A 288,358-nucleotide genomic window follows, 5' to 3' on the forward strand; every position below is an offset into this window, starting at 1 on the left:
CTGAACATGCAGGAAGGAAGATCTTCTTGAGCAACTTTCCTGTGTTTCTTAGTAACACAATTTTGAAGGATTTTAATCAACATTGAAATCTTTAAGGGAAGATTTATTTTTTAATATGCTAAATTCAGTCTGTACTCTGTGTGAACTATTTTAGAATTGATACTTATTGGATTTAAATTTGACTATGTCATAATTTGGACTATTCTTGCATATTAGATTGGACTTAACAGCTAACTAACATTTTTGAGGACTGTCCATTGTTACTTTTCTATAATAATTATTACTAGATCCACTAATAGCTACTGGTTTGTTTTTCTGTTACCTTTAATATTTTAAGTATCAAGCAAATTTTACCCTTAGACTTAACAACAGACTGCAATTCGTCACGTGTTTCGACTGTTCTGGTAAAATATAGAGTACATGCGTTTAAATGGGCATTATTATAAGAGTCCTGAAAGGAATTTTTATTCTGAATAGTTAACTCCTCACTTTCTTACTGAAACAAATTGTACTTATGCTTTTGCTTACGTGCTGTTTAACATGCTGTCAACATTACTTCTTTCAATTAAGCTCATATTTACACACTTCATGCATGTCATTATAATGTCATGTTGAAATATTTCAAGTTTGAAGGTTCAAGCTGCTCTGGTATCCTATTCAAAATGGCTGTTTGATGAGCTTCAAGCTAGTAAAATAACATAATGATGTCGATTGTTTCATGTCTGTTACCTGACAGCAAAGGAAATAATGGGGTCCATAGATGTTTACAAGGCACAAGTATCTCATAAATCAAAATGAATGACTACGTCAAAAGGGATGACACTAAGAAAAAAGAACATTTTATGTATTTAATAGTAAATTGCAGTTTCGTAACAAACATATCTTATTCGGAAAGAAAATAATGAAAAGAATTAGAGAAGTAAAGTATTCGGAATACAAATTTCAGAATATATATTAAGGTAGTTCTGCATGTTCCGATAGATTTTTTCTTCAATCTTGAATTTGATTAAACACTGAATTTTGAAACTGCAGAATATACTAGTAAGTAAGTTTAGCAAGTAAAAATGATAGAGCCGTGTGCTTAATTTTTTGTTAGACCGATTTGAATATATTTAGTACTCCGGTCAACTTTTTACCATGTACTTTTATGGAACAATGTCCTATTTCATGACATAATATAGACACAATATAGGTTTTAATAAATATCTTCAAAGTTGTAGATTTACAGATTTTCAATCATATGTTCAGATAAAAAGGTATAGTTCCATGTGCTTATTTTTTAACAATTAATCAAGATATCTATTGGATATTCCTTATATTTCTGCTTATTTTTTTAATGCGAATATGCACATTTTTTTCCACATTAACCTAATTAAGATTGAAGCGCTAACTGTTCAACATTTAATATGCGAGATTTAAAAGATTCCCGGTAACATTTATTCTACCCGTGCAATATTCCGGAAACTTTATGTTTCGTCGTTTCCAGTTTATCAAACGTGAAAGTGAAATCACACCGCATTTCTCATAAAATTTCTTTGCGATTTTGTATCATGAACGCAATTTCAAAACGTGAAATCAATTTACTGGAACAACTGCTTGATAAAACTGTTAATTGTCTGAGGGTGTGTCTCAGTATTGCTGTGGTCTTTCACTTGAAATGAAGCCAGCACTATTATTATCGATTTTTTAATGGAGACACTCTAATTTTCTAGAACTTCAAGACTTTCAGCGTAGACTGATTAAGTTTTCCAAGCATCGCTTCTAGGCTAGAATTGATGAATTTATATGAGTTGAATATCAAACGAAATAATTCGAATCACACCCAAATTTAATGCAGAACGTCTTCACAGTCACTCGATGACACTTCAGTCTGTCCGAATGTTAGCAGGTCATGATACCCTTTGAATCTTTAATACTTTTCCGCAAATATGCGTAATCAATTCTTGATGTGTCAGCCATTTCAAGAAACAATTAATTCAAAAAGTCACGTGCGTAATATTAAATGTATTGAGTCAATATTGTAGTGGTAAGTTTGTTTTTGTAAAAGCAGGTACAGAATTCTCAAATGTAAATTCGAAGTACGGAGTATTAACTGTATTCATTTAATATTGTTGGAAGCACATGGTTGGTGGTTGGAGGACAGAATAATTTATTGAAGTGAATAATCATAATGATTGTAGAGGTACCGACAGTAACTTAGTGCGAGCTTTCTCGCAATATAAGGACTGCTATCAAGCGTGTCCTATCAACAGCGTATTTCTTATAAAAACGTTTCATCTTATGTCTGGTTTCAATATTAGGTTTCTGTTTTAATTAATGTTAAAGTTGCTGACCGTGACGTTTTGAAACACTAATTACTGATCCCTGAAGCTGCCTGTGGCATCATTAACAAACAATAAACCGAGAAGAGATTAAGATGAAATGAAAATGTTCATGTGTAACAAAAATCAGTCTAAAGGCTGTGATGTATTGTGAAATGTATTTCAGATGCGTCTGTATTTCCCAGTTACGAATAAACATCCAGTTGTCTTTACGAATAGGATCCGTAATATATGTATGTTTAAATCATTGTACAGAAGAGGACATTGAAAATGCATTAAGAAAAGAGGAATAATGTCACAATAATTCTTTTAACAGAATTAATAAACGTTGTAATATTTTCACAGAACATTGGGTAATAGATTGGAATACGGATTCCATTAAATGAAGACCTGGAAAATGTATTCTAATTACTGCGTTTGATGTTCCTGGTAAACGGGATGAAATGTGTTTTCGCAAAAAAAAAGAAACAGTGTTCAGTTAGATGTTCATCTAACATTTGCATACATTTAGTTTAAAAAGGTTTGCTAAAGAAATACAATATACGTGTTTTTCATATAAGACAGACGTCCGATTTTCTGTTGGATAAACATAAGCATCGACAGCACAATCATTCTATTATCAAATTATTAAACGAATATGTTAAATATTTTCTAGTAAATTTCAGTATTTGACGTTGGTGATATCACCAAAATATCTTACAAATAGAACAGTAAAGTTACCCAAATAAAAGTATGTTTTGTTCGGACTATAAAATAAAACTTGAAACTGATACCTTATATAAATCCCATTTTTGCTGTATCTAAATTATCTGAATTGTTTGCAATGTAGGTCTTAGAAGGAGGATGATTAATGCACAAATAATTTGCCTGTCTAATTTCTAATTGTGCTACATATACACAAAGGTTTTACTGGTGCTCGGAATATATTTTGACAGCAACCATATTTCATTATTTACTTATTGTTAATATTATACTGTATACTAAAAGCTTAATGTAATATCCAAAGTAAGTCAAATATGTTACTGTTGAGATTTTGTTGGATCTTTTGACATTTGTATAAAAAATCAAAATATTAACGATCTTTTATCGTATTATGATTTTTGGGGGTATTGCTAAGTGATACCAACCAAAGGTGCTGCACCATTTCAGGCAAATATTTCTAGCACCTGTGTAGGAATAATACCGACCTTACACAACAATACGAAATATACCAAGAAATGTGCACTGTCAAGAAATCAACCCAAACTCGTATTCAGGGGCAATATAACAACATTAAAGCTGGTGTAAAAGGCGACAAATGACACATCACTAGATTGAATTTCCGTAGTGCATCAAAATACACTTGAAACTGTATTGATTTCATTTTAATGTTCACATTAAAATTGCAATAAGCTGGAAAGTCGCAAGTTTTGAAAATATTTCCAAGAAAACTTTATAGAAGTGAAAAAAGGATAAGTGTTTGTATTTTGCTATCTTTATAAAAGTTTTCATGGCTTCATGGTTTCATGCTTTCGTGGAAATAGGTAAAACACTGCAAAATACAGAGTGTAGAAATTACTCTAGAGCAATATCTTGACGCCGTCGCCAAATAGAGAATAAAGCATTTAGTGTGAAACATCTGCGTTAAATTGCATGGGAATATAATCATTACCTGAATGCATGCTTAGAATTAGCAGTTTTACTTTAACCATGGGTAACATGAAAATGTAACTGCATACGTCTTTATCCCTTAAAAGAATATGTTGTATAGTGGACCCTAAATTACCAGACCTTTTATGTTATGTTTATACTTTGTACATAAGTAAGCACAATGTGTTGACAAGGGATGACTTATTTGCCCTTTTTTTCTGGACACAATAAATGAAAAGCTATAATTCTAATAGTTTCAGCAACATTTAAGGATGTCTACATGGTAGAGGCTGACAGATACTATTGATTCTAAAATGTAATTGATTACATCATCCAACTTACTATTTTTTTTCGCCGGTTTCTACCGGCGACTATATTTGATACGCTTTAGAATTCTGCAGCTAGTAGGAGAAGTTATTAAAATGTGAAAATGAAAAAGAAAATGATATTGTAGATAAAAGAAAAATATGGCAGTTAATGAAAGGCTTACATAAAGGAATTAGGAGCTGAAAATTGCATAAGATTTTTATTATTTCATAAGATAGCTTTTTTAGGAAAATAGGAAAAATGTATAAAGAATTATCCTATCCTATTCAGCCGTAAATAAAGCGAGCACTGATTGGCTGAGTCTTTACCTGTGTCTCCGTCACGCTGTGTATATTTAGAATATACTCGTACTACTGCACACGAAAAGAAAGATCTACTTGAGCGCATGTAAGACAATGCAAGTAACACAGTTTTAGGACAAATTTTGTGACTGTCTCTTGTCTGTAACACAGTTTATAATTGAATGTCATTAAATTTTATTATTTTTTACTTTATTGTCAAACTATGGGCCTTTCATTAGAAGATAATAGTATAATTTGTCGAAATGTTATGGTTACGAGAAATATTTTGCATTTATTGTTTGAAAATATGCAAAATATATTTCGTCACAGATTTCCTTTCTTATTCGAGAGGATGCTGGTGCGTGGGTTTCAGAACGAGGCATAGCGTGTGTTTTGTAAACAAAGGAAAAAGATTAATTTTTGGTAACTTTCATCAAGAATGCGACGATTTTCATTCTTTCAACGGCATGCAATGCACCGCAATAGCAGTTTATTAGCCCTTTTTCAATCCAATCTTCGAAATATTAGCCATTTTTTCCGGCGATTTGATGCTCTGCATAAAAATTTTACTAGTTTACTTTATAGTTCTATTGTTTATTTGGTCACCTGTAGCAGAAATAACTGCTCGTGATTATTGTTTGTTGTTACATATTATATATTTTTCAGAACTGATCGCTTATATAATAACAAAAATAAATAGAAAATAAAATATAATGTTATATTGTCATTGTAGTTGTCTATATACATATACTTATTTACCAATTATAACATTTAAATAATTTACGCGCATTTTCAATTGATATATCTTGCATATTTGACGCTTTTAAATATTTCACGAAGAAGAAAGGATATTGAACTTAAAGCCAGGCAGAATGTTGAGTTTTGCTCCTTTGTCAAAATTATCCTAGACAATTTTGTTTGATATATATGAGGAATATCGTATTGGCAAGTTTATATTAAGAATCAATTCAGCAAAACATGACTTATGTTGGGAAGACTTCATTTAATTGCCAGAAATGTTAAACCAACAATGCTTCAAAGGAATGAAAATCAAGACAGAATTAATTCCGTTTAATTTTCGCAGAAATGATAAATGATTTTACTGACATTGCATGCGCATAGTGCATCGCCTTAGTTAACGTTGTTAACGTCAATTTTCATGACGGGAAATAGGTTTCAACAACATGCAAGTGTGACTATAAAACCGGAATCAATTTCCGTTCAAGTGCACATTTTATCTCGCCGTGCCTTTGATGTTGTAGCAAATTTTAACATTTCTAATCTCTTAATAAAATTGAAGCGAATAATTAATTTGTTTCATGCCCATAGTATTTGTTTTAAAATATGTGCAGAGTTTGTCTAGAAGCATTTTGTTGCGCATTTTAAAATTTCGAAACATTTGATAAGAATGGTGCGAATAATTTTCTTTTTGTTTCCTGACCACATTTTTTTTTGTTTAAAAATGTACGTTTAATGTGTCTGGAAATACGTAAAACCAATCTGTTAATAAATATGTGTTCATTTACAAGACTAGATTATTATTGTACGGAAATATCATAATTGAGCCGTGCCATGAGAAAACCAACATAGTGGTTTTGCGACCTGCATGAATCCAGACCAGCCTGCGCATCCGCGCAGTCTGGTCAGGATCCATGCTGTTCGCTTTCAAAGCCTATTGGTTTTAGAGATACTGTTAGCGAACAGCATGGATCCTGACCAGACTGCGCGGATGCGCAGGCTGGTCTGGATCCATGCTGGTCGCAAAGCCATTATGTTGGTTTTCTCATGGCGCGGCCCATATATGATAATGCTTATTAATTTTGTTTTTCTCGGTATTAGACAACGTTTGAAACATTCATAGTTTTTTACATTTTAATTCGATCTTATAAAAACATAGTATTGGTTTCCTCTTATTTGTCAGACATATCATAAACAATAATTATAATTTGTGAGAAAAAAAAATGTCATAGGACGATATCAGGTTCATTTAGGAGTATGTCATCAAAACCCAGAAATATTTGATAAACGAACAACATCTTTACCAACAATCTACCTGGCCATTACATGTTCTGCCGTACTGTCCCGTACTTCAGCACTGGAATATTATTGCAAATGCATTAAAATGAAAATATGTAACAGTTTCTTTTTTGAAAACATGTGAGTTTTTAAAGAAAAGTGTTGCCCCTTTACATGCAGTCCTTTTCCGGGGATATAATGTATATATCAGCAAATTAACAGTCGTTTTATCGAGTAATATACATGTTTTATATGCTAGTCAATTTCATGGGAAACAACCCTTTCTTTCTCTGTTTTTGATGTTGTTTGATTTTTTTCTCAAAATGTAAGGCTTATCGTGAAATGGTCTCATAGAACATAGATTTTTTTAAAAGGAGTTATTAAATGTGTCTTGTCGATATCATATTGTGTTAACTAATTGTTTTGTTTCATATATTGTTTCATGGGTGTTAGGAATGTATATGTAAAAAATGACCGTCTTTATATTCCATGATATACCTTACAACGTCCTAGTATTTTAACATACATTGATGATCACTAACATAAGTATCTGACATAGAGTGAAACATGAAGCAATATTTAAACATCTTACTTATAGGTAACCTGAATAACATGATGTTATTTGCTTGTACGTTTTACGCATTATAAATGTTTTGGTGTCCTATTGATTTGTAAGGTAATTGGCACTAAATTAATAAACATCGGCAATTTTCCGTGCGATTATGTATTTTCCGTCTCCGAATTTAGCATCCATCGATCGTAGCAGAAGCTTTTTTCTCAATTACATTGAAACTGGAGAATGCCGAAATCACATACGGAGAGTACAAAACGAACGAAAACTGTCAATTGTGATTACATATCTACTACCTTAAGACCACACAGAGTTTGGAAATGCTAGAACACACAAGTAAATGATACCGAATGGCATATCTTCTACCTCAAGACTGCACTTGAAAGCAAAGAAAGTTGGAAGTACATCCCGCTGGGCACTAGTTCGATAATAATAAAGACTCTAAAGAAAATAGATGTTCACCTCTGTTAGCAAGAGGAAATTGAAAATACATCTACAAAGGAATGCAATATTTCTGATGTCATATTAACAGAATCCATAAATGATGCAAAGATTTTGCAGAAGACTGGTTAATGGATTGGAAAATAGATACCACCAAATGAAGACCTGAAAATGCATTATAATAAGTTCGTTTTATTTTCTTTATAAACGAGAGAAAGTGTCTAATAAGAAATAAAAAAAAATATCTAATATCAATTTTCAGTCTCTAAAGTTTGATTAAAGCACAGCATCTTTTGTCCACATGTAGATCGTTACTTTTGGCTGATGTTTAATTGTCAATTTATTTGATGGATTTCGTATCCATTTTTTCCTGGGTGTAAGTAATATTTTGCTGATTTTGTCCACCTTTAAAATGATCAGTTATAAGACACAGAGTCATTTATAATACACAGAAGGCAAATTATAAGGTAAGAAATAATGTTTTATTGTAAGGAATCATGTGTAACTGAATCAAGCAAAGGGCGTAGGAATTTACAAATTTATGAGTAAAAATCTATGTGGATTATGGTTGGATTGAGACACATCATTTTAACAAATATAAGTTATACTCAAAATTTGTTGATTGCAGGATAAATAGAATATTAGGTTACTGTCTTTGTTAGCTTAGGTTTATGAGTCTCGTCTCTAAAACGATTATTCCCCGAGGCTTTCCTTGGGTGGATAAACATTATTCCCCGAGGCTTTCCTCGGGTGGATAAACGTTTATCCAACTTTGCGGATAGACTTAAATTAACAAATTAGCAGTACCCTAATATTCTCTATATCTAGATGGTTACCAAAATGAAAGTGTCTCCAGAGTTACAGTTTCAACTTGAATGTTTTATTATTTGTCTGTGTTGTAACATTTGTGTCACAATAATTTTGTAAGTAAGAAATAATTTTAAAGGTAAAGGAGTGGGCTCTGGTAAGGAGTAAGCAACTGATGCAAAATTGAAATTAAACATACTTCTCTATTTTTATACGTAACTTGGAATAAAATAGAATAAAACGGAATGAAATCCGGTAAAATGTTAATATAAGTCCGAAAAGAATATTGATGTTGTTCTAAAACACACACGCAAAAGTTTACATTGTAACCAAATAATGAGCAAAAGGCGAACAATATTGAGCGTCAAAATGAATTCCATTTCGTTTATTCAGAAAAGATTAATTGTTTCAATTTTGCAGTGCACTCACACAGTTTAATCTTTGGTCTTTCAAGTCAATTAATGACAAGGAGAACTGATTTAAAAATGTGCAAGCGTGCTTTTGAATCTGAATTTAATTTCCGTTTTAGTGCACATCTCGTGCCATCATGTCGTTTATATTCTCAGGTAATTAAATTCATCTGTTGAAAGTCAGTCTTGGGGAATATGTTGATATAGCATATACTAGAAGTTATGCAAGAAACTTTCGATTTGAAATATGCACAAGCACTATATGCTCATCTGACAACAGGAAAGCAAGTTTTCAATATGAAAATAATCTAGTCAATGTGTTTGTATCGTATCAAATTTAATACTACATCTTACTGAGGGCCTTACTCTTTGTGATAAAAAGGTTTTTAAGCTATTGCCTTCGGCGATATATGAGACCATTTGTGTAGGAAATAGAAAATATGGCAGCCACTATACATATATTTAGTTTAGATACAACTTTTGTCAGCAAACTTTGTGTTTAGGTGTCTGACATGAAAGACAAACGCTTAGAAATTATTAGGGGTCACTGAGGTCAACGTAACTGTTACTAAAAATAGGAAACTGTTCCATCTGATTAAATGGCATGATAACAGTCGGATGGCAGTCAAATGATGCATAACAGAACATGACCGGTTTAAGCTGTTGGGGAGATTCAAAGTTTGGAAACCAGATTTTCGGGTAATTTCCACATTTCTAGTTCATTTGTCATGCTGGTTTAAAGGGGCTTTCATATTATGTCCATATCGGTTTATGCATACATATGAGATGTTCATGAGCTTCTGCGACACAACTAGTAGACTAGTACTGTTTCTTCCTAGGAAAGACGGCTTTGTGTGAATCAGTGCTATAAAGGCGGCACGTAAAAACAGCTATCTATTTGGAGAAAAGTAAGACTAAGTTAGCCGGACAGTTCTGGATGTAATAAATTTCTCCCTCGTTGGTCTTGGGGCTTTCTCAACTCTATTCATCTTGTCAGAAAACTCTTTGCCTCTTACGTTCTCTTCGGTTGCCCTTTTAAAGAACTGTTTACGTATTGCTACATAGACCTGGTATAATGTAAGATCAGTAATAAAATTTGTAATAATATGATATCTAACAGTTTTGTTGATACTTTAATCTGACAAAACGGCAGAATGTTTCATGCCCATGCTAAAACGAGTGACAACACTAAACATTTGTTTTTATTATGTATATGTATATAAAGTTGTTTGTCAGTACTGTTAAATAAAAAGAAATGTTGATTCTGATAGGTATTTGCATATGCATAAACTGGCCAAAACTTTCAGAAGTGGTCTGTACCTTACTTACGAGTGCATTAATAATAATATACGTCTAGGAAACTATACATTAATGGTCGCCTGTTAAAGATTGACTTTCCTGTTTCCAGGTTGGGTCAAACCGTCCGTTGGATTATATTATTGAGGAAGCTTAGGTGTATGTTTCTACAAAGTGCCTGCCTTATGCTTGAATTAATATCAAGAGATACAATTGGGACCTATCTCCAATATAAACGATTATGAGTTGTGAAATGACACAGACTTTGTAATATAAAATCGAAATTACTAAGAAGCAAGCATGGGAATTACTTAATTATACGTATTAACAACATTATTATGATTCGAATTCAGCTAAACAAAAAAGAACATGGAAGAATATCCAACAGAGAAAGCCACTTTCCAAAGACGCAGCCTCCCCAAAGGCACACACGAACAACACTCGCACACCACACACACACACACACACACACACACACAAAATAAACACACAAGGACAAAACAAACACATACAGGAACACAGTGGGACACCGCCTTGGAACGGTCAGTGGCAAAACCACCACAGTTGTTCCAGCGAAAACTTTTGACTTAGTGTTCCGAAATTGTGCGACAGTGTCACAGATAGGGTTTCACCGTATATTTAATTAAATTTTAAAGACACGCTTGTAAATATTTGAAATCCATTTTCCAATCCATTTAATAGATGTTAACAACTGACTTGATACCCCGTGAGCGTGCAATGCCATATTGAAACCGTTTATCAATACTGAGAAAGCGAAAGGAAATTGGTGCTGCTATGTTTCTCAGCGCTGATAGACTTTTTTGGATAAAACACAGACTCTGCAATTTAAAAAAAAAACTTGAAACTTAAATTTGGCTTTCTTGAAAGATAACTTTTTATCCAAAGTGTGCCTCTAAAGTTCAGGGATGATTAACGATGAAAAAATTAGGAAAAGTTCTGAAATAATGAAGGAAGTGTAGTTACCATGTGGTTTCTTCATACGCAAATTGCATCCCAAAAGTTGAAAACGTCAATTAAAGTCATTGAAAACAGGATTTAAGAATGATTGTGCAACGGCTATATGTTTTAATTTAATATCCCTAGAAGAACACATTCTGTTTCGCAGAGCATTTTATATTGATGCAATGTTATTTAGAAAATAGACATAAAAACATTCAGAATTGTTTTCTGCGTCTTTGTGTTTCTTTTTCGCGCTGTTTTTATGGTTATGTTGTGCTCGATTTTGTCATTTTTTATTTTTTTGTTCTTAAAAACATTACTATGTATACATAAAGTATCGTTTAAACATATGCAAAATGACCTGCTTTTGAACTCTTACCGTCTTTTTACCAACAAAGCACGCAAAACCAAAATATATTCCCAAAACAGCTCTTGTATCAATATATTTTAGTTGATCACAAACTGATGTGAATCTGCGTGTTTGTACATGTACATACCTAGCCGTCAGAACGGTCCCAGATTGAATAATTCAAGGTGACGAAAGCGAAACAGAGTTTGCAAAAACTTGCAAGGGGTTAGTGTAAAGTGTGAACCTGTCTCATTTTAATCAGAATCAGTTCGAATCGTCGCTGAATGTTTAAAATGAATAAAGTAATCTACCAGCATGAAGTAACTACAACTTTGTCTAGAATAATTTCTATTTAAATAACGGGATCAACAGATTTTCTATTCAAAATGAACGGAGTGACGCTTTTATTTTGATATTCATTTGTTCAACAAAGGCCTTCTTTGCAAATTCATTGCATTCAGGAATATCAATATTGCAAGTGGGAAAATGTATTTCATTTTAGAATAACTGTTCATGATATATAACATCAAGAATTAGCAAATGCTCCGTATTACATTTCTCGATGTAAAAGCATTGGAAGCTTAAATTGCACGAGTCATCAAAAGTTGGAACAAATAAGAAACTAATGGAATCGGGTGTACAAAATTGAAAAACAGGAAACAGAAAATCCCTCAACAAACTGTAAGCATTCCGGCTGTCATCCTTTTCAGAAAGCATTGATAGATCATATGAGAGAAAGGTACCGTAAAAACCCTGTAACTGAATATCAAACTACACTACAAGAACAGACTTGATGCTAGAGATAAGCATCAAATAAGGCGTACTTTTTCCTTTTTCATAAAATAACTGTTGAATATTAACAAACAATAAATGCAAATTAGAAAAGAAAGTGTAGTACAAAATTGGAGATCTACTAAGTACATTTTTAAGATTTTGACCAATCAGGTAGGAAATCTTTTACTTACGAGTATGTTAATAAATACAAAATAAATGATAACCGGCGTACACATTACAGACATGTTGCCTCCATTGAAAATATGAAAAGCATTAACAAAGTGATTTTTCTCGTGAAGCATTCTTCCCTATGGTGTGCATAGAATAACTATGAGGCAAATAAATGAGCCGCGCCATGAGAAAACCAACATAATGGGTTTGCGACCAGCATGGATCCAGACCAGCCTGCGCATCCGCGCAGTCTGGTCAGGCTCCATGCTGTTCGCTAAAGGTTTCTCTAACTGCAATAGACTTTGACAGCGAACAGCATGGATCCTGACCAGACTGCGCGGATGCGCAGGCTGGTCTGGATCCATGCTGGTCGCAAACCCATTATGTTGGTTTTCTCATGGCACGGCTCAAATGTTCGAAGCATAGTTATGTGTATTTATAAGTGCGCTGGATAATGTCAGTTAATTAAATGCCATCATGATTTATTTACTGTTGTCGCCATCAAAATAAAGGGAAACATTGGTCACACTTCTCTAAATTTCTTTCCGTTGCTACTGAATTTATTGACAACAGCAGGTGTTAATCTAAGCAAATTTAATTTGTTCCATTTCCGAAAACACGTAAATCAGATTTATTGTAAACGTTGTCACATATTTGATCAGGACGAAATACGTTTCGATATAGTGTTATTTTTAGCATAGTTTCTTTGCGGCGTTCCTTGGGATTCTTCATTAAGTGATGTATAGAATATAGAATGTATTATATTGTATAAACTAGCAACACATATTAGTTGATGTATAAATACACGCCTCTTTCATAACAGTGTAAGTTTTTCGTTCGAATTACACCAGGAAGGGATACTAATCTGAAATAAAATGCGGTTTTAAATACGAGAGAGTAAACCGGAATAGCCAAACTCAGATCATTTTGCGTGTTCATATCGACAAGACAATGCAGGGTAATCTCCTTCTTTGTTTATATAAAAGAAAATCTTAAAGGTGTTAGAATATTACATAAAACTCGATATTTACCAACTGTTTAATAAGTGTTTTTCATGAAATATAACAGTCGGTGAGACTCCTTTTTAACATTTATTATATACATGTAGTTTCTACAATTCTAAGAGTAATAGTATATGAAACACAACGGCTATTGATTAAATTCCTTTTTGTCAATCTCTATTTTTGAAAGTAATTGATGTGTAATACGTGATATAAAGGGTAGAGAATAACACACTTATCATAGTAAAGTCAATTTTTTAGAAGTTGAAAATACATCTAGACTTGCTATTTTACTGTGAAATAACGTTTATTTAAGTTGAATGTTGAGTGCTTTGAGTAACAGTATTTTCTTCACATCACACACATGTTTGATGTCTGCCGGGTTATTGACGAAAAGGAGGCATGCTAGCTATCAACTGGTTAAATTGCTTCCCTATAGCTAGATGGTATTGACATTGATGCCCGTATTTACATTCTGCTTCTCGTTTATATGGGCTTTTTAATGAGCGATACCACGTTTATAGTAGTTTAGTACCGTATATGTTTAGATTTTCAATTAGTCAAATCAGAATTATGGTTCAGTAGCTCGTTATGTTTTTTCCTGAACTTATAATCTATCGTGTGTTTTTTTCTTCTTTATAATAAGCAGTTCTTGTCGTTATAGTTTAATTGCATATAATTCCATAATGTGAACACAAGATCTTTTTTGTAGTAATTTTATCTTGTAAGTTTAAATATTTATTACTGTTACAAGAGTACGGCAAACTTTAGAAAATCTGATTTTGTTGACAAACAATTACACCGATATAAGATAAAGACTAAGGCAACCCAAGTGAGTAATCTAACTGTTTTTAATCATGCAACTGCTGTCACAAAGGTCCGATATCACTGGTTTGATAAATGATCCGCGCCATGAGAAAACCAACATAGTGGCTTTGCGACCAGCATGGATCCAGACCAGCCTGCGCATCCGCGCAGTCTGGTCAGGATTCATGCTGTTGGCTTTCAAAGCCTATTGGAATTAGAGAAACTGTTAGCGAACAGCATGGATCCTGACCAGACTGCGCGGACGCGCAGGCTGGTCTGGATCCATGCTGGTCGCAAACCCATTATGTTGGTTTTCTCATGGCACGGCTCATATTTTATTATTATGTAAATTACTCAGTTGACATCGGTCTGTTTTTTTGTGCATTCTTGTAAACAGTAGGGATTTAACTGTACAACAGGACACTTGTATCATTCTGTGTAAGTATAAGGTTACATGAATGTACTCATTGTTTACGTGTTGGCATCCAAGTATAAACAACTAAACACTTAAACTTAAAAACGATCAACGAAATGCGTTATTTTTTTTAACTAACAGTTATTTCAATTTTCAGTACTTTTACACTTCTTGTTCACTTGGAGAAAAATCCTTCAATACAATCTGAGCCGCGCCATGAGAAAACCAGCATAGTGCGTTTGCGACCAGCATGGATCCAGACCAGACTGCGCGGATGCGTCAGGATCCATGCTGTTCGCTAACAGTTTCTCTAATTGTAATAGGCTTTGAAAGCGAACAGCATGGATCCTGACCAGACTGCGCGGATGCGCAGGCTGGTCTGGATCCTTGCTGGTCGCAAACGCACTATGTTGGTTTTCTCATGGCGCGGCTCATTTATATATCTGAACACCACATTTCTATGATGTCCTATTGAAAGTAATAGTAGAAGAAAAAAAGCATGAAGAAAATGGCCAAAGAGTAGCCTTGAGCTTTTGATATACTTGAAAATTGTCAGGTATTTCAAAATATTTCTATACGAAGTTGAAACTGAATGTATTTCAAAGGGAATCTAAATTAGAATTTCAAAGCAACTGAACATCAGAAGACTTCATCAAATACCTATTTGCAACAACATAAATGACTAATCAATTCGACATAAATGTTATTCTAATTTTAGATTTTATTCTAATTTTAGATTTGATGTTTAAAGTTGATCTTACCCCGAACTATTGTAAAAGCAAAAAGTGTGCTGTGCCAAAAATTCGACAACTTAAAATTTTGAGTTTGTTCGCAAGGTTAAAATTTAATATTCGCGACATCAAAAAAAATAAATAATTATAATAAAAAATATGGTATCTTACTTGAATTAAAATTATATTAGTGGAAAATATTTACGCGAGGATTAATATTCGCGAGATGTAGGGTCTCGCGAATAGAGTGAAAATTAAACCCTCGAGAAAATTCCTGCTATTACACTTTACAGTTATCTCTCATTTCAAGGTAATTAGCATTATAGGTACGAACGGTCAGAGTAGAATGGTTCATGATTTGTTTCCAGTTTGCGATAATTCAGCTGTATTTAAAGACATCTTTACCAAATCATGTACCAACATATTTGCTATACTGGTCACTAATACTTAATGACTGTATTAGATTTTTGTCAATTTTCGCAATTTTTATTTATAATTATTGCCATAAATAGCTCTTTCATCCAGAGAATCTGCAGCCATGCCATATATCACAGATAGTTGATATTTTATGGCGCAAACCAGTTCCAATATTAAACAAAGCGAACTTTCAGTCTGTTGTATATATAATATTTTTGATACCAATCAGCGATAAAAGATTTAATTAACAATTGTCACGACTAAGATATCCGCGACCGCCCTGGTCCACGTTTTGATGTGTAAATGAAAAACAGTTTCCCTGTAATAAATCAATTTCTTCCTTATTATCCTGTTGATTAACTTGTTAAAATCATGTTTTAAGAGCGTCTTTACGTCATCAGTTTATAAGCTAGTTCGACTGTTTAAAAAACAAAGCAGTCACAGTATCACTTACGAAATAAATGTTCATTTAAAGACTCAATTAACGCTCTTCAGGGTATAAAGTAATGGTTTGCAATCTAGAAATAAATCCATTTAAACCCTGAAATGATGGAACATTTTGGTACGGGTGAAAAGCATTACTGTGTTAACAGTCATATGATCATATGCGGTAATATTGGTAAAAAGAATCTATGAATGTATATATGCTTTTCAGGGGCCGTATTCATAAAGTATCTTAAGTATAAGTATAAGTATAAGAAATTGATCATTTACTTAAGAACTACTTAGGTAAGAAATTTAGTTTACTTAAGTATATTTGATATTCATAAAACAACTTAATAAGTGATTCTTGGCTTTTATTGTGGACGAAAACATTAAAAAACAAAAACATTTATTTCAGACAGATACAACATGCACAATTATGTTTAAAGTGTTTTTAGCTGAAAAACAACATTTTAATCGTACTCACGACGCCATTATATTTTCTGACTTAAGTCATTTCTTACGTATCTTAAGTTTAAGCTGTTTTATGAATAGGACTAAAGTTTTTTACTTAGACTTAAGCTGAAATCTCCACAAACTTAAGTAAAATCTTCAACTTAAGTCAAAACTTTTACTTATATAATAAGATGCTTTATGAACACGACCCCAGAACATTAACTAATGGTGTGTCAATTTAACATTCACAGATGAAAACAGGTACTCGCACATAATTACTTATATCCTTTCGAGTGAATAGAATAAGAACAATTTTGTTTCGGCAGAAAGTATGTAATAAGAAGCGGACGACGAAGCAAATACATTTTTAATTACGGAGCGTTGTAATCTTTACAAAATGTGATAAGCTGCTTGGAATATTTGTTCATCAGTTATGTGGTTTACATGTTTGTTTGTTTGTTTTTCGGGTTTAACGCCGTTCTTCAACAGTATTTCAGTTATGTACATGTAACGGCGGACAGTTAACTTAAACAGTGTTCCTGGATTCTGTTTAAGTACAAACCTGTTCTCCGAAAGTAACTGCCAACTTCCCCACATTAAACTGAGGTGGAGGACGAATGATTTCAGACACAATGTATTTTATCAAAATTTAATCATCAGGGAGAATATACGCCTCGCCTAGGGCTCGAACTCACGGGCCCGAGATCCGTAGATCTGCATTCTCCCTACTGAGCTAAGATCTGCATTCTCCCTATCTCCCTATTCGGTCGGGCTACATATCCTAGCATTTGTTAACACTGTGCTAATAAGGGAATCACCGGGCGGATAGATATTTTTATCAAACTAGTACTTAACGTTTGGATATGGTGTAGACTAAGCGTGATATACAACTTAAACCCATCAGTATTTATTTGCCAAATGCATATCCTAGATGGTGTGGTATTAGATGTTTTGAACATACACAGAGACATGTACGTAGAGTTTCTCTTCTTCAGAATATAATGCGCTCTAAAACTGCAGCTAGAAATCAGAACATCAACCGTGATCGAACCGAGCTAATGGCATCGAAAAAACAAAAGATATTTGATATTGTAACTAGAGCTGCAGCGACCCTGGAAGTGAGGAATGTCAGTTCTATCCCACAAATATTAGGACCTGACAGATACCAGTTCAAATTAATATTTTTCGTTACAAACGGAATAAAAAATAACTACATTTGTTTTACTGATATCTGGCTTCCTGTCAGATGTTTGAGCAGACGACAAAGCAAAATACGGCCAACGTCTAAAAAATAACTGCCGATCAATAGTTTATTTAATTGAAAAGGAACAATCATCCACGAGCAATTAGTTTCAATTATTTCCAATAATTCAAGGCTTCAAGATAACAAAAGTGTTTCCGATTCGTTTTCTTCGAATTGATAACTAGGTCCAATTAACATCACACGCGTAAAGTGAATCAATTTGTAGTTAGCATCAATTGATCAATTGAATTTAAATCCAAGATATTTTGCCTCTGCGGCTATGAAACTGATCAGCATTTCAGGTGTCCTGTGGTTTATACGCTTATCGAATGCTCTTGAAATTGTATTCGCTTCATATTACTGTGTATCATAGCAGACTGGAATAAAAATACAATATTTATGCACTATTCAATTATTCATGCGGACATATCTTATATATATTAGTGACACTGATATACTACTGTAATCTGATATGCTCTATATCCTTTCAGCATTGACGCTTTCAAATATTGGATATAGCTTGTAATAATGTAGCTAAAATATACACCTCTTTTCTTCAGAAGCAATTTGCAGCAACAAGGAACGGAAGCACATCCATAAATCTATTAGCATATATGACCTTAATCATAAAAGTATCTTTTATAAATCTTCCATTTAAATTGCAGATAGCGGTTTCATTTCCAGTACGTAGATATTGATTTGTCGCTGGAATTCTATACTGACGGGGTTTTACATTTTCTTCCAACGTGAATATGATACTCTACTTAATTTAGCATAATGTTTTGTTAAACTTGCACTAAACGCATGCATGTTTCCTTAAGGATATTGCTTTTAGCGTTGCCATACCTGTAACAATGAATGTAGTAAATATGCAAACGGCATTTTCTAATTGACTTGTATCTATTCCCGCCTGAATAAACATTCACTTAGCTCGGTATTAAATATGGAGATTTAATATCATGTTTAAGAGGATAATGGCGTTTTCGGATCAAAACAATGGGAGATCGGAGCTTTGGTTCATGCAAAGATAAATTATTGCATATGATTATTATTTCTTTTTGCAATATTACACCAACTTCCTAGCTGTTTCAGACAAGATGCCACAAGATTGAAAAAAATATCAAATGTTTTATTGTTGTTACAAGGATTAATTACATCTAATGTCATGATTTAGAGTTATTCCATGCATGTTCGTAGTAGTTTTATTTTTACGTTTCTATCGGAGAACAAAGCGGCATGCAAATTCAAAACGCTCGCGAAAATTGAGCTCTTCAATATCAAAAGCATAGCCGATAACATAATGGTTTATAATACGATATAAATATTGCAAATAAGTTTAAAATACCAATCTGCAGATTGGCAAAATTAAGGCAATATATCGTCCATCAGATGGAACGCCAAATATGACACTAGTAAATGTCTGTTCCTTTTTATTGTTAAGCTACTTGCCCACGGTTTGGGCATGTGAAATGAAAATCATTCATGATACAGTCAAACTGACCAAGGTCATTGTGATAATAAAATGAAAGAAATCCTGTTGATAAAAAAAGACTTATGATATAAAACACAACAGCTTTCAAAATACTGATAATAAAAAAAGTATTTAACAAAACATTAATAAAAAGAAATCGTGTACACTTTATGTTTAAGAAATTATATAATAACTTACTTGTTGCAGTGACACGATTTTCATTATGTTTGTTTGATTACTAGTTATAAAAGATATCGTACAGTTTAGACTAGAATTTTATTAATTATGTATTCAATAGAATATGGAAAAGGATATTTCCCGAACAATCAGATATATTTTAGACTTTTTCGTCAATTATTAATATGCTGACGTTTTAAATATCAAGTGTATATACTGGAAACGAATCAAAAGATCTGAAAATATTTGTTATCCAATGGCATATTGAATTCCATGTATTAATAGTGATAGCACTACTGTTATTCTCTATTGATAGAATTTACATAGCAGCTTGTTTCTAGACACTGCTGTAAATACAAGAAATATTGGACTTTAATATACAGAACACTGTGTGTTTCTCTCATTTCAGGTGATGGGTGCTGCCTTATTGAAAAGCATTGACTATCTATCTAAACATAACGCGAACAATTAGCTTGTCTTCGAAATGGATGTAAGCGCTATAGAAAGAAATTATGATTGCAACAATGATGAAAAAGGCGTAGACAAATCTGCTGCGGCAAGTGCACAGCAAACTGACAGTGATGAAGATACGTGCGTCGAAGTTCTTCTTCCAGATTCAGCAGATGCAATTCCGATCTCACTGGAAGATCTTCCCGTTTCAACGAATATTCCACAAATTTCAAAAATGCAGAAACAAATGTCATTACCAGAGACATCACAGGAAGTACAAATGTCACTGATGTCATATACCTCTGACGTCAATCATTCAAGATTTTTTCTATCGCCTAACGCTAGCAGTAACACATTAACTGGAAGTATGTATACGGCGTCGGAGGGAATGCACTCGTCACGATCGGGTATGACGTCATATTCAGGCAATACGGATTTTTATATGACGCCAACCGTTGCGTCCTTTGCGAGTTTTCCACAATCAGATTTATCTAGTTTAGACCATTTAGTATATTATTCCTGTCATTCAAACATGCGGTTAATGCTAGAAAACGAAAACAACGAACAAATTGAGTCTGAATGTAAAGATAATGAAATGAATGAAACAAAGCTACGAGACCTTCAGTCGGTTAATAAGGAAGCGTCAACGGGAAGTTTAAAATCTAAAATTCTTAAAGGAATACACAAAAGACACAGCTCAAAAAAGAAGCCTTCTCATGAACATAAACAAATTCAAAATTCAGCCCCACCGTCTGTTCAACTGGTTGTGAAGACAGATTTAGGACAAAATCAGGTCACTTCAAAAGTGATACATGGAATATTAAAATCAAGTGTTTCTAGTGATTCTGACTCGGCCAAACAACATGAATCCGATGATAAACTTGGAGGAAAGAGGACCTTTTTAATTGAAAAGGTAAGTAATTTTGATTTTTAAAATTTGTCTTATGTAATACTAGTATGTCCTAATTTCGACGTTTCAAACCAAAAAAAAAAAGACACAGTGTGTATAAAAGGTAACTTGTCTGTTAAACGAAAATTCAACCAAGCCGTTACGTTTGTTACAAACACTAATGAAAATATTTTAAACAAGTAATATTGTAATTTCACTAGAAACATGGCAAAGGTATCTGCACGTAAGTAATAGAAAGCACCTTCATTTATGTCGTTTGTCGATAGCAAAGTATGACGATTGTGAACAAATAACTACATGCTTGATCAAAATGAAAATTATTCATTTCTGTTACATCAAAAGTCATCTTCCCATGTGTAAGCATTTCAAACGCTGAAAGATTAATGATTGCTTTATGATCGGTGAAGAGGAACTGCTCAGTTAAAGACACAATAAAGATAGCACAAACATCAATACCTGTGATTAATTAAAACAACGTTTCCCTTTCTTCAAGCAAGCGAGCAATGAACTCCTTTGGGAAAAATTTGTTTACATTGTATATAATTGATCACCTTCTCTTGTTCAATGGGGCGAAGCAAGAGTAATATTCATTGCCAAAAATATTATATTCAATTGCATTCACATATTATTGACTTTTGAATTGCGCCTTCGTTTGAACGAAATATAAAGGTTTACAGCTAGGCGGAAGCCGTTCTTTTGATCATAGAAACAAGTCCTCTGCTTCACAATTTCAAAACTTCAGTATTTTTTTTTTTCACATTTATTTTCAGTTTGTCTATTTACCAACATGTGAGACAAACATACCTATAGATATTGCAAATGTCACAGTACATTTGTCTTTGTAAATACTCAAACGCGTTAGGGAGGTACATGTTTGTAAGTTATTTCTAAAACATGTTCTACTGTAGAGAAGAGCTTAACACCATAGAATAACAATCTGTTGAATAAACCTTTTTATCACCTCACGACTGTCAAAGCAAATTGCATTTTGCTGTCGCGAACTAGTTAAAAATAGTAACAAAGCGACAGAAATTTATTTAATAGTTTAAACATGACTGTAATATTCATTCTGTTGAAAACAAAACATTTGGTACTTACCGTGATGTACAAATATCATTATGAAACGATAGTATTGATATTTATGGGCTATATCGATAGCTTCTAATTGCTATTTAATTGCAGTATTTGCTAAGAATAACATCATACGCCGGCAGGCCGGGCATTGTCTGCTTTATATGTTACATATTTGCAATTAATTAATCAAAACAGTTTCATGTTACTGATAAGAAAAATATAATTCTATATAATAATATTAAATGGCATAAATCAACTCATTTTAGCTATGACTGAGGTGTGGTCGATGAAAAATATATATAAAAATATGTTGAATAATTTAGTATGTTCAGTTAATTACTATTGCATTTTCTCTGTTTACAATAACATTCTCAAGTTCTTTTCTGTATCTGAACGTAAGTTATCAAGCAATGTTAATATGAGCCATGCCATGACAAAACCAACATAGTGGCTTTGCGACCAGCATGGATCCAGACCAGCCTGCCATCCGCGCAGTCTGGTCAGGATCCATGCTGTTCGCTTTCAAAGTCTATTGCAATTAGAGAAACCGTTAGCGAACAGCATGGATCCTGACCAGACTGCGCAGATGTGCAGGCTGGTCTGGATCCATGCTGGTCGCTAAGCCACTGTGTTGGTTTTCCCATGGCACGGCTCATATTTTTTTCGTATGAAACTAGGTTCACAAACAATGCAGCATACAAATAAAGAAAGTGATCTTATAACAAAAAACGAGTCCATGGTATCTTCAAATAAAGAATGTGTTTGTTGAGATACGACAAAGGCTTTCGAAATCAGAAACGGGCTCACGATGACGGAAGAAAGTATTATTAAGTATAGATGGAATTTTATATTCCAGCTGAATCTAGACGTCAATTTAAGCCTTGCATGAGATTTTCTTGCCTTTATTCCATGAATTTTGTCGTAAATGTATTGTCTCCAAAAGTAAATGAGAAATGTAAGAAGGTTAGTAAAAGCATACACAACATTTGTTAATAAACTGGTCCGACTGCAGTGCCATTAAAGGTCTAGACAGATACCTAACGGCACGCAACAGTGAAATAGATACATAAACACTAAAACAGCACTAGCGAAAGACAAGTAATCCGAGTTTATAGCTGAATAATATTTATGTTGTCTGTTAGTTATCCCTTCTTTTGTGAATGCAAGTCAGTTCCGTAAAACTAATCTTAAAACATAGAAATATAAGACAAAACATTTGAGCATACTGTTTATCACTTTTGCTAATGATTAATGTGTGCATACAAAGAAAACACATTAAATTTTAATTTAACAGTTCTCAGCTATGGATTAAGATGCAGGTGACACAAATTATTCAAAGTGATACAGTTGTTTTCATATTTCTAATTATATATTTGCCAACCAGTACTAGAACTATCTTCTTTTATTTGCCATTTACAGATTAGAGCAGAAGGCATATTTATCGTTTTTTTATTATTTACCAAAATGATGATACGTTATATGTCCTGCACGTTGCATTTTAGGAAATATACAGAGAATAATGCATTTTACGACAACATTTATGCTAAGATGTTAATTAAGCTTCAGAAGTTGTTACATGTAATAATTTATTTTACGATTGTTTTTTGTTTTTTTTTTGTTTTTTTTTGTGTGTTTTTTTCGTATCGTAAACAGAATACTTACTACACATGAGCACCATTATTGCTTTAAACTCGTACTAATCGCGGTCGATTAACGACCAAGAAAACAAATTAAACTGACACATAATAATGCCTTTAGTAGAATAAATACTTTAGCATTTTATAAAAAAAATGGATGTTCTATTCAATCATTAGATATTGGTTAACACCACATAAACAGAACAATAATATATAAATTTTGTGAAATGCAGATGACGTTAAACTTTTGTGAAATGAAATATACATACGGTCTTATACATTTCATTCTTAAAATTCATGGAATTGAAGAACAAAGTGTCAGCCAACGTGTCAGATAGTTTTAAAATGTTGTCCATTTTGAACGAACGCAGTTTTCATGTCTGAGGGAATTGCCCGACATGAAAATCAATATATTTGAGTTTATATTTTCTTGAATTGGCGAAAACAATTTTCATTCATATCTCTCTGATTATCTGCTATTTATTAGCTTTGGTGGTTACGTCATCAATAAAAAGAATTTCTTCAATAACATATCAACGCAGATTACAAATATTTATATCAATGTTTTAAAAACATTGGAGAATATCATTTTAATCCTGTATGAAAAAATAATAACTAAATTGACCTGTATTTCGCAAAGCTATAACGTACGTGACGTTGACGTATATCAAACTTTACGTTTTATTATGTTAAACGTGCCGAAAATGATATAGCAATGGTTGTGAACGACAATAGCATGAAATTACATTTAAATTTTGTAAATACGCGCTGCGAATTTTGACATAAATTGAAACATGAGCTTCACGTGCATATATGATATCGATTACTGTCATATATCAAAATATCTAATCAGGTTTTATGTATAATAATAAGGCAAAATACGAGTCATGAAAATACAGCCATGAAATATTTAATAGAATTTAAAGTCCATGTGTATTAATAACAAACAAAAGATGTCTGCATATGTTTTCAAATACAATAACTGTGGCTATAGTGCCGTTTTAGCCCAAGCACCCAAGAAATTAAATGATTTCATAGTACTGCCAAACGGTTATGCCCAGAATTTGGATGTATAATACTTATATTATGTGACATATTTAAAACACAACATCGAAGAACAATACCGTGAAATATTAATGCATAGAAATTTATCTTTTTACCCTCCGGTTCATATCTTCACGAAAGCCTTTCTGGGAAATTTTACATGTACAAAATTGCATCGGAGTAATAACGTTTTGGAATTTGAGGAACTTTCAAAAACGGAATTTCTTCTGACAGAACAGTCGCTGTTGCATGAAATAATTCCACTAGGGGATACACAAATTAGCTATATGTCTCTTTAAGTAAAAATGTATTAGCATTTGCGTGTGCTTCTAAGCGACAGAGTATCTCTATGGAATTATCAAAATATTTACTATAGGAAAGTAAAGTAGAGACATATTTGTGTTTTATTTGGCAGAATAGTTAGCTGGGTTTTGTCAGACTGTCATGCGAAACACAAAAACCATGGCCCTTACTCAAAGGTCAAATCACATGCGGAGATATATTTGATAATTGTTGGTACATTTATCAACTTTCGTGCACGTTTAGTCAAACTTACATTTATTTCAAAGATACGACAGAATTAAGAAGTAATATTATTTTTTATCATCTTTTCTTTCTTTATAACAAAATTGGTTTGTTTGAACATTTAATTTGTGTATTTTACGACTGTTTTGATTGGTTGCAGGTATAGAACAGATAAAATGTCTGTTTTAATATATTTTTCTAATTGTATGAAATATTTCAAATTTATACGTTCAGCAATATGAAAGACATCCACACAGATATCAAGGAGGTAAGAATTTTCGTTAAATGTATTTTCTACTCATTACAAATACGTCCCGTTTCTCAAAACAATCTGCGGTAGCAGACGTTTGCGGTATTACTATCATCGCAGGTGTTACTTGATGCGCTGTTTTAGCACTGATTTAATTGTGTCAAATCAGTCACATTATATTGTTCATAAGTTTTTTTTGCATTATTGAGAGATTCGACGTTAATATAGACTTACGGAGATTTAAAAGGAGAAAAATGTAACTTCACGATACAAAATGGAAGAATTCAGCAGAAACTTCAGGTCATAAAACAGAGCCGGGCAAACGAGCAATCAGATGTGTATGCAATAATGAAATAAAACTCCGAGTGTTGCTTTACCCTTAGTCAAATCCGTCGTCGAACCCAAATGAAAACATAAATTGACCTGGTATATAAGCTGAATTATGTCAGTTGTATCCGGAAGTAAGTTCTTCCTCACTCGTACCTCCGTCATTGCAAATTTTCGTTAAACCGCCTGATTATAATTATGATGCAGGGTATAAGATTGTTTCCTTCTTCATGCAGATACATGAATGACAATGTAAATCAATTATATAAATATAAGATTTCAACAATTACCTATCCTCTGGTAAGATGTTAACCCTTATCATGCTAAACACGATTGCTTCGTCCTTTACGACCAGTGCAGATCATGATCAGCCTGCACATCCATACAGTCTGATCACGATCTGCACTGTTTGCAGTTCAGTCAGTATTTTTGGTAAGCACCCCTTTTAACAGTTAATAGTAATGGGGAGGACTGTTTATAATGAGGACTGTTTATAATGTTCGCATAACTTTAAGTCCAACCCATTTGCTGTCCTTTTCATTTCAATATATGATTATTTATTATGTATGTTATGTATATATGTAGAAATGAAAATTGTATGCAATAAAATATGATTAAACTAAACTAACAGTTAATGGTACTGTCCAAATTGAAAGATGGGCAAGTTCATTATAGGAATTTAGCAGGGTAAGGGATAAGAAGCAATCAAAATACGGAAATATATTGTTATGTTGTTTCTGGGTTAATGAGTATTTATTAGTTTCCTTTTGACAAGTTGTCACTTAGCGATGTTATATATATATATATATATGTACCGCAAGCTCGTTGAAAAGAATTATTTCGCATTGTCAAGAGTACATTTTATCTGACAAACTGTCAACATTTGTAGCTGTGTAATTCCAGTGGGCATAATAGTGGGGATTTATCGGCAAAGAAAGAAAAATAAACCATCCATGATTCAATTTCTTAGCACGGCTTTGCTCAAACACTGTTATAATCTTAATAGTTACCTTTCTTTCGGGTTCTGACAGTCATGCGAAGTGACTGGTAATGTGACAAGACTTTTCTGCAGATAACCATTAATAATTTATCAGGTGCAAAATAAATTTTATTGCAGAATTTCTACTCATTCTCTGTCATTATGCCAGAATAAATGGCCAGCCTACAGAATGATATTTCAGATATTTAAGGTTTTTTAAACAACTGACAAATAGATACAGAATAGCGTATAAGAACGCACCAAAAAACATATGAGCCGTGCCATGACAAAACCAACATAGTGGCTTTGCGACCAGCATGGATCCAGACCAGCCTGCGCATCCGCGCAGTCTGGTCAGGATCCATGCTGTTCGCTAACAGTTTCTCCAATTCCAATAGGCTTTAAAAGCGAACAGCATGGAGCCTGACCAGACTGCGCGGATGCGCAGGCTGGTCTGGATCCATGCTGGTCGCAAAGCCACTATGTTGGTTTTCCCATGGCACGGCTCATATTGTCAAATGGGCGTGTATGTACCAATCTTTTCGACTTTCTTCCTATAACATAAGAAAGAAATAAAGGAAGAAGTACAAATCAGATGTAATTATGAGCCGCGCCACGAGAAAACCAACATAGTACCGTTGCGACAAGCATGGATTCAGACAGTCAGGATCCATACTATTCGCTAACATTTTCTCTAATTGCGATAGGGTTTGAGAGCGCACAGCATTGATCCGCGCATTCTGGTCTAAATCCATGCTGGTCGCAAACGCACTATGTTGGTTTTCCCATGGCGTTGCTCATATGAATTCTTAAAGCATTTTAAAGTAAATAGGTTTAAGGTAGTTCTGCACGTAAGGCAAACTGGAAATCATTTTGTGACGTCATTTATACAAGTTACATAGAATCTAACCCGACGTACAGAAAAGACAACTTATGATTGAAATAATTCGTAACAATGCGGTCAAACCTTATTGAAAGTATGGATCACTTTATCCATAATATTATGTGAATTTCACGAAAGAAAACATTCGGTCCAATACATATTATTTGCAAAAGTCTTGTTAAAATCTACATTATTAAAGGATTCTTAATTCATCAAACCATATATTTCATTTTATGAATTCAGAGTTCAAATATTTAAAAATCAGCCTAGCTAATAACAAACACACGATCCTATCATTTTAAAATAGTCGGAATTTCCGTATTATATTCTAAATTGTAAAAATTTCGTTTTTTTTAACAAATTCTATACAGTAGAAAAGAATTGAATTGACCTGATTGTGTTTGTTCTTTTATATAGCATCAAATAACACAACATAAAATTGCTGATAGTTCATTGGAAACAGTAGCCATCCCTGGAGAAAATGGAGCTGCCACAATGTAATGGTTACACGGACGAATTTTGAGTTACAACACAACATCAAATGAACTTGCCACTTCTTTAATACCATAGAGACATGCTATATAAACAGAAACTGATATTAGTAGTAAATAGTTCAATGTGACAGCATGTCTTAACTGAATATGAGTTTTACTTGCATAACGTTTATACAAACAGTGTTACATGAGAGCATAGTGTAAAATCATTTCATTTCGTGGGCATGGAATTTCGTGGTTTTGGTTTAATCGGCAAATTCGTGGGGATATGAATTCGTGGATTTCAACTTTTGAACATAAAATGAATCGGACTTTTACTTGTTCGTTGGGATTAAACTTCGAGGATTGATAAACATCGAAATCCACGAAAATAAGTCCTCTACGAGTATTAATGATTTCACAGTATGCCATACATTATAACCAGTTATGGCTCTCTAGTTAAGGACATCTATCTAGGAAAAAGACATTGAGAAGCAAGAACGCCTGATTAACATTTGTATGTTATCTGTCACATAAGATATTTCTATGACAATACGCATAAAAAAACTGATAGAACAAATTAAAGCATTTTTTTTTCATGCAACCTTACACATACTTAGAAATAGCTTTTATAAGCATTTACCGCAGTCAAACAAAATGATACTGACTGTTTAATCGTTTAGGGAGATAATGAATTTTTGTGATATATTTTCATTCGAGCACCAATTTTTTATTATCATTATACGAAATATAATCTAAAATTATTTTGAAGGATGCTCAGCCGTAAAAGAAATATTTCAAGTTAGATAACACGTTTTATACATTTAGATATACTGTTGATCAAACCAGATTTCCTGGTCTACATATTACATATTTAGACATAAATAGGCACTCGAGGTATCTAGATATTGAAAGAAAACCAGACCACACACTGCCTGAGTCGTTAAGATTAATTACAGACCACTCATTTCAAGAATTGTTCAAATGTTTTGAAGTTGTTATTAGGGATAATTCTTCAAAATAATTAATTTTAAATTTGACAGAAAACGTCTCTCTTGCAGTGCTATGTTCTGATGCAAATAATTTATGTTTCTAATAAAATATGTCTCTAGTTAACAAAATGGTAAATGCTACGAAAATCTAAATATAAATTACAGTTTTTTGTTTCGGGTAATTGTTTTGGTCAAAATATGTAGTTAGTTTCCTGACAGATTACCGACATCCTTTACTAGATATGCGCTTAAATTTGTGCTAGAGGCCAGTGATATAATGGCTAAGATTTTTCAAAATGTTTGCTTGAAATCCACATCAACATTCATTAACTGGAGATGCTACAGATTTCAAACGAAGTTGATGTCTGATAATTGCTTGCGATTTATGTTGCACATCCTCATTATTCTAACAACCGCTAATGTTTGAGAGGAAGAAGATTTCCGATCATATCATTAAAACAAATACAGACTGTAACCGTCTGTTAAAAAGTAAAGTGTCTTGCTTAACGTGGGTAATCGTCTAAAGTCCCCACTTGGAGCGGATGGAACAACTTATTTCCAGCCGAGCCCACGGCAGGCGTCATATTTAGTTCTCTAGCATCCGTTCTAGGCCGATACTTCTGGAACCAGTACCAATGTAAGTAAATCACCTAGCACTGAACAACACTAGTCGTGAATCGAACCTGAACCGCTGGCGTTGTAGTCAAAACTGCTAACCACTGCGCTACTGACTCCTCTGTTAAATTACTTATGAATAACTCATAATTCCAGATAAACACGAGCTGTCATATATGAGAACAAAATAACTGGTATTTCATTTGTATCCGGAACAATAAACATCGGTTAAAGAGTTAAATAGCTATAATGTAGTAGACCTTGCAGAAATCCCAATAATAAAAAGTAGATGTCCTTGACATTTTATCAGATCATCTCTAATTTGTGTCCTCAGTTTGATTGACTTTAATATGCTTATCTGTCGCTATCTGATGATCAATAAAAATGAACCTGTTGATATAATATCAACGGAAATTGATTATACATCAATACTAAAGTTGTAGTTTAGAATCAGAAAAGAACATGTCATGTGTAACTATGTGCGTGGACAATGTATCTATACATGAGCGGTATACTGTGAAATCATTAATATTCGTGGGGGACTAATTTTCGTGGATTTCGTGGTTGAGACAATCCACGAAATTTAATCCCAACGTACAAGTAAAATTCTCATTCATTGTATGTCTAAAAGTTGAAATCCACGAATTTATATCCCCACGAAATTGCCATTTGGAACAAAACCACGAAATTTCATGTCCACGAAATTAAATGATTTTACAGTAAATAACAAATTGTATTAGTACAGGATTCATTTATCGACAACAGTTTAAAAAGTTGATGCATTTTTCTTGAAAATAGGGAAGAACTTTGCAGTCATGAGTTGTTGTTGTGTTTGTTTTCTCTACACGTCTGGTATAAGGTACCTAATTAAGGATCCTCGATGAAGTAAGGTGTATAAGACAAAATGCAGTTTCAGGAATATTTTCTCGTTATGTTACAGTGGCTTAAAAGATGTTCTGAAAGTTATAGATATTAGCTCAAAAGTGCTTTTATTATTAAAACATTTTTTTTATTTTCTCATTTATGGCAAATGATGGTTAAATGTTGGCGTGGTCACACCGCTCATTTAATGAAAATAATGTTCTATGGCATTGAGAGGTATTACATTCCTCAAAACGTATCTTTACTGTCGGTATTAACACATGCAATTGGTTTTCTTTCTTTCGTATTGTGTTAGGACCATGAAGTCACGCATAACGTGACATTTCATAATAGGTACGTCCGAATTCTAGACATTCCACACAATTGATATACTTCGTTGAATTGGCTTTCCGGGGTGACGCATACTTCCGATTGAAATGTAGGAAACCGCCTTTAAGAGTAAATACTCTATCAAGGACAGTAGATGTTGACAAAAACATATCTGTCTAAAAAGTTATTGTTCAACTATTCTTATGAATCTAGTATAAAAATATATTAAATATTTAGTCAGGATTACATAAATAAGTTTTTTTTTCGTCTAACCTTATATTTTCTTACCTTACTTATCAGAAGGAAATTTTAGCATGTAGGTGGTTTGCTATTTATATAAGTTTGTATGCCAATTCTGAATAATAAATAAATATAAATAACATAATTGTTTCATACTGTGTCATAAACATACACCACATCTAAAATAATGTAAAGTAAAGCAGCCTTACCGAAAAAAGGAACTCGCAGTTGAATTGTACCAGTGTCAACCAAGTCGACAGAAGAGTTCAGCTCATGCGAAATTCAATGAAGAAAAAATGTAAGCTTTCGTTATCTCGCAAATTGAATCAAACGGTACTTAGTTTATCCCTTAATTGACAACATCAATCTTGCTTGATATCAATCTGATTATTTGATTCTTGTTATCCATTTTCATGATCAGTGAAAAAGATTGAAACTCAATATCTTTAATTCCAAGGGTTAGAAACATTTGTTCCGAGAAAATCGAAATTCGATTTAAAATGATGCTTTCGTGCATGTGTTTTCGCGATAGACCTGACAAATGCTTCGAGATAGCCGGAATTTCGAGATAAGGAAGTTCGCTTTACAGAGTTTCAGCTGTATTTCATTACAAGGGAGATTTCAAAAATGGTAACATCGATTTTCTTTCAACCGGTATTTTTAATTATTTGTGTAGATGAATGTATAACTTAACGCTTTCAATTACACTACGGGTGATACTTTTACACTTAGTCTACGGGTGAGACTTTTACACTAACGGTAATTACATTTTACATCGTGGAGAACATCGTTCGTTATAGAAAATGTTCATGAGAGTTCCCCTTGCGCGAAGCTGATAATAGGCACCAAAATACCTGCCCTCAGCTTGGTTAAGTCAGAAAGACTTGTTTGGCTTGCAAGTAAATTACACTTTCCTTAACCTAGTTAATTGCCATTTTGCCAAACATTCGTTTTCATCTTTTTCATCGAATTAAAAACTTAATCAGACGTGTTCTTAAACAAACAAATACGGTAATAAAGTGAGAAGTGGCAGCTGAGTAAATGAGTATTTATTCGTTTCCTAATAGAAGTTTCTCATTTAGCGGAGTAATCTACGCACAATATATCCTGTCATCAAGAACTATTTCGTACTGTCAATAGTGGTTATATAGATAATTTTCAGCAGTGTAATAAAGAAGTAAAATGGTAAGACATCGTCTAATCAACATAGAAAATAAAATTGATTGTATTCCTGATATAGCATGTTTCTAATGAAACATCATCGATATTACTTAAAACATTAAGTGTGATTTATCAGAATCCATAAAGTCATAAATGAGCCGCATCATGAGAAAACCAACATAGTGGGTATGCGACCAGCATGGATCCAGACCAGCCTGCGCATCCGCGCAGTCTGGTCAGGCTCCATGCTGTTCGCTTTTAAAGCCTATTGGAATTGGAGAAACTGTTAGCGAACAGCATGGATCCTGACCAAACTGCGCGGATGCGCAGGCTGGTCTGGATCCATGCTGGTCGCATACCCACTATGTTGGTTTTCCCATGGCATGGCTCAAATGGTCTTAAATGATCTTAAAGAAGAGACAAGCAGTTGGATCATACAATTAACGATTAAAAAATCTATGATTGTATACTTTATGGCTCCAAATACGTTTTGTTAAACTTAAGTGTTTGCTTATTAATAAGCAGAATAAAAACAAACAACAATTAATTGTAACGTAATACTTACATTTGGAGATGAACAATGAGGCTTTAAAAATTCACACCACACTAGGATGAACTAATGGCTAAAAGATATGTACTGGATGAATACCTTATAACTACATCGATAAGTTATATTAATTAGTAGTAAAACAGTCCTATATATGATTTCTTATCCCTTTACATCATTTGAGTATCGTCTTTTGGCACTATACATCTTCCAATGTAACACATAATAACTTGTCTTAATTTCTTTCCAAATAAGGATTATTCCTAGCGTGGCGCATCCATAAGGGAATATGAAACTAAGCCTCTGTGCATTTAATTATAAGTATATTAAACTTTGCGTGTTCATCAAATTTCTTGTGTCTTAAGAAAAGATGTGTTCAATTTCAGTGGGGAAAAAACAAAACAGTTTTCATCAAATACAAAAATAGTGAGTCTAAAACTGAACGGAAAAAAACTCGATTTTTTTATGTAAACTCATTTAACATTTAAACATTGTCATTAACATCAAATTTTACGGCTCTGTTAATAGCTTTCATATTTAACATAAAGACAATATAATTTCGATTTTTGGTCGAAAATATTCCTGCGGATACATTTTGGTACACTTTATCTTTTTTTGCATTGGTATTAAATGACTTCTGTTTTGGTGCCTACCAGGGGGAACATTAAATCAGACAAAATGAAAATTGCCATTTTGTCTTTTTGTTCGTCTTCCCATTGGCAGCGGCGTTATCTATTTATACAAATCGTGTCAACAGAAACAATTACTATTGTATCGGGAAAGATTTATTTGGCAAACTGTTTAATATTGATATTTGATATGGAACATAAGGATAGAAAATGGTCTTATTGGCGCAGAAAGTGAAATACTGTGAAACCATCTTTATTCGCGTAGGATGAATTTTCGCGTATTTCGTGCTAGGAGCGATGCGCGAATTTAAGACTGCGCTATTATTATTTTTTTTGATGATATTTTCCCTTTCTAAAATTAAAAATGCGCGAATTTAAGCCCGCGCGAAACAGTCCTTCTTCACGTTTGCGCGAAATTTCATGCCAGCGAATTTAAATGTTTTCACAATGATTATTTTCCTAATTTAGTTTGATTATAATGAAGCATCTTAGTTTAAGCATAAACATAAAATCTGCTATTAATGATGTAATCACGAAATGTCAGAGAAAAATTGGCTTGATACTAATGAATTGCTTACATTAACAAATCAAGATTTATTTTACCAACAACCTTTAGTTGTGTGGGTTGTTTTAATTTCCTATAGATTTTATTATTTCCTTTATGTTTAGATTAATTTGAAGAGAGTTATTATATTTAAAGGTTGGACACACAACAAACGAGAATGACCTATTTGCCTTTGTTTTATATTGTGCAAACCATTGCTTTATATCATTAAGTTTATATTGAGAGTAATATGCTGCAATTTTTATACTATTTCAGCATTACACTTTATAACACAGGACGACCAGTTTTTTATGCCCCCGAAGGGAGGCATATAGTTTTTGAACCGTCTGTCGGTCTGTCAGTCTGTCCGCAATTTTCGTGTCCGGTCCATATCTTTGTCATCGATGGATGGATTTTCAAATAACTTGGCATGAATGTGTACCACAGTAAGACGACGTATCGCGCGCAAGACCCAGGTCCGTAGCTCAAAGGTCAAGGTCACACTTAGACATTAAAGGATAGTGCATTGATGGGCGTGTCCGGTCCATATCTTTGTCATCGATGGATGGATTTTCAAATAACTTGGCATGAATGTGTACCACAGTAAGACGACGTGTCGCGCGCAAGACCCAGGTCCGTAGCTCAAAGGTCAAGGTCACACTTAGACGTTAAAGGATAGTGCATTGATGGGCGTGTCCGGACCATATCTTTGTCATCGATGGATGGATTTTCAAATAACTTGGCATGAATGTGTACCACAGTAAGACGACGTGTCGCGCGCAAGACCCAGGTCCGTAGTTCAAAGGTCAAGGTCACACTTAGACGTTAAAGGATAGTACATTGATGGGCGTGTCCGGTCCATATCTTTGTCATCGATGGATGGATTTTCAAATAACTTGGCATGAATGTGTACCACAGTAAGACGACGTGTCGCACGCAGGACCCAGGTCCGTAGCTCAAAGGTCAAGGTCACACTTAGACATTAAAGGTCATATTTCATGATAGTGCATTGATGGGCGTGTCCGGTCCATATCATTGTCATTCATGCATGGATTTTAAAATAACTACGCATGAATGTGTGACACAGTAAGACGACGTGTCGTGCGCAAGACCCAGCTCCGTAGGTCAAAGGTCCTAAACTCTAACATCGGCCATAACTATTCATTCAAAGTGCCATCGGGGGCATGTGTCATCCTATGGAGACAGCTCTTGTTTGTTTGTTTTTTTTTTTTAATATTTTATACTTGTAAGTGACAAATGATAGCTATTGATCAAATATTTGTACTTTGTGTCTTATGGAAAAATAGCTTATCCGTTTGATGTTGATACAATGTCCCTGTTAATATCAGATGTAAACATTTAGTGCTTTTATCCAGTGTAAAAGAAACAGTTATAAGGCAATGGCTATTGTTGCTTCGTACGAGTAAAGATGAGCTGCTTAAAATTATTCGGGGTTATGTATGTAATCTTTGGTAGATTGTCTAAGTGGCATGTAAGATTTCGTTTGAAAATAACAATTCCTGTTTTAAAGAGTCATTTTTATGTAACGTGTTTTACCGAATATAGAAATTCAGCACAGTATCTGAGTCCATTGAAAATTAAATCGGTATAACAGAACTCAGAATTTGCGTAGAACAAAATAGTTTGCTTATTTCACATATTTTCTATTTGATCATTCAGCCAAAAATATTTTCCTGTACATTTTGACATTGAATTCGACACAAAGAAATAAAAATGGTCTAGTTTGATTAGTTGATTATTGTTAGAGATAGGTTTTGAGCAAAACCATTTTCTTCTTTTAGTACCAGCAACCTTGACCTTGACGCCAGTGACTAAAACACATAACATACAACTCTTTCAAAGACAGTTTTATATGTAATAAGCTGCAAAGCCTGACAATAAAAGGAACAGGACAATGTAGTGTGCCGACTGCTTTATATTATATGAAATACGTAAGGATGTAGTAGAAGAAAGTATAGATCAATTTTCGACAAAATGAACTGGCTTGAATTAGACTTGACAACCCGGATGCAAGTTTTGTTATTCGAAGGAAATAATCCAGTGTCTTGGAGAAGTTACCAGAAACAGAATCAATACTTTAAAACATTTATCATTTTTATCACTATCTATTGTCATTTGAATCGCTATGTAATTGCTTAATTAAGCACTCTCATTTGTTTTGTCAATGGAGAAGAATTATTTCAAATAAAGATAATAAAAAAAATCATTATTATTATACAGTAACAGTTACATAAAATATATTTGGTGCCATTTAACCCTTAGCCTGCTGGCGGCAGGTTATTCTGCCTTTGCGACCAGTGCAGACCAAGACTGTTCGCTATTCAGTCAGTAAGTTTTCAGTGAACACCCCTTTGAATAATAAATGGTACTGCCCATATTGAATTATGGACAAGAAACATAGCAGGGTAAGGGTTAAAAGCAGTCTTGTCAAGTTTATTGATACGTTTGTATTTAGGTGAATTTAATTAAGACCACTTTGTCATGTTCCTGTACATTTCCACGCGGGATATTTTCCGCCGACATATAAGAGTATTCTAATGAATTCGTTGATCAAGAAGTTAGTTTAAGTATGCTAAACCATGTATATGATATATAGGAGAATAAAGTTCTTGAAGAAACAGCGCAGTGTAATAAAACGGAAGCGATATGAATTTTAAAAACTATTATTTATGTAGGCTCTAACATGTTCGACAAATTATTTGTTATTGTTCATAAATTAAATGCAACTATCAATAATAATCGATTTGAATAGCCGTGTTCAGCATATTCATGTATGAAAAAGAGAATATATTACTACAATAAATAAAGTAAATGAAAGACAAATGAAAGACAAATGAAAGGTATGAACATTTACCGCATTACTATTTGTTTTGGTTTAGGTATTTATAGATTTCGTTTTTGTTTTTATAAGCGCATATTTAATGCGACATTTTAGACTAACTTGGAGATATATTTTCAGAAATTGTTGTTTAAAATATTTTAATTTTTGAATATAGTATCGGCGACCTCTTATTGGGGCATGAGACTCGCAGGTGCATCTACGATATAACAAGTGTTCAGTCCGATATGTAGTTGCCTAAATGTGTATTTATTCGGTCCCTAATTGCCAGTTTGTTATAGGGTGATGTGATCTATACAAAGGACATACGCTGGAGAGAAACATTTCTTACGGAATAAAATACATATTATTGAGTGTCCTGACTGTAATGATATTTGGAACGAGTCCCAGTATGATATAATGGGGCAGAACGGTGAACATGAAATAAAATAATCGGCAGAGAAAGTAAAATGAACTATATTTTTTCTGTAAGTGTGATTTACTCGTACATATACAATGTCTGCCCTCATTTAAATAATTGGTAATCGGATTTTAAGAGAACAGTATAATAATCATTATGGTGATTTCCAGCATATCATATTGATAACTAAAGCACACTCATATATATCTTACTGTGACTTTTTCAACTCTTGTTTTAAAATCAACAAAAGTGTAACTAATAAACAAATTTGAAAATGCTGTTTTCAGTGTAATTATTCATTCAAGATAAACTTACTTTTTTAACAAAACTGTTAATAATGGTGTCCTGATAAGCTGTAGTAATGTGGTACAATAAACGTTTTTAGTTCATAGCTTAAATTGTAGACTTTAAGAGCTTATAAATACAGGCGTCGTTTTCTCTTGAAAACAAAAAGTGTAAAAGGAGAAGTAATGTTTATATTTTCAAGGAAAATTTGAATTGGGAGAACAGCTAGCCTGCTACCGGGCAGACAGATGCTCATACACCTAAGTTTAGACGTTCAAATTGACACCAATACTTCTCCAATTCCAAATACATTCTTTACATAAGACATTAAATAAACAAGCAATTTGTCATTGTAATTCACAAGCAGAATATTTGTTGGAATTTGACAGCCCGTCGCATAATAGCATTCGCAGCAAGATATATACTTTTGTAGTTTCAGTAGAATATAGCTGAACTTGTCTGTGTATTTAATAGAGATTGGATGCCTCCCATATATTAGGTTGACAAATTAGTCTGCAAGACGTTCTTAAAAGAAGCTTAAAACCTCTGCCATCTGAACACAGAGATGAAACATATCAGTAAAACAAAGAAACAAAACGGTGTCGAAAATTCAACGACTCACAATTTGCGATATTTATTAAATGTAGTGAAGTTTCTGTTTAAAGCAAATATTTATCGAATTAGGCGATGGTTTGACGGTGTTGAAGTTACATTTTATCTATAGCAAAAATATCTGTAAACAGTACTTGATTAAGCTGTTATGGACACGTGAATAAAAGTAACAAGTTTTAGTCCATTTTTGCTTTAATCGTTTTTTATTAAATCTTCCCACTGAATGTTTGGTCCGTGTATTTGAAAAAATTCTAATGTAAACATTATACGGCATATCTATGGGACGTTACGTAAATGTTAAATATTCCAAACGTTACAACATCAGCTGGCAATATTTCTATTTCAGAAATATCTAGCCTTGATCTCAGATACATGACGATTGTATGTTACAGAACTGTACCCATGAAAAGTATGCGTTATCATGCAACCTGAAACGTTTGCCAATGTAGTTCAATAATACTTTAACGTTTTGCAACATTTGACCTATTTAAACAATAATCAAAACTCGGATTATGAAATGTAGATGGCATGTGCACAGGAAGTCAACACAATATTTTATACAAAAATGTAAACTTTATAATTATTGTACCCACGTTTATTAAACATTTTAGCCTAAATTTTGACAGAGTTTTAATAACTGAATTTTCGTGTACGTCATTTTTATGCATCCATACTACTAAAAATGTCGATATATTCCGTAATAGTAGAACTTAGCATTAAAGATTCGTACACACTGTAGTAATATTTCTAAAATTGAGCATTTGTAAGTCATTGTCTAAACTGTGGACGCAAACCTGTGATGAATATGGTTCCTGTTTTCTCTAGTACAAGAACATTTTGATAAAGGGAACCAGAACTATCTAATATTGTCCTACTATATTGCTAGCCAATGCAAACTCTTCTTGATGGTGACGATAAAGATTTTTCACATGGTGTGACTTCTTAGATTTAGGGGAAATTTTGTCTTTGCAAAATATCAGAAACATGCGAAATGTGTAATATGTTTATGGAAAGCTTCATTAATTTGCATGTCATTAAGAATGCGGCGTCTTTGATGACATGCTTTGTATGTATTACACTTCTTAATTGGAGATGGAGGTGTCGTTGATCCGCATACATATTTTAACGACAAACTGACGTAAAATGAATGGTTCCTTTACAACTGATGTAAAATAACTATTAATAAAATAATCATTATTTATATATATTTTTTATTAATCATGACAGGAAATCGCCATTTTTTATTGCCATAATTATCTACCAGCATGAAATTAAAGGTATAAATTGGAAACATTTACAATACACTTTATTTATATATTTCATTTAAAGTAAACAACATAAAAAGAACAAGCCACTGACTTAATCCATAGGGGACCTGTTACAGATATGGAAACTGATATTGGCAGATAATGGACAAATTACAAGCTTTTCTTACTAAATATGAGTTTTATGCACAAACAATTTGTATAGAATGCAATAAAGCGGTATCGTTCCAGCAACACAATCAAATAGATGTCATAAAAGGAACATAAACATGGTAGCAAGTAATGGCTCCATAAAGCTATCTGGGGAAATTGATAAATAAGAGCGCTTGATTAGACATTTGTTCATTTTATATTATAACAATCATTTAATAGGTTATTACTAAAAGGTTATTACTGTGAAGTTCATCCTTTGTCCCTAGATATTTGTATGACAATATTTACATCAAAGGATAGAGAAAAATGGGCTTTAATTTTATATGTAGCATGAGAAATATTTGATAATACTCCTTTGTAAAAATTAAAATTATTGGTCTTATTTTGACAGTTTTGACACTGTAGCTTTCTTATATTTAGTAGGTAAGTTTGATGGAATCCAACGTCACTATTGAAGTGAAATGATTGACACAGAATTCTAATTGAGTTATGGAGTTAGCAATAAGATAATGTTAGTATTTGGCCTTCAAGAATGGCATGTCATCTCAATATCGGGAAAATTCGCGCCAAGTGATAATAAATTTCCTTGATAGATGGCAGTATTATAGACCGTACATGACGAAAAGCCTGTTAATATCATGTTGTCCTTTAACATTAAAGTGTAACAATGACATGTAAGCTAAAGGTTTTACGAGAAAAGTTTGTGCCAATTGATATCAAAAGTATTATACTCTATTCGGTCGTCTAGTTACAGATCAGACTGAATAATAACGATCCTGTAGGAGTGCCTGTGTAAGACAGGTTTCTCCCAAACCATAGGGACAGCAAATTACCTTCCTTACTCAGGCAGTCATGCAAGATAATTTATCTTGCCTACCGTTTGTATTATTGCAATTATAAATTAAAAATCGGTCAAGATAAGCAGTCTCTTAAAGGGACATAGGATATAGGCAAGCACATTTACAAATGAAAATATGATATATCATTGTCCAAGAGCTAGTCTGCCAAAACACGGCATTGTACGGTTAACCTTATCGTTGATTAAGCATAAATCCCAACATAGCTATTTACATTGTTCTGCAATCAACACTATCAACCTATCAACCTATACGACTCATATTTAAAAATTTCCATAATTTGACATATGACGTTACGTAAAGTAGAAACGTTTCAACGCTTGATTCGCTAGAATTGTTTAGATACTTCACGGTGTTATACGTCGAGATACGCGCAATTTCGCGAACTTTGCCAATGTGGTACGAACAGTAGCCTTTAGTTGACAATTTTGTTATGATAGCAATCAATAACTTCAATGTTATGCAGCACTGGATAAACTGTTTAACATGAAAGACGGAGAAACAAAACTGTAAAGGTAATATAAAAATCACAGTTTGGGAATGAGAATCGTTGCTGTATTAAAGTATGTATGGAAGTCAAGACAATTCACACCAGACTGCCACCTAATAAATCGAACTCTATTTCTTAAATACATTTTAATACACCGAAACATCAAGGTATTAATTTTGACATCTAGACAAAGACATAAAATACCAAACTCTGTGAGGTACTGAAATTTCTTTTAAGTTTGAATCTGTTCCGCTGAAAATGTCTATACCTGTCGTAATTATAACTATCTTCAATATTTTTCCATTACGGCTTCTTTTTGTTATTGGCCTACTATGCAAATGCTTGACTCTGGGGCTGTCTTTTTAGTGCTTCCAAGAAATCTACCCTTACCTATAATTTTTTAATGAAAATCTCTATCAATTATAATATTATTTGATACACTGTAAGATTAAAAATGAAACTACACAAAATCTTCTGAGTTTATTAGAAAATTTAAATGAAATTGAGAGAAACAGTTTCTTTTGAGAATATAAATTGAATCGATACCTAATAGAATATTTCAGAACATCTCCGTGGAAACACAATATTTACTGTGTTCTGCCTTGGTATTTTTATCTTTTGAAGACATATTATTCTTTTGAATGCCATTCACACAATATTATGACATATAAAAGTACCATTTATCACAACTGACATTTGCGCTATTACCGTGGTAAGGTAAATAGACGTAAAATATCTTGATTCTCCACAAATGATGTTGCATAAAGAGCGAGCTTTAAATACGAATGTATGTTTAGAACATACATTTGTAAATAGAAGGAAATGGATTTTCATTTGCCACAAAGTTCTAGCATAACGAAAAGGTAATGACAACATTCACGTTAAATAAACACGTGTAATATGCAAACGACTTCTATTCACTAATCTGATTTACACCATACTATATGAAAGGACGGTGCATATAGACAAGGAAATCGGTATTGGAAGTTTACGGACCAATTCTAACACGTTCTTACAAAATATGAGTTCTATGAAATCAGTTTGCATGAAAAGCAATAAAACTATATCACTCCAGCAAGGCAATCAAGTATATGCCCTAAAAGAACATAAAGAAGGCAACCATAATTGTTCAATAATTATGAAAAGCTCTCTTGGGAAATGTAATTGATAAATAATAGTGTTTGATTAAACATTTATACATTTCCCATAAATTCATTTCTTGCAGAGGTTATTACTTCCAGGTTCATTCAGTATTCAGGTCCCAGTTTCTCGAAAAAACTTTAGTAATTACTTAGTTAAGTCTGTTATTTTAAAAGCATGCTATTGCTTAAGTTATTGTTAGCTTATATTGATTTTTTTTCAATGTCAATGTATTTATAAGTAAATAAAACTATGGTCAGTAATATGTGTCTGTAGTACTTATTTCAGGCACGCAAGTATCATATTTCTATTTAAGCACTATATAACGAACTTAGGATTTGCTTAAGTATATTTCTTATTTCTATACTTCGTTTTCCGTAAAATTCAGAATTGATGTATTTCGATTTATGAAATAGTCATATACCGGTCTGATATTGATCAAAAAGGCAACATTGAAGACGCATAAAGGGCAAAAACAAGCATTTGAAATAACAGACTTAGCTAAGCAATTATTAAAGTTTTTTCGTGAAATTAGGGCCAGGTATCTAAATGACAATATGTCTATATAAAAACGGAGGTTTTATTGTGAGAAATAATGTCATAACCCTTTGTAACATTTCTGTTTGCAATGCAACTTTTCTTATATCAATTGGATAATTTTGAAATTTACTTCTAAACGTAGCAATATGTAGAAGCATGACTTACAGATTAATAAACTTAGAACTTCAATCTTTGAACTAGCAAATCAGTCCCACTTTTTTGTCTTCGATCTTAGCTGAGATGGAAACAAAAACAGAATATATACAACTTGTAGGCAGTTTAATATAATGTTTCATAAATGTATAATCATAGGGAATGTTTTGAAAATCTATATTAGAAGTTGTAGAAATAATTATGCTTTTATTAGACAATATCTATCATTAATAACAGTTTGAGTGACTTATTACAGATCGAGTTTTTGTTTAAAAAATATAATTATTCTGTTTCCTATAAATGAATGTTAATAAACATGTAATATTTAGATAGGTAATTGCGTATTTTAATTTGATTATGTTACATTAACCTTAAATAGTTGAAATATTTTGACAAATCTTTCACTCAAATTATTACATATGGATTCAAATATGTTTTTAACAATGTTCAAGCGATGGCGTGCTTAAATGATCTGCAATTGATCGAGCCGAAAATTGCGATAATTCATTCATACATATGGAAAAACACACTTCACCAAGCCAAAAACAACATAAAATTTCTTATAACGTCTTAAAACCTTTATCTAGGCACATCGGTACAGCGGCAGATCTTCAGTTGCCTTGACTCAGAGGCCGCAGGCATGAATTATTCCATGGTCTTTATAAGTCACTGGGCGGCAGTAGCCGTTAGAATAAGGTAGCATTCTTCAAGCGTAGTCCAAGACAATTGTAAGAACTTGTTTGTTTGTTTGTTTGTTTGTTTGTTTGTTTTGGGTTTAACGCCGTTTTTCAACAGTATTTCAGTCATGTAACATCGGGCAGTTAACATAACCAGTGTTCCTGGATTCTGTACCAGTACAAACCTGTTCGCAAGTAACTGCCAAATTCCCCACATGAATCAGAGGTGGGGGACTAATGATTGCAGGCACAATGTCGTTTATCTAATAGTCACGGAGAGCATACGTCCCGCCCGAGGATCGAACTCACGACCTCGCGATCCATAGAAGGCTCTTACCTACTGAGCTAAGCGGGCGGGTTATCATATAATCAGTTATAAATCAGTTGTCGATAATCTATCTGTTATAGTATTGATACAAGCACAGTTCGGCTAAAACAACATGAAATAAAATTATCAGATATGAATTCATTCCAAAAAATATAGAGCAGTTAAATTCCGTGCAAAATGTGTTTAGATATCAGCCATTTAGGATCATAACACCTCAAAGACAGTTTAATCATTTACTTACTAAATTTGAGATATATTGTCATAACGATTTCATTCAAGCAAAGGCAATCTACTATTTGCAATAAAAAACAAAATCTTTGCACGCAGTTATGGTTCCATAGCTAAGGAAATATAAACCGACTGGGTAATTATGTCCTTATTTCATGATCCTCCAGTCTATTCTGTAAATGCAGACTTCACTCCAAGACATCGGCAATGTATATTAAACAGATAGACGAAAGCGTTTATTTTTTTAACATTGTAAAACATTTTAAGTACATGATGAAGTACAATTCAAAATGTTCAAAAAGATATCGTGTTTTTCAGTAGGCATTATCTAACAAAGGAAGGATATTTTTTATTTGTCTTGGAATATCAAATATAAATACTTGGTGTTTCATAAAAAGGATGGCGTAAATATGAAATGATCTAAGAATTTACCAGCAAGATCGGTTACCTGAACTGATCTTTCAATCGTTAAGGTGGACTGGTACTTTGTATTATTTTTTTTTTTTTGGCAATCGCGTATGATTTTGGTATCATATTAAATTAGAAGTTTCCCCCGTCATAAATGTGTAAGTGTTTTCTTGGTTATAAGTGAAACTGTTTAATTGTGACATTACAATGCACGTCTGTTTTAGCGCCACGTTAAAAAGCGATAACAATCGGTTTATTTTCTTTCATTTGTTTGTTTTTCAATTTACAGCCATGAAACTTAAATCTTAATGTGTATTATATAATGATGTACGGCTACAGTATTTTTTGGATTTCTTTTCAAAACGATGGAAAAAAATGAAGGAAAACGACATTCCAAAATTTTAGTTTTATTGAAAAAATCGCACACTCGTTTAATTAAAGGAAAACGGCTCGAATTTTTTTTTGTTAAATTTTATATATTCAAGATTAAAAAAATGTTTTATAAAATTTCAATAGACAAGAAAGCTTTTATAATATGTCATAGGCAAATAAAGCCCATGGGAAATTCTAAGATAGAAAATCAATTATAGAACTATCAATGTTTACTTTAAGACAATATTCATTCTAATTGGCACTGACATTGTTTGTTGAAGTGTTATCTTTCCGCGAGGAGTATTTACCTTAAATATGTGATATTTAATTTCATAAAATATCGGTAACAATCTGTTTAATTAGAGAAGTATAACATTAGACCTGCTGATTATTTCTCCTTTTTATTTGATATCTGTTTTAAATAAGTGTCAAACGATTATTGACCTTGCGGCTAATGTAACTATTGTATCATTCAAAAGTAACTTTAGTACCAGCTACTTTGGAATTTATTTGAAAATTAGAGATCACTTACCTTAGTATCCTTATTTATTTGATCAAATTTTGAAACATCATATGTAATAACCTTATACTTTGAAATCAATTATTTTGTACGTTTAAAATTTCATAACTTCTTCGTGGGAAATGGATTGTGAGTATCAACTTCATAAGATTAGCTGAATGGGCATTTTATTTGTTCTGTTCGTTTGGATGAATTTTGTTGGTTGACACAAACACGAAATCAACTAAAAGTAGTGATACATTATATGTATTGGGAATTCAAGTCCTTTGACAGTCACGATAAAACAATCAACCGGAGACTTTCCTCAACATTATAGTTTAACAGACGACGACCTACGAAATAAACAAATAGGCAAATCAACGGAGATAATATTGATATATGTGTTTCCAAATTGACGTTTTCTCATTTAGAGCCCTTTTCAATACACACTTCATTTTTCATTTTTGCTTCTTGATATATGGTGTGTATTGCGAAGTGTCAATATTGATATAACAGAAAAGTTGCAGATGGCTGTAAACAGAACAAAATTGACTTCGATTGATATAGATTTACATACAAATACGGAAAGGAAGAACTATCTTACTTTCTAATTGATGATTGGTAATTTCAGTTTTGGAAAAACGCCATTGGACTTCAGCAATGTCATTCTGATTTCGGCACGCTGTAATATTAATGTTAACTGCATTACTGTGTGATAACGCAAATAGACTAATTCGTTGCAGGTACTGTATCCATTTAAAGATATCCAATGTGCATCTTTTCATGAAATTCTTAATTTGTAAGATTGTTTCTGCATATAAATTTTACGTGTGAGCGTGTAAAGACTACCATATTCTGAATACCGATACCTCAAACGTTGATAAAAATAAGGAAAGAAACCTTACACTTATATGTACAAAGGTAAAATTGCAACAACCCTATTGTAAAAATATATATTTGCAGTTAACCATTATCATTATACATTTAGTTCATTAATTTCATTTCATTTTTTTTCGGGGGTGGGGGGGATTACGGCGCACCAACACAGTATAGGTTATATGGCGCCAAACAGGACTACAAATATTGATTCCACATCTCATTCTCATCGAAATAAAAACATGAGGTATGGAATCAAAATTTACATACCTGCTGGAACTACAGAGTTACTGCAAAACCAAGTGTTAAGACCCTATTAGTCGCCCGTTACGATCATGCAAGGGTAAGGCAGTGGTTCCAATGCCTTTCATACACAGATCGTCCCTGAACAACATGGCGCATTTTTTTTAATGATAAATAATTTGTATACTGTAAAGGTATAAAATGAAGGGGTATTTTGAATATGTTCTACTTATTTGTCTTACACAGAAGGAATATAAATTGGTTTGTTACATTTTGATTGATATCAAAATGTGTAATGAATGTATCTTTAAATCAGAAATGATCGGATAGTGAAGAGAGTGATCAAATAACGTGCAAATGCTTAATGCATGTAATAATTAATTGATAAACTTAACAGGTGCGATGTTTTGCTGCTGCAAGTTATGGTCCAGGAGAAAAAAAAAACTTTCGAAAAATACCAGACAATCAACACATTACAATGTATGTTACAATGTATGTTAGGTTGTAAAGTACTATTTTAACCTGGAATAAATCTTAAGAAGTCTTCTCACTTTCAGGAACATTATCTTTTTCGATGATTTTATATTATAATAGATATGGTGCTAGCGTTCTGCACATGCCACACACTCATTATCATCAGAACACATGGCAAAAATATGCCCGCATGCATTTACTGTATAATATGTGTAATTTACTGACTAAAGGTTAGGGTTAAGATTACCATAGTTAAAAAGTGTATACATTAAAGATAATGAACATTCAAATCTTTTGAAACCGGTATATGCCGGCGTCTGTAATATATCACAGGCATAACAGATTTGTTTTTAGTCACGGTTTATCTATTTTCATTTTAATTTCATTGTACTGACAACTGCCTAAGCAGAAATTACAAAATGGGCTGCTAGTCCTTATTTCTTTATCACACGCCTAATAAGAGTTTTCAAATTGATAGAACGTGTACACAGTAAAAGCAAATGATGTAATTATATTCATACCTAAGTTTTTTTAAAGATAATTAAAACATATAATTAAAAACAAAAGTGTTATTATTCATAATAGGAGAATAGTTGCATATTTGCTCTTTCTTACTGTCACTCCGTCCTCTGACCGTTGTGGTATTTTGCCTATACTAGTATCCCATTGGTTATTTTTGAGAGGAACATTTTAAGGCTTAACGTGATAAATCACTCCATATGTTTAGGGTCAAAATATCTGGATGTTATCTTGTGTAACAACGTCTCAGGAAATGAAATATTTATCAGATATTCATCAGCTAGCGTAACAACTAAATAGAGCAATTTAAGGAATGTCTCTACGGAAATGATTGTAATAAACGAAAATAAATGAGAACGATATAATTATCTTAGTGTGTGTAGATGCTATGAAACAGAACTGGAATCAATTTTTCTTCACCAATACATGTTTCAATATAATACGTTCAATTTTCTTCTATAATTGCTGACATTATAAGAAACTTTTATAGAAACATTCAATACTTTAATATAGTAAAGATTGAAATGCCTAGGATATACCTGCACTAGATTAAAATTTAATTTTCAGGTACAATTTGAGATCTGATTAATAATTATGGAATTTTTTTGTCACACTTTATCTTTCGGCTTTCTTTGATCAAATTTACTTTCGCTACTTTTGACTTTATAGGGTAAGCCGGTGTTTATACTTAATAGAGAACATACCGTTCTATTGCTGCAAAAAGTATCTCCGAGTTAAAAAGATACTGGAATGTGTATATCATTAATTCTCATTCTAATATGCCTGCCTATGTTAAAACACTCTTAAGCTAGAATGACGTCCCGTTAACGTGCGATGACGTCAAAGATTTTGTTGCGACAAAGAAAGAGCGCCTCTATGTTTTATCTACTGTTTTAGATTAAGGGCATATTAGAATCGAAATAATTTATAGCAAAACCGTGTTTTAACACTATTTATACACTCAAGCGGTAATACGTCGTACAAATAATTTCACTCGGGCAGCGCCCTCGTGATATTATTACGCCCGACGTATAACCGACAATCGTGCATAAATAGTGATAAAACACTCTTTTGCTATAAATTATTTCTTAATTGAACAGACTTATTCAAACTAGGTCTGCTATCATTTTGCTTGATAGAGTTCTTTCAAGGGATATTTTTAGAGATTTGTACAGATTACATTACATATGTACTAGTTAATAGGGTTAATACAATATCTTCAAGCGTGAATGACATTATTCTGATTTTACCATTTTTACCTTAAATTGCACATCCGATTTCTCCTGAATTTTTTTATGCTTAGCATTATGACATGTAACTTACAAAGATATTTAAACGCGTAAATATCATGATAATACAGTTGTTACTGAAACCATAAATTGATATCAAGTTTTGTTACATCTTACGTTGTCATTGCAATGGAAAATATGGCGATTTCCTTTTTAAATTGTTTTAAGGATGTTGTCATCTCTGTTTTTTTCTATACTTCAAATTTGTTTTTCTTAAATTAGATCTAAAAGCATATTGCCTACTTGATATACCAAATTGAAGTTATATTTATAAATAAATTATACTGACCTACCGATCTGACTTAAAACCTACATGTCGAAGTTTCAAACAATAAGACACTAACTAAATCTAAATTTAATACAATCTTGATATCAGTAGTATGATATAATAGAAATCGTATCAAAGTCTTGGATTGTTGTTATTAATTTAGCAATTTACTCTAGTAAAAAGAAATTGTAATTTGTTCATTACTACAGGTATAAAATGAAACAAAACCCAGCATCAAGAGATCATTTGTGCAACACTAACACTGCCTGACTTGGTACGAATTCTGTATCACTTATTTGACAACGTCTTATTAATAAGGCCAGTGCCATAATACTGGAGACATAATTTTACATGGTCTAGATAACATGCTCCATGAAATGTCGCATAGAAACTAAGCAGGAAAACTAAGAATTGACGATGAAATATGTGGTCTTTAAAATCGATGGAATATAATTGGATTTTATGAATTTCCCCTAGAGATATGTATTTTTAAAAATAAGAGAAAAGTGTTTCTACTTGCAGTATGAGATTCACTATTTGAGCCGCACCATGAGAAAACCAACATAGTGCGTTTGCGTTTGCATCCGCGCAGTCTGGTCAGGATCCGTGCTGATTGCTAATGGTTTCTCTAATTGCAATAGGCTTTGAAAGTGAACATCATGGATCCTAACCAGACTGCGCGGATGCAAACGCATGTTGGTTTTCTAATTGCGCGGCTCATGTTATTATTATTATAAGAGACATGTGCATGATCATCCGTAATGTCATCATTCATACAAGTAGTATTATCGCGCAATTAAGTACAAATCACACAACAGTTTTTTTTTTTGTCAGAATTAAATTATATTGCAGTACAACAAAAGAGCTGACAACTCTTTGTCTTGTCCTTTTTGGTAACAGAATTGCTCGACTTAATAATAGGATTGAGGACATATCTAATTTAGGTTTTCAAAAAGGTTGCTTAAAAAGAAAACTTAATTTAAACACTTACTGACTGCTCACATTTTGTGTCAGTTTAACGTTCAATATAGCAACGCTATTTTCGTTTCAGTACTTGATTAATACCAAGTTCCCCTGAAATTGAATACATGCATAAGTAGGCTTTTTGTAGAACGTGTTCGAGAAGGATAAGCATTCGAATATTATTTCTGTTCAGTTATTCCCAAAATGACATTTGTTTTGGAATAAGGCTGATTTACCTACTTTCAACTGTGCAGTTTTTTTATTTTTTATTTTTTTTTTTCGAACCTATCCAATTTGACCTTTAGATCCTTTTTTCTTGTTTAATCCGTTATTATTATGACTGTGTTATTGATCTTATCTTTTTTTTTCTTGATAGTTGCGATAATTCCTCAGTTGTGTAAAGAGAGGTAAATCTTACACACTTAGATATTAAGACTGGAAATGATTAGTTCCCGCTAAAGAATATCAAGGAGCAAAGATGAAAAACTCCTACGGCTCTGTCCAAATAGTGTGAGCCTGATTAACCCAAAATACAAATGCTTGATTCAGGTTCGATTTGTAATAATATAACAACTTCTTTAACAGATATCGAAACATTCTATCAATAAATGAATGAACAGTTACGGCTTTTTACACAAAAATATATAAACTCTAACTTTAAAACAGTATTATATTCTGCATGAAATACATATTACCGGACAATGTTAAATATATTATAACCGCACATACTAACCTGGCTCCAATTTCACAAAAAAAGACTTAAGTAATTGCTTAGTTAAGTCTGTTATTTCAAATGCTTGTTTTTGCCCTCTATCTGTCTTCAATGTTGACTTTTTCATCTATATCAGACCCGTACATGACTATTTCATAGATCAAAGCACAATAAGTCTGAATTTTACAGAAAATGAAGAATAAAAATAAGAAATGAACTTAAGTAAATACTTAAGTTCGTTATATCGTGCTTAGATAGAAATATAATATTTGCGTGACTAAAATAAGTACTGCAGACAAATACTACTAACCATAGTTTAATTTAGCTATAAATACATTGGTATAATAAAATCAACATTAAATAACAATAGCTTAAGCAATAGCATGATTTTAAAATAACAGACTTAACTAAGTAATTACTTAAGATTTTTTCGTGAAATCGGGGCCTGTTCCTTATATTGAATTCATGTAATGTTTATCGGTAAGTTGTTGAAATAAATTCTATACTGCAGCTACAATTCATATGCACTTTTTCTTCGCGAGGTATGTTTCTTTCATTTAAAGTTTTTAAAGAACTGTTTTGTAGAATATACAGGTCTCATAATTGCGGAAAATGTCATCATAATATAGAATAATATACAAAAAAGCAACACATTTCAGGATATAAATCTTTGATACCGTTTTCAATTTTTCAACAATCAACTTGTAAATTATGTAAAACTTAAATCTGATTCCGATTTGCTCTTATTACTGGTTCCAAAACCATTCATACCGCTTTGAATAGTTTAATCTACATTGTTTTATACTTTAACATTAACGTAATTTTAAGCCTGATGTTACATCATATAAGCTTTCAAGACACTCATGGTGTCATAAGTAATAGTTATAGTATGTGTGAGAGTGTGTTACCAGGATATATCAGAGCTAGGGGTACATCGAGGGTATTTTTCTCTGCACATATCGTCGAGGCCGGTAGGCCGAGACAGATATGTGAAGAGAAAAATAACGAGTTGTACCCCTAGCTCTGAAATAGCCTGGTAACACACGAGCACTACATATTATAACTGTTTTATCGCATAGTTTATCATTAAAATTTATATATTATTTTCATTTAAATTTGTTTATTATTATTTTTACTATTTTGATTCCCTTTCTGCGCCTCGCTGACTGAAACACTAAATCTTTTGTTTTAGAAAATGTGTTCCCCAGATAAAAGTACCCAACAAATTTCTGCATTGGTTTTAAATCTTTGCATTTCATTGGCCAGACATATTGTAAAACTTGTTGTTTTGTTTGTAAAAAAATCAAAGAAAAAGAAACATTTGAGAAATCTCAGAATTTCATATATTTCATGTATTTCTGAATTTGGCAATAACTATCAAGTTTTTGAAATATTCTAGTTTATTTATTCTTTTACTTTATAAATGTAGGTGTTTGTGACAATTCTTACTCTGTGAACTGTAAATTGGAGCTAAAATCATCTTTTCTTTGAAAGGAACAAATTATACTCCCTTGATAGGACCTCAATAGAGAAAAAGTGTTCCGATATATATCGGAACAGTTTTACTGTGCTGATATATATCGGAACACTTTTTTTCTTATGAAACTCCATAGAGATTTCCGTGTTGATATATATCGCAACAGTTTTGTAAGATATCAGCACAGTTTTGTAGTAATAATGTGTGTTACTATGTATAACATGCTGCAAAGATCAAAGGAAAATTGCCGCACTATGCGATAATATTTGTATAACAACTGCAGTTTTCAACTAGACTGGTTTTAGCATATACGAGGTAGGTAACTAATGTGTTCATATCAATTAATTATATATGTTATATTTTATCTTCAGGTGTATACCATTTAAATTTAGTTGAAAATTATTTCTCAGACACTCGCCTGCTTTTAAATGCACTTCCTTTCTTATGTCTTCATTTGATAATATTTGAAACGAGAATTCACCATTTCAAAAGTTGCTTATTACTTTCATAGTTGTATAGAGTCGTCTTATTTAGATTATGCACAAAAGCGTTCAGTTAGAATTTATTTCTCGTGTGACTCGTATTTCAAGACAATATTGATTTGTGATACCGAACTACAAATAAGGCATCTTTTCTACTCATTTATTTTACAACGAATGATTGTCACAAAAGTGACATTAGAGATTTTAAGTCTGAAAGGCGATCCGTGTCAGTGTTAAACCGAGTCTGCAATTTTCACTGTTTGACTTGTTTTCGGTGCTTCCGGGGGATCTACTTTTCAGATTTTATTTACTTCACAACAGCGGGTGTTAAGTGCTGTGTGGCGACCGTAAAAAGTAGCCCCGACTTCATTTCAGTGTTGTTATATTTTCTGGTCCTTCGGGATCATTGATTTCAACTCATTTAGATTTGAAGATTGAATACTACTTAAGCCGGTACTAGGGGGCGTAGGCAGTGTTGCATTTTCCATTACTGCTCATGAACAGACTCAATCAAACCGAGTCTGCAATTTTCACTGTTTGACTTGTATTCGATGCTTCCGAGGGAACTACTTTTGAGATTTTATTAAAGGAATATAGCCTTGCATTTCGTGTAGCATCAGTGAATTATAGATTTCAAAATTTGTTGTCTTTGATTTATAACTTACCTTGGTTGTTATATATTTCATTGCGTTTAAACAATAAATAATTGGGCTGTGCCATGAGAAAACCAACATAGTGGGTTTGCGACCAGCATGGATCCAGACCAGACTGCACATCCGCGCAGTCTGGTCAGGATCCATGCTGTTCGTTTTCAAAGCGTATTGTAATTAGAGAAACTGTTAGCGAACAGCATGAATCCTGACCAGACTGCGCGGATGCGCAGGCTGGTCTGGATCCATACTGGTCGTAAAGCGACTATGTTGGTTTTCCCATGGCACGGCTCATATGTATATAGAATAGCTTTATTAAAACTTTTTATACTTAGTTCCTTTCGATGTGACGACAAAATTTTCTCAAGGAAGACATATCTTGTATTTCAATAAAATAAACGTGTATGAAATTGTATCTATAATTGTCAGTTCAGTTTTGTATTATGTTTTATATAATGAACCTTGTATTAAAAAAGGGTTAAATTAAATCACGTTTATCCAAAATCCAAGAATGTTTTATTAGTTTTATTCAGCCGTGTTATAATCTTACAACTTTCATGTCAAATTTTCGTTTTAACTAATATATTTGATTTTAAATAAATGTTCTAAGAACAGATGGTATATTATGCTGATGCAGGAACGTCGCTGGTTGGATTTGAAGCTATCAAGATTATTGAAAACTAACTAAAGGTAAACATGCAGTATGAAACCTGAGTCAACACGTAATGAAAAATGGTCCAAACGACTGCTCAGTGTACAAGTAAAAGAACAGGTTCATCGTTGTATTTCTAGAATATAAAGTTATCTATCCACCTATTTAAAGTTAGTTGTATCCACTTATTTACCTCTAACTTCATCTGTCATCATCATCTAGACAATAAATGGTAGCAAAGAACTAACGAGCGCACATGTTGAATGACGGTTAATTAAATGTTTTACTAAATTAGATGTTTCCAATTCAATACACCGTGTAAAAGGTAAAGGTAAAGGTCTTGTTTATTATAGTGCCACTTCTATTGAAAGGGCCAGCCAATTTGGCTTATGAGACCCCTTTATTGTGCGTACCAATTACCTCCCAACTCCTACCACTATGCCAGGCACCAGGCGGATAGAAGTCGGTGTATTTACATGACGTTATTAATAATAACAATAGTTTCCTAATTTATCACTAGCATCTTTTTCCAGAACAAAAGTTTCAACTCCCTGAAAGGTTTTAAATTAGTATTCTTATTCAAGTTATTGTTTGCTTGTTTTGCTGGTAAGCTTAGACATACATCTCTTTTGTCGTGAAGAGTTCTTTTATACATTTTCAGTGCCCGTAGTTGCTTGAGGCGCATGGTTGCGAATTACCAAGTATAAGTTTAATATTATTATAATTTGTATGTAATTTAAATTTTATCCGTCCAACCAAATCCTTAAATATGTAATACATATATTTATATGTGTGCGTTTAATGTCAAAAGCCGTTATAAATCATGTATATGCTATTTGTATTTTCATGCCATGTCAATTTGCTTGTAACTATGTTTATCACGAAGAACTTTTATTTCAATTGAATAAAACATTTTCTCTGTTCTGTTCTTTCTAAAACAAAAGCTTCCATTTGTTTCAACTCTTATATATTTTACTTTAAGAATTAACCGATGAAACTGCAGTTTCTCGTGACCTTTTTTTTCCATTTTATAGGATGACATTTTGCACATCTTCTTTTTCCAATATAGAGAAAATTATACAGCTCAAAGCAATTTCATCCTCTAAGTAAGAAATACGCTCCGTAGAAACTGTCAAGAAAGTAACTGAACGGTATACAAATAACACGGTACCGTAAGCTAATTGGACGATCGAGCGTTTACATCAAACAAATTAGTATCAGAAAACGACACACCAAAAGGTTCTGTTAGTTGCGACGTTTACATTAATTCTAGGGAGAGAGCTACACATCACTGTAGTTACTGTAACTTGTGACGAAAGACGATAAAAATGTAAAAATGGACTTTCAAGGCGTTTAAGTTGTTTGGTTTATTTAATAAATAAATGTAGCTCCAGAAAAAAACGTTAGTTGATGAAATTCCCAACAGAAATGTTAGTTAGCGTGTACTGCAAAGAGGTTGCTTTCTTCAGTGCTGCTTTTCTTATTGGACTTTTGTCCTTGATTTTTTTTATATACAAACTGTCGCGGTTTTCACTAGTTATGTAAGAAACTAAACATATAGTGTAACCATTCTGAAGTATTGAATAATTATTTTAGTTAACTTAAAACTTAAATTCAGGAATACCGAATGAAAATGAAGCTTAATTTCATCTATATCATCAAGTAGACTTCTATGTGTTATCAAACTGCATATTATCAATAGGATTGCATTAATTCATTTTATGTAAAAAATTATTAGATTACGCCTTAACCATTTGTTTGTTCTTATTAGAATTAACATCACACTATATTGCATTATATGTCATTTGGCGACTTTCAAGCTCTGAACAGGGTCAGAAAGAGCCCTTGTGCACATCACAGTTTTACTTCAGGCATGAACAAACCTCCTTCCGCAAGCCAGCTGAAAGAGGTCGACACCCTAAGCGAAAGACAAGTGGTTCTAAGTCAGGGATCTAACCACTTGGCTTCGACGGCCCCAAACAATAACAAGCCATATCAAAAATTGAATTATACAACTGTTATTAGGATAAAGTATAGAAGAAACGCGGGCTTTTAAAACCGTTAACACATAGTTAATACCAATATGCGATGATAATCAATCTGACTAAAGTACTTGATCTTCTAACGAAGATCTGAGAACGACCCATTCATATTCTTCTTCTGTATATTTTGGATTTCCAATATTGCTATTTTTATTTTCGCAAATCTATTTTTTTTAACCAATCAGACGACTTGTTCGAATGTCAGAGAGTAAGACAAATGTGCAGTCAATCCAGGGCTCGAACCTTGGACTCCTGGCTTACAGAGCAAGTGGCCTACCGACTGAGCTAACCGGCTATTTGACACATAACAGCATAAGAATTGTAAATATAAAAAATCAAGGCTATCTATAGATTTGCAAAATGTTGTAAGTTAATCTCTGATTGGCTAGCGAGGAGTCGTCAGAACGAGGCCATCAGTAGCTCGTTCTCAGATCCTAAGCGTAGCGTAATAGGAGATGTACTTTAGTCAGATTGCGATGATAATTTGCTTCTTATGTCATAGATCAATTTATCTCCATTTAAAACTGTTAATTCTCCTACAAAAAAGGGATTATCCGTTCCTGGCTTTATTAATCAAAAGAAGCAGCATTCGCTCTGTCAAATACTTCTAATCAAATATTTCATTGCACACAAATTACGAACTTCAAAAAGTAAGGAACTTGCACACTAGGGATGCTAACAAGTAGCCAGGCAGACTGCCTTAAGCAATGTTTTCGGTGTTTTATAACTTGAAGAAGAAAAAGTAATTCTCTCAAATTCAAGTAATTTTGAACGAAGTGAAAGGCATTACACTTAAGGTTTAGGAGTATATCACCAAAACACAGAAATATTTTATAAACGAATAACATCGTTACCAATATTTTACTTAACCATTACATGTTCTGCCGTACTGTCCCGTACTGAAAATATCCTGAAAAAGTGGTCCCCTTTGAAAATGAATGCCATTTGTAAAGAAATAAAAATAAACAATTGCTGAAAACTGTGTTCCACTTAATTATGTAAAAATTCAACACTCGCATGCGATTGCAAATGAATCAAAACTAACATGTATAACAGTTCTTTGAAAATGGTGAGTTTTTGAAGGCGTTTGACTGCACGGAAGTGGGTCCCATTTAGGAAGTCTTTTTTTCGGAATTCAATGTTTATTTTAGTATACTGACACTTGTTTTGTTGTTTTTGTAATGATAGCGTGTATATTACTTATATTACTCTACAAAACAAGTGTCAGCATACTGATATAAGCATTGAATTCCGAAAAAAGAACTGTTTAAACATCCCCACTTCCAGACAGTCAAGCGCTTTTTAAAACTCACCATTTTCAAGGAACTGTTACACATGTTTGTTTTGATGCATTTGTAATAGCGTGCGAGTGTTGAAATTTCACATAACTAGGTGGAACGCAGTTTTCAGCGATTGTTTATTTTGATTTCTTTACAAATGGCATTCATTTTCAAAGGGGGACAACTTTTTCAGAATATTTTCAGTACGGGACAGTACGGCAGAACATGTAATGGTCAGGTAAAATATTGGTAACGATGTTGTTCGTTTATAAAATATTTCTGTGTTTTGGTGATATACTCCTAAACCTTAAACCTCGTAAAGAATTTGATTGCATGGATGTTATGAATCATTCAAGCTTTTGAATAACAGAAGAAACTGCGATAGTCTTCCCTTCCTATGAGATAGGAATAGATGATTCTATCATCGTGACCGTTTAATATCCAGTCGGTTTGAGAAGGCGATATTAAGAAGTGATTGGCAATGCAATGTCATAATGTCTTGATAAATTCTTCATCAATCTCAATTTCCATTTACACTGTCTGTTCTGGTATTTGACCCTGTGATATATTGATTAGCAACCGACATTTGTTAAAGCATGGATAATTGTTCTTGACCATAAAACGATTGAATGTGCTGTCGAATTTTGTGCATAAGTCATAAAACAGACTTGAAAAATCGGCAAACCTTAAATCTATACTTTTTTGTAATGGAATATTGAAAAAAAGTTTTTAATATATTGATATATATTTTCCGAGTTGATCATCTGAATAACCTGGTAATACAACAAGACAGTAAGAAGCAGTTTAAACAAAAGTTTTGAGACGGCAACATCCAGTTTAGACCTGATCAATTATGAGAACATTTTACCATAAAATGGAAAAACGCTATAAAAATGTAAATACGATATTACTGCTTTCATAGAGAAGGCAAATCGTACGAACATTCAATGTTGATTTCAACTTTTGATTTATTTTATAAAAGAGTTAAAAGTTGTTTTATGTTCTTTTCAGATAAAAAATCTAGCTAATTGAATGATTATTTTGAACGAACTACAATAAGGAATATACCAGACGAAAATAGAATATATCTGTTTAAGGAGGAGAGAGGCCGCGGTCAAAAAAGTAACAACGGTGGAATGGTAATATACTGTAATTTGGCAATCAAATAAGATTGATAAAAAAAATAAGGCACCGTAAAATATCGTTGTAGTTTCTAGTAGTCATATTGATTCGATGTAAAACAATCGTGACGAAAGACATTCAATAAACTACATGCATTAACCTGAAATTCCAGGTGTCGAAACAGCTTAATAAATATTTACCCACTTAACGATAATATTATTAATAAACAATATAGTTATCCAAACTTGTATTGTTTGAAATCCCGACAGAAAGTTTGCTATCAGAAACATCTAACTTTAATTGGAAAACATTTCGAAATAAATTTTGAAATCATTATGTACATATATTTTTGCAATACGTCTATAGATATACAAGATTGATTAGAATAAGTGGCCTCAGAGGCCGGGGGGTTAAGAACGCCGGCTTCAAATCACATGTCCCACACCGATGTAGGTTCGAGCCTTACTTGGGGTGTAGAATGTTTCGTGTGAGGAAGCCATCCTGCTGGCTTACTGAATGTTGGGGGCTCTACCCATGTGCCTGCCTGTAATGCCTGTCGGAGGGGCACCTTGGTTCTTCCTTCGCCATGAAAAACTGGAAAGTTGGCATATGACCAATAACTGTGTGAAACCGATTAAAACAATTACTCTTCAAAGTTCTATTCTAGGGAGCATCAAAGTTGTGTCTTGTAAACTATGGATCAATGTTATGACCATAAAAAAAGAGTTTTCTCCTTTCAAAAGAGTTTTCTGTTTTCGGTTTACCGAGTTTCCTAATCCAAACCTAATTCTATATTAATCAGAAGCAATAATGTTCGCTCTGTCAAATACTTCTTGTCCAATTTATGGTCGCTAACAAGCTTTATCGGATCTTTAGAACGCAAACATATACTCTAGGGAAACCAGTAAGTAGTCAATATGCTTAAAATTACTGAAGTAGGTTTGGTGGATTTCGTGGTTTCCATAGCTTTTAAAGAAAACAATATTCTATAAATTTGATATCACATTTTAAAGAATTGAATTGACACTGATATTTGATATCTTAGGATATTTGTCGCTATTCTGATACACTAAATTACTGTTTTGCATAATTGCATATGCGAAATGAATACATATATCACGTCATCGCCTTGGCTGCGGAAGCATCAGTCTAAGAATGCGAAATTAAGAATTGATTGGCAATTCAGTGACATAAATTTAATTCTTCATCATAAATGTCTTGAATTAATTCTTCATCAGTCTCGTCTTCCATTTTCGCTCTGTCATCTTTGGTATAATTCAGTAGGATGCATTGACTAGAATAACCACCACTTGTCAGATAATCATGAATATTTATTCCACACGAATATAAAATAATCATAAACCTTAACCTTCCTAAATTTCTAAGATGGACCGGTCAGTTTAATATTCGAAGGGGTGTTCACTGAAAATTTACTGACTGAATAGCGTGATCCTGTTCAGCACAAGTCACAAAGGCAAAATCACTTGCCACCAGCAGGCTTAAGGGTAAGAAGATAATTACAACATTTTATGCGCCAATTGTATAATTCAAACATATATTCTTCTTTTATTACATACTCGTTTCTGTTCCGCGTTAAGTTACACTGGTACTGGAAACGTCAATATTTTTCCATACTGTAACACTGACGCCTGAATTCCATACCGGGTGCGTGACGTAATTCAGTGTGTGTTGCTGCGCTATTTTTCCTATTTAGTTCTATTGTCAATCCTATTTAGGCTATCGAACATATTTATGATATTTACATAATATTTATATATGTAGATGCGTATATAATAAAAAGGTTATTAGTCTTTGCATCGGAAAATATGCACTCGTTCTTCAGCGGAAAAATATTGCAAAGCTAATCTTCTTCAGGTATCATTTTCAAGCACATTCAAGAACTTTGTTAGTTCTAATTCTTGTTTTGCTGAGTTAGCTCTATGATCTAACCGTTTTCAGTTGCACTGATTTCTAAATACATTTCAAAATGGCAAACAATTTAAAAAGGTTGCGATAAGTTCCTAAAATTCAATTCTAACAAATTGTTTTTTCTTTTTTTTTCTTTTTTTTTCAAATGTAAAAGTTCGTATTTTAGTTTAATTAGGTTGTTTGCATGCCATTTTCTTTGCAGTATATTGAATATGGAAAAGAGATCGACATTTATGACTAAGTAACAATTAAAGACGGACTACATTTTATTCTAATACACAACTGTACAGGTTTCTTTGTTGTTAGAATATAGTTTTTTTTTACACATATATCTAACTCCCAGTCTTTCTTTAATGAAGCTACATGTTGGAACCCACACAATTTTATAGACTAAGTGAGCAGAATTAAACGTGCCGGAGATTGCTTTTTGACTACGTAATACTTTAAATATGCTCATTTATTCGGACATTACACCATGATAGTTTTTGATAAAAAAAAACCCAAAACAATTACTTAATATTCCAACAGATTCTTCTGACTTTACCTATATAATATTATATTAATATATTACGTTGCATTGACTGACATTTATTCATAAATACAAAGTTAACTCACATATTGAATTACAAGTTTTTATAATGGTCGGCGTTTCAATATTATGATAACGACACTATTTTATTCACTTAATATTTAATAACAAAGTTAGTCAAAAAGAGTAATTCCAAAATGATAAATAGGTATAGTCACTTTGTTAAAACATAATTAGTGATCAAATAAAACATATCAGTGATCAAATAAATGGGATCATGTTATATTGATTAACGTAATTTCACATGTAGTCAATAAATCAAGATAAATCAAGCAAGTAACATCGTGTTAAGAAGCTATTTATGCAACTTATCTGATAACTTGTAGACTGGAACATTTAATCTCAAACCAATCTATTACGAAGGCATTTTACCAAACTACTTAGAAACGCCATAGAATTATAACAGATAAATGTTTTATCAAAGATATTATTAATCATGCACAGGCATGTTGAATGTATAGATTTTTTTCTTTTTAATTTATGAGTCGAATGTATCAGAAAATGCAAGCTACGTTTTAGTGAAACAATCAGTTACTGCTCCTAGGTAATGTAATCTTAAAATATTGATCAGTTGAATATTGAAGTGTTGGCTTGATAGTATATGCTTTGACTGTCAGTGAATAATATGTTTGGATATCAGTATTTTTACAATTACTTACTTAATTGCAGGTTCTCGTGACATATTTGGAAAATATATATGGCTAAAAGCAATTTTGTCTTTTCTCAGTGAGAAATATGCTACGCAAAAAGATATCAGGGAAATATGAGAATAATGGAAATAACACAGTACCCTATGCCAACTGGATTATCAAACTATTCAAACTATTCATGCGACTATGTTAGCCTTAGATTTCTAAAGAAAGCACTTTGTTGTTGTAGCTATGCTAACATACGAACATTTATTTATAAAACGTAAGATTGCATAATTAATGGAACTGCATTACATCAATTAAATTAATTTACAGTAAAAATCACACTGATTAAGTTCAAATTGCAAACGAAATTAAATAAAGTGAGTTATAATGTGGTTACAACATGTTGTTTTGGTGAAATACAGAATAATCGTGAATTTCCAGAAATAAAAACTGCATTGCATTGAGAATAACATGACTAATAATTTAGATTTATCAAATTTGATTTTTCCTTTGTATTATCTAAAATATAATAAGTTTTAATTTCTTTGGATTGCCAAAGTCGCATTTGACCTAAACGGTCATGTTCTTTTTTCTTTTTTTGTTGTTGTTGTTGTTTTAAGTTAAGACATAAATATGTTTAGTGTCTTTCATTTGCGTTGCAAACATAAAAAAAACTAAATGTCTAAAAGTTATCTGTCTACCACAATTTAGTAATGTCTTTTTGTCTAAAGTTAAGTACAAACATGCAAATGAGAAAGATAAAACATACCGTTTTGGAGACGCGCATTTAAGCAAATAATTTCTGCTATAAATGCTTGATATTTTCACGGATTAAGCATTCTGAATTAAGAATTGTTTAATGTCTAATATTAATCGAAGTCACTTAAATCATAAAACTTCTGAAGCACGATTTCAGTTCCTTCTCTTAGTTGTTTTCAAGAACAGTTTTCATGTTAAAGGGTTATTTCTGATATATCCAACCGCAGTAATTGCATAGTTTCAAACAGGAGATGTCGTTCTGTTATTATTCTTAGTATTAACATCTTACTGAAGAATTATTAGATTGCTTCCGACTAAAACTTCATATAACTACTACATACGACAGATAAACATCCTTAATACTTACGTGCAATGGATTTTGATTTCAAAATGTCACATGTCAATGCATGTCCAGTTAGAGTGATGTCCCTTGTCAAACGGTCTTTCTTATTTTCTCTCCACTGAATTTTCTTAACCAAAATATATTTAGTCTGCATCAGTAAAAGGAAACAGTGTTGGCTCTGTCAACTACTTGTAATCTTCATGTATTATATACATGTAATTGCTAACGCGTTTTTTTCTGAATCATAATAAGATAGAAAAATCTGCGCTAATCATCTTTTGATATTACTACATCATACCATCTACGCTGCCGCAAAATTAGCAAAATATTAGCAGTCAGTCTGCGAACTTAAGTAGAAAAGAAAATTATACATCAATATCTGAAATATCTGCGCTCTGACAAGGGTACGTGATATTTATAAGTAGACAGCATTGATAAACAATTGCCATTTATCAAAAGCTTGAACATGCATTTATAGTAGACCACTAAAAACATTTTTATTAAGACATTGCTTGACATGGTTCATTATTATTTTGAAATACGCCAGTTAAAACATATAATGCATATAGTGCACAAAATTCTCTTTTTACTCATGTACCAGTTCAATTTTCTACCATCAACAACATTATATGAAAACACTGAATTTAAAATATTCCAAACAATAAAAAGGCACAGTTTGTAAGAAAATGATATGTACGATCTGTCTTCGAACACAGTCCCAATTTTGCTTTAAATTTACCATTCTTGGGGTCAATTACTTTAAGTTTGTGGTTAAATTAACATGGGATATCAAATTAAACTTAAATAAAGTCATTTTGAAGTAAAGTACCTTCTACAACTGGGGATTTATTCACAATTTCAACAAATTTAAAAAGCAAAGTTAGTTTATACATTGTGTTTTTACACAATTACTTTTAAACCTTCAATTCAAAGTTGATTCTACTTTCAAACATGTTTGTGAATACAAAACGTCTTTAGGATTTGAATTATCTGAAATTGAACCTACTTTTAGAGATGTAATTGCTCATTCTAATACAAAATGTTTGTTTGTATGTCATTTATGATACAGATTGACATTTATGATGGTCCACATTTATGGTGTATTATAGATCAGCATTTTATGTAGTCTGTATGAGATCGACGTTTATGATGCAATAAAATCATTTAAAACAGACATCATGTCTTTCTTTATTACATATATAATATGTTGAATACCACAGATCTAACATGCTGTTTTACTCCACACCTATAGAGCCAAACTACAGCAGACAGACTATCAACTATCTACCTATCTATCTTCCGTTACTGTATAACCCTTCACAGGGATGTAGACACTTTCTTGCGCGTGCACGAAGCCACAAAGATTGTTAGTAGAAAAAAAATGGGCCAAAATAAAAGGGAATGGAAAACTTGTTAGTGATTTAAAAGATAAAAAACAGGGATAAAGAGCAACTCAAGAAGGTTATGGTGAAGTGTGTTCAATGTTGCAAACAACGGCATTGAAATGTTCAGTGGTTGATAGAAGGAAGATTGTTCCATAGGACTATAGTCTAAAAGTAGAGATCATGAATACAATAATCAAGGAGTATGGGCTGTATCAATTATCAAAATGTGTAATGATATTAGGGCATGATTGCCTACCAAACCAAATACAACTGTACAACTACCATGTACATGATCATAATACGCTAATATAGCTTCAGCTCCTCGTGACCTATCATTATTATCTTTCCAGCATAGAGCTAAATCATAAAACTAACAGCAATTGTATCTTCCAAGCAAGGGTGTGCTCACTAGAAAGTGTCAAGGAAATAAGAGAATGGTATATAAAAGATACGCTGTTGTACGCTAATTGGACGATCAAACATTTATGTCAAACAAACATGGTATCAGAAAGCCATGTTAGAGTCCTGTAAGTTCCTTGTATTCAATTTGCTCAACAGAAAGGTCATATTAATGTAGTGTTTACTTGTGATGGAGAAGACTGAAGTATGAAATATTTTAACTGAAGTAAAAGTTATAATATTCCAGAAAAACAGATATACATATAACAACAATCAATTGTTTCACAAGTATCATATAATATTCCTTGAACAAAACTAAGTTATTGTCAAACGATGCAATTTAATGTAAGCAATGGAAACAAATGTCGTCTCGTCTAAAACATAGCTGACTTTATTGTAACTAGATGTGTGTTATGTTTTCTATTTAATTGCAAAATTATGTTTTAAAATTTGTAATATTTCGTTCAAATGTTCATATATCTTTTCACATTACATTCATTTACATATAAAATTCAGTAGAAGTGCTACTAATAGAAAGCATAGCTTTGAATACATCATGAAATATTCATACTTCAACTTTTAATCAAATTACAAATTCAATAACATTGAATTACTTGATGAAACACAGACAAAAGTGTTAACTAATTGCAAATCAAATTTGATAAACTTGGGTATAACATAATTATCAGACTGAAATATGACCGAAAATACAAAATAAACACGCATTGTACAACAACAACAAGGGTATATTACATTACGATGCTAATAAAATGAGTCAAATATGGAATTAAATTTTAAGATTCGTATTACAGTCAGATTTTCTGCTTTTGAATAAATCATATTAAGCTAAAAGTAAATGCTCACTTCAACAGTCAGATTATAAAATTATCATATCATATGGACAAATTTATGAACGTCTATGTGGACCACATTGCTGCTTTCTTTGAATCTGCCAGATATGCGACCACAAATTGTGATGAAGAATATTTTTCTAGGGAAAATACTCAGTTGCATATCATATTTAAAGCGTATAGAATTGTAGAAAAGGAAAAAATTCTAAGAAAAGAACCGTATGCCATTATTTCAAAGTATATGGCTAAATTTTCGACATCCATCTGCTTAATTGAATACGAGGCTAATGCATCAGGATAAGTGAAGTGAAGCAAAATAATATTTTGTTAAGAAACGCTTTAGATTAATTGTCTGATATTTGTGATGGCAACATTTAATCAAAACCTTATCAATTACGAGCAACTGTAAGTAAACTAATACGGGCATATTTCATGATATATATGAATGTGTTTATCTCAGTAAATGAGTAAAGTAAACTCATACGGGCATATTTCATGATATATGTGAATGTGTTTATCTCAGTAAATGAGTAAAGTAAATTCATACGGGCATATTTCATGATATATGTGAATGTGTTTATCTCAGTAAATGAGTAACGTAAACTCATACGGGCATATTTCATGATATATGTGAATGTGTTTATCTCAGTAAATGAGTTGCACTTGAGAGAGACTAAGCCGCTTAAAAGTCCTGCTTTCAAAACGATTTAAAGTTTATGAAAGATTTTTTTATTGAACGTCGCACCGACACATGATATGTCATTTGGCGACATTCCAGCTTTAATGATGGATGAAGAACCCAGGTGCCCCTCCGTGAATTATTTCATCACGAGCGGGTACCTGGGTAGAACCACCGACCTTCCGTAAACCAGCTGGATGGCTTCCTCACATGAAGAATTCAACTATAAAAAGAAAAAACCAGAGAACAAAGCTTTAGCTGATTAGAAGAGATTTTTAAACAACTGTTCATAAAAAAAATCACTTTTGATAGTTTTCAGAAATAATTTTCCATAGTAAATTTTGTTATGTATAAAATCTTCAAATGTAAACTCTTTGAAATCTCGAATTCCAAGATAACAAAACAGTTATAGTATTTACAATAGTTTTTGTGCCATTTGATATTTTTCAGGATTTCGACGTGTTGCCGCTACATATCTTACAGTTAAGTTTTTATACGTACAGATAGTAATATATAATAGCTAGTTTAATGCTAGAATGACACTCGCAGTAGACAAACTGGATTATGATGTCATTTGTTATTTTCTATATATTGCATTAAATTAAATTGTACCTGTTGGATTTTTGAAGCAACACATCTATAATATTTTTCCGTAACAGCTTCATTTTGTTGTGGGCCTAAATTTCGGATGCGTGGCTCTGAGTCTGTGTTTGTGGTGCTCTGTGCTTCCTAGAAATCTACCCTTACCTATTACCGTATACAGTTTTCGAAAGGCCGTATTTTAACAAGACCACAGTAAACTAGTATTGCTCCGGTATTTTATTCTCAAAAGTGGTATTGACAATCTGAGAAAAATTAATCATTTTCCTTCAATAAAGAATCATGTTAAGAAATCCAGAAATGCCTAGACTATCTAAAATACTAATATTTTTGAAAATTATAAAATGCTTAACCTCTAACATATAATAACTCCTTTGTTAAATCTGCTGACGCGAGAACGATCTACAGAAAGGATTTTAAAGTTAATGAGAAAATGTCTTGATTTAATTCGTCATCAATCGGTACTTCCATTTCGCCCTGTCAGTTTTGTTATCTCTCATTTCACTGAAGTCCTGCATGTTTTGATCATTCTTCTCTACAAATAACCATTTGATTTAACGCGGAAATGGCAAAACTGTTGAGCATACTGAGAACATTTGGCTAAAAGAATTGCGCGTGTGTGATTTTAGAAGCTATAGGAAAATGATGACATATGATTAAGCCATAATACTTGACAATCCGACAAAGCACTTACGAAGGATATGTTTTTATTGGACGCTTGATTTGTTTTCAATTTCTAAATGAAACAATCCCATATCAGAGATCGTTTGATCTTGTCAGACACTATTTTAAAGCAAAACCGCAAATAATATTTCAAATTGAATATATCAAACGACATAAAATTGTTTCCATTTCTTGGATAAATTACTCATTGAAGACGGCGTTATTTACGCCTGCAAAATAAATCCTGCAACATTTCCCAGTAGTTTTATAGAAGCCATAAAATCTGCTTCACAGTATCATGTTTTTCCTATTGAGACATATATAAATGTGGACCGGGTCGACTAGATTTGTTATATTTAGCATGTACATGTATTTGTATGTATTTACATAGACTGCAGAGAAGAATTTCATCACCCATATCAATTTTACTTGATGTTTGCTTCCACTATTTCACACATGTGGTGCTAGGTACATGGTCAAGTTAATTATTATGCTTTTGCCTGAAGTGTGAACCCATAATAATCATTTTGGTAGTTCGACGCAGTGATATTGCAACACTGCTACTGAGAACAAAGCTTTAGCTGATTAGAAGAGATTTTTAAACAACTGTTCATAAAATAATAATTTTTAATAGTTTTCACTCAATAATATTCCATAGTCAATTTTGTTATGTATAAAATCTTCTAATGTAAACTCTTTGAAATCTCGAAATCCAAGATAACAAAACAGTTATAGTGTTTACAATATTTTTTGTGTCATTTGATTTCTTTTCAGGATTTCGACGTGTTGCCGCTACATATATTACAGTTAAGTTTTAATACGTACTGATAGTAATATATAATAGCTAGTTTAATGCTGGAATGACACTCGCAGTAGACAAACTGGATTGTTATAGGTACTGTTTAGTTTCTCAACATGACCATTTCGGCCTGGTTGGTTCCAATACTCCAGCCATAGCCTTGGGTATTGTTTTATCACCCCATTGGATATGGTGCCTGCTTTTTTTATTTTGTCTTTTGACAGTTCCTGTGATACGCAGCTACATAACCTCAGATCCTCTTCCTAAATTCCAGTTGGTTTAGTTCTGTCCATTGTTTTCTCGTTTGGGGCAAACCCTTTACTTTATATGGGGACCAAACGCCGCTCTTCATGGAATTACACGCCTCAACACGTGTATCATTGAAGGTTCCATGTTTACCGCCGTTTGATTACATCTGCGGATGTCTCTAAATTGCTTTTTGTACTTTTAGCATGTGTAAATGTTGAGTTCTGCTCAACCCGGGGCTATAGGGCGTGGACGGTAGCATGCATTTCCATTACCGTCCATGAACAGGCTCAATCAAACCGAGCCTGCAACATTTTCTTTTTTGTCGTGTTGAGCGACCTGTGAAGTTTCCACTTTTCTCTATTTTCTGATGTCATTTGTTATTTTCTATATATTGCATTAAATTAAATTGTACCTGTTGGATTTTTGAAGCAACACATCTTTAATAATTTTCCATTACAACTTCATTCTGTTGTGGGCCTAGATTGCGGATGCGTGGCTCTGAATCTGTGTTTGTGGTGCTCTGTGCTTCCCAGAAATCAATCCTTACCTATTACCTTTTACAGTTTTCGAAAGGCCGTATTTTAACAAGACCACAGTGAACTAGTATTGCTCCTGTATTTTATTGCCAAAAGTGTTATTGACAAAATGAGAAAATCTAATCATTTTTCTTCAATACAGAATCATGTTAAGAAATCCAGAAATGCCTAGACTATCTAAAATACTAATCTTTTTGAAAAGTATAAAGTGCTTAACTTCTAACATATAATAATTCCTTTGTTAAATCTGCTGACGCGAGAACGATCTCAAGAAAGGATTTGAAAGTTAATGAGAAAATGTCTTGATATAAAACGTCATCAATCGGTACTTCCATTTCGCCCTGTCAGTTTTGTTATCTCTCATTTAACTGATGTCCTGCATCTTTTACAAATAATCATTTGATTTAACGCGGAAATGACAAAACTGTAGAATATACTGAGAACACAAGGATTGCTCGGGTGTAATTTTAGAATCTATAGGAAAATGATGACATATGATTAAGCCATAATACTTGACAATCCGACAAAGCACTTACGAAGGATATGTTTTTATTGGACGCTTGATTTGTTTTCAATTTCTAAATGAAACAATCACATATCGGAGACCGTTTGATCTTGCTTCGCTTAATACAGTCAGACACTATTTTAAAGCAAAACCGCAAATAATATTTCAAATTGAATATATCAAACGACATAAAATTGCTTCCATTTCTTGGATAAATTACTCATTAAAAATGGCGTTATTTACGCTTGCAAAATAAATCTTGCAACCATTTCCCGGGAGCTTTTATAGATGCCATAAAATCTGCTTCAAAGTATTATGTTTTTCCTATTGAGACAGAAAACATATTGCATGTTTAAAGTGTGGACGGGGTCAACTAGATTTGTTTTATTTAACATGTACATGTATTTGTATGTATTTACATAGCCTGCAGAGAAGAATTTCAACACCCATATCAATTTTACTCGATCTTTGCTTCCTTTATTTCACACATGTGGTGCTAGGTACATGGCAAGTAAATTATTATGCTTTTGCCTGAACTGTAATCATTTTGGAAGTTCGACGCAATTCTCTTGCAACATTGCTACGGATTATAACTAAGCATCTGATATTTACATTATCAGCAAAATTAGATGGAAACACTGAACTTCAAATATTCCAAACAATAAAATGGCATAATTTGTAAGAAAAGGATACGTACGATCTCCCTTCGAGTACAGTCACAATTTTGCCTTTAATTTAACTTTCTTGTGGTTACTTACTTTAAATTTGTGGTTAAATCAACATGGTATCTCGAATTAAACTTAAATAATATCATTTTTAAGTAATGCATTATTATTATTATTATTATTATACCAGATATATATAGCGTTCTTTTAATAATAAACACGTTCAAATGAGCTTTGCATATAGCAAACGTAACCACATAGCGCGCAAAATTCATTCTCTACTAGTACAGGCACAGAGCGATCTGACCAGAGGGTCAGAGTGAGATAAAGCCCCCAGAACAGATAGAGAGAAATTCTTTTTAGATACAGACCTGTCCGACTAACTTAGCCTAGCTCTTTGCGAATAGACAGTCTGGTTCTTTAACGTGTCCGGTGTATAGCACCGATACACGTCATCTATATCGTATCTTCTAAAACTGGGGATTTTTCAGTCTCAACAAATTTAAAAAGCACAGTTAGTTTATTCTTTGTGTTTTTATCAAATTACATTTAAACCTTCAATTTAAAGGTGATTCCACTGCCAGACATACTTTTGAATACAAAACGTCTTTAGGATTTTAATTATCTGAAATTGAGCCTACTTTCAGAGATGAAATTGCTCATTCTAATACAAAATGTTTATTTGTATGTCATTTATTATACAGATTGACATTTATGATGATGTACATTTATGAAGTATTGTAGATCAGCATTTTATGTGGTCCGTATGAGATCGACGTTTATGATGCAATAAAATTATTTAATAGAGACATCATGTCATTTTATTCCTCTTTCTTTATTACATATATATTATGTTGAATACCACAGATCTAACTTGCTATTTTACTCTGCTCCTATAGAGCCACACTACAGCAGATAGTAACTATCTATCTATCTTCCGTTACCGTATAACCTTTTACAGGGATGTAGACACTTTCGTGAGCGTGCAGGAAGCCACAAAGATTGTTAGTAGACAATAAAAGAAAGTCGGACCATAATAAAAGGGAATGGAAAATTTGTTAGCGATTTAAAAAAAAAGTACAGGGATGAAGAGCAACTCTAAGACGGTTATGGTGAACTGTGTTTAATGTTGCAAACAACGGCATTGAACCGCTCAATGGTTGATAGGAGGAAGATTGTTCCATAGGATTATAGTCTAGAAATAGTAGCTATTAGGGCATGATTGCCTACCAAACCAAATACAACAGTACAGCTCCCATGTACGTGATAATAATAAGCTAATATGGCTTCAACTCCTGATGACTAAAAGCAAGTGTATCTTCCAAGCAAGTGTTTTCTCACTAGAAACTGTCAAGGAAATAGAGAATGGTATATAAATAATACGTTGTTTTACGCTAATTAGACCATAAAACCTTTATGTCAAACAAAAGAGTATCAGAGAGCGATATAACACTTCTGTAAGTTAAACACATTCGATTATTTTATCAGAAAGATCAAAGTTAGTACTGATGCTAACTTGTGTCGGAGAAGATTGAAGTATGAAACATTTTAACTTAAAATTACAATACTCGATAATGAGATATATATATATATGAAAACAATCAAATTGTTTCATAAATATCGTATAAATATTATTTGAACAAACCTAAATGTTGTTCCTTAAGCAATCTAATGTAAGAAACGGAACAAATGTTGTCTAGTCTGAAACATAGCTAACTTTTTGTAACTAAATGTGTTTTGTCTTCTATTTAATTGCAAATATGTTTTAAAGTTTGTAATATTTCGTTAAAATTTTCATATGTCTTTTAATAATACATTCATTTACATATAAAATTCAGTAGAAGTGTTATTAATCGAAAGCATAGCTTCGACTACATCATGAAATATTCATACTTCAACTTTTAATTAAATTATAAATTCAATAACATTGAATTACTTGATGAAACACGGACAAAAGTGTTAACTAATTGCAAATCAAATTTGATAAACTTGGGTATAACATAATTATAAGACTGAAATATGACCGAAAATACAAAACAAACACGCTACTAGAACAACAACAAGGGTATATTGCATTACGATGCTTATATAATGAATCAAATTTGAAATTTGTTAAAATTTAAGGTTCGTATTACAGTCAGTGTTTCTGCTTTTGAATCAATTATATTAAGCTAAAAGTAAATGCTTACCTCAACAGTCAGATTATAAAATTATCATATCATATGGACACATTTGTGAACGTCTATTTGAATCACATTGTTGCTTTCATTGGGTCTGCCAGATACACGAACACAAATTGTGATGAAAAATATTTTTCTAGGGAAAATACACAGTTGTAAATGATAATTAAAGAGTATAGAATTGTAGAAAAGGAAACAATTTCTAAGAAAAGAGCCGTATGCCGGTATTTAAAACTTATTTCAAATTATAGGGCTAAATTTTCAACATCCATCAACTTCATTGAATACGAAGTCAATGCATCGGGATAAGTGAAGAGAAGCAAAATAATATTTTGTTAAGAACCTCTTTGAATCAATTATCTGATATATGTGACAGCAACATTTAATCAAAATTAGCAATTGTAAACTCATACGATGTTTCTCATTACAAAGCTGGTGCAGCCGTTCTGCGCATGCCCTAAATAATTATCAATAGGAGCGCACGTCCGCACACATTTAATGTATACTATGCATAATATACTGACTAAAGGTTAAGGTTAGTATCACCATGGCTACAGAATATGCACATTTAAAATATAGTTCGTTCAAATTTAGTTAATCCGGTATATACCGGAATCTGTAATATATCACGGGCGTACCAGCTCTGTTTTTAGTCACAGCCAAACTCATATAGGCATATTTCATGATATATGTGAATGTTTTTATCTCAGTAAATGAATTGCACATGAGAGAGACTAAGCCGCTTAAAAGTCTTGCTTTCAAAACGATTGAAAATTTATAAAAAGTATGAAACAGAGAACAAAGCGTTAGCTGATTAGAAGAGATTTTAAAACAAATGTTCATAAAATAATCATGTTTAATAGTTTTCACAAATGATATTCCATGGTTAATTTTGTTATGTATAAAATCTTCTAAATGTAAACTCATTGAAATCTCTTAATTCAAGATAACAAACCAGTTACAATGTTTACAATAGTTATTGTATCGTTTTTTGTTGTTGTTATTGTTGTTTTCTTGTGTTTTTTTTTTTTTTTTTTTTTTCAGGATTTCGACGTGTTGCGGTTACATATGTTATAGTTCAGTTTTAATACGTACTGATAGTAATATATAATAGCTAGTTTAATGCTGGAATGACACTCGCAGTAGACAATCTGGGTTATGATGTTATTTGTTATTTCCTATATTTTGCATTAAATTAAAATTTACTCGTTGGATTTTTTGAAGCAACACGTCTATAATATTTTTCCGTTACAGCTTTTTTTTTGTTGTGGGCCTACTTTGCGGGTGCGTGGTTCTGAGGCCGTACTTGTGGTGCTATGTGCTTCCTAGACATCTACCCTTGCCTATTATGTTTTACAGTTTTCGAAAGACCGTATCTGTGACAAGACCACAGTGAACTAGTATTGATCGTGTATTTTTTGTCAAAAGTGTTACTGACAAAATGAGAAAAACTAATCATTTTTCTTCAATACAGAATCATGTAAAGAAACCCAGAAATGTCTAGACTATCTAAAATACTAATCGTATTCACGTATGAAAAGTATAAAATGCTTAACTTCAAACATATAATAACTCCTTTGTTAGTGTTAGTTCTGCTGACGCGAGAACTATCTCAAGAAAGGATTTGAAAGTTAATGAGAAAATGTCTTGATTTAATTCGTCATCAATCGGTATTTCCATTTTGCCCTGTCAGTTTTGTTATCTCTCATTTCACTGAAGTCCTGCATGTTTTGATTATTCTTCTCTACAAATAATCAGCTGATTTAACGCGGAAATGGCAAAACTGTAGAACATACTGAGAACATTTGACTGAAAGGATTGCGCGTGTGTGATTTTTGAAGCTATAGGAAAATGATGACGTCTGATTAAGCCATAATACTTGACAATCTGACGATGCACTTACGAAGGATATGTTTTTATTGGACTCTTGATTTGATTTCAATTTCTTAATGAAACAATCCCATATTGGAGACGGTTTAATCTTGCTTCGCTTATACAGTCAGACACTATTTTAAAGCTAAACCGCAAACAATATTTCAAATTGAATATATCAAACGACATCAAATGACTTCTAATTCTTGGATAATTAACTCATTGAAGACGGCGATATTTGCGCTTGCAAAATAAATCCTGGAACCATTTACCAGGAGCTTTAATAGAAGCCATAAAATCTGCATTCAAAGTATCATGTTCTTCCTTTTCAGACAGAAAAACATATTGCATGTATAAAGTAGTGACGAGGCCTACTAGATTTGTTTTATAGTGTCTGTATTTATTTATATTTACATATACTGTAGAAAAATAAAATATTCATAACCGATATAAACTTTGCTTGATGTTTTTTTCCTTTCTTTCAAACGGGTGCTATGTAAACGGTCAAATTCCGCTTTTGTCTGAAGTGTTATCATTTTGGTAGTTCGGCGCAATTCTGTTGCAACACTGTTACTGCTTATAACTAAGCATCTGATATTTACAGTATATATGCGTAAATTATTGAGACGGAGAAATGCAATGGAAATACGTTAGGAAATTGTACATTCTCTATCAGATACAATTACTACATTCACATGTATGAGTATTTTAGAATAGCTTGTTAAAAATCCTCTTACAAGATTGCAATGCTCTTAAGTCTGGCAAAGGTCATATGAGATTTGATGCTTTTTCGTGCTGAACAGAAATTTTTAACATCAATTTCTAAATAAAAATTCTTCATTACAGCTGAGAACGGTTTTCACAATAACAACGTTAGATAGCAACCACGTATAGGAAGATGATCCGTAATGATACAGAAGCAATATCCGTACAATCACGTCTTCACGTTATCCAATCAGGCATTTATCGGTCTTAAATTGAAACCGACTTGCACATAGTGTTTTTTTTTTTTTTTTTTTGTAAAAACGTAGAATGTAGCCATCGTGTAAGGAGAATACATAATTTATCAATTTTCATTGCCACCAATACCTTAACAATTATTCTAGAGTAAAAACGCCGGTGCTAGAAAGACGTGAGGGGTGTTGTTCATTTCTTACGACCAGATATTCAAACCTAGTCTACTGTTAATAAAGATAGATAATCACAGAACAATAATAATACTAAAAAAGAACAACTCAAGACAGTTGTATGATTACATTATTTATACTATTAGATAAAGTACTATAGCAATTAATATCTAATTTCGTTTTCATTAATGTTTGGCAGAAATTGGCCACAGTCTCACATAAAGTTCTATATACAAATACATGTGATATAAAGTATATCGTTAAAATGCAGATGTCTAGGCCCTTGGAACAGAGGCCTAATACAATATAATTGAGACAAACAAACTTCTTATTACACAACGTTAAGATATACTGTTGGAGGCTGAACTAACCGCCACATGTCGAGACTTTGGAACAACGTGGAAAAATCATGACAAACGCCACCAGTATAACGAACCAAACCCTGCCTGAAAAATTGTGCCTTAATAATCTACTGTTAGAAAGGACTGAAGCTTGTGTTGCAGAGTGAATAAAAAACAAACAAAAAAATATTTTGACTTTTTTTTCGTTCTAAACGTCCAAAGAATCTTTTCACAGATTTTATTGACGAATAATTGGGATAAGGATTTCATTGTGCATCCTCAACTAAATATAAATACTGCTGAAAGTACATGTATATCTGTTAATGAAATAACGATTTTACACAATTATCTTACTCACATGCGCAAAGGAAGCTTATAAAATCAGTTAATGGAAACATTTCAGCTTTTGTATTCTTTTATATATAACGCGCAAAATTGAATATATAACTAGGAATGGAATCTATGCCAGCAAAATTAAAAATTACAGATCTGTTATAAATGTCTGAAAATATATATTTGCTTCTTAATGATTTCTCCCATTTAAGAAATTGAAGTACATTCAAAATAGTCAAACTCTCTTTTTTTCCCGCTAAATATATCGGTGTTTGATATATCTGTTCCATACACAATATTAATAAATCAAGAGCAAATCGTGATAAATTCAAACAAAAAGAGTAGTCTTAACGCAATTTTCACGGCGTCAATAAGACCGCTTTATTTGGAGATATTTTGATTAACTGATTTATGGCCGACATATTTCTTCCTTTGTCATTGCGCAATTACACTGCCTGCTTAAGACTGTTGTCATTCCTTTCAATTTCAGATGCAAAAACAAAGTTCAAATAATAGAATCTCCGTCGCCAAAGTTAACTTTTGTATGACATTTTTGCAAAACCTATGGTTTATGGTTCTTGTACAAAAAGAAGTGTTCAACCTATATTTTGTTGATAATAATTCTGTTGGTAATCACTGAAACCAACAAAAACAGCCCAAGAAACTTTTTCTCACAGCTATGCAATTTAATCTTACTGAGGCTAAAGTTGTCATAGCGAAAAAATCTTACTTTAATTCAGATGATTTTGATTTTGTTGTCTGATACTATTCTCTGCATTGACTTTCTCACAGAAACAACAGAACAAATTCTATCAAAAAATCGAAATGCAATGACAAAATGTCTTGATTTAATTCTACATCAATCTCTTTTTCACTTTTTGTCGTGTCAGTTCCTTTACTTCTAATCAGACAGCAAAACATCGTTCAAACATCTCCGTTAACTTTACTTAATCATGAATATTCTCAGTGTAAAGGTCGACGACATCCAATCTTTCAACGATGTTCAGGGTTTTATGAATATTTTTCTTTGTTGATCATACATCTTGTACTGGAAACAAAAAAATGGACAATCACTGCTTTGTTTTAAATTACTGTTTTTCCGTATTAGTTCTGATAAACATGTTTCAAGTAACCGCAAATTTAAGGCATGAAATGCTTAAGGCAGATAACTGACTAATTGATGATTAAATAATTTGTTGAATTTGTCACAAGATTGTTCATTTGTCTTATTTTAATGAAGGATTTCACGAAATTTGGAGTAATGATGTCCCGGAAAAAAAGCACACATTTTCTACAATAATTACTGCTCTATTTCCTGTTTGTCAGCTTCACAGAACATTTAATGATGGTGAATTCCATTAAAAGATCTCTGCAGCCTTTCAGTGGTGGTTATTAGGTAATATGATTTGACTGTGTTATGATTTAGTTAACAGAAATCCCTGCAGTGCAAAAAAATATTTTCAAGGACAATAAATCCATTACCCTAAGGGCCTCCGATGTTAGAGTAGTTAGGGCCTCTGACTTTGATTTACTTGTTTGTTAACGAACAAATTATTTAGAAATGAAAACAGCTGATAATAAATAAATATCCGCCAGAAATGTAATAAGAACCAATCGCTTTCATACTACTGCTGATAGCAATTTAAAGACAATTCAAAACACTTGAAATTGAGGTTTGGTTTGTACACATTAAAATTGTTTGCAAATATCAGCCAACTGAAACGTTAATGCGTTACTTGTTTTGTTTAACTGAACAAAACAAAAATAGCAAAACGAAATGTTGTTGCAGTAGTTGGTTGAGAGAAAACATAAACTGTTTATTTAGATGTTAACAGTTCGATTCTCGGGCAAGGCAAACGTTCCCTTTAGCGGCGTTGTAAGCAACATAATTATAGAATGTTTCACAAGCTTTTGTCACAAGCTTTTGACTCATACATGTATACATGGCAAACGGTTTTTAATGAGTCAATATTTTATCGTAAAACATGTATATTCGTCTTTATTCCACTGCCAATGTAATCATACATTTTATGAAAATGCAGATTTTTTATTATTGTTTACAATACACTTACTCGTTGTATTTTTCAAGGAACTCGCTTCTTTTTAACTGTAATTCGCAAAATGTTAACGCTATCAGAGTTTGCAATTGATTCCATACTAGTTATTAGTTGCCTATAAATGAAGATGTGTCGCATTATAGCACAATAGACATGAGCTGCAGACGATCTAATGACAAGTATAATATTTACTGCAGTATTTATTGTTATATCTTTCTGCAGTTTATTATAACGATGTATAAATATTGTTCCATTTTCCTCAGCCGTACTTTGTCACATTTCTAAAGGCCTGCAATATGACAAATTTCGCATATCATAAAACCGAGGAAAGGCCCGTGTGGGTAGGTGGGAAGGAGACGACAACTGAAAGAGGAAGAACATTGATGTCTGGCTTAATACTGTTACCAAGTAAAGTAAGTATGTGAAACCATCTTTTCGTGAATTGCAAGCAGAACTCCGGTTCTAAAAACGATTCTTCCTACATACACACGTATATGATTATGAATAGAAAATTCCCGGTTTTGCACTATATTTAGTGTACTGTTGCTCACCCTTTCAATGTCATATTTCAAATGGCTTTCTGTGTTTGGAAAGTGCATTTTTGTGTGGGAGTTTGTCAAGTTCTGTCCATTTATGATTTCTTACTCAGGCCATTTCATTGTTTCAATTAGGACCATACGCAGCTTGTAATGAAATTATACTTTTTTTACCTTTTTCGTTGAATGATCCTTGTGCACTACCGTATAAGCACACCTGCAGATGTCCCATAATTGCATTCTGAGCAATATGTATAATAATATTCTAAAGTTAGATAACTGGCTTTAACTGGAAAAAAGGGAACATGCGTTATGATAAAATTGCACTTTTAATTCCTAACATGACATATCGGAGTCATTTTAAGACAACTTTTGCTTTTGATTTTTTTATATGAACAGTGAGTTAAAGTTGTCTTTAAATGATTTCATGGAGGTTGTAAATTCAACGTAAAAGATGGCTTCTTACCAATCAACTATTTCTGCTTACCAAAGAACCCTCCTTTTTTCCATTTCACTATATTTTCCTATCAAAATGACAGATTCTACATTAATCAAAGAAATAGTGTTTGCTCTGTCAAATACTTCTAGTCAGATATTGCGATGGTAACAAGCTTATACTGAACGTAAAGGACACTGTAGGGAAGCTAATAAGGAGTCAGACAGACTTCTTTAAATATCAGGAATGATTGATGCTTAGGGTTGATTTTATTTTAAGGAATAGACTGTCATGGCGTTGTTTTATTTTGAAATATTTACTGTACTGTAATGTTGAATCGATATGAAAGATAATTAGATGTTTTAATGTCAGGCTGGCTGATTTTGGTCACAGCTTCCTATACATGTCATCAACGGCTACTATAATATAAATTTGTTGTAACGAGTACAGCTGTTGGGACCAAATAATAAATGTCTAGTACAATAGTTTTGAAACTTAAATTAAAAAATACACTTTTGATAACAGCTTATTAAGCTTTCTTAACCTCATTTTTAAATACAATAATTTGACAACTGTCTACAAATCTCTAATGCATCATAAATGTCGATCTGTTGCAGACAGTAACCTCAAAAATAGAGCATTTATGTAAATACGTTTAGCGAGTGTCATTTAAATACGTTTTTTGCCTATGTAAATAATGTTTAGTTAATACATAAACATGAATTCGAATCGTTGGCATACTTTTAAGTTTATCAAATAAAGAATGTTATAAGCTCACCTGAGCACAAAGTGCTCAGGGTGAGGTATTGTGATCGCTCACCGTCCGGCGTCCGTCCGTCCGGCGTCCGTCCACACTTTCCTTTAAACAACATCTCCTCCTAAACCAACAGGCCAATTTTGATGAAACTTCACAGACATGTTCCTTGGATGGTCTTCTTTAAAAAATGTCAAAGAATTGAATTCCATGCAGAACTCTGGTTTCCATGGCAACCGAAAGGAAAAACTTTAAAAAAATCTTCTTCTCAAAAACCAGAAGACTTAGAGCTTAGATATTTGGTGTGAAGCATTGCCTAGTGGATCTCTACCAAGTTTGTTCAAATTATGACCCCGGGGTCAAAACTGACCCCACTCCAGGGGTCACTTGATTTTAAATAGGAAAATCTTAAAAAATCTTCTTCTCAGAAACCAGAAGCCCTAGAGCTTAGTTATTTGACATGTAGCATTGCCTAGTGGACCTCTACTAAAATTGTTCAAATCATGACCCCGGGATAAAAATTGACCCCGCCCCAGGGGTCACTTGATTTTACATAGATTTCTATAGGAAAATCTTCAAAAAAAAAAAATAAGCCAGAAGGCCTAGAGCTTAGATATTTGACATGTAGCATTGCCTAGTGGACCTCTACAACATTTGTTCAAATCATGACCCCCGGCATCAAAATTGACCCCGCCCCAGGGGTCATTTGATTTTATACAGGAAAATCTTCAAACATTCAGTAGGCCTAGATTTTAGATATTTGACTTGTAGCATTGCCTATTAGACTTCTACAAAAAAGTTTCAAATCATGACCCCCGGGGTCAAACTGACCCCGTCCCATGGGGTTACTTGATTGTACAAAGAAAAACCTTCAAAATTTTCTAAAAATAAACCAGAAGGCCTAGAGCTTAGATATTTGACATGTAGCATTGCCTGGTGGACCTCTACAAAATTTATTCAAATCATGACCCCTGGGGTCAAAATTGACCCCCGCCCCAGGGGTCATTTGATTTTATACAGGAAAATCTTCAAACATTCAGTAGGCCTAGATTTTAGATATTTGACATGTAGCATTGCCTATTAGACTTCTACAAAAAAGTTTCAATTCATGACCCCCGGGGTCAAACTGACCCCGTCCCATGGGGTTACTTGATTGTACAAAGAAAAACTTTCAAAATTTTCTAAAAATAAACCAGAAGGCCTAGAGCTTAGATATTTGACATGTAGCATTGCCTGGTGGACCTCTACAAAATTTATTCAAATCATGACCCCTGGGGTCAAAATTGACCCCCGCCCCAGGGGTCACTTGATTTTATATAGGAAAATCTTAGATATTTGATATGTAGCATTGCCTATTAGACTTCTACAAAATTTGTTCAAATCATGACCCCGGGATCAAATTGACACCGTCCCACGGGGTTACTTGATTGTACATAGAAAAATCTTCAAAATTTCTAAAAATAAACCAGAAGGCCTAGAGCTTAGATAATTGTCATGTAGCATTAACTAGTGGACCTCTACAATATTTGTTCAAATCTTGATCCCCAGGATCAAATTGACCCAGCACCAGGGGTTACTTGATTGTACATAGGGAAATCTTCATAAATTTGCTAAAAATAAATCAGAAGGCCTAGATCTTAAAGCTTTAGCTAAGAAATTTGTTCAAGCAAGCAACTCTACTCAGGTGAGCGATATAGGGCCATCATGGCCCTCTTGTTTCACATTCACCAGAACTGTTTTTGCATAATGAAGTTCTACAGGAAAATTATTGTTTTCAAAATGGAAACAGGAGTTATACTACAGGAAGAAACACTGGGACATGTTCTTGAAAGTGGTACAGTCAAGCCATTTTACTTTTGAAAATGCAAATTGTAAGTTGGTATAAACAGATTTGCATGAACTGCTCTCACATAAAAACATATATTTTACTGAAACATGAATACAAGTATGCACGTTTAGTAACATCTTCACATTGACTTGTTTCCTTTGTAACTTAGGTCTCCAAACTGAAAGATTAATAGTTTGAATACTTCTCCCTGCTATATTGTTTGCTTCCTTCATTGATATTCATTGGCTGCATTTTCCATTTAGTGAATGGGGCACAAAGTGAGATGTCTGTGCATTCTAAATAGTTATGAATATTAAATCTTAATCAGAGAATATGTTTGATCCTCTATATGGTGGGTAATTTACACACATGGCATGTATACAAGTTGGAGAAATATTTTTACCCAACAACTTCTATGCGTTGTTAAGAAACTTGAATAATTGAATTCAGAAGTTGTTGTGTCTCATTATAGTTTTAATATCACCAGGCGTCTGAGTAATACTCGTAATTTTATATTTTAATAGTAGAGGGAGCCACTTGTTATTACCGGATCTTGTATTCGCATATTCATAAGAAACATGACAGCCTAAATACATTCTATATCTAATAAATCGAAGCCTTCCTTTGGCACTTTTAAATAAGACAAGAAATACGCATATCTAGAAACATGACATTGTCAAAGCCGATAACAGAAACATAATTAAAGTGTTTTTAACAGTGTTTTTTAAAAGATAAAATATATATTGTTATACGAAAAACTGTTATATATCCTTTTGCATACTGTAAAATGTACCTTTTATATTGTCTAGGATTAATATGCATGTTTTAATGAGTATTCTTTGGTAATCAATACATCTTACTGCGAAATTACAAACCTGACAGTGAGAAAATGGGAAAAAGAGATTGATGTAGAATTAAATCAAGACATCGTGCCATTGCATTGCAAATAACTTTTTAATTTGGCAATCTTGGATTGCCTTCAGATTAAACGACCACGATGGTGGCAAGATATATTCTTTAAGCACAGCAGGAGAAGTGTCAAGAAAAGCACGAAAGACGTAGTTCTTTTGTGGTCTATAGATAGTTTTGAAGGAAGATGAGTACATTTTAGATAGTCTGTATGCCAATGTGTTTCTATTTTACATAATTATGAAGTTATACAGATATTCTTATTGATATACTCTGTAATATCGAAAACGCAGTGCTGAATCATCTTAAATTAACAAGCGAACTGAACATCAGTAAGAAACACGTGCTTTGAAACTGCGTCATGATGAAAATAATAAAAACGTCGCTCATTATATAGTTTGTTGCGTTTAATGAGGTCAGTTTGATGGGACTGCGTTTATATTAGACATATTGCTTGGTATATTCTTAAAGATGACCGTCTTTTGCACTGCGTTGCATTTTTGAACAAATTTTACCGTGCCTTGTTTTATAAATTTTGTATAATTTTTGGTATTTCCTCAAGCTCAAGTAGACAAAAATTTCAAATTGATGGCCACTGTCAAACATACGCAGAGAATTCATTATATCATTAATTCTGATAAAAGAAACATCAAACTATTGGTAAACAATAATAATTTTCAATATCATTTTTTTAGGGTGCCTCAAGTAAACGGATTTAAAGAGACAGTATTTTAACTCCAATATTGAAAAATTGTGGTCGAGTCATGTTGGACTGTTTTAGATTTTGCTCACTTCATTCAATAATAACCTTGGGACAGAAATAAAACCTTCCTACATTTCTTTCACAATATGTACTCTAAAGAGTAAAGGAAAAATAGAGAACTTTTACCGCATGTAACTCAGAATTTTAAAGATGTCTAACTATGCCCCTTCTGTTTAAAAGGAAAATTCACTTTGAACAGCAAGAAATCGCTTATCAAATGAAAAAGTTCCACTTTCGTACAGTAAATCAGTAATATACTTGACAAAAGTAAAAACTTACTTGAAAAAAGGAAAATAAGGAAAAAATATTTTGGTTCCAGTGGGGCTTGAACCTACGCCCCCTGAAAACCTTCAGTCAAAGTAGGTTTATGGTAGGAATTGGATACTCTTCAATAGAATGTACTCTATTACGGGTTAATACCTTAACCATTTTGTCTGCTAAATTTCCAAAATGGACACGTCTATCATTTAATTTGGATAGTACAATTTATTATTTAAAGGGGTGTTCACTGAAAATTTACTGACTGAATAACAAACAACGCAGACCATGATGCAGGCTGATCTTGGTCTGCACTGGTTGCAAAGACAGAATTACTTGCCACCAGTAGGCTTAAGGTTAATACGATATGCATTTTGTCTTATAAATCCGACACTTATGTTGGTGTTGGTACCTTTTTTTATGTAATAGCCTTAAAGACGTATTGTCATACTTTCTATTTATTTGAAAATCGGAAGTCCATTTCACAAAAACAGGTATTACGCAAGGACTCACGTATTTAACTAAAAGATTTATTTCATTTTCTAAAAAAATAGTCCCTGAATAAATCAAATACAATCACAGAGTAGATCGAAGATAATTTCGCGACTAAATCAGACATGATATCAGCGAACAACCAACTTAAATGGTTTCAAATTTTCCGACATTTTATGATAAACTAGATTTAATCAAGGAAGAAGTGTCTTACAGAAAGTCAATTTATCAATATTGAAACATGAAGACGGCGACATTTTTTTTGTCCTAATCAATCACGTAACCATTTAACAGGCAGAATATATAGATTTCACAAAATCACTGTTCACACTTTCTTTCTGTTCATAATGGCATTGCATGGCGTGTGAAATGGCCCAAAAGACTAAGGAATGGAAGTTATTGTCTTTAATCAGTTAGAGTATATTATAAAGTTTATTTATTTAACATCAATTATAAAAGAATGTCCTCATAAAGTATATGTTAACTATGCTAGATTTCTACTTCACTTTAATGCGTACACTCTTACATTGACCTTCTTTTTCTTCTAAAGTACGCGATTTCAATTCTATGGATTTTGTAAGGAGTGTTTGGCTCCTTTAGAAGACTGCAAATCAAACATGCCACAAGTCAGGGTAAAATGTGGCATAAGCCTTTACGTACGATTTTCAGTAACTTCAAGTAGAAGATCTTATAACGTCAGAACTACTAAAAAACAACATTTTTAACTAGAGTATAGAGAAGTTGTTAGGAAAATCATTTTTCTTATAGATTTAAACATGTGAAATATACTGACAAAGGCATCACTCAAATAAAAGTTTTGACTGTTAATGGGAAAATGTCTTGAATTAATTTATCATCAGCTTCTACTTTAGCTTCACCCAGTCTGTTCCGTCATGCCTCATTACAATGATATTCTCCATGTTTGTCTCATTATTGTCTGTATTTTCGTATTTGATTTAACGTTGAAATGACAAGATCTCAGACGGTATTAAGAAAATGCAAATAGGAAAAATGAAAAGTTGACTTGGGATTTTGTGAAAGTGATCAAGCAAGAGTTCATAATGAGAGTTTCATGGAAAACTATATTTATATATCACTGACCTCTTCGAAAACTAAAAGTAACTGAATATCAAACGGAATGTTCTTTACAGGTTTGTAAAATTTAATATATTAAATATTTATAAATGAATATTTATGTTTATAATTAAAAGACAGTAATCATGGTAACAGTAAAGTTTTTAATTTATTAAGAAAATATATATCAGCATCTTAACCTAATTCGTCATCAATTTTGTCTTCAGTTTCTACCTTTAAAATCGGTTATACTATGTTATTAAAATAACTTCATACTTAAATTACTTTTTTTCGAGGGTTAACAAAACACTGTGTTTGAGTGTTAGGCCGTTTTGATAGGCAGTTCAGAGCAATGCTGCACACGTTTTAATTTAAGGAACACTGATATGAATTTAGGTATCATGGCCGCCTTCCTCTGTCGATAATGTAATAATACCGAATATTTTCCATCTAATTATTGTATTAAGCAAAAGTAAGGTAAAAGTGAAGAAAGGTATAAAGTTCATTTCTGAAGACATTACTGAATAATAAACTGCTAACAGATAGCCCAAACTTATCACGATGAGTCTGGATATAAGGTAGATTCTGTAAGTCTTATTCAGAAATTTTATTAGAAGAAAAGAATAATTTCTCTCTCACTTCTTTGCTTTTGCAAATTATAGAAGGAGATGAAAGGTATTTAACCTAAGAAATGCCGGTAAACTTCATGCAGAATAGATACCACGTTGTAATATGCCAGCATTTTCACGGCATTCGCTGAATCGCTTTTCTTTGTTTCAATTTGTTCTCCTTTTACTTTTAAATTTATTTGTTTGATTCAAACATTACAGGAGAAAATCTATTCATTTAATTACTTGATTGATTAAGATTTTATTCTAAACTGCAACGTGTCTACATACAAAGAATATATTAAGCATAATGTCGCTAGCATATTTGTTCTGGGTGATGCTACAATACCCCATTTTAATGTCTATGTTTAGTCCAACCTTATGCAATGTGATTGATGCATTTGTCATTTATCATTTCGCCTATTACCTAAAGCATCTCATTCTATCTCAGATGAGAACATTCTGTTCTGCAAAGAATAACAGTAACGACTGAAACGCTGCTATAGAATATTACATACACATTATTTTCCGACGTTTGCATAAGCCACCAATTGAAATAAATTTCTTAAAATTCTATAAATCGAATACAATTATTTCTATTTTATCTAAAAGATAATTAGAAAACGTGGCGATATTGAGTTCGGTTTTGTGAATACAGCCTCCTTTCAAACGTGTCATTTATGTATTTTTGCACTTTCCAATATTATGCACTTTGAATTAATGTTTGCCACTAGTATCATTTATTAAACAGAAACTATTTAATGAATACTTAGTTGCATCGAATCACATTAGTTTTAGTTCATACTGATTCATCTTAGCTCGTCTGTGACGACAAAATGTCTTTTGTTTCATAACATGTTGATTATTTATATTGAATCAACTTTGACCTTCACCTAATGACCTACTTTTCTATTTTTTTTTTCTTTTTTTTTTTATTTTTTTTTTTTGTTTTTAAAGATAGGGCCTTGAAATTGGATGACAAATACAGATTTGCACACCGATCTTAAAACTGACTTTCAGTTACCATGAATGTGACCTACTGACCTACTGTCTTAATATTTTAGCATCAATTTGACATTTGAAACATACATCTCATATTACTCAGGTGAACGATCCATGGTTATCATGAATCAATTTGATCATTTTCTAAAATATAAACTTCTGTGATAAGGCCGGATATTGCATATTAACAATTTAAATTTCTGTTTAAATGAAGTGGTATGGGGAAGAATATGATTTTACTAAAAGTAACCTCTTGTCATGGTTTATAGTCTGTAGCTTTTATTTCAAAATTACAGCAGGGCATTACAGTTGTGACGGGTTTGCGATAACGATAGCCAAATTAACTACGGTGTATGTACTTTACAATAAATAACATCTGATACAATTATTCTTAAGTAATTTCTTAGGTAAGTCTGTTATTTCAAATGCTTGTTTTTGCCCCTGATGCATCTTCAGTGTTGGCATTTTAATCTATATCGGACCCGTATATGTCTTATTTCATAGATCAAAACACACGAATTCTGAATTATGCAGAAAACGAAGTATAGAAATAAAAGAAATATTCTTAAGCAAATACTAAAGTTTTGTTTTATCGTGTTTTAAAAGAAATATCATACTTGCTTGACAGAAATAAGTATTGCAGATAATTTCTACTTACCATAGTGTATGTGTGCTATAAATGCAGTGTTATAGAAATAAATCAACTTTTAATAACATTTACTTATTAATAAGTAAAAACAATTTTAAGATAACAGATTTAACTTGGTATTTGCTTAAGTTTTTTCCCCATGATATTGGGGCTCCTGTCCCACGCTACTCAAGTGTCTCATATTTCCTCTGATTGTGCAGTTGATAAATTAGATCCAATCAAGCAAGCAATATCTTGTAAACTGTTTCCGTAAGTAAACAGGATAATAATTAGGCGACAGCTACATTTAATCAAGACATCATAAATCAAGCAGTATTTCATTAATGAAATGTCGGCAATCATGAAATGGGCACGCGTGTGATGAAATAAAGTATTTTACTATGTTTGCTTGAGTTGAATGATTTTGTAGTCGTTGTGACTAATTGCTCGGCGCTATGATTTGGATCTTTCATACAGTGCTGCTCCTTAATCATGACAACTTTGAAGCGTAACTTAATCAGTTAAGGTTCGTCTAGGAGTTGCATTGCGTAGCTTATGTATTATATACGGGCTGGTGCCTGTTAAAAGTTTTGAATCACTGTAATATAGGATAAGGACTTCTGCCTGCTGATACCTATATCATTTATTCGACAAGTTAATGCAGGCCGATTTATAGGAAAGTGACTTAAGAAGAGAAAAATAGTTTTATTTATTGAGTTTAGATACAAATTATTTGCAGTGTAACATAAGTAAACGTATAAATACAGCGCTGAGCAAAGAGAAGACTCGGATTTGTCTTTAAATGTGCATAAAAATATTTTACCGAGTTTCATATAAGAGAACTTAATCAAACTCTGCACGTGTATTTTCTTGGTCTACCTAATCTAAAACAAAAAGAAAATTAGTAGGTCACCGTATTAGATTTGGCCTTAATTAAATTACAACGTGGTGGGGTGTGGCGTGCATTTATAGAACGCAGGCTGGTACAAAATACGTAATCTACATGACTGTATTTATATTTCAAACAATGGCATATATTCAGCAAAACTCTTTGACAGTATTCTTTTTTGTCCACAGCTTAAGGCAAAGATAGTTAACAAGAGTATCAGATGATCCTTTGTCGCTCACCCGAGGAGCAACTGAAATAAACTCTGAAGAAACTTTTTTTCTGTATTCTATAATACAGAAGAAGAAACAGAGAGAAATCCCTCCGTCCGCTGCGTCCTTAATCCTTAACTTTTTGATCTTACAGCAGTAGGGATTATCTACTCCATTTGGCCAATCACCCCACTAAAGTTGAAGGATACAGGTTAAAGGCTTCTCAACAAATACTGCGGAGACTCTGTTTAGTGTGTAGACGTCAATTATTTGAACATGTGACCTAGAAATATATCAAATTATCAAACGATAGATTTCTTAATAAGCGGATTTTTACGTGTTTCTGAAGTATTTTGATGACATAGATGTAGGTTTCCGCCAATTTCAGAACAAAACCGATAGTCCCCGAATACGGATATACGGTACGGGTACGGTACGGGGATTAGGAACGTCCACATTGACACGGTGTTGGGGTAAACATCGACCCCTCCGAAAAAAGCTACCGCGAGCGCCTTTAAATAGCGTTGTGTTGATACTTCTTATTTGAATCTATCAGTGATGATTTCAAGAACTTTCTACAAAGTCAAGTATTAGCAATTTAAGTTACATTTTTTTCTGACGAATTTCCTCTCCTAATTTTAGCCTATTTTCGCCGCACAACAGTGCTTAACAAAATATGTAACGGCATCCCGTCAAATTCACCATGTTTATTCATCTAATGTTCATAATGTTTAATTTTGTAATTTGCTTGCCACTATCTTTTACAGTGAATCAATAGGACAAATCCTAGCAAAAATTGAAATGCTGTGACAAAATGTCTTGATTTAATTCTTCATCAATCTCTTCTTCCCTTTTCGCCCTGTCAATTTCTTTATTTCACATTAGAAAAAAATCATTGATCAAACATCTCCATTTGCTGCAACATGAATATTCATCCTAAACTCGTAATAGAAATCAAATGGTTGCGTGACTGATACCACAGTGTAAAGCTACAGTTTGGAAAGGCAGAATATAACTCGTTTACTGATCGTAGTACTGTAAAGCTAGAAATGCTCGCGGATACTATATTTCGCGTTTTCAAATCGAGGAGATTTTCGCGAATATAAATATTCGCGGAATAACACCAATCGCAAAACTCGCGAAAATTAATTCACAAGTGAACATATTTAGTGTACCAAGGAAGGTATCACGGCATAATTGCATTTATAATATTCTCGAAAACGTTATTTTTTATTGTTCCCCTTAATTCTTATAATTAATCCATTTCATTCCATATGAACGGTTTTTCACACTCCAGATTATTAACATACAATAAATTGCTGTTATTACACTGTCATTTGTTTGATATTTATAGCAGTCTCTTTTATGACACGATTAAACCACACTTACTAGAAATAGTCACAATATTTTACTTACAAACTAAATATCGTATAGGCTGCCAAACATGAGTCCATATTGATTTGTGTACTCATTTTATACAATGAGCCGTGCCATGAGAAAATCAACATAGTGGGTTTGCGACCATCATGGATCCAGACCAGCCTGCGCATCCGCGCAGTCTGGTCAGGATCCATGCTGTTCGCTAATAGTTTCTCCAATTCCAATAGGCTTTAAAAGCGAACAGCATGGAGCCTGACCAGACTGCGCGGATGCGTAGGCTGGTCTGGATCCATGCTGGTCGCATACCCACTGTGTTGGTTTTCTCATGGCGCGGCTCCAATGTATCACTATAATACTGGAATCTGAGTTATTATTAAAGTGAAAAAAAAATCTTCGACTCCTGTAATATTTAATTAATATTTAATACATTAAAACTGATAAGAAGACATCAACTACAGTCAAACCTGTGTTGAAAACCACCTCTGAACAGAGACCACCTGACTCTAAAGACCACATGTTTTGTTTCCCATTTTAACATTCACAGTGTATTTTAACCTGTAAATAAAGACCACCTCCCAATAAAGACCACATTTTGGCTTTCCAAATGGTGGTCTTTATATAAATATTTGTAGATAACATGTTAAACAATGTAATGGGTAAGGATTTATAACAGACTCATTAAAGAAGCACTATCCATAGATTCATATTTAGGCAGAACTAATCACTACGTATATTTAAAATGCGGGAATACCAGACAAACCTCGTTACAATTGTAATAAAGAGAAGACGCAAAGATTGAATATTAAATGAAGACCATTTATAATGTAATTGTATTTCGTATTTTAAATTCGTCGGGCTGAATACGATCGGCTGTTTTTTGTTGCTACATGTTATAGAATTTTTGTGCGATTTTTTTGCGAAGTTCTGTACTGTTACATATCTGTTCAATATCCAACAAGAGAAAGAGTAGATTTTTGGTTAATGAAATTGTCATACGGCATAAAATGTAAATATGATATACTATGAAGTCTGAGTTCGAATATTTTCATATCTATCCCATACCACAGAGTACATTTATACCAAACAATTAATATCTTGTTAAGAAATTCTGTAAATAGACAGTCTTATGTACTGAAGGTTAATTGACTCCATATTTCATAGTCATAAATGAATTCGTAATGAAGTTCCATGAAAGATAATGCCGAACTTGAAATGTATAACTTATGAAACAATGATATTAAAATGGCAAAGAATTTAGAGTATCTTTTGTATCACCTTCGTTGATTTAAAGTTATTGATGACAGACACTTAAATGACATAGGCTTGAATTTCATAAAAATGTAAATTTGATACTTGGTGTTCTCTACGGTAGCCTAGTGGTAGAGCGTCCGCTTCTCTCTACAGTAGCCTAGTGGTAGAGCGTCCAATTCTCTCTACGGTAGCCTAGTGGTAGAGCGTCCGATTCTTTCTACGGTAGCCTAGTGGTAGAGCGTCCGCTTCGAGCGCGTGGGTTCGATCCCCGGCCGCGTCATACCAAAGACGTAAAAACTTGGTACTAATAGCTTCCTCGCTTGGCGCTCAGCATTTAAGGGATAGTGCTAGGACTGGTCAGCTCGGTGTCAGTATAATGTGACTGGGTGGGGTATCATGCCACGTGTCTACGGCGTGATATTCCAGTGAGGCAGCACTATAACGTTGGGCATTGTGCTCACTGCTACAAGTAGACACCGCCGTTTATATGACTGAAAAATTGTTGAAAAAGACGTTAAACCCGAACACACACACACACTCTACTTAATATAAAACCTATACGTTAGGGTATCATTAGTGACACGCGATTTTCTGAGAGTTTGGAGATCAAACATTTAGTAAACATGCTATATAAAAAGAATGCTTTTCTCATACTATTCATAGAGACAATATTAGATATCCTGCACCACTGTAGTCAATAATGAACTACCAAAAAGACAAATTCAGGGCGAATAAATCTAATTTGCATTAATCAAGAATCAAATATGTACGCTATGTAGAAATCCTGATTTAGAACACAAGGACTAATTGAGAAACGCCGTTGAGATATATTTGTGAAAGACACAGAAGTGCTATGAGAGTTATAAATTCTTAGATTAATATTTATTGTAACAGATTCGTAGAAAGTTGTTTTAGAAACTAAAGATACCTGTGCAATAGGAAACGCGTTAGAATGAATATAGGCGTTGCTTTGTTGCTTTGATATTTCATTGGATTAAGGTACAACTAGTAACTAGTAACTTGAGCAATAACCTGAAATAAGTTAAAAGTAAGTATTAAGTGTTACTAATAATTATGAATTACTTGCGTTTTGAATGAGAAAACAGCAGTTGAAACACCGCAGTGATAAAACTTCTATCAATATAGAGATACTGAAACAAATAGCTAGCTGGCCATTTCATTTTCACATTGTTTGCACCTGAGGATGGTTTAAAACAAAGCGTTCACCTTTAATGCATGTGCATATTATTTTGACTGTTGCGTCTACTTTTTTTTTTTTTTTTTTTTTTTTTTTTTTGTTGCTTTTTTGAATTTGGAATAGAATTGAAAACACAAGTAATGATTTTTTAGTGAATAAACTTAATATAAACAGTGCTTTAAAATACAAAATGTGTAAGTTTTTATACTCAGCACATCTAAATTTCATTGTAAATAGTTCCACTGAACATGTTCAAATGGGCTATATGAAGTATTTTGAAAGTCATTCACTATGCATACAATATGAAACTGTCAGTAATTCTTCTGATATTTTGACATACACATATATTTTAGTAGTCTTATGTGGCGGAATTCTGCGATAGAAACTAGGGTACGCATAAATTAAAAAAGAAAATTACAAAAACATAAACATGTTTAAAAATAACCCGTAGAGAGATAAGAGTACCGCTTTTAATTTAATGAGAGAAAACAAAAACATTTCCCAAACATCAATGTTAATTGCATATTAGATTTGAAAACATCTTCTTCTACAGTCACTATTTCTAGGTTATTCTATATAAATAATCCTAGCAAAACCATTATATAATCTTACAGGTTTACATAATGGTAAAACGTTGGTCCTTATTCAGCAAGTTAAAGAGAGATTTAGAATAATGGTAACTGAGCTTGTCAAATTGTTGTTCTTATTAAGTTGTAATTATGCTGAGCGATTTGTAAATCCATAATGCACGCTCATGCATGGTTCGTTACATTCGATGCCAAGTCAAACAAAAACAAAACAAACTAAAAATTCAGATTTTAAAGTTTAAATTTCAGACTTTAATTGCTGATGAATACGGGCTCTATTTGCTTCCAGCACTTGGCACAGAATCTTGTTTCGTTTCAAAGACTGTCTAAGAGGTTTCTGAAAAGTCTTATATGATAGAAGTTGTCCCTGATATACCTGTTGTTATATCGTTTGGTACTTAGTATATAAGAAATTTATACTCCGTATAATCATATTGTTTAATATGAGAAAAGCTAGCAGGTTTAAGCCTGTTTTATCAAGATATACACAATGACAGCAAGGTAACACACACATTTGTTTTGCTAAAGTACGTAAACTGCATGTCTGAAACAGGGGTAACATTTAATATTTAGGTCGAATCCCACGAATGGTATTTGATACAAACGGTACTCTGTTCTGTCTCAACAAAGGAGGGATTTTCAGTTTCATATCTGTACATGTACGTTCAGTATAGTTTAGATAATAAAAAGCGTCAAATTTCAAACCATTTTGATTTTTGTATCTTTTGATAATAACAGAAAATAAAGTTTGATATCCTATTAGAACAGTTTGTTCTGTCAAATCTCACAGATATTCGAACAGGTTTTCAAGGCAAGCTTTTCACTGAAAACTACATAAACATTTGAATTTTCTTCATCTTGCCCATATATTTACCAATTTACAAACAAGAAACAGTCATATTTTTGTTTTAAATAAAAATGGGTAAAATTACATATTCTATAGAAGAAATTGTAGTTTTTCCCGAAGAATGTGACTTCTAGAAGAAGTTACTTTGTTAAAGACCTGTCCAGTTCTACCTCTTAACCTTAAATTGTCACTGAAAAAGCATGAAAATCCTAACTCTGAACAGTGAAGCCTGTCAACATAGAGTCTATTTTAGAATTATATATAAAATACATGACTTTTGATTGTGGTTTTGCATGCTAAACTGTGGCGCGTGGCCATTAACTGTTACCTGTTGTAATCATGAGTTCCATACACATAATATAATTTGAATAGCCACGGAGTAGGGCTTTAAATCCCAAGTATATGAACAGACAAAAATAACTGGGACTTCGTTTTGAGTTGTCAATGTCGCCGACATCGAATCTTTTACAGCTCACCGATACCCATCATCAAAACCTCGATTAGATGTCAAATTATTCATGTGAGGAAGCCATTTAGCTTACCAGTAGAAGGTCCGTGCTTATACCTAGGTTCCAACCTGTGATACTGACGTTCAGCCTAGCAAGAACAAATTAAAGCAAAAATCAAGACAACGATAGAAAACAGAAATAGAGGAAAAGTCGCATTTTCTAAAACTATTTGAATAATTTGTTAACTTTGACAAATAACGGTTCACTTCTTTTCTCGTAATTATAGCTTTTTATGAATTTCAAATTAATGTCTTCCTGGAAATAGATCAATCACGCTTTTTTTGCAATAATTACTGCAATGTTTTCTGAATATGAAGCCCATAGACTATTCAATTAGAAAAAAGTGTAAAATCCATTGGTATTTCACAAATCTTCCGGTGGTTGTCACAGAGCGGCTCTGAAGCAGGATGAATTCCTTGTATTAAGATAGTATGATGATGAAAATAGTGTACTTTATAAAACTATGCACAGATGAGCGTTATTTATATAAAGTATACTGAGATGTTGCATGGTAACATTACCTTGATTAAGTTTATGTATTGCATCAAAATTTGTGTATGATTCATGAACATGCAAAGTGAATATCTATCAACATAATGTTTATCATTATTATTATTATTATTATTATTAATGTCTAAAAGAAGCCAATCAAACTTATTGATGTCAAATGATTCAAGGTTCCGGAAGCATGAACTATCATTATAAATGTCAAAGGATTTGTCCAAGGTCATGCCGGGCTTAGTGAATTCTGGTGAGGAAGTTTCCGGTTACGTAAGACGTATTTTAGAAAAACATGGGTCATTGAAATACATGGAACGTTACCTGTTTATTCGCTTTCACTGCAATAATGTTCATCTATCGTTGCATGTTTTGCTAGCTACATATAATTATAGCATGCTTGCTAAAATTTCTCAATATAGTCCTTGTTCCAAATTCTTGATCATCTTTCACAATTTACATGACCATCTTGCACAATTTAAGTAATATGTGTAATAATTAAATATGGTACTATCCTCATACTAAATGATTTAATTGATATTTTAGACATTTTTGTTGTTGTTTTTTCCAAGGTAGTTTCAATAACCTCTCATGAACAGGCTCAATCAAACCGAGTCTACTATTATTTTCCTTGGTGGGAGTGATCTTATTACAAATTTTATTACAGAGAAAATACACGTTTTTTTTTGTATATTAATGTCTGCAGAAGCCCGCGGGAATGTTTGTGACAGAGACCGAAGGTCGAGATCACAGATATATCGTAAAGGCTTCTGCAAACGTTTATACACTAATTAAACGTGAATTGTCGCTGTTCTTGCATAAAAATATGACACGACGACTAAAAGCTATTGTTTTCATATGTGATGACTTTACGACAGCAGTATACTTTTAATTACCATTCTGTTGTTATTGGAAACGGAAAACATATTTTAGATATCCATAAACGAGGTCCACGAATCAGCAACACTGACATATGCATGTTATGAATGTTTTTGAACTACATTTTATTTTATTTATCGTTATTACAAACATTACATTACCCACAATTGTGCATAGTACTTAAATAATTGGTGTTTAAGAACACACTTTCAACAATAATAACTTAAAATTCGTGTTATTTTTAGTACGAACATATGCTCAGTACATCTAGAAACACAACGTTTTTTTCCCTCGATTGTTTCATACTTTCCTTGTACATGTATATTTGAACTTTGTGTAGAAGTATTGTAAAATCGTGTAGAAACCTGACCATCATCCAAGCCATAACCCCCCAAAAATCAAGTAATTGCAGTTTTCTTGTCAATTATCAGGTTAAAAAATATTGACTGTAGATCAATTGTTGCGTTTCTAGATGTACTCAGTATATTTTGGGTACGGATGAATACAAAAAAAAGTGATAAATTTTCAAGATATAATAATAAATCCTGTAGGAATCCTGTGAGAAATTAGAAACAAACATACCGACTTCCATGACATTGATACTTCCAAAAAATATTGATAATATTCGTTAAAACAAACATTGCACTAAGTTACACGCGATTCAATTCATTCATAAATATTGACCAAAAAAATGAACTGATCCCCGAGTTCTAAAAAGGGAGTAAACAGATGGAGAAGTAAGTAAGTATATTGTTAGAGGTATTGCGTTTGGTGTGTGTAACTAATACTGCAAAACATACTATTGATAACATTTCATCTTTTATGCTACAAAAAGAGGTTATTACGGGATAAACAAGACTCAGATACCAGATTTTTATCTGCGCAAGGATATGTGTCCGTCCCTAGCAAAAATTCTAAAAAGCGCACGTGAACCGCCTTGTTTATACACGATTTTTCTTCCGTTAATACATTGGGGATCCAGTAAAAGAGTAGTTTGTTTTTTTATGCAGGAATAAACAACACATGTGCACTTCACTTTCTTTCGAACGGCAGATCAAAACAGTACTCAACTTACCAAACTATCGTTTCTATACGTTGTAGGTTTTTTTTTTTGGTTTATTAATGTCAGTTATAAATAGATATTATCAATCAATGAAGATTTTAACATTTTAAAGTAATTAGAAATTAATCAACAACAAGTATCACGTTAAAGGCAAAAACAAATTGTTACTGTGATTAATAAACCAGGATTAGGTTTGATTAAACAGAGTACGCATATTCAATTTCATTATGAATTACTACCTTGCCATTCAGATATCATTCCTCACAGTTTCACAAACACCGCCATCTATTGAGACGTAGTAGATACAATCTCGAAGTGCAGATTGAATTAAAATTGTCAAGCACTTGTGAATACTGGTTTTGAAATCCGGTAACAGAACCGTATTTAAATTGCACCAATGAATGTGGCAGTCACACATTATTCATTGACAAATTGCCCAATATGACGCAAAGTTAAACCTTGTACGTTTCAGGAGACACGCTGAGAGAACAAAGCAGATCACCTTTTCCCGTTGTATTTATTCTATAAGTTGTTTCTTGTTAACAACAATGCTACCATCAGTTCTGCTTGTCTGTGCACTTTGTCAAATCTTCTGGTAATGCGATCAAATTTGCGAAGTGTGTCTTCTTTTTGATAATGTTGATTGATAAGTCACAACTTAAGTTTCTCTGGAACAGTACCTTATTCGGTAAATACATGGCAACTATTTATAATTTTAGTAAGCTCAGTACGTACACATTCGCGGTGATGAAACTTTACAGCCACTCGTTATGTTTCTTTAACGTGAGTCAGACGTAGTTTAGCCTAAATTTCATAATATTCGACAGGAACAAACAAACAAACAAAAAGAATCATATTTAAAAATATCATTTTTTTCTCATAGCTTCTTAATATACGACAAAGGACTTAATTCCTATTAGTTTCAATACAACATATGGCAGTAATACTTAATTTTTATTATTGTATTATAGGTCTATAAATGATGCATGCTTTAGAGAAACTATTGCTAGGAGTAGGAACGCATTGATTGCAATGTCAACTTGCCGCCAAAGGGGGGGTCCCAGTTAGGTGTCTGCGCAAAATGTTTTTTGATTTTATTTATACTTTGTGGTAATATACCTACATGTATTAAGTTTCATTAACAAGTGTTACTGTTACCAGTTTTGACTTACTTTTATAGATATTCACATTTAAAGTGGGTGGGGTAATCTGACATGTGACCAGCCAGGAACACAATTTCTGTTATTTTTTTTTAAATGGTTCTAACTTTTTACCTGAAACTTTCATGATAAAATAACTAAGCAATGGACATTCACATAACATGTTGCATTTTAAATTGTACTGAATACTTTTTTCATCACAGAGCCACAAAGTGGTCTAATCAAATTTACTGATTTTCAATGGACGAACTTTACCAAAAAGCTAAAACATTTTTCATTAGTTGAGATATTAAGGTGTTATTTTCAGCAGATATTGTAAACTAAGTAAACACTAAAATGACAGTATATCAGTACACTCTGATTAATATTGGAAGTGTGGTACACTCTCAAACTGGAAAAAAGTGGGTGGGGTAAATAAATATTCGAAGCAACACTACAGATATTGTGCAGTTGTTAAGCAATGGCCTCAGATTGTCTATTACTATCTTAATTTTATTAAATACCACATTGATTGATAAATTTTAACAAAAAATTTCCCACTTTATACATGTGTGTCATGGAAAAAGCATGGACCTTGAACATGACATGTAGACAAACCAAATTAACCCTGAAAGCTCAAAGTATTTAACAAAAGGTTTTGCCTGAGGCAGTATATTTTGAGGAAAGCTATTGTTCAAATTAACATTAAATTTTCTGCATTGATTTTTCCATAGCACACATGAATAAAGTCTTATTAAAGAGAAAAAATCTTTGTTAAAATTTATCAACCAAGTCTGTATTTAATAAAACTAGAATGTGTCTGTAGGACACAGGGTGTGCATTTTTTTACTATTTCAGGGGCCATAACTCTGGAAATAGGGAGCAGACCCAGATAAAAAAAGTAAGTGCGCAAGTTCATATCATGATAAACACTCATCAATTTATATCAAATATTTTTTTAGCTAGGCGTGTCACAAGGTGAAAATGTGCATTTTTGACTATTTCAGGGGCCATAACTCTAGAAATAGGGCGCGGACCCAGATTAAAAATAGGAGATGCGCAAATTCATATCATGATTAAGACTAAGGCAAGGTTTCATGAATCTATATCAAGTACTTTTTGAGCTAGGCGTGTCACAAGGTGAAAATGTGCATGTTTTACTATTTCAGGGGCCATAACTCTAGAAATAGGGGGCGGAGCCAGACGAAAAATAGGAGGTGTGCAAGTTCATATCATTATAAAGACTCATGCAAGATTTTATCAATTTATATCAAATACTTTTTGAGCTAGGCGTGTCTCAAGGTAAAAATGTGCATTTTTTACTATTTCAGGGGTAGTAACTCTAAAATTAAGGGGCGGAGCCAGACGAAAAATAGAAGGTGCGCAAGTTCATATCATGATAAAGACTCTTGCAAGGTTTCATCAATTTATATCAAATACTTTTTGAGCTAGGCGCGTCACGAACTTCGGACGGACGGATGGACGGACGGACGCACAGACAAGAGCAAATCTATATGCCCCCACCACTCATGGGGGCACAATTAAGATAGTAATAGACAATCTGAGGCCATTTCGTAACAACTGCACAATTTTTGTAGTGTTGCTTCGAATATTTATTTACCCCACCCACTTTTACCCAGTTTGAGAGTGTACCACTCTTCCAATATTAATCAGAGTATACTGATATTCTGTCATTTTAATGTTTATTTAGTTTACAATATCTGCTGAAAATAACACCTTAATATCTCAACTAATAAAAAATGTTTTAGCTTTTGGGTGAAGTTCGTCCATTGAAAATCAGTAAATTTGATTAGACAACTTTGTGACTCTGTGCTGAAAAAAGTATTCAGTACAATTTAAAATGCAACCTGTTGTGTGAATGTCCATTGCATAGTTATTTTATCATGAAAGTTTCAGGTAAAAAGTTAGAACTATTTTTTAAAAAAATAACAGATATTGTGTTCCTGGCTGGTCACATGTCAGATTACCCCACCCACTTTAAATGTGAATATCTATAAAAGAAAGTCAAAACTGGAAACAGTAACACTTGTTAATGAAACTTAATACATGTAGGTATATTACCACAAAGTATAAATAAAATAAAAAAACATTTTGCGCAGACACCTAACTGGGACCCCCCCCTTTCGTGCTCTAGGAAAGATTCGTCACATTTTTGCAAATTCGATTGTCATTATTTTCAATAATTGTCGACTGCCAGAAAGCCACAACGTTTAATGAAGTGTGTTTTCACTCAATAAACATAATATTAATGTCTGTGGAACAAAGTAGTCATTTTCCGTTCTTTTAGACGAATAAACTCAAACAAACAACAACAGTAAGTCTAATACTTTATGCGGTCTTATCTTTGGAGGTCAGTTTCATTTTAAAATCAATATAAAGTTATGGATAAAAAAATATTTGGAAGTATCAATTTGTTATCTTGCACTGTAACGATCGTCATGGAAAATAAAAGTTGGGTAGATTTCCCGGAAGTATAGAGCACCCAACACACAATTGGAGAGCAACGCATCACAAAGTAGGCCCGTAACAAACAGAAATACTTGCAAAATATATCATACTCGCATCATTTCAACATAAAAACTAAGGATGAGGTACATTAAATCTTGTCTTTTGTCATCTGTTACTTCGACATGACATTAGTTTTCACGTTCATCTCCTGCAGTGACAAAGGAAACAAAACAGTAAATAAAAGAACATTTTTAACTGATTCTTAATTATTAAAACGACTTAACGATTAAAATAAATGCCATGTTCTGCACGATGAATGTCCTATCTCTACTACACGTTTTAATTTTATAACTTTTTATATTATATATGCATGGTACATTTCGTATGAGGTTATCCATTAACACTTGTCAATACCTACTGATTTGTTAAGTTGAGACAGCATTTGAGCCGTGCCATGGGAAAACCAACATAGTGGCTTTGCGACCAGCATGGATCCAGACCAGACTGCGCATCCATATGTTCGCTAACGGTTTCTCTAATTGCTGTAGGCTTTGAAAGCGAACAGCATGGATCCTGATCAGACTGCGTGGATGCGCAGGCTGCTCTGGATCCATGCTGGTCGTAAAGCCACTATGTTGGTTTTCTCATGGCGCGGCTTATTTTATTTCAAACTTTTTTGAAGTCTGTGGTCGTCATTTTTCAGACTTAATAATTTTTGCATTATTCTAATATCTGAGAGCTTTAGATTGAGCTGTAGATTTAACTAAAATCAAGATTCAGCTCCACATTACAGTGTAAAAGCAACAGTTTTCGGTTTATTTGTCGACGAAAATTATGCTGAATGTAACAATATATTTGTCAATTTTTCTTTCTCAAACTGATGTGATTAACACAGCAAGATCCTAATTTGTTCTCATATTCTTCCTGGAATACTGCGTAATAACAGTTGTTACCTTTGCATGAAATATAGTTCTTTCACTGATTAATATGCATTAGATTTTAACACTATACGACTTGTAAACATATGTTGAACAAACTGTAGACGACACATGCCAGAATGATTTCATCCAACCGTCGATTTCCGACTATCTTTGAACGGCGCTGTCAGAGAAACAGTTGTTAAAGAAATGATATGTTACAAAATGATATGTTAACGTTAAGAGAATAAAAGCAAAAAAAAACAAAACACAACAGTATGCTACTGTTAAAATAGGACAGAAGCAATGCAGTTACATATTGACCACCACCAGCCTCTCTCTAAAGATACTGAGACTGGAGCTAGATTTGACATAAGTTGGTAGGGAGTTCCAGAGTAGGATGGTCCTTGGAAAGTAGGAGTTAGAAAAGTACTGAGTGTGAGACATGGGGATTAAGTAATTTAGCTTTCTAGTTGGGATAAGATGAGATTGGTAGCCATTTAATAAGATGGAAGCAGTAGGAACGTTTGAGCCAGTGTAAACTGTGGCAGCTATGTCAGTCTGGTTCTTATTTTCAAAAGAGCACCGCATTAATGAAAAATAAATGTCTAAAGTAAACAAAATCAAGATTGCATTCGTCTAAAATCATGTGATTTGTTTTATATCACATTGGGAAAGAATAGCGTAAATATAACATAATAAAAATGAATATACTATTTTTTAAGAGTCCCTTATTAATGTCTTTAAACACTTAGCGGCAATGACTGTTATAAGCAGTCAGAATGTCCCTTAAAATGTCAAAGTGCAACTAAGTAAAATAAAAAAATAAAGTCTGTTTGAATAAAAGTCTGTTCATTAGAGGCATTGAAATGTGTTAGTGTCTCACAAACTAAGCATCGGAATACTATTATACAGAAATATTGATTCCAAAAGACCGAACAATATTGGGCACATAAATCTCATATATAAGTTTTTAAGGAAACAAAATACTATTGAAAAAGAGTAAATTTCGATTCCCTATGTTATATCTTAGGAGATTCTTTTATCGGGAACATTTGTATGTTTCTGTTATTTGATCTACTTATCAAAATGTTCTGCGGCGTCAGGACCTTACTATGACAATTCCGATACAATTTCAAATAAAATAGTTTGGGTTTTTGGAATTTCGTTTTTGTAAACATGATAAAATGCCATGAGTTAAGACATTTTTCAATATGATCAATAAACCGCTTGGTACTTTGATGATATTGTATTTTTCTGTTGATCAGATATTTTAAAGCAATCTTTGTATGTAAAACATGCACCAGTATACATGTATATAATATGGCTAGTAAATGCAATTTATATTTGCAAAGAAACTTAAATCTGTCTGTTATATTTTTTCTCCAAAATGTTGCGAATGTTTCAAAATATTTATATAAGCTCTTTTGATTCCTTTATTGGTACTTACTACTAGAGATGTACACCATAGATTAATAAATCAAAGCACGGCCTAAACAAATATCTGTTAGAGGGGAAGTTCAGTGTTGGTGTAATTGCTTTGGCGTCCAGAAGACCGCTGAATTTAATAAATATTTCAATCAATCAGTGGTCAGCAGTATTGTTGACTTTTCCTTGCTTCATTAAGAATACTGACATTTCGTTCAATTTCTGATGTTATATCTTTGACCTAAAGATCGAAGAAATCTAGAGCTGACTTATTCCAAATATCTAATTTGTAGTTGCTTGTAACATTGACGTGCGGCCTTACTTCTTCAATATAAGTATCGTACTTAGTCTAGAAGACCACTTCGCAATCTTAATTTGCAACATGCTTAATGCCAATAAGATAATGAGAAATGCTTACCAATTAAATGCTTAATTATCAAATATCGACAATCAAATCTTAATTCTTGAAATGATAAATAATGACTGCTGATTGCAAAATAATGCATAGAACATGACAAATGTGTATTGCTATTTTTTTTTAATAAATGAGCTGAATCATTGGGAGAATCATCATGTGAATAATCGCTGGCCGTCATTACATAACTTAATCACTGTTGTTTTTTTTCTTTCTAAATATCTTGGAGTGAAAAGTTTCGATCCAATGTTCATATGATTGGAAGAATAGTGACTTTGACTCGTACATATATACCTTCATGTTTTCAGATAATTTCAATTATTAGTTTAACTTTGAGCCTGCTTTGGGCAAATGATTCTGCCTTGGCGACCAGCGCAGACCAGGATCAGCCTGCGCATCCCTGCAATGTAACCTGACCTGCACTGCTCGCCTTTCATTCAGTATCTTCTTGGTATGCACCCCTTTTAACAGGTAATGGTACGGTCAAAATTGAAAAGTGGACAAGTTCATTATAGAAATTTAGCAGGAAAAGGGTGAACCAAGGATTTGGGTCTGGTAGCAACTTCGTAACGTGTATATTTGTCATTTTGCGTACTAATAAATAATAATAATAAATCCGGGAATCAATGGCCTCTTTTGTCTTTGTAACATTAATCGTAACTTGCGCTCATGAAACTCGTATTCGGGTAGTTTTGTTTCCGGATGTACAGATTATTCTACAGTTGGAAATAAATATCGAGTATCAGTAAAAGTCGTGACATTGAAAAAAATGATAAACATTTTCGACAAGGATTTCACATTATAAAAGTTTGAGTTGAATTAATCGTACCCAACATGATCAGGCTTGAAATAGCGTTTTTATATTTGTTGAGTTTAGATATCCGGACAAAGGAATACAGTGTTTGTTTAATGGTATTGGCGTCAGAAAAACAACTGCGTTTAATAATATATCAATCAATGGCCTATTGTCAGATTTACAATGTAGACATGACACAGCTTAATTTAGTATAATGAAAACCCGGAAAGATTTTGAGCAAAGACTCTTCAACTGTATATCTAAGTAATCTAGAAATAGCCCTTCTTTAAGAAAGAAATATTTCGTATTTTCTCGTATTTTTTACACTCATTTACAAATGCATCATGTTGACTGTCCAAAATAGACTAAAAACAGCTTAAGGTTTTATTGGTTACTTTTTCTAAGTGCTTTTTAAATCCGGCAATCTGGCAATTTAAAAATACTTTCTATTATCAATTAAGTATTCTATGGCATCCTTATTTATTCATATACATGTACCCGTTCCTGAAAAGTAAAAATATAAGTCGTGGGCCTTTGTTTTACTTTTCTTCAGTTTTAAATTGAACACTTAGAGTACACAAAGAAAGTAAGCTTATTCTAGTGCAGACTTCGATACAACCGGTTTGTGTGATTGTAATATAATAACAAATGATAAAAAAACTTGAAGAATATATTCCTTTTTCTTTACCTTATCGTGTGTTTATCATGTACACGAAGGTTAGGATTTATGCAAATCTTTTTCTATAATACTGTGAAATTGTTTAATTTCACGGTCATGAAAATTCGTGGTTGTTTTGCCAAAAAGGAATTTCATGGAGAAATGAGTTAGTGGACTTCAAATTTTGTATAGTGCTCAAAGAGCAAACTCTTGCAGTGAAAGGCTTTCAAGCGTTGATGTTTCTTTCCCATTTAGCTGTGATCAATTTTGGTCTCCCATTAAACATTACGAAAAGGCTGGAGGACAAATTAGTAAATAAGATTCATTTTGTAAGACATCCGTTTCATGTTGATCTATTTTACATTGATGAAATGGAACGGATGAACTATAGACAATGATGTTGATAGATCATACGATAGGTTTCGAGTTTATACAGTATACGGTAGGATTCAATGTATGATGTAAATATTCGTCTAAGATGTTCATTTTTGAAACTTACGCTTTTAAAATAATATAGCTTTACACGATTGATCCTTGACTACTTTGGAAAAAATACAGACAGTAAGCACACCTGAAGATCTGTGCATGTTTGTTTCTTACTGGTTTTAACTTGAAGCAACTTTTTACTTGACCTTGACCATTGACCGACAACCATCGGTCATGTGCGTGACAAATAGCCTAGTCATTGGAAATATTTCTGTGTAGTAATAAAATCATCCTTCAATCCAATTATTGTTATTGGGCACAAAGAAATTTTCACTTGACCATACATCATTTATTGACACATTGCCTCATAGTGAGGAACGTTTGTAAGTACCACTAAGACAATCCACTAATACATGTAAAGTTACGGAGCGGAAACTATTTTTACTTCACCTTCAGTTATGACATTGACCTTTGACCTACAAGCATTAGTCATATACATGCATTATCTACATATTGCCCTCTATACATAGACCAAGTTTTCTAAACCTAGCTTGAATACTTTTTGCTTAATTGCAGGATCCAGATTTGCGGACGGACGGGCAGACGGCCTTGCATTCATAAAGTTTCCTCCGATGTTCCCTTAGTAGGGGACTAAAATGCTTTTCTTAGAAACGATAATACTGTGTTATTATACATTTCTAACAATGTACGCGAGGTTTGTCAATAACATCTGCATCTGCATCTGTATATTCGTTAAATTATATTGTTGAAAAACATTAAACTGATTAAATATCCAACAGGGGAGCCTTTACCAAGAGCTCAGTCCTTATAACAGTGTGTTCACTGTGAAGCACATAACTACAAAACACACACATACTACACACATCCCACATATAATCGCATTTGATATCCTTTTCAACGATCTCATTCTGTTCAAGCAAAAACAGCTGAGTAGAATAGATTAATCAAACCAAGGTCTTAATAAGCACAATACACGGACTCATTTCTCATTATTTAATTGCCTAGCTGCCGTCATGGGCTTCCCGAACGTTTCATAAAGCCTCCTTATCAATCAAGGCTAAATCTCAATTCTTTAATTCAATTCTAATAACCCCGTCTCATTTAGTATTTGCTCTTTTCTAAACAAAAAAATTGATGCTCTGCACGAACGGGTCTTCTTAAAGGAAATTAGAAACAATTACTCTGAATGAACAAGACAACCATCTATGAGTTATTAGAGTACATGGCCCTATATTTTCAACTTTCTGTGAAAGCTAGCATTTGTCTATCTCAACATCTGGAAATTGAACTTAAAGATAACTTAGAGTGACTCATGAATGTGCAAGCCTGTTTCTTCGGAATTAAAATAAATAAAATGTGATACTGTTTAATACGTAATATAAAACTTAGTCAAGTTCAACTAAAATCCACTTTACTTTAAAACGCTGTAATAGAATAGTATAATTGTCTGCTAATACAAGTTATAATTCCCGATATATTGTTTAGTAAAATGTATTGTCCCTACAAGAACGTCATTATACACTAGACTAATAACTAAGGAATTGGTCTAACTACATACATACCTATTGAATACACTGAGAGCGCCACCTTAAGTGATATTTTCGACAATCAGTTAGATTTAGAACCTAGACCTGGCAAATCTTCATTATTGATTGCAATGTTTAAACAGTCTTAAGCTGACTAATACCTAATTAAAACTAAATTATGCTATCGAAGAAGGTTAATGTAGTCTGTTCATTTGAACTACATGATAGGTGTTTTACATTCAACTACCACTAATGAACAAGCAAACCGAGTCCTGTATTATTGTTGTGGGGAATATAAGTTTTGTTTACTTAACGCTGTCTTGTAGAACAGCCTGTCTATCTATACGTTCGTTTAATAGTTTGCTTGGAAGCAGTGGTCTAGCCTAGCAGTTTGCTAGTAGTAAATTATTACGTCTAAATAACTGACACGTCAGGATGACACCACCCTTTACTTAGAAAGGGAAAATAAAACACAAATGCTGAATGAATTTGAAAACCAACCAAATTTTTACTTTACTTTCTAAACTAATATTTTACAAAATGATCCAAATATACATATTAGGAAAATGCCAAAAATACTGATAAAGATGACAAACCAGCTTAATGAATAAAAAGAATAAAGTTTTATGTTCTGCCAAAAAGTAAATAATAATCTAAATAAATGTTATTATTAAAGTATATAAATGTATTTTTGTGACTCTGTACTTGTATGACTCTGTGCCTAAATATAACAATATAAATTAATTATCAATATTTACTGAAGTATTTAAAGATGAAAATCTAAAATAATTGCTGTCAAAACAATAGAATTTAAGTTACCTAATTAAAGAAAATTACTTTCTAATTTAGAGAAAAGTTACAATGAATTTAGTAAAACTCTAAGGTTAAATAAAAAGCCAAAAATAAATACAAAATTAATTAATTATTAATTACTAAACCCTAAGAGAGTTTTTAAGATGTTGTCAGTCCAAAAATTCCTTACAGAGTGAAGAAATGGCTCTGAAATTTTACTGAGGTAAACTCTTCCAGAATGCAGTCAACCATGAATGATGTAAAGTACATTCTGATTGGTCAGCATTTTTCTGATAAGCCATTCAACATTGATCTTACAAATCAGCTATGACATTGGCAATGCTTATGTAAACTCTTTGTCTATAATCTAAAAATAGCTCAAAGTTCTCTCATAACTGTTCTTACTAAATATAGCTGATGAAAATACAAAATGAAAATATGTAGTGATATTAAGGTAGTTATGCACGTTTGAAAAACCGGAAGTGATGACGTAACGTTATTTATCCGGAAACGTAGAATAAAGCCTGGATTCGGCGTACGGAAATGAAAATCAATTTATAAATTAATTTAAACCTGTGAGTAAATTTATTACAATGGCACTGTTGCTATTTTTCTAAAGTCAGAATATGATATTAAAACATACGGCACGCTAAAAAATTCAAAATAATGTGTTAAAATTAGCGTGAAATGTCCGGTTCACTTTAATCATAGTCAAATATCTCAAAAATAAGCACACGGACCTATACATTTTATTTCACCAAATTATAGTCCATATATTTATGAACAACCATGGGAAGTTTCATCAAAATCTACATTGTAGAAAACATTCTATTCGCGAAAATGTTATGAAAGTTATGATTTTCCCATAGACTCCCATTATGAAATATTGCATGAGGTCCAAATTTTTCAAATCAGTCTAGCAAAAAATCAAGCACACGACCCTATCTTTTTTATTTGCTGATTTTTCTAGGTATATTCTGAAGTTTTGAAAAATCAGAGTTTAATCAAACTCTACATTGTAGAAAAAATTTCGATCCAAACGTGCAGAACTACCTTAAATGCAGTTTGTTACAATAAATATAAACTGAAAGTACTGATGTCTATTAAGTATATAAGCAATAATAAAGTATCAGATGAATAAACTGAACTGAATGATCTGTCTAGGTAAATCAGCAGTCTTTAATAGACTAGCTGAATGCCCTTAATAGACTAGCTAAAGTCTATGCTTTTAAAACTTAAAATACCATACTATTTGTAAATACAAACATTTATGATAAAATATTAGACTGTTAGATGATATTATGCAATACTGAGACTATGTATTATGTAATTTTATGTTGTAAAAATCCAACATTACAACATTATCATATTTTGAATAGTTATTCTAATGGATTTTATGAACATCCGCAAAGTTAGCCTGTAAGACTACGCCGCAAATATCTCAGAGTAGTTTTTTGTCACTGTGTTGGTATTATTTCTGGTCTTTAAGGCTCGTTGAGACGAATGCAATTAAAAATCTTTTATAGCTGACTTTAATGCTGACATTATCAGCTTAGTTATATAAGGTATGGTAAAGTTACGAACATGAAATGAATACCCATGCTGTAACATTCAAGGCAGCTCGTTCATTATCTCAGTGAGGCTGGGTGCGCACTAAAACCGGTTTAGGTTCCCATGGCGTTTTTGCCATTGGCCGTTCCAAGTTTTGAGGAGACTGCGTGTTTGGAACGTGACATTCCTATTTGATATTTATCCTTGTTTTGTTGTATTATAATGACAACTGAGAACATTACAAGTAAAATTCAAGTTGAAAATGTAACATCCATGTGTATTTGTTGGGTTTAACGTCGCACCGACACAATTATAGGTCATATGACGAATTTCCAGCTTTGAAGGTGGAGGAAGATCTCAGGTGCCCCTCCGTGAATTATTTCATTACGAGCGAGTACCTAGGTAGAAGCACTGACCTTCCGTAAGCCAGCTGGATGGCTTCCTCACATGAAGAATTCAACGCCCCAAGTGAGGCTCACCTTCATATGTAAGAAAAAAGGACGAGCGGTAGTGCTTTAAATATAAAACTCCTTTGTGGCTTTCTGTATTGAACTACATTTTTCATTTTAAAATAAAACATATTGATAAATGATACAAACAATCTTAACTTGATATCGTCTAAAACGCTTTCTTTATCAGCTGGCAAAACGCCCAGCGGTAATAAGTCATTCGAATCATGGATGTGTCTATTCTTAGTTTTTCTAAAATATTTTGTGTTTTATCAATCATTTACTGATATCGGTGCGACGTTAAACCCAACAACAACAACAACAACTTTTTTTGATACTATGTAATCTTCTCTTTCATCCTGTCAATGTATTTAAAAATTAAACTTTTGAAAACTTTCCCTATCAAGGTCTCAGATATAAAGCAGACAGCAAAGGTCTTCAATGTTTCTTCAAAGTACATTCCTATATGTTATAAAACGGATTTCACTTGTTCGGTTTACTAATGTTTGCCTGTGCAATCGGAACAAGTCGTCGTTCCGTAATTGAATAAATCAAAATTTCTCCAAATAATTCCGCTTCTCTTGCATGCTTGTCATGTGCAGAGGCAGAAAGTTTAATGAAGATGGATTTCAATAAATTTTACTGCGATCTCTATCGCATCTTTACAACACAATAACAAGTATGAGGCCAGGAAATCTATCAATGGGGGAGGAAATATAGCGTTGATATGATTCTGCCCAGAGCATGCTAGAAATAAATTTTTATGTACATGCTGGTTACACATTTTCAGAAATATATCCTTTGCATTATCTTGACAATTTCGATATAGGTTTTCTTTTTTCTTCATTAAGTTCAAATTGATATACTTTTGGCTTTTGTATTCGATTTTATTGTTCCTCCTCATTGTAACAAACATACTATTTTAGACATCAAAGTATTCACTTTATGTAATATAACAACATCTATCTTTAAAAATAATGGTCGGCGAATGGTAAGAAGACAAGATTATGAGATTTTCATGTGTCATTCTATCATCTATCTAACATTTTTCAAAAAGCAAAACTAAATACCACACCTTAACAGTTTATATGGTTCTCTTTTAATTTTTCGCAAACGTTTCGTAGGTGTGCAATTTTGTTTCGTTTATCCTACGACGAATAATTACAGCAGTGGTCAGGAAGACACTTTTCTACCTAGAAGACCTTAATTGATCGGCTTTTCACACCCTAATTTATGTTATACGCAGACCGCATTTAGCGTTTCCTGTAAATTGATGAATGTTGATATTTGAACAGGTTATTAATATATAAATAAACTTACTTATCATTTTAGATACACCAATATTCTTCTAAATATGCTGAGCGAAATGTAGCATCAAACTTTAAATAGCGCCATTAACTACAAGCAAAGTGGGAGAGAATAGAAACCTAATCAGGCAGAGTGTTGCATAAGTCTTTCATTTTAATGAATTATCTATAATGCATTATCAAATAGTCTGAGTTGTTAACCAGGTCACGAATTCGTTCTTAGACGGCGCTCGCCGAAAAAAAAGTTAACACTGACCAACAGCAGCATTATATTGTAATAACTTATGGCTTTTACATCAGAACATATATATTATAATTGTACACGGTTTAATTTGTCACCATCAATGATAGATTGTCTCCGCGTCTATCGTTTTACCCTTCATTGTTATAAAATTTACCTCAGTGTTTACATTTGTCTCCCTTCATTTAAAACAGCCGAATACTCTAAATCGAGGGCTCAGAGGGAAACTAGTCTATCTGCTTCTATTTCTATATAAACTTAGACTAGTTTTGCTCTGAGCCCTCGAAAGGGAATGAAACACACACAAAAAATCTCTAATACGCTGTAATATCTAATAAGTAAATTTGACTGTATATCCGCAATAGCCACTAAATGTAAAAAGTTATAATGAAAAATATATAAACCTTTTTATATAATGACTAAACGATCACTTGTGAATCACGATGCCAGTCTTTATAAATATAGATAGAAATTATTCAGTGTTTGGTCGTCAGAAATACTGGTGTGTTTGATGAGATTTCAACCATTCCTTGATTGTTTTGTATCAATTTTCAGACATAATATCTAGACCTAATACAATTAAATAAAGAAAACTGCTATTCCGTTTGGTTTAAACTAATATCATACTTAAGGTTGTTTGCACATTTTACAAAACTGTAATCAATGACGTAACATCATTTATGCGAATATCGTAGAATAGAGCCTGGATACAATGGTGGGGTATTAAAGATGATTTCATTTTTTGTTAACACATAAAGTTATCCTTTATTATCATTTTGGCAGTTTACATGTATATCTTTGGCAAATACGGTATTAATACAAATACGTTCTACAATTGATTTTTGTGAAAATGAGTGAGATATAGGCATACTGTTGCGCAGCGAAATGTGCTTTTTATCACCTTAAGTATATACTGCTATTTATATCGACCTAACCGTAGACAATTTATCCCTCTAGGAACTCTCATAGAAAACTTTTATTGCCTTACACTAAAGCTCAAACATTTTCGTTAAATACTTCATAGAAAAGAAGTCTACGAAAACGTCTCTATATAAAAGCCTAATAAATCACGGTCTTGACAAAATAAATATCTACAAAAGGAGAACACTGTTTGTTTGATTGTTTTCGCGCCAAGAGGACCGCTGCGTTTAATAACATCGCCCCTCGTTTTTCTTTATTGTCAGATTTAGCAGTCAGACATAGCAAAGCTTAATCAAATAAACTGACATTCTTATCAGTTTTTTATCGCACACTTCTAAGCTGTGTAGGGAAAGAATATCTGTCTGTCTTATTTATTAAGAAAGAATTTTTAAAGTAGTTAAAACTTTCTGCAAAGGCTGAAGCATGTGTATACATTGTATCACAATAATGCACTAAAATTAAAATATGATTACAGCTAAATTTTCTTTTACAAAAAACATATCATTCAGTGTTTAAATAAATTGCTTTCTACAATTTTTATATCGTTTTTATATAGTTTTCATGAGACTTGTTGAAAGGTGATGTTATTGCACTATTTGCTATATCTTTCAACTAGTTTTGTTTGAGGTTAACTTGCTTTTAAAGCCCTGCTCCGCGGCTATTCAAATTAAATTCTTTTGTGTGTATGCAACCCATGATTACAATAGGTAACAGTTAACGGACACGTGCCACACTTAAGCACGCACAACCACAGGTATTTCATATAGAAGTTTATATAAAATAGACTCTATTTTGACCACAGACACTTGGGATTCGGACCTCCACACACCCCATTCTCCTCCGCCCCTGGTTAAGTCTAGCCAATATATTTTAGCATTTTACCATGTATTGAGCATAGGTGACGATCATAAAACGCATTTTGTAACATTTCAGCGTCTTTTTAAAAAATGCATTTTTACCATCAATGCTCTCAATATTACAAGATATGAAACATCGCACGAACAATGGGAACACTTGCTTGCGCTGGACCCTCGCTTTGTGTAGCGCATGGCATAAACCGGGTACCAAAATTGATAATCTAACGGCTATGTTAAACCAGATCATCACTTCTTTATGTAAACAAACCTCGTGTAACACGTGCTGAAGCGATAATCCGGTATAATGTAGTCAAAACGGTATCAATTTTGGTACCTGGCAACGATATGCGCAGTTCAAAGCAGGGATCAATTCGCAAGGAAGTGTTCCATAGAATTTAGATTGATTGATTTATATTATTTATTGATTTCTCGTCGGAATACAAATGACAGTTGTCGGGACCGGTGTCATTTGACAGAATGGAAACAGGTCTGATGATTGATACCAGTGATTCATTGGTAGGGGTTCATTTAAAAGTTTAACTGTTTTTTTCCCTAGTGTCCGTGTGATGTTTCAAATCTTGTAATATTGAGAGCATTGATGGTAAAATACTTTTTAAAAAAACACGCTGAAATGTTACAAAATGCGTTTTATGATCGTCACCTATGCTCAGTACATGGTAAAATGCTAAAAAAAAATGGCTAAACTTTACCAAGGGCGGAGGAGAATGGGGTATGTGGGGGTCCGAACCCCAAGTGTCTGTGAATTTGACAGGTGTCACTGTTCATAGTCAGGATTTTCATGCTTTTTCAGTGATAATTCAAGGTTAAAAGGGAGTACGGGAGCAGGGCTTTAAAGGAATTTAGAGGTTAGAATCTCTAGCTGTGGTTGTTGTGCTCGGTGTTTCAATGAATTTTTCTATTAATGTTGATGTTCCTTCTATTAGCTTCTAATTACCATGATATCCTCCGGCGTGCTATACTAGTTCATTTTGTAACCATTTACTGAATTAAAAAAAATGAAATAAAATAAAATCACCGTAATGAACATGCAGCGATGCATAAATTACATCTGAATTCTTAACATGAAAATGTGTAATTGTTGCAAACCATCTAACTTCAAGACAAGTTGAACATAAAATGCTTTTTTGATACAATGTTAAACAATCTCTTTCTTGGCAGGCAAAATTGCCCTAGAGACTCGTAAATCAAAGCGATGTCTATAAAAACAGACTTTACGGACTTTTTCTCGTTATTTAATTGCTATGCTGTGTTCCTGATTGTTCCTGACGTTTAATAAAGACCCCAATCAATAAGGGCCTAAATGGAAAATAATCATGAATTGTCGATTTCTAATAAAGCCTGTTCCTTTCTTATTTTTGTTTTGTCCTTTTCTCAACGCCAGTGCATTACTGTTTATTTGATTGTTCATAAGAATACCAATGCAGCACCTCAAAGGTACTTACTGACTAGAACAGCATATTAAGGAATACTGGTATTAAGGAACTACCTACTTTTAAGGGAAAGTATTTTAATTATTTAGATAACAAACGTATTCCGTGAAGTGAAAAAAATGGAAATCATCAACATTTTATACTGTGTAAATAGTGCTAGCGAAAGACATCAACTGCAACAAATCCATTCCCAACATTAATCAATGAATAAGAAGTGGTGGACGAATAATTTCAGAGACAATTAAGAAATAAAATATTTTTTTCGTAGTTCACGCATAATGAACGACAGAATAGGATCGTCAAATAATTCATTTCTTACTTTTAAAGTCTGGATCCTTTCAATTTGTAAACAAGATCATATTATAAACTGCACACGTTTTGTCGATTTAACATAAAAATCAGCTTCCCGGCCACAGAACAATATCGGCGTCATCTAAGAAACGTCCTCCCTGACTATACGCGGACATCAAACAGTGGCCTTTATCACTAAGCAACGTTATCGTAATTTTGGGGCCTTTCCTTTGCTGTTCATACAAAATGAGCGTCAAAGTTTATATTCGAAAAGAATAGGGCGAGTGTAAATAATGATTTTATCAAGTCGTCACGAAGAACATACGTCTGGCATTTGGATCGAATTCACGGCTTTCATTCTTCTTCTCTTGTTGTTATTATTTTTTTCTTTTCTTTTTTTGCTTTTTTATCATGGCGCAATTAGAGGCCGAGATGTGCTGCGCCAACATAAAGCACCGCCCATTTGTCAACCGTTAAAATAAACTTTGTAGCTTTTATAAGTGGTATGCAATTAATTTATTTTCTAATATATGTCTTCTAAACATATTTAGAATTCTAACATACTGACAAGTCAAAGACTACTTACCTAGGTGAGCTAAAATTAATACTAAAGCTAGGAATTTTATTTTTACAATTCACAATTTACACGTGTGTTAAGGTATAAATAAACTGTATTTAATATCTATGTCAACAATATTTAGAAATTTGTCGCTTATTTTCAGCGCATTTCTGGTAAATGGAAATTGAATTGAAATAGTTTTGATTTCTTTTTTGTAAGATTTATCCTGAAATATACAGAATATAAACTTTGCAGAAATACAAAACTGGACCAAAAGAAAAGAGCGCCAAAACATTCATTTTAAAAATTATTGCCCCACCATTATTTACCGCTCATTATACCTTTACTTAAAAGGCCGCTACCAAATTTACTTTGTGGACATGAAATAAGTCTCTTTCTTGTTAAAGTCTGATTTTGATCGACTAAGTTGTCTTCTCCTATGTTTGCCTAAGGTTTGAATAATGATTAGCGTAATAGGAAATATTATTGACTCCATTGTTTATGACGACTCTAACTGTGCAATTAGATTTGTAGAAAAAACATTATGTTACTTTAAAGTTTTTGAGTGTATTATATTATACACATTTACATGTCATTAAGGACTGGTGTATTTACGTTTCGTTTTCTATATTCGTGTACACATATCAGTTGCTGGAATTTCTTTTTTGTTCTCTTTGCAGGCTAAAAACAAAATAATTATGCTGAAAGTGTTAAAAGATGTAAAGTCACGTGGTTCATTCCGTCCAATCAGTGAAGAGTCAGCAAAACAAAGAGGTGATGCATCGCTTCTAAGTGACGTAAGTTCTTTTTAAGACTTTAATTGACGAGGTTAACAAAGGCCTTAGTGAGTCGCAGTTGTATCAAATCTGTCACTCTTTGGTGCTTGACTATGTTCATTTGTTTGCTTGGGTTCAGTGCCGTTTTTTCAACAGTAGTTCAGCCATGTAACGCTGGGTAGTTAACCTAAGCAGTGTTCAAGGAATCTGTACAAGTACAAACCTGTTCTCCGCAAGTAACTACCAACTTCCCCACATGAACCAGAGGTGGAGGACGAATGATTTCAGGCACGATGTATCCTAGTATATCAAACCGTCATTGAGAACATACACCTCGCCCGGGGATCGACCTCGCGATCCGTAGATCTGCGCTCTCCTTACTGAGCTAAGCGGGCGGGATGACTATGTTCAAAATGACTGTACATGTATGATGTAAAACGTTCTTGCATACATTTCCATGTTTGTTTTTTTTTATTTTGTTTGCTATGTATTTGCAGATGGAACTGGGGCGGTAACCGAAAAATGAATTAACCTCATTTGAAAGTAAAATGCATTACTTCCATTTTGATTACTTAGTTATGTCTACAACAAAGTAATAAATAGAATTTCAAAATAACAATATCTTTTAACATTTGAACTTTATTACCAGTTCTGGTATTGACAAATCCCATACGGAATGGTCTCCCCTTACTATTAAGAGACATCTGCCGTAACAAACATTTTTTATCAAGATTTTGATAATTATTGTATACAATCATTGCATATATTTGAGTATACTTATTGAAATTGTGTCAAGCAGTAAGGGAAATAACGCCGCTTATGTACGTGATCAAATAAAAATAAAATTGAAAATAAGAAAATAATAATTAACATTATATTAATTTCTTTTCATTTGATTTTCACGGTCACTTGGTATTTGTGACCGTAGCAATTAAATGAGAGACAGAGGTGATAATCACGTGTATTGTTTATTCGTATTTGCCCTTTATGTATCCAAATACAGTCACATACTTACTATCATTTCTAAATTTATCCTTGCTTGTCTGTATTTCATCCAAATGTTGCCACTCGTGCGATACCGTATGTAGATGTTCACATCGGTTGCCTCTACTGAATCCAAGTACTGTAACACACCGCATTGTGTGCATGGATTCTTTCTTTACTTTTTCCTATTGTATTCTAATAGCACAACTTACAAATTATTCTCTTTGCTGGCTTATATGTATTCAAATGCTGTCACCCAATTCATTGTAAATCATAATCATCATAAAATGTCGGGAGACTATTTTCTTGCTAAATGTTCATTACTGTCACATTTACAATGATTCTCATCTTCATAATCATATCATATAACTAATGGAGTTATTATCATCTCCCGTTTACCAAACATATAGACAAAGATCTATCTATTACCACAAATTACATGTTTCTTTATGTTACTAAAGTATACTGTCTGTCCAAATTCATGTTTAGGTGGTATTCGTCGGGAAAGGATTAAGGCTGTGACTGAATACAGAGTTGGTGCGCCTGTGATATATTACAGACTCCGGTATATACCGGATTAACTAAATTTGAACAAAAATATCTTAAATGTATATATTTTGTAACCATGGTGATACTAACCCTAACCTTTAGTCAGTATATTATGCATATTATACACTAAATGCGCGCGGACATGCAAAGAGTGAGTAGTTTTGCCGTGCGTTCCATTTGATAATAATTCCGCGCTTGCGCAGAACGGCTGCACCAACTCTGCAATGAGAAACATTCAAGGATTAAGGAGATATCCGTCATTTAATTCAGTTACGTGCTCTCCTTTGGATCATTGAGTCTTTTTAGTATTACACCGATTAGGCCGATTTTAGGGACCAGGGATGCGATGCACATTTCACCTCTTTTTGACAACTGACACAATCAAAACGTTGTCTTTTATCATTTGACTCTGCATAAGTATGTCAGTCTAATATTCAAAATATGCAGAGCCCCGTAAAACTGAAAGCAAACTTGGCCGAAATGGATGGAAAAGGAACGAAGAAGCATTTAAAAAAAAAGTTTTATGATCCGGATAACTTTCGCATTTGGTTGCACAAGAATACTGAGTGTTAACGCTTTCAAAGGATTCATATTGTATATATTTGATTTCTTTTGTATATATATATATATATATATATATATATATATATATTTGCGATATATACCTTGTGAAAAAGGATATTTCTTATTTAACAGTTCTCTAGAATCGTTTAATATGTCAAACGTACTACTAATTGTTTCGAACCGAAGTGTTTGCACTAAATTTAAAAATTTGTTTTTGTTTTCTTTTTTAAAAATTAACCTTGCAAATTGATATTGATACGAACACCTTCACATAGTGTTCGGAAATCCACCTTAATGAAGTAAGTTTAATAGAATTAGGGCAGTTTGTGATGAGAACTTTATTTCGAAACAGCTTGCCAATAATATTCTATGTATATTGATACTACCAGATTATTATTTACTTTTACTATAACATATCGTATTTTAAAATAACTGTTGTCGTTCAGACCAGCGGGCATTTGGAATTATTGTCCTAATAAGATTGACCTGTGGATCTAACATGAATGCTGATATTCGAAAAATCGTCCTCATGACGGGCGGCTCAGTAAATGTTGACATTTGACCTAAGATTGTTCTAGTACAAAATGCTTAATGACATTCTTATTTATCATATTTTATAACATTGAACATTTAGCGAATGGGTAAACAAACTACACTGTACATTATATGTAGAGGTTCACATTTTAAAAGTAATATGCGCCTTGATAAAATATAATGAAAACCGTTTTTGTCGAATCACCCCATTTATTTGCAATGCTTTTACTACTTACTGTCTTAAAAGGCTTTTAAACTCAGTAACTTCAGTGTAGCTATTAATAGTTTTTATATTAATAAATGCCATAAGCAAATGTACTGAACTTTACTTTTATTGAATTATCTTGTATACATGCGCAGTGATATTTGAGAATTATTCGATAAGGGCAAACACTTTACAATTGTTCATACAGAGAAAATAGTGGATCAACATTTGATTTATGCTTGACTTTTACACCATACACCGTTTCAGTCATTTCTTTGATTAAGAACGGATTAACTGAGCATGAAAAGCAATTCTCTCATCGTTGATTCCGATTAAATCAATGTAAGAAAAATGTAGCTTTAGAAGCTACAAATGCTGGTGAAGCATTAAACTGCTGGCGTCATGATGTCAATGGAAGAAGAAATTAATTGTTCACAGTGTCCTGTATGAACTATTACTCCCATAGGAAATATCAATAAAGTATGGTTTTATCGTTCTTGCGTACCGTCATTTTTCGGATACTTTTGACATTTGCAATATGTCATTTGAACCGAAGTCATTGTTTTATAAGAAATCGTTGCGTTGTTATGACAGACTGTAATTAACACCATTAAATGACTTAGAAAAAAAACGTATTTTTGGTGAATAATCTATATCTATTGCGAGAAATGCTGTCAGTATTCCGTAAGTTATTCGTGTTTTGTATGTCATGGAAAAGTTCTGGCAAATTTTATTGACTCTGACTACAGCTTATACGTCAATAAGATATTTTTTATCGCGTTAGTACTTTCATGTTTAAATATAACCCCATACATTTACGAAGTTGAAGGTATATTTAAAAAGTAAATTTAATATTAAACGTTCATTGCGTTGCGAAAAAATTAAATATAAACTTTTTAGAGCTTTTTAGCGACCAAGTTTTACGAAGAGTTAAAAAAAACATCATGCCTTACCAAAAATAATTTTCTGGTACCAGTTTAAATCTAGGTCACCTGAGGTAAAAAAAGAAAAAAAAAACAAAAAAAAAAACAGCATGAAATGCCTTCCCCAAGATTTCGTCACAATATGGGTGGTTGGGATAAGTGCTTTAAATCATATTAAAGTGGATCCCCTCTAAATTGGATAGCCTTGGAACCGAGGTTTTTGTTCGGTTTAGAATTGTATACTGTTTGGAGGGGTTATGCATTTTATTACAAGTACAGTTGTATCGAGACTACAATCTATAATATTTTATTGTAACTTTTCTTTTAAAGTCAGTTATATCACTCTATTTCGGACTGAAATCATTTGTGAAAAGTAAAATTATTTCATTTGTTTTACAGACAATCTTAAACGAACAGTTCAGGCACTGATGTTCCAGGTTTATGTGTGTGTGAACATTCAGGGCATAAAAGACTTACAAACAAATGGGCAGTCCTACAGATATACGACCCATTTCACTAGATACAAGGGGTATACGTTAAGAAATATTTCAGTAAACTATAAACAGATAACCAATGAATAATAAAACTAGATGATAATAGAAAAATCTGTAAAACACAGGTATATTATCTGCTGATTAATAACTAATTGCGATTATATTGTTTTTCACACGTTCATTTGACATATGTCCAATGTGAAGGTCATTCAAAAGGCAGCCGTGTAAAACAGATAGGTGTGACAAAAACTAACTTGTCACTGTCTCCTTTAATCGGCGATATGCAGTCTAGCAATGTTTTGGCGCATCAAAATTAGCATGACTGGTGTGCAATAGTACTTTTAATAGTTTTTATTGCATTATCTTTTGCACAAATTGTTCGGTTTCTGAAATTAAGGGGTACCCGGCTTTAAGGTGTCAAATCTATAAGAGAATATTACGGATCGGACAAAACATTCGGTTTTGGGAGCAGTCTTGTGGTTTGGAGGAAGCTGGTTGGCGTAGGGAGGGTGTCGGGGGGGGGGGGGGGGGGACTTATGGCCCCAACGTACAATTAATTTCCCATAGGGTTACATACAAATATATCAATGCAAGGCTTTGACACAATGTTCTGAAGACAAATGCAAATACCTTCTCTTTAGAAATCTATCCAAGAGAAACACAAAAATCACTTTGAAGTGACCTGTTGACCTGCTACTTTTCTCCTCACATCTGTCAGAATGAATACTGTATTGCATTTTTACAAAGTGAAGCGGTCCAGCCTACTTTTTGTACAAATCCGCAGACAGTCATTTGCACAAGAAACCATGATTTTCCAGATTTTTTTACCCCTTTCACTTCATTTACATCAGATCTATAAAATTTGGCTACTTTCAGAAGCTCAGAATATCTATTTACAATCAAATCAAACATGAAATGAGGGACCTCTTTTCTCTCGGATACACTTCCTTTAGTTGGGTAACGAAGGGCAGGTAACTGTACCTTGTTACCTTATACTGTAGATATCATGATCAACGCGTCCTTTGGAGGGATTAACTTTATTATCACCATCTAGTTTAAAGAAAGAGAAGCTTGAATATTATAAATGATACTTTTGTTTTGGTTCGCCGTCTACTTTTCGGATCTGCGTAATATGTTACATAAAAGTCCATAAACATTTGATGCCATGATAAGATTAGTCTTAGGAACGTGGTTTTCCCTGTTGAATATTCATCCTTTCCTTATTCCACTTCCCCCGAACATCCGGCCATTTTATCTACCCTTTTGGATTTTTGAAGCAACAAGTCTGGAATATGAATATTTTTTAGTTACAGCTTCTTTTTTGAGGGCCTACTTAGCGATGTATGGCTCTATGGCTGTGTTTTGGGTGCTCTGTGCCTTCGGAAAATCTACCGTTACCTTGTATTTTATCTAACTTGTTGCGAAATTTCAGCAGAAGACATTCGTTTGTAATCGGCTGCGATCCATAACCAACTAAATATGGTTACCATATAGTTAATTGTGCTTGTGCTTGTGATTTTGAAACTAGTTATTCTCTGTATGGAATGTATTCTGGTAAAAATTCCTTCTTCTTAATATCAAATGTCCAAAGTATAGATATGAATATTGATACAATAATGACATAAATAAGTACAAAAATATGACAAATATTGTCTTTTTTATGCGTTACCATGAACAATTTTTAATGGAGACACTCTAGCAGAGTCTGCAAGAATTTGTTAATTAAAGCTCCATTCCCCTTTACATTTTGGTAATATAGTTATAAAAAAATAACTAAGCATTTGCTCCTTGAAATTGAAGAATCTGGTTGTCTTTAGTTTCAATAATTGAAGATGTATGTTATCAAATTAATATGTTCTCGTGAGTATTGGACACCAGTCTGTATCTTTTCTTGCTTTATTATCTTAAGCTGGTGTTCCGATTTCTTGAGTATCAAAGCCGTCTTCCGTATTGGATATCTGCGATTTCTAATGGTCTGGTAAAGATGGAACCTTCCCTCTGGAGATAAAACATTTCTTCTTATTAAATGTTTGCAAATAGTGTGACGTCAACTGCAGCGAGGGAATTCCTAATTTCTTTCAAAAGAAACTAAACTTTGATTTTTTTGGAATAATTGCTGTTTTTAAATATAGTAAAAACTGACTCTTCAATAGAATCTAAGAAGTAGTTCTAATTTGTTATGCCCTTGAGGGATACTGATTATATAACAACATTCCGTAAAATTAAAATTGGGTCTTTCAAGTGTCTGAAATTACTGTTTTTTGGAAAATGTGATGACAAATAATCTAAAAACATTTAGGACTTTGGAGAGGCGGTTTTAATGTGTTTTCTTCTTAAAAAGAACTGGATTATTGAAAAAAAATATGACGCAAAATTTTAAAAAGAATTTCTCTATCTCAGGAGTAAAGAGCTTGTTGGCTTCTGTAAAATCACATGACTGTTTTTGCAGAATTGTAATAGAATACCTTAATGTAATGTGATTTGATATTTTACACTGATTAGATTTCACAGAACGGTATCATTAGTTTAAAGGGAAGTTGGAAGTGGAATCAGTACGAGATTAGAAGAAATTATGAATGCCAATTAAACAAAAATCGCCATGTATAAATATCAATTGAATAAAAACAGTGGTACAACAGTGTATTATAAGTCTGACTAGACAACTTCATGCTGTTCAAAATGTGTTAGTTTAACACACCGTACTAGAATGTCAAATACGAACCTGATATTGAATTCGTATTTATCTAGACTAAATTATACCTAAAAGTGTCTTTTTGTTTTGTTCGAGAACGTAGAGACATTCTTATGTAATGATGACAGTTTGGGAGCGTAAATCCGGTGACGTTGAAGAAAAACAACTATTGCAACAGGTAATTTTTGTGTTTTTTAAACAAAACAAATATCAGAATGTATAGCGTTGGGATTAATTAATCCAGTTTCATGACGCCATTTTATTTTTAATTACCGTAGATTGCCAAATTCACAGCTGATCTGAGAGTCCAAAGTAGTTAAGTTGTCTTATAGGTGTCATCTTTTGATCGAACTAGTGACCCAGGAAATCTTTGCTTAACGTACCATGCTAACAGGGTGTCCCCAAGTTAAAAAAACTTAATATAATTGAAACAGACGAAACGTTATATTTCGGACTTTATTTCTTAGATATTAATATATTATTATTACCTCGAGCGAACTTAACCCTTCCAATTTTATTCGCTATTTGAATATTCCTTATATTTGTAATATATTTTCTTTTAAATTGATATCTCCGTCTCATATTTCTTCTTTACGTTTACTATACTTGTATTGTCTTGTATATAAAAAAAAACAGATGATATATAATGCATCAATATACAATTAATGTATAGTATGTCAGAATCTGAATATTCGACTTCCGACTTAGAATTATCTTTTATGACAGAATGAATAAAAAATATATCACAACCGAACATTATAAAACAAGTAAAATATACTGGGAAATGATCGTCACATTGTAAGGTTCTATATAAAATCGTGTTGTAATCATTAATATGCGACGACCTTCCAACCGAGTGCGCCAAACCAATTATTTCTTAAAATGATTTTATGTCAGATACCGAATGGATTTTCCAACAATCAAATTCGATAGACTTTGCGTACGAAATGAATAGGATTCCATAGTTCAGTGATTGAAATGTAATTTTGTAGCTTCAGTTAAGTTATTTTTGTTTATGAATCAAAACAATGAAATGTAATTGGATTAAGTCAGAGAAACCACACGTATCTTTGAATTCGAGCAAAATTGCCTTTGACCCGAAGTCATGTCCATCATTTTTCTCGAATCCACAGTTACGAGTAGTTACTCCTATACAAAACAAAACAAAAAAGCTTTCCCTTTGCCTTATAGAAAAGAAGCACGCCATCATCCATATGCACTCTATCTTGAAGTAAGAGTAAGTTCAAATATATAAATGCACTCACTGACTGCCTTGCGAGTCCCTTACACGAGAAAAAGTAACAATAGACACGTATTGCAAGTCAAATCAAGTTCCAAAGAAACGTTCATGTTCTCATTTACAATGTAGAAACTATAACACCAAGAGAAACGCCATTAAGAACAAGACGAAGCACAGTAGATTATAAGTCAACCAGTTCATTCCTCCCGTCATCTTATATCTAAGAAAAAGGCGAAGTGACCAAGGTAAAATAGCATTCAGGGTATATCAGAACCATCTAGTAAAACGTGTAATAATTTTAATATGTTACGGTCGGAACTCCATATAGTTCAGATGCGATAGCAATTATCTTTAGAATACTTGAGATTTTATGACCAGTTATTCAGAATTACGACAATACAATTCAACAATGGATATGCGAAATTTATGGTAGCCCTTCTGATTGTTTCTTTGAGTTTTACGTCGAACCGTCACAATTACATGTCAAATGTCAATTTTCTATCTTTTTATGGTGGAGAAAGGCTACAGGTACCCCCCTCCATGCACTATTTCATCAAGGGCGGGAAACCGGGTAGAACACCGACCTTCCGTAAGCCAGGTGGATTGCTTCCTGTTATGAAGAACTCAATTCCCCTACAACACATCAAACACACATCGGTGAAAGGCAAGTGATTTGAAGACAAAACAGTTTTGATATGTTTACCTGATAGAAATGTTAAATTCGTAATAGTTTTTAAATTTCCAGTGCCATCATTTTTATTCTTTTAATGCGTTATCAAATAATTCTTTTTCAATATACATTTTACCCAGTTAGAGAGATGAGAGAGGGATTAAAGAGGTAAATCACGTGGACATCAAGACAATGCATTCTATCTTTTAGATTTAAATTTATAGTAAATGGTACTATCATTTGTTCAGTAAAAATATGACTAAATAATGTTAAGATTAAGAACAATTATTATAATTGATGGCTCACTTGCTTTTACTTAATCGCCTTTGCGATTAAATGTTTGATATCACACATTACACCACAAGTTTAATATCATTAACAAAACTTTTTTCTCCGGCATCTTATATGAGCAGATTGAATCTTTTATGTGTTGATTCAACCTTTCTTGTAATGTAACTCATGTTATGCTTTAAGATAACGTTTTGAAAAAAATGCAGATAACTTTGTTTTGAAGTGAAGTCTTGTCGTTTGACACAATGATATATTCCTTAACATGTTCCATTGGAGCGTGTATGTCGGTTGAGAGATGATTATATTTGGTGTAACAGCATTAAATTGGCGATGTCTAAAAGCCAATTCGATTTTTCTTACTGTAATGAAAGACAAATAAATGACTGTATGGCCTTCACTAATTTCCTCTAACAATAAAATATGTGATTTTCCACTTACAAAATCAAGTATTTCTACTGTCACCAAGCCTTTATATCATAGAATATACATAGGGTATTTTTATAATTGAAACAATGATCACAGATACCTGACGCTAATGGTAAATTTATGTGATAAAAAAGAATTGCATAAAATGCTAAAATAACGTTACTATCTAAAGATAAAAGATAAAAAAAAAGGTCTGTAAAAAGAAGCAAAGAATGCAACCGAGAAGAATAATAGCAGCCTCGGTTTGATTGGATCTGTTCATGAGAGGTAATGGAATTGTGCAACACATCACGCCCCCTAGCAACGGCTTAAGCGGCCAGAAAATATAACACCACTGAATCCAAGTACGGGGAGACTTTTTACAGCCGCCACACGGCACTTAAAGATTGATTTTGTGATAGTTAATAAAATCTGTAAAAAGATGCTTTGGAAGCAAAGAATGCAACCAAGAAGAATAAGTCTCGTTTGATATAATTGAAACTTAGTAAACCCGTAACGGCGATCGGCAATTTTCGTTAAATTTCGTATTTTTATATGTCATTTCGGTATCTTCCGGCATCAATACGGGACTTCAAGTCATATGTTTTTGTTTTTGTGAGTTACACTAAATTGCTGAAATATATACTGAAAGTGCATGTTGGGAATAGTCTATCGAACGAAGATTGCCGATTGCCAAGACGGATCCATTTTATTTAGACATTTGTTTTGCTTTAAGATTGTTTCTTCTAGCCAAAGGCTGATATAATGATAGTTGAGTCCCCTCCCTGGAGGATATGACGCTTTTTTGGCATGTTGAAGGTGAAAGAAAATAGCTTCAAGAAATGAAATATTATCGGCTGCCAAAATTTGATGAACGGCCTCTTTGTGCAATGTCAGCCTGAACGGTCTTCTGAATAAAACTGAACATTAATCTGAACATGAAACAATTTTATAATATATATATATTTGATTGCATCATCAGGTGAAAAGAACAATCATTATGGATAAAAGTGTTACAGTATGTAGTAAAGTGGTTAATCAACGAATAATCCAACTTCCATTCGTGCAAGAAATGAACAGAGACTGTACTTAGTAGTGTTACAGTTTCTAGAAAAATGAGTTATACACTTTTCCGCGACACGAGCAAACATTAAAAGACAAAAGCACTCAGAGAAGGCTTTTTTGTCTCTTAAAGCTTCATTGAAAATATTTTCATCAATAAACAGAAATGTTCAATTTATCGGAGCGATAACTATAAATGAAAATACCCTATAGGGAGAAATTAGCAATTGTTTCTTTGGAAGTTGTGCATTTGCAACTCACGCACACAGAGATGAGGCAGAAACTTGTTCCGCGAAGTTTGTTATTTATGATCTCTAGTGACTACATATTATACCATAAAAGAAAAAGAAACAATCAATTATTATGGAGTGTATGTTGTTTTTTTTTTTCTTTAATAATGAAATGGGCCAATTCTTTTCAACCATCTTGTTTGTCGCGTGGGCGGCAAGAAAAGCAATCCCAATTCTTTTTCAAAATACGAAGTGAACGCTTTTGGCACGTGAGCTGAAATGAAGTGATATAAATTTCTGACTTTCAGTGAATTCCTATAATTCAGGCCAGTTTCAAAGAATTTAGCAATTTTTCTGCATTTATATTTCTACCTATACTGATATTATCCATAATTATCCATTTGTAATCGAAATTTATATCGCGAAAAAGTTTATATGATTTGCCGATAAGCCTGTCTCGAAATATAGGCGCAAATCTGCGTACACTAGATACTCAGACAGGATTGGAAAATCCCATAAATATGTCATGTCTGTTGCCATTTGCGATACGACGTTTGTCACAATTGTGAGCAAGAACAACTTCATTACAACTGTTTAGTCTTGTACTTTAATTGTAATTTCGGGACCCAACCGGTGGTTTTCTGTATCCAATGTTGTATTAAATTTAGAGGAATGAGCAAGATTGTAGACCGTTAATATGTTTCTTAATGTTTGTATGCCATAAAATATATACGGCTTTCAGAAACAATTTCATTATAAAATAAAATAAAAAAAAAACAAAGTGAAAACGACAGGAACTCATGTCGGCTACGTTCGTGATCATGATTATGTTCTCAAAACAAAAAACGGTTACTTACTGCCTTAAATCGATCAACTTGCACATAATTGTAGTGTTATACAACAAGAAACATCGCAACAGTAAATCGCATTCCTATATAATTTCTTTCTGTACGCTTCTCCTTCAAGGTAAATAAATTTAATTCTAGCAAATTACACTTAAACGTCTTTCCGGAACACTAGCATAAGTTTAAAGATGATCTCTTGATGGAACAGTATTTTGAATGAATCGTCCTGTCCTTTCTTCCAGAATTAAAACAATGTGTTTTTCTTCTGAAATGTCTGTACAATGTTACCGCGTCTACGAAGTGACGTCACATCCGTCATTTTTTTACTGAGGCACACGATAACTTGATAAAGAAAGATTTGAAGATATACGAAGTTTTTATAGTGTCTGTAATATTTTAAATGACAAATCGAAGTAGCAGTTTAGTTCTATCGATTTAAGTAAATAACAGAGAATGCATCCAAAGGACTCTTGTTTGCCCCTGGCTTAATATCATATGACTTTCAAAATGCTTATCAAAATGGGCTATTGCAAAACTTTTTATTCAAACAGCTATATTGCCGTAATGTTTTAGGATACACTGTATATGCAGTGTTCCGCCTTTTACAGCCTCTCTTTGATTGTGCGATGATGGTACATGCGGGAGACTTCATGATCTTTGCTGATAAATCTACCTCTAAGAAGCTTGTCCTCTGTCGAACTCCCTTGTATCCGTATTGTTTTTTCCTTTGGTGTGTGACATGAATCTGCAAAGTAATCAAGTACATGCTTCTACAATGTATGGTACTTTTTTGCTTTATTTATATTTATAATACATATTTTTATTTCACAATGTGTAAATGCTTGTTACTGATACGTGTTTAAGTGCGTCACCTGATTGGGTTTATGTTACTAACACTGTTTTTCTAAACTTTAAGCTACTCGCTCACACTTTGGGTGAAAAATTTTAACAGGTTCATAACCGCCAAGTTTGGCTCTGCTGTGAAAGCCCACGTGGAAAGATACTGCGATAAAGTATACGAAAACTCTGGTAAACACTTATTTTGGTCGATTAAAAGTTCTGGCGAAATCCTGGATAAGTTGAAAATTAATAATTACAAGGTATCTACAGTCAGTACATACGATTTTTCTACTTTGTATACCACTTTACCACATAACTTAATAAATGACAAATTAACTGCCCTAATTCAAAAGACTTTTGCCAGAGAGAATGCTACATTTATCGCTTGCAATTTTGATAAAGCTTTTTTTACTAGCAATATTATTAAACATTATACTATGTGGACCTGTGACGAAGTTTGTAAAGCCCTTTCCTTTTTATTGAACAACATTTACATCAGGTTTGGGAATGCAGTTTTAGACAAGTTGTTGGTATTCCCATGGAAACAAATTGTGCACCCCTTGTCGCAGATTTGTTTTTATATTGTTACGAAAGAGACTTTATGTTGAGCCTTTCTCCAGATACGCAAGCAGACATTATAACTGCATTTAATAATACATCACGCTATCTGGATGATATTCTTAATATGGATAATCCGTTTTTTGGTCATTTGGTGGGTACTATTTATCCTAGGGAGCTTCAGTTAATTAAAACTAACAATTCGGATACTGATGCTTCATTTTTAGATTTACATCTCTCTATTTATGACAATATTATACATACCAAAATTTATGACAAGAGGGATGATTTTAATTTTAGTATTGTAAATTTTCCCCATTTGGATGGGGATGTACCTCAGGCTACATCTTATGGGGTATATATTTCTCAATTAATTCGGTTTGCCAGAGCGTGTAGTCATGTCAAGCATTTCAATGAACGTAATCAATATATTACAAGTAAACTTCTTCAGCAAGGCTACCGTTATTACAATTTGCGTAAATATTTTACTAAATTTTATTATCGTAATTCTGATTTAGTTTTAAAATTCAATAGTAATTTAAAGACACTTCTGCGAGAAGGTATTTCTAAACCCGTTTTTTATGGGGATGTGGTTTACAAACTTCGTAAGATCTTGGGTCATGGTAATTTTCCAAATGTATTTGAAAAGATTATCAAACGTTTATTAAAAGAGGTTACGACCCAACTGTTTTGAGACATACCGCATGTTTAGTGTTCAACCCGTTTACAGTTGAACACTACGCTTCCCTCTTTGATTGCGTCTGACGGAAGAGGGGGAGGACTCTATGATGAGCAGTTTTTAAATCCTACCAGGACTGAACTGTTTTGATATTTGTCTTCTGGCCTGTTTCGTCGGGCCCTTAAGAGTGTTTCACTTGTTGCTCTGTCTTCTGAAAAGGCATTGAGTACATACGTTTTTGGTTCTTAAGGTTTGCTTTTTATATATTTATACACGAGCATTTTTGTGTTTTACATGCCATGCCTTTTTGTTTCCATTACGTGTGTTAGAGATTCACCTGGAGGGGATTACTTTTATTTACACTGTCCCATGTCTTTGGAACACGGTGGGGGTAAGAGTGTGGTTAGGTGCGCACCATAAACCGGTTTAAGCTCCCCAGTGGTGTTTTTGCCACTGACCGTTCCAAGGCGGTGCCCCACTGTGTTCCTTTGTTTGTTCGTTTTGTCCTTGTGTGTTGACTTTGTGTGCGCGCGTGTGTGTATGCTTATTGTTCGTTTTGTCCTTATGTGTTGGCTTTGGGTCTGTGTGTGTGTGTGTGTGTGTGTTGTTCGTTTAGTCCTGATGTGTAAGCTTTGAGTGTGTGTGTGGTGCACGCGTTTGCGTGCTGGGGGGTTCGTTTTGAGGAGGCTGCGCTGTTGGTGCGTGGCACTCCCTGTTTGATATTTTTCTTTGTTTTTAGAATGTGTATGACACTGGAAAATGGTTTACTCGATTAAATTAAAAGTTAAATGCTGGTAAAAAATGCAAGAAGAATGTAATTTTTTTGCATTATTTCAAAAGCGTTGCAAATGTTAACTGCCTTCTGCACAATACATGTATATCTTGCAAAAACTCAATGCAAATAAATTTATACCACTGGTCACATTCAATTTTTATGGAATATTTAAAAAACAATTTCGCCTAAAATATATGGACAAGGGCATAGAAACAAGGTAAGGTAAAATTCTTATGTCAATAAATTTGTACAAACATTTTTGTTTTGTACTAGTCATATTCACTTTTTATGTCTTGTTGAGAGAAATTATTTTATACCGTAAAGTAAATAAAACCTTGCTCAAAAGGGATCATCCTAGAGTTGTTTGCAAGAAATATTCCGGTTAAAAACCGTTACTTTCTACGTATATATAGCATACATATATAAGTATATAAAATAAATCATGTATAAGAAATGTCCTCTTCTGGAAATCTATTTAGTGTACCGTTGCTCACCCGTTCAAAGTCAAATTTGAAAAGGTATCCTGGGAAAGTGAAAGTTTAGACAGGAATATGATATGTGGGGTGCCAGTAAACTGGTTTAAACTCCAGGTTCCCATTCGGAGTTCTGTCGTGTTCCATTCTTTTTTTATTTTTTTTACTTCTGTGTTACTAATATCGCATTATGCTTCATAGGAACAAAAACCTGGAGTTTTAAGAATCTTTAAATATTCATAATGCGGCTTTTTTGGATGCATAGTTACAATTCATGTAACACTTTTTGAAGTACAAACACGACAACATCATATAAGATTCTAAACTTAAGAATTAGAATAAGTTTTAGATATTTCCAAAAAGTAACTCCTAAAGTTCTAACATAATTATTATTATATTAATATAACAAAAATAAACGTTTTAGTATTTTCCCAATTTGACTGCAATCATTGTTATTTATCTTTAAAAACTGTGCGTGTTTTACATATTTCCGAAAGTAGACTGATGTTGATTTAACTGTAAAAGGATCTTTCCTTTTTTATAAGACCGTTCATAAAAAATTAACATGTTTAATATTGTAAGGATAAGCATCTATTTTGGTGTGGGATTTTTTTTTGGTTAACATTTAAGTCATAATTATGTTCTCTGAAACCAAGTTTTATGCGATAATGGAAAGCTGTCTTGTAGTATATACACTGACAAGCTAGAGGAACATAGTAAACTTGAAAGAACTACCTAAATATTTTTTTATTCATTTTGAGGATTTGACAATGGGTAAAAATTTGCTGTTGTCACAAAGTAGACACATCTGTATACTAAGATGATTTAAGACTGTATAATCAATTTTGCTCTGTATTTTTTGTTAGTGGTGTTGTTGTTGTTTTGGGGATTTTTTTTTTAATGTTTTCAAATTTTGCAATAGTTTGTGTTGATGATAAACGCTTAGTGTCATTGTCATGTCTTTGTACAAGTAGACTGACAATGACATAAAAAAAATCCAGAGATTTAAAAGAGAAGAGTTAATTTGAAAATCTAAAGTGTACTAAGGAGAACGAAATCATTACGTTTGATATGAAACAAAGTTTTGTCTAGGGAAAATATGGAACAGCAAAGTGTATCTCGCCATTACAATGTGATATATCAAGTAATTTTCTGAACAGTCTGGTTCTAGCAATGGACATAACCTTTTATCGTGTTTGTTCTGTATTACTGTGTCTGGAGATAACTAGATTTGGAATGTTCTGGCGAGACTGCGAAAACTCTCATAAGACAATGTGACAAAGAGTGTGTATTACTAGATCCTCATTTACTAGATTAAATGATAAGACATCCAAAGTAATGTAACCGCAATTGATTGTTTAAAGGTCTGAGCTATAGTTTGTCTACTTGAACGTTATAAAAACGTTCATGGTGAAACGGTAAAACTTTAAATAAAACAGATGATTTTTGGTCATTATAATGCCGTTCATGACGAAACAGTAAAACTTTAAAATAAAACAGATGAATTTTGGTCATTATAAAGACGTTCATGACGAAACGGTAAAACTTTAAATAAAACAGATAATTTTTGGTCATTACAAAGACATTCATGACGAAACGGTAAAACTTTAAATAAAACAGATGATTTTTGGTCATTATAAAGACGTTCATGACGAAACGGTAAAGCTTTAAATAAAACAGATGATTTTTGGTCATTATAAAGACGTATTCGAAACTTGTAATTTCTTTTGATTTAACTGTTTCTAATTCAGAGACTGAACTGATGATTGAAATAATTTTCTGAATCAAAGGATAATCTGTGTAAATCAAAATGGAGAGAGAAAATTATTCTATGTTTCATAATCAAAATAGGGTTTGGAGCTCTATATCTCTTATGCACAATTATAGTCTTTTTTTTTTTTAAATTTAAACAGGAAGTATGTAACAGAAGCATTTCAATAGCGGACTCGGTTTGACTGATGCCGCTCTTGACAAGTAAAAATCTCATTACAGCATCAAACACCGGCTCAAATTTAAAGTTTCAAAGTTTCAAAGTTTCAAAGTTTTTATTTTCATTAAACCAGAAGGTCATAGACCCATGTGGCACATGGTACGCTATATATACATGGCAACAGTGAACATTTAATTAATAACACAATAAACAAATGATTCGTATAACAATTGGCAACATCTTCAACAATTCATGTATATGTATGCTTCAATCTGACAAGACAAAGAGATTCATCAAAGATTTAAATGTTTCCGTATTAACGTATAAAGGCTATCTTATAGTAACTATACTAGATTGTGATATATATATATATATAACGGTAAAATGATCTTGATTGAAAACAAAAAGAAAACGAAATATCAAGATCATTTTCCTTTCAATACACTACATAATTTATAATATGAATGAATACATGACTAAAGCTATATTTGTATTCCACGGATGACCGTTCTTGTAAGCAAGAAAGCGAAAGGGCCTTACAAGAACCGGCTTGTGGAATCTTCGCCGAAATTGGCAAAACCATTGTAATAACACATTGGTAAAAAATTTGACAACTATAAGTGACAAGCACTTGCATCATTCCTACATTTCAGAAATAAAAATGGTCACTTACATTTTCCTTTAACTTGTCAATTTTATAACTACACAATAACTGTACCAAAACGTTTGATGACCTTTTCTATATGGATATTTATCGGCTATACAAAAGATTTGTTCTTGTTGTTAATGCTTTTTCGATATAATTAGATAAATTCTTTACAATGCGTGGATTTTCTGAATTTACAAGTTCAATAAATTTATACATGCTAGGGCGTCTCCAAAAGTATGGTGGTATCAATCGTTTCCTTAATTCAATATACATGTTACATTGTATTACGAAATGATATTCATCCTCTAACAAGTTACAAACATTACATATTCTTTCATTTATAGGTGTACTTACAGGCTGATTCCATCTACCAGTTTCGATACAAAGGCGATGAGATGATAAACGTAAACGTGATAAACTAACACAAAATTTCTTAATATCTAATATATCTAAATATGGCTGAAACCTAAAATTACATATTTGTCTATAGAATAGGGCTCTGCTGGAATCGTTTAATCTTTCATTCCAATTTTGTAGAAACTGATCTTTTATCCTTTGTTTAACAATCGTTAAAAACATACTGGTATCACCTACTGTTTGAAAAATCCATGCTTCATGAAAACCCAACAAACACAGTAAATTTTTTATCAAAGAACACCAGTTTTTTCTATAAGGATAATTTAAAGTATCTTGATATAACATAGTGTACACTTTTCTTATATATTTTTTACAATCCGTATGTAATATTTTAATCCAAAATTTAATAATATTATAATATCTCATATTTTGTAGAGGCATCCGACCTAATTCACCGTAAATAAAATCATTTTGTGTACTTCTTTTGACACCTAATAGGCGTTTACAGAATTGCAAATGAATTCTTTCTAATGATTTACCGGCATGAAATCCCCATACTTCGCTGCCATAATTGAGAATAGGTAATATCAGCTTGTCAAAAAGTTCTAATTTATGTTTTACAGATATGTTGGTAAACTTATACAGACATCTGTTCATTTTAAAGATCGCTTTCAGTGCTTGTCCAGATAAGGTATTTTGAGCTTCCGTGAAAGACCCAGCTGTTGAAAAGACAATTCCAAGATACACAAATTTATTGACTATTTCAAGGTCGCATTCACCATAATGAAAATTAATATTTAACGGTAAACGACCACCTTTTCTAAAAATCATAACTTTTGTTTTGCCAGAATTTACTAATAACCCCCATTTATTACAATAATTATACAACAGATCTAAGCTAGATTGTAATTCATCCTTAGTATTTGCAAATATTACAATGTCATCGGCATACAGAATTAAAAATATTTTAAACATATCAACATCAATACCATCTAAGCCGCTTGCTACATACATATCCTCGATATCATTTAAAAACATGGAAAAAAGAAAGGGAGATAAGCACTCACCCTGTCTAACGCCTAACTGACATTCGAAACTATTACTTAACTGACTCATATGTTTCACTCTTGATTTTACACCAGTATACATAGAGCGCATGATATTTAAAATATTACCTCTTATTCCTAATTTGATTAATTTCATCCATAAATTATCTCGATTAACATAATCAAAAGCCTTACTAAAATCTATAAAAGCACAATATAAGTGTTTGCCATTGTTAATAATATGATTTATAAGCCCATGTAACACAAAAATATTATCTGTAGTACCCATTTTTGCTCTAAAACCTGCCTGGGCTTCAATGTATACACTATAATTTTCAGCCCAGTCATACAGACGATTATTTAGAACTCTTGTAAACAGTTTGCCAAGTGTACTAAGAAGTGTAATACCTCTATAATTATTTACGTCATTGAGACTGCCTTTCTTATGCAAAGGTACGACAAAACCTTCAGACCATATCTCTGGAAAATAACCTACTTCGAAAATCTTATTAAACAAACTAAGTATATAAGGAGAAAGAACATTTTTACCGTGTATGAAAAATTCATTCAAATATAAGTCTGGACCACCACTTTTGTTTGATTTTAGTTGATTAATAGACCTCAACAATTCGTCTTGTGTAAACGGTGAATTTAATTCACCAAACATAATATTAAATTCATCATGTTCATACCGCTCAATAAAATATAATACATCTTCATCAGTAGAAAAGAAAGCATCATCTGAATTATTAACTGATTTAAAATATTGCTCAAAAACACTAAGAGGTATATTAGTTTCTTTTATACCAGCACATTTTTTCAACATTTTCCAATATAGCTTTGCATTCTTCTGTCGTGCTTCTACTAATTTATATGTTTCTTTTCTATCATACTCTAATCTAGATTTGCGTATACACCATTTATACTGCGTACGTTTGTTTACCATATATATTCTGTTTTGTTCAGATTTATTTGACCTGTATAAATTTAAAGCATTATAAAATATTTGCCTTTTTTCTTCACACTCAGGCGTATACCATTTATTTGTTATAAACACATTGTCACAGTCCGCAGCGCCGCTTAAACCATTTACCTGACGCTTAAACAACGGAGAAGCCACACCATCAAAAATATTAGATAACTGATAAATACAACTATCAATATCATTATTACACGAAGCTTTACATACATTTTCTCTAAAACCATCTAAACTCTCCTTAGTATTATTCGTAAGCAGTATATCTTTATAATCATTTGTATTTTCTCTGTTCCATACATATTTAAAATCTACATGTTCATATAACAGGTCATTTTGTACAGTGTGTGAAACTAGTTTATTGAAACGGAACGTAAAATCAATCAAACAGTGATCTGACAACACATTAGGTTCATCAACATTAAAATACTCTACATATTCAAACAAACTCTGGGAACAAACAACATAATCCACAACGCTCGAACCTCTAGTACCGACGTATGTGTACCGGCCGATATTTTTGTCATTACCTGTACGGCCATTTAAAATGCGTAAACAAGTCTGTTTGCACAAATCTAATAACATTAAACCATTATTATTTAAACGCCCTTTATCTTGAGAAACTCGATTAACATCTGTGTCAATACAATAATCTTCAGGTAAGACATCAATACGGGAAAAATTATCACAAGCAACAAAATCAGGATTATCTGATGTGTGCGAGTTCATATCACCACAAAGCAAAAGATTAAACCCATTTTCATATTTTGAATCAATATTTACAATGAACTCTAATAATCTGTCAAAAGTATGCGATTCAAGCATCGCTTGTCTGCTACTATTTTCGGGAATGACATAGCATAAGCATATAAATAAATCTTTTTGTAAACCTAGTTTATCACCACTAATTTTTATACATAATATGTCATCCTGACTTTCAAAAACCAGGGTTTCGGCAGAAATAAACTCATTTCTAATGTAAATGATAACACCTCCTGAGGAACGTTTACTAGAGGTCTTATTTTCATTTCTGTTTAAAACAAAATGTTCAAAATTATCAACATGTAACTCAGAATATTGGTTAGTCCATGATTCTGTCATCAGAATTAAATCATGCGTTTTAAAAACTTTTTTGAGTTCTGGAGAAGTCAATTTATTCATTCGTTTCGTTGCAAGGCCTTGAATATTAAGTAGTGCACAACGAAGCGAGACCTTCTCTTCAGTGACCTAATGTCCTACATTCACACCTGTCGGGGAAAACCCGTCTGTAGTTGATTGACACTGTTCCGGTCGCTGGTCACTCTTTCCGTGTACTACCTGTGAAGAATGTCTATTTTTAGCATCAGGTAAAACCCGATTTTTACTGCGTGTTGTGCTAGAACTAGACTGTCTTATGTATGGTTTAGCAGATTGAGAACGGTTTTCAGATCGTGAAGTAGCACGAGCAACACGTGAACGCCCCCTCGTTGGAGAAACAGCTGACTGTTTTTGTTCATTGTTATTGTCAATGGATTTAACGTGTGTTTCCTCTGAATTACAACTGAAATCAACGGAGGCGTTTGAAATTTATATTCAGCTTTATTAAATGGACAACATGACCCTGAATGACCTAGATTATTTCAACACTTCGCCAAGAACTTGTTGATGAAAATAAACCTACTGACGGCCAAAGGCATATTGAGAACAAAGTTTGGTAGAGGTAAAACCTGCCATAGTGCTAATTAGTTCATTAAAGGCAAAATATAGTTGCTTTAATCTCAAAAGTTTATTTTCTAAAATGATACGAATTCAGTATTTTTGACACGATTCATCTTGCAGAATAATTCAGGAATTCAGGAAATGAATACGATAGATCAATGTGATAACAAATGAAGCGATATTTTCAGAACAGTTTGTAAATTTGTGAATTTGAAATCAATACATCTCCATATCGCAAATTAGCCACCCCTCAACACAAAGAAAATAAAACGGTTTTTAATGGGCACATCATGTTTGCTGTGACTTACACTTATGGCAAATTGTAACAGAAACTCTTTAAAGTATATCTCAGCTAAAACATGGCATTTGCAAATGATTCCATAGAGAGATATAGGCAATATTTGAGGAAATTATATTCCCTTTATCACAAACAATTCACGTTATAATTCTGGCTGTCTCCTGAGATTTTTACATAGCAGTTGTTATTATTATAAACTGATATAAATCATATAATACGTATTTTGTCTTAACATTACGAGTTTGATTCATACTGTAGTGATAATGTTAAGAGAAGGCGACTGCAAAACATAGGGTCCTGATTTAGAGCCACGGCTCACACTCAGATATATTTACTAACATTTAGGAACGAGTTTGGTGTTTGTATGCTTTACATCTGGCAAGCTAAAGAATCAGGGAAGCTTCTTTAACTTGAGTGTATTTTTCATCTTGAAGTATACTCCAACTAAAATTACAAACAGTCTCCTTGAAGAACCGCCCATATGGGTTTCTGGTAGCGACTATAAATAAATCTGCAATAAAACAAAAAGTAACGAAAGCCAATACATTTAATCTGGACAATCACTGAAACGATTTGTTTCTCTCAAGCCGGGCAAATTGAATGTTTACGTTTTTAATAATAATGCAGAATGTATGTGTTAAACAAGTTCATTTCTATCTGGCATTTTCCCTCATCATATATGCATGTAAAATCAAATGACTTAATACTTCTTATACAGTTCTCGAGTTTAATAAACGTCTTTATTTAGATAAATTGGAATTTTATGCTATTGAGCGCCTTTCAGACGTTCTTTTGTCATTTCTGTGAATTGAAGTAAATTTCCGGTGCATCGTTTTACTTTGGTTAAATTAAATTGAGACGATTTTTAACATTTTAAGCTCCTGACGAACAAATTTGAAGGCTCACTCAAACTTGTCTTTAATAAGTTTTCTAACATGCGTTCACTAGCATTTTCGGCTACATTTATTTGATATATTTTACAAATAATCATTACATAGGACCCACTGAAAATTACTGTGTCTAAGAACAATCCGATAAAAACAGATTCCTTTATTATGAAATACTTCCTGCGTAATGCCTTAGAAATCTCCCAAGATACTAGTTGATTACGACTGTCTCATAGTAAAATCACCTTTAAGATACTGGATAAAAAGATAACGTCCTGTCGTCAATGTCATTTAAAACTGTCTGAAAGACTGATCCATTAATTCATTTTACCTAATATATATTCTGACAAAAATCTGAATCAAGGGTCACAGTCGAGAATTATGTATCAACTGACAATAAAAGTTAACATTAAATAAATCCAGTCAATTTATCATAGTATCTGGAATCATCAATGAGCATTTTCACGCTGAAATATTTTAAGTTCGTAATGGTATGTCGGTAAATATGGCAATATCAGTGTCACCTTAAAATATTCGCATTACAATAGGATATGCGTACTCCCTTAACAATATTTGAGCCGTGCCACGGGAAAACCAGCATAGTGGGTTTGCGACCAGCATGGATCCAGACCAGCCTGCGCATCCGCGCAGTCTGGTCAGGATCCATGCTGTTCGCTAACGGTTTCTCTAATTGTAGTAGGCTTTAAAAGCGAACAGCATGGATTCTGACCAGACTGCGTGGATGCGCAGGCTGGTCTGGATCCATGCTGGTCGCAAACCCACTATGTTGGTTTTCTCATGGCACGGATCATTTATTCTATTTTTACGTAATTTAAATTCTAACCTGGTTCTGTCGGACGAACAGTGGTAAACATTATACAGTCGTAATTCGTCGGAACACTACTTTTGCCGCGACAGACTTAACATGAAAATCTTATTCATAAAAAGACTATTTTAGGTACATTTAAGGTTCCTTCGAAAAATGATGGCTCTGTGTTATAGATTGTATTATAGTTTTGGAGTATACGGAGAAGTTTAGCCATTTGGTTTAAGTACTAAAATTGAAATATCTTAAACGTTAAAATGTTTGTATCAGTTAACTTCAATTCACACACACAAAAAAAATTGCATGGGGCTTTGGGCTAGTGGATAAGGTGTCGACCGCTTAAGCCGGGGGTAGTGGGCTCAATCCCTACTTGGGTCACGACCATGACTTCTCATGTAACACCAGTACTGGTTTTTTTCAGGAAGTGTACTCGAGAAAAGTTACTATCAGCTTGAAGCTTTCATCACAACTGAGCTAAAACAAATTAGTATAAACTAGACTAAAATTGTATGGAGCTTTGCAAATTTTCAGTTTGGTAATAGTAAGTCAATCAAATCACAGCTTACTTTGAGTTCACTGTAATGTTGAAACTGAAGTTACATTTCTGTTATGGTAAACGTGACTGTGTAGCTTTTATTTAATAGATTGTTTTATTCTAATCAAAAGTTACCGCTTTTTTACATTTTTCCCACTTCTCCGGATAAAACATTTGGATTTCCAGGTGAACACACGGCAAGTGTTTTTTTTTTTTTTGTTTTTGTTTGTTTTTTTGTTTTTTCTTTTTCATTCGTTCGGTCCAGGCTATAAATGCTGGAAAAGTACTACTTTAAGTAGCTCATCCAGCTCGAAGCAGTATCCGCTCTATCAACCGCAGCATTGAATCAAAACAGGACCGCTATCGTTACCGACCATTGTCTAACCTCTACGTCATTCTATTATTTCATTAACTTATATCCAGTTTTAAGTTTACACACATTGAGTGTCATTATTTAAAATGTATCAGTAATTTATTTGAGGAGGAAGAGTATTTACTTTTTGAAACAGCCCGATCGTCTTTGTTTTCCCTAATTGAAGATGTCAATTTTTTTCTTATGTATTGAATGTTATTTGTTGACCTGCAACAGTATCTCAGGCAAGCTTGCTTTCCAATTTCTGGAATATGCAAGCAATTTTCCATATTGAATATCTGAAATTCTAATGTTTTGATAAAGACAGAGCATTCTCTCTGGAGATCAGCAATTCCTTCTTATTAAATGTTTGCAAACAGTCTGAGTTCAAAGATATCTGCGCTGAGAAACGTCTAGTTTCATGGTAGAGAGACGTTTAGATATCTATAAATGAACATTTCTGGATTTGGAGAAGTTAAGGCGGATACTGTGGTAAAAGACAGGAATTTCTAGTTTTGTTGTGTCATTAAGGAGCACATTTTGTACTGGATTATTATACTGTGGGGAGTCATGCTCTTAATGATTTCAAAATCAAAATGACATTTTGAAGAAAATGAATAAATTTCTAACCATGGAAAGATATGAAATTTAAACATAGCCTAACGTATGATTAGTGACATTTGATATAAAATTATGCAATTTAAACTGATGATAGATTTCTGGTAAATCCAAACACTTATGAAAATAAAAGTTCTGGGTTCCTCGAAGTGAAGTTGAATGTGACTGAAATCTAGGTAGGTAGAATACATCTATGGTGCCCATAAGATAGGCTATATTTAAGATATACAGCGAAACTTGCTGCAATATTATCCCATATTGTTCATAAATGTACTTTGATTTAGAACTTAACTGGGTTACATGATTCCACATAGTGTATTAAACAATACGATGAAAAGAATAAAGTGTATTTATTACTCACACAGGAGGATTTTAACTACTACCAAATAAAATGACAGTGTTTGTTTAACAGTAACAGTAGCACAACTATGATGAATGTAGTGCACATTATTAATATTCTAAACAAAGAAATTAGTTAAAAGTTCTGTGAATATATAAGTACATCTGCATAAGTACGAAATAAGGAACACCAAGTAGTTGAATTTAACATATCGAGGAACAAAAACTAAAAATTGAAATAGTTCCTATTGCCAAAGAAACTTAGTACATAACGTCAGTTTCAGTTTGTTAAAAACGATTATGGAAACAATGCATTCCATATACCACATACCGCATGCGACTTTCAGTTTTAACACTTATATCAATATAAACAAGCATGCTAACGTGACAAATATGTACATATCATTGCATTTTAATTTCTCTTGATGCAATACTAAGATTGTTGTCATTCTTGTATATCCCTTTGGTTAGAATAAGGATGTAAATTTATACGTATGTAAAGATGACAGTCTGGGAACGTAAAGCGGGCGATATTGAAGAAAAAGAATTATTACAACAGGTAATATTTTTGCTTAATAGTTGTAAATATATCCTTATTTTAACTTTTAGTTGTTGTTATTTTATAAAGACACTTGATGCTGTATTTGTGGAGTATTCCGTTTTGTACATGTAGTTTTGATGTACGATTTAATCGCATACAACAATTTTAAATTGTAGTGGATTCAGTCGTACAGATTTGTTTTCTTTCCTTGAATTGGGCAAGAGAAAGAAGGGCTGTAACTGAGATTTAGATGATGTTGACGGAAAAGATGTAAACTGTATAAGGTCAATAATATTAAGATGAGCTGCTTTAAAATCAAAATCATATATGAAACTGAACTGACAATTCTTTCAATAATATGACCAACGAATTTAATTATATTGTTTACAAATGTATGTCGTTTTTTTTCCAAATCGCCTTCTTTGTAAATTCGCGACTTTTATGTATGTAAGTACGGTTTGGCCCAGAAAACAATATAAAATAGGAACGTAGCATTGCTTAATTTTGTTGATTTGTTTAATGTACAATTAATATATTTTGTATCAAAGAGTGAGACATATCTGAAACGTACTATTTGTAAGAGTAATATGAAATGTAATACCAGCAGATGAGACTTCAGATAAAGGTGGTGGTATCAAACAAATTAAAACTCGACTTTTCAGGTTTTGATTTTGATGTTGTTGGTTTTTTTTTTGCTGGATTTAACGTCGCACCGACACATGATAGGTCACATGGCGACTTTCCAGCTTTAATGGTGGAGGAAGACCCCAGGTGCCCATCCGTGCATTATCTCATCACGAGCGGGCACCTGGGTAGAACCACCGACCTTCCGTAAGCCAGCTGGATGGCTTCCTCACATGAAGAATTCAACGCCCCGAGTGAGGCTCGAACCCACATCGATGAGGGACAAGTGATTTGAAGTCAGCGACCTTAACCACTCGGCCACAGAGGCCCCTGATTTTAATGTGAATTTAAAGTTTGATGCAATGCATTAAATGTATAATAATGTTTTCCGTGTTATAGAAACATTTTTTTTTACATATCTAAAAATGATCATCTAAATTATCTAAAGCAAAATGAAGACAACTGCAGCGTTGACAGTTTTCCATTAATTTCAAGATTTCACCAGTTAAAGGCTATATCAAATGTTTGAATTAGTTAATGAAATCAATTGGATACGGAGTAAGTTTTTTATGCTGTCAACAGTTTGAAAGAGGCTATACTGAGACTTCCTTTGCTTTTTAGTTAATTTGAAATCGAAGACTAGCCAAGGGTTTTAAACTAATGAAAAACAAATCTGTGTGAAATAGAATGACATGTGTACAAATGTAAAGTTAATACTATTTTCTCACCAAATTATATCAAATAAAAAAGGCTGAAATTTAAAGAATAAAGTCTGTTCATGTAAACAAACCTCTACAACATATTGCCATCGTTTTTTATACTTTTGAATGTACTTACCATGCTTACAGCAATTGATAAATGTTATAATTGATTTTCTTGATATAATACATATGTACTAAATGCAAGTACCCCGCAGACAACCTTGTTAACAGTTATGAAATTTACTTAGGTTGTTAATTGCTATCATGGAATATTAAAGTTACCCAGTTTTATTTGTAACAATAGGAAAATCTTACGACTAGTCCGGCTGATGTAGAATTACATTTGAACCGCACCGTGAGAAAACCATACTGGCATCCGCGCAGTCTGGTCAGGATCCATGCTGTTTGCTTTCAAAGCCTATCGCAATTAGAGAAACCGTTAGCGAACAGCATGGATCCTGACCAGGCTGGTCTGGATCCATGCTGGTCACAAACGCACTATGTTGATATTCTCATGGCGCGGCTCATTTGATGAAAGTGGTCCTTTATATTATCATGTTTGCAGCGAAGTACCATTTAACAGTCACAGAAATGCTTCAAACTGAAGAATAAAGAATCTGAAATATTTTGAAAACAAATGAATTAAATAGTATAACATCATTGTACATTAGGTTTTTGCAATAAAGGAGATAGTTATTTTTTTGTTTTGTTTTTTTTTTTTTTGCTTTTTCTCATTGTCATGTCGAAATTACATTTTGTATCAAATTTTGTTTAAACAAAATTATCCTCGTTGAATGCAGTTACCTTAAGCTTAAAGCCAAAGCTTTAAACTTTGAAATGGTCATTCAATTTTGATGCAACTAAACTTTCTAGCAGCACCTCGGAAAGACTTTTAAAATGCGGTGTTAAGTATAAGCAATTAAAAACTGTACTTCATTTTTATCCTGTGACAAAGAGTTTTTAACAAATGTATTTCATTTTTTCTCTGTCTGATCAGTTGTTGGTAGTGTTTCGTACACATTTTGATCACTGATCATGTGTCAATTTTAGTTTGTTGGCCAATGCAGACTTGCTACCCTTAAATCATTTTAGGTAGGTAACATTGTTGTGGGATTTTTAATGTATATTAATAAGTAAGATTAATATGCAAAAGTACTATAATAAAGAAAAGAACATCGAGCGTAAAGTCATTGACACTGTAACCATTTATTTTTTTATTTATTTATTTTGTTGGGTTTGACGTCACAACGACACAATTATAGATCATATAGCAATTTTCCAGCTTTGTTGGTGGAGAAAGACCTCATGTGCCCCTCTGTGCATTATTTCGTCACGAGCGGGCACCTGGGTAGAACCACCGACCTTCCGTAAGCCAGCTGGATGGCTTCCTCACGTGATGGATTCAACGCCCTGACATTGACACTCTAATCTTTACACGTCGTTTCCCAAAACCATCGAAAAGCAAGTTACGGCATTACGGAAATAAGGCGATGCATTATTCTGATAATGAAAGTGTAATGTTGTTCGAATCTGAACATTATTTCTGTTATTATATGCTGTTCACGTTACAGAAACATTCGTCAAAAATATGACACTGACTATTCATTAGCATGTAAATTTAATAAAATATTATCGTCTGGCAATAACAAAATAATAAGACGTACAGCTAAATATGTAGATTTTGTCTTGCAGCTAAGAAAGGAATTTGAAGCCTTTCAAATGCTTCAAAATATGAAGATAAATGTGTATTTTAATAACAAGGACTTGTTCCCTTACCATACGCTTCATTATTAGGAAACACTTTTATTTTCTTGTATAACTGAATAATTTTAGTCTAAGAGATTACGATAAAAAAGAAAATAATTATTAAGTTAAACATACTTGATATGACTTTAGACAATGCCTTTTATGTTTTATAGATTTAGCAGCAGCCTTGTCGGTTCGATGAAGTGCTGTAAAACTGCCATGATACAAATAATGTTGTTCTAAAGTTACATCATAAAGTTACAGAACTGAACAATCGAGATGGTGTATTAGTACTATTTAACAACAGCCTTTTATTCCATCTGAGTGTATTTAAGTAAAGAGGCGATTATTTTCTCTCTGACGGCATTAAATCCGTGAAGTCTAAAAGCAATTTTGTTTTCCTACGCTCATGAAAGACATGTAAATGACTAGAGTCCCCTCACTAAGTGGTTTTCACCATAAAATGTGTCATTTCTAGCAAAGTTATGTTAACCAAGTGTTGTGTCATAAATAATGCATAAAGTAGCATTTTGCAAAATCAAAATAGTTATTACTTCGAGCATGACAATAGGGTCTTTTGAGAACTGTAGACGACAACAAAACATAAGATATTCAGAAAAAGTAAGAAAAAAACTTCGTTTTCCTACTGATGGCGGTCGCGGAGGTAGATTTTCAATATATGTCATTACCAACTTTCCAGTTATGTGTGGAATCTGTCTATTAACTTAAATTGTATTTTGCAAGATCAAAATAGTTATTTCTTCGAGCATGACAATAGGATCTTTTGAATTTCAACATATTTAAAGAATGCCAATTTATGGCTAAAATAAAACTTCACTTTGTAAAAGTTTGGATAAGTGACAATTTCGAAAAACATACATAAAAATATGTATATATTGTTTTGCAATTAAATATTTGAAAGATTTCCTTATTCATACAGGCAAAAAGATTTAGAAGTTTTTGGTGTCAAAGGTCAAAATTACTGGAAAATACATACCAAAATTGATTTAAGTTATAAAGATAAACTTTATCAAGATATCTTGAACATTAATACAACTTTTTAATGCCGTATTGCTTTAACCCTTCGACTGCTGGCGGCAAGTGATTCTGCCTTTGCGACCAGTGCAGACCAAGATCATCTTGCACATCCGTGCACTCATATCAGGATCTGCATTGTTGGCCATTCAGTCAGTATCATTTTTGTAAGCACCTCTTTAACATTTAATGGTACTGTCCAAAATGAAAGATGGACAAGTTCATTAGAGACATTTAGCAGGGTAAGGGTTAAAGAGAAATAAAGGAAGAACCATGTTACAGAAAATCTAAATCAAACAATATATCGTTATCTCAAATCAAATTTTCAACCCGAATCTTGCAATTGAAAGAAGATGTCATTAAAATCAAAACAACTTAAAATTTTAAAGGGGTTTTATAACATGACACACATACTTGCATTATAGTTAAAACTAGCAAACGTTTAACTATTCTCTCAGAATGGTTGAACAAGACATTTCGTTCAACCTTATGCATAATATTGTCACGTGGCCCTTCACAATGATCTGTTATTGTTGTGGTGCATTAATCCGATATCACGCCAAAGGATATCAATTACAAGACATTTCCCTGTAAAACTATATTTGTCTAGATTGGAAAGAGATATTCTGCAGAAAAACAAACACAAGCAACTGTTGCATCAACGGAAACATATAGAAAAATAATGTGTTATTTCACGAAAGAAAAGTCAGGATAAATAGTGAAATTATATAAGATGGTTTTGCTGCGGAAACCATTTGAGTTAGTGTTATCTACGTCATGTACGCAGTAAAAACTTTTAATGCATACATAGATAATGCTTGCTAAAATGACGCCGATAATGTAATAGCCACTAATCAGAACGTGTACACACACACTCTAATGAAGCAGTGATTTGTAAATGAGCCGCGCCATGGGAAAACCAACATAGTGGCTTTGCGACAAGCATGGATACAGACCATCCTGCGCATCCGCGCAGTCTGGTCAGGATCCATGCTGTTCGCTAACAGTTTCTCTAATTACAATAGGCTTTGAAAGCGAACAGCATGGATCCTGATTAGATCTGCGCAGTCTGGTCAGGATCCATGCTGGTCGCAAATGCAGTATGTTGGTTTTCTCATAGCACGGCTTAAATGAAGATTTGTCTGTGTGTTCGGGTCTAGAGTATTTTTCCAACAGTTTTTCAACCACATAAACGACGGCGTCCACTAGTACCAATGAGCACAGTGCCTGATTTGACTGCGTTTTAACATTGGAATATAACACCGTAGACACCGTATGATATCTTATCTTTTAAATTTGAAATGTTGAAACCGGACCGACCAGTGAACGCCAAGCAAGGTAACAACTAGTACCATTGTTTCACGTCTTTTGCACGACGTGGCCTATGAGCAAACCAACGACATTGTTTGGTATGACATGGTCTAGAAGTGAACCCATGAGCTCCTGCATTCGAAGCAATCCCTCTACCGTTAGGCTACAGAGACCGCCATGTAGATAACTTAACAGTGTAACTAAAAATACAAACTTCAAATAGTCATTGCTTATATAAGTTATATGTGTACTTTATCAATAGTCACTGTTTAAAGACAAAACATAACTAAAGGGAGCAGAAAAAAGTCATCCTGAGTAATATGGACAGGATTAAAATCACGAAACGGTGTCCACACTCAAACATTCATATACATGTATAAAAATGTTGTTTCCATTACGTAAAGAGGGTTAAGTGTGTCTCTAAGATATCATATAAAGAGAGATTAGAATCTGTATCAATGGGAAGTTGTAGCTTCGCATTATGTGTTTTGGCTATTGAAACACAGTAAATTGCAGCTTCCTTACAAAGAGTTCATCATACTAGTGATGGGCAAATCGGTTAGATTTGCCAACCGATTAATCGGCATAATCGGACATGCCAACCGATTCGATTAATCGGATATAATCAGATAATCGGTTACTCTAGTTGCATATCTATAAGTTCACCTCACAGTGTATGTTTTATGTCAGTACTTAAGAAATGAACTTCACAGACATCAAATATCCTATTTCTATTGTATCCCTTCATAAACACAAGTAAGTTAACAGCATAAAAGTAAAATATTTGTGAAGATAGTAAACTTCAATTTCACCAATGACTTATCCAATGATACTGTGTTATTAAATGTTTTGGAGTAAAAAAAATATTAACGGTTTATTAATTCTTAGTTAACAACTGGAATGATTTCAGTCCCACAAAATAAAAAATTGAAAATACCTTTGCTAATATGCTTGCCTAAGTCTTACGACATGCTATGTATACTGCCATACTTAGGTCAAGAGTTTAGGTTGATGGTTTTCCCGGATTAATTTTGTATAAGCCATATATCTTCCAAAATATGGGTGATCACAGAAGACCTCAGTTTCTGTCGAGACTTTGGATGAAGCCATTTTTACGTAGAGTAGTTTCCCTTGGTGTAATTGCCCCAAAGAACCGTAAATACCAGAACGAAAAAGGTCAGAAACAACTAAATCATCCGTTTAGGATGCCAAGTAATTAATCGGTCAGGGAAAAGTGAAGTCGGCGATCGCGCTCATGAATGCAACGCCGACGATTATTCGATTGTCGCCGATTGTCGGCCCATCACTACATCATACTCTCATATACTGTATTGAAGTATTGAAGTATGATAAACAATTCGATAATGATATTGTACTTGTTTATATGTATATGTTTGGCTAAACGTTGTCTGTTAGAAATGCCTAAAATATACATCTTCGACTGGCATAAACTTACAAAATGAATCTTAATGTGCGCAACGTTTGTTTTTAGTCTTCTCTCGAGATTTTCATTCTCATATGACTAAAATTTATACCATACAATAGATTTTAGTTGCATGTAAAAGAATATAAAACTCGCGAAACGACGTTTCATCATACATATCGCTTCTCTGTTCTAATTCAAATTGTATGCATCAACAGTGTTTATGCCCGAGCTATAAATGGAGGAGTGGGGGGTGTCTGTTACACCTGTCAGTGTGTATGTTTGTGAGTGTGTTTGTGCATGTGTTTGTGTGTGTTCGTGTGTTGAACGCAAAGAAGCAAAATCATAGAAAAATTGGTGTGATCGAGTCTAATATTAGGGATTGGCAATATTTTCAACATCCATGCCCTACTCACACGCCCCTCCACCCCCACCCCAATACACCGCTAAAATAAAGCCTCACTCTCACTCTCAATCAAATCCAATCACCGGCTTAACCGTCACTCAAATAGTTAAGTTCATAAGACCAAATTATATGAATACAAGGACACACCAATGTTCTTTCACAGCCACTATAGTGCTTACTGCAGCGTATATTGAATTTTATAAAATACAAAATGTAAAAAGATAATTCAATTACCAGAAAGTAAACACCTTCTTAGAAAGTGCAATCTCCATATTCTCCTTTTATGACATTTCATTTATAAAACAACTGTTTCACTATGGCGCACTTCTGCATTTAAATTCAATTTTATTCTAACTGGGTGCATTTTACTCCATTCTGATCAATTTCAAAATTAAATAAAAAACGAATATTGACTGACATGCTATTGCTGTATTGGAATGACAATGAAATCGGTATATCTAGAAAACGCTCTTACATCTCTCAACCATTAACAAAGCACGTTTCTCAAAGCTATTTTTTTCTGAGTGCATAAAAAAACATTATGGGTTGCATGAAACATTTTTGTATTTATTTATTAAGTATTCAATATGCATTGCAAATAACCTTGATTTTAAAGCATTATCGCCGCGGTGTACATTTGAATAAAGTTATTGCTTCATTAGAGTGTGTATCCTGGTAAAGAGACGATTATATGAGCCGTGCCATGAGAAAACCAACATAGTGCATTCGCGACCAGCATGAATCCAGGCCAGCCTGCACATCCGTGCAGTCTGGTCAGGATCCATACTGTTCGCTTTCAAAGCCAATTGCAGTTAGAGAAACCGTTAGCGAACAGCATGGATCCTGACCAGATTGCGCGGATGCGCAGGCTGGTCTTGATCCATGCTGGTCGCAAAGCCACTATGTTGGTTTTCTCATGGCATGGCTCATATTAGAACTGACTGCATTAAAGCTCTAAAGTCTGTTGACAAATCTGATCTTCTCACGCCTCAGACAGACAAATGAATGACTAAATGGACATCACTAAGAGGTTTGCACAATAAAAGGTGTGATTTTTACACTTGCAAAATACGTTTTATACCCTTACCAAGTGTTTGTGTCATAAATGATGCATAGAGCCTTTTTTCAGAAATGATATGTTGTTCTCATCGAACACAGTAAATCCACGAAATATTGTTAGAAGAAAAATGCGATTGAAGATTGTTGTTTAGTTCTGAAATTAATGCTGCCATAAAATCGCACTGATATTTATTCAAGTTCGAAAGTGATCATCAGTGAACAGTTTTATTCAAACTGAAGATGATCAATCGGAGAAATACACTGAACTGGCAATGAGATATCAAAAGTACTGTTAGAATTAAACAATAACTTTCACAATTATTTCTAGCAGACATATTTTTCAATAACTTTGCATATTTATAGATCAGTGTATCGCAAGTTAAGATAACAGTTAAAAATGATAGGTACCCGTGCTTTTTTTTTTCAATATTCAAGGTTAATTACGAACACCAAATTGGTATTTTTATCCGAAGAAACAATACATACATGTCATAATAAAACAAGCCCAAATAGCTATTTACTTAAAAATGTTGATGTTACTGTTTTTGCATCACAATTAATGAAAACACTATATCTATGCATAAAATGTCAACATATAGATATATTAACACAGTAAAAATACTCTTGAGATATGTCGAAAGTATCTGAAACTGAGAAAAACCCAAAGTATTTCCTAAAGATATGAAAAATCTAGCAGACAGAATTTTACCAAATTTTGGACTATGTAAGCTAGAACTAGGACGAAAAATACTAAACCAAAAAAATAATATCAACCCGTGCTTGTTTTAAGAAAAATTTAAAAAATATTCACCCACCCACAAATATATTTTTTCATTACCCCACCCACCAGAAAATTATGAACATTTTTTTTTTCATACAAAATAATTGCACATGCTATAAACAGTTTCATAAATAATTTTCTTACTCACATGCAGAATAATACTCCATTGAGGTTTCATGCCTCTAGATAAATTACTTATAGAGATACTTGCTACACAAGCCTTTATGCCATTTACGTATATATTTGACTAAGTCAAGGGATATAAATGCGATTTTACTGAGTGAAATCTCAAATAAATCCCCTGGTTCACAACCTCGCATGCTGAATTAAATTCTTGTATGGTTTTATGACTCTAGGCCATACCGGTATACTTTTGGAGGTACATGCGACACAAATTTATAGGCCCTTTATGTACATTTTGACTATCAAGGGCCATAATTCTGGTCTCACTACGTGAAATCCGGGATAGAACGCAAAAAGTATAACAATATTTTAGCAGGTCAAATTTAACCTTTAAGGAGATAGATTTACGTTGAGATTTTTTGAAATATTCTGTGACTGCGAGTCGGCTGAATCATTACTCGACGAAATAGTTTAACTTTGCTTTCAGCAATGTTTTCAATTCGAGCAAGATGATATCTTGAACACGAACTTCCTGCGATTACTCCTCCCATAAACACACTCACTTTAAAAGGTAAAATATGCATTACCTATATTGTCAGTAAAAACGGTATTTTTGCGCAAGTGCGCTGCTATCAGAGAATTATACACTTTCGGCGGCGAATCGTGAAATTTGCCTACAGTGGTTATCGCTTGCTGCGCGTTTGAGCTGCGCACAAAATATTGTGATGAACTTTAAAACGCCTTCGTAATGTTGATTTGGTAATATCTCAATATTCAAACAGTCGGTCTGGTGTAATAGGCCTCAATTTCACCAAAAGCGTACATACAACTTGATAATGTAAGTCAAACGATATAAATAAGGTGCATATTGACAAGTTATATAGAGACAGAAGTTCTCGAAAATTTCCTTTTTAGATTACCTCCCCTACTATTTTTTTTCGTGAGTTATCTCCCCTGAAAACAATACCAAATGATTTTCTCCTTTTTCCTACGGGGAATTTTAGATTTCTTTTTTGTATCAGAATCATATAATGCAGCTTTCTATCGCAAAATTTTCTCGAAACTCAAGTTCAGTTTCCCATAATCAAAGAAATTATATATTTCCCATAGGCAACAATGTTAACTTCAATACCGATTATCTCCCCAAAATATGATAAAATTTGAAAAACGTCTCGGTGAATTTTTTTTTATTTTGAATGTCTTTAAAGTGGCTAAATTTCATTAAAATATTACCATCCAGTTAAAAGATATGAAATATGGCTATTAAACCATGTTATCCTTAGTGTAATATCACATAATAATTATTGAATACCCTATCGTTCATGTTTGTCACGTTATGTGAGCGCTAAGTATGGCCTTATGAAACTGTCACGTGACCTTTTTGCCTCTGCACGTTCCTAAGCGGTGTCCAAAAGACGTTCAGTACGTTTCCTGAAGGTTTATATGAGTTTTATTAAAAAATAAATAAAATTTGTGAATGCCCATCATATGTACGTATATTTATATACAATGTTGGTACTTGGAATTTCCCGTCGGGTCATTGTTTTTGTTTTAATAATATTGAAAGTTAAGATGAATCAGATGATCCTACATGCCCTCCGTATTTTTTAGATGTTTTATTTGTTTTAGGTATGCAGACACATGTTTAAGGATATCTGTCTGGTTTTCTGTTTATTTCTTCTAAAATTCTAATACCATATACCATAATATTAGTATAGATTCTTTTATATACTCCGTAGACTATATGTCGCTCTGGGATTTCTTCTAGGCGAAAAGAAAACAGTTTTACAAGAGATGATAAATTATCGGCTGGCAAAATGTTACATATTTGATGAAAGACTCTTTGTGCAATGCCAGCACCAACGGTGTTTTGAATACAAAAGAATGAGTAATACTTACTCGAGATGAGTATCCGACTGGGCTGTTAGAGTAACTAGAAAATGGGCTGTTTGAACAATTAGAAAAAAGTATATGTTTTGGCTGTCAGAATAACCGGAAAATAGATAAAACTTTATTACTGCTGTCAATCTCAGTCAAAGAAGAGGATACTCTCACACAAGGACTTTAACTGTTATTAAGGTAGTTCAGCACGTTTGATGAGCAGGAAATGGTGGCGTAACGTCATTTATCCAGAAAACGTAGAATAAAGCCTTGATTCTGCGTACGGAAATCAAAATAATTTCATGAATTAACGGCAACCATTGAGTAAATTTATTACAAGGACACCGTTACTATCTTTCTAAAGTTAAAATATAATATTAAAACATCTGACACTTTAAATAATTAATAAAACAATGTTTTAAAATTAGTTTGAAACGTGCGGTTCACTTGAATCATTGGCAAAAATCTCGAAAGTATAATGATAATCTACATTAAAATCTATTTGTGAAAATTTTATGAAATTTGTGATTTTCCCATAGACTCTCAATAGGATAATTTGCGTGAGGTTCAAAAGTTTCAAATTCGTCTAGCAAAAAATCAAACACACGGTCCTACCTTTTCTATTTGCTGAATTTTCTTTGTATATTCTGAAGTTTGCAAAAATCAGGGTTTAATCAAATTCCGAACGTGCAAAACTACCTTAACGCATCTTAAAGTACATTGTTTTAACACAACTAATTACATTGCAGTTTAGTTTATACAAATTTGTTTTTAGCTCAATTGTGATGAAAGCTCTGAGCTTATTGGAACCACACCGAGTCCGCTTCCTGGAAAAAAACAGTACTGGTGTCATATGAGAAGTCATGGTTGTGACCCCAGTGGGGCTCGAACCCACGACCCCTGGATTGAGCGGCCGAAACCTTATCAACTAGACCACCGCTCCACTTCATTCGTTGCAGTTTGTCAGTACCAGATCAGGTTGATATTGGTTTTCCAAGCACCTACTTCGATCTATTTTTATTTTCGTACTATTTATAACCCAAGATAAGTTGATATGATATGTACTCATATTACTTTTCGAACTGTTTTCAGCCAATCAGAGGAACAATAGAATACAGTCATGTAATAATGATAAACATATCCTTTTGGAAATTATGTTTATTGATGTGGAAGGAACTTTATATTCTATTTGAAATTGCCCGTTTACAAATATAGTTTGCTTTTTGACAGTATTTTAGTCCATGTAAGTACATGTATATATCATACTTCATAAGCCAAGCTTCATTCTAACACGACCCGAATCATGTTCCTGTTAAACAAAGAAGGCTGAAAATTGTGTGTTCTTTTACAACAATTTATTTCTCTAACGTCACAATTATTACGTCATAGAGTCGAACGCTACTGTGCGCTGGAACAAAAACCAACAGAAAACAGGCAAATATCTAATCCTTTGTTACGTGTTAGAATCGAAATAATATATCTCATTTCGTGATTTGCTCTTGAATAAAATCAGTATTTGTCGTTCAGATTCGCATTATTATAATTATCACGAGGGCACCTTCGCATCTGAACTCCAAACCTTGATTTTATTCAGCGACAAATCTCTAAATGATATAAATCTATATTATTTCTCAAATTTAGCACAGCAAATGGGAAACGTGAAATATTAATACCTTGCATCTTATGCAGAACTATGTAATATTATCCTGTGGTGTGTATCACTTATATGAAGCGAATATTTGCTGAAAACATAGGGGCTGTAACAATACAAAAATTTAGTTGCACATTGTTCACCATTCAATAAACATATTGGTCTATAGATCTAGTTATTATTTTTATATCAGCATTATTTTTCCTGTATGTATTATAAGAATTTCAAGCAAATTTAAAAGTTCTAATGCAGACAGATAGGTGTCAAAAATTCAGTATTTAAGAAAATTGAGGTGGTCTAAAGTTACTCAACTGAACATACATGTCAAATATCTTATATAAACAGATCGTCAAACTTGGTCATTGTCTGTAGCTATGTCTGTTTTAAAGAGGAACAGTTTTCATGTATTATACTGGTATATGAATAGCACTGCCTTTTTATTGCAAGTAATAATCGTTATGAAACTAACAGCAGTTACTTTTCCTGGTAAATTAGTTAATTTGTTGCCAGTAATAAAAATGTCGATTTCTGATGTTCTCGGTGTTGCAAAAGAATAGTTCTACCTGAGAGTACGGCTATTTTACGAATATTCTACTAGAATACGGTTATTGTTATATCATAGTAAATATATAATTGTCGTTTAGCAATTAAGATTTTATGTCATTAACTGAAGCAACTAACAGCTTGTTCTACTAGTTAGGTTAGTCACTGCTATTGGTAAAAATGTTAAATGTTTAAAAGCTGAAAAAAAAAACGTTGGAAATTATTAAAGCCAATTAGACAAGAACTATTTTGGAAAATGTGTTTTCATGAAAATTTGCTGTCACATTGACTGAATTCAATAAATGCTTTAGTATATTGCAGGACATATTTGTGTAAAATGTAAACAGTTAAAAGAAGTATGAACGTTTTTTAATAAGAAACATAACTGATGTCATTTATTCACAAATTGTTAAGTCAGTAGTCTGAAAGTAGTTCCGTGTTTGTCTTCGGAAATTCAAATGAGCCGTGCCACGAGAAAACCAACATAGTGCGTTTGCGACCAGCATCCGCGCAGTCTGGTCAGGATCCATGCTGTTCGCTATTGGTTTCTCTCATTGCAATAGGCTTTGAAAGCGAACTCGCATAGGCTGGTCTGGATCCATGCTGGTCGGAAAACCACTATGTTGATTTTCTCATGGCGCGGCTCAAATCGATAAACGTGTCCATACTTTGCATAATACAAAGAGGTTATGATGTCTGAAGTATCAATTACTGTAATCTTAGCATATAGGTCATGTTTATTTTACTGTAATGTTAGATGTTGGAGAAAACATTTGCGCAGTACGTGATAAATATACAAATTATATATTCTTCTCGTAAGTAAAGACGTCTTGCAGATCGAATTTTAATCTTGTCTAGAAAGTATAAATGTGAAACATTCAGCGCCATATCTGAACTGTCAGTAGATAAATATTAAGCAGTTGTATTTAAATGTCTGTAATTGTAAATCATACATTGATTTACTATGTATGCGCCAGTTCTTTCTATCTAACTCAATAAAAGATACGACACCAAACATAACTTTGTTTATATTCAAAAATTTGTAAAATGTCATAAAGTTTACATTTAATGATGTGTAAATCGAGAGGAATGTTTTTCTTCCATGAACTCGATCCATTTCATATGAAAATCACTCGAAAGCATAGCTAGATAGGGGGCGACACCCACAGCACCCGCTAAAATAGCAGAAAGTTGAATCAGGATTATTTAAATACTTAATAATTATTTTTTAAATTTGGTACAATGCTATTGTATTATATAGAACAAGGTTCAGTGACTCTGCTGTTTGCAAGTCTATCTTTCTTTAAAAGACAACTTGTCACATATGCAGATGACTGAAAATTATAAAGTGCAATATGTGAAGCCATATAAGCTCCGTGTTTGTATCAGCTTAGAGATTAAAAAGACTTGAAAACCCTTAAAAAGGTTGGCCGCTCAACCCGGAGATGGATGCATCGTGTCCCCATGTGGTCAAGATCACACTTTTTTGTATGATACCAGAAGTCAATGAAAAGAAAACACAGAGAAATTGCTGTTCGTGATTAAAGACAATTTACCGATGTTTCAATTTCTTCTTTCGTAATATATTTAAAACGCAAATCAGTGAAAAGCAAACGTTTCTCTTAATCGATAATATTGAAAAAGTTAGCCTTTCTTTTGATTAAGAATATGTATCTAGATCATTCTACTTTCTCTAATGGGATGTCATGCCTTGTTATTTCCATTTTCCATTTCATTTCTTTCTGTTTTGCAAAAGGTGGATAAGTCGAATTTTGAGGTGTAACTTGTTTTCATTTAAGAGCCATATTTATTACTTTTATAATCAAAAGTATTATGAACATTATCCGAAATGTACACTACAACTAGTAAAACGTAGAGATATGAATACATTTTCTAAATAATTGCATAACAAAAGCATTGTTTCTTTTTTTATGGAAAGTTCTTATATTCGATGTTACTGATCAATGAATTGGGTCAGTATCATTATTGATATATAAATCACATTGACAATGCAGTAATAGCCATTAACCTGTATCTTCCGAGAAAAATCCCAAGTGTAACAGACAGACAAAATCAAACAAATAACTTGGAAAATTACATGTAGTACACTGAAACCTGAGAAAATACATCTTATAAATTATTCAATTTTCATGAAACACTTTTTCAGATTTAAAACGCACAGGATATTGCTGACATAATGTTGTTTTAAATATATTTCATCGGCAACCCGACATCTATTTGCTTTTATTAATCGATTTTGCTCAATAAAGCAAGCTATTGAAAAAATAAGATATTTCCTTTATTGCCAACAATTTTTCTTTTATGATACTTCTCGTCTTTGTACAAGATTTATAGCTGGTATTATAACTTCAAGTTAATAAACGTTAATGGGGAAAAAACAAATAACGTTGATAGCGTAACCAATACGTTAATTTGAACCATCACATGTAATATAAATATGTTCTTTTTTTTTCTCAAGGAAGTTAGCCCTTTGTCAGGCACATTTTGCATATTAGATATACATTTGGTCTTGAGATTTCTTCTTGAGAGGGCCTCATGGAAGATTAGCATCAGCTAAATGAGCTATCCTCTATAAGTAAAGAATTTACTTACTTACTAGAATACCAACTGAACATGATTACATGTACTTTGTTAGTTTCAGTGTTGTAAAACAGTACTATGGTGCTTCACTGATGTTGCACATCTTGTGGCCTATCGTTTACAAGATTAATCAAAACGATCTTATTTTTATTTTACTTTGTTGCAAATTATGGTTCCAACAAATTACACCTTAGAATCAGATTTCAAGTATCATTCCGTACAAATTTGACCTAGATTCGGACTAAGTGTTGTCATTATGCCTGGCCTTTTGGAATTAAGCAGTCCCCGATGCTTGAAGTTTTCGAAACACCAGCGACTAGGGTTTCCATATTGACATCATAATATTTTTAAGGTTTTTGTTGAATAATATAGTGCCAACGATATGTATGTTTATTTTGACCCTAAGAATAATCTGAAAAGAAGTGAAAAATGAACATACTACATATTTAAGTATTCCCATATATATTTTAGCACTTCTTTGCAATTGACATGAAACATTCGCATTTCCTCATAATTCGACTTTGGGTAAGAAAATGTGACCATTCGAAAATTTGAGACAATGGCTGACTATTTGATGTATGTGCGTGTCTGTGGGGGATAATAGCGACCATTGTATCGCTTTAAATAACGCCCAAAGATATATCTATATATATATTAATACGGGCAATTCAGTCCTCTACTGTTTACAAAAACAGACTAACATTGAGACATAATATTTCGCCATAAATCATGTAAATGAAAATGTATCAGACAACCAGATTGTGCGCACTCTAATTGCATGAAAATATCATTAAAGGAGAGAGTATTGCAACGTTTTAGTAAATGTTATTGAACAATTTCTTTAATGTGTACTTACGTATATATAAAGAAAAAAATTATGTTCGTGATTGAAGACGATTTAACGGTGTAAATTTATTATGTCAATGTTTTTATTTAAAACAGAAATTCAGTGAAAAAGTGAACATATCTCTAGAATAACAGTAGCGGAAACAATTAGCCCTTCTCATAACTTAGACTGTTTGTCTACAACATTTTAAGAAACACGCATTTTAATTCTCTAAAGGGATGTTACCATGTGTTACCGTTTCTATTTTCCATTCCTGATTTTTGGGCAAGAAGTTGGAAGTCAATTTTCTAGATGCAACCTACTTTTTTGGGGTTTTTTTTTGTTTTAGATCCATAGATGAAATGTATGAGAGAACGCAGTCTGCAATTACTTCTTTATCAAGTAGTGCAAACGAGAACATTTATCAATGTTATGATGTAACAATATCATTAACGTTTTCCAAAATGTACGCTTAAACAACAATAATAGATTCATCATTTTTATAACACAGGCATTGCTTCGTCTTTATGGTTATGTACTATCTCAAGGGAGTGTTTTATATTCGATGGTAATAAACGAAATATTAGGTCAGTATCGTTGTAGATAGATAAATCGGACTGACAAGACAATAATGGCCATTGTCTTATCTTTGTATCTTCCGAGAAACTTTACCAGTGAAAAGACAGATACAGTCAAAGACTTAAATGTTTCTAAATAGGGAATTCAAAAACAATATACATTAAAACAAAATCATTTCGTTTCATGGACATCTCGAGACGCTAAGTCTTTTCGTTTTCTCTTTAAAATTGATATTTTATATGCACTCTTAGAGCAATCTAGTTGTCTAAAAGACACCATCTCTTATCGTGTTTGGTCGGTTTTACAGTGAATGGAGGTTATAAGGATCTTACATGACTGCCTATGTAAGTCAGGGTTTTCCCAAACACAAAGTATACAACGTGGAGTGTAATACCGAGCGCTAGAGATGACTTTGTATCCCTTTTGTCCCGAACGTTGAAAACACCTGTCTTACTTAAGTAGGCATGTAGGGCCAATTCTCTTGCCTACCTTTAATATTACTGCAGCAATATCAAAATTGTAAATTAAAAATCGCTCATACACGATGACGTCAACTTACAACGTTAGTATGCGCTAAGTATGCGCACGTGTAGCTTTCCCGGATAATCTTATATTTCTCCGCTAGGTTAGTAAGAAACCCAAGTCTGGAATAAAGATTTGTGAGTCTGCAAAGCCTCTGAAGACCATTTGACAACTATTATATAAAATTCTTCCTCTATCATTCTACAGAGAAATTGATTGTGTTTAGTCCTAATCATGTTTTTGACAAAAAGCATGTATCACGAATACTTTGGTTAAATAATTAATGACTTAGACGAATTCAATACTTATATGTCTGATTTTAAATAAAAAACAATACAGAAGTATCTTTCTAATGCGGCCCGACATCTGTAATTGATGATGACATTATTTAAAAATTTTGCTCAATAACGCAAGATATAAAAGAACAAGATATCTCCTTAATTGAAAACAATAAACATTTTTATGATACTTCTTTTCTCTTCAAATTGATTTATAGCTGATCTTATTACTGTAAATTAATAAACACAGATGGGACCAAATTGAGATACATTGATCCTGTAACCGATCCGTTAATCTCAATGATTATAGACATGCTTTGTTTTTCTCAAAGGACGTGGCCTTTTCTAAGGCACATTCAGTTAAGGACTTAAGATAAGTTACTGCTTTAAACGTTACAACAACAAGATAACGTTATCCGATTGCAACGTGTTTTGAACAGATATTGCTTAAGGAGTTTTAGATTTGTATATTTGAATGTATATTGTTATAGACCAGAAACCTTACGGGCTCGGGTACCAACCATTCCCTCGGGATTCTGCAGATGTTATAACACGAAAAAGCATGCGTTATCCCAACATTCAAAACAATAGTGAAAATAGAAACTTATTACAGACCTATCTGGTTAGTTTTGAATTTAGTCATTTTTAAAGTAATTTCTAACGTAAATGCTAGCCTCATTTTGACAGCAAAACATTCTACTATATCTTTACATATTTCGCAGTACTGTACCTAAATTAGACGATATTGTAATGTACAAAACAACCGTAAAAGATAGCAAAAACAATGTCTGGAAAATGATTAATGGGCTAGATTTTACACCAAGTCAAACACAAATGTGCCATAAAACTAATATTATTTGTGAGAACTTGCAAATTCAAACAGACCCTACTACATCACAACCCAAAGGAAACGCTAAATATGACGTTTAATGTAAAATACACGAAAAAGCCTCATACGAATTTGTTTTACGAAACAGTAACTTAATTTGATTTTCGAAACTAACAGTTTTCCTTTCGCGTGTTGAGACTCGTATTGTGTTATAATAGTTTGTTCATTTAGAGGAAATTGTATTTATTTAAGTCACCTGAGAAGCTAAACATTGTTAAACATGTGAATTGTACATTTGGTACATTTGTATTGATCCTAAAATTCTTTCAGAACTTACAATCAATCCGTTTACCAGATGTGTTTTCCATTGACCTTTAGCCTGCTGGCGGTGAGTTATTCTGCCTTTGCGACTCCACTTTAAATAATATTCATGGATAGTTTGCTGTCATACAAACATGATATGACGACAAAATACAAAGACGTGCATAATCGCCACATTGCAGTATCACAGGTTCACTGAATGTTCAGCGTGCATAATCGCCACATTGCAGTATCACAGGTTCACTGAATGTTCAGCGTGCATAATCGCCACATTGCAGTATCACAGGTTCACTGAATGTTCAGCGTGCATAATCGTCACATTGCAGTATCACAGGTTCAGTGAATGTTCAGCGTGTATAATCGCCACATTGCAGTATCACAGGTTCAATGAATGTTCAGCGTGTATAATCGTCACATTGCAGTATCACAGGTTCAGTGAATGTTCAGCTTGTATAATCGCCACATTGCAGTATCACAGGTTCAGCGAATGTTCAGCGTGCCTAATCGTCACATTGTAGTATCACAGGTTCATTGAATGTTCAGCGTGTATAATCGCCACATTGCAGTATCACAGGTTCACTGAATGTTCAGCGTGCAAAATCGCCACATTGCAGTATCACAGGTTCACTGAATGTTTCAATACCGACAATACTGGTTCACAGATAAACTCAAGCGGGTAACATATCATCAGGAGGGGGCGGGGGGGGGGTGGGGGGTGCCCAGAATGGAAGTAACAACTCGGGATTTCAGTGAAGTAACTTATCGGTGTGAATCAAATATATTCTGCTATAGCTATAAGTCATAACTACAATTATTATAATTGGTACTCCGAGTCAGACCTTTGCGGTATTCGGAAGATTTTCGCGTTTTGAAATATCTTTTTTTTTTTTTAATGAAAGCGGGAAGTGGATTTACGGGTTGATTTGTAAAATTATCGGACTAAAGCTGCTAAATGATTATTTGCACGTCAGCGTAGAATTTGAAAACATAGAGTGTTGTTATATCCAATTAAAGATTGAATGACAATTTAATGCTGTTAATACATTAAATTAAGTAGATATTACTAACTTTGAGAACAAGATCATAGGTGATAGTACTCACCTTTTATCTGAGTAGGTATTTCTCACACTGACAAAAAGGTCGCAGTTTTCACACTCTATTCTAGTATAAGCGATTGAATGTTTTATTATAATTATACATATGATCACATAATTTTAAGGACATATTATGACCTCTGGAATTTAAATCAAATTTCCATTTCGGAATAAAAAATGTAAACAATGTCGTAATAAATCTTACATAGCATTTATTACGACATTGATATGAGCCGCGCCATGGGAAAACCAACATAGTGGCTTTGCAACCAGCATGGATCCAGACCAGCCTGCGCATCCGCGCAGTACGGTCAGGATCCATAATATTCGCTAACGGTTTCTCTAATTGCTATAGGCTTTGAAAGCGAACAGCATGGGTCCTGACCAGACTGCGCGGATGCGCAGGCTGGTCTGGATCCATGCTGGTCGCAATGCCACTATGTTGGTTTTCTCATAGCACGGCTCATATACACTTTTTTCTCAGATAAATTGTACAGGTTTGATAGTTGCCAATATTAAAAGAGGGAGATTGCCTGGGTTATGAACATTTTGCTATTACTTTCATTTGAGCTGTATTACATAATCTCGTCTTCCAGAATCGGTGCCAATCATTGCTTAATCCCAGATCTTCTTTCAAATTAAATGCGGCAGCTGGCACGTCGAGTAACGCAATGCTTTGCAATGCAAATGAATTTGATTGAGATTTTCGTTCTATTAATACGGCTAAATGTATTCATAGCATTCGTGTTTAGTTGAAGGCCACACCGATACAAGTATATTTAATACGGTGACGTTCCAGCTTTTCATGTTTTAGGAAAACCCTATCTGCCCTGAAGGAAATTATTTCAGGAGTTCTGGCACCTGGTTAGAACCACCAATCCCGCTGGATATATTACGCATATGAATTAATTCTAATTTCTACGTAACATAAGAGGTTACGAAACAAAGTGGTGGGCGGAAGTGATTCAAAGTCAGCGGCCTTTGCCGCCCTCGGCCACGGAGCCCCCACCCCATCCCCTTATCAATCACAGCAATCACAGTTACTGGAACAGAAACAGTATCAAATTCGCGAACATAATTTTGCACTTCTGCTTTCAAGTGACCACAACGCATCGCTGATACGCTCTGCTATCATTTTCTTATCAGATTTGTAGCCTTATGCATATAATACTTATTTTAGTTAAGAAAGTCGCAAGGATTTATTTTTTATAGCTTCACAACCAATACATACTAATATGCCGATATCTAGTAAAAATAACTATGATTTTGCAATAGTAAAAAAGTCTCAACACAGGTTTGAACTGCTGTCTTTTACATTAAAAAGTTTCATGAAATAATGGCTTAGACCACTCAGATATGGTGTTGTCCGCGTGTGACCGTCACTGAAAATCAGACCTTAACTTGGTTCGTACTTCTGTACATATTTCGTGCACTCGAGTATTACTCAGACACCACATTCAAACTTCTTCTTTGAATGATACACGCTATGCATTATCAAAATCTCAAAATTGCCTCGAAAAGCAAACCATACTTAATCTGAAAATTGTTAACAAGTTACTGAAAACATGAGGTTTCTTTTATCAAGGTTATGTCATAATTGTTATTTTCTGTTTTGCTATCTGTATGTAAATAAGGCCTTTTATTTGCCAAGTTTTATGACATTTCGGCAATTTTTCTTACAAAACCTTACAGTAGTAATCAGTGCAAAGCCTAGTTATACATTTCATCGGCATGTTCCGATTCAGTGATTTTCAGCAGAGTTATGGACCTTGATTTGTCATATTTTACCACGTTTGCACTACTTGCTGTATACAATTACACTGAATTTCTCCAAACTTCACGAGTGATTATTACAAGCCAAAGTTGTACGTATCATAGACATAGACATAGACAACACTTTATTTCATCTCAAATCATATTACATGATGTATGAGCGAACAGTTGCTCTAAATACAATACAATTACACGTGACATGGTGTTATTAATTTCAATTCTAAAATATGCTAGGAAGTAGAATTACATTTTCACTGACTGGACTGTTTTTGGGGTAAGATCATACTCGTTATCTAATATAATGATTTCCAGCGGATTCATAACCTTTGATTTGTCAGCTTCATTGATTCGTGACACTTCTATACCACACCTTGGAATTCAACGAATCTTCATAATAGTTACCGCTGCCAAGACTGGTTGTGTATATCGTTGATACAATATTGTTAGGTGATATTCCCTTGAATTATGGCTCTTAATATGTATTTTATTTTTAAATTTTGCATGGTAAGTAGTGGGAAAAATACGGTTTTCGTGAAAGACAACCCTTAGATCTTTTCATTTCTAGTATATTATATAGGAAAGATTTTAATTTGTATTTCTGATGAAATAATTAATTAAGTCGTCTTTTATCTTCAGGAGTCAAGAACCGACCTGCCGACCGAAGAATCAGAGGAACTGTCAACTATAGAGCAGGCCCAAGATTTAGGGTCTAAGATACAGAGAGCACAACCTGATTTTATTATACTTCATTACAGGTAGATATTGTAGTTACGCGTAGAAACCAGTCATTATATAAATGAGCCGCACCATGAGAAAACCAACATAGTGGCTTTGCGACCAGCATGGATCCAGACTAGCCTGCGCATCCGCGCAGTCTGATCTGGATCCATGCTGTTCGCTTTCAAAGCCTATTGCAATTAGAGAAACTGTTAGCGAACAGCATGGATCCTGACCAGACTGCGCGGATTGCAGTAAAATTAAAACTGTCAGAAATTGCTTTGGAAGTATATAATGCAATCAAACACAATAAAAGCAGACTCGGTTTAACTGAGTCTGTCTATGAGAGGCAGAGAAGACACCTCTCAAGTGCCGGCTTAATTGAAACGCTTTTGTACAGTTATATTGAACAAACTCCTTGATCCTACAGAATCATAATAAAACACTGCGTCCATGTACGAGGACAGCGAATGACCGTCACGCGGACGATTAAATGCAACCAAATAAGATACATGTATTAACACTCTAGCTTTGGTTAATTATATCCAAGAGTATGATGAATTGTGTATGGTAGCATTAATATATATTTGGATAAAAAGTAACTATATATAACTTTGCAAATTATGACGTCTTCTTTGTGTCTTCCTTAATCATAGTGCAATTTGTTACTTTAATAGAAAACATAAATTTTTCAAATACTTCTCCCGTCAGTATCAGCGTTTAAAACATTGAATATACATATTAACGAACTATTTCACTGAGACATATCTATGCAAAAGCTGGTCCTTGCCTCATTGATACAATAACAAAACATTTCGTTTAAAATTGTAACAGCAGATACTTGTATCGATGATTATTCGCCAGACCTAAGCACACAGTCCGTTGCCACGCAATAGCGAACTAATTCTCTCTAAATAATAGCCCAAATGAAGATGCGTTATCATTTAATAGCGTTCTGTTGTCTCGTACAGTCCATTTAAACAGTCTGAGAATGAGAATTCACTTTTTTATTGTTTTTATTCTAATGCAGAGACGCTATTAATGATCCAATCTTGAAAGTAGTCCCACGTTAATACTTTTACATTGAACTTAGCATTTAAGTCCTTATTCGTCAACATAATACTGAGAAAACCAACATAGTGAATTTGCGACAGGCATGGATCCAGACCAGCCTACGCATCCTTGCAATATAGTCAGGATCCATACCATTCGCTAGTCTGGATCCATGTTTGTCACAAATGCACTATATGTTGTTTTTATCATGGTGCGGCTCAATTATTATTAATAATCAAATTTGTAAACTTTAAACTTAGACTTGTAAGTACTGGATGTGAATGTTTGCTTTGCTCTTATTAAAGGTCCATTACTAAGGGAAAGTGAGTTGGCAATTTTTTTCATAGCCAGTGCAAAGACTTCTGCAAGGCACTAAATAATGAAGATTGGCAGGTCAAAATTTACAGAAGGTCTTTGGAACTCAAAGAAATGTATGTGTATTATGTTGAAATTTCAATGAATCGACAGAATGACCCCCAGGTCTTTTTAACTTTCTTCATACTTCATAGAAAAATAAGTGTACATATACTGCGATTTATTTCGAATTTCTACACACCAACTTTCATTTTCCAATAAAATGAAATAGTTTCTGTGCTTTTTAAAAGAAATTAAAATGTTCACTTTCCTTAGTATTGGACCTTTAAGGAATAAGCACAGACAGTAATGAAACTTTGCAGGAATGTATATTTTGCAGCTTGTACAGGCTGCTCTGATAATTCACTTTAAATGTACTATAAACAAAGGTTTTTGAGTCTATGAAAACAATCCATTTAAACTGCCCGAAAGGAAGATATTATCATTCTGCTAGTTTTATTTACGCGTAGAATTCATCTATGTTCCTCTACATGTTCAAAATAAGTTTTTCTACGATGCAAGTTCATGTTGCATTTTTTGGGTAGTTTTTGAAATTGTGTCAGATTTAATTAAACATTGACATTATTTTCATGTTTGATTATTATAACGTCATTAGTGATATTTTCAACTAATCTCCGTGTTTCTTATTTTACAGTCCATTCAAAGCTGTGTGGGATTGGGTAGTTCTGATTCTTGTTCTGTACACTGCCGTATTTACGCCTTACCAAACTGCTTTTCTCCTAAACGAAGACGAAACAACGATGCGTCTAAATAGGGATGCGGCTACGCGGAGCCAAAGCACAGACACGACTACGGCCAATCCGCTAGTTATCATTGATCTTATAGTTGATCTTATGTTTATAGCTGATATTCTCATAAACTTCCGAACTACATATTTACACAATGGAGAAGTAGTGATGGATCAGAAAAAGATTGCTATAAATTATGTGAAAGGTTGGTTCGTTATTGACACAATAGCGGCTATTCCGTTTGATCTACTGCTCTTTGGATCGGGAACCACGGACGTAAGTTTATTTGCACTATATACACCAGAATTACTAAATAAACCAAAAAAAAGTAATTAAATATCAAAAGTAACACAATGAAACGCAAGATGAAAAACTGTTTATTTATCGTAGCAATCCCATGACTTTCATTCGCAGATAGATCTATATGAATTTATAACTACAAAGGAAATGTATTTATTTATTAAAAGTATAGATCATTAATCGGTTTTTGACCGTTCTCTAAACATATGTGCACATATAGAATGTATCTTTAAAAGTATGTAATTACTATAAAAAAATAGGAAATGACTTGGGTTAAAGTTACTATTCGTTTGACATTCATTCAGTCAAATTAAGGTAGGCAGTCAGAGGCAAGATTATTTCAGTTATATCTTGCTTAATACTGCAGAAATATTGCTCAAGAGGTTTCACATTCAATTTCCGTAGGTATTTTGACAGAATTTACACGCTGGTTTTGCACTAAAGATAATGCTTTCTAATTACATATCAACTGGACAGTGCGATTGAAAGTAGACTCAATTTCCTTCTTTTCAAAGCCTTCAAGATTATCCAGAAAAAACAATTTCCGCCGGGTTTTCGTTCTTCTCTAGTACGACTTTTTGGTGTAACATGTAGCTCCTGTCCTATTGTTTTGCAGGATATATCAAATATGATCATTGAACATGTAACGATATTGGTTTTATATCATGAGCCGCGCCATGGGAAAACCAACATAGTGTGTTTGCGACCAGCATGGATCCAGACCAGCTTGCGCATCTGTGCAGTCTGGTCAGGATCCATGCTGTTCGCAAACGATTTTTCTAATTGCAATAGGGTTTGCGCAAGCTGGTCTGGATCCATGCTTATAGCAAACACACTATGTTGTTTTTCTCATGGTGTGGCTCATATAAGCTTCATAAGGTTATTGTAATGCTTAATTATCAGTGAGTTTATTTCGTTTCTTGAACACCTTTTTAAAATGTTGGGACTTTTGACATGATAGTAACAACCATCAGAAACAATACAAGCCAAATAGATCATAGCATAACTAACACCTATGAATCGAGGGGTTGCAATTTAGCTCCTCATGTAATGCAATACAAGCGTCTGTCCGCTGTCTCGGTTTCTTGAGAAAGTTGTCATTCATAATAATTTAAAAAAAGATGTGGAATTTCAGTAATCCAAAAGGAAGCAGATGATAATTGTCTTGTTGTATCAGTTAACAAATTGCATGAAAAATGTTCTTTTGTTCTTTTTTTATTAAACACTTACTGATTTACAACTTCTTATTTCCACATATGCATACGCTCAGCCCAAAAAAAAAATCTTCTAGTTTAAATTTATGTACGTGCATTTCAATTACGTTATTGATTCAGAACTGTTCCTAAAATATTGCCCAATAGGTTGTTGTAGCAACGATAACGGTATTGCAAAATAAAAATAAAATAGTAGACTTTAAAGCAGACACTTTAAAGCTATGTTGATTAACATTAGTATAAAGACATATTCCATTTCAGACAATGTGGATTGCCGGCATTCTAAAAACAGCCAGATTGCTGCGTCTTCTGAGGGTGATCCGCCGCATAGAACAGTTTGCCGAATATGGAGCAGCCGTCCTTCTTCTATTGATGGTTACATTTTCTCTCGTCGGCCATTGGCTCGCTTGTATATTCTATGCAATCGCATATATGGAGAGGCCACACCTTAAAGAGCCCATTGGCTGGTTGGATACACTAGCCGACCAATTAAACCAGCCCTATGTAGTCAATGTGACCGATAGTGGGCCGAGTATAAAGACAAAATATATTACGTCATTGTATTTCACATTTACGTCATTGACGAGTATAGGTTTTGGAAATGTATCGCCGAATACAAATGCTGAGAAAATCTTTTCAATATTTGCCATGTTGTTAGGATGTAAGTACATGTATTCATTTTGATACATATAGAATTTAAAGAAAGTAAAAAGTAATAGTCCAGTTCAGTTACAGTTATTATTTACTATTACTGTTGTTTTTCGGCAAAGCGTTAAGAGTTTTATCGACGCTGTAAAGTTAATGACATCACATAATATTATATAGCTTATTTTTTACCAAGTTCATTTGACTTCCGAATATTCTGAACTTCTAACGACGAATTCATGAAAATTTATTCACGCAATCTATTAGTCTGAACTTTTACAAAGAAAAGAAAACACACTAGACAAGTGATGAACGACTCTGAGCTTAATCAAATGCAAAAGTGTGTAGCAATCGATTGCGTAAAAGCCAAGGCCATAATGATAATAAAAAACTGATATTTTCCATTTTCTTGATTTCACTGTATACTGTAGATATACGATATCTTATCTTTAGTACGCTATTTTTTTTTATTTCATTATAATTTTAATTAATGTCTTTTCATTACAGCATTACTTAGCGCGGCAATCTTTGGTAACGTATCATCCATAATGTTACGGATATATCAAGGGTCAGACGAATACCATGAAAAAATGCAGAGTATAAAAGACTTCATAAACTTCCATCACCTTCCCAAACATCTAGCGAATCGTCTACAAGAGTCATACCAACATGCTTTGTCATACACGAAAGGAATTGATATGAATTCGGTAATTGGTCTTGTTATTTTACAACCATTTGCTGTTACGGTACGGAGGCTGCCTACAGAATTGTATATTTTTCAAAAAATATCCGCAGCTTCGTATTTGCCAAAATATTCAGCTAATTATTTTCACGAATCACATTGATGGCAATAGTTTTAAGCTGAAGGTATTTAAATGTATATATAATTATAAGAAAGTGCTAGTGTCACTTGCACATGAATATTCCTTCACAAAAGACATTGGTTTAAATTCTATTGATGATCTTTAGATGAAAGCAAAATACAAAACATTTGGTAACGTGTTTTTTTTTAAAATGTAAAAAAGTCCTGATGAATGTTCCGTTTTCAATCTTTAAATTAATCATCTTCTATGAAGCAAATTCTGCATGTATTATATGTTCCACATGAAAATCCTTTTTTTTTTCAATGAATCAATACAAGAACCGTTATCATGTCCGAATGTCGACATGTGGTCAACTAGTACTTTCGACATGACAAAGTGGAAGCGGTGACCATTATAATTATATTATTATTATTATTATCAGTCATATGTTTTAAAATTATGATATGCAAAATATGTTCCCGTTAGATTTTGAAATACAAATACAATATGCATACTTAATAATACATCTTAGTTGTCCAAAGCAGTATTTAAACTTTCATGTCTTGTAACTTTATTCGATGCAGGAATCCACTTTGCGTACATTAGGTGTAACTCAATCACTTCATCTGGTACGAGATTTTGTCTGTTTTGACAAATACAATATGACAGGCAGAAAAAATCTCTCAGTTTCTTTTGTCAGATACAAGAGGCCTGTCACAACAAGTATAGTATCTGGAAGTTGACAGCCACCATCATAATCAACTTTTGTATAGAATGTCTTAATTCCTCCCCACGTATTCTGACAGACTTAATTTTCTGCTTTTCATCACATGGTCTATCATTCCATAAACGAATTTCCAGAAGTTGAAGCTTACTGAATTCAGATTCAGTTGTCAATGAGTGTTCTTGTATTCCTTTGACTTATTCGTTAAAGGCAGTTGATAGAAAATGCCTGGAATCGCCATTTCTATGAATACATATCTTCTTGGAAGCTATATATGACCATTAAGTGTCGATTCGCCGTAAAACCCGACCCACTCTTGGAAGATATTTGTGAAGACAATGGGGGTTATCTTCAATGTAATGCAGTGAGTCCCATTCGGCTAGACTATAAAGTGTCGCAGATTTAAATCCCCCCCCCCCACCCATTTTTTGTTGCGTATTTACCCCTTCATTTGTCATCTGTTTTAGGTTTTAGGTTTTAATAATAACATATGTTTGAAAAGCTTGTAGTATAAGCTTTGAGTATAATCTATTGTCGGACCTGTTTAATTATTGAAAATTATATCAGGTTTATTGCGTTTGTTATATACATACTTTGTGATCGTTAACAAGTAATTAGTTCTCCCTTGTCTGATTTTCTCCAGCCCGTACGTCCGTTCGATTGTCCGTCCATCGGTGTATCACAAAACATTGTCGGTGCATATATACATAACAAAACATAACATGTTATGTAATGTTATATATACATATATACATAAAGTCTACATAGAGATTAGCATCACGGTCATGAAGTCATTTATTCTTGTCGGTGAATAATCTCTTTACTCACCTTTTTCGTCCGAATTTTTGATGGGATTTCATGAACTTTTAAAAGACATATATTAACACCAAATGTAGTAATGTATATTTTACAAAATTTAGCGGGATTATTTTTCACCGAGTAGTGGCCCATTGATGCAAGTTAATGCATAGGGGAGACAGGAGTTCTTGTTAACCTTTTAGTTTATAAAAATGGATGATGTCTAAACAAGTTCCATGTAGGGTAAAAGATACAATGAACAATGAGTCGCCTTTGAAGTTATTACTACATGCTCAGTTGTATGACAATTGACGTTTACATTAGCTTTTATATCTAAAGTAGTAAGTTTTATTCCATAGGTATTTGATCAATTTTAACTATTTTTGTAGGTTTTAAAAAGTTTCCCAGAGTGCCTTCAAGCTGATATTTGTCTACATCTGAATCGAAATCTGCTGAATAATTGCCCAGCCTTCCAGAAAGCGTCCACAGGTAAATATCTAAATTTAATGTATTCATCAGCGTTAGCAACGTCTTCGAAACACAATTATCGGAAGCACCCGAAGTTGAATCTATGCTCAACACAATTAATCACCATTTCATTATTTGAACGTTTCGTCTTTTATTCTTTGATATTTCTTAATAGTTGGTTGAATCTTTACAAGTAAACAAGTAAAACAAGTAAATATTAAGTCCAAATTCAGCGAGAAAACATCGCATCTGGTCTATCTATATTGAAAACTGTTCTACAAACACATATAGATGGAGAGGTATATGTAGTGACTTTGAGGAACACAGTTTCAAGGCAATCTATATTTAAAAATTATTTGAGAAATACAGAGAAATCTTTATTACGGACCTTTTTTTAACAAAAAATGACATATTAATATTCTACATGTATTTTATAATGACATATGATAATTCGCGTACACCTTGACATTATTTTTTGTGATCATACAGTAGTGAGTAAATGTGTCATTCACTCACTGGCGTTACTTCCGGATCACTCCACTCATTGACATATAGCTATATTTGTTTCATAAATCCAGAGCTTATTTTGGACATACACACTATTAACGGTGTTCAGTTTGCAAAGTCAGAGTTTCTTGTGTAATATCAATACTGTCAATTCTTTCCAATGTTACTTACAACTTCCCTACATGAATCACAGGCACTGAAATAATTTCAAATTCTTAAAATATGTCCGTTGCGATGATTCATTTAGCGATCTTCGGATTAAAAATTGCGTGTTCATTAGTACTAAAAGCAAGCTTTGACTTGACAGCTCAAGACAAAAGTTTAAGGCGTATGAATCAAAACTATATAAAGCAGCATATTGTCTAGACTAAATACCAGCATTTTCCTGTTATTTCGAATTGTCACAAATTATCTACATTAAGTAGCTTTTAATGTCTTTGATTTAGCACATTATCTCTAATAACATGCTTTTATTACATTATTCGGTCGAGTACAAGGAACAATTCCTTCCGATTGGCGACTAAATGGCACTTGTAACTTGTGCCATCATTTCTAAAACTGGAATATGGTCGTAATTATATGGAACACTGGGCGACACGAAGTTGTAATATCAGACAAAATGGCACAATTTGTTATGACTTTATGGAATTTTAATGTTACCAACATGTTTCCTTTAGATAAGCATTTGTTTAGCACAATGCTGTTGTAGGCCCAGACTGAGATATCAAAAACATTTCTTAAGAGATATTCATTATAATTCATTACATACTTGAGTATAAATACCGTTAATCTACAATGGAACCGGAAACGTCATTTTTCCATATTGACGTTTAAATTTCATATCGGGTGCATGACGTAATTTGTGACGTCAGTTTTATGTTTGTCGTTGCGTTAATAGTCCTTGAAGGATGACAATTCAATTTTCCTCAGACAAAGAACACATTTATATCATTTACGTAATAATCATTAGTGTATGCAATAAAAAGCTTAAAGGCCTAGATTTTGGCAGTGGGCCAAGGGATTTCTGTCTTCACCAGCACAGTTGGGGGCTAATGACCATCACAGTATGGTTCCAGTAAACAAGGGTCATTGTTTATTGGAGAGTCAGTCTACCTTTCAAGTGTATCAATTAGTGAGAAGGTGAAACAATGTAACTTATTTTAAATTAATGAATTATAATTAATAACATTTAAAGTTATACTAGATTTTATTTGGCATTAAAGTAATAGTTATTATCATCTATATAATGTCAAAATAATAATTATTATTATCCTCATTCCACATTCACTGAAGAAAAATTAATTTCTTTCAACTCCACTGCACACATCTTCATGGTCTAGTTGGGGTCCCAGCTGTGCTAATTGCCCTCTAATCAGTTACTGTTACATAATCGCTTATCATGGGAATTGTATATTGGATTGGGGGGGGGGGGGGGGGGGGGGGGACACTTATATAGTAGTGAATCTAGGCCTTTAACGATTATGTAACTTAGATTTAAATTAAGAAATATGCATTTTTGCAACGAGAAATATGCATTCGTTCTTTTGAGAAAGAAGTCTGAAAACCTTTAAATGTCTAATAGACATCTGTTTTAAAGTATTGATATTCTAATTTCAATTCTAATATGCTTTTCTCTGTTAAAACACTCTTACGCTACAATGACGTCACGTTAACGTGCGGTGACGACAAGGTATTTGTTGCGACCAAGAAAGAGCGCTACTGTATTTTATCTAGTGTTAGATTAGAATCGTAATAATCTATACCAAAACCGTGTTTCAACACTATTTATGCATTCTGGTTGTAATACGTCGTACAAATAATTTCACTCGGGCTGAGCCCAAGTGAAATTACTACGCCCGACGTATAACCGCCCATCGTGCATAAATAGTGTTAAAACACTCTTTTGCTGTACAAGTTATTTCTTAAATATACGAATGCACTTTATAGAGTGTTTTGTAACGTTAAAAACCTATTCATTTGAAACCATTATTTTTTTTCTTATCATGGTTTTTTCTCTGCAATTTAAAGCTAAGTTAGAGATCTTAGAGTTTACTTTTTAAACGCGCTGTCTACGAAAAGTTGTCTATTTCATACCAATTTAGGCTGTTAACGAATCTTATCGTTGCAATCTTAAAGAACACATGTCCGTAATATTGTGTTAAGATCCATTGTAAATGCGCCGTCTGGGACTAGCTTGTCTTAATTTCATGTTGTTTGTTTGCAATTTAAATCAGCACATGGCACTTTACAGGCTATTCAGATAGCGTTGTCAAAGCGATATCTAGAAATAGTTCATTCCAATTTCAGGTTGTTTACGGGCCTTACATTTGCAATTTAAACTTCATGCGGTATTCAGATAGCGTTGTAAATGCGATATCTAGAAATAGTTAATTCCAATTTCAGGTTGTTTACGGGCCTTATCTTTGCAATTTAAATCAACACATGCCCCGCCAGGAGATACATTGATACATCCAGGGGATATTTTAACATCGATCTACTTCATGGCAAGAGGATCGATTGAAATCCTGAAGGACAACACTGTAATGGCAATCTTAGGTATGTATATGTCCAGTTTTAAAGCAGCATGCCTCCAGATCTTTCGACAACAGCAAAAAAATATTTTTTTAGATATCTTGAAATAAATGCTATATTTCTTAAGAAGGCTTTAAAACTTAATTACCGACAAACTTTTTTGTCACGCTTTTACTCCAGGTAAACTGTCTCGATTATAAATATCTATATTTTTGGAGTCATTTTTCACTACTTCAGCTAAAGCGCTAGGGAAAATGTCTTTATTGCCGCGGCGGTCCGAGGTTCGATTTTAAAAATCTCATATTCTAATGTTCATAATATGATCAAATTTCAATTTGAAAGAAAGATTATTTTTTAGCCAAATCTGGAGGCATGCTGCTATAAAATGCTTAATCGGCTTTCAAATATGTGGGCAAACCATATATCATATTGAGCCTTGTACGACGTACTTGATTTAAATTCTCTTTTTACGTAGATATTCTTTTTATTCGCAGTTTTTCAGAATATACTGAATTACACAGGAAAAGAGGGGAACGGTTGATATTCAATCAAATGTAATACTTACACTGTACAAATAGTTATCAATGTAAGTGGTAAGGTTTAGCAGTATATCACAAAACAATAGATTTTTTTAGCGAATGAACAGCATCTTGATACACAACTTATCTGTCAAATACGTTCTGTCCCACGGAGTTGGATACTTAAAATATTCTAAATGAGTTGTTCCCCTTTAAATAAGAATACCACTTGTAAAGAAATAAATGTAAACAATTGTAAAATCAATGTTTTACAAAGTTATGTAAAGTTTAAACACTCGCACGATGTTGCAAATGCATCAAAACGAAGACATTTAACAGCTTTTAAAAATGGTGAGTTTTTAAAGGCGCTGGACTGTCCAGAATTGTGGCCCCTTCATGTAGCCCCTTTCCGGAATTCAATATATATATGAATAAATTGGCAATGGTTTTGTACAATAATATAAATGTTTTATATGCTGTTATATTTTCATGTAAAACAATACTTTCTTTCTATGATTTGGTGACGTTCGAACTTTTTTCTCCGAAACATGGACCTATACCTTAAGTGACGCAGATCTCTTGAGAGTTTCATTAGGGAAAGATAATCGAATTACACACTTTTCCACGGTCTTGAATATCAAAGCAAGAATATTGCTCTTTATAAATGTGAATTATGATTTAATGATCATGAATTTTTGAAGCATTAAAACTTCGATTTGAAACAGACTAACGTCGGACCTGCAAAAATGGATAATTGTGTCTACATCTGTTGTATCATCTACATACAATGATACAATATTTGATGGCAGCTTTAGTTTCCATTGTTCAAATGAATATTAAAATGGTATATCCTGTACAGTGGCACCGGTTCAAATCCGCATAGACAAAATGAATTATTTATTATAGAATTCATGAATGTCTAACAATCTTGTTTTCAGGAAAGGATGATATATTTGGCGGGGACCTCAAGGACTTAGACTCCGCGGGGAAATCACTTTATTTTGTTCGCGCTTTAAGCTACTGTGATATAAACAAGATTGAGTTGTCAGACTTAAAAGAAACCTTAAACTCGTACCCAGAATTTGCCAGTGAATTTATGGCAAAAATACAACTTACGTTCAATCTAAAGCGGGTAAGTACATAAATCAGTTCAATGAAGATCAAAAATAACGTGATTTTTGTCTTGTAGCAGGTAGAACAATGTATTTCGTGTAAGGATAATTATATCTTTTTTCTCTAGTCCAGTTTCGGGTAATTTCAGCTGTTTTATTAGATTGATACAGTCGTTTGTGTACTGTTGGAGTTTATGACGTATGCACCATTATGAAAGGGTTATTATGACAGTAGCCTGATGTGCAGTGTTGTATTTGACTCTTGTGAATTTTACCCGGCTTTGTTCACACTAGTGTGAACTAGCCTAGTGTGATCCGGTCTGGCAAAATCCACCAAATCTGTATGTAGCATTGCACATCATGTATTGCTCTAATGCCCATTTTAGTATATTTACCGAATTTACGATGTCGAAAACTCTACTAAAGGGGTGAACTTGTCCTCAGATTTTCTTTTGCTCTGTGGAGCTATTTTCCTTATTTTCTTTGCAAATTTTGCTAAAAATCCGTGAAAGATGTATGCTTGACACGTAGTAGCATTTTCATAATGAAATGATACCATGACAGAATTTGTAAGGTCATACTCCACCACTACAAGTTGAGGTCTCATTATAATTGATTTTGCAGTTTGTGTGTTTGACTGAAAAACTTTTGCTTGCATCAAACATGACCCCCCCCCCCCCCCCCCCCACCCATCCCCCACACTTTTATTTTGATTCTTATTCAGCACTAACAATATTCTTGAAGGTAATGTAAGAAACAGGCATTTAGAATATGTCCTGATGTGCACTGCGGCCATTGGAAATATGTCAGTTTTATATAGAATAAAGAAGAACAGCTATTTAGTGGGTTTTAACCTTAAATGGCTTACACAGCGAAATAATTCTCACGAAGTGTAATACTAACGGTGCTGTAAAAATCAACAAGTCCAGTTCTAAACATGACAATGTAAAGTGATACTAAAAGAAAGTGAGATTCGATGTCAAGATTAATGAAAAGCCGTTTCATCTAAAAGTTACCAAGTAATGAAATTGGACAATCTTGTCCGCACATCAGCTCAGTCTATTATAGGTCTGTACAACAGACATCGCCGGAACTAGTATTGGGTCATAAGGAGAATACTTGCTGATATTCTATATATGAGCCGCGCCATGAGAAAACCAACATAGTGGGTTTGCGACCAGCATGGATCCAGACCAGCCTGCGCATCCGCGCAGTCTGTTCAGGATCCATGCTGTTCGCTTTCAAAGCCTATTGCAATTAGAGAAACTGTTAGCGAACAGCATGGAGCCTGACCAGACTGCGCGGATGCGCAGGCTGGTCTGGATCCATGCTGGTCGCAAACCCTCTATGTTGATTTTCTCATGGCGCGGCTCATATATACCTTTCTACCTTCGTTTTATATTTGTTACAGGGAACACTGTTTGAGACAAGAAAGAAATCTAAAATAGATGAGGAGAAGTTGAGATTTATCAGACAAAAACGTCCACACATGCAGTCGAAGGGAAAGCAGATAGATATTGTTGGTAAGACGTATTTAAGGTTCATGTGAGGTGTTTTAGGTACATTTTAATTTTGTATAGTGCATATTTTCTGACCTGGCGGAGATATTTATAGAAAGGTCATAAATGGGCCATTCTGTCATTGAGTTTAGGGTAATCGGTTATATCATTAGATTTCGTTTTATTACGTCGGATAAATCCGATAAGCACCAAGTTACCTATTGATTTTAATGGTAAAGCCTGTACTAAAAATATCTTCGCCAGGTCAGAAAATACGCACTATATTAGAATATTTCTGTTTATATCATTTTTGCGTCCAATCCTAGGTTCCAAACACTGATGGTCGATATTTAAAAAAGACATTGCAACCAAAATTTTACAAGATGATTATTATATACTTATATAAATGGATGTGCTCTAGAATGAACATTTGCTATGATTTAACGTGTATTATAGTGTTTTTAATTCAACTTACATCTAGGCAAACGTGCATTTTATTGTTTTTTTTAGAAGTTCCAACGAACAGTGCAGCCACACGAAGACGGAAACACAGCTCTTCACAAACCGAGAGTGAAAACGTTATGTCAAAGACGCTTGAAATATCACCAGAACAAGCGTTCACTGACGTAGACAAGGAGTTTGAGGATAGGCGAAAGCAGGCTTCTTCTCGAGAAGAATCATCTATATTAGGTGTTTAATTCTGTTCCATTGTTCTACAATAGCTTGACATAAATATTTTAAATGTACATGTAGACAACATTTCCACACTTAATAACTTTGCAATGAATAAACTGTTTAAACACTGCAGATTATAACTACTGGGTAACTGACATGTTTATAAAGTTTAGGGACTGGGGATATGTATTTATAAGCCTGAAAATTAATATACAGATTAAGTGTTTGTAAGGTGATGCGTGCTTCTTAGAAGTTTTGTTGGCACGGTTTTCACGGAAAACAAAAAAGAATCAGAGTATCGATTTTGGTACAAAAAATGTTACGTTAACTAAATTACAGATACTTGCATTAAAACCTTTTTTATTTTACTATGTAAAGATAAAAAACTTCAGATTAACAAAACTCTAACAAATAGATAATACATTAAATATATTTGGCTTTTTCGCTGTGGTATAATATAAGATTTGAATTAAATTATTGCGAGCTGACTGTATCAAAACGCGGTTTAAATTCATGAAAAACATCTTCAAGGTTTCTCAAACAAAAGAGAATGACAAAGAAAGCGTATCATTTTTTTTTGTTTGGGGGTGAGGGGGAGAGATTGCGCCGTTTTTCAACAGTATTTCAGTAAAGCAATTAACCGAACCAGTGTTCCTGGATGATTCTATACCAGTACAAACCTGTTCTCTGCAAGTAACTGCCAACTTCCCCACAATGATTTCCGACACGATGTCGTTTAACAAATCGTCACGGAGAACATACAACCCCCCCACCCCTCCACCGCCCCGCCCGGGGATCGAACTTGCGACCCTGCGATATGAAGACCAACGTTCTCCCTATTGAGCTAAGCGAGCGGGCTATCATAAATATGACGATACATCTTGCGGACTATTCAAAGTATGGCATCTACTAATAGATACATCAATTTTGGTTTCTAAATAAAGCATTGTTATAATCAAACAAATGTTGACTCATAAGACATTACAAATGAGTTCATATTCCCCCAGAAGAGGTCTATATTGACCCCTGTTATAGCCTCAGTAAACATTACAGTACTGTGATAAGTAGCACATCGAATCTAATGATATTAACCTTTCTCCGGAAATTAAAAAAGAAATGACCTATTTATAATTATTCGTATAAGAATGTTCTCTTTAATCCATACCACATAATTATACTACTGAATCTATTCCAGAGGATGTCCACGCTATTCCACACAAGCATCGAGATAAACAGAAGTCAAAGACCAGTTATTCAAGTCACACTCTAAAAGGTTCCTCTCCAGGGGCTTCAACGGGTAAATATTCAAATCACGCTCTTAAAGGTTCTTCTCCAGGGGCTTCAACGGGTAAACATTCAAGTCACGCTCTTAAAGTTCCTCTCCAGGGGCTTCAACGGGTAAACATTCAAATCACGCTCTTAAAGGTTCCTCTCCAGGGGCTTCAACGGGTGAATATTCAAGTCACACTCTTAAAGTTCCTCTCCAGGGGCTTCAACAGGTAAAAAGTTATAATAAAGATACTGGCCTTTCATCCAGTATGTCATGGGTTTGACTTTGAACTCGATTGGGTATAATCTTAAGTGACTCCCGTATTGTGTTTTCAAATAAACACAATACGGCCTCGATTAAGCTTTCTGCATTTGTTAATTATGGTTGAAATTTCATATATTGAAGCAATCTAGGTTCGTTTTTGTCCACAAGATAGGCATCAAGACATAGACTTTAATTTACAAAACAATTGTCCTAACTTGTTTGATAATACTGCTACACCGCTGAAACTTTGAATAGCATTTTACTGTAGTAGATAGTGTTCTTTTTTTCACACCAACTTTCATTAAAATCTGTATAAGATTAGCAAGATAAATTTTTAATGTAAAATCCTTACTTTAAATGGTTTGATTTTGACCAATGTTTAGATGAAGTATAAGTTGGCAAAGTCCTGTTTAGCTGATTGGTAAGCGGGCAGTTTTATACAAGAAGGCCCTCCGGCACTCTAAATTGAAGTTAACTTTTCAATTTTATGTAAAATGTTTTTAGTCATAAGTGATATTATTTCAATTTAGATTTGCTGTTTTCAGTCAAGAAACGAAACAACTGTAATATATGAGGTTCGGGGTTCGAACACCTTAACGATTGGGAAACTAATTATTTATAAATATGATGATAATAATATAAATAATAATAACAGTGATCATAACAGCAGTAATACTAGACAGACATTAAAGTAAGGTCTTAAATGACAATGGTGTTTATACACACGAATAAAATAGCAATGATAAACAATTTTAAACAAAACAATAGCAAATCATACGAATATCTTTTCTTAAGCCGGCTGTTGCACCTCTGATTTCTCAACAACCGTTAGCTTGAAATATTCTGTTTCTTAAGGTACATTGTTTGCAAATACAATGAATCCGTATTTATTCGTGTAAATAATTATTTGTTTTAATTGCAGCAACCTCATATACACCAAAGTCTATCTCCAGTGGAGGTCAGCGTTTCTCCTGGGGTCAAGGTCAAGTTGAAGCTCAGCACGAGGCTGACGGGGACCACGCCCTTGGTGATATAGATAGACGGTTGGAACATTTATCTGAGTATGTTTATGCATATTAGATATTAATTGATTTGCAAAAAGTTTGCAACTGTTTTTAGATTTTTATTCTTTAATACATATGTGATATGTGATAATAAATAACGACACAAAACACAAAATCGGCATCAAATAATTAAAAAATCCCATTTAAAATGTTTCCGATTCATTTCCGATTTTTTTTTTTTTTTTTTTTGGAAATAAACTGTACAGACTAATCGTAACGAAATCTTTGGTTATAATGTTTCGTTCTGTCGCGTTCTGTGTTTTATTATGGCACGTTGTAAGTTTTCTCTTGGCGCGTTGGCGCACGATCAGACAACACAAAGAAATGTGTTACAGAACCCGCGCGCACGACAAAGCGACAGAACGAAACGTTCTGAATTGTCCACCTTACAAAACAATAGATGTTGAATGAGTAGCTTTAAAACATTCGGAAATAAACTTAAATTGTTATACCGAAAAATATTAGATTTTTTTTAAAACAATTTATATGAACTTGAATATGTAGACACCATTTTCAACCGTAAACTAATATTTAATAGGCAGACTTTGTTTATACATTTAACTCTGAAAGTAATTTTACAGCTGGCTATTTTTTTTTCTGATATATATGTGTACTAAATGTAAATAAAATGTTATGTTTCAGTCGGATGGGAAGATTTGAAAACGACCTTTTTCAAACTGTTGACAGTATTTTATTGTTACTCGGACACAAACCGTCAGTTCGGCACAAACAGTACACAGATATAACTGTAATAAATCAAGTGCAACCGGAAGCGGAAGTGAAGGAACAATTTCCGGTTAAAGTGCGCGCTCCTCTGCTGTCAAAGAAAGGAACACGTCTAGTAAAATCGCCCAGCGAATTGTCAAGGCTGCTAGATAAAATGTGATATTATATAGTCATAGCTTTGTTTTTGTGTACATGTCAGTCTTATTTCCATATCATATTTAAGTAAATAAAAACGCCGTTCGAAATGCTTCTGACAATACCATGTGTACGAATGTGTACCAATGTTTTACGATTTTGCAATCATTTATTAAGTAAAACGAACTTGCTCTGTTACTTTTTCTAAGGGCAAGGAATGCCTAAAAATTATATGAGTTAAAATCTAAGTTAACTGTCAGCAGTTCATAATGTTTAAAGATATTGTAAAACTTATTGCAGTTTTAAATTAGAAAATAAATGGCTAACAATGGGTGCAGCTATTTTAGTTTCCGACAACATTCATATTTTAAAATATGTTGAATTAAATATTTAACATAAACCCTTTAAGATTTAATTAATCTCTATAATTTCTTAGATAAATGATAATTACCTTCAGTCTAGATGGAAAAGGTAGTTTTATTTCGGACTAAATGAAGTTTAGTTCAAATACATATCTGGAAACAGAAATGTTTGTCCGTCTTTTTGTCGTTCCTGTAAATGTTCGTAACGCCCAAATGTTCAAAGAGATTTTAATCTTTCTTTCACTACCGTTAACTTTTAGCCTGCTGCGACAGTAATTCTGCCTTTGTAATCAGTGAAAGGATTTAACCATCGAAAAGTGGATGTGTTTTCATGCAATATAGAAAAAGCAAACTCATAATGAATTTAATGCCATAAGGATCCATTTTTAGCTCGACTATTCATAGAATAGTGAGCTATTGCACTCGCCCATGCGTCGGCGTCCGCGTCGGCGTCCGCGTCCGCGTCCGCGTCCGCGTCCCGATTTTGGTTAAGGTTTTGTATGTAAGCTGGTATCTCAGTAACCACTTGTGGGAATGGATTGAAACTTCACACACTTATTCACTGTGACAAACTGACTTACATTGCACAGGTTCCATAACTCTATTTTGCTTTTTTACAAAATTATGCCCCTTTTTCGACTTAGAAATTTTTGGTTAAGGTTTTGTATGTAAGCTGGTAACTCAGTAACCACTTGTGGGAATGGATTGAAACTTCACACACTTATTCACTGTGATGAACTGATCTACATTGCACAGGTTCCATAACTCTATTTTGCTTATTTACAAAATTATGCCCCTTTTTCGACTTAGAAATTTTTGGTTAAGGTTTTGTATGTAAGCTGGTATCTCAGTACTTACTAATGGGAATGGATTGAAACTTCACATACTTGTTCACTATCATGATCTGACATGCACTAAGCAAGTCCCATAAATCTACTCTCTTTTTTTTTCAAAATTATGCCCCTTTTTCGACTTAGCAGTTTTTGGTTAAATTTTTGTATGTAATCTGATATCTCAGTATCCACTAATTGGAATGGATTGAAACTTCACACACTTGTTCACTGTCATGATCTAACATGCACTGTGAAGGTCCCATAACTCTACTTGGCATTTTTACAAAATTATGCCCCTTTGACTTAGCAGTTTTTTGTTAAGTTTTTGTATGTAAGCTGGTATATCAGTATCCACAAATTGGAAAGGATTGAAACTTCACACACTTGTTCACTGTCATGATATGACATGCAGTACAGAGGTTCAATACCTCTACTTTGCATTTTACAAAATTATGCCCCTTTTTCAACTTTTGTATTCATTCAATTGACAAGGCTGTTGAATAGTCGAGCGTTGCTGTCCTCCGACAGCTCTTGTTAGTTGTACCAGTCCCAACGAACTTGAAATACATATTACCATTTCTCTTATATAAAGGGTACAGAACTCGACCCGAAATATTGATACAGTAAATACGTAGTACATTCCCTTTACTCAAAATCGTAAGACTGAAAGATAATACATTTGCTCAGGTCAAGTTTAATTCTAAAAACACTTGTATCCTAGTTTCCAGTAAATCCAAACAAACTTGTTTACCTTTCTCAAGCTACATCAGAGGCCTCAATGTCTAATGCCCCATTACACCGTTACTTTAAATCCTCACTTGTGGCATAGAATTCTTCATGTGAAGAAAAATCCAACTTGCTTACGGAAGGTCGGTGGTTCTACCCGGGTTCCGGCGTGATGAAATAATGCACGGAGGGGTTTCACCTGAGGTCTTCTTCAACCATTAAAAGCCAGAAAAGTTGCACTTTTACCAATAATGGCGTCAGTATGAGGGTATATCCAACAAAGAATATTAGTCTTGTTAACTGAAACAGTAAATGAATTTACGGTATTAGGAAAGTCATTATGCCTGGATTTCTCTTGCATAGTCGCGCTGTAAGAGCTCAGAAACTGCTTCCTTCGCAAATTCAATATACTGTAAATGTAAGGTTGCCTTATTGGCTTGGAGCTACGGTTCCGTGCCATTATATTGTTTTGGGTTATTTTGCATCCCCGAATGTCGTTTATTATAATAGGAGAAGCCAGAAAACAAAATGCAAAAAAGGAGGAAAATGCTACCTTTTCTTAATCCAGTGGATTGCTCGCTCTCACCAAGATCGGACCTTTTGATCCAGTAATAACACCGTATGACTTCGAGCCCAGGGGTTATGAGTTCGAGCCCACGCTCCTCCAAGGAAATACTTACATTAGGATAGGAGACTCGTGTATGGTTGCTTTACACCTAGCATTCTAAAAAGGCGTCTTCTGTATCTTGCACTATCCTCCTACTAGCATTAGTAACAGTCTTCTGGAGGAGTCGCCCATATGGGTTACCGATGGCGACTATAAATAATTTGTTTGTTTGTTTTGGGTTTAACGCCGTTTTTCAACAGTATTTCAGTCATGTAACGGCGGGCAGTTAACCTAACCAGTGTTCCTGGATTCTGTACCAGTACAAACCAGTACAAACCTGTTCTCCGCAAGTAACTGCCAACTTCCCCACATGAATCAGAGGTGGAGGACTAATGATTTCAGACACAATGTCGTTTATCAAATAGAAAATACGCCCCGCCCGAGGATCGAACTCACGACTCCGCGATCCGTAGACCGACGCTCTACCTACTGAGCTAAGCGGGCGGGTTGACTATAAATAAGCCTTCATACAACAATAGCAGCTTTCAATAAGGCATTGTATTTGGGTTACTCTGTGAAATACGTGTACAAGTTTTAAAAGTAGTACAATGTGTTTCCAACCTGGTTCCCGGTACATTTGTGCGTCATAATAGTTTCAAGAGAAGCAACTCGTTTACCGTCCACTTTTTTTACCGCCCGACAGCTTATTTCCAGTTGACGTTCAATGCTTGCTATAATAAAGTTTAGTGTTTCCTGGTAATGTTCACTGTTAATATGATCAAAATGAATATCAAATCAGACGACTGTAACAAAGTAAAAAAGAAACAATTGATTGCCTCTCAGTCAAAGGTACAAAAGAGTAAAATTATAAATGAAAGGGGAGGCTTCCCATACATAGAAAGCACCTAAAAATATTGTGAAAGTGCTACAGTTCGACTGTATTTAACAGGGAAAGGTTTCATTGATTAATTTGAGCAACTGCTCATTATTCAAATCATTGTTAAAAAGCATATGTTAGGCTTTGAACGCCTGAGTTTCATAGTTAATATGCACAAATATAGACTGAATAGGCGGTATTGACTTTGATCAGTTTTATATATACATTGTATGAGAAGAGTTTTTTTTGACTATTTGTTTCTGTTGATCTTTTATTCAGTAAAGTATAGGGGAAATCGAAGCACAGAAGGCAACCAAGCAACATTATAGCAGACTCGGTTTGTTTGAGTATATCCATGAGAGGTAATGAATTGTGCACCACCTACGCCCCCAGCACCAACTTTAGCCATGGTAAAAATGGATATACTTCACACTGGCGCCAGATCAGAAAGAAGATACCATTGCACATATTAGCCCTAGCCCTAGATATACTAAACGAACCATGGTCATGAACGGGAAAATGAACTAACCCCTTTCCATCGCGCATTTCTCACCTACAAAAGCGCCGTTCGGTAAATATGTAATATGCTTGTTGAACAAATGGTAATGTATCTTTCATCGTGCACCAGTCGCATTATCTCTTAACTTTTCATATCGTAGAGACACCGTCCACATATTTTATGCTATCGTCAACATAAAACAGCAAAAAAGAAATCGAAAAACTTCCTGTCAAGACGGTATGTAAACAAACAAACACAGAATGTAAAATATTGACAGTTATGCAATTAAACTCGACATCATGATAAAAGTCATCTTCTCAGTGAGATATAATCCATATTCACTCAAAACAAACAAATATCCTCTATGTACTGTTTATATATGATATGATTCACATTACATATTTCTGTTGCATACACTCATGCTAGCGTACACGTGTAGTTAAACGACGACTGACATACATTTCAATATAAGCCAATCAGAATGTTCCTTTCATCTAGGCTGGAACTATATTTGGGAAGTTCAAAGTTTGTTCTTTAACGTTGATGAAATTATAAACTGCCGATAAGAAATTTTATATAAATATGCATTTTTCGCGATATATACACCTAAGGCCAAAAGTTCTGCACGGGTTTTAGAAGCGTAATAACTTTATCAAATTTTGACCAATTGTCCTAAAACCGGTTTTATTGTTTTAATTCCCACAGAAATCTACAAATTATTGTTCTAAAAATTCAAGTAAGCGACAATGTCTCGGTTGAGTGGTCATGGTGAGCACGAATTTCACGTGCAATGTACAACGTGTAGATTCACAATGTAATTTTGAGTTTTTATGCTTATCTTGCTTTGACTAAACCTGACACGTCATTCGCCAGTGCATGTCTTTAATTTATCTTGACGTTAACGTCACAATGAAACTCTCAAATGAGGAATGTATGCGCGCTATAGGCCAGTTGCAAGGTGGGATCACTGCGGCGCAAGTTGCAAGAAACTTTGGAGTTCACGAACATACCATTCGTCGTCTTAGACAACGATACGGCGTTACCGAGAGAGTAAACGACCGTCGACGTACAGGACGTCCACGTGAAACTACACGTCAGCAGAACAGGTGGATAGTTTTAACTCATCTACGAAGACGTTTTGAAGTTCCTATTCATACTGCTAGGATTACGCCAGGCAGGACCCGCCGTCATGTGAACGCGCGTACGATTCGACGTCGTCTACGGGAAGTTGGAGTAAGTGCAAGACGACTCTATTGCGGCGCCCGTTTGACACCTAGGCACCGCCGGAATCGAAATGACATTGCCAGACGTCATCAAAGATGGCCATTACAACGTTGGCGCCACATCCTCTTTACCGACGAGTGCAAATTTCAGATTGATTTCAACGACCGACGTCAGCACGTTTATCGACGTCGTAATGAGAGGTTCGCCGACGCCTGTGTCATGGAACGAAATCGTTTCGATGGCCGAAGTACAATGGTATGGGCTGGATTTACGTACCATGGGAAAACACGTTTGGTTTTCTCAGATAACGTTAACCCCGGAGCTAGACGACGTGGCCTAACAGCTCAGCGTTTTATCGATGAAGTTTTACGTCCTGTTGTCGTCCCATACATGCGGCGGAATCCTTGACTCGTTTTACAACAAGATTATGCACCTTCCCATTCAGCGAGGTTGACAAGAAATTTCCTGGGTCAAAATAACATCGACTTTATTGACCCATGGCTTGCCATGAGCCCGGACTTGAACCCAATAGAGCACGTCTGGGCGGACCTGAAGCTTAAACTCCGTGACAACAATCTCCATAATGCAGCGGAATTAAGGAACTTTCTCCAGCGTCAATGGGCTGCTTTGGATCAGCGATTCTTGCAGACACTTGTTTCTTCAATGAAAAGAAGATGTACAGCCGTATGCAATGCAGGCGGTGGACATACCCGTTATTAGCGGGAATTGAGTTCAGATGTACTTGAAATTGAAGTGATAAACTGATTTTGGTGGTAGTGTTTACAAAAGCTGCATAAAATGTTTTTTAACGGATAAATTTTGTTCAAATTTGGAATTATTGTGTGAAAATGAATTCATTTGGGTATCAAATTAAAAGACAGGTAAAACGGATACGTTAATTTGTTTTATTTTACTTTTTATGCACCGTGCAGAACTTATGGCCTTAAGTGTATATATAATCACTGTGGAATATGATATATTATTCATGTTAAACTAATGGAAAATTTGCATTGGGCATTTATGTGAGATATAATGATAAGGCATTGTGACCGGTGAACGATGGACGACACATTACCAATTGTTCAATGTGCACAACATCCTGTTACCAAAGATATGTATTCTATATTAGAATTGTGCGATTGAAACCGGTTCAAATATTTTTACGTTCGTGATCGTATGGTTCTGATGGTAAAACTTGGTGGAGGATATAACATGATTTTATAATAATTCTTATTCTTTCTGGTCTGTTACCAGTTGTACTTCATGTTCTCAAAGGAACAGACAATACTGTGAAATCATTAATATTCGTGGGGGACTAATTTTCGCGGATTTCGTGGTTGAGTCAATCCACGAAATTTAATCCCAACGAACAAGTAAAATTCCCATTCATTATATGTTAAAAAGTTGAAATCGACGAATTCATATCCCCACGAAATTGCCGTTTTGACCAAAACCACGAAAATTCATGCCCACGAAATTAAATGATTTTACAGTATTACAGCATAGAGGACAGGGGGTCTTCGTGATTGAGTTGTTAAGGTCAAATCGCATGCCACTCTCCGATGTGGGTTCGAACCTCGCTCAGAGCATTGAATTCTTCATGCGAGGACACCTTTCAGCTGGTTTACAGAAGATTTGCTTCTATTGCTAGGTTTCCAAAGCAATTTCAAGCAAACTTGAGTTATCAATTGTAGGATTAAGTAAGCGTTTCAGGGCCAGGAACTGATTTAAGACGTGTCAGTCGTGTTTTACATACAGCCGTCCTTGATTATTTGTTGAGCAAATAAATGATACATAAAGTGTGTCTGCATGGTCCAAAGCTAAATCTGAAAATTTGAAAATATATACAAAACAATTATTGATGCAATTAAAATTTTATTGACTTTAATGATAGATGACTTTCATAACAAACCGCATTAAGAAATTCATTAATCTGATATTTGTTTCAAAGGAACCATGGTGGTAGAATTTTACTGTAAAGCTTGTATTGATCGGAGAGATTTTAATTATCTGATTGCAAATATCAAATAGAGAAAGTATATGAATTGAAATTGAGCCCATTAGTTTGCAATTAGTGAGGAATATACTACTTCTCGTGAAACGGTTTTAAAATATGGCAATCTATAAAAGACAGAATCTTATACACAAATAAAATTTTAATTCCACGAAATAAATGCATCATATCAAAGACAAATCAATAGTTTAAAGCACAAAATGGAAACATATATACCTATGTCAGACCCGGATCCAGGGCCGGGCCCAGGGGGCTCGTGCCCACACCCTCCCCCCAGTTGGCTGAAAAGTGACATATACTTATCAAAGATGCACACAGCTATTTTGGCAAAGCAATAATAATTTCTAGAAATTTAGACCCAGAAACGCACCAGAGGCCACCATTACATACCTATATTTCATTTTCCAGGGGGAGCGCCCCAGACACCCTTTCCATCAAGAGTTTAGTGACCCATCCATTGCTACAAAATTTAGACCTAAAATGCACCAGAGGTCAGCATTTTATACCTGTATTTTAAAAACATCCATGCGGACTGCCCCCTCACCCCTTTAAAATGAAGGGAGTACCCAGTAAATGCCCCTGAGGCCACCATACCTGTATATTAAAAATGTCCAGGGAGACCCCTCTGACGCCCCTAATATGGGCGAATCCCCCATCTCGTACCTACCCGCTCTCGGCGCCCTGCGCCTGTGTGTTGACGTCTTTATTCTAGACTGGTGCCCACCCAGTCAATTTTTTCTGGATTCGGGCCTGTATGTTAAAACTATTTAACATTTCTATGTGTCGTTAGTTCGTGATGGTATACAATGTTTAAAATTTTAATGTACACTGTTTTGTCTTGCGAAGATATCACTTGACATTTCTGTCCATTACAAGAATCAAACAAACAAAAAAAAACTCCCTTCGTTTAAACATATAAAATATAAGACAAATAAGTAACCTGGTACAGTATTACAACAATAGCTATCGTCCGACTCACAACAATAATGATTAACAGACAAATAAAACGTTCATAAAAATAACAATAAAAGAGCTACACAATAAATAATTCAAGGTAACAATAATAATTTTAAAACTTCATTTTCCACATGCTTATCAAAGATTTATTTCGATATGACACCAAAGTGAAAATTTTGAAATGCATGTTCGTACTACTAGGATTGTTCGTAATATTAGGATTTAGAGCAAAAGTGATCGTTACTGTTTGATGCATATCATAGCAATACATAAAAGCCATAACAAAATAAATAAATACAAAAAAAAAATTTAAAACACATAAGATTAAAGTAACTTTCCCTTCCTGATTTAGCTAAAACTATATATACATGAGTCATTCATCGTTCTTAGGACTACCGCATTTCGGAAGATTCACGATCTCCTGGTATCTTTCAATATTTTTCTTATCTGGTAAGAAAATTCCTTTGAAAACATTGACATACAGCAAAACATCCGTATTTAAAAAACATTGACATACAGCAAAACATCCGTATTTAAAAAACATTGACGTACAGCAAAACATCCGTATTTAAAAAACATTGACATACAGCAAAACATCCGTATTTAAAAAACATTGACATACAGCAAAACATCCGTATTCAAATGAAATGACAGCTTTGACTTTGTCTAGATGTTGACAATTTCTTCCAGACTCCACCTGTCTAAATGGCAGGGTGAGTTGACTGAACTATCAAAACATTGTATAAATTAAGACAGAGTTTTGTTACCAATCAAATCACAGAATTATGACTTGGCCAAGTAAATCCTAATGTGCCGAAACATATCTTGTTTTGGGCATGTCCAAGCAGAATACTGTAAACTCATATATTTTGGTTACTGTAAAATCATTTAATTTCGTGAGCATGAATTTTCGTGGTTTTGGTCAAAACGGCAATTTCGTGGGGATATGAATTCGTGGATTTCAACTTTTTAACATATAATGAATGGGAATTTTACTTGTTCGTTGGGATTAAATTTCGTGGATTGACTCAACCACGAAATCCACGAAAATTAGTCCCCCACGAATATTAATGATTTCACAGTATACTTTAGTGACTAGTGAGTACTGTGGAAAATATTATGAAGAAAATGAATAAATTATTAAACTTCGTTATAACAACAACTTTTGACGTTGTTTTTGGCTCTAGTGGATTTTATCAGACCTTGATTATCTAATGAATGCAAGAACCTCTATGTTCTGAGGTAATGACCCTTTTCTTATTTTTTTTTCATGTACTTTCAGTGTTTTACGAAACAAAAAAGTACAGTAATGTTTTTAAACTTGAAGATTTCATCTTGTATGCCTTTAAACGTTATGACGTCATTTTTGTTCATGGACGTTTTATTTCCGCGCATTATAAAATGGTAAGAATAACTGAGAAAAAAATGTTGTTATCAGCTTTTTAAAATTTTAGGTAAGGAGGGTCGTTTCTCAGACTCTATAAGACTCTCTTTTCATTTTCCTATACTATTTTTTTTTTTGACTGAACAATTTAGAGAACCGGGAAATGAATATTAAAGAAATACGTAATGTTACACAGATTTATGTTTACACCCATTTGTATTTGCTTTAAAAGTGAAAGCCAAGTTACATGTATCCACAAAATTTTATACAGGTATTTTTTGTTTGTTTTAGGTTTAATGCATTTTAGTTGTAACGGCGGGCAGTTAACCTAACCAGTGGTCCTGGATTCTGTACCTGTACCAGTACACACTGTGGCAACGTTAAATGTCGCAACGCCACTAAATGTCGCAACCGCCGTTATATGTCGCAAGGTTGACGTTAAATGTCGCAACCACTGCTAAATGTCGCAAAATCGTCTGCCGCTAAATGTCGCACCTTTAACGTTAAATGTCGCAAAAATTTGCCCGCCGTTATATGTCGCAACACCAACGCTAAATGTCGCACTATGACACTATGACTATCAATTCCTTGTGTATATTTACTTTTTTTGAGGGAAGAAAAATTAACAGGGTTATGTAATACAAATAATTATCTTAATGATAAGTGTTGTTACGTATAGCAACAAGCGGGCCTTGTTGGCCCTAGATCGCTCACCTGAGTTCCACACCTTGTTTGAACAGTCACGCAAGAAAAATATTTATTATTTTGTAATAGGACCAGTGTTTTAGGACAGAAATATTCTGAGGTTTCTTCTAACTAAATACGATTTGGTAATGATGTTGTATGTTTGTGGGGGTTGGGTATGGGTGGGGAACGGGGTGAATAACGACACAGAAATCTAAGACACAAACACACAGCACCAAGACAATTAATAGAAAATATAAATATTTACATTTCTGAAGGGGGTGGGGAGAGAGAGAGGGGGTTATGTGTGGGTAGGCGGGAAAGTAGGATAATTAGGGGAATGAGACTAAACCAAACAATTTTAAGAGACTAAAAGTAAAATAATATCAAAATTCCCGCTTTACCTAAAACAATGTACAAAGGGCCACATAGGATCTTTCTCCGCCATTGAAGCTTGATAGTTACCTTATGATTTGAAATGTAAACCTCCAAACAAAGAAATAGAATCCATGGCTGATTAATAGAAAATATTCGTTTTCTACAGGTGGTACAAAACACAGTTGCAGTCTTCGTGTCGCGTAGTTAAACATCCTGTTGTGTAACAGGCCCGGATCGCGGCCCGAGCCGATCCCCCACCCCCAACCCCATCCTTGTTGGCTTAAGTAGTGACATATACTCATCTAAGTTGCACCCGACTACTTTGGAATAATTTTCTCAAAATGTAGACCCAAACCGCCCCAGAGGCGAACATTTTATACTTATATTTCAAAATTCCCCAGGGGAGAACCCTTGACCCCTTAAAATGAGGGGAGTACCCCTCCAGTACCTTAAAATTAAGACAAAAAATGCACCAGAGGCAACCATTTTATACCTGTTTTTCAAACGTTCCCGGGAGAGCCACTGAGCCCTCGAAAATGGCAGGGATAACCCCTCCCATACACCGAAATTTTGAATAAAAATGCAGTAAAAGTCCAGCATTCCATACCTGTATTTCAAAATTGTGAATGGGAAAAGACCCTAACCACCTAAAATAAGGGGAGTGCCCCTCTAGTACGTACCTCAAAAAAATAGACAAAAATGCACCACAGGCCAGCATTTCATACCTGTACATAAAAAACTTTCCCACAAATACGGATAGAGGAATCCCGTACCTACCGCACGTCGCCGATGACGCTTTTGTTTTAAACTGGTCCCCCACCCCCCTCCACCCCCACCCCCTCCTCCATCAACAATTTCTGGCCCCCGGGCTGTTGTGTAACGAAATTTAGGTCGACTAAAGACATGCGATACAACGCGCGACAATACGGAGCGCGAGCTTAATATCTCATGAGCTAAACAGGACTCCATAGAATTACATAGTTCAGACCTGAAATAAATTTGGTACTGTGGCGAGTACTACGTTAGTGCTCAAACCTTTAGATATAGAATATATAACGTATGTATGGTGCGGGACCACTGAAAAGCAAACGTGCAGATTAGAGTAAAAGGTCATTTCAGCCCTTCAAAATCAACACATTGCATACTGATGCATGCAAACATGCATTACCTCTTATCTTATCTCTAAGTTGTAAAGACTGTTTAACTCTTATTTTGCTGTGCGACATTTAGCGTTGGAGCTGCGACATATAACGGTGGGCAAATTTTGTGACATTTAACGTTAAAGGTGCGACATTTAGCGACAGACGATTTTGCGACATTTAGCGGTGGTTGCGACATTTAACGTCAACCTTGCGACATATAACGGTGGTTGCGACATTTAGCGGCGTTGCGACATTTAACGTTGCCACACACACCTGTTCTCCGCAAGTAACTGCCACCTTCCCCACATGAATAAGAGGTGGAGGACGAATGATTTCAGACACAATGTATTTTATCAGATCGTCACGGAGAACATACGCCTCGCTCGGGGATGGAACTCACGACGCCACGATCCGTAGATCTGCGCTTTCCCTACTGAGCTAAGCGGGCGGTCGGGCATAAAACATAATATGTGTCTTGTTTATTATCATAACTTAATTCTTCAAGTTTGCACATGCTTATATAAAACACTTTCAGATACCAAACAATTGCACACAATAGTGTAATAAAAAGTATAAGTTAACAAAATGAAAATTAAAAAATAAAAAGCTAAAAAATTAAAATAAAACTATAAAAATAGATAAATGAACAAAATATACAACAAGCCACACAACTGTTTTCAACAAGAAAAAAAAATAATGTGCACAACTAATTAAATCAAATCACACAAAGATCAAAATATAGTCAAACACTGATTAGGTCCATGAAACATCTTCATGTATATTCTAGCATAAAACTGACGTTCTTGTCACTTTTCGGGGGTGTTTTAACAGAAAAGAAAACGTGCGTTAACAGAGAGATTCTCGCGCTCGCGTGTTGTTAAAACACCTTTTTATAAATGAGTAGTATATTTTAGGGATTTTCTTCTTTGTTCTATTGCGAGATAAACTGATTTTCACCAAAAACCTGCATTACTTGACTAGGGAAATAGGCAACCCCATTTTTCTGGTACGCAAAAGTCGTCTCTGGAAGGCCTTCAGCAAAACAGTAGCGGTAATGGAGAACGGCGGAAAGGCTGCTCTGGTAGCGCACCGGTATATGATAGCGGCAGCCGAAAGGATATATTATCTCCAAGAAAGGTATGACACTTTGATTTTAAAAGCTAAGTCGTGTGTTGTCAATACACTCAAAGTCACCGAGAAAGGCGAGAAACATCAATGCCACGCGGTAAAAGTACGCTCTAATTAATGTTGTCTACAAGAAGAGTAATGATAACATCATGTCGTTTGGTAAAATGACACTCTAAATATTATCTCCAGGAAAAGCGATAAACGTTAACGGTATATTTTGCGGTAAAATACGCTTTAAGTATTACATATATGTATCTCCAAGAAAGGCAGTAAACTTTAACGCCAAGTCGTGCGTTAAAAATACACTCTAAACATTGTCTTCAAGAAAAGCGGGAAATATTAACGAGAAATCGTGCGGTTAAATACACTTAATAAGATATTGTCTCGAAAAAAAAAGCAGGAAACATAAACGCCAAGGCATAACATCTTAAATCTATTTTTAAAGTTGCTATTTCAAGAAGGGATGCGCTGCATTAAATATTAATTATTCAATTAAGCAATAACACACTAGTTTTGGAATTATTTGGATCCACCACTTTCAGACGTAAAACTAGTTATCAAAATTATTGTTAAAATAGATAACCAACAATTGAAATATATCTTTTCTTTAAAAATGCTAATGCTTACCTTTGAAAAGGTTTCATAGGTGAATTAAGTGACAACAGAATTCACTTATTTGCATCAATTTCAGAATTTATATACTTATACGAAGAAATTACAAAAGCCATGATATATACACTGGCACCAGATCAGAAAGAAAATGCCTCCGAACGTGTTATACCCTACCCCTAGGTATTCTTATAGATTTCTTATAGGGGTAGGGTATAACATAAGAATACCTAGGGGTAGGGTATAACACGTCCGGAGGCATTTTCTTTCTGATCTGGTGCCAATGGATATATACAGTGACCACATTCCTTTCTCAAACAATATCATTTTAAATAGCCATAAAAGTATTCCATATAACATTTTATTTTTGTGTGCATGTTACGTGTCCACCTGCCAGGTAGACCGCAAGGCCTCTTGTGAGATTATCCAAGATTCGAGTCACATGCGAATTGTATTTTCTTGCAGATGAATGGTTGTAGACAATACGTCCGAAATTGTTTATTGTCTAGGCTGCACATATTAGACAATTTGCAATTTGACATTGAAATCAAAAGGGATATAAACATGTATACAACTTTCACAAGAAGTGAGATGCATTCGTTTAACTTTCAAATATCATGAAATGTATAGTGTGCATTTGAATCATTCTTAAAAGTTGTTTGTGCATGATAATTATAAACAAGAAGTATCTTTAAAGAAGATACACGGCCGCATTAGTCAATGCACTATTTAAGCTACGAAACGTGCATGCACTCTGCACTTTTACATACGATCGTGTAATTATAAAGCAAAATAAAATGTAGTTTTTAAAGTAAAATTTTCATGTTTTTTATGTAGAACATATTTTACAGAACATATATTTTACGTCATAGTTACATTAATCTAATATTAAGACTAAAAAGGAGGGACCAAAAAGTGGGGGACGAAAAAACCAATTTGAAATCGTCCAGAGATACGAAATGGGGACGACTGACTGGGGACGAGTTGACTTGGGCACGAATTGACTGTAAATCGTTTACGGGAGATTACTCCGTATCAGAGTGGCAGAATTGTTTCACTACGGAGGGGATTCAGGTTTATGACGCAAGCTTTCCCACAGGAGTCTTGCAACAGATTATACTGTCTTAAGAATACAGCTCAGAGCACCTGCACACCTCTTAAGAAAATATGAGCCATGCCATGGGAAAACCAACATAGTGGGTATGCGACCAGCATGGATCCAGACCAGCCTGCGCATCCGCGCAGTCTGGTCAGGATCCATGCTGTTCGCTAACAGTTTCTCCAATTCCAATAGGCTTTAAAAGCGAACAGCATGGATCCTGACCAGACTGCGCGGATGCGCAGGCTGGTCTGGATCCATGCTGGTCGCATACCCACTATATTGGTTTTCTCATGGCGCGGCTCATATTATCTATTCCATTCGAAAACATGTGGAATTTTTCATCCCCCAATCAATTCAGCTGTTAAATGACCTTCACCCCAGATATTTACAAAAAGTAAAGATGAAATCAATATCGGCCTTTGGCCGGAAAAAAAACGGCAATCTTTCATGCATTACAAAAACGCGTCTTTCGTCATGCCGAGTCTCAAATCTAGGGGTTTTTTATCGATCGATTCTGTGTTTTTGTTTTTCTCAGGCACGATAGAAAAAAATCTTTAGTTTCTTTCCGAAATTTTGAGCCACTCAGAAAATAAATGAAGAAGTTCGAAACATTGTTGCAATAATTGAAAGCTATCAATATATTGTTGGCATTAAAATGGTTGCTGTACTCAATAAAAAACCATTCGACGGTGATTACATTTCTAACCACGAACACATAGGCATCGTAACACACGTGAGGCGTCACGAATAGGAAATAAACGATGTTCACAATCAGTAAGGTTTTAGTGACTGATTTGATTCGTGTTTTGTTTGATTTATCTTTTTGAACGACATTTTTTACAAGTGCCTTAATTATGTAAATCATACAGACAAAATTCACGATCCAAGCTCCAATGAGAAGTGTTTTGCCGATAAAAAAATTTACCCTATACGCTATTCTTTTATTTGTTTGATCAATTAGACATTGTGGCACGCCCATAAAGTTAACATAGGTGTACACGTAAGTAGTTAAGCACGTTGTTGAAACGGCAATAAACCACACAACGGCAACGAGCAGCCGCGCGACTTTCACGGTAAATATCAATTTGACTTTATGCGGAATTTTAACACTCACGGCTCTCTCGACAGAAATAACGGCCAACATCATGCTTGACGCCCTTGATCCTGCCCTAGGCAAGAAAAGCCTGAAGAGGCAGTCGACCTCGTGGTATGCTTTTACTATGTAACCGTTCGCAATCAAAAACCCTTCTAACAAATACACACTTATGAACATGTCGGAAAACGCAAGAGAACATATAAAAATTGACGTTGAAAAATTTCTACTAGATTTCTGCGTGAGAACAATTATGATAAGTACATTACCAAGAATACACACAATACCTAGAAGAAGGGTCAGCTTTGTCCATATAAATGCTTCCAATCTGAAACGAAATTGGTTGTACCATGCCGCGTAGTCGAGGTAATAGTAGTACTTGTAATCATCTAAAGGATATCCTGGATCGGTGGTTACATTATAAACAGAAACATTTCGATCCTCTGTGTAATTTCCAATGAGTTCCGCAAAGTCAGAAACGCCTTCTAGTGTTGTGTTCTCCGAACTGAACATATCTGAAATACAGTCCTGTTTGGACAGGTAATAGATAAAGACTTAACAGAACATTCAATTTTACACGGTTGATAGTGTTGTTTGTCCGTTCAGCCCGATTATGATCAATCCGGTTCGGATACGGTAAATGTCTCAGGTTGTTTTGTATATGTTCATTGTGTAAGTGCAATCTAGAAAATAAATTTACTTGTCTGATAAAGTTTTACTTGTTCTGAAAGTAGTTCTAGAATATTGTAAAGTGTCTTCAATTAATTATAACACCTCATAAAAGGTTACGGTTAGTTGATTGGAATAGTATTTAAAACTGTCTTAATTTTATTGCTTTAAGGTAGTTACGGACGTTTGATAAACCGGAAGTAATTGCGTAACGAAATCATTTTATGAATTTATAACAACCCGTGAGTAAATTTATTACAATGACACTATTACTATCTTTCTAAAATCAAAATAATTATGATATTTAAGCATCTGACACGTTAAAAATTCAAAACAGTTTGCCTTAATCCTTGCAAAATAGGCCTATCTCAAAAATGAGCACACAGACCTATACATTTTATTTCATCACATTATAGAAAATATCTGTGCTTACGGTTTTGAGAACATTCATTAAAATCTACATTGTAGAAAAACTTCTATTCTCGAAAATATGAAAGTTATGATTTTCGCGTAGGCTCCCATTATGAAAAATTGCGTAAGGTCCAAAATGTTTAAATCACTCTACTGATAAAAAAATCAATACGACTCTCTTTTTTATTTGCTGAATTTTCTAAATATATAAAAAAAATCAAAGAATAATCAAAGTCTACATTATAGAAAAAAAAATCAATCCAAACACGCAAAACTAACTTAATGGAATAGAATGATTATAATTATATAGAAGCATAAATGATTAAATAAAATATATCAAAACGTTAATCTGTATTCTTACGTTTAGGAAGACGCTAGTTTACATTAAATAAAAGATAGTTATAAGATTAAAACATGATCAACCATTTAACGTCATACCTTTTTTACGTATGTACAACAGTATAGTCAATGAAACAAGATGCTAGTTCTGCCTGTATCTATCTATCTATCTATCTATCTATCTAATTGTTGCGTTAAACTCGTGCAGGATAGCAGATGTTATCTCCGTAAGGCACCAGGGTAAAAGAAAGAATTCGTAACAAACTGCACCACTTCCGGGAGCAACCTTTGCAGCAGCGTTTGCTCGTGGTAGATTGGGATCAGGTACGTCTTATGTCTAAAAATTGTACACACGTCTAAGATCTTTATGTACAACTGGGGTTCACTAGTACTGAAAGTGAAAAAAAGATGGTATTAAATGACTTCAATGTCCTTTTACTTTACAATGCCTTGTATATAGCATTTCTCCTTAGTTACTTTATGTACGACTCATTGTTTTCTGACCTAGTTTTGAGAGATAATGTCAATAGGTTGTTTATATTTATATTGTGGTCGCTGACTTCAAATCACCTGCCCATTACCAGAACAGAACAGAACAGAACACCACTTTATTAACTCTAGTTACATATTGCAGTAACACAAGAGTGTACAATGCATAATACAATTAAACAAAGCATGCTTTTACACGTGACATAGTATAAAGAATAACATTTTTTATATAATCATTATTCAAATAAATAAACGAGATTTTACTTCGTTTATTTGGTTGGAGGAGGGAGAGGGGGTAAATGCCCTAAGATTTAACTGGTACTAACAAACATTTTTGAAACTGATTATAGGTATGGACAACTTATAATTGCGTGGGCGGATCGACCTTTTCATGCCACAAACTTTCAGAGATCCTACTTTGAGTTTGTCAGTTTTGAAGTTTTTCTGGTTTTTATTCACATAAGCACTGTTCTGGGCATTTGAATTTGGTTTGGCAGTTTTTTGAGTGTTGTTTTCGGATGAAATATTCAGGGCATCTCCCCCAGCATTCTAAATATTGTTGGTTATAGAAAGGTCAACTCCTACACTGACTGTAGTAGTGGGAGCGGAACCGCGCGTCGGTGTGACACGCAGTGAAGCCGTTGAAACAAACTGATTTGTTCCCTGCCGGGATTCGAGTTCACGCATCGACTGGCTATAGGCATCCACGTGATCAACCGGAGATTCGGCCGACATTTCGCTCTCCGTGTCACTTTCAGAATTGTCATTTGCTTGCGTTTCCGCCAAAATACTAAATTCATTGCTCGTGGTCACATGGTTGCGAGACAACGGGCGCTGCACGTGCAAATTGGGTCTGGTGATTATGCGCCGCTTCTGAACGTGTAGAGCTTAATGACGTTCGATCAACATGTCTCGATCCTTGCATAACGGTGCGCCATTGTGGAAATTCATCTTGAACTACCGTTTTCTGCACAATAAGTTTCGCTGGATAGCCGATATGGACAGTTTTTGGAGGGTTTTTCGATCTTTCAACTTTGTATTTAGGCCAGATGCGCGACCTTGCCTCCATAATCTCGTTGGGGTAATCCCGATTTATGCCAAAGTTCGATTTACCTTTCAGTTTAAAAGCACCTGACAAAATCTTTTCCACATCTTGATGGTTTCTGAAACAGACTATAATTGGTCGTATTTTGTCTGTTTTAACTGTTCCGAGTCGGTGGGCGCGCTGTATACAAATACTGTCAGGGTCAATATCTAGTTCATCTTGGAGGAATGTTTTTACAAGAGAAATACAATCTTCCGACAAGTAAATTTCAGCGATACCACGGAAAACTAAATAGTTCCTACGGCTTCGAACTTCAGCATCGATACTCTTATTGTAGGTATTAGCCTGCGAAATCAGCAATATAAAATTAGTCAATATGCTGACGATACACAGATATTTTTAAACGGAACCGAGGAATCTCTTGGAAATTGTTTGGTTACACTTGATAACTTCTATAAAATGTCAGGTTTAAAAATAAATATAGAAAAATCTAGAGCTTATTGGATAGGTTCACTTTGAAGTTCCAAACGTCAGTTATGTAGAGACTACTCATTAGATTGGAGTCAAGAACCAGTTAAGATTCTTGGTGTCCGGTTTTCTGCCAATATATATGATATCTGGAATCTAAATGCTCTTGAAATATTACAAAAATGCAGGAATATATTAGATTTTTGGGCAAAAAGAAAGCTCACCCTTTTTGGGAAAGTAACGGTATTAAAATTTATTGTTTTGTCAAAGTTTGTCTATATATTTATTGCACTAACTGACCCATCTGATTATTTTACTAAGGAATTGGAAACTATTGTCTATAAGTAAAATGGAACAACGGACCTGACAGAATAAAAAGAGTAATTGTCACAAAGAATATAGAATTCGGGGGACTGAACATGATTAATATCAAATCTTTTATTCAAAGTTTGAAAATTAGTTGGATTAGGAGATTAGCTATTTTTAACTGTGACACTTGGAAATCTCTGTTAACGTTTTCATTTGATAAAATTATCTCTTTTGGCTCGCAATATGTAAAAGTACTAGTAAGAGAAGTACATAATCCATTTTGGAGGGATGTGCTCAATAGTTGGTGTAGATTTGTTGAATGTTGCGAAATCAATGATTTAGAAGATATTTTATACTCGCCTTTATGGTATAACCACCGTTTCAGAATAAAAATAGAATATTCAGAAAACTGATACCGGAAAAACATCATATATGTTATAGATTTACTCGACAATAATGGAAATTTTTATAACTTAGAAGATCTTAAAACCATTTACTCGGTAAGAGGATTTTTTATAGATTTGCACCGTGTTCTTTCAAATATACCAATTGAATGGAAAAATATAACAAGGCAAAACGCAAATGAGGTTATTAAATATAAGACAAACATGTTTTTGAATCCGTATTTAAAAAATGTAATAAAAGATAAAAAAGATAGTAGTATTTTTTACAATACAATTACAGATACAAAGAGTGTCGTGGTACCAAACAAATGGGTACAATCAATGGGGATTTCCGATGACGAATTTAAAGATTATTGCAAAAACTTAAAGACAATAAAAGAAATAAAGTTAAAAGATTTTCAATTTAAGATAAATCATCATATTCTTACTACAAACTCATTTTTACATCTCATACATAAAACAGATAATAATTTATGCTCTTACTGCAAAATCGAGCGAGAAACAATAGAACATATCTTTTTTCATGTCCAATTATTTATAATTTTATAGTAAGCATCAAACAGTGGACGAGAAGTGAGTGTGAAATAGATTTGAACATACAAGAAAAACAATTTCTTTTCTCATTTGTCAACGATAACTCTAAAGGAAGCTTTATTTCTTTATTGCTTAAGTATTACATCTTTAAATCAAAATTTAAAGAAAATTGTATACAACTTCTAAATACTCCATCGTTTGTTTTATACTGAAAACAAAAATTCATAACAATGAAATATATCGCCGCATGACCTGACAGTGACTTTCGCTTTGTCACGTGTCAAAAAGGTTGAAAATATTTTTGATAGTCAAAATATCTCTTTCATTCCACACTGTCTCTCAGGTAGGGAAAACCCCGTCTTACAAAGGTAGGCATGTAAGATCCTTATAATTTTCTTTATATTTCCCTTTACTCATGAAAGCAATAATGTAAGAAATTGTGACTAGAGTAGATCTACCAATTCTAAAATAATAGTAAATTTCTATCTTAAAGATTCATTGTGCAAAATAAATATTTTTTATATGTTCGATGATGATGATATTTTAAATTATTTAACGTGTCTCACATTCTTTTAGAAATAAAAAAATATACTATCTGTACTCACAAGTGATAGTGACATATTATCGTATTGTAAGAATGAAATATAACTTGCCTAAAGCCAAATATTCTACTTTTAGACCTAGTAGTAGATTTCAAAGAAACACAGAACATCCTAAACACAACCAAAAAGCAATGCATCGCAATGTAGGCATCAAGAAAGAGACTGTAGCATAAAGATAAAAAAAAATCTTACACCTAGTGTATAAAAAGCTCAAAAAATACAGTTTTTAATTAAGTTCTTTTATATTTAGTTCATATTTTTTATAACCATATAGTTTTATAATTTCATGTCATTTTCTCATTTTAACAATTCGTCACCTTAGCGCAAAAAGTGAATAAGTCCTTCTTTAAGTCAATGCAGTTATCCACTTCTTGCGTTGAGGTGACGAATTGTAGTTCTGTTTTATCAACATATATGCACAACTTACATGTCAATCTCAAGTTTATCCAAACTCTCTGGAAAATATTTAATGTATAGTGCGGTATAACAGCAATATTTCTTTTCCTATTACAAGTAGCATGTAGTCAGCATCTATACAAGTTCGCAACTGATCCTTTTCCCTCCTAGTCTAGCGTTAAAAGACATGGTACACAAAATCGATATAGCAGATTTCTTTCTTACAACGAGAAACGACGTTTGGATCTAAATTTTAAACATAACATGGGTGGAGCTCGTGTTGCCTAGCTCTCATACTCCACCCCTTACATTTTATTCAGCTATGCCTGATATCTAGATTAATCCTCCTCTTTGCAAACATTTTGATATGAATGTGCATTAATTTTTAAGTTCTTTTAAAGCATCGTGTAATTCTTAATTCAGGTATATCTTTAATAAAAAAAATGAACTCTTCACTGTTGGTTTCCTTCCGTATTCTCGTTTTTCTGTGGAGCGGTTCATTGTGCCCTGATAATCTAATGGTAAACCGTGCACTTGGAAGGCTATGAACTGTGAAAGTATATATTTTTAGTTCATGTTTTTTTAAGTGAATTGTCGAAATGTTAGAGTGAAATATATCTTGTATTTTCACAGTGAAAAACAATTTATTATATGAATACTAAATTAAATGAAATACTGAAAAATATTGATGAAATATAATTCATAATTTTATTGTGTTTTTTTTTTTCACTGCAGTGAAACTTCTTGTTCTATAATTTCACACATGATACATATTTTCTATATTTTCACTAGTTTTCCGGAACTATTTTAGTATTCTTGGGCAGTGATTTTGGTACCATTTGAAGTGAAAAGAATGTAATATATGGATATAGTGCATTTTATTCGACCTGGCGGGGCGGAGTACATCTCTGACTTATGCAAATAATGGTAATCTCAAAAAACGAGCAAAATAGGTAGAGCAATATAATTGTTTAATTCCGTTATCTGCGGTAACCAACGACTAAAATTCAACGCTACATTGGTTACATGTACTACATACCTTGCACAAAAATGTAGTGGACCGTCGCGAAACCACGCCCCGCTAGGTCAAATAAAGTGCACTATAGTAGAGCAAACTATTTCAAATCAAAATATAGAATTTACAAAGATCGCAACCCGCCTATGTTACATTCTAACCGGTATTTGTAACGAGTACACAACATTTAACCTTCCGCAAAGGGACAGTTTAAAACTCCAGAAAAGAAAACCGCAATAATATGTTGAAATTATTGGCAACTGCGTGTTGTACGCAACTCGTACAACTACAGTTTCATATTAAATATCTTCGCTGATGCTATAAAGGTAACGTTTTTCGTTTATTTCTAAAATAAGACTAGATTTCGGCTATACGGAAAATGCATTGTAAGAGTTTTTGTTGTCGCTCGTTCTAAATGTAAACAAACGATGTGTTTAATCATTTGTGTATACAATTAACAGACAATTCAAGATTTTTGCATGACTATGGCTATTTTCATCGAGTGGTATGGAAAAAAAAACAACATATTCATGCAAAATACTTGAATATCCTCTATTTATTACATGTTTTCACTGAATTATCGAAATATGAGTGAAATATAACTTGTATTTTCACAGAAAAAATATGTGCATAGTTTTCACTGGTAAGAAACTATAAAATGGGTAAATGTAGTGAAAACATGTAATAAAGAAAATTTGTTTCTTTTATACGTAAGAATATCTTCTACTTGTGAACACAATAGGTTATATTTTCATTTTCGTGGCCATGCCACTCGTAAAAATATTGCATCTAGATCTAGTGTTCACTCGTGAAGTTTATTCCAATCTCACACTGAAACAAACAAATATTCTTTATGTATCTATATTCAAGAACAATACTGAATACTTATATTAAAACTTCAGTGCTCTGCGCATGGAGTATATAAAACAATCTTATTCAATAGCATTACTGACAAACCATATAAAAAAAATCTTTGTTGTCTTTTAATAAATTAAAGATTTCTCCATCCTAAAGAAACCGAATAATAAAAAAGTTCACCAAAGGATATGACTAAAAACATGAGTTCCTTTGAAACAGACACTAAATCCCAAATGTAAAATGTATTACCTTCTTCTGAAATAATATTATATTTATTATCCAATAACAACCGCCACATTAATTTGCTAATGGGTATTTGTCAATAATTTCAAAGATAGCCATTTATCTTCAAAAACTATAAACAGTATTTATCACTGATTTCTTTTCTTATGGCAAATATTTATAGTATGTTACTACATATCAATCAAAATGCATCGCCATTACTTCAAGTTGAAGAATACTTATATTAATATAGTTTTACTTTAAATTACGAGATCGGTGTTTTATTATCTTATAAAACACAGACATGAATAGTTCAGGTCTTCCAACAAATAAAATTAAATCTGTGTTCTTTTATTTCAAAAATTGTTAGGAAAGCTGGATTGCCATGTCATGCCTCGTTTAGATTTTTTTTTTCTTTTCCTTTTTTTTATAAATGTAAATGTTTATAAATTTACTTCTATAAAATCATTTTTCAATTTACATTGTATTTATGGTATTTCTGAACAAAAACTAACTAAATTTCCACATTTTAACTTTCTTTTTCATGTAAACTATAGTAGAACACTTTCTTAAAATTTTGCCATATGCCAAATATTTTCTACAGATAGTAATCGTAAACTTTTGATGATCTTTTTAAAGTGTAAAAATGCAGATAATAGTAACAAAACAGGAGCCTTTAACTTTTGTGTTCACCTTTTACCTTATGTGCAAAAAGAAATAAAAATATGTGTGCATTCTAATGCTCTCCTGAATACAGAATGTTATTGCTTGGATGAAAATAAGTATCTAATACAGAAATGTCAGATGACCACCATATTGATCACCGATTTTTCTTCTCTTATAAATTACATAATTTGGATAAAGTTAAGTTTAGATATTCTTTAAATTAATACGTTAAGAGGGTGCTGATGATGACATATTGTGGATAATCTTATGAAAAGATTCAGGGAAGCCACAGTGTTAAAGCAGATGTCGCTAATGGTGAATACAATGATGAAGTAGGTCTACACCAAATGGATGCGTCTGAGGCAGATGATCCCAAAAGATAAGTTGTATATGTCGTAACGGATGTGATTGTAAGTTACATGATTTTAAATATAGTTATGGAGTATGTGTATTCTGGTTAAGCGTCTTTTTTCAACGATTTTTCAGTCATGTTAACCACGTTGTCTGCCTTAACCAGTGAGCATAATGCCTAACTTTATATTGCTACCCCACCAGAATATCACGCCGTAGACACATGACATAGTACCTCGCTTAGTAACATTATAATGGCATCGGACTGACTAGTCATAGAACTGTCGTGTTAACGCCAAGCACCAAGCGAGAAAGCTACAAGTATGATTGCTCACTTCTTTGCAATGACGGGACCAGAGAGCGAACTAAGCATCTCCCGCATTCAAAGCGGGCGCTCAACAACTATGCTAACGAGGCTGTGACGGTGTTGTTTTAGATAACATTCTTACTTTGAAGGAGATGTAAAAATCAATAAAAAAACTTTTAGGAGAAAGTACGATAGCGAGTACATTTCGGATAAAATTCAAAGTAAGTATAGTTGCCTTAAACCATTTTGTTTAATATATGAAAAGGGTAAAATGTCTGAAAAGCAAATTCAGAGAAACGTTTCTACAAATGCAACTAGTCCCCACGCTCATGCAAGGAAAAATATCATCACATGAATTTTCTACTGATGTCATTAAGGATGTAGTGTTCATTCCACTTTGCCATCCAGGGAATTCCAAAGCCACAACCCAGGCCAAGATGACGCACCGCCTATTTATTTACAATAAGCTAGTTGTGTTCACTAATACATTTTTACTGGAAGTATCTTTAGGATATGATTTTCCTAATTTTCCTCAAGCATGAATTGACTAGATATTTAATAAATATATATCTAACCAAACTTCATTAGAAATGAAAGTTTGTAGAATTATTATGACCTCCCTTTGCCTGCCTTTGCCTACACATGTATCTTGGTTTCACAACCAAGAGACAAATTAAAAATAAATGAATTCGAAAGCTACACGCTGTTCTCAATCTGGCCTTTTGTTTCAGATACTTGAAATATCCCAGCATATATAAATATTAATGCAAATGTAAAACTAGAAATTGGTTTGAAATCATAAGAAGTGGCCCACTTTTTAAATGCCGTGAACTCGTACACAATATGGACAAATATATTTGATCATAGTAATTCTATTGTAAACAATAGAAATGAAAATTTGATTTAATACTTTCTTTCCGCCCTAACATCAACCCTCATTTTCCGAAAAAAAAAATTACAGATAAAAACTAATAAAAACTCTAACCCATCGATATACTCTTTCCTACACTGCGTTTTTAACGAACTCAAAATATCACCTTCTACATGATATATGTCCCTGTATTCAACCCTCATAGGATAAGCAAAAATGTATTCGAAGAACTTCATGCTTTAGTTGTGACGTCCAAATGACGTTACGGTATTGATGACGTCGACGTTCTATGCGTCAGAAGTTCACAGTTTCATACGAGTTTTCAGTTTGATTTGTCTAAAAAATGTCCATTTTGGCTGTTACAACATTAAAAATAAGTAATGTATATCATAAAAAGGGTCATTAAAGCATGACTATGTTCTATAATGATGCATTCGGCTCTCGTGCATTTTGCCAGGCCGAATCACACGTGGTGCAAGCGCTTCGTGGGATCCAGGGCAGGGCAAATCCACTTGAGCAGAATACAGTATTGCAGGATCAAGATGTTTTTGTAAAAGCCCTCTTACTTATAAATATGTTATATTTTACTGTGTCGGTCCCGCGTGAAAAATGAACTTTCCATCATCTTGTACGACATGTCTCTGTTTTGTCTATCTTATAATAAAATAATAGGGAGTCAGTGGCGCAGTGGTTAGCAGGTTGGACTACAACGCCAACGGTCCGGATTCGATTCCCGGTTGCGGCTGATATCCCGACTAGTGTTCAGTGCTGGGTGATTTACTTAACTCATTAAGGACGCAGATCGCATTTATGCGTTCATTTTAACTCTTATCGAGTACCGCATGTCGTATTTATCCGTCAAAAGATAACAGGCGTGTATGCCGAGGATCGCAAAAATGCGCTATCCTCCTGATAGTACTGTATGCCGCGTGACGTGATTTTACGTTTGTAAGAGTACCAACGATTAGACTGCTGTCAAAGTCAACCAATCTTTCTTGAATATTGCAGTTTTCCAAAGATCTATTCATGTTACTTCAGTTGGCCTATAAAACATTTGTGCAAATCAAAATAATAGTAAATTTTAAATTATTGATTAGATCATGAATTGTAATATCAGTTGTGAAAATTTCAGTTTTATTCATCTTTTATAAACAGATGTTTATCCCTAATTTTGATCAAAGGATGCCTAGATCTTATCGATTATTGATTATCAGTGAAAATCCACAGGCATACAAAGCAGATAAATTGATAAGTGGCTCAGGAATGTATCGGAAAATTGATACCAGTAATTAAGCGGCGATATGGCTGCAGGTATTAATGAGTTAAATCGGTACTGTTTCCAGCAGTATCGGCCTAGACTGGATGCTGGGGAGGTAAATATCACGTGGGCTCGGCTGGAAATAAGTTGTTCCATCCATTCTAGGTGGGGACTAATTAAACAAGAAACTTTACCTTTACCTTTTAAAGTAAAAGAGCGTAATCCCACTGCACAGTTGGCTGCGATTCGTCCTGAGGAAAAGAATTGCTTCATCGCGACACAGGTAAGTCGTGCGCTACCTAATATTTATGACATTGCAGTGAAACAGTCTAACGTATGAATTGACCTTTTCAGACCTCAAAACAGTTTTTCGTACATAAAATTTAATTTTGATGACAAAGTCATGGACTTATTAATGTTCTGCGTTGTGTTGATAATTTTAAATATTTTCGTTTTAAAAAATACCGAAAATAAGATCTGTAGTCAACGTTCTTCGTGCGATACCGTTATAATTTAAGTTAGAAAGAAGCTTATCTCGGTGTTTCAACGTCAAAAGGGGCATAATAATGTTACGGTATTAGATTAGCGACGATAAACTGGGTCTGCAAAAAAAATTTATTTAATAAATTCCCGAAATCAACAGCGGACAAGCGATGCTTGAACTTTATACTTTCAAAATGTTGTTTGAGAACATCGCAAATTGTTCTCGTATAGATATATCTTGTCTTAGGATTATAAATGTTAGTCGAATGACGTTTAAATGATATTGGTGTACCTGTATGATTTGGAACGCCAGAGTTCAGCTGTTTTATGTTATATTAATACGAGCTATATTCTTTATTAGAGTAGTATCTTCTCGAGATCCTGTTATGTCTTGTAAATTACTGTGTTATTATGTTGACTTGCAGTGCTATCTGTCTCTGTTATGTCTTGTAAATTACAGTGTTATTATGTTGACTTGCAATGCTATCTGTCTATCCAATGTACTATTTTGTCACAGTGACGTATTATTTTTTTAAACGACCATCCTATTTTCTTAAAGCAACATGCAATTGTAAGGGACATAGGGGATGGTTCCCCGACCCCTATGTACCCACTTACGGGGAGAATAAACGGGGTTATTATCTGATGTTTGTCTTGATAAAATCTAGGTCAAGTTCGATAATGGGTCAACTGAGGTCAAAAGCTAGGTCACCCAGTCAAATCAAAGAAAAACCTTGTCTATGCAATAGGGGCTGCATTTTTCACTGGATCTTTATGAAACTTTATCAGAATGTTTTTCTTGATAAAATCTAGGTCAAATTTGAATATGGGTCAGCTGGGGTCAAAAAGTAGGTCACCTGGTAAAATCATTGTGTATGCAATAGGGGCTGCATTTTTCACTGGAAATTCGTGGAATTTGACTTGATCAAATCTAGGTCGAGTTCGAATATAGGTTATCTGGTAAAATCAAAGAAAAACCTTGTGTATGTAATAGGGGCTGCATTTTTCATCTGATGTGCATGAAACTTAGTCAAAATGTTTGTCTCTATGAAATCTCGAAAGAGCTCTTATCTGGGTCACATGGGGTCAAAAACTAGGTCACCAGGTCAAATCAAAGAAGAACTTGTTTACACTTATGGGCAACATTTTTTAAGTCAATCTTCATAAAACTTAGGCAGAATGTTTGCTACTATATTATAAGGTCTTGAATGATTCCGAATCAATGTAACGTGGGGTCAAAAACTAGGTCACTAGGCCAAATCGAACAAAAAGGTTGTTTACACTCTAGAAGCCACATGTTTGCTCCAACCTTCATGGAACTTGGTCAGAATGTTTATCTCCTTGAAAACTCGGATGAGTTTGAAACTGGGTAATGTGGTGTCGAAAACTGGGTCACTAGGTCAAACATGTTTACACTGTTATAGTGTGTTACTCAGGTGAGCGACCTATGGTCATCTTGGCCCTGTTGTTTGTGGGTGTGTTTGTTTTGGGTTTTGTTGTTGTTGTTGATGTTGTTTTTTTGTATATAATGTAGGGATAACGCATGTTTTTTCGTGTTATAACATCTGCAGAATCCCGAGGGATTGGTTGGTGCACGAGCCCGTCGGGCGAGGGTACCAACGTATCCCGAGGGATTCTGAAGATGTTATAACACGAAATGAACATGCACTAACGCTATTCTAGCATAAAACGCGGAAAAAACTAATAAATGGATACATTCTGCCTCATCGTCATTAAATTTCCATGAAATGCGCGGGAATATATAAGTTGTTTTTTTACGTTGACGTCATTTCCATTTGAATTATCCGTTTTGGGGCCGTAATTCGTTTACGCTTTGCCACGGAACGCGCATATATAAAAAGGTGTTATAACAGCACCTGAGCGCGAGAATCTCTCTGTTAACACACGTTTTCTCTCTTGTTAAAACACCCCCGAAAAGCGACAAGAACAGCAGTTTTATGCTAGAATGTAGATTTTAAGTATAGTTTGACTGACTGTATATAGAAACTAATAAAAGACGTTTGTATGAAAGGTACGGAACGTCTATAGTTCTATCTATTTGCCCGTAACAATGCCTGAATTAATACTTGGAGGGCACCTAGGGCTTCCTCCGATACAAAAGCTGAAAAAGTCAACATATGACCTAAATTGTGTCGGGTTGACTCTAACCCACCAAAATCGATAAATTTAATGTTGTGTGAATGGTTTATACATGAATGTACGCAAAAGAAGTGGTATTATTGAGCGTTTGCTTTTAAATTGTCAGTCATCGACCTTGTTTTAAAACTCGCAAAATATTTGAAATAAATATATTTAATAGCATGAAGTAATATATATATATATCGATATAGGAGTCGTCTGCTTTTTTTCATCACGTGGCATGTGATATCGAAGTTTCTCGTCTGGTAAAGAAAGTCATGCGCTGGTATGAAGTGCATTAACCACCGAGAATGCTGAAATAGATGTTTTTCACATAGCACGAATTACCTCCCCTTGCTTCCATTATTTGGTGGTTTTCCTATAAACTTTAACTCTGCTACAGATTTGACAGCAATTTCTCACAATGCTGCGAAATATGTTTATTGAAAAGGAAATCTTTTCTGGTATTGTTGCTATATATGTTATTTTTACATGCGTGAAGGCTAATGACAAGAGTACGTCCTCATACATATAAACTTTTGCTGTTTTTTAAATACCTTTATTAGATTTGTAGAATATTGAACAGCAAACTGACTGCCAGTTTCTTCAAGGGAGACAATTATTGCAAACATCGGGAACTGTCAACAGCATACGAGAACAAATAACGTCACGGATATGCACACCGAAGGGGAATAATGGGTCTACCATATTTAACACCCTCAACATGTACATGCACTTCAAGCACAATACCTTTTTTCAAATCGTCATACGCTTCGCCAGTTGCTCGAATTCACGACCCCGTGATCCGTAGATCAGCGCTCTCCCAACTGACCTATCAAGCTGGCTAAAATCCGGGAATACTCAACGCTTACAATATCTTATGTATCCTTATTTCACTGTGGTTCCAGCTGAGAAGTTAACATAATTTCAAACATGGATCTGGATATTACAAAACAGAGTTACAGTCACAGTATCCTCCACATGCAATTTGTGAGTTCAATTACGTTAACTATTTAAACTTTAGCCTGCTAGTGGCAAGTGATTTCGCCTTTGTAGCCGGTGCAGACCAAGATCAGCATGCACATCCGTTCAGGCTGATCATGTACTGCACTGTTCGCTATTCAGTCAGTAAATTGTCATTGAACACCCCTTTGAATAATAAGTTTTACTGCCCAAACTGGATGACGGACCTGTCCGTTTTGCGAAATTTAACAGGGTAAAGGTTAGCAGTTATTTTTTTCTCCCTCACTGCGTTCGTCCGAAAATAAAATATTTCTTTTTCAAACACACTTCCTGGATAAACAACAACAACAAGTATGTTGTAAAAGTAGGGTAGGCTGGCTACTATCACTATTTTATTTTACATAAAACATGCATCATTATGTAGCATTTGATTAATTCGGCATTTGACAGAACATAATCATATAAACAACATCAATCGTAGTAATACCATAATGTTAACACATATCCATGACACAATAGCTTCTAAAACTTCTATATTATTACGTTTTATAGAGTGTACCGCTCTACCCTAGAATTTCATAATCTGAATTAGAGGTAAATGTACATAAATCTTAATTAAAGGTAAACGTACATAATTCTGAATTAGAGATAGACGTACATAAATCTGAATTAGAGGTAAACGTAAATAAATCTGAATTAGAGGCAAACGTACATAAATCTGAATTAGAGGCAAACGTACATAAATCTGAATTAGAGATAGACGTACATAAATCTGAATTAGAGGTAAACGTACATAAATCTGAATTAGAGATAGACGTACATAAATCTGAATTAGAGGTAAACGTACATAAATCTGAATTAGAGGCAAACGTACATAAATCTGAATTAGAGGTAAACGTACATAAATCTGAATTAGAGGCAAACGTACATAAATCTGAATTAGAGGTAAACGTTCATAAATCTGAATTAGAGGTAAACGTACATAAATCTGAATTAGAGGTAAACGTACATCAATCTGAATTAGAGGAAAACGTTCATGAATCTGAATTAGAGGTAAGCGTTCATAAATCTGAATTAGAGGCAAACGTTCATAAATCTGAATTTGAGGCAAACGTTCATAAATCTGAATTTGAGGCAAAGTTCATAAATCTGAATTAGAGGCAAACGTACATAAAACTGAATTAGAAGTTAACGTACATATATCTGAATTAGAGGTTAACGTTCATAAATCTGAATTAGAGGTAAACGTACATCAATCTGAATTAGAGGTAAACGTACATAAATCTGAATTAGAGGTAAACGTTCATAAATCTGAATTAGAGGTAAACGTATATAAATCTGAATTAGAGGTAAACGTTCATAAATCTGAATTAGAGGTAAACGTTCATAAGTCTGAATTAGAGGCAAACGTTCATGAATCTGAATTAGAGGCAACGTTCATAAATCTGAATTAGAGGTAAACGTTCATAACTCTGAATTAGAGGAAAACGTACATAAGTCTTAATTAGAGTTAAACGTTCATAAATCTGAATTAGAGGAAAACGTACATAAGTCTTAAATAGATGTTAACGTTCATAAATCTGAATAAGAGGCAAACGTTCAGAAATCTGAATTAGAGGTCATAAGTCTTAATTAGAGGTTAACGTTCATAAATCTGAATTAGAGGTTAACGTTCATAAATCTGAATTAGAGGTTAACGTCATAAATCTGAATTAGAGGTAAACGTTCATAAATCTGAATTAGAGGTAAACGTTCATAATCTGAATTAGAGGAAAACGTTCATAAATTCTGAATTAGAGGTAAACGTAATAAATCTGAATTAGAGGTAAACGTTACATAATCTGAATTAGAGGTAAACGTACATAATCTGAATTAGAGGTAAACTACATAAATCTGAATTAGAGGTAACGTTCATAATATCTGAATTAGAGGTAAACGTCATAATTCTGAATTAGAGGTAAACGTTCATAATCTGATTTAGAGGTAAACGTCATAATCTGAATTAAGGTAAAGACATAATCTGAATAGAGGTAAAGGTTCATAATTCTGAATTAAGGTAAACGTTCATAAATCTGAATTAGAGGCAAACGTTCATAAATCTGAATTAGAGGTAAACGTCATAATCTGAATTAGAGGCAAACTTCATGAATCTGAATAGAGGCAACTTAATAAATCTGAATTAGAGGAAACGTTCATAAATCGAATTAGAGGTAAACGTACATAATCTTAATTAGAGTAACGTTCATAAATCTGAATTAGAGGAAACGTACATAAATCTAATAGAGTAACGTTATAAATCTGAATTAGAGGCAAACGTTCAAATCTGAATTAGAGGTATAACGTTCATAATCTTAATTAGAGGTTAACGTTCATAAATCTGAATTAGAGGTTAACGTTCATAAATCTGAATTAGAGGTTAACGTACATAAATCTGAATTAGAGGTAAACGTTCATAAATCTGAATTAGAGGTAAACGTTCATAATTCTGAATTAGAGGAAAACGTTCATAATTCTGAATTAGAGGTAAACGTAAATAAATCTGAATTAGAGGTAAACGTTCATAATTCTGAATTAGAGGTAAACGTACATAATTCTGAATTAGAGGTAAACTAGCATAAATCTGAATTAGAGGTAAACGTTCATAATTCTGAATTAGAGGTAAACGTTCATAATTCTGAATTAGAGGTAAACGTTCATAAATCTGAATTTGAGGTAAACGTAACATAACAGAAAATATGATCATAACTCTAATCGTAACAAGACCCAGTCTCTTAATATTTACAGAAATTTGCTGTGTAGTTAGCTAACCTCGAAACTGATTTCGCCCGATCAATACATCAAAATCCCCTGCGATATCTACCCCAAAGAGTTAAAGCAGCATGCCACCAGATCGTTCAACAACAAAAAAAAATATTTTTAGATATCTTGAAATAAATGCAATATTTCTTAAGAAGGCTTTAAAACTTAATTACTGACACATTTTATGTTACGGAAACACTTGAGAATTTGCTGTTTTTACTACTTTTTACGATGAAAATTGAAAAGCGTTTCTTACGCTTTTACTCCAGGTAAACTGTCTCGATTATAAATATCTATATTTCGGTCTCATTATTCACTACTTCAGCTATAGCGCTATTGGTTACGACGACGGGAAAATGTCTTTATTGCCGCTGCGGTCCGGGGTTCGATTCCCGACGCGGTCATCTTTTTTTCTTGATTTGGAACTTTTAAAATGTGTTACATACAAAAATTCATATTCTAATGTTCATAATATGATCAAACTTCAATTTGAAAGAACGATTATTTTTTAGCCAAATCTGGAGGCATGCTGCTTTAAATACCGAAAAGAAAACGAGATAATATTAGATGCCACTGATACTGTATTTATTTAATCCCCTGACAACGTTATCAGTAAATAGAAGCTACCATAATACTATATCTAAACACTAAAGGCAAAAATGTAAGGTAACTAACACTTGTCATGCTTGACACAATTTATTCTGCCTAAACGGTAAGTGTAGATCATGATAAGCCTTACATTAGTGCAGTCTTATCATAATCTGCACTGTTTGCCATTCAGTCAATACAGAGCTCCAGATAAGATGCGTATTTGCGTAAATACGTTTTGAAATTTACAAAAAACGCATTTAAAATCAAACCTACGCGTACTGATACGCATTGAAAAAACGGGATACGTATTTTACTTGATTTAAGTGCGTAATCCAATTTTATCGTAAATCAAGCACATCCTTTTTGTAATCGAGTACAACAAACAAAAATGGCGTCTCATAAAAGCAAACGCAAACGATATTGTAAAATAATGCCATTTTCTTCTTCAAGTATATAAGTGTGTGACAAGAGATGACTCGGACAATGCCTATCGCTAAGCACGTGATCTATGATATATTATGGGTAACTGTTGAAAAAGCCGAAGCACCATACATGTAGGTGTTTTTGAAAAAAAAAACATTGACAGTCAAAAGTATCACTGGCTGTTGATATATCGCAGTGGTCAGTAACTGGAATTAAGATGTAGTGTAAGATGTAATTTATGCAGTAAACAAAATGTTAAAACTATTTGAATGAAGGCTCAAAAAATATTCAGGAAAACAGCATTGGCCGACAAAGGCACTTCAGCAGAGCACATGAATATCAGAAAATTATACAAACGAACAGTTATTATTATTACCCTTTTAAATGATTTCGAATTCTGAAAAACCATTTAGAATTCTAAAATACCCTTTTGAAAAAAAATCTAGGAGTAAAATACCCTTTGAAAAAAAAACTAGGGGGTAAAATACCCTTTAACCTAAAATCTTATCTGGAGCTCTGCAATATATTTTTTTTTTGGTAAGCACCCCTTTTAACAGTTAATGGTACTCTCCAAACTGAAAGATGGACTAAAGATAATAGGTAAAGGTGGATATATAAGTTCATTATAAAAGGAATTTAGCAAGGGAGGAGCAAAAAACAAAGCAGACAAACAAAGCAGCTGCAATCGAAGATACGCGTTTAACAGAAACAAACAAAGACATAAACAGTCATACGTTCTCATTTCGCGTTTTACAACAAGAAATATGTATCAAGATAGAAAATTATTTTCACACAAAGAACGCTATTCACTCAAAGATTAGTATCAAAGTTATAATAATATAATAATAATAATAATAATAATAATAATGCTTTCATTTAAGGGAATTGTAGCGAATGCGAATCTTCAACACAAAAATAAACAAGGACAAAAAAATCAACATGATATGCTTCGTCTAACCCTTACCATGCTAAATTTTAATATTGGACTGGTCCATCTTCCATTTTGGGCAGTACCATTTATCATTTTAAGGGGTGTTTACTGAAAATTTACTGACTGAATAGCGAAAGTTGTAGACCATGATCAGACTGCACGGATGATCTTTGTCTACACTGAAAGCAAAGGCAGAATCAATTGTGTCCAGCGTGGTAAGGGTTAAAGAATGAAATACTTCAGATGATCAATTTAAAATGATGAGAAAGAAAGTGTTTTTAACCATGATTCATCCTCTTATATAAATGACATTCTTTTTCAAGTTTACTTTTTGAAATTTAATTTTCGTTATCATACTGGATATAGTTTACCTTAATGAATTAGATACTTCTGTTGAGACTATTTTATAGTGAAATAATATCTGTTTAATAGAAATAAAGGAGGTTATAAATTAACATGACTATGTTCAAACTTAATATAATATTTCTTAAGGCTATGGACTATTGGAGTGATTACAAAAGATCAGTGTGAGAGTATAATGATTTAAAGATACTCATAAAACAAAAGATCAAAAAGAAATAAATACTTTCGCTAGCAGAAACTATTTATTTAATTCCGTTTGATGTAGAACAATTTGACAAAATTTTTAATGTATTTGAGAGATTGTGTACATTAATTTTCTACTGCAAAAGAACTTGCATCGTTTTATTAAGTTCGTTTGAAATAAAATATTCTAAACTAAAACAGGTTTAAGAATTATGCTATAACCATGTTGGGACAAAGCGTCGCGGCAAATATTTTCTTCACAAGCAACCTTTTGCTTAAGTGATTATAACGTCCATACTTTCCTTAAATGCATAATAGTTACTCATTATAGTACTTAGGTCAAATGTTGTCTTGAGATATTCTTAGATATTCAATATTTCACGACCACATGGCAAACTAATGAAGAATATTTAAGAAAAAAAGCAGACTGATATTTATTTCGAAATAGATCAAAATAGACAGTGAAATAAATCTAAATCTATACGTTTGCTAGTAATTTAAAACTTACTGAACTTACAATTATATTAAAATGCAGTCTACTCTTAGAACAATATGCTACTGATAAGATTTCACAAATCAAATTGAGCTATTGTATAAAGTCACGCATTTGACGACTTCAGACCATCTTTGAATGGTCACAGAAATACACTGAAACATCTAGAATTTACAAAGTAGCGAAAAACGTTTTTAAATTATTACACTTGCATATGAATTTACGCTTCAGCACGTGAGTCATCTTATACCACGGGATGTTTGTTTTGTTTTTGTTTTTGGGTTTAACGCTGTTTTTCAACAGAATTTCAGTCATGTAACGGCGGGCGGTTAACCTAACTAGTGTTCCTGGATTCTGTACCAGTACAAACATGTTCTCCGCAAGTAACTGCCAGCTTCCCCACATGAATTATCAGAGGTGGAGGACGAATGATGTCAGACACATTGTCTTTTATCAAATCGTTACGGAGAACATACGCCCCGCCCAGGGATCGAACCAGCGACCTTGCGATCCGTAGACGTAAGCACCGGAAAAAAATACGGGGAAATCCTGTCTGACACGCTAGAAAGCACATTTATTGTATTCCCGGAAATGCTAAACTATATCATCACATGTTTTACGTCATAGGAGTGAAATAAAGCCATTACATTAAATTGGTATTACACTTGTGTAATAAGGCTTTGACGTTGACGTCGTTTGAAGAATAGGAGACGTTGGTTGAATTGAAAACCTCAATTTCTTCTGTCTTTATTTATAGTAGACCCAGTAATACGTCTAACGGCTCCTATGCTTAAAACGACGTCAACGTCAAAGCTTTGTTATGGACACTAAAACTTCGTGTTACACTAAATTTATTTATCACATGTTTGACGTCACGGGAGTGTGATAAAGCCATTACAAAAATGATAATACACTAGTGTAATAAAGCTTTGACGTCGACGTCGTTTATAGTATAGGAGACGTTGGTCAAATTGACTTGTTGATATAGTAAAAGGAAGTAGAATTTTTGATGTTTCGACAGGAAAGGCTAACATGTGATAAAAAGAATATTACATTTGTGACTTTCCACATTGAATTTATTAAACTCGTTGAATAAAATTGATAAAATGCTCGGCAAAGCCTCGCATTTTAGCATTTTATTCAACGAGTTTAATAAATTCAATATGAAAAGACACTCATGTAATATCCTCTATGTATTTATGGCTTTATTTCACTTCTACGACGTCAAACAATAGATCAGTAAAGGCTAAATTTCACTACTAGGACGTGTGTTAAAAACAAACAATTACTTGCCTACTTCTGTAAATAAAAGCTATCACATTATCTTCTTATAATCCTCAAAATTGAAAAAAGAAAAGTAAAAAAAGAGAAAAAATACACGTCTTAACTTCAAGAAAAAATTCTGTTGTTACACGCTGCGGAATAGTCAAAATTCCGGAATTATCCGGAAATCCGGATTTTGCATCCCCGTAAAAAATCATTATTGAGATCCCTATAAATCCGAGGAGAAAATTGAAGGACGATAAGGGGCGAATTGCTTTGGAGTGAGAAATATTGAGTACAAAACGATTTTATATACGGAAACGTTCGGAAATTAATCCGGAAGTGAGCGTTATTTTACGATTTCTGTTACAAAAAAAGCTTGCAATTCCATTGCTCAACGACAGATAAACGAAAGACAAAGACCGCATAGTTACTCTGATTTTGCCGATATATACATTTGACAAGGAAAACTTTTTAAGGGTTTCATCCTGCACATTTATGCTAAACGCTGTTTTGTTGGATCAAATTAAGACTTAATTAAAAATTGACGTTTTAGCTAATTAAAATTTGAGTATGATAATCAAATATGATAATAAACTATGTTGCTTTAAGGACAAAGTTCTTTCATATAATAATCAGACATAGAATGTCTCAATGGCGATTGTACACGGACGGTTAAAAATGATAAAATAATTATTTTTAGAAAGTACTTAAAGCTGAAGGGGTCTTCGTCCTGTTTTAAAGCAAATGTATTTCAACATTTAACATCTTTAAGTGGCACTGTAAACTTAATGTATAATCAAAATGGCGTTATCTTAATCAAATATACCACAACTTGAGTCACATATAACGTAACAAGGGTTTCCTTTGGCAAGATCACATGCCTTTACACTGGTTATTTATTTCCATGTTTATTTATTGATTTTATTTATTTATTTATTTGAGAAACTACTGCTAATTCATTTGTAAAATTACGTCCAGTATTCATATCTAATCAAACAGACGAAAAACTTGTAAGTTATTTCTTTTTTGTTGTTGTTGTTGTTGTTTTTGGTAATACTAGTATGATTTTATATGATCAATTAAAAATAGTTTTAAACTTTTTTAAAACAACTGGTCTCCGCTGACCTCTTTAGATAAACTATAACCAAGGTACGACGAAGAATTTTGGACGACAACAAACGTCACAAAACATGTGGATCATACAATACTTCTGTACTAAAGCTGCATGACTACGATGGAATTTTTAAGATTAATGTCGTCGGCCAATTTGTTGGCCTTTTTATCAAAAGAGGGTAGTACATTTTTTTTATGCAGAGAGTGATTGGTTTTGAATTCATATGTCAGGATAACCACTAGAATATAACAAAGAAAAGAATTGTGTGCACATTTTCTTCTTTAGGATAAAATACGATGCTTAAAATATATATTCTGCTCGGTTTAGGAAATGTTAGTGAGTGAATAGTAACTGTTTCAGTTATCATATATTATTCATATCTCTCTGTTCTATTTTGCCGGACTGAAACAGAAAATGTCAGACAAGCCAGTTCATTTCAAGGGGACGTATGCCGCAACAAAAGTGTTTGTACTTATGATGATATCGATAATGATCATGGTGATTTATAGTCAGTTAGATTTAACGTTACCGTGGCATTTGAAGAAAGACTCAACCAGTTCAGCCCTGAGATTATTCGGAAGTGCGTGTAACGGATCTTTACTTCCTGCTCAAGTGAACACAGAGAGCAACTGGGGACAGGTAGACCAAAACAGGACGATTTTTGTAATTTCTGCTTACTATGTTGGAGAAAGAGAACGGGTTTTTGTCATTGGTTCCAAGCCTTTCCACGAAGTTACAGTTATTTGTCAACTTTGGTATACCAGTTTAGACAACAAATCTCGACCACTACGGCAAACAAAAGCCAAAGTAGTGGCTCCAATTGGTGCAACGGAATATAAGTAAGTTTTATATTTAAGCATCTTATACGGAATAATGATGGGAAATAAGTGGTATGTATTCAACATTGCAATTTAAAATAATTAAGTTCGCGAAAAGGTTGTTTACAAATATAGTTAACATTTAGAAGCGGTTCAAATGAGAAAAAAAATCGTAAGAAGTAAAATAATTTATGACTTTTATGTCTAAATATTCTTTTTTCTTTGTTTGGACATTTTTACTATCCCATGAATATCGATGGGATATCTTCTTTTTTTACATTAAACATTGTGTTTTTTAATAATATTAAGTTATTCATATTTTTTAATTTCTATCTTTTATCGGCTTGAAATTATATTCGATAATATCACAGTTTGAAATGGTAATAATACTAAGATGTGATTTATTGTTTTTAATCTATTTCTTTTTTCTTTTACTTTTCTGGTAGATTTTTTTTTATTGTCTTTTTTTTTTTGTTTTAGCATACATATCTTAGTAAGTAACACCGATGACTAAGGCCTAAAAAAATCTTTGTTTCCGGTAACATGCTCAAAAATATAGGGTAGGTAGGTCGGGAAAAACTTTTTTGGAAATTTTTTTTATTAAGGGAGACATTTTGGAAATCATTTTTTGTTTGTCAAAAATGAATACAAATTAGGGGATTATGCTTTTTAAGCATCACTAAAATGATATCTAACATCACTGACCATGTTTAAAGCATAAATAGTGCAGTTTTGCAATTTTTTTGTAAAAAAGTTTAAAAAAAAAAATTCTCCAATGCCATAAAAACATTTCGGGTCGGGCCAATAATTTAGGATAGGTCGGGATACCGGAAACGTACATTTATTTTTTTTACGCCTAAAGTACACTCTGTCATTGTGTGACATCTTATAACAAGGTTAAGTCCGTAAAATTAATTTGCGAATTTCGTTAAAAAGTTAGCAACGTACAACAATTGTCCTGTATCAAAAAAAAAAAAAAAAAAAAAAACAAAAAAAAAACAAAAAAACAACAAAAAAAAACATTTGCTTTATTCTGTTAATGTCACATCATTTATGATTGACTTAAATCTGATAGAAATTATTCAAATTATTCAATTAATCTAAGCCGGAGAAAAACAAATCAAACTATTTTCAGTACTGAAAATCCCATTGTAAATAGCAACTTTAAAAGTCAGTTAATTCTGTTTATGAATTCTCTTAAGACCATTTGAACGGTGATAAGTTTATATCAAATGCACGATAACGCACATGGGAAATAAAAAGTACGCTTAAGCGTTGTTATACCACAGTCACACATACGGCGCAAATAGCTACGTCTAGCTACGGATAGAAACGTAGTTACCCGTAACCATCCGTATCTGAGCCGTACGGATTGGTACGAATTGATACGGATTACTACGTTAAGGTACGTCTCAGGTACGTATCAATACGGATAGATACGAATTACTACGTTTTTATCCGTGGCTAAACGTAGCTTTCCGCGCCGTATGTGTGACTGGGGTATAATAGTACGGAATTATATGCAAGTTGTTAAAAGGCGTAACATCATACAAGTGCATTGTCAAAATTTAGAAGCTGAGTTGTCTGATTAAAAAAAAAGAGTCTATAGAAGATATGAAGGAATATGATGGACGGAGAACTTGTTACATATGGTAACCATTGTGTGGAAAATGAAGTAATGTTCTCTATACAACGACCTAGATTTTACTGCTTTATACCCAAGTCACACATACGGCGCGGATAGCTACGTATAGCTACGGATAGAAACGTAGTAATCCGTATCGATCCGTACCTAAGTCGTACGGATTGGCACGGATTGATACGGATTACTACTTTAAGGTAGGGCTCAGGTACGAATCGATACGGATTACTACGTTTCTATCCGTGGTTAGACGTAGCTATCCGCGCCGTATGTGTGACTGGGGTATTAAGTGAATGTGATCCTTGGATCTAGTAATGCCTCGATGGTTAGAGTATCTGCCAAAATCTGTCACGAAAATTTTTAATAGAAGGAGAAAATTTCTCTTGTCTTTAGATTTAATTTCATTGGTATTTATCTTAAATAATTCAGAACTTTTAGGTTCGTGACATATTAATTTCAGCAAAGTGTTCTACTAATGTATAAAGCGTGTATTCTAATTAGTCGTATTATATTTCTTCTAGTCTGTAAAGATATATGAAAATGTTTCCTTGATGATTTTTTAATGTTTTTATATGTCTTTAGTATCATGCAAGGAAAGACTTTAATACACTTTTGTCATTGTAATTGTCGTAGGACATCATCAAAAAGGGCATATAAGCGATTAGGAGATGTTCGAAATAACTCTATTTACCCTTGTTGTTCCCTAACGGACCCGTGTCAGAACTGTATCTCCTTTTGAAGAGTAATCATTTCCTACCATACACCTTCTTTGAGCGAAATTTTTCAGGCCGCGGTTTGGGGTGTAAGTTCAAGCCCCACTGGAATCAAAGTGAAAACAATTCATTTGATAAACGATTTCTTGCTGTTCAGAGTGAATTTACCTCTGAAACAGAAGGGGGTAGTGTTAGACATCTTTAAAAATACTGAGTTACAAGTGCTAACAGTTCTCTATTTTGCCTTCATTCTTTAGATTACATATTGTAGAAGAAATGTAGGTAAGTTTTACTTCTTCTCCGTGACGTGAACAAAATTTAAAACAGTCCTACAGGAGTTGACTTTAATCATTTAATGTTGGAGTTAAATTTCTGTCTCATTAATTCCGAGAATATGAGACACCCTAGAAAAATGATATTGACAGTTTTATTTTGTATTTTATCATGTTTAACAATAGTTTGACGTTAATTTTATCAAAATTAATGATATAATGAATTCTCTGCAAACCTTTTGAACAGTGGTTATCACTTTGAAATTTGTCTCTACTTGAGCTTGAGGAAATACCATAAATTATACAAAATTTATATAGAAAAACACGGCATGGTAAACGTTGTTTAAAAATTGCAGCACAATGCAAAACACGGTCAACTTTTACAATATACCAAGCAAATGCCAGTTTTTAAAGATAAAAAACTGACACGTCGAGCTCAATCCCAGATATCATTAAATCGAAAAACGGATCCGTTAGCAGACAAAAAGTGATCCACGTGCATATCTTTAGACGGTATGGCCAAATGACCCAGAGATGGTACCTAAAATTCAAATTGCATCTGGTATTACTTTCTGTTGAAACATTAATACTGGAGTACCTCAATTATATAATGGTTTAACTTTAAAATACTTCATTTTTCATGCTGAAAGGCAATATTTAATCCGAAAAATTTGGTCCTACTCGGAAAAGTGAAGACAGTGAGAGATAACTCTTCTAGGACTATTTCGTTATCTGAACAAAGTATGCATAGATTCGGATGTGTTTCCCAAAGCTATAGTTTACTGCAAGATCAATGAATAATCATTAAAACAAAAAAGTTGAGCACTGTAGGGTTAACGCACGTTTTTTTTTGTGTAACAACATCTGCAGAATCCCAAGGGATTGGTTGGTGCACGAGCCCGTAGGGCGAGTGCACCAACATAGCCCGAGGGATTCTGCAGATGTTGTTTCACGAAACAAACGTGTGTTATCGCTATTCTTGCATAAAACACAACTTAAGTGCTGGAAATATCGAAAAAACAAGACTATTCAGCTGACATGAGCCGATCGAAATCGGCCGTTTCAGGTTGTTATGGACACATATTTTATTTATGCATTTACAGGGCATACAGAAACAGTGCATATTTTATACATGTCGAACGGACATTCTTGTTGTGGTAATTTCTTTAATATTAAATATATATGTAAAATAAGCATGACACCCCCTTTTTCCGATATATCGGTAGGAACTTTAGCTTTAGAGGCTCGGAATTATGAGAAAAGGGCATAAACACGGCATCAAGTCTTTACACAATTTGCAGGTGAGGTGCCGACAGAACACAATTCTGCTTGGTTTAAATTAATAGTCTGTCCCTTATGCTTTTTAAATGTAAATATTATCGTTTAATAGAAACTGGTATCGATACCTATATTCTTCATGTCGTTAAAAATGAAATCTCTAGGCCTATAACTAGAAAATTTTGCTTTGCACCCCACCACATCGCGATCAAAGTTTGATAAACACAAAAATTTGAACTTTTCCAACATCGATATAATCAACTTAGGTTGGATTTATAATCTCAAACATGGATGGAGAGATCTACAAATAAATTGAAAAATATATAATAAATACCTTCTGTTCATCAAATGTTCATTAACTATGGAAAAAAACGTCAAACTTTACGCTTCGTCATGTTTATGCTTTACATTACACACCATCACTACATCAGTAGACTGCATAGATGTGTAAAGTAGACACAAACATTTTTTTAAAGTTTTAGTGTAAGATTTAAAGTTAGCATGTCAACTTTCTCGACTCAAATTAATTTGGAAAACGAAATTGTATTTTTGTAAATGTTGTTTGCCTATCATTTTCAGGGATTAAATCGCGGCGTGTAAACTTACTTTGAGTCAAATACGCGTAATAATACAATAATAAGAAACGTCAATTCAGTCGCGTATCAAGAGAGGTAGCGCTTATTACAAGTTAAAGTAAAGTTAGGTTGAAAAATGATATTTTTAATAAAAATGCTGATGAAAAGATTTCATAAATCTCGGACCTTTCGAGTTCGGCCAAAATTGATTCGGGATCCATAATTTGCTTACGTTGGACCCGCAACAGCATATTCAAAACGTTCACCAACACCGCGTGCTCACGAGAATCGCCTTGTTTGTACACGTTTTTTTCCCTGTTTGTGCATGGTCGAAATCGGCAAAAAACAAAGGTTTTATGCAAGAATATCTTTCATTTTCAAATGAATTCATTTAAGACATTCTTTTTATTTATTACTGCCGATAATTTACAGGTATGATATGATAATAGAAAATAAAACATTATTCATGAGGAAAAAATATAAATAGACTATAGGAATTTTACGACATCGAATCACTCAACAATTTACAAAATTTGTTTGTCAAGAATAATCAAGGCCTCAAAATGTATGAGTTAAAAACAGAGCGATATAAAAATGTATGTTCTATCTCATGGTCACACCAAAGGCATACCAAAAACTATGCCGAAAGAAGTTATTTCACTTTTTATGACACGCACCTTGTGTTTACAAATGTACCTAATTTGCATATTGACCGAGGCATGCGGAATCGCATTTGCCTTGTGGAATCTACCGTTACAGAAACTTCGGTTAATAAAATGCAGACGTACTTTAGCATAAATAAAATGGTAGTGTTAGTTAATAAGAAATGACAATCACCTTTCTTTAGCTAATCAACCAAAAACAACTAAGCCGATGTCGTTGTCAAAAAAATACCCGTATTTACTGCACGGTGCTATGTTAAATTATTGCAAGTGTGAGATAAGTGATATGCGCTTCAGTTTTGCACACGATTTGTTGTTGTTGTCGTTGAATACATAGCCTTAAGTACCATCTCTAAATGACCACTTGCAGAAAAAATACTGGATGTAAGCAATACAAATTCGACTTTTGTTTTCATGTTTAACCTGTGTGCTTACATTTTCATTTCTTCCAGAAAAAGTTACGGCGTCAGTAACTGTTTCAGTGTCAGTCCATTGGTAACATTGTGAGAGAGTATAAAAATGTGCCCGGTGTACACACAAAGACAATGAACGCCATAAGAATAAGTCTATCAGGCTTGCCGATAATTTTAAAACCTACTTACATCTTTAAAAGATTTTTCTTTTTTGAAAAATCAGTATCTATAAATTACGGAAAAGAATTACGGCTGACACGGACAAATTAGCTCTCATTAGCCGCTGGAGGAGCAAAACGCCAAAAAACTAGCTGGGCTAAACGTCAGAGATTCTGACCGTACGAAACTATCACCGTTATCATAGTATCTGACATTTGTAAGGTTGTACTATTTGCACAACAGGTAAACCAAACTGAAGAATTTAAAACAGGGGCGAGTTTAAATAAGCCATTCATCGTTCTTTTAATACCGACGGGGGTTTAAAAGTAAACTAAGTCAATATCGGTTTTATGGGCTAATGACAAAACTGGAACATTTCCATTTATTTTTACAAATGTTCGAGTTTTGCCATTAGCCCATAAAACCGATATTGATATTCTGGATTGTAGCGTATTATAACAAAGCGCAGGAAATCAACGATTATAAAAAGTTTTCGAACACCGTTGAAAGCACCTGAACCCGCGTGCGGTATCCAAAAAAAAAAAGAAAAAAAAATGAACACAAGAACACCCGCGATTTTTTACCATCGAAACGTTTGATAAGTTGAAATACAATATTCGCCCGCAGAGTTAACAACGATTTGCATCAAATATATGTTGTTTTTTATCAATCTTATTCTTGTATTGTTATTTTCAGTTACACATCTACAATTTTTGAATGTAAATTGGAATCAACAGAACAGCCTACGCACGTTTCTCTCGTGATGAATTCCTGTGAAAATCCATCAAATCTTTTAAAAGTACGGGAAGCTTCGAAACCTGCAAAATATCAACGGCGTTTTACAGTGTGTTTATCTCCAGTGTTCAATTTTGATGACGTGTTCCAGCTTGTTGAATGGATTGAACTCAACAAAATACTTGGCGCTGATAAATTTCTGTTGTATAACTACTCAACCGGTGTCAACATAGAAAAAGTGATCGAATATTACGTTAACTCAGGAACTGTTGAAGTCATTCAATGGGATATACCTTTCCCGCCTGCAAACAACATTGAATACTTTGCTCAAAAAGCTGCTTTAAATGACTGTATTTTCAGAAATAAAAATGTTTCAGAATTTGTCATAAATATTGATAAAGATGAATATGTGATACCCCATTCTGAAGATGTTATAAACTGGTCTCAAATGATCGAACAGTTTGATAAAAACTACGCAGGCTATCTAATTAGGCATACTTTCTTTAGAACAGACTGGAAAATGAAAAACCAGAACTTTTCAGAAAGACAATATGCAGAGAATCACCATTTAGTTACATTGACACATTTTGAACATGAGAAAACGATATGGCCAGCCACCGAACGGTCAAAGTATTTTGCTCGAACGGCTTATGTTGAGTTTGGAAATATTCACGAGATTCCACGTGGAAGAATATTCACTGTTCCTACCAATATTGCATTACTGCATCACTATCGAACACTGGGAGATTCAAAGCCAAGTGACAAGGTCAATGACTTTACTATTCTGTTGAAGTATGGGCATAGTCTTACGCGAAATGTGCAAAAAATATGGAAAGTACTTTCAGTTAGTAATAATTCATTGTAACTGATTATTAATGAACTTAAGCTAAGCCGGCTCTGGTTTTAGATTTTTATTTAAAAGTAAAGTTTCTGAATGTCCGTCCATGCATATGTATAAATCTTTTAAAAGAATGATTAAGAAAGGTTATTTGAAATGTGATATAGTTAATTTATTCGTCGAGTACATTTATCCACTTAATGATAACAAACAATTGCTTTGTAAATAGCTTTACATTCTTATTTGTCTGATTAGTTGAATTTTCATGTTGCTGGTCTAGCATACTTTTGCACAGTTAGCTTACACATTATGGGGTTAAGGCCACACTGGCCGAGGGTTTAAGATCGTTTTCTTCGAATCACTTGCTCCTCACTAATGTGCGTTCGAGCCTGATTCGGGGCTTTGGAAGAAGCTATCCAGCTGGTTTACGGAAGGTCGGTGGTTCTACCAATTTGCTCTCCAGTGATAAGATCATGTACAGAGGGGAACCTGAGGTCTTCCTCTACCCTAAACCGTTTCTATTGGTAAACTTGGTAAATGTGCGATATGATATGGTGTGGTCGAAGGGGAAGTGTTTCCATAAAGTGCGATGGGCACGGCTGTTCTCAAAGAGGGAAGGCTTGCTTACAAATGTAAGTGATAAATTATAGACACATGCACCATATGTAATTTCCAAATCTATCCGTCATCAATGAAATGATCCAAAGTTTATTCACAGAATCGAGGTGTTTTGACACAAAAAGCCGCATCGGGAAATGTTATGCGCACACGTTGGTGACGTGCATTACCGCCCATATAAAAGACATATACGCAAGAAACCTTAATGTACGTAAATAGGCATTCCTTCGGTGTCAGAGTTGTGCCATTTCGTTATTTCGTTCTATCCGCAGCGACACAAAAGCCAGACATCGTTTTTGCATTCCGCCGAACGTCTCCCCACCAAATGTCTCACCGTTGAATTTCGCCACGCCAAATGTCGCCTCGTCGAACGTCGTCTTTACGCATTTCTTATTGATTTATATTTAAATTCATCGTTGTGGACTGACAAATTATATCTTTTATCTTCAATTTGATAGTACAATCATGTCAATCCAGAAGGCGAAAAGGCGTCGTTTGGAGGGGCGACGTCAGGCGCGGCTATATTCAGCGGAGCGACGTTTTGTGGGGCGACATTCAGCGGAGCGACGTTTTTCGGGGCGCCATAACTACGTTTGTCGTTATGTAGCTGCGACAGAACAAAATCACGAAATGTCATAAGTCTGCAACTATAGTTTTCAGTGTGATAAAATATACGGTCACTGACAAGGGAAACTTTTTTTTTCAAAATTGACGCCCTTATCTAAATATTAAAGATAGGAAGTACTGAAAAATATCAGTCGCTATATGCACCATGTCAGCCGAAGTCCACGATCTCGGTTTGTATTCATCTTTAAACAGAGAAATAACCATACTATCCCTTACGTCGTACCAACAAATTAAAACCACTGTACTGTGCTAAAGTCCATTCTATATAAGAGAAAATAGATTTACATATAAAATGCAATTAATAATATATTGATTTAATCGTAAAATTTTGCGTAAATACTATAAACCTGGCTGGCATTTTAGTTTAAACTCTTGCCGGTGATAACAAAGCGTTTAAAAAGTTTATTGTGTATGCCCTATTTGAACTCACCTGAAACGTTTCAAATAATTTGTAGATTGCAGATAGAATGTCTTGTCTTTATTATTTAAAAAAAAAGGAAAAAAGATTTGTATTGTGGCAAATACAACGATCAAGATGCTTGTCTAAGATTTGACATAGCACCTTTTATCCCCTCCTAAACGAACGTGTCCAGGACCTCTTGAAATTCAACTTTGTTGAGGTTTTTAACCGGACTGAGCTTATATCGCAAGTACGTACAGAGCTTTTGATGAGCGTCAAACCGGACTGAGCTTATATCGCAAGTACGTACAGAGCTTTTGATGAGCGTCAAACCGGACTGAGCTTATATCGCTTACGTACAGAGCTTTTGATGAGCGTCATTCGTTTGGGAACGTTACGGAGTGCAATCCGACGTATAAAGCCCATTGATTTACTTCCATAACATTCTAGCATTTTCATTGGATAAAAGGTGGTCATGTGGTGACCCCTACTATTTTCGTTGAGAGTCAATACAATTTCATGTTGTTCTAGGCTAATAATATGTGCACGATAAAACAAATCAATAATGTAGTTACTTGTTTGTTAGTGACCCTCAATAGAAGTATGTTTGGTCTTACATAGAAGTATGTTGGGTCCTACATAGAAGAATGTTTGGTCCTACATAGAAGTATGTTTGGTCCTACATAGAAGTATATTGGGTCAGTTGGATAAATAAGGGGATTCGGCCTATTGCCGTTGAGGGACACAGCTAATAATTAATAGTGCAGTGTTACACGATCTCACATCGCGTATTCATATAGCTGTGGAATCCTTATCTCTGTGTTGTATTCTTGTTTCATATTTATAGTTTTATTAAACTTGATTTTTTTTTTCGTTTTATTAAAAGAAAACAAAAAAGAAAAATAATAAGAATAAAGCTATATCTCAAAAAGCTTTCTATAATGATCAACAGAAAAATGTTCGATTATAACAAATGTGTTGCAAACATTTCGTGACGGCCTCAAAACGTCAGAAAATCAAGACATTCGACAGTGCACATACAACTTGACTTATTGCTCAAATGAGCCGCGCCATGGGAAAACCAACATAGTGTATTTGCGACCAGCATGGACCCAGACCAGCCTGCGCTGATCAGGATCTATGCTGTTCGCTAACAGTTTCTCTCTAATTGCAAAAAGCTTTGAAAGCGAACAGAATGAATCCTGACCAGACTGCGCGGAAGCGCAGGTTGGTCTGGATCCATGCTGATCGCAAATGCACTGTGTTGGTTTTCTCATGGCGTGGCTCAAATGGTTTATGAAACTTGTGTTGATATCATTCATATATTTCTAGTAAGACTTCATTTAGAAACTTATTTCAGATGCAGCATGCCTTTTCCAGTTTGTTAGCATTATATAACAAGTAATCGATAACGAAAGAATGATCGTTTTCAAATCACGGTAGATACAAAGGGATTGGGCCTGGAAATACGACGTCAGAGACGCCCACAAGACGTTCCTTATCTTCAAAAAGGAGATTACTGCGTTTCTGAAAGTTTTAAGGAGGCAAAAACCTCCTCCTTTGTTTTAGTATACAACGTTCATATATACATGTATATAATTGTTTCTCCCTCTTTATTCTGAGGTTTCCTGTCAGATTTCTGTTCATCTGTAAACTCTCTTAGATAGATGCAGATTTACAAAGTCTATTGAGTTACCCAAATTGCCTTAAATAAAATAATAATGACAGCTAAATATCATATCTATCAAAGCAAAATGAATTTTTCTGACCCAAACATTCAGGTTTTTATAAAACAGATTTCACTGCATTTTAACATGGAAAAGTTTCAAACAAAGCAATCAAATGTCAATGAATAAATTTCATAAAATTTGGGGCGGTCCTGCAGTATTATTTGGAGATGACAACTAACATAAAAAGATAAACATTGTTGTAAAAACTTTGTCCTATTATCATATACCATTTCCCCTTTTGTAATGTTGGTCTTTGAAACACTAACCTTTGTACCTCTATCTTCAACTCGACTCAACTCAAGTAGTTTATTGCATTAAACATACAATTATATGCTTATAGCAAAAACATATACACATATATATAGATTGAAGACATGGATTTACAAGGAGTATAAACTACATAGGAATGGTGAAATATAGGTTGGACTAAATGCATACGATGGAACAATATATTCATTCTATACATAAGTTTGCAAAATATTAATATTTCGATAAACCTTTAACAACTGTTTTAGAATATGACATTAACAGATTGGTAAATTTTTGTAATGTTGGCCAAATATAATAGTAGTGTTTCAAATGTTTTTTTTTCTTAAATCTTTAGACTTATTACATGTAAGCAAAAAGTGATATTCGTTTTCTATTTGTCCAAAATTGCATGTTTTTCAAATTCTTTCATTCCTTGGCATACCTGTATGTCTACCCTTTTCAATAGCCAAGTCATGAGACGACGTTCGAAATCTTGTTAAAGCAATTCTAAATCTTTTATCTTTTATAAAATCTAGATATTTGTCATATATACTATACTTTAACATACATTTTAGATAATAGTGATTTATCACTATGTTTGCTGAACAAAACACATTTATAATTTATTTCAAACATTGGAAGGAGCCTCAATATATGGGTTTTTTTTTCTCATGACAGAAGTTTTAGTCATACATTAAGCAAATTTTCTATCCCAAGTACAAGGGAGAGAAATCCTTTAAACATATTATTGAAAATGTCTATGGGTTAATTCCCTTGTTTATCTGGAAAGCTCTTACTATGTCTCTATTTTCAATTTTCCAAATTGTTGAGTCTTGCCGTTTCGAATTTCGAGCTAAGCACAAATTTATTTTCAGATTTTTTATATATTGAATAGAACGATATAAGTCTCTTGCCCTCAGTTATATGCAGTGTTATATATTGTTTTCATTTATATAATCATGTACATTTACATGTCTCCATTAGTAAAAAAAATGTTAAGGGACTCGTCCCATTGATAAAAAGACTAGAAAGCTTGTTTGTATATTGTAAGTGTTGAAGAAAATAAAATGATACAAAAAAAGTCTATTGAGAGTATGTTATCTCATTAGTCATGGTTTGCTGGTCAACATTTTCTACTATTGTCCGTCAAAGCGAAAAAAGAAAAAGCAAAAAGAAAACACACACACACACACACACACACACACACACACACACACACACACACACACACATTCAAACGTAAATGTATTGACGTCATTTTGCTTATCTCTGATCAATTTTATTTAGTTAAGATATCAAAGCGTTTGGGCAAAAATGATATTACATAAAAATATAATCCGTGATGTATTATGTAGAAATTTACCCACTAATTTGGTAAGGTATTTTGAATTAAAAACCTCTTTATTTATTCATCATTAATAGATATTTATCATAATTATGAAACATTCTATCGTTTGTGCTATCGTGCGGGAATTATAGGGTTCATATATCCCAACGGATGCAAACTTAAAATAGATTTTTTGTTTTATTTTGGGTTTAAAGCCGTTTTTCAACAGTATTTCAGTCATGCAACGGCGGGCAGTTAATCTAACTCTGTACCAGTACAAACCTGTTCTCCGCAAGTAACTGCCGACTTCCCCACATGAATTATCAGAGGTTGGGGACGAATGATTTCAGACACAATGTCTTTAATCAAATCTTCACGGAGAACATACGCCCCGCCCGGGGATCGAACTCACGACCCCGCGATCCGTAGACCAACGCTCTCCCTACTGAGCTAAGCGGGCGGGCTAAAATAGATGGAAATGTCCTTATCAATCCAGATAGGCTATGGCACAGTGGATGTGTTGGATGCTTGTGACTGAAGCAATGCTAGTTCGAAACTGGTGGTAGGTGACGTATGTTCTTTTTTTTCTTTTTGTAGCAAAAATTTAATACACTTCTTTTACATTTTTCCTCTTTTATTTGAAAAACGTTGTAGATTTCATGGGATTTTTTGTTGTTGTTGTTGTTTTATTTAAATGCAGGGAAAAATGTTCCGCTGACCGGGCTCGAACTCGGTACCATTCGAGTACAAGGATAGCGTCGTTACTCTCTACATATCTATGCAGACTATAGGTAAATATTTATTTATTTTGTTGGGTTTAACTTCGCACCGACATATAGGTCATATGGCGACTTTCCAGTTTTGATGGTGGAGGAGGACCCCAGATGCCCCTTCGAGCATTATTTCATCACGAGCGGGCACCTGGGTAGAACCACCGGCCTTCCGTAAGTATGCTCAATGAGCTCCTAACACGAAGAATTCAACGCCCCAAGTGAGGCTCGAACCCACATCGATGAATGGCACATGATTTGAAGTCTGCGACCTGATCCACTCGGCCACGGAGGCCCCGACTATTGGTAAAAAAACATAATGATAATATAGCATAAATTCCGCACGATAACGCAAACGATAACATGTTTGATTATCACTAAAACGCATCAATACAGAATTTGTTTTATATAACATTACAATATGCTTAGACCACCTTTTTGAGGTCAACGCTGCATGAGAAGCATAACACTCAAACGTTGTCGTTTAATTTATCGTGCGGGAGTAGTACAATATAAGGTTAATGTTGAATGTAGACACAATATGTGGTCACTCTCAGGTATCCCTTGTTGGATAGTAATATGGCCACATTTAATCAGCGATAAGCCCAAGTAAACAAAGAATTTATCATCTATTGTTATGACATTGATCTATGAATCAAACGCTTAATATCGCAGAGTGAAAACTCAATAATTTTGTTTAAAATTTTAAAGGTAGTCAATAGCTACCTGTATCATTATAATAATGGAAGTCATATGTGTATCTTACATTTATTTTTATAATAATGGTTTAACATGATACTCGTTAAATCAAATTATACTTTTTATTATTATACATGTAAAAGTGCGCTTAATATGTTAATCTACAAAAGTAGAAAAGGTGTAAAAGGTTGTATTTGACCATAGAGTCAAATATTTTACTTTACTTAACATGTGGCCTCAATTGAGAAGAGGATTAAAACGTCCTGTGTATAAATGAAACTTCGTAAAATAAAGCCTTTAGTACAATTGTACAATACAGTAGTTCTATGTTGTAAAATTGGTCTAGGTTAAAAAAGTAAATCAAAGCGGCATTAGCTGCTTAACTGCGGAGATTTTTTTGCTTGGAGCAAAAAGTAGGACTTTTTTTAATTTGAACTACCGAGAACAGCTTTTGCTTGAGGATAAAGTAGTTCTTGCGCAGGCAGGAAAATGGACAATTATGTCAATGTGGAAAATAGAGTTTAAAGGAATATATAACAGTGCAAAAGCCTGTGTTATACTTACGTCTTTGATAATGATCATAATACTTTACAAACAGTTGGGAGGAAGAGCGCCGTTGCAGTTTATTAAAAGTTTAAATTTAATAAACAGCACGTGCTATGGGACTTTGTTTCCGGGAAACGTGAACTCAGAAAGCAACTGGGGCGCAGTTGACTTGGAGAATACAATATTTGTTATTTCAGCTTACTATGTAAAGGAAAGAGCGAGGATATTCATCATTGGCGCAAAACATGTATACAGCAACTCAGCTGTGTGTCAGATTTGGTACACGGACCCGGACAATAAAGTTCGATCAATACAACAAACGCAGGCCAAAGTTGTAGCCCCAATTGGACGAAACAAATATAAGTATGCTTTTTACATTTGTCTTTCAATTGTCATAATCTAAAACTTAGTATTTCATATCATTTTATATGAATTGATAAGACTTTAAGATATCTAGCTATGTTCCAGGTATTAAACTAACATTTGCTTGTACACTGCATGATTATCAAAGCTTTTTTGCACTCCAAAGCTTTGAACATGTACATGCGTGTTATTCATACTTACAATGTACGCACGTGTTGGTGTAGAAAAATTAAAATACTAGTATATGCTTCTCAACTGGGTGAGGTTGAGGAGGGGGTGGGGGTGTGTCGCAGGTGCCGAAAAATGGTCAAGTGACGGATAGACAGGCCGAACGGCTGACATTAGGGAACAATACATTATTGACTCCTTCTATAAACTGTCTACCACAGTGCAATATGACCAATCTATATCGAATACACATACTAACTGGGTTGTTAAAACTTTAAAAAAAATGCGATAATCAATTTCTGATGCCTGGTAATAAAACATTAATTTATTGAATGACTTGCCAGTGAATAGTAAAAATATTGACCCGCGGTCCTTTGTACAACGTTCAATAGTTTTTACTGTTGACCGGAAAGTCATTGATAAGTGTATAATATACCACCGCAATGGAAAAATAAAACTTGTGGCACTTTTATGCTGTAAAATATTTAGAATCTAGACATCACTAGCAATATTGACCATGAGAATGCCTGCCTGAGTAAGACAATGTATTCCCTACCCGAGGGACAATATGGAATGTCAAACCGAGCAAAACGAGGTTTTTTTTATCCATGCTGTCCGAAGATCTGGAAAACAGCTATCATTCAAGTGCGAAAATTTTTCTTGCCTAACACGTTCTAAATAGATCACGATGACAGATAGTTTTGGGTATTCTTTCCCTATAAGGTACACAAGTAAATCTAGTTCTGTTTTCTTTTTAATTAAAGGGGATTCAGTAGCATGATAAAAATCACAATTTTCACCACAACTTCACCCCCACCCGCTTAGCTCAATATGGAAAGCACAGATCTATGGATCGCTGAGTCGTGAGTTCGATCCTCGGGCGAGGCGTAAATTCTCCATGAAGAATTAATAGAAGACATTGTGTCTGAAATCATTTGTCCTCCATCTCTAATTCATATAGCACACTCTATTACCTGATGTCCTCCACGCCGAGGGATGTGGCTACCACAGAGGTCAGAAATCAATAACGGTGAATAGTGATGTTACTTTTTGAGCTGTACTTTTTCATTCGACTTTCCATGAAGATATTCTGGTGCATGCATGCGTGTAAATGTATATAAGCATATTATATTAAGTAATCCTGGTCACCAACTTTGCGAAATAAAGAAGTATTCAGCTGTTTAAACCGGACGTTTATTAACAATTGATGTTAACTTTGTTATTGATTTCTGACCTCTGTGGTAGCCGCTTCCCTCGGCGAGGAGGACATCAGGTAATAGGGTGTGTATAGGGATGTTGGCAGTTACTTGCGGAGAACAGGTTTGCAACGAAAACACCGAATAGGTTAACTGCCAGCCGTAATATAACCGAAATACTGTTTGAAAAAACAAAAACGGCGTAAAACCCAAAACAAACAAACAAACATCAAACTTTTTCACATGGTAAAATGACTTTGTGTACTTTAAATCGCATTGCTTAAATCTTGTAACGTTTTATTTACATAACGAAATGAATCTCTTTACGGGTGTCTTTATTGGTCAATAGGACCGTATTTGCTAACAATGAAATCGCGTTCTGATTTTAGATATATTTATATAAACCCTTGAGGTTCTATTGATAATTTCATATTAAGTTAGAAGGTGTTAACAGGGTTTATTTAAATATTTGACCTAGTGGTCAAGTTTTTAACCCGAGGTGATCAAATTTGGAAATTAATATGTTATTAATGCATGCAACAAGCTTACAAAATGTCATTAAGACTGGATCAAAATTGTGACCTGATGAGTGTTAACAGTAAAATTGTTGACGGACGACGACGACAGTTCGCTAACAGTTTCTCTAATTACAATAGACTTTGAAAGCGAACAGCATGGATCCTGACCAGACTGCACAGACGCGCAGGCTGGTCTGGACCCATGCTGGTCGCAAACCCACTATGTTGGTTTTCTCATGGCATGGCTCAAATATCTATTTCAGATATATATCTACAATATTTGCATGTCCGATTGATTCAGAAGAAACACCTACGCATGTTTCTCTCGTCATGCATTCCTGTGACAACCCATTGAATCTTCTGAGAATACGGGATGTGTCGAAACCGATTAAATATGAGCGTCGATTCACAGTCTGTCTGTCACCGGTACACAAATTTGACGCACTTTTTAAGTTCGTTGAATGGATAGAGCTGAATAGAATACTTGGTGCTGAAAAAATACTGATATACAACCACTCAACCGGTGTTAACGTAGACGATGTGATTAAATATTATTTAAACATGAACATAGTGGAAGTGATAAATTGGAAATTGCCTTTCCCTCTAAGCAAGATAGAGTATTTTGCTCAAAAATCCGCTTTAAATGATTGCATTTTCAAAAATAGAAACGTTTCAGAATTTATTATAAATATTGATAAAGATGAATTTATAATTCCACATTCTGAAAACGTTTTAAACTGGTCTCAAATGATTGAAAAATTTGATAAAAATTATGCTGGTTACCTAGTTAAGAATACATTCTATAGAACTGATTGGACAGACCAACAGTTAAATTTTACAGAAAAAGTTTTAGCCGAGAAACTCGGTCTAGTCAGTCTGACACATTTTGAACATGAGAAAAAAATATTTTCCGCAGAACACCGTTCTAAGTATTTTGCTCGAACAGCGTTTGTCGAGTTTGGAAATATTCACGAGATACCACGTGGACGGGTGTATACTATACCGGAGGAAGTTGGGTTATTACATCACTACAGGAAAGAAAAGCACGAGAAACCACAACAGAAGGTCAAGGACATGACTGTACTTGTGAAATATGGACAACGCCTCATTGAAAACGTGCAAGAAGCGTTGAAAGAGATTTCTAAATTAAACTTAAACGTTTCATTGATTATTACATAACATAAATATCCAAAGACATTACATTATGTAGCGTAATACCGATATGACTCGTTTTTTTTATTTCGGAACAGTTTTTTTTTTTTGTTTGTGTGTGTCATTCATAAACGTCTGTTGTCATTTTGGGCGAACGTTCACAACGAAATTTTATAAATTTCTTGAAATAAATATAAATTATGGGAAAACTTTGTCGCAGTTTTCCTGCCAAAACTATACCCTTCAAATAAATGAGCCGCACCACGAGAAAACCAACATAGTGCGTTTGCAACCAGCATGGATCCTGACCAGACTGCGCGGATGCTCAAGCTGGTCTGGATCCATGCTGGTCGCAAACGTACTATGCTGGTTTTTTCATGGTGCGGCTCAAATGTGTTCATGTGTAAGTTGTTCTTAAATATGATATTTAATGACCACTTATTCAAACAGAGGTTTCTTAGATGCATCTATGAAGCAGTTAACTCTTGATATACATATGGCGGTATTTATGAACTTAGAGATAAAAATGAAGGATGCCATGGATGGCATTGAGTATTAGTTCTGGCAGACTTTTTACAGCTGACACTTGACACTTGAAAACTTGTTAGACCAAAGCAAATAAATAATAAATGGCCTGGTTTGATTGAATATCTGTTCTTTAGAGGTCTACAGAATTTGAAGAAACTCTCATATCCGTTAACACAGTATTTAATATGCGCAACCATCTGACATATAGTAATACATTGTATAGAAAAATGTTTGTTTTGTTGGTTTTCACGTTGACACAATTATAGGTCCTATGGCGACATTCCAGCTTTAATGGTGGAGGGCGAGCCCAGGTGCCCCTTTCCTGCATTATTTCAACACAGGGGGACGTCTTGGTAGAACCACCAACTGTCCAAACGCCAGCTGAAAAGCATCCTCACTAAACGAATCCACCCAGTAGACATTTGACGTCGGTTAGACGTCGTATAGACGTCGGACCCCGACGTCGGATTAACGTTGGATTTTGGTTGGATTTGCAAACCGTTTAGACGTCGGATCCCGACGTTGGCTAGACGTCGCAATTCCGACCATTTTCCAACCTAACTCTAACCACTTTTCAACCAAAATCTGACCAAATTTCCAACATAATTTGCAATCAAACAAGTAATCAACGCATGTATTTTATCATCTTTATTTCATATTATTGCGACGTAAGTCTAATACAATAAGTCCAAAAAGTAATCCAGTAATTGAAACTTTCAAGTTTCGTCATTTTTGTATGATTCTTCAACTCCGCCACATTTTCCACCTGAAATGTATAAAATTTGACAGTTTCATTATTTCATATAAATCGGAAACTTATACAAATATACTAGCGCTATTACTAAGAGCATAATTACTAAGTGCCAAACAAATATGTAATATTTTAAATTCTATAAAAAATCTTCTATAATTTCGTAAAATGTAATTAAAAGCAATTACTTTTTAAAGTAACAAACAAAAATGCGTCAATTTTTGAAATGAAGTACGGAATATAAATCAGTATAACTTTTAAAATAAGTATAATTTTTAAAAATCTGTTACTCACGTTGCGGATCCCTCCCTTTGTGTAAAGTATTTGTAAAGTTGCTCTATCTTATCCCAACAAATATCAAATTACAGGAAGACTGTGTAAACCGATGCAGGCTTATCTCGCGAATGTGTGACTAATTGACAACGTGTGTAGAAGAGAAGATCTATGTGAATTTAGAATGATTTGTACATGTGTATGGAATGCATTTTTATCTTGAACAGCTTAAAGTTCGTGAAAAAAATCCGTCTCCGAAAATAGACAATCTCATGAGATATTGTAACATAATTAATATATTGTTTGTTGTGCGGATGAACTATTATTAATAAGCGCATGTCCAGGCCTTTATGAAAACAAGTAAATAGCTTTAAACTAGCAAAATTAAACCAGTTAGTTTTATAACTAGAAACATTTATCAGACTTTCTATCCAACCTAATTCCGATGTCTTCTAGACGTCTAAGTCTGACGTCTATTAGACGTCGTGGATAAGACGTTGGTTAGACGTTGGATTCAGGTCGCCGACGTCGCGACCAAAATCCAACGTCTAACCAACGTCGGTACGACGTCAGGTGTTTACTGGGCAACGTCCCGAGTGAGACTCGAACCTATATCGATGAGGGGCAAGTGATTTGAAGTCAGCGACCTTAACCACTCGGCTAGGGAAGCCTCTGAATACATATAAAGGACATGAATGCAGAATTACTGTGATTTTGAAATATTGCTGAATCAGAAAAGTTTAAGGAGAAGGTTGTCATGCAAAGCGTAATGAACCTTTCCTCTCCATGCTGACATTCTGCAAGTTATATACACCCTGAAAGTTTTGGCTGAGGGCAGTGAAGGAAGACTTTCTCCGACCTGAAACGAATGAATTTTGTTATTCTTTACAGCGTGCTAATCATACAGGAATGAAAATAATATGAGCCGCGCCATAAGAAAAGCAACATAGTGGGTTTGCGACCAGCATTGATCCAGACCAGCCTGCGCATCCGCACAGTCTGGTCAGGATCCATGCTGTTCGCTAACAGTTTCTCTAATTGAAAGGGGCTTTGAAGGCGAACAGCATGGATCCTGACCAGACTGTGCGGATGCGCAGGCTGGTCTGGATCCATGCTGGTCGCAAACCCATTATGTTGATTTTCTCATGGCGCAGCTCATGTGTAGTCTGTCATTTAGAAAATTGATGTTTGTAGAACTGGTTATGTTCTTCAATGTAAAATATTAAATAAAAAACATGTGAAAGTCGAAATATTTCTCACAAAAAAGGTAGCTTTCAATCTTTACGTATAAAATGATTTCACAGGAATGGTGAAATGGGGCAAGATAAATATATTTTTGGGGAGTGTTTGTTTGTTTATTTTTTGAATAAAAGCATGTCTCTCTCTTCCGAACTGATTGCAATAATGTACACATTGTTCCAGAACCTGTCGTAAGCCTTTGTTTTAAAATTATAAACTATGATGATGACTGAATATAACTAGAGTTCGACGGATTCTTCGTGTCGTCCGTGGCTGTATAAAACTCTTTTTATTTTTCTAATAAAAAATTCAAGATTTTTTCAGCTTGGCAGGAACATACTATTAGTATATCTACGGTAACCGTCAATCTAAAAGGTGATTATATCAATTAGCCGTTGTCTAGACAATAGCTATTTGAGCCGCGCCATAATGAAACCAACATAGTGGGTTTGCGGCCAGCATGGATCCAGACCAGCCTGCGCATCAAAGCCTAATGGAATTAGAGAAACTAATAGCGAACAGCATGGATCCTGACCAGACTGCGCGGATGCGCAGGCTGGTCTGGATCCATGCTGGTCGCAAACCCACTATGTTGGTTTTCCCATGGCGCGGCTCATATACAGTTAGTAACTATAGCCTTAATCCGAATCTGGTGTTCACGATAACCTGCAAAATCCGCTTAACAATGTTTTCATTGTATGTAATTGTATATGATTGTATTTGGCCAAAGGCAATTGTATTGTCGATTTGCTTTAATAAAACTTGAAAACTATAATCACCACATTACGAAATCAATACTATTAAGCCGTGAACTTGAAATATGTGCAGAGTTTAGATTACTGTAAAATCATTAAATTTCGTGGGCATGAAATTTCGTGGTTTTGGTCAAAACGGGAGTTTCGTGGGGATATAAATTCGTGAATTTCAACTTTTGAACATAAAATGAATTGGAATTTTATTTGTTCGTTGGGATTGAATTTCGTGGACTGACTCGACCACGAAATCCACGAAAATAATGATTTCACAGTATATAGAATACGGCTTTGAAATTGAATGAATAAATAAAATAAGAATGAGTACTTAATAGTCGTTACATACAAAGCTTTATAATCAATGCAGTTTACCTCCGGTACTATGTTGCATATGCTTATCATTTTGGAAAGCAAAATTAGTAAAAACAACTAACTCTCATGTGTTTCTATCACAGGAGCCTGAAATTCTATCCAAAAGCCACAAAAGTTTGTATATGAAAAAAGACCCCCGTTCTATATAATAATAAAAAACATCAGGAATGAAACACATTCACACCCCACCCACCACGAGAAAACAAGAAAATTTCAAAGTAAGCAGTGCGAGCGTTCTCGGGTGGCATAATTATCTAAAGACAACTAAATATCTATGCAGCACTGTGCTTACTGGTCGCTTCGCCGTATTAATTAACACGAAATCAACGATTTCAACAACATTTCGTTCATCGTCCAAACCATTGCGTTTGGATCACTGCAGGGCTCCGCCTTGGATCAATCAGTGGCACAACCACCCTTTGATGGTTTAAACTAATGTTACCAAACCTTACACTTTCACCAAAATATGGTCCTATATTACAAGACAGCCTAAATAAGTTACAACTCGCCTGGTGAATCTCTAAGAAATGTCAGTTTGAGTTCGGATCTTGAATTCGAATTACACAGCGTAAAGTAGACTAAAATGTTCAATTTGCAAGCCCGAAAGACCTTACAGTTTCATTATTCTCAGAAACTGATTCGTGGTTCGATATACTTGTTGAACTGAAAACTAGCTCAGTAGGTAAAGCATTGGCTGGATATTCTGTATGCTGGAATGTCACTTCAGATGGTACCAGCTTTATAATAATAATCATAACTAACGATCATAAAATACATACGGAAAACCATTTCGACTTATGACCATTATTAATTGCTGTAGGTGTAGGCGACTGCAGATGTTAATATCACCTCACTGACATTCTGTAGACATATCGGTGGTCAAGATTGTTGATTTCGACTTCAACTAACAGTCTGTATGCATATGTCATTTCAACTCATTGACATTCTGTAGACAAAGGTAGTTACAGCCGTTGAATCATTGGTATTCGGCATACTGTAGGCATGGAGGGCTACGGTCGTTGATTCAAATCACTGATATTCTGTAGGGGTAGATGGCTACATTTTTTATTTCGAATCAAAGATATTCTGTAGGCATAAAGACTACGGTCGTTGATTTCGAATCACTGATAATCTGTAGGCATAAAGACTACGGTCGTTGATTTCGAATCACTGATAATCTGTAGGTATAGAGACTACGGTCGTTGATTTCGAATCACTGATATTCTGTAGGTATAGAGACTACGGTCGTTGATTTCGAATCACTGATATTCTGTAGGCAGAGTTGGCTACGGTCATTGATTTTGAGTCGTTGACTTTCTGTAGGCATAATTTTATTTTGTAGTTGTCGTCATTGAGTTCGAATCACTGGCATTCTGTAGGAATAGATGGCTACAGCCGTTGATTTCGAACAGGCAGTTGGCTACGGTCGTTGATTTCGAAAAACTGACATTCTGTAGGCATAAATGATTACGGTCGATGTTTTGAGACATTGACATTATGTAGGATAGGTTAAATTGTTACAGCCGTTGCTATCGACTTACTGACACCATGTAGGATAGAATTTACGGGCTTCAATTCTAAAGACATAGCTGGTTCAGGGCGATGAGTTTTACTTAGTAAAACTCTTTTCCCACCGTTGTTGGTTCAAGCAACGCATAGGTAGATTAAGTTTTTTTGCGAGGAGCGACAGGCTTTTATGATTCATGGACGAAACAACAACAACAACAAAGATCTTTATTTAATTTTCGTTATAGAGACGAAATAAACGGTGTGTAGGTCTAGATGATCTAATATTAATATTAGAAACAGTAAAGCAGGAAATGATATTGAACAGTTTCCAAATCATTTTGCAAATAAGGCCCAAAAATACTGATTTTGAACAATTGCTAAAATAGATTCAAAACATAAATCCTTGCAGTTATTTTAGCAACTATATATGTAATATCTTTATTTTCGAATCTGCAAAAGGACTTAAAACTGTTCAAATTTACTTCATTATAGCCGGATGTATGTCGGCTTTGTCTGAAAAGAAGTCCTAATTCTGACACTTCGACGGACTTGACGGGGTTTAGTCCTAATTCTCACACTTGGAAGGACTTGAAGGGTTTTAGTCCTAATTCTTACACTTGGAAGGACTTGACAGGTTTTAGTCCTAATTCTTACACTTGGAAGGACTTGACAGGTTTTAGTCCTGATTCTTACACTTGTAAGGATTTGATGGGTTGTGTATGTTCTTCTGGATAACGATGTTCAATTGTAGTGCGTTTCGTGTTATGATTTGAATTGAAAACAAAAGAACAAAAAACGATTGGATGACAAAATTGAACACCACCAACAAAACTCTTATCATGATGGATTATTATTTTTATTAAATTAAACGAAATAACGGAACACTTTCGAGTTACAAAACGAAAGTTCTTGTTAAATGTTCGACTGTCACAGCGGCTGTTAGTTAAAAATGAACATTTTTACGTAGTTGCAAAATTTCCTGCACTGTGTCAAATATGCTTAGTAAGAAAAGCATAGCGTTATGTGATCACGTGTACGCCATTACCACTTGTCTAAAAATAGGGGTACACTTAGCTACGTATTTTCAAATATGTTCAAAGTATGAATAATTAATGTTGTATAAGATAAAGTGTTTCTTGGAAACGTAGTGTTCTAGGTTTCAAGGTAGTAAATCTGAATTTGGATATGTTATGAAAACTATACACATATAGCTTAAGTCCACGACAATTTGAGTAATGTCATATATCAATAGTAAGTATTAAAAATATTGAATCTAGTTACCCAGACAAGATAACAGTTTTCATACATATGTAGTATTTGTAAAATCAACGTATTTTATCAAAGAAATTCAGATATATTGAAAACATTTCATTGCAGTTTTCATACACTGGAAGATAGAAAATAATAATGCGGAATATTAAGAAATAAATGACAGTTTCATCAATCTGATTACCTCTGTTTTGTCTATCTGGTTGCACAAACAAGAAAGATGAAATAAATGTCTGTAACTGAAATAGTAAAACAATACATCTGCGATGGTAAATATATCCAGTAGCCTAATCAGGGACATCTATAAACTGAAAAGCATAACATTTTGTTGAAAAAAGAATTGTGTTTATAGTTTATCTTTAACAGAATTTTCGAAAGCTACAAAATTATTCTACAATGAGACCGACCACCTGTAAACAATTAATCAAGCATATGACAAACGCACGCCAGTTAAAATAGTGTTGCGAGCACTGCTGCTGCCGTAAATACTCCCTCTGTCTACTTTCAAGTACATCGATTCTCCTGTTTTTAGATTAAGAATAACGGTTTGGCTGGCTTGGTTGATTCCGTATGTCGGTTTCACCACGCTGCTCGCCATGACTTTGCTGTTGACGTAAAGACTGGATGTGATTGGGTAAGAATATTGTCCTAGCTCTAAATGAAAGGATATGAGATAGGCACCAGTTAACGGTACAGTAAAGACCCCAGTGTGCACGTTATATCCATCTCCGTAATTGTAAACTACGTTATTGAACCGCAGAATGTGGTTACTCATAGTAACTCTTTGGTCCAAATATACAAAAAATGACACATTTCGGGGGCTCAACAATCTGTCTGCGGCTGGTTCCACGTCTATTTTTTGGTTCTCTAATGTATTATCAGCTTGTGCGTTGTTTTCCGTACCTTCGTTGGACATATCTTCCATTTCACTGCGCCATTTTAGCTGTTTATCTCCATGCGGTGTCTCGACGGCATCAATAGCTGAAAAGTAATTAAACATGTTTCATTATCTTTTCAAAGATGACATAACTTCACTTGAATCAAGTAGTTGCATGAATGTTTAATTCAAATTTGTCGCTTTGCAAATGCAGTTTTGTTTACAACTTAGAAAATATATCTAAGTATTCATTTACGTAAATCACTTTGTATTCACGTAGACATTATTTCGCGAATTGGCTTCGATATGTCCTATTATATTTACTCGCAAAATGTTGAATTCCCGACGTTGTAAATAGTCAAACTGGCAAAATAATTGTACATATAATATATACTCGTACGAACTTGACAAAAGGATGCTCATGTGCTACACAAAATAGTTCCATTCATGAACAGTGCGGATGAATTACCAATGTTCAAGCAGTTCTAATTCAACCTGTATCCGTTCACACTGACCATTTAGATTATACAAGTTCTATAATGGTAAGGTATTCCAGCTTATGCTTACATCACTGCTTTACAGCTGGCAGTTGTGATAAGTCCATGCAAGGTCAGGCAAAGTTCATCTTATATATGAGGCACATTTGTATTTGTTTCTCCTACATATATATTTATTGATTGACATTTGCTTTGTTAAAAGCTACACAAAACCCGCAACCACAAGACGTCTCAAGGCTTTGGTTTTTCATGTAAGATTATTTACATGTTATATGTTTTAAAACATCAATTTGTAATTTATTGTCAAGATCTAGAAATAAGCAAAGCACAATTGAACCGCGCCATGACAAAACCAACATAGTGGCTTTGCGACCAGCATGGATCCAGACCAACCTGCGCATCCGCGCAGTCTGGTCAGGCTCCATGCTGTTCGCTTTTAAAGCCTATTGGAATTGGAGAAACTGTTAGCGAACAGCATGGATCCTGACCAGACTGCGCGGATGCGCAGGCTGGTCTTGATCCATGCTGGTCGCAAAGCCACTATGTTGGTTTTCTCATGGCACGGCTCATTTCTCTTTCTACCAGACAGTCATTTTAACATGATTATATAAAGCGTAAATAAAATAATCTTGAAATAATTTTTTACCTTGTCTTTCATTGCCATTTTCATAGGTGCGCACGACGACAAATGAATGTAACCCACCACGCACACCAGGCACGAAATAAAATATGTTGCATCCATTTTTCGGTAATGACAACTTTGCAGTGCCCGCGAGCAAATGACTAGACAACACTGTCAGCTCTGAAATAAATATCTGATATTGCATGACCATGACCTTTGATTTAAAGGTGGTCAATGAAATTATGAACTGAACTGTGTTTAAAAATCCTATATATCCGTTTACAAAATGATAATATTTCAAATGACCTAAAAATTGTTTAATATTCGATTAATAACCTTTAATAGTACCTTGCGTGATGTGCTAAAGTAGGTGGTGAGGAAGTATCAATTTTCAAGTGTTATAAATGATACACAGACGGGAAGCAAGGCAACTTATCTTGTATTATCATAACTACACTCTACTTAAACTAAGTATAAACTACAAGTAGTTAAATTATAACTACGTGCCGAAATAATATTTGCGACACTAATCTGAGTGATTTCTCTTTTCATTTGTGTGTATTTTTGTTTCTAAAAGATCATTTGAGATTTGTATGAAAATATATTCTATAACATTTTTCATTATGCCTCTCCCACCACCACTTCCCCGCCCCCTCCAGAGTGGGCATACTGCTTTTTATCCTTCCATTACATATTTACCAGGCCGATATCTGTCCGTCGAGAAGCTTTGGTTCTTTTTCAGTGGATAGAGGTTTATACGGCCAATAAAACTGACGGACTACCTTTCCAACAATTTTATATATAGGCAGTGTAAAATGGTGTAAAACATTTTATCGTTCTATAAGAAAAGCCACTGTAAAAAATTCCTCCATTCTAGAATACCTCAATACGGAATGGTATATTGTACTGTGACGGTTTTTCAAAGTCTGAGTGAATCGACCTTGACTTTGTGTATTATGGCGTATTTGCATTCCTGTTAGAAATTTAGACAAATAAACATTTTAAAACAGTGGTTCATGGTAAGTTTTGGATCTAAACCATTCGTGGTGGAAGGAATTTACCTCTCATTGTCTTGCAAGGAAATGGAGTAGATTTAAGGTATAGACTGGTTGCTTCTTAAGCGTGGTTTTCGGCTTCTCAGGTTTCAAGTTTCCAAATTTTGTTTCTACATTCTTATTGGTCATTTTTTCTTTCATATTTTTACATTGGTTTTTCTTGTCATGACATCGTCTTATACAGATAAACCTGCAAATGTTAAATTTGGAAATGAAACTTTTTTATTTGAATAAAGTCTTTATTTGCAGGTCATATTTTGAAGAACATGAATAAATTTCCTGTCATGATAAGGTATGAAATTTAAACATAGCCTATCATATGACTAATGAAAATTGTTAAATTATCATGGAGTTGACAATAATGATAGATATTCTGTAATTACAAACACTAAGGAAAATAAGAAGTATCAGTTTCTTGAATTAGGTTTTAGGATACATGTATGTTGGTGAATGATAGGCTGTATGTTAGATTTACAGCAAAAGATTATTCAATATTATCCGACATTATTCATAAATTTATTTTGGTTTAGATATTATTTTGATCATGTGATTCCCCGCAGTGTAGTATGCATACAAGAAACGTTGAACATATTCGAAACCAGACTGGACCGTTTAAAATGTTAAGTAAGTCAGTTATTATTCTAGGAAAAGTTCTGTTTGATGTTCACAAATCCCCTCACATGTCTGTAAACAGCACAAACACCGCTATTCCTACTGTAGCTTACGTCTGCAATACAAACAGAATTATTTGCCGTCTTTGTCAGCTGAATTCAGTCCATTTGAAATGCTGTTGCCACCGTCTTCATATAACGAGTCACCATCAGAGGCCTATTTCACAAATTTTGATAAATTTTATTCTAAGTTAATTCTCTCTTAAATATGGACTTTCAAAACATGTTTCATTTACTAATATCGATATCTAATTTAATGTAATGACATAAAAAATAAATATTTACTCTGCTGAGGTCCAAGGAATAGTCCAATAGTTAAAATGAATCTACATGTTTTGGTGAAACAGTCTACACCTATGTTATAAGTGTCTTAATATGCTTTGTGACAAGGACCCCTGTCTGACAATGTAAATAGTTTAACAAAAAAGAATGGTTAAACATGAGGGGAGATTAATATCCCCAGTTGACAGATTACAAGTAATACGAGTTGTCCCTCTTTATAATCATTATAGTTATTAAAGGTCCATTACTAAGGGAAAGTGAGTTGGCAATTTTTTTCATAGCCAGTGCATAGACTTCTGCAAGACACTAAATAATGAAGATTGGCAGGTCAAAATTTACAGAAGGTCTTTGGAACTCAAAGAAATGTATGTGTATTATGTTGAAATTTCAATGAATCGACAGAATGACCCCCCAGGTCTTTTTAACTTTCTTCATACTTCATAGAAAAATAATTGTACATATACTGCGATTTATTTCGAATTTCTACATACCAACTTTCATTTTCCAATAAAATGAAATAGTTTCTGTGCTTTTTAAAAGAAATTAAAATGTTCACTTTCCTTAGTATTGGACCTTTAAAGACGCTCTCGGCAGTTTTTTCGCAATAATAGATTTTGATGAAATGTTCTGTATTACTAATTACAAGATCATGTTATGATGTATTAAAAATGAAATAAAAATACTAGGTCACCAGCACTGTTTCAATTTTATTTGTCCCAAGATATGATGCTATTTTGAACATTTTTCAGAACTTCTGTACTCCTACCATGTATTTCAGTTAAGTACAATAACTAGCAAATAGTTGTCCTGCAGACCCGATGGTTATTTTTTTCATATTTTTGTCGATGTTAAATAGGTATTTCTGTTATTTTATCGAGTTTCATATAATAGATTTAAATCAAACTCTGCACATGTATTTGCTTATGTAATACAATACCGTTGATACGTGTGCCCGGTAACTCAGACACGGGCCTGTTTTCATAATATTTGTACTGTAACATTAGTTTCGAAACCTTCCATGATTTTTATCTCTGACTTGCATAACATCTATCTTGTTTATGCTTTGACATTCGCTATATATAGACTAAGTAACAATATTTAATCCCATATGAGCCGTGCCATGAAAAAACAAACATAATGGCTTTGCGACCAGCATGAATCAAGACCAGCCTGCGCATCCACACAGTCTAGTCAGGATCCATGCTGTTCACTAACAGTTTCTCTAATTGCAATAGGCTTTGAAAGCGAACAGCATGGATCCTGACCAGACTGCGCGGATGCGCAGGCTGGTCTGGATCCATGCTGGTCGCAAAGCCACTATGTTGGTTTTCCCATGGCACGGCTCAAATTTGAAAGCTTAGTAATACGACTGAGCACAAGTTTGGAGTTTCTGCTTCTTTTAACATAATGGCTGGTCTGGATCCATGCTGGTCGCAAAGCCACTATGTTGGTTTTCCCATGGCACGGCTCAAATTTGAAAGCTTAGTTATACGACTGAGCACAAGTCTGGAGTTTCTGCTACTTTTAACATAATGGCTTGTGAATATTTTAACGTTTTATACAAATAGCAAATTAAAATTAATTTAAATTTATCAAGAAGGATATCTTTTTTTTTTAAACCGGCTTCAATATACCCTAAGTGATTTTCATGAAATAACAACAACATTTATATTAACAACAAAATTGGCAATATAAAAAAGTAACCTTCGAATTACACAAGCGCCAATACAATGCTCAGCATGGAAGTAAAAAATCGCCGTTGTACAATGCACATCAGCTTGACACATATATACATAAAACACAAATGAACAAACAAAACGTCGGATCATTGACGGACACCGCCCTGGACCAGTCAGGCCACCGCCCTGGACCAATCAGGCCACCGCCCTGGGAGTTTAAACCTCGTCCTTACAGCCTAATATGTTCTGCGTAAGCAAGTGAATGAAGTATTGCCATGCAATACAAAGACCCCTACAGGCAGGGACCTAATTTTCTCTACTGCAGTATAACATAAAAAACTGATATCTGCCAATGACGAATAAACAATATTGTTCTATGTATACAATATGTTATAAAAAAAACACTTGGATTAAAGTTTGCAAATTCATTGTATAAAAACCTGTTGTTTCCATTTGGTTTTTTTTTGGCCGATCATGAAAAAGTTATCATTTAAGTTTTTTATAGTTAAAACAAAGGGAAATTTATCCTAAAAATATATAATATAAGTCCACAAGAAACTCTATCAGGTAGAGATAGGTCAAAATATACCTAAAAATTGGATATGCATGTTGTACCAAAGAAAAGTGGTCTCGATTTTTTAACTACTGTCAGTAATAAAGAAGTTACAATATAATCTTTTTATAGTAAGTCAATGGGACATAATTCTAAAAATAAGGCTGCCTTATGGTGGTGAACATTTGTGCCAAGTTACATCAAAATCCCTTCATGCATAAGGAGGAAATGCTCCGGACAAAGTCATTATTAAATTTGACCTTTGACCTCTAAGTGTGACCTTGACCTAAGACCTAGGGACCTGGTTCTTGCGCATGACAATCAGTCTCATGGTGGTGAACATTTGTGCCAACTCCATGCATGAAGAAAAATGCTCCGGATAAAGTCGTTCTTGTACCTGATCTTTGGCCTCTAAGTTTTACCTTGACCTTAGACCTAGGGATCTTGTTCTTGCGCATGAAACTCCGTCTAATCGCGGTAAACATTGGTGCCAAGTAATTTTAAAATCCCTTTAAGGATTCTTAAGTAAACTGTTAAAGACTTGACAGGAAAAAGGCCTTTTGGCCTTTGACGTCCAAGTGTAATATTGACCTTGCAGTTAAGGGCCCGGGTTTGCGTATGACACGTTGTCTCATCCAGGAGAATATTTGTGCAAACTGATATTTAAATCCTGCTTTGCGTGACAAAGTTATAGACTGGACAGGAAAAAAATCCTTTACATATGATCTCCAAGTGTGACCTTGAACTTTAAGCTAGTGTTCTGGGTGTTGCGCATGACACGTCGTCTCATCATGGGGAACATTAATGCCAAGTGATATTGTAATTCCTGGATGGATGGTTCTGAACGGGACAGAAAGAGAACATATTGACTTTTGACCTCCAATTGTGATCTTGACGTTTGAGCTAGGGGTCCGGGTTTTGCGCATGACACGTTGCCTTATAGTGTCACCCCTATTGAAAGGGCCAGCAAATTTAGCTTAAGAGACACCTTTATTGTGCGTACCAATTACCTCCCAACTCATTTCGCTATGCCATGCGCCAGGCGGATAGAAATCGGTAACCATTCATTTAACTAACTCGCGGCTCACAAACTGGCTTTTTTGGAATGAGTCCCGAGACAAACATCCCCCGGACGAACTCCCCATGGGGCTCGACCCTTCGACCTGCCGATCCCTAGGCGGACGCATTAATCACTGGGCCACGATGACCGGACACGAAACAGACTTTGTTCATTCCATGTTAACATCTGACTGCCAAGTGTGACCTAAAATTTTAGCTAGAGGTCTGAAAGTTGTGCACGACACATCGTGTTATTATGAGGTACATTTGTGCCAAGTAATATTAAAATCCCTTCATGGATGGCAGAGTTACGGACCGGACTGGAAAAATGACATGTTTACCTTTCACCTCAAATTGTAACCTTGACCTTTGTGCTAGGAGTCCGGGTTTTGCGCATGACACGTTATTTTATTATGGGGAACATTTGTGCCAAGTAATATTAAAGTCCCTTTAAGGATTACAGAGTTATGGATCGGACACGAACTTGCGGACGGACGGAATGACGGACGGAAGTACGGAAACGCGCATTCCCATAGTCTCCGAAACTGGTTTTCCAGTATTAAGGGACTAATCAGTTATTTCTTGCCTGGTGAATCCCTTTCACAGCTGATTGTAACCACAATAACACAATATAAGACACAAATATAGTCAAAAAGATATTTGAATCAAACCACCCACGTACTCATTGACTTTTAAGAAACCAGAGCAACAGAAAAAACACCATAAAGGTATACGACGAAGTTGTACAGTGGTAAATGATCGAAACAATCCTAAACACCATGAGGGTGACTTCAGAGTTAAATTCAGAGTCATCCGCTGTCCCGTCGTCGTACAGTTAAAGTAAAAAAGGGAAAAAAACGACTTTAACCTATTCAAATTTTTGTTTATAATCTACATCCATATAATGATCAGATTGTGATATGAATCGCCACGTTTCAAGATTACTTTTTATATTTAAGAACTGTAGCAAATGAAACTGAAATGTTTAGTTTTCAAGCCTTAAAGCCTAACAATTCCATTATTCTCAGAAACACAATCTTGGTTCGATATATATGTTGAACTGAAAACCAAAATTTCAGATTTCAACTAGAGTCGCAAAGTGCAAAATAATATGTCATTGCTTGAAATCAGACTGGTAAAACATTTAATTCATATGTATTCACGTAATCACAAGTTTTTGTTTGTTTGTTTTGGGTTTAACGCCGTTTTTCAACAGTATTCCGGTCATGTAACGGCGGGCAGTTAACCTAACCAGTATTCCTGGATTCTGTACCAGTACAAACATGTTCTCCGCAAGTAACTGCCAACTTCCCCACATGAATCAGAGGTGGAGGACTAATGATTTCTCGTAATCACAAGTTAAATTCATAAGTGTAAGTGATGAATTGTATTAGCATTTATCAGTTGGCAAATTGAATGTTAAGCATTAGCTTTTTGACATTTAGCTCATCAGCATTTTATACATGGCATTTTAAGTATTGAGCATTTGGAACTTAAGATTGCGCACCAGCCTTCCATACAAGGGTGGTAAACACACCTTTCAAACTTATCGATGAAGGTCGGTGATACTGCAATGGTATAAAGATTATGTAGCAATAATTTGGTCAACAGTATGCTTTCGTGGTGACCTAAAAGATAGATTCTATTTGTTCTAATTTTTACCGCATTTGCTCAAAAATCGGGGCCTAATGGGCATTATTTCACTCGTGGAATGTATTTTACTTAAAATCAGACACTTTGTTGTTATTCTTATTCTGTGGACCGCTTCCTGAGATGCGGCAATACGAGGGAACCAGACTTCAGTTGACTTGCAGTTCACTGCATACGGTATTACCATCTAATACCCCCTTTTCTTTCGTTTCTTGAAGCAAGTGTATGGATACCTTGTAGAAAATAGGTCTATGACTGAGTTAAAACCTAGTGGACTGTTTTAAAATGGATTGATATGAAACAAGCAACAATTTCTTTTACTGGTTTATAACCTAAACAAATTGTGTGAGAAATCACCGTACATTATTAGACTTTATTTGTACGTAGAAGGAACAAGAGGTCAACTCTGCATGTGTGACTTGATATTCTGTATGCAGTCATGTCACTAAAGATGGTACCTGACCAGCTTTATTATAACAATAACAATAATAATAATAATACAATTAATATATAGTAACTAACGATGACATAAATCAATACGGGAAGCCATTTCCACTTATGGCCATTATCAATTGCTGTAGATATAGGCGACTACTGCTGTTAATTTCACCTCACTGACATTCTGTAGACATAATCGGTGATCAAGATCGTTGATTTATACTTCGACTAACAGTTTGTATGCAAATGTTATTAACTACGACCGTTCATTTCAATCCATTGACATTCTGTGGGCTAAGGTAGTTACGGCCGTTGATAGGCATCGACGTCTACGGTCGTTGATTTCAAATCACTGACTTTGTAGGCATATATGGCAATGTTTGTTATTTTGAATCACTGATATCCTGTAGGCAGAGTTGGCTACGGTCGTTGATTTTGAATCACTGATATTCTGTGGGCAGAGTTGGCTAAGGTCGTTGATTTTGAATCACTCATATTTTGTAGGCATATAGGGCTACGGTCGTTGATTTTGAATCACTCATATTCTGTAGGCAGAGTTGGCTACGGTCGTTGATTTTGAATCACTCATATTCTGCAGGCAGAGTTGGCTACGGTCGTTGATTTTGAATCACTCATATTCTGTAGGCAGAGTTGTATATGGTCGTTGATTTTGAATCACGCATATTCTGTAGGCAGAGTTGGCTACGGTCGTTGATTTTGAATCACTCATATTCTGTAGGCAGAGTTGGCTACGGTCGTTGATTTTGAATCACTCATATTCTGTAGGCAGAGTTGGCTACGGTCGTTGATTTTGAATCACTCATATTCTGTAGGCAGAGTTGGCTACGGTCGTTGATTTTGAATCACTCTAATTCTGTAGGCAGAGTTGGCTACGGTCGTTGATTTTTAAAACACTCATATTCTGTGGGCAGAGTTGGCTACGGTCGTTGATTTTGAATCACTCATATTCTGTGGGCAGAGTTGGCTACGGTCGTTGATTTTGAATCACTGATATTTGTAGGCATATAGGGCTACGGTCGTTGATTTTGAATCACTCATATTCTGTAGGCAGAGTTGGCTACTGTCGTTGATTTTGAATCACTCATATTCTGTAGGCAGAGTTGGCTACTGTCGTTGATTTTGAATCACTCAAATTCTGTAGGCAGAGTTGGCTACTGTCGTTGATTTTGAATCACTCATATTCTGTGGGCAGAGTTGGCTACGGTCGTTGATTTTGAATCAGACTAATTCTGTAGGCAGAGTTGACTACGGTCGTTGATTTTGAATCACTCATATTCTGTGGGCAGAGTTGGCTACGGGCGTTGATTTTGAAGCACTCATATTCTGTGGGCAGAGTTGGCTACGGTCGTTGATTTTGTTTCACTCATATTCTGTTTTCAGAGTTGGCTACGGTCGTTGATTTTGAATCACTCTAATTCTGTAGGCAGAGTTGGCTACAGTCGTTGATTTTGAATCACTCATATTCTGTAGGCAGAGTTGGCTACGGTCGTTGATTTTGAATCACTTATATTTTGTAGGCAGAATTGTCTACGGTAGTTGATTTTGAGTCTTTGATTTTCTGTAGGCATATTTTATTTGTCTTAAACTGATTTCGAATCACTGGCAGATAGTTGTATTCGGTGATTTCGAGTCACTAGAATTCTGGTGGCATAGATAATTATCTTCATTGATTTCTGTAGGCAGTTGGATACGATCGTTGATTTCGAATCATTTACTTTCTGAGAGCATAGATGGTTAAGGTCGATGATTTCGAATCACTTACTTTCTGAGAGCATAGATGGTTACGATCGTTGATTTCGAATCGCTTACTTTCTGAGAGCATAGATGGTTACGGTCGTTGATTTCGAATCATTTACTTTCTGAGAGCATAGATTGTTACGATCGTTGATTTCCAATCACTTACTTTCTGACAGCATAGATGGTTACGATCGTTGATTTCGAATCACTTACTTTCTGAGAGCATAGATGGTTACGGTCGTTGATTTCGAATCACTTACTTTCTGAGAGCATAGATGGTTACGATCGTTGATTTCGAATCACTTACTTTCTGAGAGCATAGATGGCTAAGGTCGTTGATTCCGAATAATTTACTTTCTGAGCATAGACGGTTAAGGTCGTTGATTTCGAATCACTTACTTTCTGAGAGCATAGACGGTTAAGGTCGTTGATTTTGCATCACTTACTTTCTGAGAGCATAGACGGTTACGGTCGTTGATTTCGAATCACTTACTTTCTGAGAGCATAGATGGCTAAGGTCGTTGATTTCGAATCATTTACTTTCTGAGAGCATAGATGGCTAAGATCGTTGATTTCGAATCATTTACTTTCTGAGAGCATAGATGGTTACGGTCGTTGATTTCGAATCACTTACTTTCTGAGAGCATAGATGGTTACGGTCGTTGATTTCGAATCACTTACTTTCTGAGAGCATAGATGGATAAGATCGTTGATTTCTGAGAGCATAGACGGTTAAGGTCGTTGCTTTCGAATCATTTACTTTCTGAGAGCATAGATGGTTAAGGTCGTTGCTTTCGAATCATTTACTTTCTGAGAGCATAGATGGTTAAGGTCGTTGCTTTCGAATCATTTACTTTCTGAGAGCATAGATGGCTAAGGTCGTTGCTTTCGAATCACTTACTTTCTGAGAGCATAGATGGCAAAGGTCGTTGCTTTCGAATCATTTACTTTCTGAGAGCATAGATGGCTAAGGTCGTTGATTTCGAATCACTTACTTTCTGAGAGCATAGATGGCTAAGGTCGTTGCTTTCGAATCGCTTACTTTCTGAGAGCATAGATGGTTACGGTCGTTGATTTCGAATCATTTACTTTCTGAGAGCATAGATGGTTACGGTCGTTGATTTCGAATCATTTACTTTCTGAGAGCATAGATGGTTACGATCGTTGATTTCCAATCACTTACTTTCTGACAGCATAGATGGTTACGGTCGTTGATTTCGAATCACTTACTTTCTGAGAGCATAGATGGTTACGGTCGTTGATTTCGAATCACTTACTTTCTGAGAGCATAGACGGTTAAGGTCGTTGATTTCGAATCACTTACTTTCTGAGAGCATAGACGGTTAAGGTCGTTGATTTCGAATCACTTACTTTCTGAGAGCATAGACGGTTACGGTCGTTGATTTCGAATCACTTACTTTCTGAGAGCATAGACGGTTACGGTCGTTGATTTCGAATCACTTACTTTCTGAGAGCATAGACGGTTAAGGTCGTTGATTTCGAATCACTTACTTTCTGAGAGCATAGATGGTTAAGGTCGTTGATTTCGAATCACGTACTTTCTGAGAGCATAGACGGTTAAGGTCGTTGATTTCGAATCACTTACTTTCTGAGAGCATAGACGGTTACGGTCGTTGATTTCGAATCACTTACTTTCTGAGAGCATAGACGGTTAAGGTCGTAGATTTCGAATCACTTACTTTCTGAGAGCATAGATGGCTAAGGTCGTTGATTCCGAATCATTTACTTTCTGAGAGCATAGATGGCTAAGGTCGTTGATTTCGAATCATTTACTTTCTGAGAGCATAGATGGCTAAGATCGTTGATTTCGAATCATTTACTTTCTGAGAGCATAGATGGTTACGGTCGTTGATTTCGAATCACTTACTTTCTGAGAGCATAGATGGTTACGGTCGTTGATTTCGAATCACTTACTTTCTGAGAGCATAGATGGATAAGATCGTTGATTTCTGAGAGCATAGATGGTTAAGGTCGTTGCTTTCGAATCATTTACTTTCTGAGAGCATAGATGGCTAAGGTCGTTGCTTTCGAATCACTTACTTTCTGAGAGCATAGATGGCTAAGGTCGTTGCTTTCGAATCATTTACTTTCTGAGAGCATAGATGGCTAAGGTCGTTGATTTCGAATCACTTACTTTCTGAGAGCATAGATGGCTAAGGTCGTTGCTTTCGAATCATTTACTTTCTGAGAGCATAGATGGCTAAGGTCGTTGATTTCGAATCACTTACTTTCTGAGAGCATAGATGGTTACGGTCGTTGATTTCGAATCATTTACTTTCTGAGAGCATAGATGGCTACGATCGTTGATTTCGAATCATTTACTTTCTGAGAGCATAGATGGTTACGGTCGTTGATTTCGAATCACTTACTTTCTGAGAGCATAGATGGTTACGGTCGTTGATTTCGAATCACTTACTTTCTGAGAGCATAGATGGATAAGATCGTTGATTTCTGAGAGCATAGATGGTTAAGGTCGTTGCTTTCGAATCATTTACTTTCTGAGAGCATAGATGGTTAAGGTCGTTGCTTTCGAATCATTTACTTTCTGAGAGCATAGATGGCTAAGGTCGTTGATTTCGAATCACTTACTTTCTGAGAGCATAGATGGCTAAGGTCGTTGCTTTCGAATCATTTACTTTCTGAGAGCATAGATGGCTAAGGTCGTTGATTTCGAATCACTTACTTTCTGAGAGCATAGATGGCTAAGGTCGTTGCTTTCGAATCGCTTACTTTCTGAGAGCATAGATGGCTAAGGTCGTTGATTTCGAATCGCTTACTTTCTGAGAGCATAGATGGTTACGGTCGTTGATTTCGAATCATTTACTTTCTGAGAGCATAGATGGTTACGATCGTTGATTTCGAATCACTTACTTTCTGAGAGCATAGACGGTTAAGGTCGTTGATTTCGAATCACTTACTTTCTGAGAGCATAGACGGTTAAGGTCGTTGATTTCAAATCACTTACTTTCTGAGAGCATAGACGGTTACGATCGTTGATTTCGAATCACTTACTTTCTGAGAGCATAGACGGTTAAGGTCGTTGATTTCGAATCACTTACTTTCTAAGAGCATAGACGGTTAAGGTCGTTGATTTCAAATCACTTATTTTCTGAGAGCATAGACGGTTACGGTCGTTGATTTCGAATCACTTACTTTCTGAGAGCATAGATGGTTAAGGTCGTTGATTTCGAATCACGTACTTTCTGAGAGCATAGACGGTTACGGTCGTTGATTTCGAATCACTTACTTTCTGAGAGCATAGACGGTTACGGTCGTTGATTTCGAATCACTTACTTTCTGAGAGCATAGACGGTTACGGTCGTTGATTTCGAATCACTTACTTTCTGAGAGCATAGACGGTTAAGGTCGTAGATTTCGAATCACTTACTTTCTGAGAGCATAGATGGCTAAGGTCGTTGATTCCGAATCATTTACTTTCTGAGAGCATAGATGGCTAAGGTCGTTGATTTCGAATCATTTACTTTCTGAGAGCATAGATGGCTAAGATCGTTGATTTCGAATCATTTACTTTCTGAGAGCATAGATGGTTACGGTCGTTGATTTCGAATCACTTACTTTCTGAGAGCATAGATGGTTACGATCGTTGATTTCGAATCACTTACTTTCTGAGAGCATAGATGGATAAGATCGTTGATTTCTGAGAGCATAGATGGTTAAGGTCGTTGCTTTCGAATCATTTACTTTCTGAGAGCATAGATGGTTAAGGTCGTTGCTTTCGAATCATTTACTTTCTGAGAGCATAGATGGCTAAGGTCGTTGATTTCGAATCACTTACTTTCTGAGAGCATAGATGGCTAAGGTCGTTGCTTTCGAATCATTTACTTTCTGAGAGCATAGATGGTTACGGTCGTTGATTTCGAATCATTTACTTTCTGAGAGCATAGATGGCTAAGGTCGTTGCTTTCGAATCATTTACTTTCTGAGAGCATAGATGGCTAAGGTCGTTGATTTCGAATCACTTACTTTCTGAGAGCATGGATGGTTAAGGTCGTTGATTTCGAATCATTTACTTTCTGAGTGCATAGATGGCTACGATCGTTGATTTCGAATCATTTACTTTCTGAGAGCATAGATGGTTACGGTCGTTGATTTCGAATCATTTACTTTCTGAGAGCATAGATGGCTACGATCGTTGATTTCGAATCATTTACTTTCTGAGAGCATAGATGGTTACGGTCGTTGATTTCGAATCATTTACTTTCTGAGAGCATAGATGGTTACGATCGTTGATTTCGAATCATTGACACTCTATCATTTTGAATGATTTTTCTTTCCGTTCAAGTCGTTGATTACATATCAACATAGATGATTTCGGTATTTGTTTTCGAATCATTGCATTTGGAAGGCAGAGATCACTACGACCGTTGATTTTGTGACATTGACATTACGTATGATTAGGTCGTTCGGCCGTTGCTTTAGACTAACTGACTTCATGTAGGCATAAGTAGTTACAGGTTTTGATATCGACTCACAAACATTCTAAATATATGGATGATTCAGGGCGATGAATTACTTACTAGTGCTTATTTCTCACCGTTGTTGGTTCAAGCAACGCCTAGGTAGATTAAGTTTTCGCGAGGAGTCAATTCAGCTACATTGCAAGCACGCTGGTTGTTTAAGTCTAGATGGCAGGCCTTTACGATTCTTGGACAAAAAAAAACAAAAAAACACAACAATTTGAAAGATCTTTATTTAGTTTTCGGTAAAGAGACGACATAAGCGATATGTATATCAAGATAATCTAATATTGATATTAAAAACTGTAAAACAGGGGGAGGATTTTGAACAGTTTCCAAATCATTTTGCAAATAAGGCCCAGAATTATTGATATTGAACAATTGCAAAAATAGATTCAAATGCAGTTATTTTAGCAACTGTGTAATATTTATGTTTTCGGTTTGGCAAAATGACTTAAAAACTGGTCAAATTTACTTCATTACAGTCGGATGTATGTCGGCTTTGCCTGAAAAGGAATTCTAATTCTTACACTTGAAAGGACTTGACGGGTTTTATACGTTCTTCCAGACAAGCGAGATACCGATTTTCAATTTAGTGCGTTGTGTGTTTTGATTTGAATTGAATACAAAAGAACGACTGCATGACAAAATTGAAAACAACCAACAAAACTATTATCATAATGGGCTATTATTTTTTATTAAGGACTACATAACTGCACACTTTCGAGCTACAAGACGAAAGACATCTTTAAATGTTCGACTGTCATAGTTGCGGTTTGTTACAAGTGAAACTTTGTACGTAGTTGCAAAATTTCGTGCACTGTGTCAAATATGCTTAGTCACAAAAGCATAGCGTTATATAAGCACGTATACGTAATTACTACTTGTCTTCATATAGGGATGCACTTAGCTATGTATGCTCGAATGTGCTCAAAGTAATGTTTCTATAAGATAAAGTGTTTCTTGGAAACGTACTATTTTAGTTTTAATGTTAATCTGAATGTGGAGATGCCGTTGATTTGTTTGAAAACTGTACATATGAGCCGCGCCATGGGAAAACCAACATAGTGGGTATGCGACCAGCATGGATCCAGACCAGCCTGCGCATCCGCGCAGTCTGGTCAGGATCCATGCTGTTCGCTAATAGTTTCTCCAATTCCAATAGGCTTTAAAAGCGAACAGCATGGAGCCTGACCAGACTGCGCGGATGCGCAATCTGGTCTGGATCCATGCTGGTCGCATACCCACTATGTTGGTTTTCTCATGGCACGGCTCATATAATTGAAGTCCACGACCATTTGAGTAATGTCATATACATTTGTATATCAATAGCAAGTATTTAAAAAATCAAATTAGTTGCCAAAACAAGATAACATTTCTCATACATTTGCGTAGAATAATTTTCATTATTAAAGAAGTTCAGATATATTGAAACGATTTCATTACAGCTTTCATAGACTAATATCGCAAAGAAAAACAGAAAATTCATGACAGTTTCATTAATCTTATTACCACCCGTTTATCTATCTGGTTCCACATCCTAGATAGATAGAATAAAAGTCAGAAACAGTAATGAAATGTATCTGCGATTGTAAATGTATCCAGAGGCCAAATCATGGACATCAATACACAGAAAAGCATAACATTTTGTTGAAAAAAGAAATATGTTGATAGTTTATCTTTAACCGATTTTTCGTAAGCTACAAAATGATTCTCCAATGAGACTGGCCACCTCTAAACAATAACTTAAATATATGGCAAACGCACGCCAGTGAAAATAGTGCTGCGACCACTGCTGCTGCCGACGTTCCCCCTGTCTACCTTCAAGAACATGGACTCCCTTTCTTTTAGATAAAGAACAGCTGTTTGGCTGGCTTGCTTGACTCCATAATACGGTTTCAGTTTGCTGCTCACCATGACTTTGCTGTTGACGTAAAGACTGGATGTGACTGGGTAAGAATATGATCCTAGCTCTAAATGAAATGAGACAATATAGGCACCAGATATCGGTACAGTATACACCCCAGTGTGTACGTTATATCCACCTCCGTAATTGTAAACTACGTTATTGAACCGCAGTATGTGGTTGCTCATACTGACTGTGTGGTCCAAATATACAAGAAATGACACATTTGCGTAGTCTCGCTTTGACGAGCTGTCTGCGGCTGGCTCCATGCTAGCTTTAGGTCTTCTGTCCAAAACTATGTCTTGGTTCTCCAACATATTATCAACTTGCTCGTGGTTTTCCTTACCTTCGTCGGCCATATCTTCCATTTCCCCGCGCCATATAAGCTTTTTATCTGCAAGCGGTGTCTCAACGGCATCAATACCTGAAAAGTATTAAACATTTTACATTATCATTTCAAACATAAAATAACTTTACTTGAATTTAGTAATTGCGTGTATTTGCTTAATTAATGTTGGTCGCTTAGCAATTGCTGTTTTGTTTATAATTTAGAAGATATATCAAAGTTCCTATATTTGTTTGTTTTGTCCTTTTGTGTTTCATTTTTTTTTTTTGTGTTGTGCGCGAGGGTTGTTCGTGTGTGTCTTTGGGGAGGCTGCGTGTTTTGAACGTGGCTTTCCCTGTTGGGTATTCTTCCTTGCTTTTTTATTCATTTACGTAAAACACTTTGTATTCAGTAGGACATTATTTCGCGATTTGACTTCGATTTGTCCTATTTTATCTATTTAAGTATAAATTTGCAAGGGATGAAACTCACGGTTTTTGGCTGGAAAATAAGTTTTTACGAATATTAAGATCTTAAAGTACTATAACGACTTAATTAATCAAATGAAGCCATCTAAGAGATTATTAATATTATAGTTTTGTACAAATCTCGTGCATTTTAAGATCGTTTGTATTGTATTGTTTTGCCCCAAATTCGTACATGTAAGACACAAATGCCTATGTGTTGAAAGAAATACATCCCAAAAACGCTGGTTGCCATAATATTAAATTTTGTGAAAAGCGTTTTTCTGTAAAATTATTTACATGTAGTATTTTTCAAAACATCCACTTGTAATTTAATGTCAATATCTAGAAAAATGCAAAGCACTTTAAGTTTGATGATCAAATTGAACATTTTGCAGCTGACATTTTAACACATACGTATATATATTTATACATAACTGATACTGTGAAATCATTAATATTCGTGGGGGGACTAATTTTCGTGGATTTCGTGGTTGAGTCAATCCACGAAATTTAATCCCAACGAACAAGTAAAATTCCCCTTCATTTTATGTTCAAAAGTTTAAATCCACGAATTCATATCCCCACGAAATTGCCGTTTTGACCAAAACCACGAAATTTCATGCCCACGAAATTTAATGATTTCACAGTATGCTTTACATATTTACGTTGATGATTTTAGATATGCTTTACATTATGCAGTGTGCTTTACATTTTCACATGGATGTTTTTAGGTATGTTTTACTTTTGTACATAAATGTTTATGCTTTACAGTTGGCGTTTGCAATGTGGGTTCTTCTCGGCGATATATGACCATTTTGTGTCGATTCGCCATAAAACCCAACTCACTCACTCATTGAACATTTTGCACGTTATTTAAGTAGTATATACAATGCATATTCGGTAAAAATATATCTTCCATTTCACCATGTAAATATTTCCAGTAATAATATTATTATGAATGCCATTTTTTTACATCAAGCGCTATGTTCCGATGTAACTGAAATATTCAAATTCTTGCCTATTGATAAACACCTCGGTAACACAAATCTAAAGTTGTTCCGGTATGATACTTACCGAAATCCGTATAACGTTGAATAAATTTATCACCAGTTCTCTTTCTACCAGGCAGTCATTTTAATGTGGTCGCTCATAAAATATAAGACGAAAGAAATCAAAAAATCATGAAGTACTGTTTTACCTTTTCTGTCATTGTCATTTTCGTATGGTGCGCACGACGACAAATGAATGTAACCCGCCACGAACACCAGGCACAAAATGAAATATGTTGCATCCATTTTTTCGGTAATGACAGCTTTGCAGTGCGCGCGATCAAATGACTAGACAACACTGTCATCTCTGAAATAAATGTCTGATATTGACCATGACCTTTGCTTTAAAGGTTGTCATTGAAATTATGAATGTACTGTCTTTACAAATCCTATATCTCCGTTAACAAATAATAATATTTAAAATGAGCTAAAATATTGTTTTATATTTGATTAATAACCTTTAATAGTAGTTTGCTTGATGACTTGAAGTAGGCGGTGATAACGTATCAATTTCCAAGTATTATAAGTGATACTCAGACGGAAAGCAAAGTAATAACTGATTATCTTGTATTATAGTAGCTACACCCTACTTAAACTACAAGTATTTAAATTATAACTACGTGACAAAATAAATGTTTGCGACATTAATCTGTTTGGTTTTGTTTCATTTTAGTTTCTAAAAAATCATTTGAGATTGTTATGAAAATACATTCGTCAAAGACGATATGATTGTATTCAACATTCTATTGCATTTTTATTATGCCCCTCCCACCTTCAACTCCCCATCCCCACCCCACTTCTTCGCTAAGAAGAGTGGGTATATTATCCTATTTGTATCCTACCGCTACGCATTTGTCAGGCCGATATCTGTCTGCCTTGTAAATTTGGAACTTATTCAGTCAATAGAGGATTATAACGGTCAATACAACTGACGGACTACTTTTTGAACCATCTGTTTATATATAGGCAGTGTAAAATGGATCAGAATTTCGAAGCGCAAAGATTTCATCGTGTTATAAGAAAAGCCGCGGGAAAAAGAAATATTTTACTGAAACCTAGAATACCTCAATACGAAATGGTACAGTGACGGTTGTTCAAAGTCTCAGTGAATCGACCTTGACTTTGTTTATTGTGGCGTTTTCGCATGTCTGTTAGAAATTTAAACAAACAACCACTTTAAAGCAGTCGTTTATTGTAATTTTTGAATCTAAACCATTCGCGGTGGAAGGAATTTACCTCTCATTGTATTGTACAGTACAGTAATGGAGTAGATTTAAGGTGTAGACTGCGGGCATTTAAAGTGTAGACTGTGGGCATTTAAGGTGTAGACTGTGGGCATTTAAGGTGTAGACTGTGGGCAATTGAATTCATCTCAAGCGTAGTTTTCGGCTCTATTTTATCCGAGTCAAAACCACTTTGTTTGTTTTGTACTCAACTACACTTTTACTCAGTGTTAGCACCTAAGATTTATAATACACAGAAGGCAAAGCATGTGGTAAGGAATAATGTTTTATTGTAAGGAATTGTAAATAGCGGAATCAAGCAAAGGCGTAAGAATTTACAAACGTGTAAAAATCTGTCTGTATGGATTATTTTTGTATTGAAATCCATTTATTTTAAACAAATGTAGTCATAGAGAGATTTTATTGACTGCAGGATAAGTATAATATTAGGTTACTGTCTTCATTAACTTTAGTTTATCCGTATCGTCTCCGAAAAGTTAATCCCCTTCGGCATGACTTGAGGTAGATAAACCTTTCTCCAACTTGGTTGATAAGTTAAGAAAGACAGTAACCCTATATTCTTTATTTACTTGTTTGTTTCGTCGGTCAGTCCGTCTGTCGATAGAGCGGATGGTTTCCGCCCAATAACTTGAGAACCAACCACTTGACACACAACGTTTCCACTAAGAAACATGACAGAGCTTATGAAGTAGATGACCCAATTTGACTGTGATTAAAACTCTCGACCTTCAAATTTTACTTTTGAGAAAGGAGTTTGAATAAGTACAACGGGCCATACATATTCTCACTTGAATGAAAACAGTAGGAGGAGTGGGGTATACCAGAAAATGTAACAGACGGACGGACTGTCCAAACGCTATGTGCGTAAAATATGGCGTATCGGCCCAATCGGCATAATGTGTCGAGAAAGTGCTTAGAAGCATTACTAGGAGTCATATTTCCATTTCAGAGAGTGGAGAGCATCTTATAAGCGTTTGCTACAAGGAAATTAAAAGAAAAAAGAAATCCCAGATTGCATATCCGACCTTCTATAGGCGAGTGCGTCTAACAAGCGAAAATATACGGTACATTGTCGAAACTTTACATTTATTTTACCAATCATTTATTTTACAAATACGATTTTAAACAATGTTAAAGACAATTATTTGATATTCGTTCAAGTAGATTCCCGCTGGGTTTACAGTGATAAGAAATGTGCAGTAGCTACTTGATATCCTATTGTCTCCTTACAAGGATCCTATATTCGTTCAAGTAGAATCCTGCTGGGTTAACATTGATAAGAAATATACTTACTTGGTATAGCCTACTGTCTCCTAACAAGAGTCTAAGTAGGTTGTTTATCTCGAATGTTGATGAACGGCTAGCATACATCAGTCAATTGACCCTGCTATTTTTTTATAATGAACTTGTCCATCTTTCGACTTGGATATAGTACCATTAACTGTTTAAAGGGATGCTTACCAAAAGATATTGTCTGAATGGCGAACAGTGCAGACGTGTTTGCTGATCATGATCTACACTGGTCGCAAAAGGCAGATTCGGTTGTGTTAAGCATGATAAGGGTTAACCTGACACAGCTATCATCCTTTTGCATAAGAAGTAGCAGTCATACTATGTACGTTATGGCAGGCTAATTGTTGCTTCAGTACAGAAACATTGTTTATTATTGCTCAAAGTTTCGATATTTCAAAGTTTGTTTCTACATTCTTATTGGTTATTTTTCATTTATATTTTTAGATTGTTTTTTGTTATCATGACATTGTCTTATACAGATAAACCTGAAAATGTTCGATTTTGAAATAAAACAAGAGCTGTCACAGGAGACAGCATGCTCGACTATTTCGATGCTGGATAGTGAAACTGGGCACATCTGAGGAAGCTGGAGCTGTCACTTGAGTGTTTGATGACTCCAATGGTGAAAGAAGATAATGACTCAAACTGTGGATGAAAATATTGCCATAGACAATAGTTTGAGTCTGTGTCAAAAATGTAGGTAACAACAGAGATAAAGATAAAGTTCATCAAAACACTAAATAAGTATAATTCGAAATCAAAGAGGGTATAATTCATAAAATATTTGTGCAAGTGTTATGCACCTTGTATGCGGGTAGTAATGTGGAATAACTCTTTTAAGTTTGAATCAAATCCATTTAGTAATAAGCGAGATAGAGTGAAAGTGTATCAAAACTTTAACCTGAAATTCTATGTAAAAAGGGGATAATTCATGAAATATAGGTGCAAGAGTCATGTCCCTTTTGTAATATGATGTGAGTGATGATGTTAAACAAATCCATTTAGTAATAACTGAGAGAATGAAAGTGCATCAAAACTTAACCTGAAATTCCAAGTAAAAGGGGGCATAATTCATTACATATTTGTACCAGAGTTACGTGCCTAGTGTCATATGATGTGGGAGATGATGTGAAACAACTAGTTTAAGTTTGAATCAAATCCATTAACAATAACTGAGATAGAAAGTACATCAAAACTTTAACTTGAAATTTTAAGTAAAAAGGGGGATCATTCATGAAATCTTGTGAGTGTTACGACCCTTATGTCATATGATGTGGGTGGTGATGAGGAATCGCTGTTTTAAGTTTGAAATAAACCCATAAAGTAATTACAGAGGTAAAGAGAGAATGCATCAACCAAGGTGCGGACGCGGAAGGACGCCGACGCCGGTTCGAGTAGGACAGCTCTCCATACTTCGTATAATCGAGCTAACGAACGGTGTTTTTCTGCTTAAAGTCTTTATTTCAAGTCAGAATACCCTGCAACTGTTCAATCTGGAAATGGAACTAGTGTGTTTATTTGCATAAAGTTTTTCTTGACAGGTCAAACTACACTGTAAATATTTAGTTCAGAAATGTCTAGTGGTGTTTATTTGCATATTAAAGTCTTTCTTGACAGGCCAGACTACACTGCAAATGTTTAGTTCGGAATAATTTGGCACGAATGTTTCGTATGTCGTGAGATTCAACCTTTACCCTTCTAAATACCTAAAATGTGCTGGTCCATTATTCAATTTTGGTAGTTCCCCTTATTATTCAAAGAGATATTCACTGAAAAAATTACTGACTAAATGGCGAAAAATGCCTATCATGATCAGCCTGCAGGCTGATCTTGGTCTGCACTGGTCGTAAAGGCAGAATCACTTGCCGGTAGCAGGCTTAAGGTTAGGTGATTGTGAAACATTTCAGTGTCTGTTTGAAATGTATGTATACGTTAATCAAAAAGTTAACTTAAATGTTCTTTCGCATATAATATTTTACCCTGCAGAATTTGAATAAACCCTGATTTTTCAAAAATTCAGAAACAAAAATAAAAATAAATAATTTGATTTAAAATAAGAAAGATATGGCCACGTACATGATTTTAAAATTTAGATCTCAAGTTAGTTTTAATGGGCTTATACTTGTAGAAAATCACACTTTTGGGGGGAAAAAGGATACATAGGACATTCAAACAACAACACTGTGCCTAGAGCGACATTACACATTCGAAAGGAGAAATACATTGGATATTAATAGCCAGAACGACATTGAACATTCGATAAAAAAGACACTGGACATTGTCGTCTTAAGTTTGAATTTCAAATACGGTATCTTTCGGGGTTAAGATGTCTAATATCAACTTATTTTGAATGTCCAATGTCGAATGTTTAACTTCTCACCAACTTCGCGATTGGTATGTTCAGAATTGTTCTTGATTCGAATGTCCAGTGTTATTCTAGGTTTGAATGCCCGGTGTTGACATATCTGTATGACATAAAAAGCCAATTTTCGTATAAGTTTGATAAAGCCATAAACAGTTCACATAATTATACGTCTCAAAGAAAACATTATTCGAAGCCAAGATGATATATAATTTTGAAATGATAAATTACATAGTTATTTGATAGTACAATACACTATATAGACCATGTCGGCAGTATATAAGGCAGTGGCGGCGTTCCATAACAGTCTTTTTGGTTATATCGAGTGTTTAAAGGCGTGCACGTGATACTATTGTTAGATAGGCTATTATTGTGAGTATCGTTGTACTTTGATGATTTAGATAAAGATTCAGTAACATATTGACTTTTAAAGACCTGCTCCAGTCCTACCTGTTAACCTTAAATTGTCACTGAAAAAGCATGAAAATCCTGACTATAAACAGCGACGCCTGTCAAAATGGAGTCTGTTTTATATAAAATTCTATATAAAATGCCTGTAGTTTGGCGTTCTAAAGTGTTGCGCGTGACCGTTAACTGCTACCTATTGTAATCATGGGTTGCATACACACAATAGAATTTGAATAGCCGCGGAGCAGGGCTTTAAGTATGTCACCGGTTTACTGTTGTTTGCCTTTTTGTTGTAGTACTACTTTTTCTGTCGTTAACTTATGTTATCTCCCTTTGCAGGTAAAACATATTTTCCAGAATTATCTTGCATATTTTGCAGACGAACTGAAATAGATAGATAATGTAGATATTTTCAGGAGACATAGATTGACTTAATTTACAAGAACGCCCTGAAGTATTTGCAAAGATTTATAAGTGCCAGGTAAATAGTTACGGACAATATACGACAAGCATTTTTAAAAGAAAAAAACAACACAATTACTGTATAGTATAGTCAATAACAAACTAAGAAACTGAATGAACTATTTGCTCAAAAACTACAAAAATGTCGTCCGTATCATATCTTGACGAATTTATATCATAAACGGCTGAATACTGAGTGATTGTTTTAACAATTAAAAAAAAATAACTACCATTACTGACCCTTGAAAGGGACTATAATCACTGGCACCAGACCAGAAAGAAAATAACACTGTACATCTTGTACTCTAGGTATACTATAAGAGCCAAGGTCATGAATGGGAAAATATACTAATCTATTTGAAACATAAAATGCGCAGAAAGAGAAATGGTTAAAATGCATACTGAACAAATGGCAATTTAGCTTCCATCGTGCATCAGTCACATTGTCTCGGTGGCATTTTCTTTCTGGTCTGGTTGTCAGTGACTATTACCATCACAACGTTAACTGAATATGCACGAAGTCTTAATTGCTGATATGTAAAGGTGCACAGAAAGTAGTACCCGACACTTTTAAGCACGTGCGGTTTTTGCTTCCTTTTATTTATCTTTTTATTTATATGGATAGACATACAAAAAACGTTTAACATACTCGAAACAAGAATGGACCGTTTAAAACGTTGGAGCATGTAGTAAGTCAGTTATTGTTCAAGGAATAGGTCTGCATGATGTTCACAAATCCCCTCATAGGTCTACAAACACCGTTAAGACCTATTCCTATTATAACTTACGTCTGCACTAAACCGAATTATTTAGTCTTTGTCAGCTGCATTCAGCCCATTTAGAGCTTTGATTGGAAATGCTGTTGTCAGTCTTAATTATCATTTAATTAATTAATTAATTAATTAATTAATTAGTCTTAATTAAATACCTTCTGGATATGACGAGCCGTCTTCCTAAACGTTAATAAATTTCCTCCTAAGTTAATTTCATTTTCAAATCATGTTTCATTTACTAATATCGATATTAAATGAACGTAATGACATCACAATTAAATGTTTACTCTGCTGAGGTTCCAGGAATAGCCCAATAGTTAAAATGAATCTACATGTTTTGGTGAAACAACACACACCTTTGTCCTAAGTAGGCTTTGTGACACTAACCTCTGTCTGATAATTAGATAGTTCAACAAATTAGAAATGAATTGTTTAACATGAAGGGAGGCCAATACCTCCGGTTGAAAAATTACAAGTAATACAAGTTGTCCTCCTTTATAATTATTATACTAATACTGAAAGGTTTCTCTTTTGATACTTTATGATCCTGCAGAAAACCTCTTTATGAAATTATTTGCTATTTCCATTCTTCACAATTCAGTCCGAAGACTATAAAGAACAACATTTTCAATGGGTTTTTTTTCTCTCTCTCTCTTTTCCTATATTAGGGAGGGCACTTTGTGACTACTGCACTTACGGTCAATCATATGCCGTACTTGACGAATAAGCAAGATCATTCTTGTATGGCGGATATATTCAAGTGTTTTTGCCGGTGGCGTCACAGCTCACTTACCGCATCATAGATTCTTATAATTGCGCCGCGCCATGAGAAAACCAACATAGTGGCTTTGCGACCAGCATTGGTCCGGACCAGCCTGCGCATTCTCGCAGTCTTGTCAGGATCCATGCTGTTCGCTATCGGTTTCTCTAATCGCAATAAGGTTTGAAAGCGAACAGAATGGATCCTGACCAGACTGGGTGGATGCGCAGGCTTGTTTGGATCCATAATGGTCGCAATCGCACTATTTTGGTTTTCTCATGGCGCGGTTCATATTAGTCCTCCTTCATACTAGCGGTGTAAAATAATAATTCGAAATAGGATTAAATTTATTTTAGTTCATTTTTCCTGCAAAAAAACCCAAAAAAATATTAAAAAAAAACATTACACACTGAAACTCTTTATGAAATTATTTGTGTTTTTTTTTACAATGAGAAGATCTTAAGGGAGTTAGGCGTTTATTTCAAGTTCTTCGTTTAACAATATTATCTGCATGAGATTTGTCAAATTCGTTTTTGAAAAAGATTTATGTGTTTCTGTAATTATCTTGGAAAAGGTAAGCCACGGGTAGATTCCTTGCAAGCATATGGCACGGCAAATGCAGCCAGAGCCACACACCGCCAAATAGGCCCGCCTTAAATAGAAACACAGGCGCACACATGCATGCTTGCACACAAACAGATGGCGATGACAAAAAGAACACTGTTGGCACCGCCCATGAACGGGCAATGGTAACACCTTCGATACTTTTCTTCATTCTAAAGATGCATGTCCTATTGACTGTATTTTATTTACTTTGTCCCCCAGGTTGTTCCTCCTTGCATTATTTTATCACAAGCGGACATCCGGGTAGAACCAACGACCTTCCGTAAGCCAGGTGGATGGTTTCTTCATATAAAGAATTCATCGCCCCGAGTGAGGCTCGAACACACATCGGTGGGATGCAAGTGATTCATAGTTAGCGACCTTCAACCACTCGGTCATCGAGACCCCAAATAAAACATTGGTATTCAAGCATGCAAAGAGAGAACAAAAATGATTGAGTCATCCAAGGTTTCAAGTAAAAAAAAATCTTGTGCTTAATATAACATTTAACGTCCATATCGATATGCAACTCAATCTATCAATCTACATCTAGACCGAGGATACCGAAATACCAAAGCAATTTACGCAGTTTGAATTTTCGTTTGCAAAAAATAGATGGCGTTTACGTTTTCTAGAAAATGTTTTCTTTCGTGCGAGAAAGATGTATCAATGATAATTGATAAAACCTGAAACATTCGCAAGGTATGGGTTGACGCTTTTATCAAAAACCTGAATGCGGATGCAGAAGTCATGCATGAAATTTAAACATTACGATGATTTCAAAAACGATAACCACAAAAACTAGAACACTCTTACACAATCCAGACGAGACTCTCTCTCTCTGCCCCATACTCGCAGCATCGCTGTCTGGCTCATAGTTATGCTGCTCATCTATCTGGCGTACAGTTCAAAATCATCCATGAAGGTACACTCCTGAAAATGTACATATGAGCCGCACCATGAGAAAACCAACATAGCGCAGTCTGGTCAGGCTCCATGCTGTTCGCTTTCAAAGCAGTTAGAGAAACCGTTAGCGAACAGCATGGATCCTGAACAGACTGCGCGGACTATTACACCAAGCTTTTTATTTACTTTCATGCATACATAAAATACAAAGGACGTTGCCTTGAAGATTTTACAGTTTTAATGAACTGAGCCCTGAACATTTTGTAAAACATTTTGCAAAACAGCAGAATCTAAATAGTAAATTTCTTCTCACAAAATACATTGAGATACATTCATCTATTGTTGACAAAAATACAAGTGCACGGGACTACGTATTTCTAACTGGAAAACGATGGTACGACGGTGAAGACGTGATGGTACGATGATGAAACAACGATTGTACGATGATGATAACGCGATGGCACGATGGTGAAAACGCCATGGCACAATGGTGCGATGATGAAAAGGCGATGGCACGATGATGAAAATGCGATATTACATCGACATTTCACCATTGTACCATCGCGATTTCATCATCGTGCCATCGCCTTTTCACCAGCGTACCATCGTTGTTTCATCATCGTGCCATCGTGCCATTGCGTTTTTGTCATCGTACCATCGTGCATCGCGGTTTAGTATGAAATAAAAAAATAAATAAAAAGTCACGATTGTCTATACGGAACACCGTAACATAGTGTAATGTAAAACTGAGATTATATCAAGCCTGTATTTTACTGACACATATACTGTACCACTGTGCATGACAACCGGAAGGCGATGGTAAGATGGTGAAAATACGACCGTGCGATGGTGATAACGCGATGGTACGATGGTGAAAACGCGATGACACGATGTTTTAAACGCGATGGTACGATGGTGAAAACACGATGGAACGATGGTGATTATGCGATGGTACGATGATGAAAACTCGAGGGCACGATGGTGAAAACGCGATGGTACGATGGTGAAAACGCGATGGTACGATAATACGATGATGAAAACGCGATGGTACGACGATGAAAACGCGATATTATATCGACATTTCACCATCGTACCATCGCATCATCGTGATTTCATCATCGTGCTATCGCATTTTCACCATCGTACCATCGTTGTTTCATCATCGTGCCATAGCACCATCGCACCATCACCATCGTACCATCGTACATCGCGGTTTAGGATTCAATAAAAAGTCACGATTGTCCAAACGGAACACCGTACTTGTTTTCTTTTTATGTGCTTTGTGTAGATCTGTAGCTTGGAATGAAATATACACTTTAAAAAGAGAGTGCGGTAGTGGACGGCGGGTTAATATTCTATCTTTTAGAACATGGGATTGCAATCTTCTGGGCGCTTTTCACTTCAATTCTGTTGCATACGCTAATTTTTGATAATTTTTTACACAGAAACCAGTCAAAAGACAATGTTCCCTAACGCGGAAGTAAGATACAAGATTTTTCGGCAAATGAAAGAGGGGGCTTGATTTAGTATTGTTTTATTAAACCGTTCATTACGTTTGCCCGATAATTCAGATAAAACGAGGCCGGTGATTATAATATTTGTACTATAGTTTCGAAACTTTCCATGATTTTCATCCTTGATCTGGATACAAAAAAACAATCTTGTTTACGCTTTTACATTCGCTATATATAGTAACATCATTAAAACCCCGATCGTATCTCAAAGCTGATAGCTGATGTAAGACGGTAAGTGGATACAATCGTTTTTCCTTTTTTTTTTTTTTTTTTTTTTTTTTTTGCTTCTTTAACATAACAACTTGTGAATATTTTAACGTTTAATGCAAATAACAAAAATAAATTTAAATTAATCTAGAAGAACATCTTTGTTAGACCGGTAAGCGGTTTTCCTGAAATAACCGCAACATTTATGTACCAAAATCAACATATACATGCCTTTGACAGTATACAATGTAAATAAAACAGTTTTGCGCAACATGCGTATAAATACATATTAGTCATATTTCAAGCTCCTCTGTGCGTTTACACTGCTCCCTTTCTACAGCGGCCCTTTGAACCACAATTTCCTCCAACAACACTTGCTACTGACTCCGAAATATGCTTATTGTTCTTTATCTTACCTTTCTACAGCAACTCCCTCCGAACAGCAACCAAATTTTCCGTCTCTCAAAGGGTGTTGTGTAGAGAAAGAGAGCGAATATTTATTTTACTTTAAATTTGACTATTTTCTTTTACACGGCAAAGTATTATGAAAAATTCTCAAATTTTGCCAATTCTTTTTTTTTTTTACGTTTTAGCGAATGCGTATTTTTCATATTTTACATGACATTCATTTAAAACATGACACTCCAACTTTTGCTGAAATCACATGCAAGGTCTATGCTCGACATGTAAGTAGCATTTTCATAACTTGTCATCATGGGAAACTTAGGTCATACACCACCACTACAATTTGAGGTCTCATATTTTAGCTGATTTTGCAGTTTGTTTGTTTGACTGAAAATATTTTTCTAGCATCAAAATGACCCCCAAGTTCCGACATCGTTGTTTTATAGTTCTAACAAAATAAAAAAAAAATTAATGAACTTTATAATCGTTGTGCTTGAAAATAATTGTCTTATATAAAACTAACGAGTTAGTTATACTAACAGAAAAGTGCATTCTGACCAGCATTTTCCAATTCAAAGTATGAACAGCCGGCCAGAAAGCAGTTCATAGTTCGATTCTCATAGATTGGGAATCAAATTCCGAACTACAAGCTGGTCGAATTTCAATATAAATCTTCAGTCTTCGATTAAATTTTGTAAATAAGATTTACCTATTTATTGCAGTAAGTCTTCAGTTCGCAGTTCGAACAGCATAGTGAAAACTAGGTAGCAATAACCAATGTGAAGATCAGTATTTGGTTCGCAATTTAAATCACAAATACGAAGTACAAACTGCAGACCAGTTGAGTTTTGAGCTCCTATTTAGAAATGCGCCTAAACGACCGTTGCCCCGCCGAACGCCGCCCTGCAGAATGTCTGTCCATCGGAAGTCACCACGCCAAATGTCGCCCGCCAAACGACTCTTCGCCTAACGTCGCCCTGCAAAACGTCGCCCTATCTGACCGGGGTTGGTATGGCATTAGCTACATAATTGGTGAAATAAAAAAAATTCTCTACAAGTGTTTAGTAACTACTCGGATAAGTTTGAAAAAAATTACTTCATAACCTTCGGGTCTTCAGTTTGAGTCACTAACTGCTTACCAGTTTGTAGTTCGCAAATCAATTCTCAGACTGTGATCTTAGAACTATGAACAGTATTCTAGTCCGTAGTTCGCGATTCTAATTTGAAAGTGCTGACCAGACTTCACTTCGTATAGTGTACTGCATACGAGTTTGCATTTCGCCATTCAAATCGCGAACTGCATACCAGTTTACAGTTCGCAGTTTGGATCGCTAACTGCCAAATGAAGACCATAGTGCAGCCTCACTAGATTAGATATGATTGAACTCCTATGACCATGTGTGAAAGTTGAAGACATGAGCAAACAAAATACTCAAAATGTTTCTATATGATTAGTCTAAGACAACGTCAAGTACCGTGATCTAAATGTGATCAATTCAGCCTAGGGTATCCGTTTAGCGCTGTAGGAGAAGAGATATATGTGAATGACTACTAAACTCATTTGTTCTCCACCACTGATTCATGTGAGGAAATTGTCGATAAATTAGTAAAAGCACGGAAATCAAAATGATAAATTGAGCCGCGCCATGAGAAAACCAACATAGTGCATTTGCGACCAGCATGGATCCAGACCAGCCTGCGCATACGCGCAGTCTCGTCAGGATACATGCTGTTCGCTTTCAAAGCCTATTGTAATTAGAGGAACCGTTAGCGAACAGCATGGATCCTGACAGACTGAGCGGATGCGCAGGCTGGTCTGGATCCATGCTGGTCGCAAATAGTACCTTTTTTTACCTAACGAGTCACACGTTTTATTGATGCATTCTGCGTCTTAAATAAACAAAATTATCAACAACTATATATGTTTCACGAAATCCTTGATCTTTATGACACAACAAATAGATAAAATCAAAGTAGACCTAAGGGTAATATTACCTATCAGCACGTTACATAGTTTTCACGCAAATCACCGGTCATGGTCGTGATTTTTGTGTGCATAAAGTAGTCTCAAGCGGGGCTATTGATACGTTTACATTATTCATTTAGTGTTTATCTTCTCCTTAACCAAAGAAGAAAACAAAACGTCCTCCCCCCCCCCCCCCCCCCCCCCCCCCCCGCCCCACCCCGCTTAGCTCAATAGGCAAAGCTCCGACCTTCGGATCGTGGGGTTGTAAGTTCGAGTCCTGGGCGAGGCGTATGTTCTCCGTGACAATTTGATAAAAGACATTTCGTCCTCAACCTCTGATTCATGTGGGAAAATTGGCAGTTACTTGTGGACAACAGGTTTATACTGGAGTGGTACAGAATCCAGGAACGCTGGTTAAGTCAAGTGCCTGTCGTTACAAAACTGAAATACTGTTGAAAAAAAAACAAACGGCGTTAAACCAAAAAATAAGCATTAAAACGGTTCAAATTAACACGTTTTTTTAACAGTTTAGCAAAGACAGTGTTTCAGGTCTTTTTTTTTTTGTTCATGGGGTGGTAAATTCTGGTTGCAAATAACTAGAGAATGCTTTGGTATAATATCTGTTCTGTATGCAGTTACTAAATGCATCAAGGGGACATTTTGTGTTTTACGAGCTCTTATTTTAGTTATGTTATTTGTTTCGCTCCACTGCGTTGATAAAATACAAGTTATGTTCAAATTTTATGTATTTCAAAATTTTAACAAAAAATGCCTTTACTACTGAAAACTAAGGGAAACTACAGCAAATACATATTTAGTGAAAATATATCAGGAAAATTAAACCTGACTGGTTGAGACTGAATCTGTGCATTATGATCAAAAGATATTGTAATCATATAAAAGATATGCGGACAGCTAGCGATCTATAAACGTCCAGATTTCAGGAATACAGAGTAAGTACTATATTTTTAATTACGAACATTTTTACAGAATGTCCAATAAGAATGATTTGTTTGTTGTACTTTGTCGTTTGAAAGAGACTTAGACAATGAAGTACATGGACTTTCAAATTTATCTTTTTCGTTTTAGGTCGTCTTGTAAAATCAAATCTATACACCGAGTGAAGTTTAAGAATCTTAGTTTCGAAGAGTTGGTTTAAACATATTTATTTCCCAATATGTACATATCAAATGATTATTTACATACATAAATTCTGGATTGGACTGGAAGCCAGTAGGCTTATTGAAGTCCTCTCCATACATATAATCAATTTACACAGAGTCCTGGCGTAATCGAAATTATAAAAAGGAAATGCTCTCTTATATTGTATATGAGTTGATCTAAGTTATCGGAAAAGAAACATATCAAACTAGCAAAAACAAAGCAAAAGTATATTAATCAAAATCAAAATATAATGTAGATTTTAGATAAGTAAAGGAAATCAGAGAGTAAATGGACATGAAGATGAAGATAGGCGACAGGGTTTTTAGTTTTGTACAATAGTAAATTATCTAAGGAAGCGTTTCGATTTCTCTATATATCTGTGTACTGCAGAGAAGATAGTAATATTGTCTTCGTACGAGAGAGACTGGTCACCACAAAGGAGAACATTTAAAGATACATGGCAATAACTAGAAACTGTCTCCAGGAGACTCATTCGTAGGTCATTGTACCTTTCACAGTGAAGAAAGTAATGATTAGCGCTTTCAGCGTAGCCACAAGTACAGTTTGGAGAGTCAATAATGTTCTTTGAATAAAGATCTTGCGAAAGTGAACTACAGTTGGTACGTAACCTAGAATGTAAAACCTGAATTTCTCGACTCCCATAATAATAATATTTAGGAACATATACAATATTCAAGTTGAGGTGGTGTTTAAAACTAGATAGTGATTCAGCTTCCCGAGTAGGTCGTGGCAATTCATTGAAAAGACGTACAGTTGAAGGAAGAAATGAGTTTTGATAAAGTGTTGTGCGTGCACGTGGAACTTGTATGTCGTCTGCGTTGCGGAGACTGTAATTAGACCTGTCTTCTACGAGAGGCGGAACTAAATATGACAAGTATTCAGGCGTAAGACCTTGTTTCATTTTATAAAAAAGAATTAGTTTATGTTTACTTCTTCTATCTTTCAATGTGTCCCAGCCCACTTCTTTCATTAATGTCTGGATAGAAACTAATTTAGTAGTACCGGTCACGATGCGGGCGGCTTCATATTGATTTTTTTCTAGTTCATCGGACTCTTCAGTTGTACAGTTATCAAAAAGGACATCTGCATATTCAAGTATTGGTCTTATATAACTAATATACATTGTTTCTAATGATTTCCGGTCTAAAATGAATTTGAGTTTCCTCATTACATTTAGTCTATTGTAAGCTTTGGATTTAATGTATTCAATATGTTGGTTCCATCGAAGATCATTAGAAAATAGTACACCTAAGTGTTTGTGATTTTGAACTTCTTGAACGATTTGGTTCTGCATTATGATTGGTGGATGGGGGAACTGGTGTATTTTTCTTGAAAAGAGAAGACATTCAGTTTTCTTTGGGTTAAATTTAACCAACCATCTTGCAGCCCACTCAGAGATTTTCGACAGATCAACATTGAGTGTATTTGCCGCTTATTGCTCATTTTCAACGATGACATAAAGACTTGTGTCATCAGCAAATAGACGTGTATATTAGCTCCGATGTCATGTACGATGTCATTAATGTACATCAGGAAAAGTAAAGGGCCCAGAATGGACCCCTGAGGTACACCAGCATTGATAGAATTCCAGTCAGATTTTGCACCACATATTACCACACGCTGCCTACGATTTGAAAGATAAGATGAGAACCAAGAGTTCAGACGACCAGAAATTCCAAATAACTTAAGCTTATAGAGTAGACCAGTATGCCAGACACGATCGAATGCTTTACTGATATCACAGAAGACGGCCCTGATCTCTTTGCCGGAGTCAATTGCATGAGTGAATGTGTCGTAAAGATAAACAAGTTGATTGACTGTGGAATCTCTTGGCACAAAACCAGATTGTAAAGGTGTAAGAAGATTGTTATCCTGAAGATAGTTGAAAACATGTTTAAATACGATTCTCTCAAAGACCTTACCGACTGTACTTAGAAGAGAAATTGGTCTATAATTAGTAACAAGAGATGGATCTCCAGATTTGAATAGGGGTGTAACATTTGCTTCCTTCCATCCTTCTGGAAAAGTGCAACAAGTAAGTGAGTAGTTAAAAAGATCACATAATGGTGAAGCAAGTTCAAAAGAAAGTTCACGCAGAATTCGGTTGTTTACCCCGTCGGGACCGGATGCTTTGCCGAGTGGTAGGGTTTTAAGTACAGACTGAACTTCTTCTGGTGAAATTTGAAGTGAATTTAGGGAAGGATGCTGAGTGTTTGGACTGTCAGGCAATGCTTGGGCAGCCGTTTCATCTAACATGGATTGTTCTTTGAAGAAATTGTTTAACAGGTTAGCCTTTTGTTTGTCATCATAAACAACTTCATCATCATATACAAGGTTGGAAATGGTACTTTTGGTTGTTGGTTTAATGAAGGATTTCATACAACACCACCACGATTTAGAAGACTTTGAGTGATCTGTTAGGTTTTTGGCAAGTTTGGAAATATGAGTTTTCTTTGCTTCTTTGATAAGTGTAGTAATACTATTCCTAAGATGCCGAAATCTAGACCAGTGTTCCTCAGACCCAGTGTTCTTAGCTTTTCGATAAATTCGTTTTCTTTTTCTTATAAGTTTTTTTATATGAGTTGTAATCCATGATGGATCATTCTGCCGTATGAAAACTTCCCTGTTTGGGATGCACGATTTTGCAATTTCCAAAATTTGATGAGTTATATTTGAACAATAAGTACTAATATTTTCATCTTTAAAAGAACTCCAGTTTATCATCGATGCTTTCTGGCGCAGAAGATCATAGTTTCCTTTATCAAATAGCCAAATGTGTCTCTTAAAAGCTGGGTTAGAATGCTTCTTTAAATTTAAAAGTCCGTAAGTAGGGCAATGATAACGTATTTCTTGGGATAAGAAGGGATCACCAACACCAGAACAGTATAGAAGACTTGCATTAGATGTAAATATTAAATCAATTAACGAAGACGAATTCTCAGTATAATGTGTAGGCTCATCAATGTGCTGTATGAACGAGAATTGTTGGCAGATTGAGTGGATTTTGCGGGCTGATTGTTGGTTTGCACAGTTAAGATTAAAGTCACCTACGACTATTATATCACGAAAGCCAGTGTCAACCGCCAAGTGTAAAGAATCAACAATTTTTGAGTGTTGAAGTGCATCTGTATTTGGTGGTCTGTAGAATAAACCAAACAAAATGTTTTTAGTTTCAAGAACTAATTCAATCCAAATACACTCAGTACCAGGAATTTCTAGATCTGTCCTTCTTTTGTAATGGAGTGTATCCCTAATATACAATAAAACACCTCCGTGTGGATCGTACATACGGTCTTTCCGTTCAGGAGGATGAAAAGACGCAAAAAGAAGCTCTTCTGTATGGATTGACTGGTTTAACCAAGTCTCTGATAAGGCAATTATGTCAAAATCACGGAGTTCGGCAAATAACAACTCTAGTTTATTTGATATACTTTGTATATTGTAGTGAACAAATGAAATATGTCTAGACAAGTCTAAGCTGTTTACAGACGAAGATGATAAAGAAGAAGAGGAAGTATCTTGTGATGAAACCGTCGGGCCAGGGTTCGGATGGACGTCGCCAGATAACAAAATTTTTAAGATAAGATAACTATATACCAGGAAACTCATCAAAAAGACACCGGCAATAACAGCAAGAGAAAACCTTGAGTTATCTAGATGTTTGACGCTTTTAGGATAATTCTTTTTCACTCCTGCGGTGACTGGCATTTGACTTGACTGTTGTGTTATATAATGTAAGGCCGTGAATATTGACAATAAAGAGAAATGAAGACTAAACATGAAGCTTATGAGGACTAAAAATCTAAACCGTCCCTGCAAGCAAAAATTCCTCATGATGGCTGGTTTTCTATAAGTATTTTTGGTCATGTTATTTGCAAGAGGTAAAACAGGAAGAATTCAAAAGCCAACAGGAGGAACATAACCAAAACACAGTATATTAACATACAAGAGAAATATCGAAAAGGTATTAGAAAATACCCTGTCGCCAAAGAAGCATTTGGAAAGAAATAGAAAGGGCCTAATCTAATGGTAAGTATTAGGAGAAGAAAAGAGATCATTATTTGTAATAATGATTAAGTTGACTTGAAAGATACATTTACACAGAATAAGTTAAGGACTGCAAAGTAAACGTGTTTAAAGAGAATATAATATAAAAGGGAAATAGATTCGGTTATATTTAGCAATGACTAATTGGACAATTTCGGTCAATGAGAACGGCGATCATAATTAAAATCGTGTATTGTAGTTTCTTAGAAAAAAAAATCAATGGGTTAACGTAACGCATGTGATGACGAAAAAATGCTTATAAGGTAACATATTTGCAAATATAGAAATACATGTACTTAACGAAAATTGTAATTACGCAAAAGAATGAGACATTTTTGTTCAAATAGCACTGCTGATACTCAGTAGTAATTGTTTTTGGGGGAAAAAGGTGGATATGTGAATAGGTTCACATATGTAAAGTGTGCGAGTGAGTTTAAGTCAAGGATAATATTTAAACTTAAAATATAAAAGAGCATTGAACGCTATGCACAGCTATGTCACAAATCATTATGGTTATACACGAAAGATTCAGCTACTTATTTAAAAGAGCATAGAACACTGTGCACGGTTGTGTCACAAGTCCTTAAGGTTGTACATAAAGTATACAATATACAGATACTTATATGGAAGAGCATTGAACAAGATACTTCTAAAAAGAGTATAGAACACCATGCACCACTATGCACGGTTGTGTCACAAATCCTTAAGGTTATACACAAAATGTTCAATATACAGATACTTATAAAGAGCATTGAACACTATGCACGACTGTGTCACAAATCCTTATGGTTATACACAAAATGTTCAATATACAGATACTTATATGAAAGAGCACAGAACACTATGCACAGTTGTGTCACAAAACCCTAAGGTTATAAACAGAATGTTCAATATACAGATACTTACATAAAAGTGCATAGAGCACTATACACAGTGAGTCACAAATCCTTAAAGTTATACACAAAATGTTCAATATACAGATGCCGATATAAAAGAGCATTGAACACTATGCACGGTTGTGTTTTAAATCCTTAAGGTTAACACAAAGTATACAAGATACAGACACTTTTATAAAAAGGCATTGAAAAATATGCACGGTTGTGTCATAAACCCTTAAGGTTATACAAAGAGTATTCAATTTACATGTACTTATACAAAGAAAAACAACATTAGACACTGTGCATGGTTGTGTCATACATCCTTAGGGTTATTCACAAAGTATTCAAAATGTAGGTAGGTCACACAGACCTAATATTTACTGTATGAAATATTGGCAAAGTAGCCTGACGTACATGTACAAAACTATATTTGTATTATACTATATTTATTAAACTTGAGTAGGTATGTCGTATAAGAAACATGTCTCATCATCAAAATAGATGCTCAAATTTTTATTGTGATATTGTGATTTTCGAAGAGTTATAACGACATGTTTCTGTTTTTGTAAACATGATAGTTCGATTGAAATAAAAATTGATAGAATCTTAAAAGAATTCGGGGGAAAAGAATTAGCAAACGGATATAAGAATATCTCTATGTTATTTTATTTAGTAATGTATCTGGAAATATGCCGCGCTGACGAGCTCTACAGCAAATGATGCTGCGCGTCTTTTGGGGCACCGTACTATTCCGCCAAAGAACGGGTGCATATTTGAGTCGCACCATGAGGAACCCACATAGTGAATTTGCGACCAGCATAGATCCTGACCAGCTTGCACATACGCGCAGTCAAACTTGGCATTTAATAAAAAGATGAATTTTTTCAATAGCCTGAATAAAATTGAAAACACTTACGTAAAAAAATGAACGCAAGGACACATAGTGACGTCACGAACCCGATATGCAATTCACGCCTTAATATTTAAAGATCGGGAAATATGCACGAGTTCTGCAGCGGAAATATAGCGCAATATTCCTCCGCAAAAAAAAAAAACGAGTGGATATTTCCAATACAAGGATAATAACCTTTTTATTACATACGTATCCACTCGTATACATGTAAATTAAATGTAAATATTTTGAAATTGTTCGATATCCAAAATAAATATAATGCAACGACAAACATTAAATGACGTCACGCACCTGATAAGAAATTCTGGCGACACTGTATGGAAAAAATATTGACGTCAACTTGACGAAAGAATAAAAACGAGAATGTAATATTAATTAACGAAAATATCGGCGTTACCGGTTCCACTGTTAGTTGACGGAAAATCAGAAACAAGCAGACGAATGTGTGTCTTCCCACTGGAAATTGCCATCATTGTGATTGATTGGGTTTTTTTCCTAAGGACTTCATAATAAACAAATAATTCTATTTTACGCATGTTTTGGTGCTCATGTTTAGTTAGTACTATCTACGCTGTTTCTTAAAGAGAAATTATGCATTGTGCGGATCTAGAACAAGGTCAAACATTAATGAAACAAGAATGTTTCACTTTTTACAAAATTAATGCACTTTTCGAAACAGTACCACCTGTAAAGCTAAAACAGTTTCAAGACTGTGTGATATATATTTAGTTACGTTTTTCAAGTTTATTGAAACAGATAATTAAAACACATAATGAAATCGTAGGAAAACAAAACATTACTCACCACTCTACCTGTATGGTTCATTACCATAGCGCCTCACAGATTTTGAAATAACAGTGTAACTATTTTTGTAGGTTTCGAACGATAAAACCTTCAACCAACGCTATGGAGTTCGTGTTTATGTATTGCTTCCTTTTGACCGTTTTCACTACCACTACACATGCAGCGGCCGTGGGGATTGCTAAAGGTATGAAAATATTCATAATTATATGTTCATTTTACCCGTAATATTAGAACTACTTGTTTTAAACGTCGACCCGTGGCTGTTATCCACGTATATGTTTATTTGTTTTAGGTTTAACGCCGTTTTTTTCAACTGTATTTCAGTCATGTAACGGCGGGAAGTTAACCTAACCAGTGTTCCTGGATTCTGTACCAGTACAAACCTTTCTCCGCAAGTAACTGCCAACTTCCCCACATGAATTATCAGAGGTGGAGGATGAATGATTTCAGACACAGTGTCTTTTATCAAATCGTCACGGAGAACATACGCCCTGCCCGAGGGTCAACGCTTTCCCTACTGAGCTAAGCGGACGGGCGGGCGGGCTACGTATACAATTTGTATTTTAATTCTCAAGGACAAACTATCCAGGATTTCATTTTTATGCCCATTGATAAAATAACTAATCCTTGGAAAAGGCTTTTAAAAGAGACTTCCTGGATGTATCGTTTGGTCACTGTGTCTCCACAAGGAATGAATTCAAATATTCTGTATTAATGCCTTTCTAAAATACGTGTTATATACGTATATATTACTGTTGTGAATGTATTCCATCATCAGTTTTTACTGGTGCCTTTCCTTAATCATTGCACTTATACTGCATTTTTTCACCAGTATCTATGTATAATACTTTGATCCTGCTTATGATTTTTACGACAACCTTTTAATTGAATTATGACGTTGTCGTCATTGACGTCGGTTGAGGTTGACGTCACTTCCTTTGTTAATCTTATTTTGAACCCTGAAGAACGTTGGTTTAAAATAAAGTGACTTGATTTTAAAAAGTTTTTGTAGTTTTGACTACTTTTAATACTTATATATTTAATGTAAACATGAGGATTTTTCTGGTGCCATTGAACGGCATTTGCTATCTATTATTGATCTTAAAACATAATAGAAATATCTAATCACTAAGACAATTATTGATTTACTAATTGGTGTAAGTTCGATTGAAAACGACAAGCTTATTTGACCACTACCTTGTCCGCTTCTTGGAAATAAAGAGCACTGGTGTCATATAAGGTGTGGACGTAACCCCAGCCAGACTCGAACCCATAATCCCCGGTTTGAATGGCGCTAATGGTTGCTACATGCCTTACTGCATAATGGTTTGCCTAAACCCTTTGATAAAATTGGAATGTGAAAACATGACTAAAATGATAATAACGGTTCAGTGTTAACATTATGACTGGCTGTTATCTATTTAAAAAATAAATTGGCCAGAGTGAATTCTTTCGAACGACGTATAACCACCCGAGTGTATAAATAAGTGTTAAAGCACCGATTTGCTATAATTTATTTTGATTCTAACTTGAATTTTATTGTAAAATTTAGATCAAATTCTTCGCGCATGCATGGCGCCAACTGTTAGGTCTTGACGCTCTTTGTTTATGCACACCAGGACCGGAAATGATAATACGACTTGCGGAAGAGTTCAGTTTGGGTGCAAAAGATGGCGAAATATTCTGCAAAGCGAATAACCAACTTAATATATGTGTAAATTAATCAAGACAGTTGTTCAATGTGACATTTCGTTTTAAACATGCTATTAAGTAAAACATTTGATCAAATTTAAAAGCGCTATCTCTTGATGTATACATGGCGCTAAATATCACGTCCACGTGACGTCAACATTATATCATTGTGATGATTAAAGCATTGATAGTCATATTAGAATTATAGTTATACTAGTACTAGTAAAGTCGTCTTTTAATTTACGTACTCTTACACAATTCTTGTTGTTTTTTTCTTTAGAGAACGAACAGAAAGACCGTGCACCTATTGTGAAAAGAAGCGCATCTGGCGGGAATATTGCCTTTTCAGCGTATCTTGGTAGCTATGTACAAGACTTTAACAACGACAAAATTGTTTTTGACAACACGGTCCTCAATGAAGGGAATGCTTATAACAGAGGAACAGGGGAATTCACGGCGCCGGTAAATGGGACATACCTTCTGTCTTTTCAGTTCGAAAACTGGGCGAACGATGTGCCTGACTTGCAGCAAGTTGCTACTCTTAAAGTCAGCGGTAACGTCATTGCAAGTGCGATTATCAAGCCAATGGGCCGGAGCACACAGGCAGGCAACATGGCAGTCGTCCGGCTCATTCAAGGGCAGAAGGCGTATGTGACGGTGGATGGAGGAAATGTGTATGGACAGAGTAGTGAACGCTTCACATTCTTCACAGGGGCTCTTTTGTATCAATAAGCTGTAACAGCGCTGAAAACTGAATGACTAAGAATTTGCCGCGCCGTGAGAAAACCAACTTAGTGGCTTTGCGAACAACATGGATCCAGACCAGCCTGCGCATCCGCATCCGCGCAGTCTGGTCAGGATCCATGCTGTTCGCTAACGGTTTCTCTAATTGCAAAAGGCTTTCAAAGCGAATAGCATGGATGCTGACCAGACTGCGCGGATGTGCAGGCTGGTCTGGATCCATGCTGGTCGCAACGCCACTATGTTGGTTTTCTCATGGCACAGCTCATATAAGTTTACAGGCACAATGACCTCCAGATTTTGGCTAAAATGAGCTTTCTTTGAAATTAAATTGTGGTCATATTATGAACATTATAACATAAGGATTTTTTTCATAACTATCTTTAATATGTCTAATCAAGA

At 34.2% G+C, this 288,358-nt stretch overlaps 6 protein-coding genes and 2 long non-coding RNA genes across 8 annotated transcripts in view; 5 read left to right on the forward strand and 3 right to left on the reverse strand.

Moving 5' to 3' along the window:
- The first annotated feature begins 19,867 nt into the window (after window positions 1-19,867).
- Window positions 19,868-179,708, forward strand: LOC123542689 (potassium voltage-gated channel subfamily H member 7-like). Its single transcript, XM_053532066.1, has 12 exons — window positions 19,868-20,857; window positions 115,270-115,386; window positions 164,174-164,292; window positions 166,317-166,686; window positions 168,186-168,585; window positions 169,077-169,276; window positions 171,284-171,383; window positions 174,273-174,425; window positions 175,858-176,051; window positions 177,443-177,554; window positions 178,041-178,220; window positions 179,401-179,708. The coding sequence occupies exons 1-12, from the start codon at window positions 19,979-19,981 to the stop codon at window positions 179,706-179,708; spliced, it is 3,132 nt and encodes a 1,043-aa protein (XP_053388041.1). The 5' UTR covers window positions 19,868-19,978.
- Window positions 179,709-220,402: 40,694 nt separating this feature from the next.
- On the forward strand, window positions 220,403-233,090 carry LOC123542465 (uncharacterized). Its single transcript, XM_045328354.2, has 2 exons — window positions 220,403-221,084; window positions 227,474-233,090. Exons 1-2 carry the CDS (start codon window positions 220,660-220,662, stop codon window positions 228,375-228,377), a joined length of 1,329 nt encoding a protein of 442 aa, XP_045184289.2. The 5' UTR covers window positions 220,403-220,659; the 3' UTR covers window positions 228,378-233,090.
- Window positions 233,091-235,134: 2,044 nt separating this feature from the next.
- On the forward strand, window positions 235,135-238,815 carry LOC128551324 (uncharacterized). The gene is made up of 2 exons (XM_053532153.1): window positions 235,135-235,679; window positions 237,825-238,815. Exons 1-2 carry the CDS (start codon window positions 235,270-235,272, stop codon window positions 238,738-238,740), a joined length of 1,326 nt encoding a protein of 441 aa, XP_053388128.1. The 5' UTR covers window positions 235,135-235,269; the 3' UTR covers window positions 238,741-238,815.
- A 1,059-nt stretch (window positions 238,816-239,874) lies between these two features.
- Window positions 239,875-240,676, reverse strand: LOC128550883 (uncharacterized). Its single transcript, XR_008368531.1, has 2 exons — window positions 240,287-240,676; window positions 239,875-240,007 (listed from the first exon to the last, which is right to left on the reverse strand). It is a non-coding gene; the product is annotated as an uncharacterized LOC128550883 (long non-coding RNA).
- Window positions 240,677-244,348: 3,672 nt separating this feature from the next.
- On the reverse strand, window positions 244,349-247,731 carry LOC123542297 (complement C1q-like protein 4). The gene is made up of 2 exons (XM_053530905.1): window positions 247,427-247,731; window positions 244,349-246,387 (listed from the first exon to the last, which is right to left on the reverse strand). Exons 1-2 carry the CDS (start codon window positions 247,611-247,613, stop codon window positions 245,831-245,833), a joined length of 744 nt encoding a protein of 247 aa, XP_053386880.1. The 5' UTR covers window positions 247,614-247,731; the 3' UTR covers window positions 244,349-245,830.
- Window positions 247,732-261,261: 13,530 nt separating this feature from the next.
- On the reverse strand, window positions 261,262-265,228 carry LOC123541745 (uncharacterized). Its single transcript, XM_045327319.2, has 2 exons — window positions 264,943-265,228; window positions 261,262-263,376 (listed from the first exon to the last, which is right to left on the reverse strand). Exons 1-2 carry the CDS (start codon window positions 265,037-265,039, stop codon window positions 262,793-262,795), a joined length of 681 nt encoding a protein of 226 aa, XP_045183254.2. The 5' UTR covers window positions 265,040-265,228; the 3' UTR covers window positions 261,262-262,792.
- Window positions 265,229-266,071: 843 nt separating this feature from the next.
- LOC123541746 (uncharacterized) lies at window positions 266,072-269,309 on the forward strand. The gene is made up of 3 exons (XR_006684630.2): window positions 266,072-266,288; window positions 266,987-267,101; window positions 267,810-269,309. It is a non-coding gene; the product is annotated as an uncharacterized LOC123541746 (long non-coding RNA).
- A 9,095-nt stretch (window positions 269,310-278,404) lies between these two features.
- The window catches only part of LOC123542837 (complement C1q-like protein 2), a 10,301-nt gene continuing 347 nt past the window's right edge, over window positions 278,405-288,358 (forward strand). Inside the window, exons 1-3 of the mRNA XM_045328854.2 lie at window positions 278,405-278,649; window positions 285,595-285,707; window positions 287,496-288,358. The exon at window positions 287,496-288,358 is cut by the window's right edge and continues 347 nt beyond it. Of these exons, the coding sequence (XP_045184789.2) occupies window positions 285,626-285,707; window positions 287,496-287,947 (534 nt within the window). The 5' untranslated portion in view covers window positions 278,405-278,649; window positions 285,595-285,625 and the 3' untranslated portion in view covers window positions 287,948-288,358. The remainder of the gene's footprint in view (window positions 278,650-285,594; window positions 285,708-287,495) is intronic.

This window comes from Mercenaria mercenaria, chromosome 19 (assembly GCF_021730395.1).
Source record: "Mercenaria mercenaria strain notata chromosome 19, MADL_Memer_1, whole genome shotgun sequence".
NCBI lineage: Eukaryota > Metazoa > Mollusca > Bivalvia > Venerida > Veneridae > Mercenaria > Mercenaria mercenaria.

Bases quoted from the DNA above. Each gene is read 5' to 3' on its own strand.
- LOC123542689 (XM_053532066.1), top strand. From the start codon at position 19,979: ATGGATGTAAGCGCTATAGAAAGAAATTATGATTGCAACAATGATGAA. The intron at 168,586-169,076 runs GTAAGTACATGT...TTTTCATTACAG, and splicing joins ATTTGCCATGTTGTTAGGAT to CATTACTTAGCGCGGCAATC. The intron at 177,555-178,040 runs GTAAGACGTATT...TGTTTTTTTTAG, and splicing joins AAAGCAGATAGATATTGTTG to AAGTTCCAACGAACAGTGCA.
- LOC123542465 (XM_045328354.2), top strand. From the start codon at position 220,660: ATGTCAGACAAGCCAGTTCATTTCAAGGGGACGTATGCCGCAACAAAA. The intron at 221,085-227,473 runs GTAAGTTTTATA...TGTTATTTTCAG, and splicing joins ATTGGTGCAACGGAATATAA to TTACACATCTACAATTTTTG.
- LOC128551324 (XM_053532153.1), top strand. From the start codon at position 235,270: ATGTCAATGTGGAAAATAGAGTTTAAAGGAATATATAACAGTGCAAAA. The intron at 235,680-237,824 runs GTATGCTTTTTA...TATCTATTTCAG, and splicing joins ATTGGACGAAACAAATATAA to ATATATATCTACAATATTTG.
- LOC123542297 (XM_053530905.1), bottom strand. From the start codon at position 247,613: ATGGTCATGCAATATCAGATATTTATTTCAGAGCTGACAGTGTTGTCT. The intron at 246,388-247,426 runs GTAAAAAATTAT...ATTACTTTTCAG, and splicing joins AAATGGCAATGAAAGACAAG to CTATTGATGCCGTCGAGACA.
- LOC123541745 (XM_045327319.2), bottom strand. From the start codon at position 265,039: ATGGATGCAACATATTTCATTTTGTGCCTGGTGTTCGTGGCGGGTTAC. The intron at 263,377-264,942 runs GTAAAACAGTAC...AATACTTTTCAG, and splicing joins AAATGACAATGACAGAAAAG to GTATTGATGCCGTTGAGACA.